Raw genomic sequence first — 248,079 nt, forward strand, 5'->3', positions numbered from 1 at the left:
TTTAAATAATGCAGGGAGGGACCAGTGGCCCTTTACAGGTTGTTTGACTCCCAATTCCCACCAGTCATTATTTACATCTTGCATTGTGTCACTTGTGTGCAAGCAAACCCATGTGCTCTCTCCCAAATTAGGTAAAGGTAAAGGTAAAGGTACCCCTGCCCGTACGGGCCAGTCTTGCCAGACTCTAGGGTTGTGCGCTCATTTCACTCTATAGGCCGGGAGCCAGCACTGTCCACAGACACTTCCGGGTCACGTGGCCAGCGTGACAAGCTGCATCTGGCGAGCCAGCACAGCACACGGAACGCCGTTTACCTTCCCGCTGGTAAGCGGTCCCTATTTATCTACTTGCACCCGGGGGTGCTTTTGAACTGCTAGGTTGGCAGGCGCTGGGACTGAACGACGGGAGCGCACCCTGCCGCGGGGATTCGAACCGCCGACCATGCGATTGGCAAGTCCTAGGCGTTGAGGTTTTACCCACAGCGCCACCCGCGTCCAAACAAACCCATGTGCTCTCTCCCATATTAGTGCATACATAAACCCTGCACGTGCACACATGTCCTTTTGCTTTGTAATGTTTTTTTTTGAAAGAGGTCTTGGCATGAAGAAAGGAGTCACCAGAATAAGAATACAAAGAATGCAACTTTTCAAAGAAGCTGCTGTAAGTGAAATGTGTGTGTGTGTAGGTAGGTAGGTAGAGTGAAAGAGAATCATTTCAGTCTAGGAGCAAACAAATCCCCCTTTTTTTTCCTCTCCTGAATTTCCTGTCTTTCCCCACTATCAAAGCACAGGCCCTTGCTTCATATTAATAACATCTGCTCCTATCAGGCAGGAAACACAGCAGGAAACGCAGCTATATATTTACTAGCAGCTCTCCTTGAACGTTTCTCCCTGTTCTGTGATTTCTGTTTTCTTGCACACAGTATGAACACAACTAATTTAGTTAATGGGTGACACATTACTAAACCTAGTACACCAATTTGGTCGTCGGTGATACCAATCTCTGTACTTCTATTAGTAAGATGTCTCAACTTTTGAGACTAGGTTCTGCAACATGTAGGAGCCACAAATATATTCACCAGGACTGGGATCCAAGGAACCAATCGTGAGAGCTTTGCATGAAGTATAAGGCATACTGAGTTTCAAAAGCATTCTGTGTTGTGCTATGGAGGGGGGGTCTGTCATTCAAATGGGAGGAAAGTCAAAATTCATACAAGCTGACGTGTGGATTTTTGATGTGTCGTAAATTGCTCTTGGATCCTACAACATTTATCAATCTAATTCATTTTTAAACACATTAGTAGCCATCACAGCTCCCTTTGGTGCTAAATTCATTAGGTTGGTTGTAAATTGTGCAATGAAATACTTCCTTCTTAAGGAAGTATATCTCATCCACTCCTTGTTTTAGTTTTTCTTTGTATGTTTTTCAGCCCTCTCTGAAATTTTTCTGAACTGGGGTGTCCAGAATTACTTACAATAGTCTGATCTTGCATTTTCCTGTCCCTTTCCTAATAATCCCTGGCACAGCATTTGTGGTTTTTTGCTGAGCTAACTCTTTGCATTAGTATGGTTGCCCATTAATTGCATTTTAATCAAGATTTGGTGCTTCCCCCTTCACCTTCACCCCATCCCAACAAGATCCATCGCGAGACTCACTCTGGTATAGCTCCCTATATATTAGACCAATTCAGAGGCTACACCAGACTGAGAACCACAGCTCCCTCGTGAATCACTTCTGGGGAGGGTTGCATGCCAGTGGTGGGCAGGGGCAGGTGGAAGTGGGCAGGACAATACCTGTGCCTCTTGCCTTTGTATGTGCAATAGGGTACGTTCAAGCCATGCAAAGGTTTGGTGTTTCAACACACCTCCACCCATCCACATCTCTTAATCCTCCAGCCAAGCAAAACCCAGGGGAGAGTCTTGAGGGCCAAATAGACATTTGGAGGGCCACATTTGGCCCTGTGCCTGAGGTGTCCCAGCCTGAGCTCCTGCTTCTGTGTTCTGCCAAAATCAACACAGTTTTTATAGCCTTTACCCATTGTGGTACCTACAACTCAGTTCAATCCCTGGCATCTCCAGGAGTAGGTGATTGGAGATACTCCTCTGCCTGAGACCTTGGAGAGCTATGTCAGTCACAGCAGGCAGTGCTAAGATAGATGGACGAATGGATTGATCTGATAGGAAGGAGCTTCCTGTGTTCCTACGGTACCTTTTTAAAAGAGAGAAATAGTCTTCTTTGTCATGAACTTATTTTGCTCCCCTGTCCAGCCTCCTATTATTTAGTCACAGCCCCGATATAATAAAACATTGTATATTGTAAAGAACATGTGATGTATAGGTACGTATGTTGATTTTATATATTTTTTATATATGTACATTCATGCATTCAAGTTTGTGTGCATATGTTTGACTTTGGCAAGCAAAATAATGTTATAGACAAACACCTGCCTTGGCAGTGTATATATCAGGGGCATGAACTGGCCAAAGATAAGCTCTTGTAAGTCCCATTGATTTCAGTTAGCCACATGTTTGAATCAATGAAACTTACAAGTGCTTTTACTTTGGCTGGCTGGTTCTTGGTATTGTTTGATCCATATTACCATTTAATTTTTGCAGTCTTGGAATGCAAATTTGCCCTTGAAACACTGGTGGTGCAAAGACGTTAGTGGCATTTTGCCATTATTGTTTTAGCTGCAAAAAAGAAAGCTCCTCATAGATAAGAAGTATCTTTTGACATGAACACATCATTCTCCATACATTTTGGTAAACAATGAAGAAACAGGCCATTAAAAAATATCAGTTGTGTTCCAGCCAAGTAAGAAAAACCTATGACTTTAGAATGTTATATCCTCCCCCCCCCCTTATTTGATGCAACATGTACATTCTAATTAATGTTTTGTATAGCTCAGAAAGTAGCTTCTGTGTAGTATATGGGAAAATATCTGTCTCTTATGTCCTTTATTTAAGTTGTTTCTTCCCAGGTAGCTGACGCTGTTCTGGTAATGTTCTTACAGCTAGAAATTGCTTATTAGTGCTTTTCACAGTGGTCTTTGACCAGACAGGAACAGAGCCATTGCCAAGTTGCCTTTCAGTTAACTGTTACCTTTCCTAAAACCCTGTCCAGTATATCAGTGTTGCATGTTGGCAGTCCTACTGTTGCTTAATGGAAACACACCCAGACAGAACAGGGGTTAAAGCGAGTTTATTATTTCAAACTCTGACATTCATTGCACACGTCCTTTCCCTTATGCAAGTGACTTTAGGCTGTCTGTGTACCGAGGACCGAGTGGGTGTGCTTAACTGCTGAAGTAAGGGAGTCAGCAGCAGTTTTTTCTTCTTCCTCCCACATGAATAAACAAGGCCCTATGGACTAAAGTTCAAATGAAGAATCTACCCTTTTGCATAATGCATGTAGGGGGTGATTCTGATTGGTGGGTGAGGGGAGTTTCTGCATTCTCTATGCAATATGAAGGGTAGAACATGATTTTCCAAGGACTTAGCACTTTGAACCAAGGCTGTGTGATTGGTTACACTCCAGAGCTGAGCTTTGTTGCATCTTGCTGTGTCCTGAACAACTTCAGGGCTGGTGCAAATAGTTCAAAAAACTGGTTCTTTGAAAGCAGAGACTTTTATTGATAGGTGTTTTCTGTGATACTTGCACCCAGAGCAGGCCTTCCCAAATTATGGACTGGAACCTTTCCGTCCAGACCAGTAAGTTCTGATACCCATGTTTCTCAGTTGCCTGGCAGGCCTCCTATTTATGCTTTTGCAACATGGTCATTAGCAGAAATCGTAGTTCAGAGTGCTGCTGTTCAAGCAGTTGACGGTTATGTGAATTGGCTCAGAGACAGAAAAGTCACCTGCTAACTGGAAAGCTGCTAACGTGGCACAAGAAGTTTAGAGGAAGCTCCCTGGCTCATTCATGCAGTGGGTATAGAAAATGATTATCAAATGCAAACATGCTGCTTTCACACAAGAGGAAGGTTTTAACCGCAGCAACGGATATTTCACAACAGGTTCAGACCTCCAATTTCAGTGCTACAAAATGTTTTTAAAATGCTTTTAAAGTTTGCAATCCATTTTTTCCCCAAGCCCACTGCAGTCAACATTATGGCACAAATGTTCTGGTTTATTTGTGTCCCACTTTTGTTGCCCTATAGTCCTTCTGGACAGCAGTCATGTGGTGGTGTTGGGAAAGCATTCAACTGCAGAACAAATCCACAACAAATCCACTATTACTGTGTCAAGGACAAGTTGCAGAATACACCTGCAATAAAGAACCAATCTGAGGGGTGCTTTGTTTTAAATTTGATACCAATGCCCATGTAAAACCTACATTGGCTTGGATGCATACTCCCCCCCCCCCACTTCCAAATTTTCTCCCATATTAACACATTAAAGAAACAGCACTAGCAGGCTTTGTCTCACCCAGAAGTAGTGCCAAATAAAGAAGCAGCTAGTGACACACAGCACATTAATGACTTCCCTGGCAAATTTACTTCCCATGGACTTGTAGGCATCTAGGTCATATATCAGGTCTAGCCAAAGGTCTACCCGATGAACCAATAAATGTTAAAAGTGTAGCTTTAAGGTGATGTCTGACACTTCTGGGTCTTGTGCGTGTATGGCTTTAGCATTGGACTAGAATTGATCTGTGCCTGCAACTGGTGTTATCCCACCAGAGGAATGGGTTCCTAGAGGATGCCTCAAGTTTTAGTAGTGCCATAACAGGATCAGATCCTCACTGATTCATATTCTGCCAAGATTCCATGGCTGTAAGTGCCAATGCTCATGTCGGCACTGTGTTTACATGACTAGCAAGTACCAGTTCTAGCCATGATGGTATTAACCCCGTGTCTTCATTACCTCTTTCCATGTCGGAAGATGTCAGTTGCTCTGTGGTGAACATATATGCCTCTCACATTTTCCATGGAGCCTGTATTATTTCCTTGGACAAAAGGCCAGTGATTTCGCTGCAAGTGCAGGAACTAACTAGGCATGAAAGCAAAACATTGCCACTGGCTGTTGTGTGCATAAAGATTTGCACTCACCAAAAGGAAAAGCCATGCTAATATGTACATATTCCTATATATAACTTTACTAGCAGCTCAAGTCTTACAACATCAGCAAATGCTTGAAATTAGGGGAGGCAGTAGGTTGAATATTAAATTTGTACACCCTACATCAAGCTATTTCAAAGCCATGATTATAGATAAACACTGGAGTGTTAAATGGGTGCTTTGAAATACTTTTCTAGGGTTAATTACAAGGCTACTTTCCTGTACGGTACTGATAACTCTAAATTGTCTACAGGGATAGGTGGAGGCAAGTCTCTGTCAGAACAGCACCACGCACATAGCAAAGGTTGTATACATGCTTCTCCCTCTCCCTGTTTTATCCTCACAAGAACTCTCTGAAGTAGGCTACTCTGAGGAGGCTGACTGACCCAAGGTCACCCAGGGAACTTCATGGATGAGTGAGGATCTGAACCCTTGTCTCCCAGGTCCTAGTCCAACTGCTACAGCACACTGCAGCACTCCACTAATTTGTGTGTGTACGTCTAAAAACAGGAATAAGCACTGGTCAAAGTACTGTGGAATTGGAGCTTGGCAATAGTTCCTTCCACCTTTAGAATTCTGCTTTGCAAGATCGCCTCCCTGTATTTCTGGTTTTATGACTTGTGTATATATATGTGTACGTGCTTACATGTCTGTACATTAATCAAACCTCACTTTCAGATTTCTGGATTTTTCATTCCAAATGCAGCTGGTACAATTGTGAACTCATCTTTCTGGTATGCTCCTCTGTGTCAGATTGCCTACTGCCAAAAAAATGTTAAGCCAAGTGTGTTTTTATAAAGTCCCCTGGGGAAAGCTATTTGTATACTTGTGAAAGGGCATGTTTTGTGTAGGATGATGATGTACAGTGTAAATCTATAAAATGTGGAAGTGTGTATACATTTATTATCTGCCAGATATCTATTAGTCATGTAATAAAAGCAAAGATATTTAACGTACATCAGATCGAAAAAAGGAGCTCCATTATATTCAAATAAAGAAGCTTTCTCTGAAATGAGATTCTACTGGGTGTGTTACTAATTAAATGTTTGCTTTTTCATTGTTGCAAAAAAAAGGATAATAAATATCATTTTGTTTGGACATTTACACGTTTACAAAAGTACATTTTAAATGCCTGATTGAGGACACAAAGCTTCATTGGAACACTTTACAGGACTGCGGCCATTTTGAAAGTAATTAACTTCCCATACACAAATCACTTTAATGCTCTGAGGTGATCTTCCCTGCCTCTCTCTCTCTCTTCTGGAATCCTTCCCAGTTGATAGTAGATCATTCTGGGGTTTTATGCAAGAAGCATAGAGGATGCTGTCATTCCTAAATCTCACTCCCAGTGAAGAAAAATCAAACTTGGATGAAGATGAATATGAGGTGGAAGAAGATCAACCAAGTGAGTTCTGTGGGTGGCCCTTTTTAGGCATCAAGCTTGGACCATCTTCCCTACTAATATTTCTGGTTCTGGTCTCCAGGAGGGTCTCACAATGTGAGCTGTGAATTCTGTGGTCGAAAATATACCTGGGTTCTGGCCCAGGCTGCTCAGCCATAGAAGGGTGTCGAAATGATGTTCTTTCCATCTTGAAATTATTCCCTCGACTGCATATCTATCTCCCTACTATTTTGAAATGCATTTAACCCATATCTCTTTCATATATCCATCTGCAAAATGCCCCACATAACTAGACAATGTGGGAAGTTTATGGTGTGCCTTTTATTTATACCATAGGGATTACATACTAAAATGTAAATTGCTTCAAGCTGCCCTTGGAATAAACAGAGCACACTTCAGATGTCACTGCTTTACATATGTATTTATTTATCAGTGCAATCACTTTCTATAATTTTTAGCATGCTAAACGACCCCTGTGAAAAGCCTCTTAGTAAACATTGTTTATTTTACTTGCAGCGGCCACATCATTCATCTATAAAAGGATCCAAAAGTTACTAATTCAAATGCAGTTTTCAATTTACTGTGGGCAAACAATTGCTCAAGAAAATCCAGGCTTGTGAAGTGTCAGGCTCTAATAGCTATCTATTATGTAGGGCTGCATAATCACTTTTAATTTTTTCCTGTTAATAGGATAGCCAGCAATCTAGGAAGGGTATGCATTCTACTGTTGAAAGGCTGCTGAACAAATGTTAAAGTTATTTATTTATTTATAATTATAAAGTTGTATTCTGCTATATAAAAGCTGTTTACCGCAGCAGAACATAAAACCTTACAGTAAAAAAAAAACCACTTTAAAGGTTTAAAACAGACATAAATTAACCATTGTGGAAGGATGTAGACAACTGCCTGGTTAGGCCTGATGAAAAAGAAAAGTTTTCAGTAGGCATTTAAAAGTTGGCATAGAAGGCGCCTGCAGAATCTCTATTGGCAGGGTGTTCCATAGGACTGGGCCAATGACACTAAAAGCTGTTCCTATCCTGAAACCCACCCTACTGTTCTGATTGCAGGTGGTTTAACTGACTTTAATCTTGTATTTTTATACTGTTGGAATCCATACTGGGACCTGAGAGCCGACCCTCCCATTAGGCATGGTGAAGCAGCTTCCTCAGCTTTCCCCCCTGCCTCCCTGCCTTTGCCACAGGCAGAGAAACAGCGCCAGCACTGACACCAAATCTCACCCAAATTGACACCAAATCTCACCCAGTGCATGAGATTTCCTGTGATCTCTGATGCAGCGCGACCCAAGTCAGGGATGCTTCAGCAGGGGTGATGAAGCAGCAGTGGCAGTATGGGGTGGCACATCCTGTTTCACCTCAAGCTAGGAAATGGAACGCACTGCCCCTGCAGGACTTTTATAGTGAAGGGCAGATAAGAAATCCAATTCATCGTCATCATCATTATCACTGCAGCCATGAGGAACTTGAGCCTCAGAGGTTGTTTTCAGCAGCAACCACACTACCATGACGATCTGTTCGTTGCAAAATCAGGAGACTTAACTGTGCATCTGATGTTGTTTCCCCAGGTGCATGGGTCACTGAAGTACCATCATTCAAAAGGGAAAATGGTGACATATATCTGCACAGGTACTTTGACATACTTACTGCACGTGCATAAATGTTTCCCCTCACTCTTTACTTTGGAAACCAGGGAGAGAAAGGTGTATGTGTGGTTGTATACTTCTTTCTGTATCTTTTTTTCATAGACAAATGGTCTAAATTAAAACAAAAATAAATTCTTCTAGCTAGCCACTTCCATTTTCTGTACACCTGCAGTGCAGGATTTAGTACATGGCAGAATAGGCTCCAATGTTGTCTTATAGAAACTAATTTAGTGTACTTGCTTAAAAAGATAGTTGCACACGGATGGAGGTTCTGAGACTGCTTCCTGAGATCTTGCGAGATCTCGAAACCAGGTTTACTGATTGGACAGCTCTCTGGCTTAAATTGCTTTAAGAGCACAGGTGCTGAGGAGTTCTTGATTCTTGACTCTCAGCAGCAGTAGATCCTGATAATGTTGCTTAACCCCTGGAAAGGTTTAGTCACTATTTCCCCATATCTTTCTAATCTGCATGTACAGGAAATAACTAGTTGCCTCTGACAAAGTCCATTCTACATCCCTCTTGTTTTCTTTAATGATTTGGAAGCAATCTAGTTTGGCACTTGTGAAAGTAGGTCATTCCCCCATGCATGCTAGCAGTAACTTCCAGAAAGGTAGTTGGGGGTGGTCTTCTGCAGCAAAAGCAACAAACAGTCCTGTGGTTCTTCCTTTTAACGACAGCGGTAACCCCCTTGGGTGTATGCCTCCACCAGACAGAGCTTGAGAATGTGGGGCCTGGGAGGGGGCGTGGCTGTGCAAAGTAATTTGGGAGATGAGTGGGAATGCTCCCACTTTGTGGAAGCGCAAGCCACTGGTGATTTTATAACTGCAGTTTCTTTCGTGTAATTCCTGATTTTAAAATAAGCCGCTCCAGAGTGCAGTCTGCAGTCTGATCACCAGGTGGAGCTGGAAAGAAGGCATACCTGATTGTTTTGTAGGAAATAACCGCCAAGGCTGAAGGGAAGACAATCACTTAAAAGAGTAATGTTTGTGATGACCACTAGTACGCATTGCCATGCATTGTCTGCCATTTGTTGCATGAAGCTATTTCAACAAGCTATCATGCATGGCAACAAGAATGAATTTCTGTAGATTAAATTTCCCAAACAAATTTCTACCACCAAGGATATTTTGTTTGTTTGTTTCTTATTAAATTTGTATACTGCCCTTCATCTGGAAATCACGGGCAGTTTACAACATAAGCAAACAAAATGATAACCTTCCAAAACAGCTTTTTAGGTGGTGCAGATGTCTACCAGGGGTGGGGAGCAAGAACTTTTCTTCTGTGAACTTCCTTAAGTGATCTTAGCTTCTTTCTTAAAGGAACAATGGCTATTTAGGAGAAACTAATGCAGTACGTATTACAGTTATTAAAAAGTAGAATATTACTGACATGTTGCTGCTAGCTAACAAATTCTTCCTCCAAGCTGTCTAAATTCTAGTACTTAAAAAGGGGTGGGGACAAAGAGAAGTATTAAGATAATCAAAATTCACTTATGTATCCAAAAGCACAGAGACACTTTAAGGTGCTTCACTGTCTGTGTCTTGTAATGACTCAGCAGCCTTGCATCCTATGCTCATTTGCTTGCAGTTGAGGCTACTTGCACCCACACTTCCCCTTGATCTTTCAGTCTTGTCCTATTCTGGTAAACATACTTTGGGAGCAAGACTGAAGCTCAGGGTACTATGTGGAGGAAGTGGCCAGTCACTACTAGCATACAGGCCCTTGGAAAGCTGTCTAGAAGGTGTCCCCCAGCCTGAAAATGACAAACACACACACCTGTTCTACAACATGTGGAGGTTGGTTGTCAGAATAAAAAAGCTAAGCGTGGGATTCAGCTAAGTTGTGACATGTATGAAATGAATTCTGCTCCTCCCCATCCTCCCCTGCACCTCCAAACCCGCTAAGTGGCCCTCATTTCCCTACTAGGTGCTACTTTGCATTCCACCCATAGAATTCAAAAGTATATATTTCAAAAGATTGACAAACCAATGAGCTCAGTTTCAGTATTTTTCCGAAGATGCAGAGGTGAAGGATTGAGGTTGAAAGATCAAGGAAAAGTTACTTACATTGAAATTATATATATATATATATATATATATATATATATACATACACAGCGTATTTTTTGCTCTATAAGATGCACCAGACCACAAGACGCACCTAGTTTTTGGAGGAGGAAAACAAGAAAGAAAAAAATTCTGAATCTCAGAAGCCAGAACAGCAAGAGGAATCGCTGAGCAGTGAAAGCAGCAATCCCTCTTGCTGTTCTGGCTTCTGTGATAGCTGCGCAGCCTGCATTCACTCCATAAGACGCACACACATTTCCCCTTACTTTTTAGGAGGGGAAAAGTGAGTCTTATAAAGCAAAAAATACGGTGTGTGACGATATAAGCATCTTTATAATGAGCAGAATTTTCAGACTGCCTAATGTTATAAGGTGAGAAAAGCCAGACACCTTAACTATAGAGCTACTCTTGTGACTCTGTAATATTGTTTCTTTGATCTGTTTCTCAGGACAGTTGGATGCAACGATATGGACTTCTGCTGCCCAGAAGGAATCATGTGGTGCAATCCTGCAGCATGCATAGGACTGCAGCCTTTATTGATATGCTGATGGGCACAGAAGGTGTCAGGGAATCTTTTGTTGGTTTTGGAGAAGATGGGACAGTTTAATCAAAGAGGAATTATACAAATGGATGTATTGGCTAGAGATAGGCCTAATGTAATATGAGCAAGCAACTGAGTGAAGGCTATTATGGGAACACAAACCTAGAAAAAATGTTATATGAAATATATGTAATTTTATCCCTATTCTCTTTTTGTAAATTTATTTCCTTAAAGTTATGCGATGTTGGGTCGCGCTAGGATTCCTTTGTTCATAGGTAGCGTGGAAGACAAGGCACAATATACAGCAGCTTTTGAATCATACAGTGCCTGGAAACCTGTCAATAATATATTAGTTTGTAATTTTGTGAACAAGTCTAAGTGGGTTTGTAGTGGCTGTGAAAAGATCAAAAGCTATCCATGATTTGTCCAGGTTTGAATGTAACACTAAACCACAGCTAACAAAAATCAAAAATCAAAGCTTATTTTGATAAACCATAGCTTAGAATCAGCACAGTTTAGGGTTCAGACATAAGGGAATCCTATAATCAATATGTAGTGTTGGCTATTGCAGTGTAAATCAAGTAGATCTTTGTATCAGATAGCTGCATGTGATACAAGCAGATTTCTATACCTCTGCATTAGCTACAGAGTATTGTGAATTATTTCTGAGCAAAATGTTAAGGTGAGTCATAGGAGGGAAAATGTGCCCCTTTTTAATGCTCTTGTCTACTTCATTGTACTTTTTTCAGCTCTTCTATTGAAGGTGCATAAAGGAAATAAATGGCAACACTGAAGAGCGAACCATCAAAAATCTGCACCTTGATCTCCCCAACTGAGAGAAGCTACTAAAAAAATCATTTATAACACTGCTGGCTGTGATTTTAAATGAGGGTTTAGGCTTATTCTTGAGGGCTCAGGGAATAAAATGAAATTATAATTTTGACTGTCAGGAATCACCTCCAAAGCCAACCTTAGACAGGGAAGAAAGGAAGAAAGAATCTGACCAATAATCTCTGCATGATTTTGATTCTGATGTTAAGGATCAGCGCTCAGGAGGGGCAGCTAAACAGAATTACGATCCTCAGAACAGATGGTAGAAGGGAGGAAGGAAATAAAGAAATAAAAATCTGACTAATGATCTCTGCAGGACTTTGATCACGGCCATCAGGTTAGTGATTCAGAGCTCATAAGAGGCAAACAACAACCAAACAGAATCATGATTGGGACAAGAACTTTAGAGCAGATGATATGCAATCAGACAAAATCAAAACCAGACCCAAACCAGGCACCAAGATGGTAGAACTATAATCAGGAACCTAAGCACAGCACCAAGGCAGAGTAAGGATGGGCTAGGCTGCCAAGATTCAGATGATAACTTTTGTGCCCAGGGCCAGTCCTAGACATTTTGCTGCGTGGTGTGAATAAGAAGATAGTGCCCACCACTCATTCCATATGCAGAAGCTGACCAGGCTGGTGACTGAATCTTCACCTCTGGTGATAGAACCGTGTCTTCCACCATTCCTGAGGGCAGCTGGTGATCTTAGAGTGCAAATTTTAAAATAGGTTGTTGTTTAGTCATTTCTGACTCTTCGTGACCCCATGGACCAGAGCACGTCAGGCACTCCTGTCTTCCACTGCCTCCCGCAGTTTGGTCAAACTCATGCTGGTAGCTTCGAGAACATTGTCCAACCATCTCGTCCTCTGTCGCCCCCTTCTCCTTGTGCCCTCCATCTTTCCCAACATCATGGTCTTTTCCAGGGCGTCTCATTAAAATAGGTAGTAGTCAACTAAGTTATACTTGGAGAAAACCCATTGAAAAGAATGGAGATGACTAAGGCCCATTAAAAAGCTAATATTAGGGATAGTATAATTAAATTAAATATTAACTGGTGCAGAGTACTCCTACACTGGATGAAGTAACTATGATGCTGACCAGAGAAGCCATAACATAATTGCTTTTGCTTCCTGTGAGTAATACTTAGCTCTAATAAGGCTGTAAGTCACTTTTTGAAGGATTGCTGGGTCAAAGCTACTACCACTGAAAATTTTACATTGCCTTGCTTTTTATTGTTGTTTTATTATAGGAATGCAATGTAAGCACATGTGCTCAGGAGTACATTCTAGTCACTGCAGTGGTGTTTCCTATCTAGTGTGTGTGCATAGGACTGCACTCTTAGTAATGGCAAAGTTTTTCTGTTAGAAAACACACAATAATTAGCCTACACAAATATTTGTGTAGCAAAAACAAGCCAGTCCCACCCTTCTGACTCTCAGATTTAATTATCTGTTTGCTGAAAACAAGCTGAAAGTTCTCTTCTGATTTCCGAAGGCCTTCATTAAGCTAATCCCTTTTTCACAGCAACACAGTAAGAAAAGAGCCACACCCAAAAAGTAACTGGCTGGCCCTTTTGCAAATGAATGTCCTTTCAGTTATTGAATCAGTTTCTGTCTCCTTCCTGCAGAAATTAAAGCAAAGCATTCCAATTTGCATCAATTTGAGCACAACAATTTTAAAAAGACAAGTGGGATTTTCTTTTCCTTGGGTCAAAAAGCATCTAATTTTAGCATATGATTTACCAATGAAGTAAGTGTATTGTAAGAGCAAAAGTAACATTAACACGGTTGTTTTCAACAAGACCAGCCTTTCTAATCAGCTACATGCATTTGCGTCATCGCTGCTTAAGCTACTCAAGAATTTTAAACATCAATAGCCATCTACATGCAAAATCTCTTTGTGTTTCAGGGAAGAAACATAAGGTGGAGAGAGCTTAGATTTTAGAGTTATGTCTAAGTGTGGTGTGGTTTGGCTTGTTTATATGTATGTTCAGTTCCTCTTTCTGTATTTCATAATGTTTCTGAAAATGAAAGGAAGCGTGATAATTCTAATTTTGAAACATCCCTATAGTAATAGCACCCACAAACGGTTTGTAGGGTTTTCACTTCTTACAGGTGGCAGGAGGGGCAGCCACTACTCACATCTAGACTTTTACATAAATTAAAATGCATTTGAGTTTGGAATCCCTTGTACGTGCCTGAGCATTGCAGTAGGAAGACAGCCTTCTGCAATTAAAACAGTACCCAAAGCACAAGCTAATTGTAATATCTGTCTGTTCTGAAACCCTCTCAGTTCTATAAAATCCACAGGCTATTGTTTCAGGTTTGCCAAATTGATACTGACTCAAGATCAGAATGACAAAGAGACTTGGTCCACATTTAAGGCACCATCATTTCACTTTAAACAGTTATGTATTTCCCCAAAGAATTGTGGGAGCTGTAGTTTGTTAAAGGTGCTGATAGTGATTTGGTGACCCCTACGAGATGGTTGGATAGTGTTCTCGAAGCTACCAGCATGAGTTTGACCAAACTGCGGGAGGTAGTGGAAGACAGGAGTGCCTGGCGTGCTCTGGTCCATGGGGTCACAAAGAGTCGGACACGACTAAACAACAACAACAATTCCCCTAAGAACTACAATTCCTAGAAGAGGGATTTATTATTAAGCCATTCTGATAATCGTAGCTCTGTGAGGGGCCTCCTAACAAACTTTGGGCAGCCATGACTCTTTAAAGTGGTATCATACTGCTTTAAGTGTATGGCATGAATGTTCCATGGACTGATGTGAACTTCTACTTAGAGGTATTTGTGAAAATTCAGCCAAAGGGGAATAGAAACCCCCCCCAGTAATGTCAGATCATGGGGACCCGGGTGGCGCTGTGGGTTAAACCACAGAGCCTAGGACTTGCTGATCAAAAGGTCGGCAGTTCGAATCCCCACGATGGGGTGAGCTTCCGTTGCTCAGTCCCTGCTCCTGCCCACCTAGCAGTTCGAAAGCACGTCAAAGTGCAAGTAGACAAATAGGTACCGCTCCGGCGGGAAGGTAAACGGTGTTTCCGTGCACTGCTCTGGTTCACCAGAAGCAACTTAGTCATGCTGGCCACATGACCGGGAAGCTATACGCTGGCTCCCTCGGCCAATAAAGCGAGATGAGCGTCGCAACCCCAGAGTCGGTCACGACTGGACCTAATGGTCAGGGGTCCCTTTACCTTTATTGTCAGATCATAGCAGACACATTCAACAGTCCTCGTCCTTTGCTGATTTCCAGCATGGGCTGAAATGGTCTATTGCTGAGCTCATCGAAGATGGTCTCAGCAGGAATCATATTGTGTTCTATGCTCTTGTAGCAAATGGTTTAATTTGATCTTTTGCTGAAATCTGTCAGCTGCAAGGTGGCAACAAATGAATAGCATGTGCTTCATTCATAGGAAAGTGTTTCTGTGCTGAAAGATTTGGGAAGGATATACTAAGGGTGGAGTGCTGGCAGGACAGGAGGCACATCTCCTGCACAACATTGTGCAATCTGTTTTGTTTTGTAAACCACAAGATTTGTCTTGTTTTTCAGATTTATCTTTGCTGTCCTTCTATTCCTGGACTGATGATTCAGCTCTTCCCAACTGAGCTCTTCTTAAGCATTATTTTGCAGAAATCATTAAACGATTCACATTTAGGGAATGGCCTTTGTCCATATTTTTTTAAAATAAATTCTGACAAAATATTCCATATGTTGGTTCTTCTTTTTTCACTTTTCAGTTTTGCTCAGTCCAATTTCTGAGTCAGCACAGGATCCTTTTACATATGTGATTGAAGCTCCTCAGATTAAGCCTGTAGCTTGATAAAGTGGAAAGGAAGGCAGTGGTGTAATGGTAAAATTATGTGTGCAGGAGCTCATAATGACACATACACACCTTTGCTAAGATCAGCATGACTGCAATGCTATGCATAGTCACCTGAGAATAGGTCCCAATTAACACAGTTTCGCTTAACTTCTGATTGAGTAGTTTCAACATAAAATGCATTGAGGGTTCACAAAAGATCTGCAGTCAGCTGAAATGCAACCTTTAGCTTATAACTGGAATTGCAAAGAAACTTGTGGAAAACTGTCACTCGTTACACGGCCAGTGTGAAGAAAGAACCTCATTAGATTAAAAAAAAGGAAATAATGTACAGCCTCTGCTTGATTGTCATCACATTGTCTTCTCATTCCCCTGCCAGAGCAAGGAGAGTTCATTAATTCACCTGGTGCTTGGAACAGAGGACATCACTTCTGCTACAAAGAGAGTCTCAAAGCTGCATTTCTCCACATTCACCCCTTAACTGCATCACTGAACACAGGGCAATGTGTACTGGGGCTGCTGCTGTGATGGAAACGTAACAACCTATGTGTGGTTTGTTAAGGATACTGGGAATTGTAGCTCTGTGAGGGGTAAATTACATTTCTCAGGATTTTGGGGGGAAGGGTGCTTTAAATTTATGGTGCGTACACAGCTGTAGTGTAGTCTTTGCTTGGGACATACCTAACAGTTTTGTTTCCTGTCTGGGATCAACTTTAGGTGTACACTTACCATGCTGGAAGTAGTTTTAATTTGCCTGTCCCTGCTAGGCAGGATGGTGCTGCAACTGTATTTTATCACACATTGAAATGCAGCAAGCTAGCAATGAGATCGTGCGGACGCTCTAGTCTATACATAGTGAATGAGGAAAAAGATGACAATTCTAGATGAAAATGCTAGTGTGGAAGGAGTATTTCCTGTTCTGCATCCAAGATACATTGCCAGGAGCCCAGAGACCCATCAACAAAGTTTATTTATATACTGATGAATCTATCATTTGTGCTCCTATGGGCGGGGGGCCCTAGCTTGAACTCCCCCCAGTAATTAAAAGGTGTGTTGATTACTTTAAGACCATCTTTTTTTTGCTTGCTTTTATGTTTTCTTTAACTAGGCTCTAATTCAGTAGTTACTTAAGCTGTAGTTCTCTGAAGTGAACAGTAGCTTGTTTATTTTCATTTTCAACTCTAACACAGTGAAGCTTTTTGTGGTTGTTTGTTTAGAAGGGTCAAAGCCTGGAGATAAATACGAAAGCCTTTCTTTTTCCTATTACTTTTTGAAACATTGACTCAGTGAGTCATGGAACCCAACCACAAGCAAGACATAGATAATAGGGAGACACTTTTGTATTCTTTGTAGCTCTCCAGCTTCATGCTCACAGGTTATGTTGAAAAGGTGGATATTTTAGAAGCTGTTAATATGACCATTCTAAACAGCGAATGGCTACATGCACTGAGCAGCTGCTTCAGACACACGACTGTGTGAATTCATATTTTCTAAAAGGTTGAAGCAGGTGGTATTGTACCCATGCCATGGCTTCACTCCTAAAAAGAGACTCATGGGGGTTATATGGAAATAATCCTTCCTGATTTCTTGAACAGTCCACAATCTGACATATCAGTTAATATGTTAAGATTTTGTTTTTGGAAAGTTACTCTGTTTCCTACTGGAGCCAGTCTTAGTTACAATAGAATCCTATGTCATGCCTATACAAGAAGAAATCTCCCTTTAAATGTGTGTGGCCTATTTGCAGCTGAGCAGAGCAACTCTAATATGGCAGGCAAACACCCTGTGTAAGGTTGCAAACCTAGGCATGTCTACTCAGAGTTCAGTGGGGCTTACTCCCAGGAAAGTGGGTTTAAGATCACAGATTTAGCAAAACTGCAGTCCAACTATTCTTTGTAACGGGGCTTGGGCAGGTTCATTTTCTGCCCTTACATTGTGTCTTATGGGGTGAATTTAGTTACATCTACATTTGGAGAGATGTAATACATAGACTTCCATGGGTGGGCATTAGGATGCAGTATATCTTTGTTTATCCTTCTCTCTGCTGCCAACACACCCCATTCCCCATGCATAACTTCTTTCAGCTTATCTTAAACCAGCAGGACTTCCCCTCAGCCACCATCGTTTAGTTACTCTGGTTTAACACCAGCTGGAGTGGGTTGAGAAACCACAACCACTCACTGTTAAGATTGCACTGTCAGCCTCTGATGCGCGAGGATTTACCCTAGTCTTGAGTAAGGAAAGAAACGCTTTCCATGCTTGTTCAAGAACACTTTTCATTTCACTACCTAGGGGAGCCAGAGTAGTGTAATGCTTAGAGAGTTGGGACTGTGACATGGGAGATCAGGTTTTGATCTCCTCTCCATGTAGCTCACCTGGTGTCCCTCTACCTAACCTACCTCACAGGGTTGTTGTGAGGATAAAATGGGGAAGGGAGAACCATGTACTGTTGAACCTGGGTCGACCTGGAGGACAAAAAAGGTAAAGGTAAAGGTACCCCTGCCCGTACGGGCCAGTCTTGACAGACTCTGGGGTTGTGCGCCCATCTCACTTAAGAGGCCAGGGGCCAGCGCTGTCCGGAGACACTTCCGGGTCACGTGGCCAGCGTGACATCGCTGCTCTGGCGAGCCAGAGCCGCACACGGAAACGCCGTTTACCTTCCCGCTGGTAAGCGGTCCCTATTTATCTACTTGCACCCGGAGGTGCTTTCGAACTGCTAGGTTGGCAGGCGCTGGGACCGAGCAGCGGGAGCGCACCCCGCCGCAGGGATTCGAACCGCCGACCTTTCGATCGGCAAGTCCTAGGCTCTGTGGTTTAACCTACAGCGCCACCCGCGTCCCCTAATTTGGGGTAAAGGTAAAGGTAAAGGTACCCCTGCCCGTACGGGCCAGTCTTGACAGACTCTGGGGTTGTGCGCCCATCTCACTTAAGAGGCCAGGGGCCAGCGCTGTCCGGAGACACTTCCGGGTCATGTGGCCAGCGTGACATCGCTGCTCTGGCGAGCCAGACGGAAACGCCGTTTACCTTCCCGCTGGTAAGCGGTCCCTATTTATCTACTTGCACCCGGAGGTGCTTTCGAACTGCTAGGTTGGCAGGCGCTGGGACCGAGCAGCGGGAGCGCACCCCGCCGCAGGGATTCGAACCGCCGACCTTTCGATCGGCAAGTCTAGGCGCTGAGGCTTTAACCCACAGCGCCACCTGCGTCCCTGGAGGACAAAAGTGGCATACAAATGTCATCAGTAAAGAATAATCAAATATGTTCCAAACCTGAGCACTGAAAGGAGCGAAACTCCAGCCTGTAAGGGTGAAGCCTAAGCGCCGCGAGCAAGGTGCTCCTCACAAGGCAGACAAGACTTTCTATTTCTGGAAGGAGGTGCTTATTGGTCAAGTATCTTTGGGGGGGCAAGAGCGTTTCTCTGTAACCCAGCAACTGCCTGGGACAGAAATAGGATGAAAACAGGCGAGTTCTTTTGTTTCCTGACGTGCGTGCGTTTTCACTTTTTATTTTAAACTTCTGTGGTGCAAAGCGCACAAGCCACACACCGGGGCAAGACGGGGGAGGCCGGTGAAGTGGAAAGCGGAGAGGGCCCCCCCCGGCCGGAGGCATCTCTCGGGGCCTCCCCTCGGCGCAGGCTGCGAGCTGAGGAGAGGAGGGGGCTCGGCCCACCCGGCTGCGTCGACGGCCGCTGGCAGGAGGCGGGAGGGGTCGCTGTGGAGCAGGCTCTGTTCCTCCCCCCCCCCCCTAAATAACGGGGCCGAGGAGAAGCGAGGAAGAGAGGAAGCGCGCTGGGGGTGGAGAAAGGAGTTCACTTTGGCGGCTTCCCTCAGGGAAGAGCTGAGCGCGCCAAGGAACAACCAGCTAATCTGTCGCCGCCGCCGCTGCCTGGCCCGAGAGGGCGCCGAGCGCTCCAAGAGGCGAGCCAGGTAAAAGGGACGAGTCCTGGTCGCGAAGGAGCGAATCAGAGAGGGGGAGGGAAAGCAGGAGGCGAGAGCCGCCCTTCAGCCTGCGCCCAACTTCATTCGCGCGCGGCGGCGGCGGCGGCTGCAGGAGAAGGAGGAGACGGAAGGCGCGCCTTCCCGTCCGCCCGCCCGCCCGCTCGCTCGCCTCAGGTTTGGTGTCCGCCGACTGCCAGAGACGAGGTCCCCGTCGTCGGCTTCTGAAGCTTCTGAGGCAGCGGCTGCGAGGACGACCGAGGCTGCCTGGAGGGCTGTTGCGGAAGAGGCGAGGAGTGCGCGGCAGGAGCAGGCGGCTCCCCCTCCTGTGCGTGTGTGTTTGTGGAGCGGCGGCGGCTGCAGGACGGGGAAAGAGCGGATTATTCCTGGCTTCGAGAAGTTGGTGAGCCAGGAGAATGCATTATGAGGAGCCCTCTTCGCCGGCCTTGCAGAGACCGCGCTATGGCTGTAAGTACCCCGGCGCTGACTTGCCTCGCTCGCTGCCAACTCACTTTATTGATTGCATTTGGGTTTGCGCCAAAATGGAGCGCCGAGCCGGGACGGCGGCGTTGCACACGCACGCGCGTACAGACGTGTTTCTCTCTCTCTCTCTCCCCCCCCCCCTTTCTGTTTCGCGGGGTTCTGGGGAGAGACTCCCGAAGCGCTCAGGTGTCGAGGCCGCCCTTGCCCTACAGAGGGACACGTGTGCGGGAAGGAGAGGTGTCCTTGGGGGCGCTGTTTGTGGTGGAGGCGACGGGAAACACCTGTCGCTGGCTTGTTACCTGAGCGCTTTGCAGGATGGTTCCTCTCCCTCCCTGCGCGGCTCCAGCAGGAAGGATTTCATAGGTCAAGGTGTCACAAGCTGATGGCGCGGTGTCCGTGCGGCTCCTGTAATCTCTCGACAAGCAAGCAGGCTGAGAGAGAACTTGCTTGCTTGCTTGCTTTTTGAAGACTCTTCTGCTGGCGGAGTTCTTAGATAGAAAGGAATCTGATGTTAAATGCTCTTTTAAGTTGTGGGGGTTTTATTGGGGAGAAATAATTCTTCTGTAGAGTGTACATGCAATGTTTTAAGGCAAGGATTCCAAACACAAGTGAATCACATACTGTATTTGCTTGGAAATAAGCTCCTTGAGATCTCTAGGACTTACTCCCAAGCAAGCATGCATAGAGGTGCTTAACACTGTAATCCTATACATGTCCGCTCAGAGCTAATAAGCTCCATTTAGATAAATGGGACTTACTCTTAGGAATGAGAATATATGGTGGTGATCTCAGACTACAATCCCTATACAGTGGTACCTCAGGTTACATATGCTTCAGGCTACAGACTCCGCTAACCCAGAAATAGTACCTCGGGTTAAGAACTTTGCTTCAGGATGAAAACAGAAATTGTGCTCCGGTGGCACGGTGGCAGCAGGAGGCCCCATTAGCTAAAGTGGTGCTTCTGGTTAAGAACAGTTTCAGGTTAAGAATGGACCTCCAGAACGAATTAAGTATGTAACCAGAGGTACCACTGTAGATATGCCATGCAGGGAGTAATGACCAATTGATTCCCCCAACAGAGGTTTCTGTGCAACATCTCATTTTGCACGTGCATTTGCAAAATATGCACCCCCCCTTCTTTAGCATTAAGAAAATAGATGTGTGGTTAAAAATTATGTACGAAGAAGTTCTAATTTGCGTGTGCCCGCTTCCCTAATTCCTTCTAGAAATGAAGGAATTTCTGGATTTGTTTTATCTTTAGGAGCTGGAAGTCTGCACCATTAATCAAAAGATCTTTGCTATTACATCTGAAGGGGATGCAAAGTTAAATTAGAGTAGAATGTGCTTGTATCATCTTTTATGCCTGAAGAGTTTATGTTGGGAGGGTGCTGAGAACACAGAGTGCCTTGACATTGTCTCCCAGCTATAATTTCCACTGCACCTTGGCAGGGAGGAGTCATGACAGTTAACTGCTGCTCTGGCTGGGCAGCAAAGGTGTGCCTGTTGTTGCAACTGTTTACTACCCCCACCCCCAGCTGAATGTGCTATTAAACTTGCAATATTGCAACAGGCAACTGCCGTGTTCTCTGACTGTTCCCATTCCTTGAAATGTCCCACATTTGCCTGGCAGAGTTTGGGCTCTTCAAATTCTAAGAAGCCTGTATCAAAATGTTAGCTTCAAGCCTTGCATGACCCCTGGGTGTCAGCCTCAAATGATAAAGCATATAGAATGCCCCTAACCTTGCCTCCAGGTGCCCCACTCTGATGAAACCTCCAAGGTTTCAGAACAGCACTCTGCAGTTTCATAATAAAGACACCTTACTTTAGAGGACCTTTGCTTACTGGTGTTGTGTTGATGAGCTCACAGTCCTGAAAAGTCAGCTTTCGTTAAAGCTTTTGAACTGGTTGGCTATATATTTTGTTCCCTGGTTGTGGCAAGCTAGCTATCCTAATTCACAAGGCTTCTATGACCTTGATGACTGCTGACACTAACTCGCTTGGGTAACATGTAGGAAAAGCACATAATGATATATTGTTCTTCTTCCTCCTCCTGCCCTGTCCCAACCTGCATTAATACCACCTGCTGCTGCTGAGATCCCCAAGAGGCCATGATTTTGGCTGAAGTACGTGCTCTTTTCTCTGGCAATAATTGCCTACAAAGCACACCACGAGGCTCCATGGCAGAAGTTCAGAGTTCTCCTTCAGACTGAGCCAGGAAGTGGTTTGAGAAAAGATGTACCTTTCTGAGAGTGATAGCAACATAAAGCTGCAAACAGAGGAAACAGTTGTTCTTCTTTGGCAGAACTGAACTAAGGGAACAGTTTCCAAGAACAGTTTTTAAGCCTCTGCTAGTTTCAGGTGTATTGAATACTATGCATTGTATTACTCATGGTAGCAAAGTGACATGCAAAACCAGAGTCTCCCAGTCATAGAGTAACTAATAAGTAGCTTATAAAAAAGGTGATCTTGAAAGAAGCTAAGCTCAAAGTGCCATCTTGCCATGGCCAAGTCTTCCGGACTTGTACCTCATTTTCCTGTAACCTGATTTTCCCTTTTCTAATGGTGGTGGGAAATATGTGCTGACATACAGGGCAGAGCAAATAAACTGGTCCTGACAGTTTGTAATGCTTGGGTGTTCCTATAATGGGTTTTTTTTTTTTTAAGTTATTCATACTTACTCAAATGTTATGTTGTGTTGCATGGCTGTTAACTCTTCCAGTTACCAAAATCACGTCTTATTGTGATAAATAACCTAATGGGGTTTTTATTCACAGTCAAGAGGGATATACCTGAAAAGTTATACCACAACTCTTCTGAAGCAAGCTAGCTGTACTTTATGAACATAAGCAGTTTTGCTTTTCATTGACAAGGTACCTTGATGGTAAGAGCCAGTGTGGTGCAATGGTTAGAGTGTTGGACTAGGACCTGGGACATATAGGTTCGAATCCCCACTCAGCTGTGAAGCTCACTAGGTGACCTTGGAGGAACAGATGAGATACAAATGTAAGAAATAAATAATAAATAATACAAAAGTAGAGTAATATAAATATAAATATAAATATATATAAAGTAAGTAATATAAAAGTAGAGGATACTCATCAGATAGGGAACTGAGGCGGGAGGCAGCTTCTGGTTTTAACATGGAGCCAAGCACAGTGAGCAACTGTGGCCAATGCCAACTCACTAACAAGTGTATCTGCCTTATGTTGCATGCACATCTTCTTACGTGTACATGTTAAAAACAATGCAGGAAGTAGCCTTCTGACCTGCCCATAGTTGCTCACTGAAATGATCTGAAATTTAAGCCCAAGTCTGCTGAGCTCTTAAACCCTACACTTTGTCACTGGAATAATACCAATACAGTTATTTCTGACATTCAGTTCTGTTTCTGACACATGCTTTACATTATTTGCTAATAAGTTTTTGCTGTCAGCTGCCAATCAAACTTGAGTCAGTCTAGCTAACTTGTTCTATATTTGGAGATCAGTGTTTTGCAAAGAAAATAAGAAAGGCTGTAGGGCTTTTAGGTTCTCCCACACCCACTCCCAAGTCTTCTTTAATTCATGTGATATTTTATTTTAAAAAACACTGCTGTGATTATAATGTAGATAAATTAAAATCCCACATGGACTTGCGTGTTGTAGTTTACTACGTTTTTAATATGAACATACTGATATTTTAAGAGTTGTTGTGGCAACTGAGAGCTTTTGTAACTCCAGAGGGGTAGCCATGTTAGCTTGTTGTATCAAAAGCAACAAGGAATCTTGTGAGTACCTTGAAGGTTAAAACATTTTATTATAAACTTTTGTGGACTAGGAAAAACTTTATCAGATACATGAAGTGTCTTCCTCAGTTGCAGGTTTACAGGCATGTTTTATTTCCCTCTGATCTTTTTGCTTAATTTGGTGTTCATCTTTAAGTTGGCTGGGGTAGAATGTGTCCTTTTTGTGTTACTGCACTTTAGTTAATAATTGTCTGCTGTATTGTCTGATCTTTCATAAGAGCCTGTTTTATCACATGCTCTTTACTTTTGAAGTGCATTTTTTCTATGGGAACGTATGCCATAAATTAGTTTCTCCAGCATTACAATATGTTAAGTGGCCATTGTAATGTAGTTGATTGCTTGAGATCAGTTGAGTAACTGATGATTCGAGGCACAACAGCTGGTATGGAAGCAACTGATGATTTCTCGGTGACCAATAATTTCTGGAAGATTCTCTTCAAGGGCCTGTCAAGACTCCTATCACTGCTTTCTGGGGTTGGACTGAGATTAGTGTTCTGAAGAGGAAGTGTGTGTGTCAGAGAGAACCCGCAGATGTAGCTAGCAAGTTAAGTCAGGGAGGAAGATGCCTCTGTGTTTTGTTTGTCTGTTGTGACTAGCTAGAAAAATGAATGGGAAAAGGTTGCTTTTTCAGGCTAATGTTGTTGCAGTGTTGTCTGGTTTTCCATGCTTAACATGTTTGCAGATTCACTGATTATGGCAAGGGGAGGACACTTGCTATAGCAAGTGAATGTGCAAATATTGTAAGCATGGGGAGCTTGACAACACTGCATTGACGCTAGTGTGCAACAGTGCTAGCAAATTCATTTGCTAATGCTATGGTAAGTGCCCTCATCCCCTCACCTCTTGCCTCCAGTGATTGGTGAGGCCCAGACTCATCCTTCTTCCTGATCTTGTAAGAAGCTGTCCCAATGTCAGTGGTAGTGGGCTGGGGAAGGTATAGTTGGAGTGTAATAGCTGATCACCATCGGAGGCAGAGAGCCCTAGATGTTTGGTCCCTGTCTGCTGCCCAAGTCCTCCCACTCCTATAGAACCTCTGGTAGCTTATCCATTGAGCCTTCAGGTTTGTTGGTGTTGCTAGCGAATGCCAGGTCAGTTTATGAAACCATGCTCATCTATGACCTGATTTTGGAAGAATGGACTGACCTGGTGTATGCTACCAGTACTGCCTAACTCAGCTTTGTGCATCTGGGTACTTGATACAGCTCCAGACCAGACTCAGGGTGTGTGTGTGTGTGTGTTGTTGCTGTTAATAGAAGCATCATCTCCTTTACCAGAAAACCTATTGATCATGGGATGACTTTAGAGGGTCTGCTCCTAGTGTTGGGCCAGAAAAATGGCCAGGGAATGCTGCTGGCCTATTGAAAACCCAGTGACATCCTGACTAAGTGAGCTGAGGTACAGGTGTAGTGTTGTGGGACTTAGTCCTAGGTGACTTCAAATCCACATGGAGGCTCAAGACTTCATGACAGCTATGGGGCTGCATCAAAATAGTCATTGATGCAACACATTGGGCAGGGCACGCCCTTGACTTGGTCTTTACTGTGAGTGATATGAGGGATGGACCAAAGATGGTGGTGAAATGCACTCCTTGTAACGGTTGCACTCCCTGTTCAGATGGCCCACCTTTGGAGACTGATGGAACCTGAAGGCTCTGGGGGATCTTTCAGAGGAGAAAGACAACAATCCTTATGCAATAGCAAGATGAAATGGGCAGCTCCCGGACAGCCTCCTCGGTGTTGTAGAGACTGAGCAGTTTCTTGGTATTCTGGGGAGTTCTGAGGTATGAAGCAAGCCAGACGAAGCTTGCGCACGTGGTGCAAATCTCACTCCAAAGCTGACTGAACTCTGGCTAACGCACATAATTGTGCCTACCATGTGGCAGCACGGACTGCAAAGAAAACTCACTTTACAGCTTACATTGCATCCTTTGGTAGCCAGCCAGGAGAATTAATTTGTGCAGTCCAGTGGTTACTGACTCCCACTGTGGGGGAGGAATCGCTGGAGGATTTGAGGATTCAGTGTGACCAACAGGCTACACAAATTGCATGACTTCATGGAGGACAATGTTGACAATTGCAATTAGCCACAATGGCTACACTGACAGAGGCAGTACGCCTCTGAAGACCAGGTGCTGAGAATCGCAGGTAGGCAGAATGCTTGCAGGCTTTCCACGGGCATCTTGTTGGCCACTGTGAGAACAAGATGTTGGACTAGATGGGCCTGATCCAGCAGGGCTCTTCTTATATACTTACTGCAGTACTTCAGAGTGATCTTGACCCTGCAGTTGCTGCAGTTTCAGATGCAGTATCTAATGCCATAGTCTAAAATACTCTATTATTTTCTCATTTATTTTCCCTCTACATCCATAGGTCTGCCGAACTGATAGCAATGTTTTTGTTTTGTTCTTCTAAAGAACTGCACACACTTTAATGTGTAGAAGTATATTAGGGAACCGCCAAATACTTAATGTAGAAAGCACAATACTGTAGAAGCGCAACCTTGTTTTGAGGCAGCCCAGTTTCACCTCCAGACTCATAGGTGCTTGACCACCTGAGATCAGAGGAGGTGAATGAAGTGAAATGCGAAATGATGGCCACAATTTCAGTAGCAGTGCAACTGCATCATCTGTGACCACCTTTCTTTTAAAATAGTACTCATGCTTGACTGCATGCTGAGAACTGGATAGGCTAAAGTTCTTGATCCACAACTCTTTAAAAAAATCAGCGGCTGCACATTTTGGAGTAGATTTGAATTCTTAGCAATGCAAAGATGTATCGCTTGCTCTTAAGGAGCTACAGCCATTAACCATAACACTTTATCTGAAGCATTGTTCAGCCAAGTGAAGCACTTAATGAAAGTTCCTTTGATTTCACATTGGGATAATTTAAGCACGTGCTTGGCTTTCCCTTTGAGAGCCATGGAACTTGTCTTTAACTTGTGTTTTAGTTGTGTCCACTGCTTGAAAATGTATCACTATTTAAATACATGGTTCCCAAAGTGGATAAGCGGGTAACTTTCATATAGTAATGGATTTATCAGGTGAAGAGAAACCTGAATGGGATAGCTTTTCTTCTTTAAAATAAAAGAGTGAGCTGTATGTGTACTTTCTAGGTGTACCCAGTGTTTTCCAGTTACTGCGGGTTTCTTCAAACAGTTCTCAGCTAGGTACAAGTATTGATGACTGTAATTTGGCAGCCAGACATGTTTATCTTCACCTTTTTTTATTCATAGTTAATGAGTAACTGCTAAACGAGGATGGCCACATAATGTCTGAATTTTACTGAAGGAAAATACCTTAAAAGCATTCACAACTAGTATCATGCTCCAGTTTTAGGATCCTTGTCCCGAATGGCTAAATTGTGTGGTGTCAAAATCACACAAAAAGTAAAGGAAGTTGTGCTGGTTCATCAGAAAAATCCACAGTTAGTAATTAATGCCTTTGTTAGGCCAACCATAACATTACAAAATCACAAGGAAGCTCCAGAGCTCTTCAGTGGCCTGGATCAGGCATAGGCAAACTTGGCCCTCCAGATGTTTTGGGACTACAACTCCCATCATCCCTAGCTGGACCAGTGGTCAGGGATGATGGGAGTTGTAGTCCCAAAACATATGGAGGGCCAAGTTTGCCTATGCCTGGCCTGGATGGTACATTTCATCATCCTAATACAAGTTCCGGAGTATTCAAAAGCTTACTTAGGATTTTGGGATTTTTCTTGCGGGCCAAAATGACCTTTACTATTTTTGTGTTGTGGTGGATATTAAATATATCTGCCAAGCAATAGAATCCTAAAACTGGAAGAAATGAACTACCTACCTGGTGAAGATGGAAGTTTACTTTTTGAGAGCTGCATGCCCTTCAGCAACTAGGCAATGCTACTGTTTGGCTTCTGTTGTCTCTTTTGCATAGTGCACCACCTAAAATTAATTTCCATCTTTGCTAATATAAGAACTGCAAGCTTTATTCTGATGGTGGTCTGTGGCACGTCTTTGAAGAACAGTGGGAGCAGTGTTTGTGAACCCAGTGGTCCAATCTGCCCATAAGGTAAACCAGAGAGACTTGAAGTGATGTTCTTTCTTTTTTGGAGGGGGGAAGAAAGCACTTGGAATACAATAAAACCAATTATAAGAAATAAAAAGGCATAAAAATACAATTAAAAATCATACCTCGTCCAGCACAGCACATTACAATTGCTACAATAGGCAGAAAGGGCATGAAGTGGTCTTCCAAGGCCCTCAGCAGTTTTCAAGAGGTTGGCTGGTGGTAGCTCAAAACCACTGGAGTAGAACAGGCTATGAAGGGAGTATTGTTGTCACTTCCTGATATGAACTGTGATTGCTTCATAATTAGCACTTGCACATGTGGGAACCAGAAGATAAGAACAAAGACCTGATAACATTGCATAGTTCTGATATCCATATGTGATAATACGTCAACTCTGCTTTTAATGCTTCTGTCCTATATTGACTAGGCACTTGTATTATTTTGTGATGTTCTTCCCTGGGTGATAACTTCTACCATGTCATTTTCATGAGGTGAGATGTGCTTGTGAAGGAGTCGCCATAGGGCTGCCACCTTTTTGGTTCCAAGGTATCATATGGCTATGATCCAGGTCTGCCACCTTCTTCCTCACAGAGAGGAGTTGTTTAAATGTGAGCCACAAATGTGGTGCTGACCTTTAAAGCCCTAAATGGCCTTGGCCCAGTATACTTTAAGGAGCGTCTCCACCCCCATCGTTCAGCCCGTACACTGAGGTCCAGCGTCGAAGGCCTTCTGGCGGTTCCCTCACTTTGAGAAGTGAGGTCACAGGGAACCAGGTACAGGGCCTTCTCAGTAGTGGCACCCACACTGTGGAAAGCCCTCCCATCAGATGTCAAGGAAATAAACAACTATCTGACATTTAGAAGACATCTGAAGGCAGCCCTGTTTAGGGAAGTTTTTAATATTTGATGAATTATTGTATTTTAATCTTTTGTTGGAAGCCGCCCAGAGTAGCTGGGGAAACCCAGCCAGATGGGCAGGGTATAAATTTATTGTCGTTATTATTATTATTATTATTATTATTATTATTATTATTTATTATAGCTGTGGGTTGTGTGATCTGCCTTTAGCTATTCCCTCTCTTCTAACTTCCTGGCCTTTCATGTGTGGTCATTGTGTCTTTCCTTCTAGATGGGGAAGGGAAAACTTAGATTGGGTTTCCATTTATTTAATCCACTCATCATTTTTAATTACAGAATTAGTAGCCAGTTTGCACAACCACCTCACATGGTATTCTGCAAAACATAATGAATTTACATTTTGGTTTGTTAAGCTGCCACATGTCTTTAATTTTGTGGTTTATATAGTAACTGAATTGAAATTGAAGCAAGAAACATGTCAAACTGGTTAATTTGAACTGGCATCAACGTGCCAGTTCCTCAATTTGAACTACATCAACGTGCATTTGTTCAAATATTGGCCATTGTGGAAAATTGCCACTTAGGAGTGGCTGGTACTGTGCGATCAAGGCATTACAGTTTAGTTTTATTCACTCTGAATACTTTTCCTGTATTGATTCCTCTTTCCCTCCCTGACCAGAGACATGGGGAGCATAGAGTAGGGAACAGAAGCTGACCAATGTGCCATTTTGACAAGTAGGCAAGGTTGTCCCACATGTCAGTCACCTGGCCTGGGGTTAGTAAAATGGTTTCTTTGTAGGTGTGACTTGATCCCTGCCTTCAGAGGAAGATCCTTTGCACCGCTGGCTTAATTTCAAGATGGTGATGCAAAGGGATATTTGGGCTTACAGCAAGACATTGACTGTATGAGGCTCTCTCTCTGTGGGTGGGTGGGTGGAAAGAGAGGAAAGCACTTCCATAATCAATTCTCCCCCGGCTTTTTGAGCAAAATCTAATGTTATGACTATGAGGCCCATCAGAAGTGAGTCCAATGACACAAGGGCAGGTTTTGTGGGTAGGGGAAAATATTGTCTTAACCAATGCATAGCCATTCTTTGATTTTATGTGCCTGGATCAAAAACTGCTGCTGGCACTGTAAATAGAGCTGTCTGGGTGAAAAAACGAGTGAAAAAATCTGCAGTCAAAGCTGTTGTGTGAAAGGGAAGGCTTGGCAACAGGAGACTTATGTGGATTTTTTTGGGATTTCCCAGATTTTGAAGTGGGGAGTCCTTTGCAAAACCAATTTAGATTACAACCTCAACTACAAACTGACAGCTGGCATTGAGCCATCCCTTTCTCATGACTGCTTTAACCTGAGATGGTTAGTGATCGACATGTAATGATGTTGCTGAATTTTGGGATGGGATTCAGGTTGGAAATAAGGGGTGTTCTTGCTATCTTAGCTTAAAATCCATTTGAACTTTGGTTTTAGGCTTGTCTTGCAAATAAATTTGGGGTACGCATTCCAAGCTGCTCCTATCCACATTCCCCAAAGCTTAGCTTTCTAGCAGCAGCATTCAGGAAGTGGGCATGAACGGGAGGGCTGTTTCTTTAACCTTCATTAGGCCTGAAAGCTTTTTTGCAGGAATTGGTAGCTTGCAAAGGATTACAGAGTGTTAAAGACATTAGTGTCTTTATACCTGGGTTCATGTTAATAGACTTTAAATTAGAAACAATAAGTGTCAGGGAAGAATGGAACTATAAGAGAGTAGCAGTTTGATCTTTGGATGAGTAGCAGTTTATGTTGTGAACCACCCTTTGATCTTTGGATGAAAGACAGTATACAAATGTAATTAAATGATAGATAGATAAATAAATAAATTGGAGCAAACCAGTGCGGAATGTCAAAATTGCCTGTATCTGCTGCCAAGACACAGGACAGAGTATGGAATAACTGGTATTGGGCTGTTGTGAGAGACTTGTATGCTGGGGATAGATGACAAGAAATTGCTGTCAATTTCTTGGTGGAAAACTTTGGAAGTTGGTCCTTCCTAACCTATTTTGATGCCCTTTTATTGGCCGCCTTGTTACCTTGTATTGGGAGAATTTTCCCAGTTACTATTTGAGACCTTTGAGCCAGAATATTAAGAGTCTTGGAATTAGGTGTTCCAAGTAAAGCCAGAATGTTGCATCTGATTATTTGTTGGACCAATTAAAAAAACTGAGTGATATGTTTTTGTTCAGTGTGGTTCGTTGTTCGATGTGGTCTGGCCCCATGCCTTATAGAAAAATGCATATACAGTAATCGGGTTTGGGGAATGACAGCCATTCAGGTGAGTCATTCAGAAAATTTCTGGATCAGTGCTGTTAGCCTCTAAACAGCTTCAGGATTGGGGTGGACTATTTTGAAGAAGTTTATTCTATGTGGTTCCCCACTTCAAGTGTTAATGGTGAGAGATGTGAGACAGAACCATTCATAGGTGGCAGCTGCAGCGCTTGGGTAATACCTAAATTGGCCTTCAGTCAACTGTACGAATTCATTGGGAGCCTTAGAATCTCAAAATGATTTAAGTTTCTAATTCTGATATTCCTGTTTGTGGGGGAAATGAGTTTTTATATCAATGGATACTTTGTTGGACATTATTGTAACAATTTATTTGTATAGAAAATGAAATGCAATTTAAACTGGTTTTACTTTTAATATAAGTAGTTCAAAAGTCCAGGCTTTGGAAGCCAAAGTATTCCCTCTCAACTTAAAAACAGATCAAAAGTAATCATGGAGAAAGCTGTTAGGAATTTCCAAGGTGAATTAAATGCTTATATTGAATTGGGAAGACTAAAAACCAATATTCTAGATGGGCAGCAAGTGACCTCTTGTGCTTTAAAAGGATTTGTTCCAGCTGTGTGAGCTGGAAAATCTAAAGCTTTCCCACCAATTAACCTAACTCTGAAACTCAGCAATTTGAAGTAATTCAGATGTATTGCGTCTGTAGAATGGTGCAGAGAACCACACTACTGAACTTTCCCTGGCATGTTTTAGGAATGAGAGTCTTCTCAGTGATGAAGGGATGTGACTCTGTGATAGAGCACATGCTTTGCCATGCAAGAGATCCCAGGTACAGTTCCCAGTTTTCCCAGGTAGGGCTGGGAAAGACTTCTGTCTGAAACCCTGAAGAGCCACCATCAGTCAGTTTAGACAATGCTAAGCAAGATGGACCAATAGTCTGACTCTGTTTAATGCAGCTGCTTAGCTTCCTATTTATATATCAGTATTCCCAGGATAAAGTATAAGAAAACAATCGAAACATGTCACTTCAAAAGGTCTATGTGCAGTAATCCAAGCAGAAGAAACCTGGAATAGCTGTCATGACAAAGGAAGGAAAAGTATATTTGTTTCAAACCCAGATATAAGAACATAGGCAGCTGTGCTTGCAGAGTGAATTTGGAGCTGATTTTGTTTTGCATATTATTAAATATGGTTTATAATAGTATAGTTTCTGGATACAGTAATGATGTTCATTTAATGATTGCACAGAAATATAATAGCCAAACAAATACTGAGTTCTATTCAGATGAGATCAGTTTTACCCATGTCACAAGACTAGAATAATGTTTAAAGTTTTGGGGAAGTACTTGTTTAAAAAAAACAAGTTGAAGTTATTCTGGACACAGATTGCATGTAGCTGTGTTGATAATTTAACTGGGGTGGGAACCCAAAGTAATAGTAGAGTGATTTTATTTTTTCCCTTGTTGATCTTCTTTCCACCACCACCCCATATTAAGATAAACTGAAGTCCCAAACAAGAAGGGTTTTCATGTTCTATCAAAAAACTTCATTAGGCTGGATGCTAAGCAAAAAACAATAGAAAACAAAAAAGCAGGTTGGAGGGAATTGGAGAAGGAAATGTTGTTGGGCAAGATGGGAAAAAGCCTGAATCTGCATTTTGTAATATTCTTAAAATGGAATGGGGGAGTTTGCACAACTTGATTAGGCACAACTTGGTAGGAGGCGGGAGGAAATAATTTTAAAAATCTGAGTTTGCAGTAAAGACAAGGAACAGAGAAGCATGATTGTTTCCCTATTCAAAATCTAAATACCAGCAGTTTTTCAGCTCTGTCTTTATCACTAATCTGGTGTGATACTGTCTGAGGCAAAGTAAAGAAAATTTGAGAGTACTTATTGGCAAAGATAGAAATCATTTTAGTAATCACTTTATTATTTATACCCCACCCATTTGACTGGGTAGCCCCAGCCACTCTGGGCGGCTTCCAACATTTCAGATAGTGCACTGCAAATTTAGTCAATGGAAGTCATTGTTTTGCATAGCTATCCTAATATGAGTGACCTGTAAATATTCTATATCTGTAGGAAAAAGCAGTTGAATGTTAGTACAGGGTACTATAGGGAGAATTGGCCTTGTGTGCCCAGAGTGGCTTGGGAAACCCAGCCAGATGGATGGGGTATAAATAAAACAACACCACAAGATCCTTCCCAGAATATTGACTGGTCCCTGGAATACCTTTTGGGACATGTGAAAGGGTGAATATGACTATTACTGCTTTTATACTCCATTGGCACTTTTAGACAGAAGTTAAGCAAGGCATAATTTAGAGATGAGTGAATAAAAAATGGATAACCAATATTGTGCCCTCTAGGTCAGGGGTCAGCAACTAAAGGCCCTTGGGCCACAAGCAGCCCATGGGAGTCATTTAACCAGCCCCCGATCCACCCCCGAACTGAGCTACCCGCTTGGTGAGTTCCCCCGTGCTGCACTAAACTGGCACAGTGCGGCGCGGGGACTTGCTCCCATGGCACTGGAAATCACGTCTACGCAGACGCCAGAAATCGCAGGCGTGCATGCTCACGCACGCTCACAATCCGGCCTACAGAGGATCTCTGCAGGAGTGAACCAGCCCAGGTGAGGTAAACCTTGCCGACCCCTGCTCTAGAACTACAACTCCCATCAGCCTTGGCCACCATTGTCAGGGATGTTGAATGTTGTATTTGAAAACATCTGGAGGCTACCTCTGGTACAAAGAATAAGGAAGTAATAATAGAGAAGTTGAAAAGGCAAATCTGAGGGACAGATGCCTGAGATCAGCCTTCAGCTGTTGCATTAAGATTTTATAACCTTTGGCTTTTGAAGCTGAGAATATCCACAGAGTGAAGAAATACAAGCATTCATCAACAAAGAGAGGAAACTTTAAATGGATATGGCATAGAAAGGAAAACCTAGTTGACAGTAGTGGAGAGATGAGTGAAGAAAGGATCAGGAAAAGAGAGTGGCAGAATACAAAATAAAAAGTGGGGAATGATGAGGGATTGGTGTACAGTACTAAAAAGTAAAGTACCATAGTCAAGATGAAACAATACGAAGAAGTCAGAGTTCTCAAAGCCATGGTAGAAAGAAGTGAACAAAGTTTTGGGGTGTTAAACTTTTAATGACAAGAGCAAAATGTAAATAATAAGCACCCAGACTACTTAGGAGAATAAGTGGTTACTTATACAGCCTTTATTTTTCTTAGTACTGTATATTGTAGCTCCCTGCACTGCATTGTAAATCACTTATGAAATTTTTGAGTTTCACATGCAACTTGTCAAAAAGTTTACTCACCCTCTCGGTGTGGCGGCATTGCAGGAAGGTGGAGGCTCCTGTAAGACTTCGACGAGGGAATTCAGGATTGGCATCCTGTCTGGAGCTGGATCCTAGCCTGCACCCAAGATTGGCAAATGGGGCTGCAGGCTTGGATACAGGCTGGGCCAGGGGGCAGAGTTGACGGTGCAGGAAGGCTTCCCTCTGGTCTGTGCCCTGGCCATTTAAACACCCTGCACCCTGGAGCCCTTACCTGTTTTCCCTCACCGGATTGTCGGGATCATCATTGGAGCTGGTTTTCTTCTTGGATTTGGCACTTTGTCTCTTCATTTGCCACAGCTGTCACCACACTGCAATCGCTGCTGCCTTTTGCCACCTGAGTGAAATCACTCGAGCTGAAATCACTGGCCATTGCTTGTCAAAAACTGAAGGGTTTTCAGATATTTCACAAAGTTCAGTTATACCTATTTAGATCTAGATTTCTCTGGATCAAAGTTACAGTCTTGCAACTCTAACTGTGGCCATAATCTTTCTTTCTTTCTTTCTTTCTTTCTTTCTTTCTTTCTTTCTTTCTTTCCTGTTGTGGTATTTTTTCTCTTTCCAAGTACAAGGCTTAGTTGTATAGAAAACATGTCAGTTGTCTGTGGCTTCCCTTCAACACCATAAGCAAGGAACTTTTCCTCCTCTAACATGCCAAGAATGTTGTGTTCTGTGGTTATTCTGCAAAATGTTGATATTTGTCCAAACTGTGTGGTGGTACAAATATCTTCTGGTTTCCAAACTATAGTCTGTTTCCCCCTGTATTAATAAATGTATGCAAGACACGTGCATGAGTATTTGATAGCATGGAGTTGCACTTTTGCACCACTGAAATGTATAATTATAGTGGCTAATGGAAATAGATAATAGAATATTCATTGATTCATTTTTGCATTAACTGACATTCTCCAATCCATTGTTCTAAACTTTAATCTGGGTCAATACTTCTAATTCTGTAATAGATATTTAACAATGGGGGATATTTTGGGTATGAGGGTGTAATACTGGGGCCTACCATAGCTTCCCTGTTGTTGCACCAGACCTGTGTTCCTCTGCTTGTCTCTTGTCTCACGTAACCAGATTGCCTTTCAAAACTTCTTGATTCATAAGCAGGGGGAAATAACTTTCTTTAAAATTGTTCTAGCAATGGCATTCTGTTCTGCGAATCAGGTTTAGGATAATTTTTATCATGTTGCTTTTCTGCTAGTGATGACAACAATCTTGAGCTGCAAAGTTTTGTAAACTATCCCTATAAAATTGAGATGCATTTTAACCTGTCTACTTAGCCTTGTCTCTCGACATTTCAGCATCAGCCAACTGTTTTATAAAACTACAATTTGGTTTTTAATAGCTGACTGGCCTCCGTCCAGTAGTGAATTACCTTGGAACCGCATAGGCTCTTAATTCATGTGATCACCAGCTAAATACAAATTGGCTCAAGACAAGAGGTGAAAGTTCATTGGCTTATTTTACCAGTAACATGCTGGTATGGCTTTTGTGTGCAGAACCACATTGAACAACAGCTACTTTAACTCTGCTAGGATAGCTCAATCAGTAGAGCATGCAACTCTTAATCTCAGGATCCGGGATTCGAGCCCCACGTTGGACAAAAAATTCCTGCATTGCAGGGGATTGGTCTAGATGACAGTCGTGATCCCTTCCAACTCTACAGTTCTATGATTCCAATACAGAAGAAAGCAACAGAACACAGCAAATTGGTTTCAGAGTGTATATATGTTCCCCAGCTTCAAACTGGAAAGTAGTTTTGTTCAAATAAATGTGGGAAGCCACCTACACTCACACTTCCTAATTCCTCTTAAATCTACCAAACACATTTGCAATACCTGGTGAATTTACATTTTCCCAGTGCTAAGAGAGAGCATATGGTATTGCTTATTGCACTTCAAAAGCTTCAGCGTGAAATCTCTGGGTGTTTGCTTAAGTACTCTGAAAGTTTTAAATTTTAAGGCCTAGTTCTCACTGAGGTAGTATTGAATCACAGAATTGTAGAGTTGGAAGGGACCTCTGGGGTCATCTAGTCCAGCCTCCTGGAATGCAGGAATCTCAACTAAAGCATCCATGACAGATGGTCATCCAACCACCGTTTAAAAACCTTCAAGGAAGGAGAGCCTACGACCTCCCAAGAGAGTCTGTTCCACTGTCTCTAACAGCTCTTAGTGTCAGAACGTTCTTCCTGATGTTTAGTCAGAATCTCCTTTCTTGTAACTTGAACCCATCGGTATGGGTCCTACCCTCCAGAGCAGGAGAAAACAAGCTTGTTCCCTCCCATATGACAGCCCTTTAGATATTTGAAGATGGCTGTCGTATCTCTTCTCAGTCTCCTCTTTACCGGGCTAAATATGCCAACTCCCTCAACCATTCCTCATAAGGCTTGGTTTCCAGATCCTTGATCATCAAAGTAAAGCAAACTGTGTCTTATTCTATTTCAGATAGCAGGTGGGGGTCCAGGTGAAAATGCTTCTTTGTACGAAGAGATTCCCTCGATGCAGAAAATTAATATGGCAGTGTCATGGGTTATAGCTCTGCCCAGCCAAGTTACCACTACTCCTTTCAACAACATGCCAGTTTTTTATGTTCACTGAATTTCTTTGCTGTCAGAAGTGGTACAGCACAGATACAGATTTATGGCTTAGATTTACCAGTTGCACTAAGATCTCTGTGCTGAAAACTGGGAATAGTGTGTAAGGCAGTTGTTTATTTGTTTGCTTTATTGCCCACCCTTCACCATAAGCTCCCAGGGTGGGTCATAACAATTTAAAAGGCAACATTAAATGCAGTTTAAAACTGCTACAGTATGACAATTTGCCAGCAGTATTGCAACAATATGGTTTTGGTATTGCGCTTGTGGCTTACATGAATGTGCGGGTGACTTTTAATTCATTCTCCCTGGTGTGAGTGGAAGCAACAAACCACTGACTTAGTGCTGCATCTAGAATGAGGAGTCATGGTTTGTTTTACTCCCTGGTTTCTTGACCATGATTTGTTTAAGCAAAGCCAATCGCATACCTTGGTTTGGCATAACTAGTCAGGCAACGTAAGTTGCTAGTGTGAGGGGAGGAGCAAAGCAAATGTGATCTACACATGCAAGGTGAGCTGCTAACTAACGTTTACTGTGCCATGGGAAGGCAGCCTCTGTGCTTGTTTGCTTGGATAAGAAACTGGAGGGTGGCACACAGTGTGGCTTAATAGGATATGTGTTAGTCTGTACCACGTCTTCAGATGATGTGCTAAATGGTGCCTAGACTAACATGCATCTGGTTCCATGCAGAAATGTGTTTGTAGACTTATCTTTTGCTGCAGATGGTTATGTAGTGATTCTTCTAAACAAAGCTATCAGCACTGTATGCTTCTTACTCGCTCCCCCCTCCCCAGAATCTGATTGCATATCAACATTTATTAGTCCAACATCCATCAATAATTCATTAATGCCTTCAGTCTTATGTAATATAAAGATATATCTATTTTGCATAGGTTAAATTTAGCAGAGTAGAATGTATCACATTTTTGGCAAGCTGCCTGTTTCATGAAACTGATTTTTTGCTTTCTTACTTTCTCTCTTCCATTCTTCCCTTATCCCTCCCTCATAAGATGCCTAGATACTGGGGGTGGGCAAATTATGACTTTGCCACATTGATAGATAGATATTTATTTATTTATTTATTTATTTATTTATTTATTTATTTAACATCCATTGCTCACAAAGCTCAACTTTTATGTTCAGTCTACATGCCTGCAGTGCACTCTGGTTGCCATAGCAAAGTGGAAAAGCTCTAGTTTTCCGTGTAATCTGTTTCCTCAAAGATGCCGAGCTTTTCTCAAATTCTAAAGTAGCTTTTCAAAAATGGCATTGATAAGAGTTGGTAAAACAGTAATACAAAACATTTCTCCTCCAGTGAAATATACTGGAATGTTGTGTGTGTGTGTAAATCCTGCAATTGCTAGGGGCCTGTTTCAGTCAACAATTTAGGATTACTGCTTAATAGTTCTATTATTGCACTTAAAAAGGAAATTTCTTCAACTGGACAGTAGGCTAATGCTATCTTTTCAAAATATCTGGCACATGAGTTATATATAGAGTAGTTAATGAAGACTGAATGTCAATGGCAACCTTATGGCATGGTGACAAAGTTGTAATCTTGAAGTAGTACAGTATATCTCACAGAGGCCTAGCATGTGCTGGGCTGGGGCCCCATCTCCCCAGGTGCATTTTTTTGAGAGGACATAACCAGGTGCCCCCATGACAGGCTCCCTTGTTGAGGCTGGAACCGTGGGGAGGGAAGCCGCACCTGGGCTGGGCCTGATGCCACTCATCTGACTGGGTTGCTCTAGCCAGTCTGGGAGGCGTCCATCAAATCAAACACATTGGCTTGTATGCAGGAGAAGGTGGCAATTCAGTCCTCAGCATCTCCATTTAAAAGCTCTTGAGGCAGGAAAGACATTTGCCTATGACTTTGGAAAACTGTTACCATTTAACAGTAGGCAAGATTGGACTGGATGGACTAGTAGCCTGGCTATAAGGCAGTTTTATATGGGCAGGGAAGGGCTGTAGCTCAGGGCAGAGCATACAGAAGGTCCCCAGTTCAGTCCCCAGCGTCTCCAGATAAAGCTTAGGGACTTTCTCAAACCCCAGAGAGCTGCTGCTAGTTAGTGTAGTGTAGAGGCAGTACTGAACTAGGAGGGCCAATGGCCTGACTTTGGTATAAGGCAGCTTTCTACATTCCAGCTGGGTTAACAGTGACTTGGAGATTTATTAACATGGACCAGAGCCCAAAGGGCCACTTTAGGTGTGCTCAGAAGTTTTGGATATATGCCCAGTGGGGTTCTTCTGAATGGCAAACCCAAATGCTGTTTTGCAGAGACAAAGTAGTGTACAGGATAGAGTGACTTGGAGGAGCACCAAGATTGCAGTTTCAAAAGTAATTTGGCGTAATGCAAGAGTGGCTTTTGCTAGGAATATTGAATCCTCAGACCTCCCTGAATATGCAGAGCTAGTTGCACTCTTCTTTGGATCGAGTTCATCATATATTTGGATCCTGGGAGGAACTGTACTATTTGGGTAAATTGTTTTTGTGGATTATATTTAAGCATTGTTGTTTCTCTCTCTTTCCAATGCCTGCTGCTTGCCTTCATTCCTGTTACTTGTAGATTTCTAGATGCAGAGCCCTTTGTCTAAACATCACAATTGAGAGTATTATATGACTGTCATCTCTAGTCTTGTTTATCTTATCTTGCCTGACAACAGGATTTGTCCTTCCCTCCTTCTTGACTCCTTATGCTGCAAAACAAAAAAAATTCCTTCCAGTAGCACCTTAAAGACCAACTAAGTTAGTTCTTGGTATGAGCTTTCGTGTGCATGCACACTTCTTCAGATAAGATCTGAAGAAGTGTGCATGCACACAAAAGCTCATACCAAGAACTAACTTAGTTGGTCTTTAAGGTTCTACTGGAAGGAATTTTTTTTGTTTTGACTATGGCAGACCAACACGGCTACCTATCTGTAACTGGAACCCCTTATGCTGCATACAGCTTTCATGATTATATAATTGAAAAGCTAGTTAAGAAATGAAAGTTATCTTGCCTAACCCATTACTAATCAGTACAGAGAAAGAATCTTGCATACAGTATAAGATAGCACAAACTAATCTATTTTGAAAGCTGTTTTGGTTGTGCACCACTAACAAAGAGATGAGGAATGAAGCCCAGATAAAACAAGCAAATGCTCTAGCAACTAATAATTTACTACAGTGGAATAAACTCTACTTTTATTAACTTGAGTTATTCCCTGTTGACTTAAATTATAAGCTGATTGCAGCCAAAGTGTTTTGTTTTTACCAGAGGTTGTTAATTCAGATGCCAAAATATCACAAACTGTGTGAACAGTGAACCCAAATTCTCCATGTGGAACTACCGTAGTTTTCGCTCTATAGGACACACTTTTTCCCCTCCAAAAATTAAGGGAAAATGTTTGTGCGTCCTATGGAATGAATGCAGGCTCCTTGGCTTCAGCGAAAGCAACACGAAGCCTCCAAAGCACAGAGGGAGCGCTCCCTCCACGCTCTGGAAGCTATGCGTTGCTTTCACTGAAGCCTGGAGAGCGAGAGGGCTCGGTACGCACCGACCCCTCTCGCTCTCCAGGCTTCAGGGATAGCTGCCCTGAAGCCTTTGGAGCGCAGTGGGACCTCACGCTGTGTTCCAAAGGCTTTGGGTTCCTTTTGCTGAAGCCGGGAGAGCAAGACTCTCCCGGCTTCAGCAGAGAGGAACAGCTGCACAGCGCCCCTTCAGTGAAGCGGAAGGAGAAATGGAAGGGGCTCCGTTTCTCCTGCCGCTTCACTGAAGGGGCGCTGAGCAGAGAGGGGGAGAATTTTTTTTCTTGTTCTCCCACTCTAAAACAAGGTGCTTCCTATGGTCAGGTGCATCCTATAGAGCGAAAAATACGGTAATAAGCTTTAAATTGCTTATTTTTATTCTTTGTTCTGATTTTGCTTTTTTAAAAAATAATTTTTGCTAAGTGCCATGGGTACTTAAGGGCAGTATTCCAATAAATAAATTGGCAAATAGATCAACAGCAGTTCTGTCAATTTTGCCATTATTATCTGATGACTTCTTGTGCGTGCACATTTCTATTTGCACTTGATGCCAGAATTGCCAGCTTTGTTTTTTAATTGACTTTCTTAAATTTGAGGGTTTGTGTAGTTCTACCTATACACACAAACTTGATACAGTGAGCTGGTTCAGCCAATTATATATTGCTCTTGTCTTGGCTTATTAAATTAAGTATTTCACACAGTTTTGAGTAAACTGCAATTTTAACCTGGAAGTCTCTAATTAACCATAATCTTCCCTTTCCATTCAAATTTGGGGATTATTTTATACTTTGAAATATTGTTTTTGTATTTTGACTTGTTAGCCACCTTGAGTCCTCAAAAAGTAGACTGGTTATATGATTTTAAAATAAATATGTAAATAAGTATGGTTTCCATCTTCAGAAAAAGCCAGGATATTGAAACCACAATTTGAACTTGGTTTAATATCCTGGGCTTCTTGTGAAACTGGTAACCAAGTTTCCTGGTTGAGACAAAACAGGAAACTGGTTAATTGAATACTTCCTGGTTATGCTATGAAGAGATAAGATAAGGGTTTGCATGCATGGACAAAATACTCATTGATATCTTAGCTTCTTAAGCCAACATTTCATGTCCTTATAGGAGGGGCAAGGTAGTACGAAAAATATAAGATCATAGAAGCACCCCAGCTATGGGGTTAAGAAGCAGCTTGGTGTTTATAGTCACAAGAAACCAGTGGAAGGAAAAGCTTTTGTTGGAAGAACTGGACATGGAGGAACAGATTAATTTCTTTCCTGAGCGCAAATCATCCTATGTATGAGATAAGCCAACAGGTGTAACATATGCCAAACCAGTTGCTATGGCAACAGCCCAGTGCTATCTATATAAATGATTAAGGCATGTCAATCAGTGAGTCTGTCCATGAGTCAGAGTCTGTGTTACATCTTAGAATTGCTAGAGCAACAGAAATGCTTTCTGCTTGTATATATCAGTATCTGTATGTATCTGCAAAGCCTACAAGCTGTATGTATATATCAACATCTGGAACGGTATTACTGAGATCTTCTCTTCTGCAGCAGTTCCTGTGAAACTGCCAGTCTGAACACATTCCTACCTTCTATAGCGCTTCTCAGTGGCTTGTGGTTATCTCAGCAACAATGCTGACATATTTAGGGTTGAATAGAGGGTTTCATCATATCTAAACACTGAGCTTCAAGGCATAACAGGTGGCCTTGGTGGTGCAGAGTGCCTTCTGTCCACTTTGGCAGGTGGCCCAACTGCACCCCTATCTGGACAGGGATAACCTAACTTCTTTTATCTTTGCTCTGGTAAGCTCTAGGTTAGATTACTGCAACATGTTATGTGTGAAAATTGCTTAGGATCTTGGTGGACCCCTTAATAATTTTTCTGCCTGTTGTAGCAACCGTATTGTTGCATTATTTTTGCATTAAAATGTGAATCCCAAGAATTCAGATTGTTATACAATAGAATTCTGTGTCTTTCTGACTCCTAATCCTCTCTCTACCCTTTTCTAGTCACTTCCTCTCTCCCATCACTTCTGGTCCATCTCTGAGCAGCCGCTGCTGCCGTTCACGGTTGCTCTGTGCTTATTCTTCACCAACAGGCCATAGGCCACCAGAATGAAATTTGCTGACCAATTTCAGAGAAACTGGGGCAAGGTTGAGGTGGTGCACAACTTGCTGGTGGCTACTGATGGCTGCAGAAGTCAACAAGTGGGTGGTTCCTTCTTCGTCTCATTCTCCTCTTCAAAACCAGGAGCCCACTTTGTGAGAAAGGATGTAGGCATTGCACAGTGTTGCTGTTTTGATCACCCTATACCACACACTGCTCCTGGGTTGGGGGGCAGTGTTCTTTACCTGGAGGTCATATTGTAATGTTTGAGGGTTTATTGTGTTTTAAGGAGGAGGAGGAGGAGATGGTTTGGGGATATGGTCTTGCCAGTTATTGATTATGATGATGCTTTTGTTTTAATTGTAAGCTGATCTGATTGTGATTTCGTTTTATAACATTTCAGAGGTGTTGTACCCTAGAATATACCTGTGGAATTTGGGTTTGGGAACGGCTAACACTGAGAGTGGGACCCAGGCTGTTATGACATGCTGCCTTAACCTTGGCCTTGATTGTGGATGGGAGGAAAGAATAGCAGGAAAGTAGGGTTGGGGCTGAAACTTTCATTCCCTACCCTGCCCATCAAACTTAATGGACATTTTGTTTGTATGTTATAAATAGAAGAACCATTGTTTACACTCCTCCAATTCAATCTAACTTTCATATTGAGGCAACCCTACAGTAGTATTAAAAGTGCTTTTAAATTATAGAGGCAAAGCTCATGAAGCCTCTTTGTCTATGTATAATCTATAATCTGACAGTGTGGAGTCACAAAGATGTTATTTCAGGCAGAGACGAATGGATAACTGCTCAAAACATTCATGTAGCTTCCTCTCCTCTGCAATCATAAATTAGAAAGCCATATTGTTGTGTGTATTTGTGAAAGGTTTTATCAAGTCCCACAAAAGTGAGTATATAATTTTACTTCCCAATTGCTGAGTAGAAAAAAGGGATTAAAATAGTTTGAAACCTGTTTTAGATACATTCAGTGTGTATAGGTATATTGATAGCCATCATGACTAAAGATAGTTGAATGATAGATAGATGATTGGGCTATCTATGATTTCCAGTATGCCTCTGAATGCCATTTCCTGGGGAACGCAAGCAAGAGTGTTAAGTTGCACTCATGCCCTGCTTTGGGATTTCCAGAAGCATCTGGTTAGCCACTGTGGGAAAAGGATTCTGGTTTAGGTGGCCTTTGATCTGATCCAGCAGGGCTTAAAATATATACATTCTTAGGGCAGAAGAGATCGCTTCTGGATGTGGAGGTTCCATTTAGCACTGTGGCCCAAAACTAAATTCATTGGTAAAAATGCTTCCAAAGTTAGTAGCTTCAGATGGGTCCAGAAAATTAGCAGAACCGCATTATGCAGATGAAAGTCAGAAGGCTACAGGGAATGGCAATGCTTTATACTCCTGTTATGTGGATGATCATTAGGTTTTGATGAGATCCTTCTATTTTTGTCCTAAAAGAAGCAAATTGGAATATGACTGAAAGTTGCATTATTTTACTACACTTGCTTTGAATCTCCAAATCTATCATTTCATGCTGCCCTTAAATACCATTGCCCTTAAATATTTTATATTCTACTGTTTTGTAACTGAAATTCATAATGTCCTCTTAATTGTTAGCCTTTGTTTATCATTCTACTTTTGTTGGGGAAATAATATCTCACAGTTGTTCTTACTCAAGATTACTGCCTTTAAAAAGTGAATGAACAATATATTTTAATGGGATGAGCATTCTTGAAATGATTTAGTATGTATCAACTATCTGTAGAATGTTGAAAGTACACTTTGCAAGTTTGTAAGCTTGTTTTGAAGCAACTGTTAAAGTATTCACATTTTCAGGATCGTCTCTTCCTTCTTTTCATACTATTTCTTTTAAAAAAATATATATGTTAAAATATACATTTGTTTAACAAACGGTAATTAAATGTATGCATTAAGCTAAAACAAATAATGTCCAATTTATAAAAAGCAATTGCACATATTTAACAAATCATTCCCTCCCCCAAGCTGTAATTGTTACTCTTCATTATGTGTAATTAGACATGATTTTGTATCTGCAGCTATTGTGGATGATGCACGGCTTTCAGCGGAGGAAATGGATGAAAGGCGACGTCAGAATATCGCTTATGAGTACTTATGCCACCTAGAGGAAGCAAAAAGGTAATAATGACATTCCTTAAGTATATTAAAATCAACCTGTTGAGGCTTCTGTCTCAAAAATATAGCATAAATGACATGTTGGTGTGGTTTACTTATAGCACTAAACCAGCATTTTACTGTCCTGGTCCCAAGCCCCAGATGTGGTTTTGGGCAACAAGCCCCTTCAGTCCCTGCCAGCACTGCCATGCATAGCATTAGGCTCATGTGCTCCACCTTCCTGCTCCTCTGCCCACATGAAACAACCTGAGTTTTATAAATCTCTATATAATGGATGTGATTCATCTAAGGAATCCACCCTGTCAGTGGAATGTTCAATGTAGTGCCATGTTGAATTCCACCCAGAGTCTCCAAATGAGTCCCTAAGGCAGTCCTCATTTCATATTTCCTTCTTGTATGGGGCTGATCCATTTCCATTGCATTATTAGTAGCTGAAACTTCTGCAACTGTGTGATAACACTAGTTGGGATGGTTGGAACTTAATATGGCTGTATCATTTTTTTATGATTGGCATTATACCTCTGCCATACTTACAGTACATTTTCCCATGCTAGTATTTTATTGGGGTTTTCATGGTAGCCGTATGCAGAAACCGACGTTTCTTTCCACTACAATTGTAACATGTTTGTGGTAATGGCCCACTTAGACATCGACATGTGTGTAAAGTTAGTACTGTATTATGTTTGCTTCAGTGTGCATAGGCCCCCACTCAAAATTTAATTTATTTACTTTCCATTCTGTTTTTAAGTTGAAGAGAACCTCTTTTTCTACCCACTTTAAGTAGGGTTGCCATATTTCAAAGAGTGAAATTCTGGACAGAGCTTTTTTTGGCAGAGTTGTTGAGCTTTTTTTTTTGAGCTACTGCCGACATGGGCTGCCATATGTATGGATTTTCCCGAACATTTTACCCATTTCTGCCTGGATACTGCTGATGACTGCAGTACTTTCTTTTGAATATGAATAGAGGAACTTTGTATACATTTGTATAAGTTTCTCTAGCTCTTAGACCACTTCTGTTCAATAAAACTTATGAACGTGTTAAGTTCATTGTTCAGAAAAAAATCCTTCTAAAAGTGTAAACATTGAGATTCCTTGCTTCTGAAATGTCATAAACTGCTATTTGCATGCTTGGGAAGAATTGTTAAACAAGACTGACTGTTACTGTCCGCAGTAGCCCTATAGCTGCCAATTACATTGCCTTAAGATGTCATAAAGACTTACATTATATTTGAAGCTCCTCTTACTTTCTTGGTCTGCTTCCTATTCCTAGTACAATCTCAATAAGCTGCATTTCTTCAAAAACTCAGTTCTAGTATTAGGACCATAGCATGGAGTAATTAGGAGAGTGTTATTGTGGACACTATCCAGTGAATGTCCATGAAACTCTTGCAGCAGCATCTCAATAGGCTAAAGCAAAGCTTCCCAAATTTGGGTCTCCAGCTGTTTTTGGACTACAGTTCTTATCGTCCCTGACCACTGGTCCTGTTAGCTAGGGATTGCTGGGTGATAACGCCAAGGCCTGGTGCCTCCCCCGCCAACGCAGCATCGCCCGGGATTCATCACTCTGGTCTCCCGTCACGCTGATGTGGCCCATAACCAGGGACATGACCACACGATTAGCAGAGTTCAAAACAGAAGCTCAGTCTTGAGGAGTAACATCTAAGCCTAATTTATTGCAAAATAAATCAAACGTAACAGAACAAAGAAAACATGGCTTCTCTCTCTGTCTTTCTTCTTTGGAGAGAGAACTGCAAAAGCAAAAGCTATGCAGAGCGGAAACAGCGTATCTCAGTTTCCTCTCACAAGACTCCAGTGCTGGAATGTAAACAGACATGTGACATGTAACAATCCCACACATCTGCAGCTCAGGAGGAATGGAATTCTCAACAGGGATGATGCGAGTTGAGTGGGACTTTGAATCCAGGACTGTTCTCTTATAAACATGTTAAAAGGTAAAGGACCCCTGGATGGTTAAGCTCAGTCAAAGGCGACTATGGGGTGCGGAGCTCATCTCGCTTTTCAGGCTGCGTTTCAGTCAGCGTTTGTCCACAGACAGCTTTCTGGGTCATGGGACCAGCAAGACTAAACTGCTACTGGAGCACGGAAGACTGACGAGTGCCAGTGCGCACGGAAATGCCATTGACTTTCCTGCTTCAGTGGTATGCTTTTGAACTGCTAGGTTGGCAGAAGCTGGGACAGAGCAACAGGAGCTTACCCCGTACTAGAATCTTAATTGGTAGTGGTTGTCCAGACCTTTGTCCTAAGGCAAGATATTCTGTACCTAAAAGATTGCTTCATAAAAGCGTCTCCAGCTTTCTTCTTAAACTAGTAAGAATATTCCAAAACATCACTAGATGGTTCATTCTAGCACTGAGCTGTTTTTAAATTGGGGAAAATTCTTCCTATTTTCACCTTCTGTGACAGACAATTCTTCTAGGTCTCCTATCAGTTCTTTCCAGTGTTTTGACATCCTCCTTGAATTGTGGCTGCTAAACTGAATGCAGTATTCTACCTTTTCAGCAGGGAAGTACTGCTATTGATCACCATGCTTGCATCCAGAAATTTGACTGTGCATTTCAAAGTGCCTCAGTTAATTAATAAGCCAACGTGGGTGGGTGTTTGTACTTTCAGCTGCTTTGTAAATTCCTGTCAACATTCTTCTTGTATCGTGGGTTTAATGAGAGAATTTTTCTGGGCTGAATTTGAAAGGGGAACTGTGGTGTTAATGATGGTGCTCCTGTAAACAGTGCTGTCTGTTACATTTTTACATTTACTAAAGAATAGGAAAGCAGTCTTTAAACATAGCAAGCCAACTGTAACCTTGTGGGGATAAAATTTGATCTTAAAACACAATTTATTCCATTTCATAGAGGCTGGAGCGAAACATCTGCTGAAGGTGTAATTCAAATCAGAAATGGCTCGGTGCTATACTGTTTCCTCATAATTTACTGGTTTTAAAGTCAGTTCTCAAAAAGGTCACTTGAATAATGTAAAGAAACCTTTAAAATTGCAGGGCAGAAAGTAATATTCTCAGGTGTTTTATAAAATGTCGGAAAAACCAACCACAAAACTGCAAAAGCACTATTGGCAGGCAAAAAATAATAATGAAATAAAGTAAAAGTCCAGGTGCTTGAAATGTGATTTATTCTATGCCCAAAGTGTTTCAGAACAGATCCATCCTCCGAGGCATATTTTTAGCAACCATCCTATCCATGTGCATGTGCCACTGTTGAGACATGGGGCAGTAGTCTTATCTTATTTCAAGCACCTAGAGTTTCCTTGTCTTTTCTTGTTTATCAAGTGGCTTTTTAGCAAGCAGTTTTTAAAGTTGCCAGGGTAGTTTTGCTTCTTTCCTCTCACTCTTTTTATTAATAGAAGTATGGAATAGAAGGGTATAGCTTTTAGATAAAGTGTTTTAAGTTTTAAATGTGCATATTCTAAGGATCAGTGCTACAGCACATTGCCGCCACCCCCCGCAACTCCTTCCCTGAGTGCTCTTTATTATGGGTTGGCATAACCTCACTGTATTTAAATCAACAACCATCTGCTCCCGTATTAAAATCTTTCTGCCTGAAGGTCTTCCTATCTGTACCATTGGCCTTGTTTCCACGTCGCGGGTTTAAACCATAGGAAAGTTGAACACACAGCAGGCTGATGTATGCTGCTGAAATTGAGGGCACTTTGCTCCGCCTCCACTTCTGTTCCTGCCATGCTGCTGGGAGCTAAGTCAGGGCCTAGTTTAGTGTTATGTCTTATTTCCTCCAAACAAACTTTGAGCAATAGGCCAAGAACAAATCTTGGTTGCAGTTCAAGGTTTGATGGAGAGAAATAAAATGTGAGGCCAGATTTGGACATAATGCTAAACAAAACCATGGTTTAGCTTAAGCAGTGCTTTTTTCTGGGGGGGGGATGCATACCCCTAAACATTTTGTGAATCTCAATTTGGCCTCATTGAGGGGCAGTATTTCAATATGAGCAGGAAAATGAGAGTACCCCTAAACTTTTTTTTTTTTTTTTTTAGAAAAAAAGCACTGGCTTTAACTATGGTTTAAAGTGATGTGTGAACTAGCTAAGCCAATGTCTTGTGCTCACTTGCCTGATAACCAAAGAGTTGAGTGGTCTTGGTTGTAGTGCCAGTGAAATCTCTTGGACTTGGTGCCCCCTTTCTTGTCAGACCTGAATTTTTTTTTTAATTATTTCAGTGGCTTTTAATACTTTAGTTTTTCTGTTTGTTGCTTTTAATGAACTGCTTTACATTTATTATTGATTTGTTTCATAGCTTTTTATTATAGTGTATGTGCTTTCTGTAAGTTGCTATGCCTGCTCTGTGAGAAAAAGAATAGGGTACAGATATTAAGCAACATCCTATGCAGATCGTAGCAGAAATAATATTTTTGGAATAAGTGTGGCCTTTGTCTTTTCATGTGTTTGGGTGTTTGCTCAGAGTTGAGTTCCATCTGCATGAAACATTAGATTTTGTTCCTCCTAGGGCTGTAGCTCAGTGGTACAGCTCCTGCTTTGCATGCTGAACGTCTCAGATTCAATCCACTACATCTCTAGCAAGGACTGGGCGAGATTTCTTGCCTGAAATTCTGTAGTGCCACTCCAAGGCAGTGTAGACAATACTGAACTAGATGGTCTAAGGGTCTGAGTCAGTATAAGGCAGCTTCCTGTGTTCCTACTAAGGATTTGAAAGACCGTGCTTCTAAACAGAATGCATGCTGTTAGCTGCGTTGGTATGCAGGGGTGAACAAAGGTGTTGTGACACCCGGGGCATGGCGTGACTACATAGCATGCATGTGCGCCATCACTATGTACGATGCATGTGCTGTATGTAGCGACGCAGCACATGCGCTGTACATAGCGGTTTGTTGCTGGCGCCGCTCCAGCGCCATACGGACTGTATGGCTGCAGCTGTGAACAGAGGATCCTCTACATGTGGCTGCAGCAGTGACGGAGGGATCCCACTGCCGTCCATACGGCGCTTGAGCGGAATCGGCAGCAAACCGCTATGTACAGTGCATGTGCGGCGGCGTTACATACAGTGCATACATTCGACGCTGCACATGCCCTGTACATAACGGTTTGCCGCCGGCGCTGGCATCCTCTGCTCGTGGATGCAGCCGCGAACAGAGGATCCTTCACATGCAGCTTCAGCGGCGCGATGGTTGCTCACACCACCGCGGTGGGGCACCTTCTTGTCACCCCCGCAGACATTGAACCAGGAGCGCACCCCCCCACCCCCCATTGTGACACCACTGTTTGGATGATGAGAGCATTTGCAATGTAAATAAATGTGTGATGTTTGTCTTTCTACAATTTTCTTCACTCTCTCTCTCTCTCTCTCTCTCTCTCTCTCTCTCTGTGTGTGTGTGTGTTTAAAAAACCCTCTTCAAAACTCATTGTTGAGTGGTTATTATTGAACTTGCAACAACAAGTGTTACATCTGATTTTTCTCTCTCCTCACCAATCATTAAAACATGTGAAACATTCTTAAGTACAATCTTATCAGGAGTAAGATTTGACTGTGCCCACTTAAAACTAGTTGAAACTAGGAATGCTGATAAGGTAATTGTAATGTAGCCGTCCAGTTCAACATCTCAAGTTTTATTGCAGTCCTAGCATTGCAAATGCAAACAATTGAAAACATAAGAGGAACTCTGTTGAATCAGACCAAAGGTTCATCTACTCTAGCATCCTGTTTCTCACAGTGCCCAACCAGATGCTTCCAGGAAGCCCACAAGCAGGGCTTGAAAGCAACTACAGTACTGTACCCTCTTCCACTGCTGCTCCCCCCTAGCTGTTGGGTTTCTGTAGTATTTCTGATTTCTGAACATGGGAGTGTCCCCAGAACCACCACAAAAAATAACCATTGATTGATCTATTCATCATACAGAGCCAAGTGTGGCATATAAAGTACATTTATATCCCAGCTTTTCTCCAAAGGGCTCAAGGTGGAGTGCAAACTTCTCCCTCTCTTCATTTTATCCTCATGACAACCGTGTGAAATAATGGGACTGCAAATTGTATGGACAGGGAAGGTTGCTCTAGTTGCTGTAGAGCAGTGGCGTAGCGTGGGTTGTCAGCACCCGGGGCAAGGCAAGTAATTTGCGCCCCCTAACCCTGGATTTGCGCCCCCTAACCCTATCCCTAACCCTAACCCCCAGATGTTGCGCCCGGTGCGGCCGGCCCCCCCTGCACCCCCCACGCTACGCCACTGCTGTAGAGTGAGGCTATTTTGAATGCTTCTTAGGCCAACTAGTTCGCACAAACAGCAGATGAGGTTTCATAACGGTTCCTTGGTCTTAATACTTTCACACTGCAGGTGGTGAAATTGCACGGTTGCATACTTCCCCAGGAGGAAAATTTGCTGCCCAGACAAAAATTATAGCATGAGGAGAAGACTAGGTGAGCTTAGGGATGTGCAGAGGTGATTTACAGTACAGCAGCAAGAATTCTGACTACCAATTGTTTAGCAATAATGTAAGAAAGTGGCCTTCTAAATTATGTTGGCCAGCTCCTGCCAACCTAGCAGTACGTAAGACATAACTGTGTGATCCATTCTGAAACTGAAAACAAAATTTTGAGCTAGCCATAGAATTCCGTAATTCCAGCCCTGCCATTATTTTGCACCTGGCTCTCGATTACTAAGGTTCTAGTAAAGACAGCAGCAGCAAAGTAGTTCCTGCAAGCCTGAAATACAGGCAACTCCTGGTCATTGCGCGCTTGAGTAAAATCATATATAATTGGAACACCTGTTGAAAAAGCCTGTGAACACCCTGTTCTGATCCTTTTTATGATGTTGTTGGCTCTGTGTTCCTCGCAATGCGTGGCTACGCACATACCGGACACATCTCAAATGGTCGCTGCCTGTATGCAAGTGCCTGGGCTAATCACAGTGCCAATTTTGCATGCATGAGAGGCAGCAGTCAACCTTTTTTTCTAAAGCACAGTGTGTTACATGACTGTATATTTGGGGACGCGAGTGGCGCTGTGGTCTAAACCACTAAGCCTCTTGGGCTTGCTGATCGGAAGGTCGGCGGTTTGAATCCCCATGATGGAGTGAGCTTCTGTTGCTCTGTCCCAGCTCCTGCCAACCTAGCAGTTTGAAAGCACGCCAGTGCAAGTAGATAAATAGGTACCACTGCGGCAGGAAGGTAAAGGGCGTTTCCGTGCACTCTGGTTTCCATCACGGTGTTCCGTTGTGCCAGAACAACCTGGAATGCTGTTTGTGGACAAATGCCGGCTTCCTCAGCATTAAAAGCAAGATGAAAGCCGCAACCCCATAGTCGCCTTTGACTGGACTTACCTTTACCTTTTTTTATATTTGAAACAACATGAGGGGGAAATCACAGCTTTGACTAGATTGACTAGGGATTGGTCTAGATGACTCTTGGGATCCCTTCCAATTCTGTGACTCTATGAGTAGTTTTTGAAATGAAAAGTAACATCCGGAGGCTGTGCAGAGGAGCAATAGGGTACTTGGGGATATGGGAATGGTAAGAGCAGGTGTTTTCCCACCAGTTGTATTTTCCACTTGAAATCACTACTCCCAATCTCTCCCTGGAACAGGGTTCTAGATTCATGTTTGCAAGAGTTCTAAAGTATATAGATTTCTACAAGCGGATAAAACAACCTTTGGAGAAGTGACTTTGAGCCTTCACATGGTGCTGCAGATAGCCCTTATAGCTTTGTAAAGGGAGAATTTCTAAAATTCTAAAATGTGTTGTGCTCTTTGGTGGTTCTTATGGTCAAGACCAACCTAGAGCTATTACTGGAACAAAAAGGTGAACCTGAGCACTGCTGCTCTTCCTTCCACTGTGCGAGAAACGTGCTATGTTGCTGCTGGTTCCACATTGAACTATGGTATATGTTGAGCTGTGGGGGAGGGGAAACACTTTTTATTTTATGTGTCTGTAAAGAGTCTTGGCTGTACAGAATAAACTGCTTCATTTTTAGCACTTCTTCCCTATACACCCTCCACCCCATTCTGCTCTGTGTCCTTAGGCAGCAGACTTTGATCTGCTGCCGCTAAATAAATACATTTCTGTGTGTGATCTTTCGGTGACAGAGTCCTAATTTCAACATTTACTCCTGGTTCCTCAAGGTCAAAGTGCCATCACATGATTTATTAGTTACCAAAGGAATTCAGTGGGTAAGAGGTACAAATGGAGGGAAGAAACCACAGGAAGCTTACTGTGTAAAGTTGAATACTGTATTCGTTTTACTTTGAATACAAATAAACAGATGAACATGACTTAATTTCAAAATGCTTTCAAAATTGTACTTTGGAAATATTGCCGTGTAGCTTTTTGGATTTGGATTCAGAATGTGGATTAACTTCTAGTGGTCAGCAGGGAGCAATTTACTCAACTGTATGAACATCTTTCAATTCATTGAGTAGCTCACTTGTGACCCTTTTGAATATTTTAATCTCCTTGCAAATTGTCCTGCCATGTTTTCCACAGTTCTTGGCTTGTTGTTGGATGTGCTGTGAATCAACAAATATTTGTATTTTAAACAAGAATCCTGGGTCTGTGCATTTGCTGAAATTCTTGCAAAATTTGTAAGCTTCTGGGGGAGAAAATTGCTTCTGCCTTGTGAGTTGATTAATATGACCCAGAATTCACATCCAGGCAGAGCTTGAAGCACTAGTTGTGGGGAGTTGGTGGTACTCCAGAGATATTCTTGAACAAGATTGGAAGCCCACAAGTTCCCCATCCCTGACTTAGTTAGAAACATACTGTCCTAATCAGAGTGGCATCAGTTTTGAAGTTCTCGCCTACTACTACAGTGCCCTGTTCTTTCTTCTTTCAAAGAGGCATTTCCTTCTTTCTCTCAACCCCCAAACACCTTTATTTTCTCTCTACCTCTTCACTGCCACCCCCCACACCACATGAGCCATGCACAGGTGTGTAGTCTTAAGAATTCAGAGAATCCCAGAATTCAGAGAATCCCAGCATTGTTAACGTAGGAGCCTGGCCCTCTGGGAGAGCTGAAATTTAATGGCAAAAATGCTAAAACTGGAAATGGGAGGCTATTGCAAATGATCCAGAAATTCATTGTTCTTGAACTGTTGTCTCCAAGTCGACACAAGACTTAACAAGGGCTGATTCAAGGTTTTGTCTTGTTTTTTTTCATCTAAGGTTAACAATTTAAGAATAAGTATATTGTGAAGTAATTACAGCATGTCCACCAACTTGAGCCTGGCATCCGTAGTGTTCTTGAAATGATATGGGAAGCCTGTTGATTTATGCAGTTTATAATTGTCCAAAGTATGTTAATTGCCGGCGGCTAAAAGAAGCAAACTAGGTCATGAAATTACCAGTGTGGGCATCGGTACTCGCCAAGCTTCCTGCCCTTGTTCTCCCACTTTCAGACCATGCAAGAAAATTAAACTCATTGCTAATATAATAAAACTTGCACAGTTTTTGGACAGTTTCTCTGTGAGTTGATTACCAGAGGAACACTTTTTCTTTCTTGATCTCTACTAGAGATCATGAAGAAACTATGATAAAGAGTAGGCAGAGTTCAAAGTACATGCCTCTAATGAAGCGAAGCATATTCCTGTGAATATCATAACAACTGAAGAACTTGGTGAGCTTTCCCCAGTTATAAAGCTATGATTCCTGGAGTTAGCCTGTTGTGTTTTCTTTTTTTAAAAAATGGTCCTGTCCTGGATTTGACTATGGTGCACCTCCAGTTCCATGTATTGAATTTTCCCTAACATGTTTTTCAGTTGTTGTGACCTGAAGAAATGGACAGGACACTTGGAGCAGTGAGGCCAACCACATGTCTGCTCAATCGGTTCATCAATGTTTGGGAAATCTAGCAGGAGAGGATTGACTGGGTGGGTCCCTGACATGGTTCAAACATTTTTGAGAGGATTGTGCTCACTGCCTTGAAAGGGGTGGTAGAGAGCCCCCTCGGGAAGTGGACCTCCCTGAATCTAGAGCTTTTTAGAAAACTGCCACCCACTCTCAATATTTCATTCCTGGGCAAGATGTTCGAGTGGGTGGTGACCAACCAATTGCATGTGTTCCTGGCGGATATAGGTTACCTTTACCCATTTCAGTCTGGCTTCAAGCCTGCTCTAAGCACTAAAACAGCTTTGATTGCCCTGACGGATGAGCTTTATCCATAGAGAGGCTGTTGTGCAACCCTGTTGGTTCCTCTTGATCTCTCAGCACTTTTTGACACCGTTGACCATGATGTCATGGAGAGAATCAAGGATGGGAGTTGGAGGCACTGTATTACAGTAGATTTGCTCCTATCTTGCAAGGTTGCTACCAAAAATTAGCATTAAGAGACTATTGCTCCAACCCCATGGTTTTGGGGCTGTGGGATTCTGCAGATGTCTATTCTGTCTCCTATGCTATTCTGTATCCATATGAAACCATTTGGAGCTGTCATCTGGGGATTTGGAGCCTAGTTTTATCACCATTCTGATGACAGGAGGCCTATCTCTCCATTCCATCTGAATTGGGATACACAGTAAAGGTGATGCCTAGTGGCAGAGATGGGCTGGATGGGTGGCCAAAACTGAGGTGAATCCTAGTGAGGTAGAAGTGGCCTTTGTGGTCATAGTTGCCTATATGCAGATTAGGCTGGTCCACCAGTTGCAGTTGTTTCTACATTGGCCTCAGTCGGTAATTCTCTAGTTCCCTTCCATCTGGACTACTACAGTGTACTCTTTGTGGGGCTACACTTGAAGCTGGTTTCTGGAAGCTACAGTTAGTGCAGAACACAGCTGCTGGGTTGGTAAATGAGCATTCTAATGGGGACCATGTTTCACCAGTACTGAATGTGCTGCACTGGCTCTCAGTGAGCTACCTGGCCTAATGCAAGAAAATAGTGCTGGTGTGCGAAGCCCAGAAGAACTTGGATCCAAGTACTTAGACGATTGCCTACACCAAATAAAGTATTTCAACCTTGTAATTGGCAGGGGAAGTCCTGTTGGTAGTATCACAGATGTGTTACCTGACTGCGTAGTCTAGTGCAGCCCTGATGTAGTTATCTGCCTAAACCATATTTTGTGTGTCTTGCCAGACTATTGACAAAGGTTTAGCCCCTTGGTTCTTAGTGGTAGTGAATGTGGAATAAATCTTCATAGGTCTCATGCAGCAGAAGCAGCACATGGCTTGAGTTTGAACCCAGTGATTTTTTGCTTTTAGGTTGTCTTCAAAGGTACAAAGCTCAGCATACTTGAAATGATTATGGTGTGGTATCATATGTCAACACCAATACAGAACGCTCATTTACTCTATGCATCAAGGGCCGCTCCCTGTTGGGAAAGCTAATCTTGCAGAATTCCTTATTTGCGCAAGTATTTATCTGCAATAGTTCTTGGTCAATACCTATATCCAGTCAGATGACAGACACAGAAGCCGTTCTCACTTTCTCATTATACTAGAACTTGGATGCTGGAATATGCAGGTTAGATGAAAGGAGGCACGTCTGGAATTTGCTTCCACAAGATGTTGTAATGGTCACTATCTTGGATGGTTTTAAAAAGATGTTAGACAAATTTGTGGAAGGTTGGAAGATAAAATTACAAAATGCTACTAGCTGTGATTGCTGCGTGCTACATGTAGCATTGATACTGTTGGTAAGGAATCAGATGACTAAATGCTCTTCTGTATAAATAATAACAATCTTCATCTAGAAACCAGTGTGTTGGTCAGAAGGGGGTCTTGTTTTCTTCCTGATAAGATTATTTTCTGTGGAAATGTTTTTATGCATGGAGGAACAATCAACCTATGGCTTTACTACCTCAGTGAGAAGTAGGCCTAATTAAGCTTGTTTAGCGCAGTGACATTTTATGAGATAGGGAAGTTCCTGGAGCAAATTTCACATTGGCCATGAACTTACTTGGCTGCTTTATGCCAGTCAAAGTTGTCATGCTTCTTCATAAGCAATATGGAAATAATTGGGATAAGGGATATTTGTGAAGACCTGTTGTTGAACGCTCAGAATGCATTACATATATGCTAAGAAGTATTACATATTAATCTAAACTCATGATGTTTCTGTAGATCAAGGGTGGGGAATCACTTTTGACCCAGGGCTGCATTCTCTTCTAAGCCAGTGGCGGGTGAGGCCAGAAGGAAAAGTAGAGAAAGAAACAAATTTAATTTTACCTCTTGGAAGGTATGTTTATTTCAATGCACACTCATACATCCATTGCCATTCAAGCAAGCAAGAATCATTAGTTGTTGTTAATCTCCTTCTATAGTTATATCTCAAGGCGATGTACAAAATATAATACAGTCATACCTCATGTTATGGACGCTTCAGGCTACGTGTTTTCGGGTTGCAGACCGCGGGAAATCCAGAAGTACCGGAACGGGTCACTTCTGGGTTTTGTCGCTCGTGCATGTGCAGAAGCGCCAAATCGCACCTGCGCAGACGCGTTGCTTCAGGATGCGAACACTGAGGGTTACTGGCATGCCTCCGTCATGGATTACATCCGCAACCCGAGGTTCCACTGTAAAAGCAAATAAAACAGGTAAAACACAACACAAAAAATACAAGTTTTTTTAAAAAACAAACAAAATAGACACCAATGGCAGAAACCTATTCATTCAACAGGAACAAAAATGTCTTCATTTGGTTCTGGAAAGTTCAGATAGTGGGCACCTGCTGAATCTCAAGGGGAATGTTGTTCCACAGAACTGGGGCAACTGAAAGCCCTCATATAGATGACTAAAGTGTCTCCTGAAGAAAAGTAGAATTGGAGGAAGCATGAAAGGTTCATGCTGTCCTCTTCTCCTTGACTCTGAGTCATGTATGGAGATGGGAGGTAGATGAGCTTCAGTTTTGAGAAAAGAATGTTATATCTTCACAGGGGATGTCCTTCCTCCTACTGCACCCTCAAGTATGACTAGAAAGAGTTGAGAGCACACCTGGCACTTTTGCTTCCTCATTTGCTGCTTCTTCTAAATGTCCAGGCAGGACTTTAATGGCTTTATGAATGTGGTGGTGAGCAAAATGGTCATAAATCTTCTGGCAGTGTATTTGGTGATTAGGTAAGAGACAATTTAATGCAGAAGAAGCAGACAAGGTATAAATTTTGCCAGAATTCCTAAATACAGTTTCTAGAAGATGTCAATGGATTTGCTGGAGGACAGTGTTGTCTGTCTCTTCCTGTTGCCACTTTGATTGTAAATTCTATCTCTCCTTCATTCAATGGTACTGTCTGTGCTTGGAGTAGAAGCTTATTAGGTATAGTTAACTGAGAAGTGCCATACTCTACTCTCTTTCCTAGTGAAATTTGAAGTTACGTGAGAAAAGCAAATATAAAGACCTTGCTTATGGAGTTGCATGAAATAATATTGTTGAATAATCTAACTTGGTATAGTTTTGTTTTGTTAACTGAACCCAAGACAATTTAGCATGGTTCAAGTGATACTTCAGAGGAGTTCATTATCACTTCTGGAATCAGAATTACATGTACAACTTACATGTTTACAGTGGAGCCACCATTAGAAATTTGTTATTTATTTTCCTCCTGCAAAATGTATCATAGTAATATGTGCCTATAAAACACACATAGAAGTTTGTCTAGTCTGTCATTCTCTCTCCAGAGTCTATTTTAATCTACAAAACCTCCCATTAGTCTTTGAAATATTGAAAAAGAAAACATCTATTTTGGCTTCCTGAACACAGGTTGAATGTTTGCCTGGCAACTGGAAGAGAAATACCTAATTATAAGCTTGCAGAATTGATGGGGAAATCAAGTGTTCAAATATAGGGTTCATAATACTCTGTTTGCTTTAATTTCATAGTAAGACAGCAATTGAAACATTTATCACTTGCTACAGTTCCTGAAGAATGTGTGTCCTAACACCTACTAATGTAAACATTCAGGCCTGTAAATTGCTCCTACGCTTACAGAAAAATGTAGGAGTTGGAAGTTGGGAACTGAGATTTATTAAGTGGCTAGTATAGAAAGCTGATCAGAAGAGGTTTCAGAGTGTCAGCAAAGTACTGAGGACATTTTAAAGGTTCAGTTAATTTGATTTTACATGCTATATAGACTGTGATTGTGAAATGGACACAGCTTTCTTTGATTTTCTCCTAAGGGAACATCTTTTGATTTCACCCACCCCCAGCCATTTTATCCTTTGTAATTGAATGTACAAACTTATTTTAACAGGCAGTAGCTTAAAAATGCATTGCTGCTTACCGCCATCTTGAGATGCTGGTTTACCTTTTCATTAGCCTTGTTCGTGTTAGAGGGGAAATTACACTGGATGTTCAACTACAGCTTTTTGCTTTCCAAAGATCAGGTAGAAGGTGAGGGAGGAATCTTGAATTGTCCACATTGGGTTTTGAACTTTGGTCCATGACATGTTTGTCTGTCAGGACGCGCCTGAGCAATCTACCTGCAGATGCAGCCACCACTCAGTCTTTTCAGAGTGTTGTCCATTTTTCTCTCCTGTCCTCATCCTGTCTAGAATGGAATGGAGGGGTGTCTTTTGAAAGAGACTTAGCCTACATTTATCCCAATATTGGGATCTGGTTTTTCTAGATGTCCAGTGCAGAATCACTTGAGGAAAAGGTGTTTTCTTGTTTTGAAAAATGCATGGTGAGAAAAGTGTCTGAGTTCAGTGTGTTTAGTGACATCACTTGGGCGCAAGAATGCTATATTTTAAAAAGTGGTTAAACGGTAGAAAGGGACTCAAGAACTTCTGCTCCCTATGGAAAGTAACCCTCCACCCACCGGCTTTATTCTCTTTTGCCTCATTGTGTACCCTTGAAAAAACAATTGTAGGAAACCTGTGTTTCTGGATTTGTTATGAGACACAGCACACCATTAGGCAGGCACAATATTTAGATGGATACAATTGCTATTGTCAGTAAATGCAAATGTTTACTATTTTCTAAACCAACACTTATCCCATTTCCCCAAGCTTCCATCACAGTGTCTTTGAAACACCATGCATCTCTGAGCTTAGATAGTGGGCATTGTACTTTGTGATCTTTTTTGCTAAGTAAAGTAAGCAATGGATACTTGCTTCAGAGTATAAAGGGATTACTTGTTCTGATCACTTCAAAAGACCATTCCATAGATGCTTTATATCACTTCTTTTTTCCTTATTGGAAAGCAGTAGGGGGTGTAGATCACTCCATGTTTTGTTTTTTAAGAGGAGCCTTTGTAAATGACGCAAATCCTTCTGCTAATCAGCCCACCTGGGGACTGAAATTGGCAAAAGCAACAACTTGCAAATATGGAATGCAAGCTACAGATGTGAGTTCCTTTAGTTAGGGACCCACATTTGTGCCCTGTTATACCTGCAAGTCTCTGTTGAACCCTATAACTTAACACCATAAGTTTGGGACTAAATAGAGACTAGGATGATTATTATTATTTATTAAATTTCTATTCTGCTCTTCATCTAGAGATCTCAGGGCGGTTTGCAACATAAAATTACAATATAAAAACACAAAGTACATAAAAAATAAGAACAAAAATAACCAATAATCCCCCCTCCTACAACACATTTAGAAGGGCATCAGTCAAAGGCCTGGTTGAAGAGGAATGTTTTTGTCTGGTGCCTAAAGGTGTATAATGAAGGTGCTAGCCAAACCTCCCTGGGGAGAGCATTCCACAGATGGGCTCCCACTGGAGAAAAGGCCCAGCCAGATGGATGGGGTATAAATAACACTGGGCAACAATTTTTTACTTTTTGAATGTTGTCTAGATTTCTACAACTGATTTAGGGTATTTTTGCACTGCTGAATCAGGAAATGGCATCCGTTTCTCTCCATCAGGTCAGGTTTACTGTAAACTGAATGGTGGGCATGGATAAAGATAAGTACATGTAAATTGCATGTTGCTTCACCATTTTTCAAACTTCAGGGCTTGAACTTCCGTTTCTTGGAACTCCAGGAATGCTCAGCGGCAGGGAGGTCTCTCTTCAGAGTCCAACAGTAGTCAGCCATCAAGACTGCGTCCCAGCGACCCTGATACCTGGTCTCCATCTCTTTCATGTCCTGATGGAATCTCTCCCCCTGCTCGTCACTCATTGAACCCAGGTTCTCAGGAAACCGGTCCATATGTGAAAATAGGTAGTGCATCTTGACGCTCATGTTGCAGCCTAGGTTTCTGAAAGCAGTCAGCATGTTGTTGACAAGTTCTGCGTAGTTTCTGGCCTTATTGTTGCCAAGAAAGTTCTTCACTACCAGAACAAATGCCTTCCACACTTCCAGTTCCACTTCATTCACTGAGTTTCCGAACTCTGGATCTCTAATGAGCTGATGGATCTGAGGACCGTCAAAGATGCCAGCTTTCAACTTCTCCATGGTCAATCCTGGAAAAGCCTGGCACAAATGAAGCAGACACCATCCTTGTCCAGAGCCTTGGTGAACTGCTTGATTAAGCCAAGCTTGATGTGCAGTGGTGGGAAGAGTATTCTGTCTCTGTCCACCAGAGGGTCGTTGATGGCGTTCCTTTCTTTGCAAGGCACCAATTCCTCCCACACAGGCCAGTTCTTCTTCGTGTAATGCTGAGCATGGTCCCTACTATCCCACATGCACAGAAAACATGGGTACTTGGTGAAGCCCAACAAAAAGTTCACCATCTTCAGGTCAACACAAATAAACCACTTATGCTGATCATAACCAATTTTCTCCAGCACATACTTCACCGCTTCATGGTTCTCCTTCAGTGTACTCGAGTGAGCCAGGGGTATAGAGGCAAACTGGTTGCCGTTGTGTAACAGAACACATTTCAGTGATCGCTTGCTGGTGTCAATGAACAGTCTCCAATCTTTGGGTTCGTACTGTGGCACTCCAAGCTTGAGCAGAAGCTGCGCAATATCTGCACAGTACACCAAGTCCTTCTCTTCCGAGAAAAAACAGAGGTACTCTTGATGCCTGTTGCAGAAGAAGCTGATGCAAGCACTGTCAGAGAGGAGGTTTTTTCCCTTCAATCTGGATGCCAACAGTTTGGCAGAGTCCTTTGACAAGCTGAGGTTGCGAACTAGATCATTCAACTCCTTTTGGGAAAATGGATGTGGAGCATCATCTTCAAGAACCACTTCTTCTTCATGTCCTTCAACACTGGAGGCATCTTCGTCACTAATGTCAGGAAGTTCTCCGAAGATAGACACTGGAATTGCATCACAATGAGCTACAGGACGACATGCTGATTAAAGATCAGGATACTTCATGGGGCGGCTGCCCCATTAACTTGGTTTGATCCCCCAACTTTATGCTTTGCTGCACCAATTTATGGAAGATTTCGAGGTTTTATGACTTCAAACTGATCTCTTTTCGACATAATCACCCAGAACTATCAGACCTGAATACTTCTTGTCATAAAAATAATCATTTCCAATCAAAACAATTATTCGACATGGCATTTTACCCCCACCAACTTCTTCTAATATGCTCCACACAAGCGTACATGTGAACAAAAACCTAAAAAAAGACATGTGGCCATAGCTCAAAAACTTGACCTGATTGAGCAAAACCAATGTGATTTTTGGATTCAGCGCACCAGATTCGTCCTAAATCAACTGAAAAAACGCAGACAACAAATTTTTTGTTGACCAGTGTAATCAATGATGATGTTGATGGAGGAGACCAATGAAGAAGGGCCTCAGATGATGATTTCAGGGTTATGGGTATGTTCATTTGGAGAGAGGTAGTGCTTGAGGTATTGCAGTCCTGATTGGCCGCCACACTTACGGTAGAATGTAGGGTTATCATGTTTGAAACCCACTTTTCCGTGTTCTGAGAAGAAAACCCTTTGTGGCATTATGGCTAGTTTTGGGAGAATCTTTCCAGCTGTCCCACCCATGTGGTGGGATGAAGCAGCCACCTTGGGCAGTAGAAACTGAAGTGGCAGTACCCCATCTGCACTGCTGCCTCTGCTGCTGACAGAAAAGCGATGCTGCCAGTGGTGCTGGCTTCTGGTGTGATCTTACTGGAAACCTTTATTGTTGCTGTTGCTTTGCAGCTGTTGCCCCCCAGCACAGATCAGGGAGGCTTTGGCAGCAGCACGTTTCTGTTCCTGTTGTTAGAGCAAGCTTCTGGCAGTGTGGTAGAACTTGCCTGTTAGCCAATACATCCTATGATATTCAGTAGCACACCGTGGGCAATGTAAGAAACTTTGATCTAGGTAGCAGAGCGAGTTACAGATTACATAAAGCAACATAAAGGTCAAGGTGAATAATTGAAGACTGCCGCAGAGGGAAGGAGGAAGGAGATATGAGAGAGAGGTGATTGGATTGGTTTTTTCTTTTTTCTTTAACCTGTCTTTGTCTTCTTAGAAGCACATTAGGAGGAGGCAGCATACCAGGAAGAGGCAAACATCTGTATGGCACAGTAAATCCAGGTCACATCATGTATTTTACTGGGCTGTGTCACCGGTGTGAGAGTACAAAAGCAGTGGGTTTCTTTTATGCCTGTGTTTCCTACTAAATAGCAGCACTTGCTAGCAAAGCTGTGGCTCCTTCCTGAATAGAACAGTCTCTTACCAAATATCTCTGCATTGTTTTAGTCATACATTTTGTTTACATGTGATGAGACCAATAATCCTTGATAGCAGTTTTATTTCCATAATGACACCAGAGAACAATTGCTTGTGCACTCCAGAGGTGAAAGTCAAAATGGACTAGTTTTGTTCAACCAAATTTGGGGTCTATATGCAATTGAATATACTGTGACTACTTTGCCAGAGCAGTGATATTTCCAATACTGGACAGAAAGACCTAAAATCCATAATTTGTATCTCACTTGATTTCTAACTTGCCTGATCCCTAATAGTTAACCTCCACCTCTTAAACTCAATCATTTGTGGATGTGTTCCATTAAAATAGTGAATGAACATTAATGTTGGCGCTTTTAATCAAAATCTCAATGTGTGCTGTAATTTGGTGTTTCACAAGTATGGAAATTACTGTAAACATTTCCCCCTTTTTCAGAAGTATGGTCTGTTATGCTCACAAGGAGAACCATCTTACCCCAACCCAAAACTTTTGAATTACCATATCTTGCAAAATTAATTGGTTGGCATGGTCAGCACTACATCACAACTACAGTCAAATCAGCTTGAGAATATTAGCTCTTGAAATGAAGGGGATAATTTTGCTTTTTTACAGCTGTTGCTAGAATTGTGTGGAGCATGTTGCTATGGCACTGGGTTGCTATAAGCAAGAAAATATTGAAATAAACAGCTACAATGCCTGCATATTTTCTTTGCAGCAGGCAGATATGTTCTTACTATATGGCACACCAGCCCTAAATGTGTGTTGTTGGCACATCTTACTTTAGCTCAGGGACAGGGAACCTTCAGCCTGCCCACCACATTTGGCACTGTGTGGGTCCCAGTTTAGCCCATGAGGTTGTTTTCTCCAGCCACCTGCCCCACACCTGATGTCATATGTGCAGCCAGGTAGAGATGTGGCTGAATCTAGCACAACATCTATGAAATGGCTGGGGGGTCGTTGGCTACATTTATTTTTGTTGGTCAACAAGCTTTTCAATAAAAAAGTGAAGTGTGCGTGCATGTGTCTGTGTGTAATATAACAGCAGCTTTTAATAGGAAGGGAGTATTTTCACTTGTTCATGACACACAACAGGATGCAAATCTGAATCTACCTTGTGCGAACAGAATTCTGCTTATAGCACAGAACTTCCCCTCCCCCTCCTGTCCCATGGGCTCCATAAATTTGTTCCAACCCTCTGGAGCAGATTTTGAGGGTGTGCAGGGGAATGAAAAGGGAGGTTTTGTTGCACAAGCAGAAATCGGTTGAAGGAATGCAATGGCAGTGCTGGTTATAAACCCTTGTGTCCCTCCCTTCTCATGTTTTCAATCTCTTAATAGGATGAGAGTTTAACAACCTGGCAGTTCCTAATCCCAAAATGTGTCAAAATGAGAGGACTTTATAAGGGGTTCCCCTGAGTGTGTTGGAACAAAACAGTCACTGACCCACATGGCTGGCACTTTAGGGATAGTGTAGTGAATAGTCACTAGCCCCCCTCCTTTTGTCTAAAAGTCCCACCTATACCAGAGCTGCTTGCAGAAAAACTTGACCCCCCCCCCCCAGTACAGTGTATTTCTCATCTTGGTTTTCTGGAATGTGTGAAAGAGCTGACCTAAAATGGCTGGTCCTTCTCCAAGAAATGACCTTGGAATGTCTGAGCCATAGGCATTTCCCCCCACTTTCTCTTTACCTGATTCTTCTCAATAGTTAAAGGTTTAAAGCCAACATTATTCATAATGGGCTAGTATTTCAAGATCAACATCAGTGATTGTTACCTTTATGAAATATGAATTGCTGAGAGTGGACTTCAGATTACTGGAGAAATGAGGCATACGGAGATCAGTGCTTATTTTAATGCTTAGCTGTGATTTCTTACATGGTAACTTGGTAGCAGCCAAATGTGGGATGATCATTAATGATGAACAACATTTTCCAAGCCTTGAAACAATGAGTGTCTTTTTTATTCACAAATTTGGATGCTGTTGCAATCTGCTTGGCATTCCTGCTTTGCAGTTGAAGCAAGAGCAGTGACTAATGCAGCCAAATTTTCTGTATTAAAATAAGTGTGTTTTTATGTTTTAATGTTTCAGACATTTTAAAGTGCATCCTGAAACCTTAAAATATTATGTCATTAGTCATGCCACCATGTGATCATGTTTCCTTGACTAAAGTTGCTATTATATTGCCGGAGATAAGGGAATTGCATTTCACCTCACATATTAATTGGTGGTAAGAAAATAGCAGCACTGGCTATATAGTATCTCCCGTATTAATGAATATGTGTCCATGATTACACCCTGTCCAGGAACTATGATTATAATTCTCTCACTGTGAAACACTTGTTGATTATTATTTTTTAAAAGCCGTTCTGTTCATTTATTGCAGATGTGGGGAACCTTTGACCCTGCAGCTGTTTCTGAGCTACGACTTCTATAATCCCTGGCACTAGCCAGGCTTTCTGGGGCAAATGGGAGTTGTAGTTCAGCAACAAGACCTAGGGGAATATGCTAAAATTAAGTCAGGATTGCCAATCCACATGTGGATTTTAGAGTGAGTGAAATGGGTACCAGACCTTCTGGCCACTTATCTCACCCAATCCTTGGACCGCCCACCCACCCAAGGCACAGAAAAAGCACATGCACACATACTTCACTTTTCTAAGGGATCTGGGTAAAAGCTGGATAGAGTAGAATTGATCTGAGCCTTGAAAAACACATAGAGCTGAAAGACAAAGTGGGAAATGGTGTCCCTCTTCTAAGTTCAGCTTGATGGTACTTTCCAAGGGAGGAAAAAGGAAACCACCCTCAGCACCTCATAACCAAGAGGGCAGTAGTGGGGGAGCTCAGAGTCTTCATTGGCACCAAGGGAAAACCTCAGGAGCGCCCATGGGTGCCACACTGACAACCTCTGTAGTTAAATGTATAGGTTTTTGTCACTGTTACTGCCTTGATACTCTTAGAAACTGATGTCTTTATTCGTATAACCATCTTTACCACAGAGTGTTTAACACAGTTACCACAGATCTTGTGCTGGCAGTAAATCAGATAATAGTTCAGTTTGGAAGTATGTGTGAATTAAGAAGAATTTCTAAACTAATGTTTAATACAAGCATTACACTCCTTCCCAGCACTACCTCACTTTTAAACAGGTGAAATGGAACTGTAGCAACATGTAAGCAGTAAGAGCACAGATTCATGCAGCTAAAAAACCAGAGTAAAAGTTGTAAGGACAGCTGGTGTTGGAACAGTAAATAGTGGTAAATGCCTTCAGTAGAAGATGTGAAATGCCTTTATAATGTGTTCATGAGATTCATGCACAAACTCATAGGAGAAAACTTTCCAGGACTTGAACAATGGTTTGATCTTTCTGCTATGCCAAACAGTTTTCCTTGCTCAGGCCTCAGAATTTGTTCAGCACATAGCCTTAGTCTTGGAAAAGTACAGAGAAATACCTTGGAGTAGTAACATGGAAATAAAACCCCGATTATAAGAGCCATCTTGTGGAGGAACTTATTTTGTGACTAATTGTCAACATGTTAGTCATAAATATTTCTCTGGGCCACAAGGGGATCTTCACCCTCTGGTCGATCTTCCCAAATTACTAGTCTCTACGTCCTGTCGAAATGAACCTGCTGTCGTTCTGCTCTTTAGTGTCTAGTCCATTGTCAAGTGTCCTGCGTTTGTGTGTCCTTCTGGAATTGGGAGGTCAGTGGTGGCCATATGCTGTTGTGGGCTCTTGCGTGAAGTACATTTTGGGAGCCCCTCTCAGCTAGTTTCTATTATACATCAGCTTTTAATTACATTCCTTTAGAGATGAAAAAAATATTACAAGAAGCAGTTTCATTAAATATGAAGTACATATATTCAGAGTTTATGTAAATTGTTAACATGGCAAATTAGAATATATTAGCAGAAAGTTGGATGGCATAAGTTGTGCACACTAATATCACTATGTCAGATATGTCAGCTCAGCTAGTAACAACAATATATTAATTTATTATTTATATGCTACCCATCTGACTGGGTTGCCCCAGCCACTCTGGGCGGCTTCCAACATATTATAAAACCACAGTAGAACATTAAACATTGAAAATTGCCCTATATGGGGCTGCCTTCAGATGCCTTCTAAAAAGTCAGATCCTTGTTTATTTCCTCAACATCTAACGGGAGGGTTTTCTACAGGGTGGTCACAACTACCGAGAAGGCCTTCTGCCTGGTTCCCTGTAATCTCACTACTCTCAATGAGGGAACCACAAGAAGTCCCGCGGAGCTGGATCTCAGTGTCTGGAATGAATGATGGGGGTGGAGATGCTCCTTCAGGTAGACATGGCCAAGGCTGTTTAGGGCTTTAATGATTAAACTTTGAATTGTGCTTGGAAATGTACTGGGAACCAAAGCAGATCTTTTAGAACCAGTGTTATATGGTCCCGGCAGCTGCTCCCAGTCACCAGTCTGGCAGCCATATTCTGGATTAGTTGTAATTTCTGAGTCTTCTTCAAAGGTATCCCCATGTAAAGCACATTACTGTGGTCCAAGTGGGAGATAACCAGAGCATGCACCACTTAGGCAAGACAGGGCACAGGCAGGTAGGGTCTTGGTAAAAATCCCACAACAGGTCACTCTGGTAGCAGTGGGCAAGCTTCAGACCTCATGCATTGCTGTCAAGAGAAAAAATAAAAAATGAACAAAAATTATTATACTCTATGATGAAATAATATGCAGTTTCTGAGTTTGACTGACCCCGTGAAGCATGTAGGCACTCATGCACCAGAGTGCCGACTTGGCCGCCACTGTGTGGTAGGTATACTTCTTTTCAGGTTTTAATTACAGTGGTACCTTGGGTTACATACGCTTCAGGTTACTGACCCCGCTAACCCAGAAATAGTGCTTCAGGTTAAGAACTTTGCTTCAGGATAAGAACAGAAATCGTGCTCCGGCGGCGTGGCGGCAGCAGGAGGCCCCATTAGCTAAAGTGGTGCTTCAGGTTAAGAACAGTTTCAGGTTAAGAACGGACCTCCGGAACAAATTAAGTACTTAACCTGAGGTACCACTGTATTGTGGTAGATGCATGGGGGGGGGAGGGGAGGAGACACACCGTGGTTACATTCCTTTTCTGCTTTCCTCCTGTACCTTTATTACTTCAGAGTTGTTCATTAATGACTTTGAAAGCAAGTGTTGGTTCAGCATGGTTCATCTGTACATCTGATCTCCCAGCCTAGAAAGTGTCACACATCTGTGCAACACATCTCTCTCCCCCCCCCCCCCCCACCGTTGGTAATCTGGCCTTTCTCCAAGGAGTTCAGGACAGCATACCTGTGAGGTAAGGTAGGTGGAAAAAGTGACTTGCCTAAAGTAATGGTTAACTTCATTGCTGAGAAGGGATTTGAGTTCAGGTTTTTCTGGTCCATGTCCAACTGCCTGTCCATTACACTACTTGAACACTTCCTTGCAGTTTCCCTTGCCCAGCAGTAATTTTAGATTTAAGGATGGTAGATCATTTAATGGTCATTGAAAGGCAGAGTTTCAGGAGTGACTGCTATAGTGGTGAAGACAATATATGACATATGTGTAGCAGCAGTTAAGAACGTTCCTCCTAGCAGTAATTCCATGTAGGTAAATAGTTCTGTAATTTTTACATATGCTTACTGCTTGAAGAAGGTGAAGTACTAAAACAGATCACTCACCTTTGAACTATTCTGCTTTGATCACTGTACCATAACTTACTCTCAACCCAAATAAGCCTTTTATTTGGCTTGTGAAATGTGTTATAAAATTGAATCTAATATGTTAACCTTTCTTGTTCTGAGGCTATGCTCTTTGGGATGCGTAAATCTTGTATTAATTTGTGGCGTCCCCAGAGTAGCATATAGCAATTGCCCCACATGCACAAATCAGAGGACAATTGTTAGCTATGCTTTAGGTCACGGAATGGTCTGAAGACATGTGGTACTGTTCTGTTACTGAAGCTAAGCAAATCTGGCACTGAACGCTGCTTTGATGAAAGACTGTCTGGGAACCACATGCAAGTCTCACTGAGGCTAAAAGGAAATAGGAGTGTAAATAACAATCTGCTGCTGCTACTAGTGTAAATTCAATATTCACATCCCTAATATATCTAAAAAGAAAAGCTTGATTTTTCCTCATGCTTCATAGCACATGCAAATCTCACATCTTTGATGTGCATGGTATTTTTTTTTTTTACACAAGGCAGACTGGTATGAAAATAGTTTTCTTTACCCTGAGAGGTGTTCAGTCTTAAGTAGTTTTTTTTAAAAAATGCTGTCTTTAGCAAAAGGCTGCCACTGTCCTGTCAGAAGGAATAGTCTATAAGCACATCGGAGAAGAGCAGTGTAGTTAATCTAAGTTAATTCCTCTGCATGAGAGCTGCCAATAGTGCAATGAATCTGGGCATAGAAGAATCTCCCTTCTTGTAAAATGCATACCTGAGAGCTGTAAATCTCCAAACCCAGGAGCAGTTACTTCTGCTGCTGTTGCTGTTGCTGTACTCTGGTGTGATTATTTCCCAGCAGTGGTTAGCCCTCCAGATTGCAAGTGCCCTTTTGGCTGTTCTGAATTAAGTCTGAGGTGGACTGGACAGTTGTCAAGTTGGAAAGGAGCTTTAAAGCCTGCTTTGTTCCTTTCCAGTCCTGCTTTCAGTGAAATTCAATTGGTTTGGGGAATCTGGCCCCTGCATTTTAGGACAGATTAATTCTAACCTGATACCATGTGTGCTTGGGAGACTTTCTCTTTGGAAGGAGTCCAGATGTTGTGTGGCAGGAGGCCAAAGCACTTTAACATGCTGTGCAGTGTCCTGAAATTGAAAGGCCAGAGGAGAGCACTTTTGCCTTGTTTCTGCCAAATGACAGAAATATATAGTGGCATGTAAGCAACATAACATATGAAATCATCGAAAATCCTTAATATGCAACATCTCTTAAATAAACTAGTTGTGTTCAGAACTTGGATTTATTTGTGATGAAATTGCCAAAGCTTAATTTGGAAAGAATTACATGGTATTTGGGCAGGCATGGGGAATATTGAAGAAGAACTGGTTCTACTGCTTTGATAACACATTGGAGCATTGGTGGTGATGACATGTCTTCAGTGCGAAGCTAACAGATCAGAAGCCGGCTTGGTTTTATCAAGAAGTGGGTAGTGCTCTTCTTTCTGCAGTGATTTGCTTTTCTGTGAAGCACAGAGTCTTTCAGGCAAAGGGGTGTTCATGTCACCCAACTTCTCAGTAGCTGTTGGAGGAAGATTATTATGCAGACTTTGTTCCTGCCATGGGACAAACTTACCACATGAAAACATGCTATGCTGCATTAACGCTTATTGCTTAACCTGATTGTGAGGTTTGTTGCTGTTGTTGTCTATACAGAACTTGGAGATTTTTACTTGTTGCAGTAAATAATGGCAGAACTAGAAATTGTGGCAGAGTTGTAATAGATTATGATAATGCCGGTGTTTATGATAAATTAATGGTGGTGCTAAATGTTGAAATAGAATGGATTTGAAATACAACTTTTATGCAACAAAACTTTACAAGACTGTGATTGTAAAAATACAGCATTGGATAGAATATTAACAGATTTCCTTGACTGTATGCCAAAGTTTTCAGTTGTCACCTGAACAACTATAGTAGAGGGATAACTGAGTCGCCATAGGAAAGGCGTTCCACAACTGAGTTGCTACCATTGAGGAAGCGGTGCCATATTTAGCAGCCCCATGAAGAATCTCCCATACTGATCTCAAAACGAGGGCTGGCTGATCTCAGAACTCAGGCTGGTATATGGAGAAGCTCCTTTAAATACTTGGATCCTGAGCAGTTCAGAATTTTGCTTGTTAATACTAACACCTTGAGTTAAGCCTAGTAGCTCACCAGAGGCCACTTCAGTGCTCTCAGGGTCCAACCTTGCTTCCCCAGATAACAGCTGAGTTGCAGCATGCTGCATCAGACAACCTTCAAGCGAAGCCCCATGTAGAGTGCATCACAGTTGGCAGATCCAGGAGGTTATGGGAGCCTGGCTCACTGTAGCTAGTTATTATCCCTGTCCACAAATAGCCATAGCTGGCTATAGTCACTCCTCGCAACTGAGACCACTTGCCACCGAGATCTTATCATTGAGACCTTGAGTGACAGCTTCAAATCTAGGAGGACTCCATGACTCCATAACCTCTTCAGGGAGAGTGCCACCCCATCCAAAAAAGGCTGTCTACCTAATTCTCGGACCTGGGAGCCACCCGTCCATAGGTCCTCTGTCTTACTGGGAGTCAACTTCAGCTTGTTGCTCCCACATCATTGTCTCCTTACACTCATCCAACCCTTACACATTCTCTCCTGGTTCAGCATAGGAAGAATAGGAGGGAGTAGGGAACTTGTGGCCCTTCAAATGCTGTTGGACTCCAGGTACCTTCATTTCCAGCCAGTAAGGCCAGTGGCCAAGGATGATGGGAGTTGTAGTCCAGTAACATCTGGAGGGCCAAAGTTTCCCCATCTCTGCTTTTACAGGATGGGTGGTAAATCAAGCAGCATCTGGCTGAAACAGCCTCTGCACCTGTTCTCTTTTCCCCCACCCCAAGTATTCTGAACCATTGGGCTTTTAGCTTTCTGTGGAGAGGGATGGACTTTCTGTGACTGAACCATTAGCACCTTTGTAACTTGTGGTCTTCTGTACAGAGAGCATAAAACTTGAGCTAAAATGGCACACGTTCTCTTGGAACAATAAAAATCTTTGAATCACACATTCCTCAGCTTGATTTTCTCCTTGGTTTTGGAAAATGACTGCCATTGCTGGTTGCCAGAAAACTATGTAGCTTGCACCACTGTGATATTTAAAAGCTCACAGCAAATTGAGGATATTTATTTATGTATTTTTAAATGTCCTGCTTTTCTATATCTTCTTTTGGAGGTGGGGAGGGAGGGGAACACATCTAAGGCAGCTAATATCACAATTCTTTTTAGGGGGGGAAGTCTAATATTAAAGTAGCAAAACAAAACATTTTTTTTAAAAAAAACATTTTAAAAAATGAATACAACTCACAAGCCTGCTGGAACAAATACTTTTTTCAGTTATCCTTAATGCATTTAGATGTAAAGGATAGGACCAGAAAATCTCCAGGACAGAGATGTTCCAAAGCCTGGGCACTATAACAGTATATCTTCCATGTTCCCACCAGCCAATGGTGGCTGGTGCCAATTGGCATGGTTAGGGCAGAAGAGAGGGAAACTCAACAATAGGTGGATCCAGAGTGAATGACAGGAAGAATGGTTGTAAGAATGCAGGCAGGTAGAGGGCTTGCTGAGGGCAGACTGAGATTGGTGGGGCAGTCCCCATTCACTCCAAAAGGTCATCCTCCATTGCCACCAGCCATACCTCTATGGTGATGAGGCATGAAGCCAATATTTTTCTGACAATTTAAGTGAATGGGTAGATTCATATGGGAAGATACTGCCCAGAAAGTATCATAACTCCCTCACAACCCCCATATCTGAGGAATATAGTGTTATGAGTTTGTGGGGAGAACAGGGATCCCCCAGATCCCTGGGTGCCAGGTCTCCCCCTCTGGATTCTTGGTTGCTGCGATTTAATCAGAGCTGACAGGCTGAACTTGTTTTTCTGCCAAACAGAGGGAGATGATGGCCCTGCTATTAAGCCATCTACAAGGCAAAATACCCTACAGGAGGTTGCCAGGGCAACATGGGCATGGTGTCACACAGGAATTTTTCACCTTTTAAAAGGGTTGAGGGGAGGAGTTGCTTGGCAAGGGGTTTTCTGGGAAGGAGTAGCAAGCAATTGGGCTGGTGCACAACCTTTGTAACAATAGGAAGCTGCCTTATACAGAGTCAGACCATTGGTTTATCTAGCTCAGCATTGTCCTGCACTGACAAGCAGTAGCAGTCTGGATTTCGGGGTATGTGTCTTTCCCAGCTCTACTTGGGAGATGCTGTGAATTGAATTTGGGACCTTCTGCATACAGAGCTTGTGCTAAACCATTTAGGACTTTAAAGGTAATAATCGGCACTTTGAGTTGAGCCTGCAAACAGGCCTGAAGACAGTGAAGCTGGTGATGTTTTTTAAATGTTGCTATAAAAAAGGTTGGAATTTACAACTTATGTTGCTGTAACTGAAATTTCCAAACATTTTTCAAAGGCAGCCCCAGGAAATCAATCTCTAATAGGCCAACCATGATGTAACCAAGGCATGTGTGACCTCAGCCAGGTCCATCTTCTCCAGGAACTAACTGTTGTTGCTGGCTTGCCACCTTAAACTGTGTGAAAGCACTGCTGTGCCACAGTTTCATTTGGGGGGGGGCAGACCTAGAAATGGATAATTTCAGCTATTGTTCCTTTGAGAGAGCATACCTGTGTAAAGTTGTCATTTGTGCAAATAAGCCATGGTTTCTCTCCTTTTCGATAGTGCTGAAAGAAATAGGCTGAAGCTTGTTGAAGATATGTGAATGCAGAATAAAAGCTTAGCAGACTGAAATGCCATTAAGCACCAACATCTGCCTTGCTCGAGATAGACAAGTTCATGCATATCAAACTACAGCAAAAACTTAGAAACATGGATGAAAACAAAAGCACTTCTGACTATGAAATGGGAGCCTCAGACACGCATTATTGGGTCACAGAGGAACTAAAGTGAAAGCTGGCTCTGACTATCCCATTGGAGAGTGTGCATTTTTTCCTTGAGAAATAGACATTGGAGAATAGGTGTGGTCTGCATTTGTCTCTTACATCTTGGATTAATTGTAGCTTGGATAAACTGGCAATTCACATTCCCCATCAAATTAAGGGCAAACATCCAGTTAAGTTTAGACTAAACTAAAATAAGTAAATGGCTTTAGAATTAAAATACCAAGGAGCTACAGGCTTATTTTGCTGTTGTGTCATGAGTTTGGATTCCTTTGATTACCATGAATGGGTCTATCATTAGTTTTTCCTAAAGTTTTGCCTGATTGGGGGTCAGGGTTGGGTTATAGTTTTGTGATATCCTGGGGTGTGACTCCAGCTTTCAGAAGGCAATAGTCTTTAACTTACTTGGGAAGCCGAAAGGAAGTCTTTTTGCTCAGTGACAGCACATGTTTTGCTCATAAAAGGTTGCAGACTCTTATTTATTTTGTTAGATTTCTATACCTCTTGATTGTAGAACCAAACCTCAAAGCAGACTATTCTTTTGTCCCAACAGATGTCAAGATTGCAGAGTGAGAGGTTATTGATTTGTTTCTGATTTCTGATTATGTATTTTGTGTTCTCATTTTGTATTTTATGTTGTGAACCACACTGTGATCTTCAGATATGTCAGTTCCTCCAGCTCCAATAAATAGGAATCAAAGTTGGGTACCTTGTAGCCTAGCTGATCATGAGATGGAATGTGGCAGCAGTATACCACAGTCAGAGGTAGTATAGCAGTTGCCGGAGGGGAGAGGGGAGCGCTGTTATGCTTGGGTCCTACTTATAGATTTCCCACAGGCATCTGGGTGGGCCTCTATGATAACAGGGTCCTGGACTAGATAGGCTTGATCCAGAATGCCCTTCTTATTTTTAAGGGGAAGAATCCTGTCTGGAACCTTGGGCAGCTGCAGCCAATCAGTATAAATAACATGAGCAGGATATACGGCCTGTTTCACAGAACTATGGCTTGCTGAGACTAAGCAAACATGCTAGGCCCTGGAGAGGATCTTGCACAGGCTTTGCTCCTCTGTGATTATTTCACCCCAGCACCTATGCCAATGATTGGATTATCATGTTGTTTGGACTGAGGTTCTCGGTTAAGGTCTCTCCTTCTTAACTATGATCTGGAGCCAAATGATCTGGAGACTATGATTCAGGAGGAGAGACCTGCTAAAAGGACTGAGGAGGGGCAAAGCAACTATGAGCTTCTCTTGGGAAGCCAGAAAGTTTGTACAGTCCTTAGTTGGTTTACCATGGCATACAAACCAGGCCACTTGTCTAAAGCAGCTCCTGATGTTCCAACTTTCAATTTGGACTTACTAAGGCAGTAAACAGTTGAAACAGGAGTTAGCTGAAACTTGGAGCAAACAAGCAGCAGCTGCCACTGTGACTGTCAGGGATTTTGATTCGCAATCAGAGGTTGTGCTAACTGCTATAAGAATGTCTTTTGCTTCCACCGGACTATGCTTCTGTATTTGTAAATAGGTCACATAGTGCAAAAACGAGTCTTCAGTGTGCACTACCATCCAAAGAAAACTCAGTCCTGCAGCACTACCTTTTTAGAACAGCCTTTGCCAACATACTGGACGGGGCTGATGGACTGGACGAGGCTGATGGGAGTTGTAGCCCAAAACATCTGGACATGAGCTTGGGGAAGGCTGCCCTGGAAGTGAGGAGCATATAACAATAGGTTTTCAAAAAATAAATGCTACTTTGTCCAATGTGAGATGTGCTTGTACGTGGTCCTGGTTCGTACCTAATACTAAGCCAAACACACTGTTTCCCAGAGAGAAGACTACAACTGTAGCACTGCTCTCCCAGTTCTTCTGTTTCCACATTATGCAGACCAAGTCATGGCTTGGCTTAGTATTCCAGGAGAGGAGTACTGTAGCCACGATTTTCACTCTGAGAACTCACGTAACAGGCTATGATCTAGCTTAGTGTTATGTGCAAACCAGGCCATTGTCTGAGAGCCCCTGAAATAAGTAGATGGGTATCACTTTCTATGTGTGAAATAATTGGTCATCATAGGTCTCTCCTTGACTCTTAAAGGAGAGTCTGCATTTCAGAACGTGCCCTCTCTGCAGAATATGGCCTTCTGGCTCGTTGCAGGAAGTGAGGTTACAGGGAACCAGGCAAAGGGCCTTCTCAGTGGTGGCGCCCGCCCTGTGGAACACCCTCTCATCAGATGTCAAGGAAATAAACAACTATCTAACTTTTAGAAGACATCTGTTTAGGGACGTTTTTAATGTTTGATGTTTTATTGGATTTTTAATACTTTGTCGGAAGCCACCCAGAGTGGCTGGGGAAACCCAGCCAGATAGGCAGGGTATAAATATTTATTTATTTATTTATTTATTTATTTATTTATTTAACTTCATTCTTTCAAAAAACTTGATACTTCAGCCAGGGTTCAAAATTAGCAGGCTGCCAGATGCATTTTGTGCCTAAAGAATCTCTATTTGCAAGCACCTAAAAAAACCTGGGTACCATTTTTTTGCTCCTGGATGATACTCAAGGATTAGTGAAATGTATGTGCTTTGAAGCCTCAAAGTATATGTTAAGGATACACAATATGTTAAGGAGTTTAACAATAAAGAGTAGAGTGTTTTGAAAACTGAAGTATGGTACCAATGTTTTTTATTGCAAACACCAAATTAAACATGCATTAACAATTTCAGCTAAAAATGTGATATTAACAATAATGTGAATTGCGTATTAGTTCATCCTCATCAAAATAATAAATAGAAAGTGTTAGCGACCCCTCCCCCCCAAATGGCGACTAGGCATTCTGTTTTGGCATCCACAACCCAGGTCCCAGAAGCCATCCAGCTCCTAGTTTTTCTATCCTAGTTTCTAACACTGGTTTCAGTGAAGTTCGTTATTGTGTTACATGGAAAGGAGAAAAGATTTGTGAAGTTGTGTATTAAATGTTGCTTGTAATCTGCAGTGTGGTGAAAATTTGATTGTTCTTTAAAATTATTTTAACTTGTGAGGCTTTGTTGCTGTGGGACTAGGGAGAGCATGCCAGTGGCCATATTTGGGTCTACCTCTTCAAGAAGAGGACACGGATGGCACTGTGGGTTAAGAGCCTAGGACTTGCCAATCAGAAGGTTGGCAGTTCGAATCCCCGTGACGAGGTAGGCTCCTGTTGCTCCGTCCCTGCTCCTGCCAACCTAGCAGATAAATAGGTACCGCTCCAGCGGGAAGGTAAACAGCATTTCCGTGCGCTGCTCTAGTTCGCCAGAAGCGGCTTAGTCATGCTGGCCACATGACCCAGAAGCTTTACGCCGGCTCCCTTGGCCAATAAAGCGAGATGTGCGCCGCAATCCCAGAGTCGGTCACGACTGGACCTAATGGTCAGGAGTCCCTTTACCTTTACCTTCAAGAAGAAGATTTTACCCCTTAAAGCCCCTGCCTGCAGCCACAAAACTCTCCATAGCTCTTGCCTTACTGATGTCAGAGGTAAAAAGCAGCATGCTCTCAGGGATAGATCAGCGGAAGCAGCCTGGAAAGGATGAAAAAAAAAAATAGGAAGATGTTCGGAAAATGCCTGGCAGAACATTAGAAAAGGCATCTCATCATCCTTCTGTTCTCCTATGCCAACATGGTATAAGAAAGCTTTGCGAAAAGATTAAAAATAATAATTGGGAGAAGAGCCCCCTACTAGAGCATTATAGGTCAAAATAAGGGTGTATAATGTTGATTTTTTAAAAAAGTTATTCTTCAGACTAGTAGTTTTGGACTTGGGGATTGGAGCAATAGTGACCATGGTTAACTTGCTAAGCACAGCCTACAATTGCAAATGTTAATATTTCTTCATTGCTTCTCTATTTAAACTTGATTTAAAGTAAATGTAAAATACTTTGGTGATTCTTGAGTTCTTAGTATTTAATCCGAGAATAAAGTACTTTCTTACTTCTCAGTGAGAATCTAAAAAGCATGATCTAAACAGAGCTGTTACAGAATAAGGAAGCAACCCATTTTGATTGTCTGTTACATCCTGCTCATGAAAGTCTCTTAGTAAGAGATGGTGGATTTGGCTGCATGACAAAGAAGAAATAGGCAATTGTGCTGCTTCAAAAGTGTACAGTCATTTTTAACCTTTTGGAGTAAGGTAAATATTTGAACAACGCAAGTGATTTGCTAAAACTCTGAGTAACATTTCTGGCTTGAAATAATTGTGTTGATAGCTCACAGAACACGTTTTTAACAGGCAGAGGGGTTAAATATGCTAGGTGAAGGCTCATTTGATTAGGTTTGGCAAATATCCTGTGTCTGTGGAGTATTGGATATGCACATGAATATCTGGTTTTAGCTGCTCCATAGGCTATTTAGAATAGTTGTAAATGGGGATTGAGATGCAGGGCTCTCCTTTCAATATCACACTTTAGGGTACAGGTGGGGCACTTTCTGCATGAATTATTTTCTGTATGAAAATTCCCTAGTGAACTAATGTGGAGAGCACAAACAGTCCAATCTGTGTGAACAGTTATCAATTATGCTACATTCTACTCTCCTTATGGAAGACTTGTTGCTCCTCTTTGCAAACCCCCCCCCCAATTCTTTGTAGCTGGGGTACCTTCAGCAGGTTCTGAACCTTCCCTCTCTAAAGCTGCAACTGTCTGCTTATATAGTTTCAGTAAACTTTCTAACTGTCTAGGAGAATAATGGTGGCAGCAATTTCTCCAACATGCCTCCATATGCTTCCTTACAGAGTTCAGCATCCTGTTTTGGAAGAGCTGGTCTGAACTTTACCTTGAAGTTTGGCAGCAGTCCAGTTCCTCTCTTGGTGAAAGTTCTCTTAATGTATCTAGATGTTTAATTGTTAGTCGTTAATAAATAATTCCAAATATTGTATATAAAGGCACTGGTGTGTTTTTTTTTTAAATAAACATATTCTAGGGGTGATGATTTAATCATTTTTATTTTGTTTTCTAAAACTAAACACATTCTGTGGATATTTTTGCTTGGATATATTTCCCCCCACAATGAATGTTCATAAACAAAGCATCTGCTAAAACAGACAATTGGACTTGCCTGAAATGGTGAAATTGTGTCCCAGGCAGAACTCTATTTGCAAAGTACAATTGAAGAAAGCAGTATTTAAGTTTAAAATACCCATACCCTGCCTTTCTTTCATATGAGAGACCTGCCCTCCACCACAACAGCTAATATTTAGTTAATTAAGAACATGTTAATAAATTAAAGAACAAATGCAGAACAGCAGATGAAACAGCAGGAGGCAGAGCCTAGCAAGAAAAGAGTATTCCAATCAGTAATGTCAATGTTTTCCAGTTTGCATTTGAATACCAGTTAAGGGGGGATTTAACAACCTCTGTGGCACCACCACAGATGAGAACCTATCTCTTATATGCCCATCTGCCACACCACTTATGGTGCTGGAACATAGAACATGCCCTCCACTGAGGACCTGAGTGACCAGGTTCAATCATGTGAGAGGTGACAAATTTTTAGATAATCTGGCTCCAATTTTAGTTAGTTTGGTTACTAAACTAAAGCCTGAGAGTTGGCACCATTGAATTCAATAGTATGTACTTGTGAGCAGACATGGTTCTGATTGCATTGTAAATTGGATTGTGTGAACTATATGACAGGGGATCATAATATTCACATTATGAGGATGATGTGGTTGCGCTTCAGTGGTATTCAGGGCTAGGTTTCCCCATTTTTGCTCGAAGTGGAGAACACGCAGATACTATTTGGCATGCCTGACTAATTGCAGCCTTGGAGAAGGGGGGGGGTCTTGGATTTTCTAGGCTTCATTTGCCCTAAGTATAGCCCAGGCATAGGCAAACTCAGTCCTCCAGATGTTTTGGGACTACAACTCCCATCATCCCTGAACACTGGTCCTGTTAGCTAGGGATGATGGGAGTTGTAGTCCCAAAACATCTGGAAGGCCGGGTTTGCCTATGCCTGGTATAGCCAAATCAAGCTAAATTGCTTTCTGGAAAATCCTATATCTGGCTTGAAATCACTCTACAAAACAATGGCAGCAGACAGGGGGGTTTTTGGGGGGGGGAAGGTGTGGAATAATGTTTCCCTGCAACCACTTCTTCCTAACAGAAAATTGAAATGGGCAAACATTTCATAATTTTTATCTCACTATTTCCCCCCCTCCTGTCTGCTCCCTGCAGTAAATTAGGCTGTAATTGACAGTTTATACTGCAATTTATGCCAATTGTAATTGCTCTTGGGGATTAATTTTGGCTTCCTGGTTCCAGAGCGCCACCTTCTACTTTGAGGCTTTAGACAGCTCTAGAGATAATTGGTTCATCTTGGATTCTCATGTGGCTAACTGCTAAATCTCTTCCAAAGCCGATTTCTTGTTTTGGGGTTTAGTTAGATATTGGTGGTTTCAGATTTCCTGCTTCATGACTGTTGCATTTCCTTTGGCACTCAGACTAACTTTCTTGTTTTGCATTGGTGTGGTCACTGGAGAATTTGAATGAGCCAGAGAATTTGGGGCTGACATTTTTAATAGGCCTTCTCTTACTTCCCCTTTAGGATCTGAAGCACAGAGTATTGTGGGTGAAGTGACCCTGAGTAACTTGCAAGCTTCAGTTAAATGCTTAATCACATTAGCTTTCCTTCTGAAAAGGTGTGTACAGCCTTGATGGGTGCAGAGTTTAGTTTGGGACAAGGGTGTGAAATGTGGTCTTATACCTCCCATTTAATGATCAAGTTAATTATAACAAAGAGTCATGCGGTACATGGTTAATTATAACAAAGAGTCATGTGGGACATGGATGGTGCTGTGGGTTAAACCACAGAGCCTAGGACTTGCCAATCAGAAGGTTGGCGGTTCGAATCCCTGCGATGGGGTGAGCTCCCATTGCTCGGTCCCTGCTCCTGCCTACCTAGCAGTTTGAAAGCACGTCAAAGTGCAAGTAGATAAATAGGGACCGCTCTGGCGGGAAGGTAAACGGCGTTTTCGTGCGTTGCTCTGGTTCGCTAGAAGTGGCTTAGTCATGCTGGCCACATGACCCAGGAACTGTACGCCGACTCCCTCGGCCAATAAACCGAGATGAGCGCCGCAACCCCAGAGTCAGTCACGACTGGACCTAATGGTCAGGGGTCCCTTTACCTTTGCCTTTAAGGCCCCATGTAGTACAGTATTCCATGAAAGGTTATGCCATAATCAATTTATTAATCTTTAGGTTACCACAGGATTTTTAGTCTGTTGCAGCAAAACCAACAAATGTGGCTGCGACTCTGGAAAAATAAATTTATGTTCTAGCATGTTGAAAAAAAATGTCTCAAGAATATTAAAATCTCATATATTAGTTATCATGGCTACAAATATGTCTCACGTTCTCTAAAGTAAAGGTGTCTGTGCAAACATTTTGCTGGGAATAATGGCTTACTTGCTTGTTTTCAAGTAGGATCTGGGGCTCCCAACTTCATCTAAATGAATTAATTTATTTATTATACATATTTACGGTAGATTGTGGTCTCTGTGTACATGAAGATAATGCTTATTAGGAATTTGAGGACTCCAAAGTTGATCAAGCAGCCACTTGGAAACAGGTCATGTGAAGTACAGGAAAACAACACTTGTCATCTGAACCTACTTTTGTAATGGGATTAGCTGCAAAGCTATTACAGACAAATAGAGATAAGGGATCTGTTTAGCATTCTGCAGATATTATGCATATGCTCATGTTGCAGATGCAGTAGTTGTAGAAATGTTGGCGTTTGTGACTTGACTTAGAGGCAAATTATAGAACCAGGCATCTGGCAAGAGTGTATTTCTATCGCTTGGTAATAAACGTGCAATGCATCCATTTTAAACAAATGAGCCATAGTGCCAGCTGAAAAAATTCTGACAATGCTGACTATTAGAGCAATCTATTCACATGATGGTAGATGCTTTCTGAATACAACTGATGCACATCTTCACTTTAATAACTACATTTAGCTCAAGAATGCTGCAACCAAATGAACTTAATAAAAACTAGTGAAGAATTTTGCACAACCCCTTAACAAGGTTGTGTCAGACGCTCCCATCTTTAACATGGGACGGGTTCAAGCATTGGGGACAGACTTTCAGGGAACCACAATTTTACAGTGGTTTGCTAGACTTGTCATTTTTAAATTTTGCATCTGTTTATCATTACTTCTTTACTATTACTGAAGAGGGCTAAGTAGCTTGATGCCAGCTAAGGTACTAGTCTAGAATGTGGTGGTGGAGTGACAGGCACTAGTTTCCCCTACTAAAATTGAAAAAGTAGTGTTCAGTTTCATTTTGTCCTTGTTTGCGTGTGTGCACATAAAGAATTGCATCCCATTTTATTTGGCCTAAATGTGTGTTTGGCTTTTGATAGGGACTAGAAGCATTTAATATACTTGAACCATGCAGTAAATATGAAACAGAAGTGCTGGACAGTTTTGCATCACCTGCAGTCCACCCAAAGCAGTGTGAACCTTATAGGTAAAACTGATGTTTCTAAAGCAACCATTTGTTCTGATAGAGGAACCCATCTCTTTTTTTGCAGCAAAGCAGTGAAAACAATTCTATCTTCCAAAATGGTCTGACTCCCCCAACCTTCTCAGTCCTTCCTAATACTCTAGTTTGTGGCACAAGGCTAAATGTTGAATTAAGAGATGCTGAAGTGTCAGAATAATTAAAAGATACAGTGTTTAGAGTGTTTATTGGAAGGGTGGTCAACCAGTATCCTCCATTATAAATTCTGCCAAATTATGGGTATGATGTCATAAATGAAGAGCTGTGTTGCTGATATTTATAGTAGATATAATTCTAAGAGCTGGTGACAGTCATGTTTGAATGGCTATGATTAAGTTTGCAGCAGACAAAGTCCTGCTCCATCTGCCTTCTTTACAGCTGTGTATAAAAAAAGTAAAACTGTTCCGCAGAAAGAAAATTTCATTTTCACAGGTGTCGGGACATATTTAATCCCTCCCTGTTCCTCTTCTGCAAGATAAATTGTCATGTCTATTGTGTGTGTATTTTTCCATATTAATGAAATGTTATGACTTAAACACTCTGGAATATATCCATTCATTAAGCATAAACATTGTGGGCTGAACTGGCAAAGAGTAACCATTGCAATAGCTTTTGTGCTAGCATAATAGACTTTTATATTTGTAGGTGTTGATACATCTCATCCAGCGCTGTTTCTGGCGGAAATTGTCTAAGATGATTAATTGTTTTGTAGCTTCCTGAGGAGTTTTCTGGAGAGTATGTGCCTCCATGAAACAATTTTCATGTACTATGCAGTGTCCAGGAATAAATTCAAATGTTTCCCTGCTCCACCATACCCTGCTTTGCATAAAACTTTACTGGAGGAGTTCAGAAGAACTTGAAAATTTGCCAAATGTTGCAACTTTTTGGATGGTTCCTTATTGACCAGCTGTGGAATTTGGAGTTTTTTCTTATAGACCTACATGGCTACGCTAGTGGGTGTTTTTTTTAATAGAATAAGTTTACTTGGTATACATTAGATGCTGATATGATAAACATTTATTTCCCCCTTGTAAGGAACAAACTGTAACTAAAAAGATGCTGCTTACAAAGGATTAAAATTAAATAAAACTCACCCTCAGTTAGTTGCATTTGGCAAAACATTGGGGTTACGATACTTGTGGTTTAGTGTTGTGTTGAGTTGCATCGTGAATATAACATATTTACCATATTAAAGCTACTGGTTAAAACTGGAATGTTTTATATTGCACATTTGCAGGTGGATGGAAGTCTGTCTTAATGAAGAGCTGCCACCAACTACTGAACTGGAAGAAGGATTAAGGAATGGTGTTTACCTTGCCAAATTGGCAAAGTTTTTTGCACCTAAGCTAGTTTCTGACAAGAAGATCTATGATGTGGAACAAGCACGTTATAAGGTAAAGGGCATACTTACGATATGCTTACTTCTTATACTAGTTCAGCAGTTGCTTTGTCTGTCATGGTTTCCTCAGAATTATAGTACAGTGGTACCTCTGGTTAAGAACTTAATTCATTCCGGAGGTCCATTCTTAACCTGAAACTGTTCTTAACCTGAAGCACCACTTTAGCTAATGGGGCCTCCCGCTGCCGCCGCACCGCGGCGGCATGATTTCTGTTCTCATCCTGAAGTAAAGTTCTTAACCCGAGGTACTACTTCCGGGTTAGCGGGGTCTATAACCTGAAGCGTTTGTAACCCGAGGTACCACTGTATAACAGCATGACCCCTCGGAACAGCATCAGATCTGAGGGGGCCCTAAGGAAGGTTCCCTCCACCAACTCTCTGGTTCCTCCTCCCACCCCCGATGTAGAGGGGGTGAGCTTACCACGTGGAGGGGGTGAGCAGCTGCCATCTTCATTTCCCCAGAATGCCTGTGGGCCCTGATTTTCCCCAGGCTTTCTGCAGAAATAGTGGCAGAAGTACCAGGCAAGGCTGCAGCAACTTTTCTTCACTACACTGACCTGAGCACCACCACTGACCCTAAATTGATCTAGGCAAATCTATGTGTTGAAAAAACAACCCAGCATTCTGAACTATTAAATATATTTGTAGAATGTTAGCCTTTTACCTTGTGTACAAATATTGAAAAAGAGAAAAATAGGGGCATGCCAGCCAGAAATAAGCTTTCCATTCTATACTGCTCTTTCAACAAATAATACAGAGTCAGAAATTCTGTTTTGATTAATGCTACAACCCTCAAACAATTTTGAGCAATGCTCTTGACTTCGTGTTCAACAGCATTACTCTAGAGTAAGTAGATTAAATATTTGTAGCTCACGCTGTCCTATAACAACTGTCTATAGATTGTCTTTTCACTGATTTTGACAGTGTTTCAAATTTCATGTGCAGGGAAGACTTGAACTAGATGTCATGTAATAGAAATAACAGATTAATCCTTTCTCTTCTCTTTCTCTTCTCAATAGAAATCAGGTCTTCATTTCCGACACACAGATAATACTGTGCAATGGTTAAGGGCAATGGAGTCCATCGGCCTGCCTAAAGTAAGCATTTGAACCTTGACTGTATGTTATGCCCAAATTTTAAGGTGTTTGCTAAAATAAAGACACATTCCCGGAGCATATCAATTAAAGTAGAGTGAAACTAAAGTTGGCACTTAGGGAATTATTAACTTGTAGAAAAACTGGGGGGGGGGGGACATCTAAGTGAAGAAGGTGGAATGCTTGTGCCAAGGCAGCTGGTATCATGCAGAACATGAACAGGCTCGCTTACATTCCAGCTGGCTTCAGTAGGTGCTGTTGGGTCAAACAGCTCATATGAGCTTAGGAGACCTGGCATTAGGGATGGGAACAATGGATAAAGCTAGAGTCTCTAAAGAGGGAATTAACAGCATTTCACAGTTCAAGTTTATCAACACAAGCTTAGCAAGCAAGCTCTGAGGACTTGTGATTTCATAATTTGTGTTTATAGCACATCTACAAAGATTCTCCACTTCCTTTCAAATCCATTGTCTCCCCCCCACCCACCCACACACTTTTTTGGGACTCAGTAAAGTATTTTTTCAGATCTCAGAGGCTCCTGACTTAGGCAACTGAATGTACAGTACTGTCAACAGCTCGTATTATTGCTTCATATCTCCGCCCCACCCCTGTGTGGCCCACGCAGGATACTTTGTTTGATGCATTAAGAAACATACTGATATAAGGTGTGCTTTTTCTTCTGATGTTTCTGCAAGGTTTTGGAATAGCAGTAGTGCTCATTTAGCCTTGCATCTGAGGGCAAATTGAGAGCCTGTGATGAAATGAATGTTACACAAGTCTTACACAAGCCTTAGAATATCAGAACTGGTAGGTCATATAGCAAAGCACCCAGTGTGATGCATGAATAGCTAACAGGTGCTTTTTATTCAGGCTGCTTTTTCATAATTTCATATAAATAATCCTTATGGAGCCTGACCCATTTCTGCACTACTTATTTTTGAATTTTTATTATTGATACTGACCTGGACCTTAGTAGATTCAGGCTTGTCAGAGCTAGAGTTAGATGCAAGAACCAGAGTCAATGAAGTTAACTCTTTATTCAAGGCAATACAAGTCAGAAACAATTCCCAGTAGGTCTTGCCCCTATAGAGCAGTTGCGAGGACTGAAGATCCCTGCCATCCACGCATTCTAAGGCTTCTTTTCCGGATGTTTCCCAAGCAGTCTCAAACTGTGTCTGCCCATCTCTGTTCTGCTGTCTTCGTTTACCCTGTGCGTTCTTAGAGACCGGGGGAAGGGGAACTTGTCACAGCAGGAGAGGGAGATTCACTGGATTCTTCAGCAGCTTCTTGACCTCCCTGCTCTGCTTCAGCCTCAGAGTCTGAACAGCTCCCTGTCACAGGTTCCTCCTGCTCACTAAACCCTGTTGTTCCTTCAGTATTCAGCACCTCCTCCCAATCTTCCCCCTCTGACCTCTCCTCAGTGTCCTACCACCAATCCCTGGACTCCGAGTCTTCAGCTTCTGGGGTTTCCTATGGGGGTTCCCCGGCTAGTGCTTCCCACTACTCCTCATCATTCATCTGTGTCAGGGATTGGCTGGATGTAAAATATGTTGTTATTGAAATAACTCTTAATGTTTTGGGGTGGGTGGGTCTTTTTTTCTCTTTAGATCTTCTATCCAGAAACCACAGATGTCTATGATAGGAAGAACATACCTCGAATGATATATTGCATCCATGCACTAAGGTAAGCCAGATTTATGCTAACAATTTGTCTTAACAAAAAAAAAAATTCCTTCCAGTAGCACCTTAAAGACCAACTAAGTTAGTTCTTGGTATGAGCTTTCGTGTGCATGCACACTTCTTCAGATACGTATCTGAAGAAGTATCTGAAGATGTGTATCTGAAGAAGTGTGCATGCACACGAAAGCTCATACCAAGAACTAACTTAGTTGGTCTTTAAGGTGCTACTGGAAGGAATTTTTTTTTTTTGTTTTGACTATGGCAGACCAACACGGCTACCTATCTGTAACTGGAATTTGTCTTAAGTTCTACATTTTTAAAATGCTTGCTATCTTTTTAGAAGTTTGCAGTGAAACCTTACTGGGTTTACAATGTTGAGAGTTTTACAGGTTTTGAAGGCAACATAGACATGGAAAAGTGATGGCATATTCCATAAGAGAATTAAAACTTGTAAGAATCTCTGAAATGTATGTACACAACCTTCTGTGAATACACTTTCATTAAAGAATGTGTGAAAAACAATTTTGAATTAGAAAAATAGAAATAGCATTTGAAAAGATAAAAGGATTACCACTCTGAGCTATGTCTAACCTTTTTCTATTTAAAAAACAAAAACAAATAAGAGAGACTCTTTACCTTGGACACTGTTTGCAGTCTTTTCTACTTATTCTTCATTGTCCTGTTTTAATGTTTACTCTCATTTCAATATGGCTCTAAAGTCCACATACAACTAGTTACCTTAGACATTCAGGATACAGAAGCAGAAAAATGCCTCATTCCTGTTTCTATAGAAGAGAGCTTTGCAAGTACCATGTGCAGGAGTTCTATTTAGGTTGGGGGACATGTTCACTGCAGCATTAATGTTTGAGTAACAAGCTCTGGGTGACAAACTTATTTAACTGTTCTACATCACATTGTGTTTTCTGAATGTGGAAATAGATTGGTAGGTCTGTTCGGCTAATGCATGCATCATTCCTTTTCTTACCTGCGCACGACAGCATCCTGTGCAGATTTCCTTGTATGCATGGCAGAGCAATGGATCCTGTAATGCATCCGTGAGGAAACTCCTGCCCACAGGCCTAACTAGCTACCCCCATTTGGCCTGCAAGGCTGTCTTGGCCAAGTCACTCCCACCTATCTCATAGGATGTCAAGTGTAGGAAAGGTAAAGACACACCTTTATGCCTCTGCAAGCTCATCTGATTATCTGTGCTTCCAAAGCACTATGTCTTTGCCCATGTGGTTTGATTTCAAAGGCAAATTGGTCACCTGACATCACTGTCATGTCGGGTGACAGTTGAGGACCCCCACCCACCTACCTGCCTATGGGGGGACAGAGGAGTTAAGACTCTGGTCTGCTAACCGGATCCACTTCTCCATCCCTGATCTGAGAGGCTGTATTGTCTTTAGGCATAATACCTAATCTGTGCGGTTAACATTCCACAGAATAGGGTTGTTCAGTCAGGGTGTCTCAACAGAAAACCACTTTGCTGCTTTTATAAGGCTATTAATGGCTATGAGCCATGACGGCTATGGTCTGTCTCCATGGTCAGAGGCAGTAATGCTTCTGAATACCAGTTGCTGGAAGCTGCAAGAGGGACGAGTGTACTCTTGTCCTGCTTTCCGCTTTCCCACAGGCCACTGGGAGGGCACTGGGAGAACAGAATGCTTGACTAGATGGGCCATTGGCCTGGTCCTTCAGTGCTCTTATGTTCGTGTGTTAGGAAGTATCTCTGTGTGATAATTATTTACAGGCCATAAATATTGGAAAGCAAGTGGTGTCCAGCCTTTAGAAACTCAAAAACCTAATTGTAACTTTTTCTAATTTTCTCCAGTAATGCCTCTAGCGTCCCATTCGCAAGCAGAATGTTAATCTTCATATTTTCACTCTTGGCTTGCTATTATGGAAGCCTCCTCATTATTTTTTTTTACAATTTCGGAATTATAAAGGTGGCTTGGGGGTACATTATTTTAATGGCCTGATTTAAAAGAGAAAAGTAAACAGTGAACCTATTTTCCTGAAAAGCACTGGAAATTCAATTTTGGATGAGCTCTAAATGTTTTCTAGTTTTTGTTCATTGTCTTGCTTACTCATGTAAGCCATGGTGCTCCACACAATAAGCAAATAAGAAACATTTTTAAATGTTTCTTAAATGAAGGACCTTTTTACAATGCCAAACAAGTATTATATATATATATATATATACACAAGCTGTGAGGGTGATACTATTCTAAAGTGATGTTGTTAGTGTGTTTAGATCCGAGTTTGAAACTGTTTCCTGAAGTGGTCACACATGGGACTCTTAATGTTAAGTAGCTTATGAAGGAATGGTTTGCTGAGTTCCATTCCAATGATGTCACAATTGTTCAGATGTTCTGCTGAATACTGAACAGAGCAAAGCTTTCAGATGTTTATATCTGCTGGAGTACTGAAGATGGCTTAATCAATGGTTTGACTGCCATAATAAACATCTGCACAGAGCCTTTCACATTCAGCAGTGCATATCCCATATTATATATATATATATATATATATATATATATATATATATATATATATATATATATTAACTTTGTTGTGCAGTATTATGGCCTTTCGGGTTTTTACCTCGCCTAATTAGCTGTGCCTTGTTTAGGATGCAATCTGAGCCATCAAGTGCAGCAGAAAATGTGATTTAGCTTTATGATACTACCCTAATACTTGAAAGAAAGAAGTTTAAATATCAAAGGCACCCAGTCCCAGGTACATGTGCTTAGGTTCAGTTTATTTAACGTGCAGTTTATGCAGTTGTGTAGGTAGCTGAATGCCAGTTGAATGAATGGACTTTCTCCTCAGGAAGATGATTGCATTTTGAAATCATGTGAAAAGTCTTCAGTGTTGTCTGTTGTTGCTTGTTGCACATGTGAGGCATCAGTTGCTGTTACACTTACAAGGAGATGAATATGCAAGGCCCCAGTTTCTTCCAGATCTGGTTTCCTTGCCAACAGCAGAAATACTGGGCAATATCTTAATGCTATTCAAGCAGACTTCCACTTGTACAACAGGACTTCTCACTGCAGTTGTCTGCATTCCCCTCCCCCAACCTCTGGAGCAGATGGGGAGGGTATATGGTGAACTGCAGGCCCATTCCACTTGTGAGAAGTCCATCCCACTCACAGACACGCAGCACTGGATATTCCCCATTGTATTATTGCTAATAATAATAATAATAATAATAATAATCTTTTGTTTATATCCCGCCTTCCCCGGCTGAAGTCGGGCTCAGGGCGGCTAACATCAGATATGTAAACATTAGTATAAAATCAAACAATAATTAGATTACCTCCTAAAGACAGGTCAAAATCAAATTAAAGTCTAATTAGATGGCTTTCCGCAGGGTTAGAACAGTAGCTCATCGCTTCATATGTGAATTCCTGTAGCATTATGCTACTGTCCCACAGTGAATAAGAGAGCAACTTGCATTCAGATTTGAACATCTGATGCTACTATTTAATTATAATGTCATATAATGTGGAACTTAACAGGAAGCTCCTATCTTGACTGCCATAATGCTCTGGTCTCAGAGTCTGATTTGGGGCTTTAAAATTTCAGCGGCATTTTGTGCGACGCCAAGATTTGTCCCTCCACCTCTCACCTTCCGTTGTTTGGCGTTGTTGCAGTGGCCCCTGTGGCTCCCTCTCAGCTCAGTAACCAGTCCAGGCAAACTGGTTGCACTTCTCTAAATCTGCCTCTTGCTGGTCAATGAAAATCTTTAGAAGAAGATGTCATATTTAACTTTTCTGGCTTCTGTTGATAGCTTGTTTGTCTGTGGATTTTAAGTACTTCTTCTTCTTCGTCATATATAATGTAGAACACCTTTCATAATCAGAATTGAGTTGTTTGCTGAAAGCATACCGTATTTACTAGAATCTAATATGCACCTTTTTTGCCAAATTATGCTGCAAAAAAATGGATGTGCATTACATTCGATGGCACATTAGACTCAAGTAAATACGATATTTTAGTCTTCCTTTCACATGTATACCCTGTGCACTGTACACTGAAATATATTTTCCCTTAAAATCCAAATGCCTTCTAATAGTTCTTTGTTCCATGTTCTTGGCTTGCAATTAGATTTAATTTAATTCTTATTTCTATGGCTTCACAGTTAATATTTGTTTTTTAAGCAGTTTGATTTTGCCCATACCCATTTTGGGTGTGTTCTTAAAATTCTCAGCTCAGGTACAGTTGTTTTAAAATGTTTGTTAGCACAACATCAAATACAGCAATCCATGTTAATAACGCCTCATATTATACACTGAGGAAAGGAGCATGTTAAATAAAGTTTCTTGGTGTAGTCATTATAACCTCAAAGTATTTGTAGTAATATTAAGATGAACATGTTCCTTGTAAACTTAAAAACAAAATTCTATTGCCATCTAGTGGTAAATAGTATTCTCACAAATGATCTCTGGGCAGTGGGGAATATGCCACTCCAGGGAAATTGTAAGTGTCATATCAAGGTATCATTGGTGTATTAGTGACTAGTTGTGTCAATGAAACATTCCATTAGTGCCAACTTGAAAACAGTTTGTAGGCTTCTTCTTAATCCTAGGAAGTTTAAATGGAGTTGTTACAGAAATCTTGGAACAGCATCTAATAAAGGGAAATAGTTACTGAAGGCCTAATGCTGCTTTTTAAAAAATCTAAACAAAGTAGGGTAAGATGGGGATTTGTTGTCAGAAGAAGGCAGTGAAACTTAGGAAACTTGCCTATACCACTAGCTGCTAATTCTTTAGGTCTGATATCAGTTCTGGGAACTCTCACCCTTGGGAAAAAACTTTATTATTATAACATATTTTCAAGCCATTTGTTAAAATGTCAACTTTTACAAACTTCTAGCATTTCCCCTGTTGCCTTTCTGACATCTAGCACCTAAAGTCTAAATCAAGCTCAGTGTGTGAGACTGTTTTAGCTCACAGTCTTTTAATTCTTGCCTTTTCTTTGCTGAATCATGCTAGCCCAAGTTTGAAATGTTAAGCTTCCCCAAGTGGGATCTCACCATTCTTTTTAGATCTAAAAAGTGCCCAGACCACTGATTATGCTGTCTAAATAGGTTCGAGCTGCTTTGACTATGACTTCTAATAACAACTTTGATTAGTCCCTTGTGTAATCTTAATAAATTCCCCAAATCCTTAACAGTTGTTAATTTCACATGGCAGGAAGACATGAATAAAGATGTGAATTTGTTCAGCTGTTGTCCAGATGGTTTCATTATACACATTTTGGAATGGTATTAATACAGACATATCAAACAACGCTGAAACAAAAATAGGGGTTCTAGGATTGTCTTTGTGTATTTTTTTTTTTTACTTCCTTTCAGATACTTAAGAACATTTGAGTATTTAATGATAAGTAAGTAGATTTTAAAGATATATTTAAGTTGATTTTAAACATATATTTAAGTGCTTGTGGAAAACCAAAATATGTTTCTTTGATTACTAACCTAGTGTTTTATTCAGTATTTGCTTGAGGATGGGAATCCCAAAGTTGGCAAAAGTGTTACTTAAAATACTATTTTCAGAGGAAAACAGGTTACATTTATTACAAAGGAGAATAGTAATAATAATAGTAATAATAATGCTCATAATAAAATTGAACCGCTTTGAGTTCTTTTCTTACAACCAATCAGTATATAAACTTTATGAAATAAATTAGGGTTGCCATATCTCAAGAAGTAAAAATCCAGAGCTTTGTTGTTGAGTTTTTTTCAGGGGAAATCAACCTTAAAGTTGTGATACTCAAACACACACTTTCTGGTTCTGTTGTCAAAAACCTGGACATTTTGCCGATTTATTTTCAAAATTCTGTCCCGGATGCTAATTTAGCCGTTTGAATCCCGGACATGTCCAGGAAATTCCAGACATGTGTCAACCCTAAATAAATAAATAAAAGTCTTGTAATATAACACATAATTTCCCTTTTTCTTTTGCAGCCTGTACCTGTTTAAACTAGGAGTTGCTCCACAGATCCAAGATTTGCTGGGGAAAGTAGACTTTACAGGTACTTTAGTCTTTGAAAATATTTTATTGTATTCAAACCCCATGCTCTACTCCCCCAGCATTCTCCATGTTTTTATGCTGAAGTGGGTGTAGAGTAGCTATGTGAAAAATGTGCTTCTACTTTATTAAAAAATGCTGGTTAACAAAATCCTTGTATTTATTTTCTCCCAGCCTGTGATTTTTCTCAGGCAGGAGGAAAAGGCCAAGCAGAATTGGAAGCTTAATGATGTTAAAAGCCACAGCCCCCACCCTACCCCAAGCATTATTATTGTGTATGTTTTATCATCTAAGAAAGCCTAATTAGGTTTGTTGATGCCTTCTCCCATTTTTCTCCCTTCGTAATTAGAGGAAGAAATCAATAACATGCGGAAGGAATTGGAGAAATATGGTATACAGATGCCGTCATTTAGTAAAATTGGAGGCATCCTGGCCAGTGAGCTTTCGGTGGATGAAGCTGCGTGTAAGTGAGCCCTAATCAAAGTGTTATGTAAGAACATGCTGACATATAATCTCAGATATGGTAACATGTTTTAAAGTTGCTTTAACTTCAGATATCATTTGGAAACTAATTAGTAAAGAAATCTTTTTTAAAAAAAATCTATGGTGTAAGGTATTTTAAAATCAATTCCTCTTGTATTGAACTTTAAAGAAAAAAATACAGTATTGAGTACATAGACATCTTTCATGTAGTGAAGGCGTTGTCTAGTTTGTTCCTGTTGTTAGCAGGGGATGAAAAGGTTTATAACCTTGACCTCCTCTGTCCTGATCCAAATCAAGATGGGGTGGTGAATGCCCCCCCCCAACAAATTAAGGCTCTCTGATTTGGATCAAGAGAATTGCAGGAGGTAAGGGGTTAAGAGAGAGAGAGAGAGAGAGAGAGAGAGAATGGTTAGGAGCATAATCCAGTTCACTGGGCCCCAGACTGTCAGTTTGTGATTAAAAACAAACAAACTATCCATGTAAGAGTTTAGATACATAGCAAATACATATGGCCCCTTCTGCAAGTCCAAGGGCCAGCTAAAAACCCTTCTAGGAATCAATATTCGTAAACACGAGGCATTTATGGACAGCTCGTCTGAATTGGTGATTGGCCTGCTGCAACTTCAAATAGCCAACTTGACTCCATAATGCTTTTAAAATGCTGAAAATAACTTTTATGCCCTCTAAAATAAGTTAGCACTACGTTTTTATTTTATAAGTTTGTTGTCCGTATATTTTATTTTTAAAATCTATGTTAGTCTCTATGTGTGGGGTGGGGAACCAGTAGCCCACCAGATGTTGGACCTACCTTCTATCAGCCCAAACCAGCATGGCCCAGTGACCAAAGGTCATGGCAGTTGTAGGTCAACTTCATCTGAAGGGCTACAAGTTCCCATCCCTGCACTAAACAGACATGTATGAATCTGTTCTGGTGTTGGATTGGTGTGTATTTCCACTAACATAATCTTCAGCTGCAGTCAGGTGGCTAACTGTGGCTACAGATGTTGCTGGGATACAACTCTCATCATCCCTGACCAGTTGCCTATGCTGCCTAGACCTTATGGAAGCTGAAAAACAACATCTGGAGAACTGTGCCTTTGCTTTGACTATTTAGTAGATTCTTGTACACTGAGACAGCAGTCCTATATATAACTAGATATACCCCTGAGTAGATAAGTGTAGGATTGTATTTTGGCCAGAATCCAAAGTAGACTTAAGCTATGTGTACATGTTATCATTCAGTGTGGTGTTTGAAGCTGTGTGCAGATGACGTTAGCCATAACCATATCTGTCCTGGAGTATCTTGAGAAATACTGCTGTTTTATTTGTTTTCCCTCAAACCAGCTTCCAGCTGTTTTGAAAACTTCACATTTAAAGTGGGGTGTGTACATTGGGACAGCCTTTGTGTGTGCATTTGCAGATGACAGCTTCATGAATGGGAGTTGGGGAGGCGGTTTCAGATATGGGGAAACCAAACAGGTAATGTGCAGGGGTGAAAAGATCCCCCTGCACTCTTTCTAGTGTGAGCAGCAACATGCAAATGCAAGTTCACAACTTCACTGTGTTTTAAGCCACTAATGTGTACCTAGCCTTAGTTGAAGGTATGCTAAATTGAAATTAAGGATGTTGCCAATAAAAGAGCACTGGTTTTTACAGTGCTTTACTTTCTGCTCAGTGGCTCTCTTGTAGAAAGCTGTACCATGTATATTTGTAGTTGTACGTAGGTGTGTAAAAAATGTGATAATGACAATGCTTTTAATTTTTTTTTAATGATGATTCATTCTAATTGTCTGGGGTCACCGATGTGACTCCCTTGGACGCTACAGTGCTCTATGACTCCATGCCCCTAATAATCTTTATTTATTTATTTTTAAGTGAGGTTATTTGGCAGAAGCTATCTGGTTTGCTAGCTCTTTTGGGGGTGGGTGGGTGTTGTACCTATAGGTGTTTTGCCTGCAAGGGGTCTTCTTAGTATCACCAGTTTTCCTCTGATGAAATGGATATTTTGTGATGCTATGTCAATTTCTTAGATTTCCAGATGTGCCCTTGGCTTAAAAGCATTGGGAATTCCTGAAGATTAGGCAAACTCAGATTTAATTTTAATTCTGGCAATCATTTCCTATTTTTAAATGCTGGACTCTTACTTTTTTCAGTGCATGCTGCAGTAATTGCAATTAATGAAGCTATTGAGAAAGGAGTAGCAGATCAAACTATCAAAACACTGAAAAATCCCAATGCTATGTTAGTTAATGTGGACGATAATCTTGCCCATGCGTATCAGAAGGAACTATCAGAAGCTAAAAAGAGAAAAGAAGAGAATGCAAGACTGAAGGTACTCTAATGGAATATTCTAATACTCTTTTAAAACTGGATATGAATTCAATTTCAGTTAGTTTTATTTACATAAAATAGCATGGTGCATGATTAAGCACCAGTACTCCATAAATCAAACCAAATAGCACACAATGGCAGATACCTTGAAGTTACTCATGGCCATGTAATAATGAGTTGTGTTGTGTATGTTCCATCTGCTCATTATAATCTAGGAAATACAATATTTATTTGGACCCTCTGTGATTGACAGAACATCATTTCAGAATATGTGTCAAAATGTTCTGGTTCTAAAAACCAATATATAAGCCACTTAGAATGCAGAGTTTTATTATACTTGTTTCAGTGCAATGTGAGTTACTACTGAACAGTTAAAATACCCTCATGCATTTATATGACAGTACTAAAACTCCAGGCTTGTAAAACCTTGCAGTGACAAATTGGCTTGTTACTAGCAAAGCATTTGTTCATGCAGTGCTCCTCTTCAGTTCATGTCATCTTGTGACAATAATGCCATTGAAATTCCTCACAAATGAAGGTTAATAAACATTGAGAATGCAAGAGGGGGAATGGTTGAGTGACCTTTTGAGGTCATATCCAGGTCATTAGGAAGTAATTAGACATGGATGACTTTGGAATAGAATTCCTGGTTCTGGCAAGGGAGCTGGACTGTGACTCATGTTTCTCCCTCTCCTTCAGTTTATTTAAGCACCTAGAGCCTGGAATTTAAAAAAGAAACAGTTGTGCCAAGTTTGGGGTGATGCATTCTTCCTCCTTAGGTCTTTGTTCAACCCACATACAATTCCTACTCGCATTCTGAGTGACTACTGTTTATAAACAATTGGTGGGTAAGCATACTAAAGCTTGTAAATTGTTAGAAAGTAAAGGCATACTCATTTTTCTCATGTTGGTGATATTGCTATATTTTAAAGAGGGATTTCTAATTTAGCTGCTTTTGCAGTTTCATTTTGTATCAGTAATGGCCCTTACAAGTCCCCCAACCCACAATGAAATTTACTTTCCATAGTGAAATTTCTGTGTGTTTACACAAACACCACCCACCCTGAAATCAGGAGTGGGCATTGTCCTATGTTCAGTAACAGTATTGTTGCTTTCAGAATGGCTCAATTTTGGAGGAAGAAAGAGATGTGTATGAAGAGTTGCTAACACAAGCTGAGATACAGGGAAACATCAATAAGGTCAACAGTGAGTAATCTTCCCTCAGTCCCAAAACTTTAAGAGTTGTGTATTTGGCTTTTATTCCAGTGGGAAATATCAGAATATTTAATTTTATTTCACAGCTCCTTTCATTTTTAAACCTTACATATATTAGTGCATCTGCAGTAATATGCAATTCTCTGGAACGCGGCTTGCTATTGTATTACAAACTTGAGTGAGGATACTCTTCCTTGGCCTTTGCATTCTTAATAACAGCAGACTTGATGATTGATGCATAACTACTTTTATCTGCTTTTCTCTCTCTTCTGCTAGCTGCAAAATACTGTAAATTTTGACCCCCTCTTACGAGCTGCATTGTAGCCCCGAGTCCCTAGAATTAAGAAAGTTTTAGTTCTGAAGCGTCCGGCACACTTTGATGTGTGTTTCATTGGGAAATGGTGTGAGAGAGGGCTTTGAGAATGACACTCGTTCAAAATATTCTGCTGTCTGTAAGCATTGTTTTCCTTTCAGTTCACGTGGCTTTAACCCAAGTGAACAAGGCTATTGACAGGCAAGATGAAGGGGCACTGATGGCAGGCTTGACGAACTCTGCACTGAGCCTGCTTGAAGTTCTGCCGCAAAATTCCTCATGGTATCTAGCACAGTTAATTGACTCTAAAGAGCAGAGGATGCAGGTAACTGAATGTAACACCTAAGTGTGACACCTAAGTTTGCCTTAACCTCTTTAATTTTAAAATACGGCCTCGGTCCAGTATACCTGAAGGAGCATCTCCACCTCCATCGTTCTGCCCGGACACTGAGGTCCAGCTCCAAGGGCCTTCTGGCAGTTCCCTCGCTGTGAGAAGCCAAGTTACAGGGAACCAGGCAGAGGGCCTTCTCGGTAGTGGCACCTGCCCTGTGGAACGCCCTCCCACCAGATGTCAAAGAGAAAAATAACTACCAAACTTTTAGAAGACATCTAAAGGCAGCCCTGTTTAGGGAAGCTTTTAATGTTTAATAGGTTATTGTATTTTAGTGTTTTGTTGGAAGCCGCCCAGAGTGGCTGGGGAAACCCAGCCAGATGGGTGGGGTATAAATAATAATAATAATAATAATAATAATAATAATTATTATTATTATTATTATTATTATTATACGATTTCAACATTACCTGTGGCTCTCTTATGAATAGCAGAGAGAAGCTTTCAAATGCACACACACTCACACAAACACACAATGGCAACGCACCATGTGCTTTTTCAGCTATAACAGAAAAAAAATATTCAATCCTAATTTGAAAAAAACAAAAAGTCTGTGGAAGCCCACAGAGCTGACTTTTCGAATAAATATTTGTGAAATTTTGCTGAATGAAAGCACTTGGAGGAGATAAAACTTCCCATTCCATAGAAAACTAACACACCAGTTCAGAATGAGTCATTGTACAGATTACTCATTTTTCTTTTGATTTAGAAATATATAATGAAAATCTTTTTCCCCCTAATACGTTAGATAGCGGGGGTTCCAATTATGTTCGACAAAAGTGAGATACAGAACGAAGTTAGTGTTGCCAATGAGGAAGCAGACTCTCGTAAATTTAGTGAGTAAATTGTTCTTAATTTTCTCTTGTATCTTCATCACATGGTTAACCTTAAGGCTGGACAACTACGGCAATTACTAGAATCATGGTTTCTTCAAGTTTTATTTTGTCACTTTTTTGGAGGTGTCATCATTACTGAGTCATTAATATTCTCTTCTAAGATGGCATTCTTACTCTTGTCACAGTTATTCAGTCAATGTATTAAGTACACTGTCTGGTCTTTCGAATGGAATTTGCTTATGCCTGGCTCACATATTTTGTGTGCACGAACAAGAATTTTAAAACCTCACACATTCACAATTGGTTCTTAAGTTAAGAGGGTTCTAAATTTGCAGGTTCATTTCTATCTGTTGCTTCTCTTGTATTCCTGAAGTTTTAGAATTCTCCTTCATCTTTGGGAGTATTAAGCTTGAAATTCATTTTCATCTCATGCTTTCTGTGGCTTAAGTCTTCTTTTCGCTCTGTATCATTTCATTTTAATTCAACAGACTAATCGTCCTTTGCTTGCTATGCATTCACAGAAAATGGGACAGTGCATTTTTTATTTCAGTTGGGAAATGTATAGGGATCTCTGTTTGGGGTTTCTTCCAACTTGGGCAATTTTTAAAAAGTGTATTGCTTCACTATGTGGAGTACTTGCATTCTTCATAAAGTGTTTATTCAAAAGTAAATTATTCTGTTAATTGAATACAGGGGTTAATTCCATATTATCTAGCTGGGCAGATGATGTCTTCTAGTGTCTTGTTGTCCATTTTGATAAGGGAGTAAACTCATAAAGTCTTGACTTCTGTCATCCACCAATGTTAACTATTGGACCTGGTCTGAGCCTTGTAAAATCAAAAAGAGATTGTGTAAGTGAGCAGAGTCTTTATACCACTTCAGGTTAGTTATCACTATACCCCCTTCTTTCTTGAGGTAGCCAATGCCTCTTGTTTGCATGAATACAGTTTAGTAGATTATTAACATGAAAGAGATGGGTATGCTTTGTATAAGTAAAACTCTGAATAAGTAAAGAAGGCACAGTAATATCACAGTAATACTTGTTATAGAAACTCTACCCAACTTTAAGAATGCTAGTTTTGACCAATTCTTGAGCTTAGTTGTTAAATCTTTTATCAAGGTAGTAAAGTTCAATTATTCTAGTTTAGATACATTCTTGGGTATATTCACTTCAGGTATTTACAACAGGCATTACAGAGTTCCAGTCCAGTCATTTTGTGCCAGTGCAGCTGCAGGTTTGGCAAGGCATACATACACAACAGCTCAGATAACAGCGAACCCAGATATTCTTGCCCCAAATAATTCAAAACCTTTTACACAACCCTTGAAAAATGCCTGAGAAAATAAAAATGCTGTAACCTGGTGCTGAAAAGCATGTCCTGTTGCCATCAATTGTACCTTCTTGGGAAGATATTCAAGAGTTGGGAACGCACCACTGAAAAGGCCCTGAAAAGTTATGCATATGTCATATACTTCATTGCAGTATTAGACTTACTGCTGTCCATTAGACTTAAGGGCAGGTGCCCTGTTCCAGCCCATCCTTGTGTGCATGGGAAAGCCTGTAAACAGGTAGAACCTCAACCTCTAAATTGCTTTCCATTTTCTTTCAACAACAGGCTTGTGTACATAGGTGCATCTGAACAGTTTTGTAGTATCAGGGATTTCTAGTCTGGCCTTAATACCTGGCAAAATCATAATAAGATTTTCTTTTCTTTCATTTGAAAGAAAGGTGGAAAGAAATATGTCTCGGTTCAGTGTGGGCACATCTCCCCTTGCTTTATAATCATATCTGCCCATTCACTCAAAGTGCTGTGCTTTTACCAGTCACTGTAATCTTTTTTAAATTAACACCCCCCCCCCAAAAAAAAGTAATTCAAACAAGGCATGTAAATTAAATATCAAGCATAAATTAAACATTTGCACTATTCTGAGCACACTTTCTTTGCAGGTTTTTTCTCCTCAGTAAGTTGACATTTCTACTCGTGGTCTGGAGTGAAGTTCCCCTTGAGTTGCAAAACAGGTCTGAGCAGGCTTTCTTGGGCAGTGGTATCACTAGGAATATAAGGTACACAGTATTAAACAAAGCAGATGTGGGGGGGACTTCTGATGTCGTTTTTCCTCTTGCCCCTAGAACTTATAGCAGTTGACAGTATCAACGCTGCAATTCGTAACTGTGACCCCAGTAAGACAATTGCTGCTCTAATGAAACCCGAGGCTCAGTTGTGTGATGTTTACCCATCTGCTGCTAATGTCTATCAGACTGAACTCTTCAATCTTCAGCAACAGAATGCTGTGGTAAGACGGAATCAGTTGATTGCGTACTTTAATATCTTAATAGGAAAAGGGAAGTAGAAGAGGGGGAAGAATGAAAGGAGAGAATGGCAAAGCAAAGAAGAAAAAGAGAGCAGTAGTGCATGGAATATGGCTGACAAAGCATTGGTTTTCCTTAGTGTCTTATTGATGTAGATCAGTAAAATTCTCCCGTGACTTAATGTGACTGAGTTGCAATGAGGTCATGTGCTAGTTAATAATCCTTCCCTCAACAGTTACTTAAGAGTAGACTTTTCTAACCGTTCAAAAATCTTAAAAAACTGAATTAAACTATAGTTCCTTTTTAACTGGTTGCTAGCTGCTTTATTTCTTTGCTGATCAGAATATATTCTTTTCAGAAATACTTGGCTCATGATGAACTTTCTATTGCTGTTGAAATGCTATCAGCGGTGGTGCTGCTAAACCAGGCTTTGGAAAGCAAGGATGTAGCGGCGGCAAAGACTCATCTCAGCAACCCGTGTGTTGGCTTTAATAACCTGGAAGAAGAGAACTTGCAGCGGTAAAAGCTTCCATTCCAGACAGGGCTGCTTTCATATTACTGAATGCTTACTGGGTAGGAAATTACAGGAATGCTAGCTGATTGCAAACTGCTGCATGTATTTGTGAGGAGAGGTGCATGTTCTGTTTGCTTCCACCCATTGATAGGTGTGTAAAACTATGCATTCAGCTAGTCTTCTTTTAACTATAGTAAAGTGTATACAGTATATAGCATTAGGCCAGAACAACTCTTAAATGCATAAGATTTTAATTGCATATTGTGATAAGATTCTAATTCTCTTTCTACAGTTATGCTGATACCTTGATGTCTATTAAATTAGAAGCGTCATCTCAAGGACAAGAATATTTAAGCTGGAATGATATTCAGAATGCAGTTGATATGGTTAATTCACAAATTCAAGAAGAAAATGACAGTAAGTGTTTTGTTGTTCCCTCTAGGTTTGGCCTACAAATTTAATCCAGTGCAGTTTAGTAGTGGTTATCTATAAATCATCTCTTTCTTGAATTACATTCATTCATTCATTCATTCATTCATTCATTCCACCATTTCAAAACAATTCTGGGTTGCTGAGAGATGCCTAACTTTCAGCATGGTTGATCAACAAAGAGTTGCCCACTAGAGATTTTTTGGTTTAAGGCTTTTGGAGTAACCCACATTGACCACTGAAATCAGAAACATCTATCTTCAGCCCTCCTCCCAAGCCTCTTTGGATAACTGCAGTTCAAGGAACAGACAGATTGCATGAGATTAGAGAGCAAGCATGTCTTCCATATACCCAAAAAGAAATCGTACCAGACTAGGAGCACTTCCAATGGGATTTAATGGGTCTCTTTCTCTTAATCAACAACAGCCTATACTATGCCTTTACAAAGGCCTTGAACATCTATGCTGACCAGTGGCTATATGAACTACTGTGATATCCACCGCCTCTGTGCAGCCTCAGTGTGCCTTGTCTGTTACCAAGGCCATTACCAAGGTGCAGAAGTCAGATGGTTAATAGAATGCTCTGTGAACGTATGGAGAAGCAGGGGGCTCTAACTGGCCTTCCTCAATGTAGGCTACCCACCTCTACTCCTATATTACTAATAAGTTGCATAGGAAAAGCTGCTTCAGCATGCTCAGCTAGTTGCCAGTTGCTTTATTCAACAGGTTGTTCTGAAACATAAGGGTTTTCAGGAAATCATGTTAAAAGCCAAATCCTTTTTGTATGATCTTAGTTGTTGCAATTTTTTATGCACACTCTGTACACTTTTCATTTGTTCTTGTGTAGGGATTGTAGCAATTGGACACATCAATGAAGCCATTGATCAGGGAGATCCTACAAAAACAGTAGAAGCACTGCTACTCCCTACAGCAAAACTTCATGGTGTGAAAGAAGCAAATGCACAGCATTACCAGGATGTTCTGAAGAATGCAAAAACCCTCAAATGCCAGGTAGTTTTTACTCCAAAGTCTTTCATATTTTGCGAATGTCAAAGCTTCCTGTAATTCCTGGCAGAGAGAGCTCAAGGAGTACCCAAACTGTTAATGTGTTCATTCAGAGGGTGTGGAACCCTGTTCAAAATAAGGCACCAACTAATGACACCTCCATTTTGGATGGATTGAGCCTCAGTTTGTTGGTCTTCATCCACTTATTTTGCATTACCTGAATAAGCTGAAAAGAGAAATTAAGTTTTGTGCCTCAGTAACTGAAACTTATCCATCAATGCTGAATCAGTTGTGTCTGTGGGCCACCTTCATAAAGTGCCCTCCAATTGTTGCAACCATAACAGTGAATTTTAGACGCTTTTGTGTGCCTTCACATCTCCCTTCACATCCCCAGGCGGGCTAGTTTGTGACAGGCAGGCCCTAAACAACTTGCCAGGCACTACTGCGAGATGCAATGAAGGTGGAAAATAGTTCATTCTTCATGGTCCTCACTTGCAGAGATTAGCTTAATAACATGGTCTTATAACATGGCTGCTGCCACTCTGCCGTGCGTTTGTGGGGAGGGCTCTTCCCCCTGCTAGCCCATTCTCCATCTTGGGCTTGGGGACGGGCCCATACTCCACCTCAGCGTGAAGGACTCCAAGGAGGCCCGGGACACTGCTGCTGCCGCTTTGCCGGTGAGTCTTGGGGAGGACCGCTCCCCCTGCAAGCCCATTCTCCACCTTGGGCCTGGGGGCGGGCCCCAGACTCCACCTCAGCATATAAGGCTCCACGGAGGCCTCGGAACATCGCTGCTGCCACTCTGCCGTGCGTTTGTGGGGAGGGCTCTTCCCCCTGCAGGCCCACTCTCCACCAGGCCAGGGGGCGGGGCCCACGCTCACCACCGCCGCAGCCTCGGGGACACTGGTGCTGCTGCAGCGGTTGTTGGAAGTGTTTTTATATGTTTTAAACTGTTTTTATTTTTTTGCTTTGTTGTACCACCATAAGCGGTGGTTTTTATCCATGTACTTTTATTTTGTTTTGATTTATTTTGGGTTGGGGTGGGGTGGTTGGGGAGTGGGGTGGATTGGTTTTGTTTTTATGTAATTGTTTTTGTTTGTTTGCTTTTATATTCTGTAAATGGAGGCAAGTATGAGGCTTGGGATTCCTACTGTGGAGGGGCGAGGGAGGTATGGCGGTGGGGGCAGATGTCATAGGCGAAGGGGATCGAGATACGGATATGCTCGTACCCCTTCCAATCTGCGCCCCATCCCGAGAGACGAGGGTAGGGTGAGCAAGGATTACTCACCTCCGTCACTGGTGTTGTGCAATGCCAGGTCTATAGGCAACAAAACCGCCACCCTGCGAGATTTCTTCACCTCGCAGGGGGTTGACCTGGCATGTGTGACTGAGACCTGGGTGCGCGAAGGGGATACTGTTACCTTACGAGAGATGGCGCCCCCGGGTTTCTCCGTCCTTCACCAGTCGCGGACTGTGGGCCAGGGGGGAGGGGTGGCGTTATTAATCCGGGAAGATTGTTCTTTCAGGGCTCTACCATCGCCATCGATCCCCGGCATTGAATGTGTTGGCCTAGTGTGGGGCTCCGAGGTGAGCTTGGCTGTCTGGCTGGTGTACCGGCCACCTAGCGCACCAGCAGCCACCCTGTCAGGCCTGCTGGAGGCAGTGGCTGGCTGGGCCTTGGAGTTCCCTAACCTATTGGTATTGGGGGACTTCAACATCCATGCTGATGCCACTCCCTCCTCACAGGCTCTGGACCTGGTGTCTTCCATGGCGACACTAGGGCTCTCCCAGTTTGTTTCGGGCCCCACACATCAAGCAGGCCACACGCTGGATTTGATCTTTGGCGTCGGTATAGATGTGATCATGTTTCCTTCGATGAAGGTGCCATGGTCTGATCACTATGCTCTGAAAGCCAGGATTGACGTTCCACCCCCACCCTGCTTGGGTGGCGAGCCAATTTGGGCTCGCCCGCAGAGGCTGATGGACCCTGATAGATTCCGTCAAGCCTTGCGGGACCTTTCTCCCCCTGGCGACTCATTGACTGAGCTTGTTGAGGCCTGGAATACCCAGCTCCTGGCAGCCATCAATGAGATCGCACCTAAGCGCCCTCTGCGACCCCGCAGAAACCGGGCTCCCTGGTTTACCGAGGAGCTCCGGAAAATGAAGTGGGACCTCAGACGGCTAGAGCGAGTATGGCGGGGTGCCCGTGACGGAGCCTCAAGAACATCTTATAGGGTTTTTATGAAAACCTATGAGATGGCAGTGAAGGCCGCTAAAAAGTCCTACTTCTCGGCCTCCATTGCATCCGCTAGCTCTCGCCCGGCGCAATTATTTAGTATAATTCGGTCGTTAACGTCCCTCGAAGGACAGCCAAATTTAAATAACAATTTGACACACAGCTGTGAGGCATTTGCGAGCTTTTTTGCGGAGAAGGTCTTGTTGCTCCGCCATGACCTCCCTGCCAATTTGGATACAATAAAGGAACTGGAGGCCCCTCGACTGTCCTCGGGTTCAGTATTGGACCACTTTGACTGGATATCCCCAGCTGATGTAGACAGATTCCTCCGAGCTGGAAAGCCCACCACCTGTCCTCTCGACCCGTGCCCGTCCTGGCTGATTAGAGCGTGTCCAGAAGAGGTGCGGGCCCCCCTGGGGGATATCATCAATCTGTCCCTTGGCACCGGGACATTCCCAGGGGAACTGAAGGAGGCAGTGGTGCGCCCGCTCTTAAAGAAAACATCATTAGATCCCTTAGATCTATCCAATTACCGCCCAGTCTCGAATCTTCCATTCCTGGGTAAGGTGATTGAGAGAGCGGTTGCTGAACAGCTTGGTAGGTTTCTGGATGAAACATCAGCTCTGGATCCATTCCAGTCCGGCTTCCGTGCTGGTCATGGGACCGAGACGGCTCTGGTCGCCCTAACAGATGATCTCCGCAGGCAGCTGGATCGAGGCGGGTCGGGGCTGCTGATTCTTCTAGACCTGTCAGCAGCCTTCGACATGGTCGATCACGAACTTCTGGACCACCGCCTTGCCGACGTGGGGATCCAGGGCACAGTCCTTCAATGGCTGCGCTCGTTTCTCTCTGGTCGGGGACAGAGGGTGGCGCTTGGGGGGGAATTGTCATCCCGCCACTCCTTGGTGTGTGGTGTGCCTCAGGGTGCAATACTCTCCCCGATGCTTTTTAACATCTTTATGCGCCCCCTCGCCCAGCTTGTCCGGAGTTTTGGGCTGGGCTGCCATCAGTATGCTGATGACACCCAACTCTATTTGTTGATGGACGGCCACCCGGACTCGGCCCCAGACACACTGATCAGATGCTTGGAGGCTGTGGCTGGATGGTTACGTGGGAGCCGGCTGAAGTTAAATCCTTCGAAGACAGAGGTCCTCTGGCTGGGACGGGACGACATGGGACTTAGGGGGCAACTCCCATCTCTTGCGGGGGTGCAATTAGTGCCAGCACCGTCCGTTAAGAGTTTGGGTGTAATCTTCGATACCTCCCTCTCCATGGAGGCGCAGATTGCAGCTACAACAAAGGCGGCATTTTTTCATCTCCGCCAAGCTAAGCAGTTGGCTCCTTACCTCTCTCGCCCTGACCTAGCCACTGTGATCCACGCGACGGTCACCTCCAGACTGGATTATTGTAACTCGCTCTACGTGGGGCTGCCCTTGAGACTGACCCAGAAACTCCAGCGGGTGCAGAATGCCGCAGCGAGACTCCTTACGGGGTCTTCGCTTAGAGATCACATTCATCTGGTGCTATACCAGCTGCACTGGCTCCCGGTGGAGTACAGGATCAGGTTTAAGGTGCTGGTTTTAACCTTCAAAGCCCTATACGGTCTAGGGCCCTCGTACCTACGGGACCGCCTCTCCTGGTATGCCCCACAGAGGAACTTACGATCTTCAAATAAAAACACCTTGAGGGTCCCAGGCCTCAGAGAGGTTAGGCTGGCCTCAACTAGAGCCAGGGCTTTTTCGGCTGCGGCTCCAACCTGGTGGAACGCTCTGTCACAAGAGACAAGGGCCCTGTGGGACTTGACATCTTTCCGCAGGGCCTGCAAGACAGAGCTGTTCCACCTGGCATTTGGTCAGGGCGCAGCCTGACCCCCTCCTCTGGCAATCTTTACAAAGCTTTAGTTTATGGTTGCCATCAATTTTGATTTTAATTCATTTTTATAATGTTTTATAATGTCATACTGTTTTAATGTTGTTAGCCGCCCTGAGCCCGGCTTCGGCTGGGGAGGGCGGGATATAAATAAAATTTATTATTATTATTATTATTATTATTATTATTATTATTATTCATGTTCTGTCTGGCTGACAGTGAGTTTCCTGCTACTTGCATGCTGGCCACCGCCCTTCTTGCTTCATTGTCCACAGCTCACCAGTCAGTCATAGGGAGAGGGCCTTTGGAAGCACAAGTCATCTCCATATTTCACAGCAAACTAGACTAATCTAACACAATTCACCCTTCATTGCAAGACTGAAGTACAGGATAACTGCATATAGTTTTTTCAGAATTGCATAACACTCTCTTACACACACACACACACACACACACACACACACACAATGTCTTTGGTTGCCATGTAGCAGAATACCTAAAATGATATTAAGTATGTGTAGACTTAATTTAAACAGAGTTTTGTTCTGTTTACGAAGGTTATTATTTAGCCAGAAGTTGAATTTCCTAAAGAAACCGTCTCTGCAGTGTTGAGCAAGAAACAGTGTTGCTAGTTGCATAATGTTCTGAAGCCACTTTCCAATGTAGGAAAAAGAGGGCAGATCTGTTATCTGTTGTCATGTTTACAAGCTTTTTTAAGTTGCTTTTAAAATAATAATATTGGTATTACAAAAAAAAGGATGCATTTGTGAGTTGTTAGCCTTAAAAAACTAACGGAACCAATATCAAATGCCAATGAATAAAAACTAAACATTTATTCAAAATTTAAGTTGTACCAAGTGCAGTGGGACTTGCTTTATATAAACATACTATTCTAGGCAATAAATTTAATGTTCAGGTTTAGCAATGCAGTGCAGGAAATGACCACAGGGGAGTAGCAACGACACAACTAAAATGTAGCATGTAAATTAAGGCATATTTTAAGATTAAGGAAAAGTAATGCGTTTGTGTTCCGTTGCTAGCCTTTTCTGTTTTAGAAAGAGAAACACTGGGATGATCAACAAGTTGAATAATTTTGTTTGATTAATCTGCACACCAGCAGATTAACGTTTAATTAGCGAAATTGGAATAAGATGACATAATACCAGAACCTCCATATAGGTGTCTCTTTGAGATGGTGAATGAACTATAAAGTAATTTACATTTAAATTAGCGCTCATTGCTAGAGGGAAAGCCCATAGATATCTTTTTCATTCCCAATTATGGTAATGTAATAGAACCAAAATAGGTTTAAAAAGTAAACAGATGTGTGTCTTTAAAGTATATCCCCAACGGTTAAATTTTGTCCTCAGCGGTATCAGTTAAACCTTGCAACCCTAAAATAGTTTGAATTTATTCAGTTTTGCCATTATAAAAATAGTTATCTTAAATAGTAAATTTATGAACAAATGATGTATATACAACTTCATCAAGTATCACAGCAGAAGTGTGTCACGTCTTTTCATCCCGGGGTATTTTAACCATGGTGAGAGAAATGCTGGTGTTATCTTTGGTTTTGGACATCATGAAGTAAAGGAATGGATCGAGGCAGCTGTTCAGGCTGCTTAGGCATAGAGCAATAAGGTAAAAGAAATACAAACTGTCTTCAGAATTACGATGGTAATTCACATGATGAACGATCAGTATGACATTGCTGGGTGTGTAGCAGACAGCAAAAATGCTGAGGATGAGAAGGCTGATTTTGATGTACCACAGCCACTTCTGATCATAAGATTTGAGTGTTCGGATAATTGAAACATAACAAAAAATAACAATACAGAACGGAATCACAAAACCAAATACTGCCAGCGAGATGAAGTAATAGTATTGGAAGGATGATGGAGTTTCACAGGTATTGCTGACATCATGGCAGGTAAAGATATTTAGTTGATCCAGATTGTAGCTTTGCTTCGCTATGATCAGAGGCAGCATGTATAAGAAAACGACTGTCCATACTGCTCCACATGCCACTGTTGCTAAGGGCTGCTTGGGCAGACTCCTGTAAGTAAATGGATAAACAATGGCCACATAACGGCTGATACTGATGCAGGTGAGGAGGAGCGTGGAACAATACATATTGCCATAGAAGATGGCAGTCATGATTCGACACATTGGTTCTCCAAATATCCAGTTGTTGCCCCTGAGGTGATACGAAATTTTGAACGGCAGCATGATGCAGAAGAGAAAATCCGAAATGGCTAAGTTTGTGTAGAATATAGCAATCCGGGCCGACCTGAGCCTGTAAAACAGTGTCCATAGTACAAAGGCATTTGCGGGCACTCCTATTAAAACAACAGCTATGTATAGAGCTGGAATCAGCTTTACACTCAGAGGGCTGGTAAGGTACTCCAACGTGGTGTTGCGTACTTTCAGTACTGAAACGTGGGACCTCTTCACAGAACAGTTGTTTTCTTGGTTGTGATTGGTCCTTGTTGCGCCTTCCATGGCAGAATGAGGTATCTTTTCATAAGCACCTTGCGGAGCGCCATGGAAAGTCCTGATGGGGTGCAGTTTGTTACCTTGACATTCCAGGCTGCTGTTGTTACATTCTCTGTCTAAAAGTTAAAAAGAAAAATGGGTAGTTGCAGTAATTTATACTCAAATATTGTGTGTGTGTGTGTGTGTGTGTGTGTGTGTAATGAACAGTGTTTCCCTGAATATGATATACCGTATTTTTCGCTCTATAAGACGCACCAGACCACAAGATGCACCTAGTTTTTGGAGGAGGAAAACAAGAAAAAAAAATATTCTGAATCTCAGAAGCCAGAACAGCAAGAGGGATCGCTGCGCAGTGAAAGCAGCAATCCCTCTTGCTGTTCTGGCTTCTGAGATAGCTGTGCAGCCTGCATTTGCTCCATAAGACACACACACATTTCCCCTTACTTTTTAGGAGGGAAATAGTGAGTTTTATAGAGCAAAAAATACGGTATACAATGGGTGTCAGACTAGGACCTGGGAGTCCAGGGCTCAAATTGCCAGTTACCCAGCGAGCATGGCCTTGGGCCAGTCATTGCCTCTCAGCCCTAACCTACCTCACAGGGTTGTTGTGGGGATTAAATGAAGGGGGGGAACCATTGCATCATCTTAAGCTCCCTGGAGAAAAAGGTGGTATATAAATGCAATACATGATACAAATATGTTGCTAATTTTAGGGAAGAAAAAGGGCTCTCAGAAATCAGCTTGGGAAGCAAAAAAACCTTTTCTTTGCCATCTAAGGATTGGTATCACACACACACAAAAAAAACCCTTCAGCTACAAAATTAGCTTTCATGGGCTGCTTGTTACTTTAACTTCTGTGCTTGGGGGTGAGCTCTGTATCCCACAGTTAAATTACTATCCCAGAGGTAAGTTATTCCCCCTTGTAAATAAAATTTGGGATTGCAACCTTAAACTGCTTGAGTGCCAATTAATGTGAGGCCGGCAAGTTTCACTATCTTTCCTGCAGTAACTGTGAAACCATGTCCCATCTTTCTTTGTATTAGGTGAGAAGAACTTTGCCTGTCAAAGCTAGAAAAGCCCAACACTGCAGTGTATGTTTAAAGTTGGAGAAAGTACAATAAAGCAGGTTCTTTAAAGACTTAGACAACACAGGAAATGCTGCAGGGCTGTTTTCTGGATTCTCATAACTGAGTAAACAAATGATCCTAGTTCCCAATAAAACATTTTCTGTGCAAGCAGCCTTCATTTATCATCCTGTCAAAAGAGAAATTATTCACATATGAAGGCAGGACTGAGAAGAGACTTGAAACAGACAAAATAAAGTAGTAATCAAGTATTTTGTTTGTTCTTAATCCTCGTTATGTTATGCTAAACTTGTTTTCCACTGTATATATACAGAACTTCATTGTTTATAGAAGTTATGTTAATACTCAGACAACTTTTGTTTGTGTATTTGAAAATGCATTAATATATTTTCAAATAACCAAAGAACATACAATGAAAAGTTAAGTTTCCACAATGGATTGCCATTGCCTATGTATAATAGCGAACATTACCAAAGGCAGTGACACATTACAGCCAAGTACTACTAATGAAAATTAAGCATTAAATATGTTGTTTTCTCCCATGAAGATACTTGAGCATTAAATACTTCTTTTTACCCATGAAGATACCATCACTGAAATAGAAATCTGCCTCATTTGAGATTTTAATACTCCATTAAAAGATAGATACAGATATGACTTTGACTTGGTCAGTTTCTGTCGAAAGAACTAAGACCCAATGCAAATGCGAACTTCTTACCTTTCTGGGATAAGCAGGAGGATATGAAGAGCAGTCCGCTTATTAATAAGAGTATAGATGTCATTGTAGCAGTAATCAAAACTCAGTTTTTAAAAATATGCATTTTAGCTTCTCCGTTGCTGCTTAATCCTCCTTATAGGGAAAGAAATGCTTAGAGCGTCAGATCTGTGAACTGAACTCATCCTGTATGTACTAGCGATTTTGAGGAAACTTGCTGTTTTGTTCTTTGGAGAAGGGTGTGACACACCAGAATGTGGAAACAGGCGAAGCTGCTTAAGCTTTGAGCTGACACAGAGATTAGCTTCATTTAACAAGAGTGAAGTTAACTCTTGAACTACCATAAGTAGAGAGAAGAATGGGGAACGGGGTGTTCGGTCTCTAGGACTTCCGAAACAATTATTTAAGAGGAGGAAAACTTGGTGTTAACTTGCTGGCCTAATCTGGGCTTGAATTTGCATTTTAGCAACCCAGTAGTCCTGGGAATAAAGCATAACCAGTGATAAAAGACCACAGACTCAGGACTTTAGCTGAAACAAATAATTTGGTTTATTGATAAACTATGGCCTGGTTTACATATCAGATTAAGCCATCATAATAATAATTGAAATCACCATGAGTACTACCAGTTCCGTTGTGCATAAGCCTCTAGACTTACTAGACTTGATGGTGACAGACCTGTATGTCAGTTGTGAGTTTTTACCAAATTCCTGAAGCCGAAGTTTGGTGAAATGAGCTTTGTTTTATGTAAAGGCAAAAAGTTATCTAGCTTTAAAAAATGTGTTAACCTCATTTTCCAAATGCAATAGGAATCTAATTGTATTTTAAAGCCTAAGCTGAATTTGTGTGTGTGTGTGTGTGTGTGTGTGTGTGTGTGTTATAAAGTTCATAGTGGTATAGTTGGATGATGTGGCTTTTTACTTGTTTGCACGCACACATCCTTCATATTGCAAAGATCTTGAGATTGCAAGCCAGCATTCTTTCATGGGCACTGAGTCATCTTCCTGTGCAAGTCTAATACATTCAATGTTTTTCTCTGGGAATAAACTTTAAACCCACATCTCTGTTAATGAACATTATTAACATACCAAACAACCCAGAGTTTGTGACGTTTCCAGTCTAGCAATAGAATTAGAAAATGTGAAGCTGATCTTCCATTCCCAGTTTCAAGAACCAAGTATTTAACACTGCAAACTCCCCTATACCACCTGATATTATCCTGACTACAATGCATCACAAGCAAAGAGCACACATACTGTGCTGCTGTCTCTGCAGAGTAAATGGGATAATGATGTTCAAAATAAGATATATTAAGTGTGTGTACACCCAGGAAAACAAAACAGAACATTTCATTTTTCATGGCATTTCATCCCATCTGGCATCATAGCTTTCAGAACTCACAAACTCATACCTTGTCGCAGTATTTCAGAAAGGTTTAGTAAACATGGTTTTTCATTGGACAAATTAAGATCCAAGAAACTGTATTCATTTTAGTGCCCTTTTCTCCCTTCTCCAGGAATCTCATGATGATTCTTCAGTCCTTTGGCTGGATGAGATACAGAAAGGAATTGATGATGCCAACACGAACATAGAAGATGCATCAAAATGTAAGCACCCACCTGAATCCGTTCTATGAACTGTTAATCGTCATTTTGCAATAGCAGTAAAAGGCTCACTTTCTATTTCAACAAGGCCATTTAAATTCCATTTCACACGACCAATTTACCTTGGGAATTCATACTTGCATGATTGTGTGCAATGGCTTTCAAGGATAGAACTTCGTTAGTATAGGGATGCAACTGATAGCGGGAGATGTAAGCTTACCAAAAAATTTCACAACTTCCCTTGAATAATCTTGTGAATTTCAACTAAGTGACCAAGATATTGACTCATTTCCTACCTTGGTAATATAGGATGATAAATCTCACAGAATCGTATATCTCATCTATGGATAGGCCTTTGTTCAGTGGTAGAGTATCTGCTTTGCATGCAGAAGCTCCTAGGTTCAATCCTTGGCATTGCCAAGTAGTCTAGGAGAGACCCCTGTCTGAAATCCTAAAGAGCTGCTGTCAGTCATTGTAAACAACAATGGGACAGATGGACCAATGGTTTGACTCATTATAAGGCAATTTCCTATTTTTTCTACCTCTGTCATAACTTTACTCCTAGACCCACAATTTCCCATCCATTAAATCACATATGATTGTTGTGAAGGTGAATGCAGCAAAGCTTATAAAGTACTTGACAAGTTAAAAGTGCCATTATTGATTTTGGCACTTAAAAAAAAAAAAAGATAATGGAGCCAAGCTGCTGTTGGTATGGAATAACCAGCTAGAATAAAGCCATGTTAACTTGTGGATGGTAGAGGTTGTTAGAGCTTAGTACTTCACTATGTTGAACACTACTTTTGTTGTCAAAAGTACTTGCTGTTCCCTTCCTGAAAAGGTAGACATGAACTTTGAAACCAAGTATTGACACCTGTTTACCTGGAACTTTGTCCCCCTCCCCAAGTCAAATACACACCTAGCAAGTCACATTCTGAAATATACAATCTATATGGACCCAAGTCTGTTTACTTTGACTCTCAGCTATTTTATGTAAAGAAAATGACACCATTTAACTTAAGCCTGCTTTTGCTTGAATTGTTTGCTGATTGTCCAAGGATGAAACTCCCTCCCTCAAAAAAGACCAAAGATTTAGTAAACACTAAAAATGACAAGCTGTTGAATTTTGGATATTGTTGCTGATTTACTAGATTCATTGGTTTGCCTTCTCTGATTTGAAGTGTGTGATATAATCCTTCTATTAACTGTACCATTTCAGCCTGAAAGTGGGTATTGTATGTTTGCTCAACAAATTAGGAATAAACCTGCATTCCTTTGCTTAGAAAACCAGCACATATCAGAGAAAGTTAACCTAAAGTAGAGCCCTCCTCCCTGGCTAGCTAGACTTACATATTACAACCCTCCCTCCATTTTAATACCAGAGAAGAAAGAGTAATTATGCCATTTTCCACCTGAGTGCTAAAGTTATTTGTAAAGCAGACAAGTATAGGAGAGAAGATGTGATCCAAAATGAGCTGCAAACTTGTTTGGGTTTTTCTTCTTTTTAAACATTGGTACATTGCTTCATCCCACACTCAAGGTGGCTAATACAATCTAAAACCCACATAAGATTCATTCAAAACTATTCCTTATTTCCTTGTTTACAATATGAATGTTTTCATGCGGTTTAGGTGCTCTGAACCTTATAAGCAAGTTTTATAGGGTTAATATCTTTACTAAAATTTGCTAAACCTATTTGACCAGAGGGGAAGAATGGAACAAAAGAAAAGTGAGAAAATTGTGGGAAGCAGTGTTCAATTCTTTCTTTCTTTCTTTCTTTCTTTCTTTCTTTTGTTATTGTTTTATTTTAAAATTTATATCCCAGCCTTCCTCCCAACTGAACCCAGGGCAGCAAATGCACAAAAAATAGAACACTTAAAACATCTGAAAATAATACCAATGCAGATGCAGACTTGGAAAGAACACTACTTATAAAAGGGCTTTCCTTCTCTGAGCTCAAGATGGCATATGTGGGTCTTTATTTCTCCAGCTGAGTGAGGATTTGTTCCCATGTCTTCCCAGTCCTAGTCTGGAACTCTAGCTGCTATGCCACTTTTGCTTAAAACTTGCCATGCCCAGCCTTGAGCAGTTCTGCATCTGCACTGGCACTAAGTTCTTCTGTGAATTAAGAGACTCTGAAGTTCAAGCTTAACTGTTAAAGGCAGTATGGAAGAGGAGGGGCAGTTGTGGGGGGGTTAAAATAATAAAAAGCATGCATATGATACTTTCAGAAGTATTATTCATTTATAAGAACATTAAATATACAGCGGTACCTCAGGTTACATACGCTTCAGGTTACATACGCGTCAGGTTAACCCAGAAATAGTGCTTCAGGTTAAGAACTTTGCTTCAGGATGAGAAGAGAAATCGGGCTCCGGCGGCATGGCAGCAGCAGGAGGCCCCATTAGCTAAAGTGGTGCTTCAGATTAAGAACAGTTTCAGGTTAAGTACGGACCTCCGGAACAAATTAAGTACTTAACCTGAGGTACCACTGTATATCTCAAGGCTTGTATGATGTTGTGTCCCTGCTCTGATCACATTCCAGGCTGGCTATGGGAAAAAGCACTCTGGATGTGTTCAGATACTTAGTTATTTGTAACATATTCTGAGGCTTAGACCTGACACCAAGCACAGCTTCTGGGGTATAAGTCTCCAAACTCACTGAAGCCTCTGAACCCAAAGCAAGTTTACCACTGATATCTATATCTGTTTCTATATCTATACGCTGATGGAGTTCAAATAAGTCACTTCTCGGGGACTTCCGGGTTGGCGCCATAGCCGAATGGCGGATTCCCTCCGAGCTCCGGAGGGAATCTGCTCGACAGGGGTCGGGTCCTGCCGCGCCGGCGATGCAGGGACCCTCAAAAACCACGGGCGCGGAAGCCCGTGGACCTGGTGACTCGGTGGGCACCGTTTGCGCCCCCCGACCCGCGAAGGAGCCTTTTTAAAGGCTGCGGAGCGGGGGACGGGGAGCGGCGCGGTGCTGTGAGTCTTCTGCTTCCCCTGCCGAGCGAAGCCTCATGCCATTCGACGGAGAGCGCTGACTTCTTCTTCTGAAAATTTGGACTAAAATCTAAACAACCCGTGAGTAATTTGGAAATTTGGATATTGGACTAAAAACTTTATTGGATTCGGCACGAGCGGGGGAGGTGCAAAAAGGAAGTCCGTCTCCCCCCCATTGTATACAATTTAAAGCAAGGATTTGACAACTAAGGTCGAGAGAAGAGCCTTTTCTTTATTGGATAAAAGTTATTAATTGTACGGATTGATAGCATAAGTAATTGTGCTGGAGGATAAGAGCTAATTTTTTGAGTTAAAGTGCCACCCATCCCGGGACCGGGAGTGATCCGCGAGAAGAGCCTGCGGAGGAGACATAGAAGATTTTGACAGCTGTCAAATTAGCTGTCAAAGTCAGAAAAAACAGAGAACTTTGTTCCAGATGTTCTTGCCGGTTACATTAGATACAATATAGTTACAAGTGGTTGAAAATAAACAAAAACTGAAACAAATTAACTTGACTTTTGGGTTGGAAGTGAAAGGAATATTGAACAACCAGGATCCCTCTAGAGGGGGTTCAGGGACATTACAAGAATGGAAATAGGTCGGAAAATACTAGCTGACCTGGACGAGGTTGCTTTTCTCTTGGGAAAGTTGTGTAAGTTGCAAGAGCAAGGTCATGTTTTGTCTACAAGTGCCATAACTTTGAAGCCAACAGCAAATGAATCTACTGAGTCGGAAAAGGATTTGTTGTACAAAACCCAGGCATCTGAACAAGAAAAGAAATTTGAGAAAACTGAGGAAGTGCAGAAAGGGATATACTCTGAACAGGAGGAGCAGGAAGGAGGGGCTGCAATGCTGCAGAAGGCAAAGGAGAGCCGGAGGCCTGTCAAGATGGATATAAAAGAAAATAAGGACTGGACGAGGGAAATGTGGTTTGAATTTAAAAATGAGGAATGGAAAGATCTCCTTTTGTGGGGATCTGAAGATCTATGGACTATAAATTTGATCAAGGTGGGAGTTGGAGCCTTTGGGTTACTTGGACTTAAAAGAAGTAAGAAACAAGATTTGAGCTCCACCTTTAACCATGGAGGTCTGGCTGGAAGGAACATGGACACTATAGGGATAGTGCCTCTCCGAGACTTGGTGTTAAATATAAAGGACTTCCAAAGAAACCGGCAGAGAGAGACTGAGAGAGATTTAAGGGCCTCAGACGTGAGGTTGCCGGGCTGATAGCAGATGGACTAAATGGACAACGGCCCGGGGATCGAAACCGGGGAAGGGAGGGTGGGGGTTTGGAAATCCGAAGGGTGTCTGACTCTTTTTACTATTTTTTTTCTTTTCTATTCTTGTGTTGTCATTACTATAAAAATGGGGTATTCGTGGAAGGGAAACTGGGTCGACCTTAGAAAAAGTGTGTAAGCATATATGATTGATGTATATAAGTTAAAAGTTGATATATAAATTGAATTAAATATAACAACAAATTAAGGTTAAAAATTTAGGGATAAGAACTTGTTGAACAAATATTTGGACATGGAATACAAGAAGGGGAGGCGAGGGGAAGTTCTGGAAAAAAGTTATTGAAAATATGGACTGTAAAAATATTGAAAATATGAATATGTAAAAATATTGAAAATATGGACATACTAACTAAACTTTGAGTATTTAACAACAAAAGGTTTTTGAAAACGTAAGTGAAGCGAATAGTGGAAATAGGTATACTGAATTAAGAAAACGAAAGGTTTTGAAAGGGGGGAAACAAAAAAGAGGTTCAAAAAACAAAAAACAAAAAACAAAAGATAAAATTATAAAAAGAAAAAAAGAAAAAAAGGAAAAATAAAATAAATAAGATTGTGAGCCCCTTTGGGGAGAGAGAAACAACCCATAGGATGTCGGGGAAAGATACAAAAAAAACCGGAGGTACCCCGGTGGAAAGGAAGGTATCCCGGCATGAGGAGGTCAAAGATTTAGACATTCTATGGTTAAAAATCAAAGAAGAATTCAAGCAAAGGGAAGTACACATGGAAAACAAATTAGGAGAACTGCAGGAGCAAATAGATAACAAAATAGAAAGTGTTGTAGGGGAACTGACGAAAAAGATACAAGATCTCACAGTCAAATCAAAAATATTTGAAGAATCAAATAAAAGAACACAGAAAGATTTGATGGACCAAAAGAAAGAAACTGAGAGGTTAAAGGATGAAATAAAAAGTTTAAATAAAACACAAGATCTACTGTGGGACAATCTAGCTATGACAGAACTGCGCCAAAAATATCTTAATTTAAAATTCAGAGGGATAGTAGAAGAAGTAAATGAAAATATAAGGGAAAGAATAGTCAAAGAACTTGCAAAATGGTTACAGATGGAAGAAGAGCAAGTAGCATATACTATAGAGAATGCCTTCAGAATAAGAGGGAAACCACAACAAAACAAATCAAAAAAAACCCCTGGAGATTGCTTGGTAATTTTTAATACCATTGAAATGAAGAATACAATATTAAAAACGAGCTTTAAAAGAAAGTTAGTGATTGGAGACCGTCCAATCATTATTTTCAAAGAAATTCCAGTTAGGATTCTCCGCAAAAGGGAAGGATATACTCAGCTGACAAGTGTGTTGAAAAGAAATGCAATCCAATATAAATGGGAATTCCCAGAAGGGGTTTCTTTCTATTACAAGAATAAAAAATTCAAGTTGACAGATACACTTGAAGCAGAAAAGTTCCTGAGAAGATACGAAAAAGATTTGGGTAGAGAGGAGGCAAGACAGCAAGGAGGTGACCTGGTTGTGGGGGGGGCAGGGGGGGACGGAGCCGGGGGTGGGGGTGGGGGGTCAGAGGAGGAAACGGAGGATTCAAAGTCGGAGGAAGAAGAAGAAGGAGAAGGCAGAGAATCTAAAAGAAGGAATAATACCAGATTATAAAGCAGAAATAAGGATAAAGTGAACCTAGCAATAACCCAAAATGTCTCTTAAGTTTTTTTCGTGGAATGTGAACGGCTTTAACGATAAGCCCAAGAGAAATAAATTTGAAAAGATTATAAAGAAAAAAAACATTGATGTCATTTGTTGCCAAGAAACCCATGTTGCTAAAAAACACAAGCATATTCTAATAAATAAAAGGTTGGGAATAGAATTCATTAATTCAGATTCTAAGAAAAAGAGAGGAGTGGTAATTTATGCGAAAGAGAAATTAGAACCCAAACAAATATGCAAAGATGAGGAAGGAAGAATCTTAGGAATCCAAATTAATTACCAGGGAGAGAGAATAAATGTGGTAACAGTCTATGCCCCAAACTCAAATAGAATGGAGTTTTTTAAAAAATTGGAACAACTTTTATTAGATTTAGATAACAACAAACTAGTCCTACTTGGAGATTTAAACGCGGTGCCGACACCAGAATTAGATAGAAACACAAGGAAAAAAAATTTAAACCAAGGGAAATTACCAAAATCGTTTAATGATTTGGAAGAAAATCTGGACTTAATAGATATATGGAGATATAGAAACCCCACAACGAAACAATTTACCCACTTCTCTGAACCACACCAGATTTGGAGCAGACTGGATCAAATATGGATTTCGAGAGAATTAGTAATAAGAACGGAGAGATGTGAAATTTTACCCAGAACTTTATCGGATCACAGCCCAATAACATTACAATTAAAATGGAAGACCCAAGGTCTGTACAGATGGAGAATGAATGACTACCTATTTGAAAAAGAAGTGATCGAAAAAGCAAAAACCACTATAAAAGATTATTTTGCTTTAAATATTAACAAAGAGACTGGAATAGATATAGTATGGGATGCCAGTAAGGCAGTGTTAAGAGGTCTTCTGATACAACAAAACTCCCAAAGAAAAAAGGCTAAGGAAAGAAAAAAAGAAGAATTAATCCTTCAACTGAAAGAATGTGAAAAAAATATGATAAAAAATCCAAAAGATGATTGCCATAAGCAACAATATAAAATGCTCCAAACACAATATTCAACATTAATAAGCCAAGAGGTTGAATGGGGAATAAAGTTAATGAAACAAAAGTTCTTCGAATCAGCAAATAAAATTGGAAAATTTCTGGCGTGGCAACTGAGGAAAAGAAGAAAATGTAGCATCATAAACAAAATAAAAGTAGATGACCAAGTTCTGGAAGATCCTAAAATAATAAAAAAGCACTTCCTTAAATTTTATATGAACTTATACAAAAGAGAAAAAGAAGATTTAACGAACATTATAAAATACCTAGAAGAAAATAGTCCAAAAAAAATAACAGAAGAAGAAAGAACCGCCTTAAACAGACCCATAAAAATAGAGGAAATTCGAGAAGCGATCAAGAGGATGAAATTAGGAAAAGCCCCAGGACCAGATGGTTTATCAGCTAAATATTACAAGGTCCTAGAGGAATATATAACACCAGTACTATGTGATGTTATGAATGAGATATTAAGAGGAGGAAAAATGCCAACATCCTGGAAAGAAGCCTACATTACCTTGATCCCGAAACCAGATTCAGATAAACTTAATATTAAGAATTACAGACCGATTTCACTACTGAACAATGATTATAAAATCTTTGCAGACATAATGGCACATAGACTTAAAAAATGTTTAATTAGCCTTATACACAGTGATCAGGCCGGCTTCCTTCCTAATAGACAAATAAAAGACAACATCAGACATACAATAGACATTATTGAATATCTAGAATGTCATAACGAAATCCCTGCCGCTTTAATGTTCGTTGACGCCGAGAAGGCTTTCGATAATGTCTCCTGGGGTTTTCTAATAAAATGTCTGGAAAAAACAGGGATAGAGGGCACATTCCTAGAAGGAGTTAGAGCAATATACACACAACAAAGAGCCAGATTAATTATAAATAACAACCTGACAGAACAGTTTGAAATAGCAAAAGGTACTCGACAGGGGTGCCCTCTATCACCGCTGCTGTTTATCATAGTCTTAGAGACAATTACAAATAAGATAAGGAAAACCCCAGAGATCCGTGGTATAAAAATCGGCGCGAATGAACATAAATTGAAAACATATGCAGATGACCTTATGTTGTCATTGGAAGAACCAAAGGAGAGCATCGGCAAAGTCATAAAATTACTAGAAGAATTTGGAAAACTATCGGGATTTAAATTGAACAAAGAAAAAACCAAAATAATGACTAAAAATATGAAAGAAGACATCATAAATGAGCTTGAAAGACAAACTGGAATTAAAATAACCAAAAAAGTAAAATATCTTGGAATTTGGATAACTATGAAAAATATAAATTTGATGGAAAATAATTATAAGAAAACATGGAAAGAGATAATGAAGGACTTGGATATATGGAACAGATTACACCTCTCGTGGTTGGGCAGAATGGCGGCAATTAAAATGAGTTTATTACCCAAATTACTCTTCTTATTCCAGAACATTCCAATAATTAGGGGAATTGCAATTTTTAAAGAATGGCAGAGACTACTTTCCAAATTTATTTGGCAGGGAAAAAGACCCAGAATTAAATTTAAATTGCTTACAGACCAAAGAGATAGGGGGGGTCTTGCGGTCCCAAATCTGAGGTTATATTATGAGGCCGCATGTCTTTGTTGGGTAAAAGACTGGATCGTCATAAAAAATAGAGAGATGTTAGATCTAGAGGGGTTTAATTAAGATTCGGTTGGCACGCTTATCTATGGCAAGATAAGGGAAGGGTTCATAAAGGTTTTTCTAACCATATTTTCAGAGGGCCACTATTGGAAGTCTGGGAAAGGAATAAAAAATTGCTGGAGCAGAAGACACCCTGGTGGCTATCACCAATTGATATTTTAACAATTAAAAAATTAAACATTGAGGGGGAACGATGGACGTATGAGGACTTATTAACCAAAACAGAATCCGGGTGGAGGATTAGACCATACGAAGAAATAAAAAATAAGTTGACTGGTTGGATTCAATATCATCAAATAAATTCTATGTGGACGGAAGATAAAAAGATTGGAATAAATGAGAAAAAATCTAGATTCCAGATTGAAATAATAGAAAGTAAAACAAAATTACTATCAAAAATGTATAGCCAGTTGCTTGAGTGGGGCACCAAGGATGAGGAAGTAAAGGAGGTGATGGTGAGGTGGGCGGTAGATCTAGGGTATAATATAGAGTTTGATAAATGGAAGGCTTTATGGTGTAAAGATATGAACTTTTCAGCATGCACGACACTTAAGGAAAATATGTACAAGATGATGTACAGATGGTACATAACGCCGATAAAATTGCATAAAATTTATAGAACAGGCGACAAACTGTGTTGGAAATGTAAGAGTAAAGAGGGCGAATTTATTCACATGTGGTGGACGTGCGAGATTCTCAAAAAATTCTGGGAATCTATCTATAATGAATTAAAAAAAATTTTCAAATATACGTTTGTTAAAAAACCTGAAACCTTCCTGCTGGGGATAATTGGCAAAGATATTAAAGAAGAAGATAGAACCCTTCTTCAATACGCAACAGCAGCCGCTAGAACCCTCATAGCACAGTACTGGAAAACAGCAAAAACCCCAACATTAAAGGAGTGGCAATTTAAATTAATGGATTACTTAGAATTGGCAAAATTGACTCAGAAAATAAGAGATCAAAAAAGTACAAAATTTAGTAATGAATGGGATAAATTTAGAATATATATGGAAATAGAGACAAGGGGAAAATCAAAATGTTAATCAGAAATATAGATGTATTTTTTAAAAAAAATCACAGTAGGCATGAGATAACGCTTACTACGTTATAAATTTTATTTTGGAATAGATACAGCAGAAAGATAATTAAGATAACATTATCCGAAATCGAGATAAAGGGAAGTCGATCAATGTTGTTGTAAAATTAATGTTGTGTTGTTTAAGTTGTAAAATTAATGTTGTGTTGTTAAAGTTGTGTTGTTTATGTTGTACGTATTTTATGTTCTTTTTCTTTCTTTTTTTCTTTTTTATGTTTATTTCATTTACTTTTGTCCGTTGTATGTCTGTGAAATATAGTTATGCAAAACTTAATAAAAATATTTAAAAAAGAAAAAAAAAGAAAAAGAAAATATGGACTGTAAAGGTTGAATCTTTTTTTCCCTTTCTTTCCTTTTTTCTTTCTATTATTTTTGCTTTTTGTATTATTTGAAACTCTAATAAATATTAATAAAACAACAACAACAAATAAGTCACTTTTCGGAACATGGTAGCTTAACTCTGCTTAGTTTCTTGAAGGCTTTCCTCCCCCAGTGGCAGTGTAACACATAAGCCCATCTCTCCCGCTTAACAAAAAAATCATTCCTAATTACTCTCTCAAAAATTAAGCAATACATGACTAGCATAAAAATTGCATTCTTTGGATTTCCCAGCCACTGTGAAATATGTCAAAATCAGATATCTCTTTTAAGGACATTTCATTGTAGCACGCGACTTCCTCTCTAAGCATTCGTATTGCATTAAATTTCAGCAATCTTTAATTAACCCTTGAATGGCTGTGAAAATGCTTAATAAAGTCAGAGTCATCAATATCTCCCACATTCAGATTACTGTTGGATTATTCAGATTATTTTCCCCACGATAATCTGATGTAAAGCATATGTCCTGTGCATGAGATGAATCCCCAATCCATGAGTTCCCTTTGTCAGTTACCATGAACTGGACTAGAAAACGGTGGTTTCACCCTATGCCACAAATCTGCTTAAGGGCCCATAATGTGTGGATTGCTGGAAATGCATAACTGATAACCTTTAACATTATTCTGTCCTTTAGTGGCCATTGGGACAACAATGATAAACCAGTGTTTAGAAAATGGTGATTCTGCACAGATAGTCACCATTCTGCAGCCTCCTAACTTCAATTTAAGAGCTGTCCCAGAGTGTGCGGAAACATACTACAACAGTCTGTTGGAAGCCAAGAATCTAAAAACCAAAGGTAATACCCTAACCCGTCATACCCAGCACAACAAATTGGACCTAGTTAAATATAAAATTTTTATAAATGTTTTGCATGTTTCACAAGCTGCTTGTCTACTCCTATTGTTAAAAGCATTGCTAGTCTTAACGTATGCCAGTTAAGAACCATTTTAGATATGTCTTGTTCTTGCTTGCCCTTGAAACAAATGATTTGATTAGCAGTACTTGAAATACTCTGACAAAGGTCTTCTTAGATGTTTTAGTTGGGGGAATGTCAATTGCTAATTAAACACAGAAGGAGCTGAGCTTGAAGCAGTTGTGCTTTCACAATTCTGATCTCTGTTGCAAACAAGAGCAGTCCTCCACAGAACTTCCTGCTGCCTCAGAAGTTGCTGCTGAGTTTCTTCTGACAAGCTGCCTCTGGAGAAGGCTTGGCATTCCAGAACTCCTGCATTTTGTAGTTCTATAACTGTGTGTTCCTGCCCGGATTCAACCAAATAGCATTGCTTATGACTGTGGCTTTGTGCATGTGCACCATATGAAGACTATAAAAACATGAAAACCCTCCGCAACAGAGGCATAGATCTGATTGTTTAAAAGCATAGGAACTATATTATTGGGTCAAACCAATGACTCACTCACTGCAGCATCCTGTTTCTCTCAATGACTAACTAGTTTGCTTCCTATGACGAACATCTGGTACAAGGCTCCTGCCACTAATTAACTTCTGTTTTCTACCAGCCTTTACTTCCAATCTGTTTCTCTCAAAGTGTGCATGAGGTGTGACATCCAATAAACCTCAAATGAAGGAGACTCCGCCACCTTCTGAGGAAGTCAGTTTCCCTAGACCAGTGATTCCCAATTAGCTAAGTACTGCAGGCCCCCTGTTTTTCAAAAGCAAAACCATGGACCCCCCCCCCTACTTTTGAAAATTTTGGTATCTCTGTGGTAGTTTTTGTTATGTGAATGGTCCAGTGGACCCCCTGGGGTCTGCGGACTAGGAACCACTGCTCTAGATCATTCAAATATTTATAATTGAAATGAGGTTGTGGTGTTCTAAAAGCCCCCAAAGAAGAGTGAAGGTTACATGAAGGTTGAATCCTTGTCTCAGCACCATGTCCTTTTTCTCCTTGCAACCACAAGTCTGCATTTGTATTGGTGCTGAAGGATTAGAAATGGGAGGGTGGAAGCACATTTATGTTATTTTGGCAATGTCTAAACAATAAAATTATTGTCTTTAAATTCTTTCAGATCCTGATGAAGGCCCATGGATCAAATTCTTAATGCAAGGCATCTATGATTATTACTATAATGTGGAAACTGGAAAGGGAACTTGTGTACCACCTGAAGGAATTGTACCCAAAACATCTTGGCTGACTGGTGAAGAGATTCAGGTAGAACAAAATAATTGCTGTGATTCATTTCTGTGTTAGTTTTGGATTTTTTTGAGGAGAGTGTAAAATGAAGTTGCTTTGAGTATTGCTTTAACTATCAATAGGCAGCGTGCACATAAAATGATAAAGAATGATGAGGAAGACACTGCTGGGCATCAAGAATGTAGTTAAGATGGCAATGGAGCAAGGCATGAAACTCAGTGGCAAAGAAGACAGCCTTTCATTTTAAATGGAAAGGTTGCAGTGCTATTTCTCAGACCTGAACCACTCTGGAATATCTGTTTCTTTATATTTAGCCTTAATTATGCATGTTAAGAGTTGCAAATATTTTTCAAGGTAGTAATGTCTTCTGCATATTTAGCATTCCACATTTAATTTTCTTAAACATTTATTTTAAGACCTATTACAGATGGGGAGTTCAAAGATGCACTATAAATTCATTTTGTCGTGGTTCAGATCACAAAACCAATGCATCAAATATTTCCAAGGCTCATTGTTTAGGGCTTATCTCTTCTCCCCCTGCTCCCAGCAGCCCAAATTTGACAGGTGAGCAGGACCACCAACCTGCAAATTGCATGATGTCAGAATTATGTCAGGTGGTTGACACCAGTCAGAGTCATTTGATAACAGCTGATTGGTTACAGAAAGCTTCTTTGAAGTCTCTGCAGGGGGAAAGATGCATCTAAAAATGAAGCATTCTTTTTTCTGCAGAGGAAGCAGTTTGTATTCTCAGTGCTTCCTCTGGTGCTTCGAATGAAAATTGCTTCCTTTTGAAAGAAAAGATATAAAAGACGCTGTGTTCGAAAATGAGCACTTTTCTCTTTCCTTAGAAAGCTGTTTGTTCTTAAAGTGCTCAGATATGAGCCACTTCTTGCAGCAGCACATGGCAGCATTAGGAAGTTCCGGAAGCATAATTGATTTCAGTAGAATGCTGATGCCAGCGGATTGTCTGGGCTTCAGCTTTGCAAGACTCTCTTTCAGCACAAACAAACAAGCTGATCCTTGCTGCTTGCAGAAAATTCTGCACTGCACTTTAAAGCCCCAACAACCAGCTGTTACACAGGGCTTCAAAGCACCTTGCAAAAGCTTTTTAAAGGCGCCATCAATCAACTGACCCCCTTTTTGCCCTAGCTATGACTTTATCTACCACACACCTGATGTCACATATGGGCTTTTTTTCTACAAAATATATTATTATGGTATGTTTCATTATGCCCTGAAAGGATTAATATCTTCTGAACTAAGCAAAGATTGCCCTGAGAACCATAGACTGTAAGTCTGGTCTCAGCTAGGCATTTTTTTTTAATGTTATCCCGGCCAAATGTTCTGAACTACAAAGAAGAAAATTATGAAAGAGACATTTTGCACACTGGAGATGCAGGGAGTTGCACAGTGAATTGCTAATCAATCTGGCAGCATTTTAAAGATAAGAACGTCCTAGTATAATAACCCTTGTGGAATTCACTTGATGGAAGCAGTTTTTATGAAGCCCTTGTACCAATTCACAGTGTAGCAACATGAATTATAGAACAAATATTAAAACTCAATGGGAGGAAAACAGTGTAAGGGTGGTCACTGGGCTCAAATGGAAATTGGAATTTCAATTAGCTGCACAAACTGTTTGGCTTTTGCTTGGCTTCTTAAGTTATGCCTGATATCTGGCATCATCTTTTTCTTTCCTTAGAATATTGTTGCCCAAATTACATCTGATTACAACAGAGAACAGTTGTGGTTTGCAAATGAGGACTTGATCATTCAGCTACAAGCTAAAGCAAGGGGATTCCTTGTCAGGAAAAAATATAAGGAAAGAAAAGCGTATCTCCAAAATCAGGAGCCATCAGTGATAAAGTTACAGGTATGATCATCCAGTGAAGCTCCATGGCTGCTTCTGGCTGTTAACTGAACAACCCAATAGTGAGATTAGACAAATCTTGCACTAGTATAGCCTAGGATGATAATATAGTTCTCTGTTTATGGCTGGCTAGCTGCTGGTTGTAGTGCCCCTATCCCAGTCAGCCTAACAGTCATCTGCCTGGACTCAGATAGACCTCTGTGTTCCAACCTGACATTTTTTTATCCTGCGTCTTGTGCAACAGATTAATAATGGTTGTTACTGTACAGGTGATATATAGTGCTGTCTTTTGCAAACATTTTCAACAGTCCACTTTCAAATGATGGGATTGAGAACCACAAGTAAAATTAGTTATGTCATAGCTGCAGTTTGCATAAACAGATCACTGTTTGTTGAAAAAGGCAATTTCCACTCATCTCCTCTATGTTTTCATTTCAAAACCTTGAAGTTACAGTAGAATAGTTTTTGTCTATTCTGAATTTAAGCATGAACCACAGAATAGGAAGCCTTAAACAAGGGCTGAGATGTGTATTGAGAAGTTTGTTGACTAATCAAAGAGGAATGAGCTAAAGAAAATGGTGGTGTTTCTTTAAAAATGTCATCATTCTTTTCTTCTAGAAAATGCTCCAAAGGATTTTCAAGATAAAATAATATCTAGAATTGTTCTTAGTCCTAATAATCTGTTCCTTTGTTGTTGTTTTTAATCCAAATAAATAGGCATCCTGGAAAGGTTATAAGCAAAGGAAAACCTACTCTGAAAGACTTCAAATGTTGCAAAGAAATGTTGCTTCTGTTATCAAGGTAAGTATTCCTATATTAACTGATATTGTTATAATTGGGTTGTTATTGGGTAAAATTGGAAAACTAATAAAAATTATTCCAAAAAAATTATTCCTTTATTTAGAGACCACCAGTGCTAACTTCATATACTATGTGTCTTGATTGTTATTATCTTCCTGGTTTAGGCACAGTGATTCTTCTCTGAAAGGGGCTGCTATTGTGAACCACTAGCTATTTTATGGTGTTTGGTCATTGACCTGATTCCCACATAATGATAAGCTAAACCATGGCTTAGCATGATCAAATATATGTGTGGATTCCTAGAGCAAAAATTGAGACCGGAGCACTCCTTCCCCAGTCCTGTTACACAGCACAAAATTATAGTTAAAACTTTACATTACATCCAGATTGAGGTTTGTGGTTTGTCTTGCTCCAGATAAACAATCAGCAGTGGTCAAGGTTTGCTCTTGATTGATCACATATGATTTGTCTGGGGGAGACAAACCACAAAACCAGGATTTGACAGAAAGTCAAACCACATCTTAGCCCCCGGCAGAACCAGGGGAGCTGCATTATCAGTATAATGTTCGTACACATTTGCTCGTTCACACTGAGGCATAGTTTAGCTTAGTGTTATATGCAAACTATGTATGTTTCTGAAAGCTGGTGCTCAGCATGTACACCTTAGTCAAGCATGTGAACCTTGAGTAGCTTGGTGAAATGGCAAAGGTTAGGTGTAACAGAAAAATCCATGATTTATGGTGTTTGCAGACCTAGTTCTTGAGAGCTAAGTAATAGCAGTTATCTGATTGCTTCTTGTTGTAGAGATATTTAGGAATGTGCATAATTGTATAGTCAAGAAGAACCCTGAAATTATCACTTGAAAGAGGTAGTGTCTGTCCATGTCACTCTGGGATTGTTTGCTGATGAACTGAAACAGAGAAATTTGCTCCATCTTAATATGGAGAACTTTCAGTGGATAAGTGTTATGTTTAGTTTTTTAACTTCAGGTGTAATATGTACTGTATGTGCTCCAATCTGTATGCATTATACAAAAGACCAGAATGCCATCGTGTAGTTTGTGAATAAATTGTTTTTAAACATAGAAGTTTTCAAAAACAGAATTTTTAAAAAGTTGTTCATTGTTTTATTGTAACTGCAATTGATTTTTAAAAAATGTTTTTAATGGTTACTGCTTTTTTAATGTTTTTCTTAAAATCAGTTTTATTATTGCTGTGTCTGCTGCCCTGTGCTCCTTCAAGAGGAAGGGTGGGATATGAATTGAATAAATAAAAACTAAATAAATATTTTACCTATTGGTTCATTCTTCTTTGACTTTCAGATTCAATCGTGGGTCAAAATGTGGTTAGCAAGAAGAACATACAAGAAACGGATGCAATATTTCAAAGATCATGTAAGGTTCCCCACCTTCCCTCATATTCTGTACTGGGTAGATCCTCTGGGTCCTGCTGCCTTCAATTTGACTGGACAAAAACAAATTTATAATAGATCAGACATTTGCCCCCTACCATGGGATGGCATGGTGCCAGAGGAAAAGAGATAAAAAGCATGCTTGAGTTTGCATTATATACAGGTAGATAATTATTACAGCCTGACTGTTTCCTGTGTGGTGATGTCCATAAATGCATAATCTGTGTCTCTTTCAGAATGAAGAAATTGTGAAAATCCAAGCCTTCCTTAAAGCAAACAAAGCTAGGGAAGACTACAGGACACTGAGTAAGTGCTGGATAATATTTTTTGGCCATAAATTAAGTGGGCAGATAAATGCCTAACAAACACCAGCACACATGTTGCAACTGGTTTGAGGAATTTTGATTAGAATGAAATGTCTAAAGTTCCTGAGCTTAAATTATGATTTGTTTACTTAACTTGCAGCTGGTTCTGAAAATCCTCCTTTGAATGTCCTTCGCAAATTTGCTTATCTCATGGATCAGAGTGATTTAGACTTCCAAGAAGAGCTAGAAGTAACAAGGTTAAGAGAGGAGGTGGTCACAAATATCCGATCTAGTCAACAGCTGGAGAAAGATCTGAACCTGATGGATATCAAGATAGGATTGCTGGTTAAAAACAGAATAACTCTGCAGGTTGGTTAAACGGGTGACAGTGGTTGTGAGACCCCAGCCAAGGGGTCTTTTGGAGAGTCCTATCCCATTTCCTTACTCTGGTAGCTCAGCTGCTTGATAACTGAAAGAGTACCAAAATAAATTTAGCTAAGATCTTTGTGTTTTCTTAAATGAATAATTGCAGCTTTCCTATACACACACACTTGTTGGGACGCAATGTTCACACAACATTAGTCACAATCCATATCTACCCTGTCATTTCTGATGAAATACTGCATTTCCCCTTGAACCAGCTTCAATCTGAACTGAGAAAAAGAATGACCCTAGGTGCATTTTAATCCAGTAAAGTTTACATAACCTAAAGTTTTTATCTTCTAAATCATGCCAAACTTTTTAATCTAGCTCCTTAAAGTACCTTCCATTACAATTAATTACAATAGCCTAAGGGATTATTGCCCCCAGTCAAGCAGTGTTGCCTCCTGCTACATGGAACTAATAAGTGGTTGAATCTGTGTGACAACTGTCTAGCTGGGCTTCATCCATTGACCCTCTGCCTGTTGCTTAGATGTCATTTTTTGACATTCAGAACTATGGTATGCACCTTTTTCTTGCTAACTTAATATTTATCCTTCTTACATCTGTTTTATTTGGTTGTAACAGACTGCAGTTGCCCACGTTCTACTTCTAATGTTGGTATTCTTTCTAGGTTACTTACAGAACTGCAGCTTTACTTCACCTTAACAATTGAGTTCTGCATTTGTTTGTTTTTCCAGGATGTTGTATCGCACAGCAAGAAGCTGAACAAAAAAAGCAAAAATCAGGCAGAAGAGATGGTGTCTGGAGATAAGCAGGGCATCAAAGGCTTGAGCAAAGAGAGGCGGAAAAAGCTGGAGGCCTATCAACACTTGTTTTACCTTCTACAGGTGAGCTGTGTGGTGGTTGGGGATTCATGTTAAGTAGTTTCATAATACATGTCTGCTTGAATAATAAATTCCCAATTTCATCATGGGGGGCGGGGAGAACCTTTGGTAAATATCACATTCTGACTTCAAGCATATACACGTAGGTCCCACTACCTACCCACTCATTATGCAAAAATTCATTTATCCAAACCTTTCTATGCACACCACAGATTCTGATATCCGTACATCCAGAGTTTGCCCACTTCCTTACTTTCTTGCTTGTTTGTGCTTTGATGGTCAGCAGCAGCCATTTTAGGGCAGAAACCATGCAGAGGAGAGAAGGGAGGAGAGATCAGACAAATCAGAAAGCAGGAGAGATTGAACAAATTTCCTGCGTTCCTGTTCACTTGCAACATATATTGTTGCAATGTAGATTATTCAGAAGTTGTTGGTTATTGGCTCTTCAGTAGAAACACAAAAGTAGGGTGGCAAATAGGATTCCTAAACGAGTTTATCCATACAGTTATATTGCTTAGCTTTAATAAAGTGTTTCACTTTATATAGAGGCCTGCGTCAACAACCTTACCTTATCTCTTCCTTCCTGCTGTCCTGAAGGTTATTCACTCATTCACTTCACAGCCATTGTTGAAACCGCAATGAGAAACTTTATTTATAGTCATGCTCTCTTTTAAAAAGGCTGTCAGATGGCTGGCCTGTGTAGATAACCAGAGGGTTTGAGCTGTGCCATAGTTTTCAAGAGTAATAAACTTGATACTAGGAAGTGGTGTAGTACTTACCGTTTTCTACCATGGCGCTTTCAGTCATTGGCAAGCTTGGATTAGTGTTGATACAAATGAAAGTGCACTGAGGACTCAGTGCTAATAAAGCAGGCAGTGGAAAACTTCACCATTTTGATTAATATGTTTTTTCAGTCATTCTAATATTTCTTCCATAGACTAATCCAACTTACCTGGCAAAGCTGATCTTCCAGATGCCACAGAATAAATCCACCAAGTTTATGGATACAGTTATCTTTACTTTGTACAACTATGCTTCTAATCAGCGAGAAGAATACTTGCTTCTGAAGCTGTTTAAAACTGCTCTAGAAGAAGAAATAAAGTGCGTATATTAAAGGACACAGTGGCCCTACATTTTATCTCCATTTTTTAATCATAAGACATCTATGTCTTGCCTGTTTAAACAAAACTGTAAACTGTTAAATTCCCTTCTGTTGTCTCTTGTGCATATAGTGGGTTTTTCTTCGAAGGCAGAATTGCCAAACGTAGGGTGTTTGCATCATATTAACTGAAGCAGAATTTAAAGGATCAAACCGTAAATCATATCAGTAATGGTTTATATGCAAGCCATATTCTGTACTTCTGTATCAAAACCATCCTTCATTTTAGTTATCTTTCCATTGAACAGAATTGTTTGTTGCCAAATTCTGTGAGCATGTTTGTTCTTGAACAGTTATTAGTGAATGGGCAAAATGGAATGAGCCATTGTGCTTCACTGTGCCCATTCAAAAATCACAGACATAGGTTTTAAATCTTAAACTGTAATGTAAGTGCTGGTTGTTTTTACTGCAGTTCCAAAGTAGACCAGATTCAAGACATTGTCACGGGAAATCCTACAGTCATCAAAATGGTTGTTAGCTTTAATCGAGGTGCTCGAGGGCAGAATACTCTACGTCAGTTGTTGGCACCAGTGGTGAAAGACATCATGGATGATAAATCTCTAGTCATCAACACAAGTCCCGTGGAGGTCTACAAGGCATGGGTGAACCAATTAGAAATGCAAACTGGAGAGGCCAGGTAAGTGTGCAACATGAATAAACTCTATTTATTTATGAAGAATGTCCAATGCTTTTTAACCATAGAACTCCTTTAGGACAATGAAATGATTAATCAGTAGACATTAAAATGAATATGAAGTGTTAAAACAAATCATATGATCTTCAAATGAAAGATGTAAGTAAAGTTGTATAAGTAACTCAAATACTTATTCAATAGCAATCATGTAACATGTTGATTTACTGTTTCCCAGTCTTAGCTATTTGTGCTGTATTAATGTTGCTCTAGGGGATTTTTTTCACTTTGGAGCCTAATTCAGAAATTACCTTGATCACATGGAAGATAGTTCCCTGTTCTCCCTATGTATAAGAGACAAAGAGAGAGGGGGGAACACGAGTGGGGCTAATAATAATAATAATAATAATAATAATAATAATAATAATAATAAATTTATTATTTCTACCCCACCCATCTGGCTGGGCTTCCCCAGCCACTCTGGGTGGCTTTCAACAGAACATTAAAAACAGAATAAAACATCAAACATTAAAAACTTCCCTAAACGGGGCTGCCTTCAGATATCTTCTAAAAGTCAGGTAGTTGTTTATTTCCTTGATGGGAGGGCATTCCACAGGGCAGGTGCCACTACCGAGAAGGCCCTAATAATATGATTTCCTTCCCACCTTGAATTATTTGTTACAGGTTTATAATTCAGTGCTTGACCAAAGTTCTCAACTGAGCAAGTAATTAAAACTAGCTGAACAAATTCAATAATTAGACATATAAAATTATTTTATTGTAACTTTTTTTTGGGGGTGTACTATTCAAAACACGATTCTCTTGCTGTGTATAGCATCTCCTCTCTATTTCCCCAGCAAATTACCTTATGATGTAACAACAGAACAAGCACTGGCACATCCGGAAGTAGTGAATCGATTGGAGTCCTCAATTCAGAGCCTCAGAGCAGTAACTGATAACGTCCTTGCTTCCATATTCTCCTCTCTGAACTTAATGCCGTAAGTGAAAAGCCATAAGCAAGTTGTTTTTAAAAGCCATCTCTCATTTTTGCAAAATACTAGTTTAAATACGTATATGCTTTGATTCATAAGGACACTTCACCAGCAGAGGGGAGTATTCTCTCTCCATCATCAAACTGGCATACTTTATATCTAACAAGCACTCATGATGTAAATTTTCTTTTGTGTCACCTTGTTTAGTTGGTTCTAAAGCAAAATGTATTGTTTTGTTTTTGTTTTTTTGTTAACTTGAATTAGTTATTTTTCATCCAAAGTATCTTTCCATTATTTTCCTTTTTCATCTGTTTTTTTGCATGTAGTTATGGAATGAGATATATAGCCAAAGTTCTGAAGAACTCGCTCCATGAGAAATTTCCAGAGGCCACAGAAGATGAGCTATTGAAGGTAGATTTGTGAGGGTGGTTTGTCAGCATCTTTGTGCTTTCTGATTATGCCAACAGGCAAATTTCTTTGCACTTGGGGAAACAGTATAACTCAGAGGGGTAGGGAGAAGGAGTCTAAAAGATTCTCATCAGTGCTGTTGGACTTTACTGCTTATATAGACTCTTTCTCAGAGATGGTTCTACACAAGCTGTTGAATCTCTAAGGCTGCAAGGTTTTCTATTTTAATTAAGTTGTCACTTCCTAGATTTTCACGTTTTTGCTTTTGTGCATCCATCTCCCATATATCTGCCCTGTTCAATATCAAATGGCTCCAGAGTAGCAGGTTGTATGGGGTCATTAACAGCTGTTTTCATACCTAGTGGTAGTGTGTGGAAAGCAGCAGTGACATTGATAAGCAATTGTTTTAACTGTTTTTATATATGTATCTGTTTTTGTATCTGTTTTTATTATGCTAAATAGTTTCAGGATGCCTCTTGGGAAGCAATTCATAATTGGAATAATTAATTATTGTTATTCTAGGACACTAATGCTTAATTCTATAAGCTGCTGCCATTGCATAGCAGCTCTTAGATCTGGATTATTCATAAGTGCTTTGGGGTGAGCCTATTTCCCCTAAAATAATGAATACTTACACTTACAAAAAAAGGAAAAAAAAAGTCAGTTGTGACTTCAGTTATCATAACATTAGGACAAATAAATTTTCCTGCGACCTTAGAGTAAAGGGTTGGTAATACAAGGTAATAATTTTCCACTGTACTTGTTCTGAAGAAGTTTGTAGAACGTGTTGGAATGTGGCATTTATCCAAGCTGAAGCTTTTGACTGACATAAAATACTCTTAGGAGACCTGGCAGAAAGTGTACTTCCATAAACTGGGCATAGCTGCTCTTCTTTAGGTGTAGTCACAAAGACTGAATGATCCAAGGCTGGTTAAACCTGCCTTAACTCAAAAATATTTGCATTAGGGTAAAGATGGCCCGTATTGATCTTTTTAATGCAGTGAATATAATTTTTTAAAGTATTAATTAAGACCTGTTTTCTAAAACTTCAAGACAACAGTGGCCTCAATCCAATCCAGAAACGTCTCTACAATTATAGTAGGAATATCCTTATCACATCCAACAAATGGCTAGAAGTATTGACTTGACTCATAATTCAGTTTGGAGGGGAGTGAAGTAGACAGGAACACCTCGTTCCCCTTCCCCAAAGTAGGTGATGAGCTGCTTCAGAGCCAACCATCTTGTTTAGTGTGCTGGTGCAGAAAGGCTTGAAGCTTGCACCCCCAGAGTGCTGAAATCTACATTGTGCAGCAGCCATTTCTGTGACTGATAGGAAGATCTGGACTGGTAAGGGGAGGCCTAAATAGATCCCCATTTCAGGATTTGGGGGAGAGATTGCACTAGCTGAAGGTAGGTGAAACTGTTTCCATAAATTGCAGTAAGCAAAACATCTATTATCTTGGGTATACTTACAAAAAAAGTATGTTATAGTACTTCATCATAGTGTATTATAATTCTCTCCATAATCATCTCATAAATTGAACTTTGCCTCTCAGGATGACAGCCCTTACTTGCCAGCTTGCAGTGGGGAGAAGACCATAGCTCAGTGGTAGAGCTAGCATACAGAAGGGGACAGGCTCAATGCTTGGTGTCTCCTGGTAGGGCAGACAATTCCTGAAACTTTTTATAGGCTGAATTCCTATAACTTTTTATACCTCAAATGTTCCAGTTTACTTTTGCCCCACTTTTGTTATGCTATTGCTCATTTGGACAGCAGGGACGCGGGTGGTGCTGTGGGTTAAACCACAGAGCCTAGGACTTGCGATCAGAAGGTCGGTGGTTCGAATCCCCGTGAAGGGGTGAGCTCCCGTTGCTCGGCCCCGGCTCCTGCCAACCTAGCAGTTTGAAAGCACAAAGTGTAAGTAGATAAATAGGTACCGTTCCAGCAGGAAGGTAAACAGCGTTTCCGTGCACTGCTCTGGTTTGCAAGAAGCGTCTTAGTCATGCTGGCCACACGTCTGCGGACAAACGCCAGCTCCCTCAGCCTATAGAGCGAGATGAGCGCCGCAACCCCAGAGTCGGTCACAACTGGGCCTAATAGTCAAGGGTCCCTTTACCTTTACCTTTAATGTAACATTGGGGAAGCGTCTCGGATCAAACTAAAGCAGAATAAAATCAACCTCTAATGCTTGCAGTATTATTGTGTCATATACATGTTGAAAAATACAACCACAGTAAAAGGAACAGTCTGGAGAGTCCCTCAAACAGTGTTACAAAGTGTAGGATAAAACAAACATCGTTTGCAACAATGAACCAGAAGAAGAACAAAGTTACTTGTACACTATACCATTACATTTTCTGGGTGAATGGAAGGAGCTGGGGAGAGTTTAGCATTCCTCAATACATATCACTAAAGAAGTCCCTCCAGAATGACTTTTGAGTGTATGATGGACCAATATCTCCTGCTGATGAAGGATATGAAAGGAATCCAAGTTACTCCAACCTCTTAACCTGTCTTGGCTTGATCTTTCAAAGCCCTGGTATTATGAGTTAGCCTTTCAGGAAGGGCAGTCTGCCAGATCCAATTGTACCAGGAAGCAAGAGAAAAGTATGATGAAGTTGTCCGACTACTACACACTGTCATTCTAGCAGTGGCTAAGAGAGAGGCTAAAAGGTCTTTGAGCAACAGTCTGTAAACCAGCCTGTGTGCAGAGTATTATTATTATTATTATTATTATTATTATTTAGTTAGTCATATTTTTGCCACAGCAACTCAAAACAACTTGCAGTTCTTAAAGCAAAAAACCAAGCCCATACATACACTAAAACCAGCATTTTTAAAAAATCTAAAAGAAAATTCTGTTTTTCAAAACATTCCACCTCACACAACAAGGTCATAGATAATTAAAAGCACAAAAGCCTGGTGAAAAAGGAATGTTTTTGCCTGGTGCCTAAGGATAGGTAATGATGGTGTCAGCAGTGCCAGTAAAGAAGTTTTGAGATGGTGTTTAAAAGCTCCCATCAGCAGCCAGGGAAAACAGATTTTGAAACCTGAACTGCTGGAGCCAGATGTATAACTTTTGGAATGGAATTCCAGAGGGAAGGAGCCACCACTGGGAAGTATCCTCCAGCCTAACAGATCTTAAATGTGGCCACACGAGTAGGAGATCAGAAGCTGATCTGAAAATGTGGGCAAGTTCATATGGGTGAATAAGACCCTAAAGTATAAATACTGCTCTCAAACAAGATATGAAGCAAAAAGACCCAGTAGGGTTTTTACTGTGTCAAACATTTTCCCCAACCGCCCACCCACCCAAACGTTTGACTTGTGTTCATAACAAATAAAAAGTTTTTAAAAGAAATTTTGTGTTAAGAAATAAACATATTAAGGACTGTATAAACATGCTAAGGAGAAGCCCTATCTGAAAATGCTTTCCTCCCATAGATCATTGGAAATCTCCTGTACTATCGATTTATGAATCCAGCCATTGTTGCACCTGATGGTTTTGACATCATAGACATGACAGCTGGAGGCCAGATCCATTCTGATCAGAGGAGAAATTTGGGTTGTGTGGCCAAAGTCCTTCAACATGCTGCCTCAAACAACCTCTTTGAAGGGGAAAATGCACATCTCTCATCGATGAACAGTTACCTCTCTCAGACATACGAGAAGTTCAGGTCTGTGCAAAGTAGGGGTGTGAACAGTAAACTTTGTTGTGAGATTTACCTCTTTTAGATGTCAGTAGTTTTAGGCTTCTCATAGACTTTTGTATTCACTTTGGTATTCTGCAGATAACCTAAATACTTTTCTTGGTGTTTTGAAAATAGACTTCTTACTATTTCAGCTTGTCATGCGAATTCATGCACTGACGTTTTAATGCAAACTTTCCAGCCTAATTAGTAATTGTCATTACATTGCACAAGTTATACTTTCCTTGGACATAATTACCACACTATATTTTATTAAGGGAAATAATTTTCCAGCCAAGAAGAGCAGTGTGTTTGTTATTTTGTAAGACAATGGTAGGAAATAGTGCTTGGATTTCATGCTAAAACGTTGGGAAAGCTGTGCTCTTTGGTCCAAGTAATGCTAGTGTCTAAGTGATGCCATCACTGCATGGGAATTATTTTGAGTTTAAATAAACTGTACAGAAATAACTTTTTAGCTGGAATATTAAAATAGTTGTCAGCTGCACTGTTTATCGCTTTTATATTTACAAAGGCCTCCTATTTAGATGGCTTAAAAGAAGATTAGACAGATTCATGGAGGACAAGGCTATCCATAACTACTAACCACGGTTGTGTTTTACCTCCAATGTCAGAGGCATTGTGCCTTGTGAGTACCAGATGCTGGGAATCACAAGTGGACAGAGTGGTTTTGTGCCCATGTCTAGCTTGCAGGCTTGCCACAGGCATCTGGTTGGCCACTGTGGGAACAGGATGCTGGTCCTAGATGGGACATTGGCCTGATCCAATAGGCTTTTTCTTTGGTTGTTATTTCAGTGCATGTGGCAATCTTGCTTGAAACCTTAAGTCAAGCTTCTTCAAATTCAGCCCTCCAGATGTTTTTGGCCTACAACTCCTATGATCCCTAGCTAGCAGGACTCAGTGGTCAGGGATGATGGGAACTGTAGTCTCAAAACATCTGGAGGGCTGACTTTGAGGAAGCCTGCCTTCAGTGGTGAGGGATTTTGTTTAAATTTAAAACAAATTCTGTCTTTTGGCTGTATGGCCTCAAGGTGGTTTTAGTATCGATCAGGGGTAGGCAGAATGTACTGATTTATCTGTGGGTGACTTGAAGTAGATCAGCAAGGGTTTCCGGCTGCCAATTGTTTAACAATGGCAACAACAACCATTTTTCCTGCCCTAAATTCTCCTGTTAAAATGAATAAAGCTTGGGACTAGGGGCAAGAGTAGATTTGTGTGTGAAAAGACTTAGCTCCAATCTTGTTTAGTGACATTACAATTTCCTTTCCTCCTTAGGAATTTTTTTCAAGCAGCATGTGGCGTTCCTGAACCTGAAGAAAAATTCAATATTGATGAATACTCTGATATGGTGACACTAAGCAAGCCAGTTATATACATTTCTATTGAAGAAATTATCAACACACATTCAGTAAGTGTGTGCCAAGGAGAATTAGAAAGCACTGAAATAGTACCTATTAAATTTGGGTTGTGGAGTTTTTGGAATATGGGAATAAAATTTGCAAAATGAGATAATTTGAGTATAGTTTTGCAAACAGATTGCACATGTAAGTGGAAGTAAACACCTAAAACTTATGGGGTTTGCATAAATATGTGTTAGTGTTGGTGAAGTTTTGTTATTATTATTACTTGTTAAATTTGTAGCTTCTAATCTGCTAGCTGTTTTTAGGAGTACTGAATAGCCCAACAACAAAAAAATGGACTTCTATCAAAATAGATGTTGTGACGTGGGGTTTGTGATTTCAGCTCTCTTGACATAATATGCTGGAGACAGTTCTCTAGTAACACTTCTTTATTAAAGCAACAAGACTCAATACACAACACCCCTCCCCCCCTAGTGAGCACAGCAGACGTAATCTCTCAGGTACTGTGGGGTCCTACAACTTCTACTTGATCTGACAACAGGTGTTGCCGGTTCTGGATTGGGTGTCACCTGTGGTTGAGGGGCTGCTATAGGGGTTTCGTCAGGAACAGATGGAGTCCCAGATATCTCAGGGTCCCCTACCTGTACCTCGTCATCCTGAGAACTAGCAGACCCTGGCTCATTTGCTGAAGCCCCTGGTGATTGCACCTCTGGGCCATTTTCACTCTGGTCTTGCAGCTCTGCGTCGTTAGCCAGGGATGAATTATCAGACTCCTCCCTGCTGAGCGCCCGGCGCCTCAGCTGATCTATATGTCTCTTCCAAACTTGCCCATTTTCCAAGGTCACATAATAGGACACAGGTCCACTAGCCCGGGTGACCACACCAGCCACCCGCCGCGAACCTCGTGAATAGTTCCTCACCCAGACCAGATCTTCAGGGGCAAAATACCTTGTTGTGTCAATCTCAGCCTGGGGGATTGCTCTTGAATTACGGTTTGGCATTTTATCCGGGTGGACATAATCCAGCACCGTTACCAATCTTCTACCCAAGAGCAGCTCAGCTGGCGACTTGCCCGTCGCAGTACACGGTGTCGCATGCTGCAAAAATAACATTCGCGCGATGCGAGCTGACCAGTTACCCTCCATTAAGCGCGCAATGGATTCTTTGGCTGTTCTTACCATGCGCTCCGCCTGCCCATTGGAGGATGGGTGAAAGGGCGCGGATGTGACCCCTCTTATGAAGTTATCAGCCAAGAATGCCCTGAATTCTTGGGATACAAAAGCTGCCCCATTATCTGATACAATGGTCTCAGGTAACCCGTGGGTTGCAAACAGCTGCCTCAACACCTTGATTACGGCAGCTGATGCCATGCTAGGGACCATTGCCACTTCTAACCATTTGGAATATGCATCGACGATAACCAAAAAGACCTTCCCCTGGAATGGCCCAGCAAAATCTAAGTGCAGCTGGCTCCAGGGAGATCTGGACTGCTCCCACCAGTGAACTGGTGCTCTGGCCACTTTTGGCCGCACCTCTTGGCATGCCTTGCATGTTCGTACCCATTGTTCTATGTTCTGGTCCATTCCAGGCCACCACACATAACATCGGGCTAGCGACTTCATCCTGACCATTCCCGGGTGTCCCATGTGAAGCGTCTCAAGAACCCTGTTTCTCAGTGGTGCTGGGATGATCACCCTATCTCCCCACAGGAGACAACCCTTATGCATGGATAACTCGTGCTGCCTTGTCGCATAAGGCCTGAATTTGTCTTCATGCGGACCACCTGGCCACCCCCTCCCCACCCAAGTGAGCACACGGGAGAGAACAGCATCTTTCCTCGTTTTCTCAGCAATATCAGTAGCCGTTACAGGAGCCCCCGGAAGTGTTTCCAGCATTATTATGTGCTCCGCTGGAGCAGGATCCTCATTGCTCCCTCCAGGAAGGGGCGATCGACCCAGCGCATCAGCGTGGCACAACCGTTTCCCCGGCACATGGGTCAAGGTGTACTGGAACCCGTTCAGGAATATAGACCAACGCAACATTCTGGGGGAGAGAATTTGTGGCATTTGTTTGTTCGGGTTGAACAACCCCAACAGTGGTTTGTGGTCCGTTTCAATGGAGAATTGACGACCGTACACATAATCATGGAATTTTTTGATTCCTGCCACAATTGCAAGCGCCTCTTTGTCAATTTGAGCATAGTTGCGCTCCGTGGGCGACAACGTACGGGAATAGAAAGAGATGGGCTTTTCCAACCCATCCGGTTCCCTATGACTCAGCACCGCCCCCAGGCCGTATTGAGAGGTATCACATGCCAGGACCAGCAGCTTCGATTCATCATAATGAGCAAGGATGCTCTTGCTACTCAGCATTCCTCGCAAGGAGTCAAAAGCCTTCTGCTGCTCCTGCCCCCATCGCCACACATTCTTTTTCTGCAACTGTCTATGTAATGGTTCAGCTACCGAAGCTTTCTGGGGTAAGAACGAATGATAAAAGTTAATAAGTCCCAGGAATGACTGCAACTCCGTCTTGTTCTGTGGTCGTGGTGCCTCGATGATGGCCTTAACCTTAGCATCTGTGGGGTGGATGCCTGATGCATCAATTTTAAACCCCAAGAATTCCACAGTTGGCACCCCAAAACTGCATTTTTCCTTTTTTAGTTGCAACCCCACCTCCTTGAACTTGAGCAACATTGCACGGACACGCGCAACCAGTTCCTGTGGGTCTTTTCCAGCAATCAAAACGTCATCAAAAAATGGCAAGACCCCCGGCAGACCTCTTAACAGGCGTTCCATGAGCCCTTGAAAAATCCCTGGGGCCACACAAACTCCAAATTGTAATCTGTTAACTCTGAACGCCCCTTTATGTGTGACAATAGTCTGTGCTTCCGCTGATTGTGGGGTTACTGGCAGCTGTTGGTAAGCTTGTGCCAGGTCAAGTTTGGCGAACACCTTGCCCCCAGCCAGTTTAGCCAACAGATGTGATACGACTGGAATGGGGTATGAGTTTCCCCTGAGTGCCTTATTGATAGTACATTTGTAATCAGCACAGATCCTGACTTCCCCATTTGCTTTAAGGGGCGTGACGATTGGAGTCTCCCACTTAGCGGAGTCCACGGGTGAGAGAACTCCCTGCTTGACCAATTTATCCAGCTCTGCTTCGATCTTGGGTTGCAGTGCAAATGGCACTCGCCTTGGTTTGAGTCGGATTGGGGCCACCCCAGGGTCCAATTCGAAGTCAACTGGGGGCCCTTTATAACAACCCAGTTTTCCATTAAAGAGACCAGCAAATTCTTTGCATAATGCCTCGCTCATCTCAGGGCAGGTTTGGATTGAATTAAGCCCTGATATACTCAGTCCCAGGGCGGGGAACCAGTCAGTGCCCAGGAGACTGGGGCAACTGCCCTTCGCAATCACCAGTTTGAGTACCGCCTGTTTGTCCCGGAACTGTACTCTCATGGCACACATTCCCATGACATGGATGCGGCCCGCTGAGTATGACTGCAAAGTTGCCGGGAAGGGCTGCAGAGGGGGCAACTTACCCCTGGGGAAGAAAGTCCTCGCGGTCTGGTCCGACACGATAGTGAATCCAGATCCGGAGTCCACCTCCATGTCGCACAGCTGACCCTCAATCTTCACCTTGACGTGTGCCTTGCCTTGTGCTGGAAACTGCACGACCCTCCCGTTGATCTCCGTTACGTAGTGGCAGTCCTTTAGAACATGGTTTGCTGTGGCCGATCTGCGATGCTCCAGAATAGGTGCTCCTGTCGCTCCCAACGCCGCCGATCTACAGACCCTGGCGATGTGACCTGTCTTTCCTCACGTCCGGCACATAGCATCCCAGAAACGACAACTCTTCCGCTCATGGTTTCCGCCACAACCAGGGCACCTGCCTCGGTGATCTTTGTGCACTGTGCAGGCCTGGCGCACTGATTTGACCCCACGGACTGGGCTCTGGCTCGGAGTAGCCTCTAGCTCGTCCATGGCATGCGCAACTTCTATCTGTGGCTTAGGGACCCTGCGACTGGCATCAAGCTCCTCTCTTTCATAATTCTCCGTGGCGGTGGCCTCCTTCAAGGCTGAAGCAAGGGTAACCTCTTCTTTAGCCATGATGCGTCTTCTGGCTTTCTTGCTGCTCAGACCACCGATAAACCGATCCAGGAGAGTCCCTTCCAGATCTTGGAAGTCGCAGTGCTGAGCGAGCTTCCGCAGTTCAGCTAGAAATGCAGATACAGACTCCCCAGCACGCTGCTGCCTCTTATGAAACTCCATCCGCCGGGCCATCTTGGTCTCAGTAGGCGCTAAATGGCTTGTTAGGCAGGCAAGAATATCTTTGAGAGATGTCTCACTTAGCTTCGCTGGGGCAAGCAATGCCTTGGCCAGCTTGAAGGTCTCAGGCCCACAGTAGCTCAGGAATGTGGCCCTTCTTTTGCTGGCATCGGTGATCCCTTGAGCCACTGCGAAGAACTCGAAGCGTTCAACGTGGTCTTCCCACGTGTGGGGCTCTGATGGCTGGAAGGGCTCCAATACCCTTGGACTCTCCATTGTCCTGTGGGCAGGGTCGTCTTCTCAGCTGGCCAGTGAGTCTTGTTCTTAGCTACAATCCGGACTCTGAGGCAGGGCTGCGTTTAACCGCTCCTCAGCATTCCGGATCCCACCTTCGTCGCCAGTTGTTGTGACGTGGGGTTTGTGTTTTCAGCTCTCTTGACATAATATGCTGGAGACAGTTTTCTAGTAACACTTCTTTATTAAAGCAACAAGACTCAATACACAACAATAGATATATGAGTTAATAATAGCATACAATAACATGCCAGATTTTCCAAAAGTTTCAACAAGGGCAATTTTCTTTGCAGCTTTTGCTAGAGCATCAGGATGCCATTGCTCCTGACAAAAACGATGTCTTAAATGAGCTCCTGGAAGGGCTGGGGGAAGTTCCTGATGTGGAGACATTCCTTGGTAAGCTAACAAAACATATACTTGAAAGATAGGCCTAACTTGTATATGGATGTAAAATAAAAGTAGGCCTTGAACTAGATGATGGTTTGGTTTGTGCACATCTTCTAGAAATACCTGTTCTATTTCTAGAAATTAGCTATCAAATAACTATAAGGGTAATCAATTTTTTATTTATAGCTTTTAAAGGTAAAGGAACCCCTGACCATTAGGTCCAGTCATGGCCGACTCTGGGGTTGCGGTACTCATCTCGCTTTACTGGCTGAGGGAGCCGGCGTACAGCTTCCAGGTCATGTGGCCAGCATGACTAAGCCGCTTCTGGCAAACCAGAGCAGCACACGGAAACGCCGTTTACCTTCCCGCCAGAGCGGTACCTATTTATCTACTTGCACTGAGCAATGGGAGCTCACTCCGTCACGGGGATTCAAACCGCCAACCTTCTGATCAGCAAGTCCTAGGTTCTGTGGTTTAACCCACAGCTCCACCCGAGTCCCTATGCTGATAAATAATGTAGTGCTATTATGATAGCATATCTATGTGGGAAGTATCAAATAGCCTTGCTCTTCCCAATAAGGGATGGAAGGATCTGTCATAAACTGTACATAAAAGATTCTGAACATTGCTTGCTTTGGTGTAGAATTACTATTACTATTATTATTAATTATATGTGTAGGTTACACAAACCCATGTTTATATCTGTTTTTAGTTTGTTCCAACTTTAATCTCTCTTTACAATCCTCAGTTACACTTTTTTCTCCCCTCTACAGGGGAAGGTGCTGTAGATCCCAATGACCCAAACAAGGAAAACACTTTAGGTCAGCTTGTGAAGACAGAAATATCTCTTTCACTGACCAGGAAGTATGACTTACGGGAAGGTGAAGAACAAGATATTAAGGGCCTGATGATGAAGTATGTTTTTTTTAATAATGCTTTTGCTGAATTTTACTACTGTAATTTGCTACTAATTGTACAATTTATTGCCTTGTGCCAAAGAAAACCTTCCATTCTATGTGAGTCTTAAATAGACGAACAGACATTTAAGGACAATATATATAATTTATGCTAAGGAAGATTTAGTATTTGAAGCCATGCAAGCAGTTGTATGATAAAGTGTCATTCTTTAAATTATTTTTAAATCCTTGGTTCAAGACCTAATCACAGTGGCACACACTGAAATCAGCAAAACTCCCATGAAAAGTGTGCTCAGCAAAAGGGATTCAATAGATAGATGGCAAATGAATAAGCAAATAATTGAGCATTGTCCCAAGTATTCGGAGGCAACTTTACAATGGCATACTCTTGGAAAGCCTATAGAAAGAACACACAGGAACTATTCCCTAATAAGGTTTTTGAAAAAGAGGATGTTTGAAGAACAGGATACAGATAAGACTTCACAGAGAACTAAAGGAAACAGCTGTCTTGAATTTGTCACTGTTAGAAGGAAAGATACACTGGAAGAACTTCTTTAAATAAAAAGGCACATATATTCTGAGTACAAATGTGGTCAAAATTAACTTGTACTTTTACCCTCTGCTGCCATTTTACCTGCTAATGTTGATGCAGAGAGAGTAAAATGGCACAGCTTTTCCCCACTTTTAGACATCTAGAGCCCTTCCCTCCACCCCACCCCACCGGGTTTATATTTTTAACTATTTATGCACACGTTTTCCTGTGACATTCAGCAAAAATATTGATGTAAAATCAGAAATAAACAAAATGCCAAACTGATCAAAAACATACATCCAGTCCAAAAATACAGCCAAGTGGGTAAAACCACAGCTAAAACCAGTTCATGCTGTGTGATTGAATGTCTGAGTGAATAAAAATATTCTTGCCTGGTTTTAGAATTTTAATAATTCCGACACTTCCGTCCTTAAAATATCCCATTTACGGTGACTATTGCCAAGAAGAAATATGTTGTAAGTTTTGGTATTTGTATTAAACTGTTAGATAATGTCCAGTGTTGTGCAAGCAGACTTGTCTTTCCCCTGCCGTCTTCTCTGAGGGGTTGAGGGAACCTTGGGATTTGTGGCGATGCAGGAAGGTAGAGGGTGAGAAAAAGACTCTGCTTGCAAGTGGAAATCAGTTGTGCAGTTGGGTGGACATCATCGGATGATGTTATTTGATACTGAAATGCCTTTCTGTAAAAATCATAATAATTCAGAATTTTCCAACTTTTTCCCTCATTAAGGACAAAAAGGCTTATTATTGATGTGATACGAACTCAGCCAGGAGAGACACTTGTAAAAATCCTGGAAACACCAGCAACTGAAATTCAGGTAACTAATCCTTCTTTTTTCCCCTTCTTGTTTTCGACTGCATCAGACCAACATGCCTACCTACCTGAATCTAATCCTCCTTCTGTCTGAGTAGAATAACTTTGGTTGTACTGTTGGTAACCAGGCCTTAAAACAAAATGTATTCTTCTGTTTTGGCATCTTTGCAAAATGTTTGGAATCTGAAGACATATAGGACAACTAGTGTAACAGGGTTCTCCCCCCCCCCCGCCTTCTCCCCCTGAACATCCTCTCCACAACTGACTGTGGGAGTTCTGGAGAAACCCCAGAACAGCATATGGTGGAAAGAAGAGAAGAGATCATTTCATCAGATATGACTGAGGCATATCTGTTAGTGGGCGGTTCCCGAGACCAGATGGATGGAAGGTTGCCTGCTCTTGATGGGATCACACTCCCTCTGAAGGAGCGGGTACGTAGCTTGAGGGTACTTCTAGATCCATAGCTGTCACTTGAGGCTCATGTGGCCTCAGTGGTGCAGTGCTTTCCATCAGCTTTGGCTAGTGCCCCTATCTGGACAGGGATTGCCTAACTTCTGTTGTTTATGCTCAGGTCACCTCTGTTATATTACTGCAATGTGTTATATTGAGGGCTGCCTCTGAAGACAGTTCAGAAACTTCAGCCGGTGCAGAATTCAGCAGCCAGGTTGCTCACCAGAAAAAGACGGTTTGAGCATATTACACCCATCCTGGCCTGACTGCACTGGCTGCCGATTATCCTCCAGGCCCAATTCAAAGTGCTGGTTTTGCTCTATAAAGTCTTAAAAGGCTCAGGACCTCAATATCTCAAGGACCGCCTCTCCCCATATGAATCAACCTTCAACGTTGCAATTATCATTCACGGCCCTTATTTGTGTGACGCTTCCATGAGAGGTCCAGAAGGTGACAACATGAGAACGGGCCTTTTCTGTGGTGGCTCCCCATTCGTGGAATGCTCTCCCCAGGGAGACTTGCCTGGCGCCTTCATTACATATCTTTAGGCACCAGGCAAAAATGTTTTCTCAAGTAGGTGTTTGGTTGATCAACATTCTATTGCTTTTCAAATGTGTTTGTGGAAGGGGGGGTTATGCATTTGTTTTTGTTTGATTATCTATTTTGTATTCTCATTTTGTATTTTTCTGCTGTGAACTACCCTGGGATCTTTGGATGAAGGGTGGTATACAAACAAATAAATAATATTTCCCCCCTGCCCCATCTCTAAGAGACTTTTGGCAATGTATATGTCCCTTATCCCCCGCTCCCCTGCTGTTTTATCCAGTCAACAACCCACTAAGGTAACTTATGCCTGGGTGAAACAGTGAACCTAGGTTTTTGTGATCCAGATCTTACTATCTAGCCATTGCATGCTGGCTCTTGATTAAAGCTTTGATACATTATTTCTAAATAGGTCAGTAATAATTGCATATAGCATTTTAAAATATACTGGTATCCGAGCATTTTCTCATTGTAGAACACTCTTGTATTATGGTGATTTCTGTAGGAATTCCTTCCAAATGCACATTTGAGTTTACAGCTCAATCTTAGCATCAAACTTTATGGGATCTACAGCACAGTTACCTGCAGGTGTTTGTTTTAACTTGCTTAAAATGTTCTGTTGATGCTTCACTAGTTTTCCAGGAAGAAGAAAAATATGGGCTTTGTATATGAAATGAAGTAGTTTGAACTTGAGTTTATTTGGCTTGCCACATGAACATAAACTTTATGGGGAAGCTAGGAAATTTCATGGGAACACTTGTGTTTAAAACCTCTACACACTTTATGTAATGTTATTCTTCAGAATCTTCAGATATCACTGTAAGAAGCTAAATATACAGTTTGTCTAATTGTGATCTATTTTTGAAATGTCATACAAGCTGGAAAGAATTATTAAGGGTAGGAAAATGCATCTAGAAGAGTAGCCATTACAGGAAAGGTTGAAGGAACTGGGGGTCCAATTCTGTCTTGAAAGCTGGACTAATCCCAAAGCTAACTACCGTAATCCATGTAGGAAAGTTATAACACCCATGAGGTTAATGCATGCATGGTTAATAGGCTTCATTGTTCGTATAAAGGTGTAAACTGCTCTTTCTCTTAGGAAGCTGAGCACTTAAAAATAATTGAAAAACGTGCAATCTTGGATTCTAAAACTCCAGAAAAAATGAAACACAGTCAATCTATTCTTGAAGAAGGGCAGCTACCACTAGAACAAAAGAAAAGGAAAATCCAGAGGAACCTCCGGACACTGGAACAGGCTGGACTGGTTTCATCTGAAAACAAGTACCAGGAAATAATCAATGAAATAGCAAAGGTACTTTGAATATTGTTAAATTTCTCCAACTATGTTTGCCCATTGATAATAAAAAGAAAACAATTCAATGTACTGCAACGCACACACACACACACACACACACAAATCAGTTTCCTTGTAAGCATGGTGTTGGTTCTCCTACACTAAATTTTGGGCAATTCCATCCTTTCACTGCAGCCTGTAATGTTTAGTAGCCACTCTCACTGTCTGTAAAGGGTTCTTGGGGAGGGGGAGGAAGGGAAGAGTAGACATGGTTTCACAAGCTGCTTTCCACTTTCACAACATTGAATACAAATCTGTATGACTCCTATAGCCATCAGATTCTCCATAATAGTTAGCTGGAATTATTCATTACTCAATGGAAGTACTCAAGAACAGGTAGTTTGCTTATAAAAGCATTCCCCATCAATTAAATGAGAAGCCTGACACCTCTGTAGAAGTAAAAAAAATTTTGCATGTTAGCATGTAAAAGAAATCAACTAATATGTGAAAACTTTCTTTAGGATATCAGAAATCAACGAAGATACAGACAGCATCGAAAAGCAGAACTGGTGAAACTCCAGCAGACACTAAATGCACTCAATTCCAAGAAAGCTTTTTATGAAGATCAAATAAATTATTACAACACTTATATCAAAACCTGTTTAGATAACTTGACAAGAAAGTAAGTGAAATACTTTTTTTAAAAAAGAAAATTCAGCACTTTAGCATCATAGGTAGAAAGCTTCAATATTATCAAGTTACTGGATGGAATTAAATGTAGCACTAAAGATGTTGTTCCATCAACAGAAGCATTTCTGCTTGCTCCACATAAAGATCTTTATTCTGTTTTCCCTGCATCTGTTTTGGGACTTCACCCAACCCTCCAGAACAGATCAGGGGAGGGAGGAGAGGGTGCTGGAAGCCTTGTTATGCTAGCACAGGCACCCCCAACCTTCGGTCCTCCAGATGTTTTGGACTACAATTCCCATCAGCCCTGACCACTGGTCCTCTTAGCTAGGGACCATGGGAGTTGTAGGCCAAAACTTCTGGAGGGCCGCAGATTGGGGATGCCTGTGCTAGCAGGAGTCCTTGCTCTGGCTTCTGCTGACGGTCCTGGGTAGCTGAATCACTAGAAATCCCTTGAAATTTACTAAAACAAACACTGACCCATGCCTTAACATAAGACTTTGGGTCAGTGTTCGAAACTGCCATTGTTCTAGGTGCATTTTGTGAAGGAAATTTCATTAGGGTGAGCCATTTCTGAGCCCTGGGCGCAGTATTACGCCTAAGAGTTCTGATTAAAACTGCAGTGTGGAAGGAAAGGAGGACCCCCCTTTTTTTTTTTTTTTTTGCATCTCCACTTCCAGCTACTCTCTGAAGACTCAAGAAGACTTAAGAATATTACGGGGATGGGCAGGGGAAGGACTAGACCATGTGAAAAAATGAACATAATATTTTAGCTGCAGTTCATTCATTTTCAGATTTGCATTCTTGTTATTAAAAAGTGTGCCTGGACATACTGTTCTTTTTGTTTGTTTGTTTGTTTTTTACTCACACATGTGTGTGTGAGTATGTGGAGGGATAAAATATAATTGATAAATTCCCTTACCTACCCATCAGGTTGGCTCTTCCATCCATCTCACCAACCAAAACAGAATTAAGTTTTGGCAGTGCTAACTTATCTGCATAGTAGTACAGCCATGGTTACTTGATCCCTCCTGAGTAATGTTCTGAGGTGCCGGTGGTGAGTGGGAACAGAGGCAAAAGAGGGTGGGACAATGTGTGCATGTTCTGAGAGCCAATTAGAGAGGTATGGAGGGCCACATTCCCTACCTCTTACCTTAGCGGTGGCAGCTGGACATTCTATATCACCTGACTCTTCCCAGCGGCAGAAGTGAGTGATGAAAAGTAATGGGGTGGAAACAATGGATTATGTTCCAAAACGTGTTCCAACAAACCCTTATCATGTGGCAAGTTATGGTTTCCTTTGTTCTAAAAACAGGTAGCAGGTAGGAAGAATATTAACTTGATTAATTGTTCTAAAAACATCTGCCTTTATTAGGGAACAGGGTAATGTTGTATGTGGGCTAACACCTGCTTACATCTTTCACACTTTACAGAAATTCGCGGAGATCAATCAAATTAAATGGGAAACAAGAGGAGAAAGGAAACAAACTCAAGAACATTTCGCTGAAGTATACAGCAGCTCGCCTGCATGAAAAGGGGGTTATACTAGGCATTGATGAACTTCAGCCTAACCAGTAGGTTTTGCACCCAGTATTTTCAGAACATTTGCTCTGCTCTTTGACTATTAAACATTTAATTGACTATCTTATAACTTTATTTACATTTTTGAATTATTTTTTTCTCTTCTAAGGTTTAAGAATGTGATGTTTGAAATTACACCTGGTGAAGAAGTGGGTGACTTTGATATCAAAGCTAAATTCTTGGGTGTGGAGATGGAAAAGGTGCAGCTCCATTTTCAGGTAAATCTTGCTTTTAATTATCTGAATGCACGTGAGTCTCTCTCTTTCCCTCTCTCTCTCCCCCTATTAAAGTGGCATGCTTCCCACTTTACATGATTGCAATTATGCGCATGGGGGCCTGGAACGTAATCCCCACATAAGTGAGGGGATCACTGTACATGCACAAGATCAAATGGCCTTGAGTTTATGGTTGATGTGAGGTTTTAATTGGGGACTTCAGCTCAAACCTTCACTGCTATACTGCTTAATTTTCAGTCATTTTAGTGGATTGTGCCTGTTGTCATCTTTATGTTTTAAAGTGTTTGTTTTTTTGTTTTACTTTTGAGACAAACCTGAAACAGTCCAGCTGATACTCTTGGACTACTAAAAAGTGTCCTCCTCCCAATATATATATATATGCAAAAGTCTGTATTGTTATCAGACACAAACTGGTTGAGTTAGCTCTGTCATTCTATTATTGGCCTTACCAGACAGAGGCCTGAAAAAATGCTTGTCCTATGCATTCCTTAATTAAGCACTTGTCTGTTCTTGCTGTACAAAGATTTATGGTATTGAGGCTTTTTTGTTCGCTAGATGGCAAATTATGAGATGCTTGAGAAGAGGATTGCTAGAGATATTGTCTGTGCATTTTTATTTTTATTTTTATTTTTAGTATGTGATATGCATTTGAATGCAACATTGAAATAAAATTTATGGTTTTAAAATCAGTTTTTATTTATTGCAGGATTTGCTTCAAATGCAGTATGAAGGTGTCTCTGTAATGAAAATGTTCGATAAAGCAAAAGTAAATGTAAACCTCCTTATATTCCTGCTGAACAAGAAATTCTATGGAAAATGAAGCCTAATCTTATTGGACTCTGCTTAAAATAATCTGCAGTTATGGGTCTTTGTGTTTTAACTATTTGCTATTATACAGCAGGTGTTTCTTCAAGAAAGTCCAGAAGAATGTACTTATGTGCCTTTTTCATCCTTTGATAAAACAGTAGTAGCATACAAAAATATGAATCAACTGAAACACTTCCAGATTTCTGTGGTGTAGGTACTCAATTAAAATGGATATGATTTAGTGGCATTGAAACACTGTGTCTCTGATCTCTTTAAATATGCAGGACATATATTTGGACAGCATATATAGAATTACTTTCCCACTAAAAATTATATACCCCAATTACCAAATACAATTCTATTTTAGACAATTATTCATAGGGAAAATAAATGCTAATTTGTCTCTACAGTATACTTTTGGCAAATGTTTCTTTAAAGCCTATGGCTCTTTTCCAGTGATCTGTCAATTGTAAAGTGAATTATTGTGCAATTCAAAGTTTTTATAGGTAATTATAAATTTAACATTTACTGTATAAAATATATATTTTGCAATTCATTCCTACTAAAATGCACTACTGCCTCATTGAAATCTTATATACACATCCTTTTAATTTATGTGTAAAGGGGCAATTTGAATAGTGATCAATTTTTTGCAATGTACTTGAGGTATTTTAAAGAAATAAATTGTGCCTGTCTTTTTTGTAAGAAAAGGAAAAAAATCCACAAATAAAATGCAATAAATCAGCACCGTAGTTGGTCTTATAAATGCTCTCTTTCAGTATTGTTGTATTGTTTTTATAACTTGTGTGTATGTTTATGTGTGGTTAGTAACTGTTGTGGTACTACTGTGTCTGCCTTTGCAAGTGTGGAAACCTCAGAAGTTGTCTAAAGAAACGATTCCTGCTCCATTTCTAAAGATGAGTGATGTTCTCTAAATTTGAAATGGTTTGGAGCGGAAAGGGTTTGACTACAAAAGTAAGGTAGCGCCCTTATCCTCCACATTGACTCTCTTGTGTTCTACTTCCATTCCACTAGCTCAGTACAGTTAGCTCAACCTGCTCCTCTTTAAATAATCAGGGATGCCCACAAAAGTGCTTTTCCTGCTTCTTTAGGGAACAGTTGCGCAGAGTTTTTCTAAGACATGCCCAAGCCCCAGCTTCCTATATGAAGGATAATATTCCTCAGCAGTAAGAAATACAAATATAACTTTTCCTACAGTGAATTCATTGTCCCTGGAGGTGATTAATGCCTCCTTATGAGAGGAGACAGTGGTAAAACCACTCCTTTAAAAAACCCTCCCTGGATTCAGAAAATCTAAGTAATTACCAGTCGGTTGCCAATCTCCCCTTCTTGGACAAGGTTCTTGAGCAGGTGGATGTGGAGCACATCTAGGTGCTCTTGGAGGAAACTTGACTTTCTATCTAGATCCATTTCAGTTGAGTTTTAGGCCCAATTTTGGCACAGAAACTGCTTTGGTTGCCCTGTTGGGAGAAGTAAAAGGTAAAGGTACCCCTGCCCGTACGGGCCAGTCTTGACACACTCTAGGGTTGTGCGCTCATCTCACTCTAGAGGCCGGGAGCCAGCGCTGTCTGCAGACACTTCCAGGTCACGTGGCCAGCGTAACGAAGCTGCTCTGGCGAACCGGCACCAAAGCAGCACACGGAAACACCGTTTACCTTCCCGCTATAAAGCGGTACCTATTTATCTACTTGCACTTAAGGGTGCTTTCGAACTGATAGGTGAGCAGGAGCTGGGACCGAACGACGGGAGCTCACCCCGCCGCGGGGATTCGAACCGCCGACCATGCGATCGGCAAGTCCTAGGCGCTGAGGTTTTACCCACAGCGCCACCCGCGTCCCCTGTTGGGAGAAGTGTGTCCCTGTTAATTCTCCTCAACCTCTCAGCAGCTTTCGATACTATTGGCCATGGTATCCTTCTGGAGCAGCTGTCTGAGTTAGCAGTGTGTGGCACTTCTTTGCAATAGTTCTGGTCCTATTTGGATGGTTGTTTCCAGGATGTGATGCTTGAGGAGGGCTCTTTGGGATCCATGGAGCCTTCAATGGAGTGTTTTTCAGGGTTTGACTATCCTCCATGCTGTTTAACATTTACATGAAACCACTGGATGGGGTTATCTGGAGTTTTGGAGTATGTACCTTCCATCAGCTTTGGCTTGTGGCCCAGCTGTGGCCCTATCTGGACAGGGATAGTGTAACTTCTGTCATGTATGCTCTGGTAAAGTATCAGCTCATTTCAAAGTGCTGGTTTTGACCTATAAAGCCTTAAATTGCTCAGGACTGCAATACCTCAAGGTCCGCCTCTCTCCATATGAACTGACCTGGACACTGGAGTCATCATCTGAGGCCCTTCTTTGTGTGACTGCTCCACAAGCAATTCAGAGGCAGGCCTTTTCTGTGGTGACTCCACATTTGCCGAGTGCTCTCCCCCGGGATGCTTGCCTGGCGCCTTTCCTTTTATGCTCTACTTGGGGACTTTCTAGAAGAATCTGTTTGGCCACTATGAGAAGCAGGATGCTGAATTACTGATACAGCAGGAACCTTCCTATCTCGCATGCCCATCTAGAATACTATGCTACAGGGATAGTAGCATAGTAACAGTCATTGTGCAAGGGATTATGGAGAATGCATGAATAACTTTAAGCCCTTTGTATTAATATAGCATTCATCTAGCGGTAGAATATCTAATCCCAAAGATCCTCCAAGTAGCTACCAATAGAACAAAAGAAAAGGAAAATACTGAGGAACCTCTGGACCCTGGAACAGGTTGGACTGGTTTCATCCAAAAATAAGTACCAAGAAATAATGAAATAGCAAAGGTACTTTCAATATTGTTAAATTCTCCAACTATGTTTGCCCATTGATGCAAAAAAAAAACCCCAAACCCAATTCAACTGCACTGCAGTACACACACACAATTTTAATATTTCTGAGACTTCCATCCTTAAAGTACAGTGATAACTCAGGTTAAGAACTTAATTCATTCTGGAGGTCCATTATTAACCTGAAACTGTTCTTAACCTGAGGTACTATTTCTGGGTTAGTGGAGTCTGTAACCTTAAGCATCTGTAACCAGAGGTACCACTGTATTCCATTTTATACAGAGTGGATTTTGCCATGAATAAAAATGCTTGGGCTTTTGTATTTGTATTAAACTGTCAGCTAATGTCCAATGTTGTACAAGCAGATTTTTCCTTCCCCTGCTGTCTAAGGGACTTCAGGTAGCCTATATGTATGTTTTTCCTGCCACCCTCCTGCTATTTTATCCTCACGTTAACCCTGTAAGGTACCTTAGGCTCAAAGTTTACTGGCCCAAGGCCACTCAGCAGACTTTTATGGGTAGGTGAAGAGAACCTGGGTTTCTGTGATCCAAATCTTCCTATCTAGCCATTGCAGCCTGTTTCTTGAGAAAAGCTTTGATATATATTTTTTTCTAAATAGGTCAGTAATTATTGCAAATAGCATTTCAAAATACATTTTGGCCCACAACATTTTCCTATTATAGAATGGCAGCTCTTATATTTTGTTGAATTTTGTAGGGATTTCTTCCAAATACACATTTAAATCACAGCTATAAGATCAATTGGAGACAAAACATAAAGGATCTACAGCACACTTACCTGCAAATGCTTGGTTTAGCATGGTTAAAATCCCCTGTTGATGTTTTTTCTAATGTTTCAGGGAAACATTTTGATGGTCTTTGTACGTGAAATAGTTTGAACTTGAGTTCATTTGATTCCGTCACATAAACATGTGAAAATGGGGAATGCATGGGAATATTTGTGTTTAAAATCTTTCACATGCTTTTTGTTGAGCTCGTCTTCGAAATCTTCAGAGATCACTGTAAGAAACTAAATATACAACGTGGATTGCTTGTGATATGTTTTTGAAATGTTGTGCAAGATGAAAACAGTTTACAGTGGGAGGAAAATATAAATATAGAAGACCAATCATCACAGGGAGGTTTGAAGGTAATGGGGAGCCAATTTTATCTATAAAGCTGAGTAAAAGCACTTTTAAAATGAGGTGAACATTTTAACTCCCCCCCCCCCCCCAATGCACTGTTCTGGCAGTTCTTCTTAACCTCCAGAGCAGATTGGGGATCCCAGAGGAGAGAAAATGGGGTGTTCCTTGCACTGGCTTCTGCTAGTGGGTCTGGATAGTTGAATCTAAACAAACTAAAATCAGGATATGTACTGGACATCACACATCAGAAAATTACTGAATGTTTGAATAATCCAACAAAAAATCCTTTCATGGAAGACTTTTGATACTGTTTTTCCATTTAAAAAACAACAACTCTCAAACATAAAACAATGAATCTGTTTTGACAGTGCTAATATATTAGAACAGAATGCCTGGAGGGGAATATGGTCACCTCACAATCAAGAAGACCATACAACTCAGAGCTCCTGCATTCAGGTACATAATTTCTCTTCAAAACAACTCATTAACTGGGAATATTTGAAAGCTTTTACCCCCACTCGGAAGGGGAATGTCAGCAGATACGCTGAGATCAAAACAAGGTAGTATAACAAACTTTCTCAAGCTGCCGCAACATTGGGGAGAAGCCAGGGCAATGAGCCAGCACAGAGATAAGATGGCATCTAGTCCAATTAGGACTGCAGAAGATACAGCGGAAATAGATACAAATGCAGTGCTCAATGTATTCTCATTAAAGAAATGATAACAGAAACATGGAAGGGAATGATGACTCTAATAAATAAAGTGAATGCAATGCCAGAAAAATTAGTTGGAACCATATTTGGTATTTCAGTCCTGTCCTTGTAACCAATCAAATGGTAAATGAAAAATTTAAGACATCATGGGTGGTGGGAAATAAAGAAAAATAATGTACAGTAGTTCCTCAGGTTACGTACTTAACCTGAAACTGTTCTTAACCTGAAGTACCACTTTAGCTAATGGGGCCTCCTGCTGCCACCACGCCACCAGAGCAGGATTTCTGTTCTCATTCTGAAGCAAAGTTCTTAACCCAAGGTAATATTTCTTGGTTAGCGGAGTCTGTAACCTGAAGTGTCTGTAACCTGAAGCGTATGTAACCTGAGGTACCACTGTAGAAGGAATAAATTCAGGATTGCTGTGGGAAACAATGAAGGCAGTGTTTAGACGCATATGTATTTAAAAAGAGATTAATATCACACACGACAACAAGTTCAAAACAAATTTGCAAACAGCTGCAAATTAAGCAAAAAGAACTAGAAGCAATAGAAATTGATAAAATGATGAATAGAAATAGAGGAAACAATGGAGCAATTACTATATTTAAAACAAAAAATATTCTTAATATGGGCATAAGGGATCCAAACTATTAGCTGCCAGGTTGCAAAAAAAGAGAAACAAAGCAACAATTACAGGTATAAAAATGAAGACAAGAGAAAGGCTTTCTAGCAGAAAATTCATATGTGGTGGGAAGTCTCGGAGGCATGCTCAGAGTTCAAGGATAAATTCCATCCAGGGAGAAACACTGGGTTGTGAAGCAAGGGAGTGACCATGGGGAGGGTTCTGAGAGCCAGATAGAGAGGGAAGAGGAGGAGGATTGAGCTGTAAGATTCCCCTCCTCTGTCCTAAGGGGTGGAATATCTCATCCAGGCAGCTGGAGATTCAACTTCCTGCCAGCAGTGGTGACTGATGAAAAGTTATTGCATGGAGTGGGGAGGAAAGGGAAACAGTTGATTCCTCAATCCTAAAATTATTACTGCTTTTGCTCATGAATATAACGTTCCAAAATGTGATCCAACAAAGCCTTATCACGTGGCATGTTATGGCTGCCTTTGTTCTAAAAACAGATAGAATGTAGGAGGAATATTAGCTTGGTTAATTGTTCTAAAAACATCTGCCTTTATTCAGCAAAGGAAAAAATGTGTGTGGGTTAATGTCCGCTTACATCTTTTACATTTTACATAAATTCACAGACATTAATAAAGTTAAATGGAAAACAAAGGGGAAGGAAAACAAACTTAAGAGCATTTCACTGAAGTATATGGCAGTGAAAAGGGTGTCATACTAGGAATTGATGGAGTTTAGCCAAACCAATAGGTTTTGCACCCAGTATTATCAGAGCATTGGCTCTGCTCTTTACCTATTAAATATTTAACCTAAGTATTTTATAACACCTTATTTAGATTTTGTCTCTTATTAAACATTTGTCAGCTTTTGGGGTTTCATTTGTGTTTGTAGTTTTTAATTCAATAATTCTTTACCAAAATACGTACTCTCATATACGTGTTTTTCTCTTGTAAGTTTTAAGAATGTGATGTTTGAAATTACACCTGATAACGAGGTAGGTGACTTTGATATCAAAGCTAAATTCTTAGGTGTGGATATGGAAAAGTCACAGCTCCATTTTCAGGTAAAATACCTTGTAAGAAATAAATCTTTGTACAGATTGGATTTTGAGATGAGAGTAGAAAAATAGACAGGAATTCAAAGAACCTTGCAACTTTTGTTTGTTGCTTTGGTATTGAGACAAAACTGAAAAAGTCCAACTGATGCTCTTGAACAAACGAAATGCAAAAGAAGTCTGCATCATTATCAAACACAAACTCGTGGATTTAATTCAAACTACTCACAGACCGTAAAGAAAGGGGAGGGTTTGCCGTCCCGAACCTAAAATTATATTATGAGGTTTCATGTTTGTGTTGGATCAAGGATTGGATTGCGTTGAAAAACACGGATTTGTTGGATTTGGAGGGATTCGACGCCAGATTTGGTTGGCATGCGTATTTATGGCAGGAAAAGGAGAGAGTTCATAAAGGATTTGCCAACCACGTTATCAGAGGAGCGCTACTTGAGGTATGGAACAGAAATAAGAGACTTATAGAAAAGGACACCCCATGGTGGCTGTCACCAATCGATATCCTAACAATTAAAAAAGCCAACATGGAAGGTCAAAGATGGACCTATGAGGAATTACTGGTAGGAACAGACAAAGGGTAGAGACTCAGACCCTATGAAGAAATAAAAGACAAACTAACGACTTGGTTACAATTTTACCAAATTAATGCGTTATGGAACGAACATAAAAAAATAGGGATGAGTGAGAAAAAGTCTAGATACCAGGTGGAAATAATAGAAGGAAACTCTAAACTCCTATCTAAAATGTATAATCAACTACTAGACTGGGACACCAAGGATGAAGAAGTAAAGGAAGTTATGATCAAATGGGCCATGGACCTTGGATATAACTTAGAGTTTGATAGGTGGGTGAAACTTTGGAACAAGGACATGAAATTTACAGCATGTGTTGGACTCCGAGAAAATTTACAAAAAATGATGTACAGGTGGTATATAACCCCTGTGAAATTGGAAAAAATGTACAAGACCTGCTGGAAGTGCAAATCAAAAGAGGGTGACTTCCTTCACATGTGGTGGGCCTGTGGAGAAGTGAAAAGGTTTTGGGGACTTATTTACGATGAACTAAAAAAAATATTGAAATACACATTCCCTAAAAAACCTGAAGCTTTTCTCTTAGGAATGGTCGGGGAGGAGATAAGACGAGAAGATCAAACCATGTTCCAATACGCAACGGTAGCGGCCAGGTTACTTTTAGCGCAAAATTGGAAAGCCCCCAATATTCCAACTATCAGAGAATGGCAATCCAAGTTATTTGAGTATATAGAGCTAGCAAGGATGACACAGAAGATCAGGCATCAGAAAAATGTAAAATTTATTAATGATTGGAATAAATTCATTACATACATAGAAACAAATTTAGGAAATATTAAAATTACAGTAGGTATAACATAGAGCCTGAGAGGTATTGATAAAGATGGCAAAAAGAAACCGCAGGAAGATAAGGTAAAAATAGAGCTCAAACCGTGATGGAGGGAAGTCTTTTAATGTAACGTTGTAATTTGTTATGTGTATGTGTTTTTGTTTTTTTTTGTTTTTTCTTTTTTCTTTTTTGGATGCGTTTTTTGTTTGATATGTCATGTTTGATGTTGTTGGTTTTCTCTTTTGTTTTCTGTGTTGAAAAAGAGCCTAATAAAAAGAATTAAAAAAACAAAACAAAACACAAACTTGTGGAGTTACTTCCATCATTGCATCATTTACCCTACTAGACAGAGGCCTGTAAAAGACATGTCAGGTCTCCAATGAAAAAAATGCTTGTACTCTATGCATTCCTTAATTAATTACTTAGCTGTTTGTTCTTGCTGTACAAAGATGCATGGTTTTGAGGCTCTTCTGTTCTCTAGAGGGCTGGTACTATTTTCTGTGCTGTGGATGACAAATGAACTAGGCTTGAGAAGAGGGCAGCTAGATGCTTTGTCTACATATGTGTTTTATTTTTTTGTATTTGATCATATGCAGTTCCATAGATCTTCCTAACAGGAAGAGAGACCATTCATGTTCCACTGTGAAATCTAGGAAATAAGTGAGCATCTGCCGGGTTGTTACTGGCATTTATATTTCGAGAATGGATATACTTTCAGTTGGGGAAAGTGTACTGGGGTAAGTACAATAATCCCACAACTTACACATATTTAACTTGAGTGCATTCAACTTTATATGTGTGGCCAATAATAATAATTTTAAAGGGTTCTGTAAAAATGGTGTTGGCAATCCCTCCCACCATTGAGCCCAATGGGTTTTGACCATGCACGATTTTTGCTTTAGGCATGATCCCCATGTAAGCTGCAGGCTTCCTGTATGTTTTTCCTGTGTGTCTGTGAAAATGGGGTGAATATATCTTATTTATTTCAGATCAGTACTAAACAGGGGTACTGTACAAATGGATCTGATGTGATCTTTAAAAAATAATACAGTAAGGTTTTGGCCTTCATGACTTAGGACCAGGGTAGCTTGTCTCTATATAGGCACATTAAGATGTTGAGAGACTCCTGAATATAAACTGGCCTGAATATAAAGACTGAATATAAAGACTGGCCTGAATATAAACCTCACTTTTTTTCCAAATTCTGACTGTGAAAAGTTAAAGTCTAGCTTAAATTCACAACCTTACAAAAATTGGCTTTTACTATATCGCTGCTGAAACAGACATACAGTAAAACTGAACGTATGTGCCTGCGGAATTTTAATGGAGTAGCTTATATTTGGGGGTTGTGTTTGTTTGTTTTTCCCCTTGAATTTTAAAGGTGTGGCTTATATTCAGATGCGGCTTATATTCAGGCCAATACGGTACCTCTGTCTTTTGAGATGCTAGTAATGGCCAGAGGACATTTTCAGTGGTGGCACTCCAGTTAGGGAATATTCTACCCAGAGATGCTCTTTTGGCACATATCATTGTTTTTAAGATACTGGACAAAGAACTTTTTTATTTTGCAGAGCTGCTTTGATAAAGCGTTGAACCATTTTCCTGATTGTCTTTTGCAGCAAAAACAAGCCTTATGTGACACCTCAAGGACCAATACTGTACATAAAGTATGACAGTGGTTCCCAATTAGCTAAGGACTGTGGACCCCCTGTTTTTCCAAGCCATGGACCCTCTACTTTTGAAAATGTTGATATTTTTGTCATGTGAATGGTGCCACAGAACACAGACCCCCTGGGGTTCCTGGACCACCAAATGGGAACCACTGAATTATGGAAAAAGCTTTTGAGGACTTCCGTGCACTTTCTTAGATGCATGAAGTGTTATTCTGAGTTACAGATGTATATTATACACGTGGCGGGGAGGAATTGTAAAAAATGGGCTTAGTAGAAAAGTACAGTGACACAACTATGTATTCTAATGATAATTCACAAAACAACTCTTGGTGAGACACAAATATTAGCTCTGGGTTAGTAGTGGCTTCTATTATTTTTGTGGCTTTTTAGCTTATTGTGGCTTTTGCATTTTAATTACCTCCTAGAGCCCTTAAAAACCATCAGTAGTAAAGGCGGGGAACTGGCGCTCGACACTGGAGGGCGGATTCCCTTCAGAGCTTCCCGCCCACTCCTCCGCCTTTGGGGCGGCGACTCTCCCCTCAGGCCGCCTCCGCCACATTAAGCGCGCTTCGTCGCCTGCGGTGCCTGCGGTCCCTCAAAGCAGCCCGGGGAGACTTCGGCGGCGGGAGCTGACCCTTTGCGCCCGCGAGCTCGGTGCTTTTGCCCCCTGAGGCGGCCATGGGGCAGCCGCCGGCCTCGCTGTTGCTGCTGGGCTGCAGCGCAGTGCTGGTGTGTCCCCTGCTCTGCCTTCCCTCGTCGGGAAATGGTAGGTGGCGACGACGGGGCTCTCTCCCGCCAGAGGGGAGCCAAGTTTTGGGTGGGAGGAGGAGGAGGAAGGCGGGGAGGCAGCTCAGCCATGTTTCGGAGGACACCATCCCGGGGCTGCTGAGGAGGCGAGAGGGACGCTTCCAGGAAGTCGCGTCCGATTGAATGACAAGTAATCCATACTCGAGTTCCATTGGTGTGGATGGCACACAGCCAATGAAAAGTGTTTCGGCTTGGGGTAAACACTCGGGAAGGGGATGCTGGACTAGGTGGGCCATTGGCCTGATCCTGCCGGAGTCCTTTTCCCGGGGAGCCAAAGGCAGCCCCTCGCTCTGCTCGCGGAGGCGCGCGTGCAACACGTAAAAGCAAATCCTTCTGACAGAACAAAGCTGGCTGCAGGAATGCCTTGGATACTTCGGTTCGCCGCCTTCTTTCCTGGCTCATGTTACAGGATGCCTGGGTTGTTGACGCCACTGCCGCCAAGTTGCCGGAGATGCGACCCTTTAGATGTGGGTGGGGAGGGGGCTCTTCCTCAAAAGCAGGGGGTGGGATCTTTACCGTCGCCTTTTTTCTCTCTCTCTCTCCTCGTCCTATTTATGGTGTTTATTCAGCGCAATCCTGTGGATGCCGTTGAGTTCAATAGGATTTCTTTTACAGGCAAGCATGCGTAGCGTTTGAACACTTGACTGAGTAATAAATGGGGATATGCAACTCTCACAGAACATAAAGTTTTGTTGGGTGTTGGGGAGCACCTCCATAGTTGCGTGGCTACAAAGGAAGGCTTTTAAGTTTTTAGGGTTTCTCTTAGATTCCTTAAATATCATTAAGGTCAGTGGGAGATGAGCAACCAGTTTTTAGTACATCAGTCCATTGCACCTGTACAGTAAAAAAATAATATGAAAGAACCCGGACCCTGTACTCATCATCTGAGTCCTTTCTCCGCATGCTTCCTCCATGAGAGGTCTGGTGGGCAGAAACAGGAGAACTGGCCTTTTCTGCAGTGGCCCCTGTTTGTGGAATGCTCTCCCCAAGGAGGTTGGCCTGCGCCTTCAATACATATCTTTAGGCGCCAAGCAAAAAGCATTTGTCTTCTCCCAAGCATCTAGCTAATTAAACAGTCTATGGCCTTTTAAACTTTTGTTTGTTACTATGCTACGTATTTTTTTGTCTTTATATTGTACACCATCCTGGGATGTCATATATGAAGGGTGGTATGGAAATTTAATGAATAAAATAAATAAAAATATATGGAATGTGAAAGTTACAGAACCTGAGAGTCATTGTTTGCTTTCTTTCTATGAATAACTTCTTTCTGAATTGTTATGGCTTATAAACCATGCATGATGTACCGTATTTTAATCAGTAAAAGAGATAATTCTTGGCTTAGGAAGTGGTTTTTGATATTTCTGCACATAAGCAAATGGTTGCCTTAACAGATCAAATGTTTGCCATTTGTCTTATGTTTTGACAACTTGAAAAAGTTGTAAGTTCATGGGGGAGTTTTTACTGCCTGGAATTATTGCAAAGGAACTTTGTGATCCATTCTCTTTCTTTGTTCTCATAAAGTACAGCAGTGTAGGGAAGAGGGAATCTTGCTGGTTGTTTATTTTCCTCCATTGTTGCTATACTTTTTACATTGCTGACAGATAGACAGTATGTTGACCTAAAACACTGAGTGAGTCATTTGCTTATCACCATGAACAGAACAGGGAAAATGTGGATCAAATTGAACATTACCATCAACGTTTTATTATCTATCTAGATGGTTGTTATTTTTTACTTCAAGGTTAGTTTTTTGTTAAACTTATGAGAAAGACAAACTTCATATGTTAAATTTAAAGTTGCCCCTTTTGGATATCAACTGTGGTTAGTACAAGAATAAAAAGAGCTTGGTTTATGAACCACTTGGATTAAGAACGCTGCAAATCCGGAAGTATGTGTTTTGGTTTGTGAACTTTGCCTTGGAATAAGAACATGTTTCGCTTCCTGTTGAGTGTGTTCCATTTGTAAATTGAGTCCCCTGCTGCTATGGGAAAGCACGCCTTGGTTTAAGAACGCTTTGGTTTAAGAACAGACTTCCGGAATGGATTAAGTTTGTAAACCCGAGGTATCACTGTAACTTCCTATTGTTTCCCCACCACTTGGTTGTCAATCTGCTTGTGCTTCCCATGACAAAAAAATACATGTTGGGTGAATACTTTAAAACTATAAGCTCCAGTCTGTGGCTCTTGTTAACAAGACATTAGTAAGTTTGGGTGTATGTGCAGAAGGGCACAGAGTTAAATTAACAGAAAGACTTGATGGGAATATAATTGTAATTGAATAAAGATGAGCTACCTGAAAATAGACTTTGCAGCTTGAGGATTACGATTCCAACCACTAGGCAACACAAAACACTATTTGACTTATACTGGCTCTCTTACCTCGCGCCTTGGTCGTCTGCTGGTGAGTGGGACCCACCACCAGGTAAGGGCCTAAATCAAGTTGTGTTGAAGAAGCAACACTACCACCATACAAATGCAGTATAGGGGGGATTAATAAACTGGTGCCTAAATGCAGTTTGAGTTAAAGGTGGGTCCCAGGTCTGAAAAATTTGAAGACTACTGATCTAGTGTGTTTTCCAAGTTAACTCTGACTTTGATTTCACATTTGACTTAATTTCAATTGCCCAGTTTGAATACTGTGTTCATGCATTGGACTGGATCATGTTTGGCATAATCACGTCTAGAGCAGACCAATTGAAATCAGTGGGATTTAATATGTGGACCGATTTGTGTACATGTGTGTGTGTGTTTCTGTTATATATATTCACAAACAACATACCATATTTTTCGCCCTATAAGACGCACTTTTTCCCCTCCAAAAATGAAGGGGAAATGTGTGTGCGTCCTATGGGGCGAATGCAGGCTTTCACTGAAGCCTGGAAAGCGAGAGGGGTCGGTGCGCACCGACCCCTCTCGCTCTCCAGGCTTCAGGAAGCTATCTGCAAGTCTTGCAAGCCCGGCGGGAGGTCCCGCGGGCTCGCAAGGCTTGTGGGCAGCAACCTGCAGCCCAAAAGCTCGGGGGACAGCGGGGAGGCGGAGCGCCGCCACCCCGCTATTCCTCGACCTGGTCTGGAGGCTGGCGGGGGGGGGAGCAAGCTTGCTTCTCCCCCCCCCCCCCCGCCAGCCCCACAAGCTCAGGGGATAGCGGGGAGGCGGAGCGCTGCCACCCCGCTATTCCCCAACCTGATCATCAGCCTCAAAGTCTCCCTCTTCTAGCTTGGGGATGGCTGCGCAAACCTGGGGGGGGAAAAAAAAAATTTCCTTGATTTCCCCCCCAAAAAACTAGGTGCGTCCTATGGGCCGGTGCGTCCTATAGGGCAAAAAATACGGTATATCTCTTTTTTTATTTTTATTTATTTTTATTTTATTTTATTTTTATTTTTTAGTAAGTAATAACATTAAATAATAAATTTCTCCCACAAAAATGCAACGGTAATTTTAAAAGCAGTACAAAAGGGGTAGGAAATGTTACAGATGTGGCAACTGAGAGAGGCACTTTGTCACCAAGGTGTTGTGTTGTGTTTTGTGTGTGTGTGTGTGTGTGAGAGAGAAAGAGAGAGAGAGAGAGAGAGAGAGAGAGAGAGAGAGAGAGAGAGAGACAGACAGACAGACAGACAGACAGACAGACAGACAGACAGACAGGATGGCACTTCCAACCAAGTAGGTGAAAATTAACCCTGGGTTAAGAATTTAATTCGTTCTGGAGGTCTGTTCTTAACCTGAAGCACCACATTAGCTAATGGGGCCTCACGCTGCTGCTGCACAATTTCTGTTCTCATCCTGAAGCAAAGTTCTTAACCCGAGGTTAAGAGGGTTAGTGGAGTCTGTAACCTGAAGCGTCTGTAACCCGAGGTACCACTGTACTTAATTTGTTTGATAGAAGATGTCCCTCAGTGGCTGGATGTGGTGGATGACTCAATCTTTCTTCTCTTATGCCTCAACCACAAAAGCTTTGTGCTATAAGCACCACAACTCTGTTCACCTGACCAGCATCTGCAGACTTTGACATTTTATGAAAGATGCTTCTGCACCAAATGCAGTCATGAATAGTAGTCATGGCCTTGGGTCTATCTTCTAACAGCTGTATTTTTGTTAAAGCTGTTGGAACTGTTTACTCATGAGAAGTATTCAGTGACTGTTGGTGTTCTTTAAAGATATCTTTCTTGAGAGATACATCTGGAAGGTTTAATATTGGGAGTAATTGAAAGCAAATGCATTTTAAGTTACAAAATCTGCTTAGGGATGTGTCAATTTCTAATCTTCATTTGGCTCTCCATACTAGGGAGAGACTGTTGTTTATGTTGAGCACAAATAATTAATCATGGTTTTGGAGTAACCTAGTCTGGACTGGGATCGTGTGTCGAATTTGGGCATAAAGTGAAAGGGTGTGTCAAAATAAGTCACAATAGTGCTTTATTTAAAATCTATCACAGTAGTTCTTTTCTGAAGTCATAAATGATTGGATCCATATTAGTGATGGAGCTGTGGTCACAGGGGAGGAAAGGAGTGAGGTGATGTCTCCTTCCCCCTGTAGCTCCAGGTCCCCTGAAAACTGCTCTAGGGGGCCCCCTCGGACAGTGTGCAGGTGAGGGCTGTGTCCTGCGAAGGCTGTGCGGTTGGGGTCAGAATATATCTGAAATGATTTTTAAAGGACTAATTTCCTGTATAATATACACTTTGTTGTTATTCTTGTTATTACTAATTATTTCTTTATGCATGAAGCTGGACACCAAAAACTTTAAAAGAGTTGTCTTGTCTAAGATATAGGCTGGAATTAAAAGATAAGTCATTGTGGGTGACACAATTAGTACCAGGTTTTCTCCAACCTGTCTGAAGAAAACCTACAGGCTCAAAGTGTTGTATACCGGAACAGCGATGGCCAGTTTTAATGGGGATATAGAAACAAAATCGTTCTGGGTTCTCTTATCATAGCACTCCAATTCTTTGATGTGATACTGAGCAAGCCTTTCAGAATATAGCCCAATACAACATGGGCTATCAGGTAGATGTTAGCCCAGAACGAACATTTCATGTACTGTAATAAGAATTGTGTCTTGTCTAAAGGAGGTTTGAAAATCCAATAGGCTATCTTTAGCTTACTGAGGCAAGGGAAAGTCCATTATTTTCGGCAAAGTTTCACTCGATAATCAAGATAAATACTTTTGGAATTTGAATGTTTCTTGCAATGAAACATATATTTAAATAGTCTGGAAAAGTATCTGATGAATATTCAGTGAATAAGAAGGTTTGTAACTGCTGTTGTTAAAATTTCAGAGGTGATGAATAGGAATCCCTGTTTTCTATGTTAATGTCATCTTAATAGGTGCAGACAAGATCTATTGTAAATAACAGAATGTAAATTACTTAAAAGCAGCTATCATAAACACGGGGTGTGTGTGAAAAGGTAGTATAAAGGAAGTAACATGCTAATTGTACAAGGAAAAGGCAGTGAATATGCCTTTTTCTAGTCCACAAAAGAATTTTACTTCAGAAAAGTATTTTCTGCTAAATGTGTGAGTTACCTAATATGTTTAATAACCATAAACTTTATTTTCTAGAATCTTTCGCTCAGATTGGACCAAAAACCTTTCCCTTTTCAACAGAAGAAGAATATGAAAAAATCCCATTGGGAGACGATGACATTGAAAACGATTCCGAAATTGGATCGGGTTCTATCAATGAAAGTATTTTCCCTCCAGAAACACGAATGCTGCCACCTAAATGGATCTCTGGAGATGTCAAGGAGTACCTGACTAGTGGATGGCTGACCATTTTTGTTCCATCAGTTTATACCCTAGTTGTTGCGCTGAGTCTTCCTCTGAACATCATGGCAATTCTTGTGTTCCTGATTAAAATGAAGGTGAAAAAGCCAGCTGCAGTGTACATGCTCAGCCTGGCTTCTGCTGATGTTCTCTTTGTGAGTGTTCTTCCTTTTAAGATTGTCTACCATTTTTCTGGGAACAATTGGGCATTTGGACCTGAAATGTGTCGTTTTGTCACTGCTACCTTCTACTGCAACATGTACTGCTCTATCCTGCTGATGATGGTGATAAGCATGGACCGTTTCTTAGCAGTGGTGTACCCCATGCAGTCCCTGTCCTGGCGCACACGAAGACGTGCCTTTGTGGTCTGTCTTGCCATCTGGCTTGTAGCAATAGCTGGAGTGATACCTCTGCTAATCAATGAGCAAACCCAAAGATTCCCTCAGTTAAACATTACAACGTGTCATGATGTGTTGAACAAAGATGATCTTAAAGGCTATTACCTTATTTTTTTCACCATTTTCTCTTCTCTTTTCTTTTTTGTGCCCTTAATTGTTTCTGCTGTTTGCTATGTGTGTATCATCCGGAGTCTTAGCTCTTCGAATGTCGCTGCGAAGCAGAGCAAGAAAACACGGGCGTTATTATTGTCTGTAGCTGTTTTCTCCATTTTTATTGTGTGCTTTGGTCCAACCAATGTCCTTTTGTTAATTCACTACATCAGTTTTTCTTACAAAAACTACTTGGGGAATATCTACTTTGCCTATCTCATCTGTGTCTGTACTAGCAGTATAAGTTGCTGCATTGATCCTTTGATCTATTATTACACCTCTTCTGAATGCCAGCGACACCTTATCAATCTTTTTTGCTGTAAAAAGACCTCTGAATCTTGCAGTACCAGTACCAGTGGCCAGTTAATGACTAGGACCAGTAGAAGGGGTACTTGCACCAGTACACTTGGTAACAGTGTCTACAGGAAGCTATTAACATAGGGTTGCAATCAGCTATGTTTTGTTCAAAGTAGACTTACTGAAATTAATGGACCCAAATGGTTACGTCCATGAATTTCAGTGAGTCTGTTCTTACTATGAGAAACATTTGCTACAACTCATATTGTTTTGTGGACAAAAGTACATTTTGTGCACTTATTATTTATATAGCTATATATTTAAGCTATTATACTGAAGAATAGCCATATCACATTTTTCACATGATTAACATGTTTGTTAACAGATAACCTGTCATTATAAAGGATATAGGGTATGGGGAGGGAAGATAAAGACTCAAGGAGGTGTTGAAACAGTGTTTTCCTGTAAAAACTTTACCCAGATATGTACTGCATCCCTATTTGTGTGTGTGTGTGTGTGTGTGTGTGTGTGTGTGTGTGTGAGAGAGAGAGAGAGAGAGAGAGAGAGAGAGAGAGAGAAGTATTAATCTGATTCTACTGACAATGTTATAAATAGGTCACTTATGGCTGAAAACCTCCAACAACTAAAATCTACAAACTGTTGAACAGACTTCAATTTTTTATGCATTGTTTGCCACATTACAGTACCCCTCTGAACAAAATCACTGTTTCCATTTACAAAGTGGCTTTGGATGCTAAGAGACACTTATTTTATCCAAAGCTGCCTAATGACCTTAAGACTAAAGAGATATTTGAGTTTATATATCCCTTTTCTTATTGGTACTCTAATTTCAAGTATTATTTGTATTACAACATTTGATGATTCCTGAAATTAAATGAATCAGTGTTTTTTTTTTAACACTGCTTTTCTAATTTGTAGTATATGATTGAGCCTTCTGAAATGCATTCTGCATATTGCATGATTTTGCTCTACATATTTTGGCTGCCTTACAAGCGAAAAACTGAAAGATTTCCTTAAAAGACAAATGAGTCAATATTTGCAATTTGGTGTTGTCACACAAAGTTCAAGTCAGGATAAGCCTTTTTATTGTTCTGTTGAATATAAACAATGGACTTTTGACTCATGATTGAGACCTAGATATTGATTTTACAGAACAGATTGGCTTGCATCCTGACCTTTTGCTCCTTTATAAAGAGACACGGGCAGGGACACGGGTGGCGCTGTGGGTAAAACCTCAGCACCTAGGACTTGCCGATCGCATGGTCGGCGGTTCGAATCCCCGCGGCGGGGTGCGCTCCCATTGCTCGGTCCCAGCGCCTGCCAACCTATCAGTTCGAAAGCACCCCCGGGTGCAAGTAGATAAATAGGGACCGCTTACTAGCGGGAAGGTAAACGGTGTTTCCGTGTGCTGTGCTGGCTCGCCAGATGCAGCTTGTCACGCTGGCCACGTGACCCGGAAGTGTCTCCGGACAGCGCTGGCCCCTGGCCTCTTAAGCGAGATGGGCGTGCAACCCCAGAGTCGGACATGACTGTCCCGTATGGGCAGGGGTACCTTTACCTTTAAAGAGACACGGTACTTTATAAAATGGCTGTTTCCATGAGCAGAGTTATCCTTCCATGAATAGAGGCAAAAAGTTATAACTAGCCATAACTGGTTGCTAGTTGATGTTACTGTGTACCCATCACAACTATACACTGAATAGCCTAGTTACATTCTATTAATGTGGTTTAACACAGACTAGATCACACTGTCAACCAAGTAGTTTGGAGTTGTCCAAATATTTGAAGAACCAGAGAAAAGGTATGCTGGCATATTTATTTCAAACTGGTTCTGCTTTAAGTCTTATGCTGAACATATGTTTCTACTTTTAAAATAGAGTGAAACTCCAATGTATCCTGTTCAGAATATATTTTCTACATGTATTTGCTTTGAGTGGGCACCTCTCCACAGATGATTTAGTTATTCTGTAGCTTAGTTTTTTCCTAAAATGTGTCGTACCTTGATCATGTGTGTGAAATGCATTTAAAAAACAGACCGAGGCACTGCAACATTATAAAAATCTAATTAACTCGCACTCAGTAATGGAAAATTACAAGTGAGCCCTAGTACATAAAAATAAATTAAATATTACTTGTCTTTATGTAAATTACTTTTACTTTCATTAGCAGTTGAATTTAGGTTTTTAGCTGATGCATTTCTTTAGCACAGAAACTGTAAGTTTCTACTCTAGAATCCCATAGGGTTTCTAATGTAACAAGAAAGTAAAGTGTTGCATCTAGTGAGTGCAAAAGCATTTGATCCAACAGAGGCATCCATTAATGCAAGAGGCAAGGGGACACTTTTTGCCCATTCTCCCTCCCTTCTGTTTTCATAATTATGAAAAACCTACTCTGGATGCTCTCCCAAACCTTCAGAACAGATTTTTGGGTGGTGCCGGAGGCTGTGAAAATCAGCAAAATTTGCATCCCTTCCTCTTCCGTCAACAGTTGCCTCTGCTGGAGCAACATCTAAACATACATTTTGTTTAAGTGTAGATAATATAATTACCAAATGGGAGAAGTAAAACTACTACTTATCTACTCAAAAGTAAGTCCTATTGATTTCAATTGCCGTTGCTCTTAAACAAGTAGATATAGGCTTGTATCCTGAAACTCAGAATCTGAAGCAGCATTTTAAAACTGAGAAGAAGTGTCTGCTAATCTGTCAGCAGGTATTTTCAGCATTCTAACAATTTTATTTGGGATGTATTGCATTACTATATTGTTTTCCATTTTTGTGTGTGAAAAGATATAAAAGGGTATTTAGCTGGGTTTGATATAGGAGGAAATACCTGTTATAGGAAGAATATTAACGGTTGTGACCAACTAGGTTATACTCCGAGTGTACACATTGAAAATAGTGAACCTACTGTATTTTTCCTTCTATAACACGCAGATTTTTTCTCCTAAAAAGGAAGGGGAAATGTCTGTGCGTGTTATTGAGCGAATGTGTGGTCCCTGGAGCCAAATGGCTCGAGGGGAGGCAAAAAAAAGCAGGCAAAAATCAAATCGCGCGTCTCCTAGAAGGGAAACCTGAAAAGAGGAAGCGGCTGCTTTCCTGCATTCTGCCTCAGGGTCTTACTGCCCACCCACCTCTGTTTCCTTGCTGTGTTTGCTCAAATGGAACAAAGAGCAGGGAAAGCCCCTCCCCTCCAGGCAAGCAGAGGGCAAAGCAGAGTGTTGTCTCCTGCTGCTGAAAACATGCAGGAGGGAGAGAGAGAGAGAGAGCGCGCGTGCGAGCTGGCTGGCTTGGGTGGGTAGGTGAGGGAAAACTTTTGCCTTCCTTTCCTCCCTCCCGTTATACCCCTCTCCTGCATTCTTAGCCAGCTGCTTTTCTGCACACCCCTCTCGTGCTCCTTGTTCCTTCTGTGCTTTTCCTTCCCTCCCCACTTAAAACGTGGTTACAAAGCACGGATCCATATGGATCCTCAGGATCTTTGCATTGGGTCACCCCAAATTCACCATCAGATCACATAGCATGTCCATGGCTACAGCCTGCACCAAAAAAACCACGCACCCACTGTTGCCTGGGGCCACAATGGTGCAAAAACGTGGTTACAAAGCACAGATCCACAGGGATTCTCAGGATTTTTGCATTGGGTCACCCCAAATTCACCATCAGATCACATGTCTGTGGCCACAGCATGAAGCACAAAAATGATACATCCACTGTTTCATTCATAATGCTTTTTCCCTTGTTTTCCTCCTCTAAAAACGATGTGCGTGTTATGGTCAGGTGCGTGTTATAGAGCGAAAAATACGGTAAGTTCTTCATGTCCATTATTTTCAATGGGTCTACTCTGAGCTGGACTGACATTGGATATGACCTAGTATTGACTTCTATTTTCTTCCTGGGTCAAATCCCTATCAAAATACATTTAATGTAAAGTAATTTAACCATACATTTTTAATTTTATTGATGTACAAACATAAGTAAAATGTGTAAATATTTCATAGTTTTTGGAAGTTATATTATTATATATTCATATTAACCAAATAAATTATGGTATTTGCTTTCTTAAAACTATAACTTTGATAGACAGATGTTTATTATTATGTTTGAAAATTGAGTTAACCTGCAGCAATAATAAACTTTTTATCTGCTTCATTTGTTGTGTGTTCATACCTATGCCATGATACAAGTTTGTCATACATGGTATCCAGTCTGATATATTTTCACTTTAAAATTGCTGCTCTGAAACATGTAAACCTTGAATATTCCAAAAGCTTCAGTCAGGTTGCTTAAAACTAATCTTCTATCCGTATCCCACAGCAACAAAGATAATATTTTAAAATGTTAGAAACAAGTAACTGTGGCAGTTTGTAGGAATCAGCCATTTTGGTCTTGCATTATTGTTCAGTGACAATAAGGCTAAACTACAATGAAGGGGCAATCTATGGTCTGTGGTGTCTATGGTACAGGAACTGAAAAAGTAGTTTGGCAGCATGTCAGGCCAGTCAAGGTTCTTCAGGCCCCCAGGCAAAAGCTGCACTGGCCTAAGGCATGACATGGTTCATTCCTTTAAATTGGAGGTGAATTGCCTTGGCCTGCCCTAGCTGATACTGTTTAGGAAATAGTGGTAACACCACCATGAATCTCCCCCTGTGGTAGGATTGCTCTGCTCCAAAATGCTGAATCCGTAGACAACAGAAAGGTTATCCAATACTGCTACTATATGTGTGCTTTTTAAAAATCTCACTTCCATTGCACGCCTTCTTCATAGGCTAGAGCATCTGTATGCAGAAGCTCCCAGGTGGTCCAGTCCCTGGCATCTCCAGGTAGGGCTGGAAATCTCCCCGACTGAAACCCAGAAGAGCCATTCAGCTGAGGATCACAAACCAAGGCAGTTTCACATAGCTCGCAAGTGATAAGCCAAGCCTTTAACCATGATGGAACAGTGCTGCACTGCTGTGGGGAAGAAGCTCCTCTTGAGATGACTATGCTGTAAGATCTGGGCTCCTTCCATCTGAATTCAGGTGTAAATATGCAAATAGGTCATATTTCTTAACGGTATGACAGCCAGGTATGACAGCCTCCGCCACATCTTGATTTGCAAAGGAACGCAGACTGTGAGTGAGCACCTGGGTCTACCCAGAATCTTTCTACAACTCAGCAGAGATGACACCCAACCTCTGTAACACTCTGTTTCTCTCCATGTGTTTGTGTCTAGTTGTTGTTGTTTAGTCGTTTAGTCGTGTCCGACTCTTCGTCACCCCATGGACCAGAGCACGCCAGGCACTCCTGTCTTCCACTGCCTCCTGCAGTTTGGTCATACTCATGCTGGTAGCTTCGAGAACACTATCCAACCATCTCGTCCTCTGTCGTCCCCTTTTCCTTGTGCCCTCCATCTTTCCCAACATCAGGGTCTTTTCCAGGGAGTCTTCTCTTCTCATGAGGTGGCCAAAGTATTGGAGCCTCAGCTTCAGGATCTGTCCTTCCAGTGAGCACTCAGGGCTGATTTCCTTAAGAATGGAGAGGCTTGATCTTTTTGCAGTCCATGCAAGTCCATGCAAGGAAAACCATAATTCAAAAGCATCAATTCTTTGGTGATCAGCCTTCTTTATGGTCCAGCTTTCACTTCCATACATCACTACTGGGAAAACCATAGCTTTTACTATACGGACCTTTGTTGGCAAGGTGATGTCTCTACTTGTGTCTAGTACCTATTTTATTATTCCATTGTGCCTCCATGAGTTGGGCAAGATAGTGGGTCAGGATCATGAACTGACCTTTGAGCTTCTTTATAACCATCCCAGATAAAACGTTCTTGTAATCTTTCAAGGGTTTTACTTAATTGCAACCTTTGTTGAATCCTGTAAGTATTTGCAGTTCTTTTATACCTGGACTGCTAAAGGTTCCAGAATGTGTATGTGTGGCAGTGTTGGGACATATAAGCATCTCATTATATGAGTATCAATGTGGACCAAGAGAACTGCTTTATGAAACAGCCCTAACTTTTCCAAGTTGATATGTCCCATTTGACTTAGAATCTGTGTCCAAATCAGCTTTGTTAAAAAGGAAGCTCTGTTTCCCATGATTCATTGTTATAGAGATGTGAAAATGGCTAAACCCCGCCCTCATTTTTACTGATTTGGGTGAAATTTACGGGAAGAGGAGTTTCTCCAGAGTGGATTAAGCCTGCCAATGCAGGAACCCTTAAGTTATACAAATATTGTTTCAGTTACAGGAAGTCATACTTTGCTCTTTTCCATTATTGTTTGTACAGTTTTGTAAAGAAGTCTGTTTGCCTCAGTAAAGTTTTTCTTTTTTACTGTGAATTTTGACTGTGTTTTGACTTAGCTGCATGACATATCTATCATATCTATCTATCATCTATGTATCTATCTCTATCTATTTATCTCTTTCACTGCCAGGAGATGGAACCTGCTAGATTTCAAACTGATAGTCATAGTGATTCTTCCACAAGGGCGGAAGTGAAAATTTCTGGGTGAATAAAATGTTTGTTAATCCTTCCCGTCTATTGTTTTTTATACAGTTGGTCTGAAAATTTGCAGACATCTGAGAAGAGGAAAAGGGGATAACACTGCAAAAATACACAATATCGAATGGAAATAAAGGATACTAAAAGGAATGAAAAGGAACTCTCACTCACCAGCCGTGCAACTAAAGGGGGAAGGCAGAAGAGGGATAACTCTTGAACACAAAAATGTGGCACAAACAAACTCAAAACATAAAAATACAATAAATAAAAGTGGCAAGGTGTATTGTCTATAAAGTTACAACAGAAAGTGATTGGAAAGGGTGCAAATTAGTAGGCAATGCACTACCTAAAAACAACAAAATCCACCTATTTCAAAGTAGGCTTCCCATAGACCAGGAAAATTGGTGTTGGGAGAATTTTGCTGAATCTCCAAAATGACAAGGGGAAACCCAGATGCATGGCAACCAGGTGGAAAAAGCAGTGGTTCGGTTTTCCCCAAAAAGCTTAACAATTTTGGTGGGTTTCTTTAAAAAAAAGCTCAGGAATGTTACTTTTTGAAATACGGCAACCCTATTTCAGATTAATCCCACAGGACAGTATTAAGAGGCTGGTTACCCTACAGAATCCTTCCCAAAGTGGACTGTTGATGGTAGATGACCAAGGGAGCTGGGTTGGCTTTACTATGGCAAAATCATGTCCTAACATGGTCACATTATTTTGACTTGCACCTTTTACCATTTTCATAAACACCTGAAAGCATGGGGAGGGGTGCCAGTGTCCTTCAAGCAAGAAGCACCACCAGCCAAGTGAAAAAGCAAGCATCAATTCCATTATTCTATCTATTCCCCTGGAGGTGCCACTTTCACAATGGCCAAACCTGATCAGAAGTTGTTTTACTTGTCTTAAATAGGGAAAAGCAATAGTACTATTCTAAACGTTTATCTGAGCACATGGACAGGATAACAACTCCATCACTATAGAATCAGTACTGAAGGGCTCTGCACATACAGACTTGTGTACAGAGACCAAAATCAATCAGAGGTTTCCCAAACAATTTGGACAGAGCCAACACGTGTAGATACCAGTGGCTCCAAGCAGACACACTCCTGCTCCCTTTCTGCATCTTGCTACTGCCAATATTAACAAGAGTGCCGTATTTGTAGATCCATGGAGACCTCAACCCTGGCCAGGCACCTAGCTTTGACTGCAATTGTGCTCTTTGACCACCAGAGGCTCCCCTAGCTTCAGTAGATCTGAGTTCTGCTCTCTGAATGGCAACTATTGTGGAACAACAGTGGGGAGGACTTGTCCTCAGTGATCCGCTGCTTCTAAGCTGCTCAGGCACTAGCTGGCCAAATGGGGAACAAGAGTCTAGACTAGCTGTGCTTTTCTCCTAATCCAGCTGAGTATTGTTGTAATGCCCAACTTCAGCAAGGTACTTGTAGCATGTGCCCTCAGCTCAAATCATGGGACAGTCTCCTAACACTTCTAAACACATCTGGCCTTACCTTTTGCTTGTTCTCACAGTGACAATGGACTCCGGAATGGTGTAATAGCATCAAAAGTGAAATGAGTGGATAATTTGTCACATGTTTCGAACGGATGCTCAGCCACGAATTATCCTGGAAGTCACAATCCCATCACAAGAGTTATTGTGATGAGAAAAGAGACTAATAGTAAAGCACTTCATGCACTTACAGGTACTCAAGATAGGGAAAAGGGATACATTCTGTTCATTAATGAGGTTTAATTGTCCGTCCCACCCTGAAAATGGAAACGTTCAAAACCATCCAAACGCATCAGTATCCATTACATGGGTCATAATGTGATTTTCAGAAATATTTTGTTTTTCAGAAAGCATCTTTTGAGAACAGACATGAAAGTTGCCAAACCATGTAGATAATTCCTCCTATTAATATGATGACTCTCGTTACTCTCATGAAAGCAGTCTTTTATGAAGCTTTGAAAATCAGCTAGGAGGGAGAAATAAAAAGCCCATTCCTCCCTCTTTCTGAGTCCTATCTCTTTGAAGGTTGCTTTTCTGACAGTAGGGGGTTAGCTCTGGGTCTCCAATTGCTTTAAGCTAATAGTCAAGCCCAAACTGGATGAAAAGATGAAGAGTGGAATTTGATCTCAGAGAACTTAATGGGTCAGGAGAACATGCCTTTCAGATAAATCCTTGCAGCCTTTTTTAGAAACCTGGCAGCAAAAGCTGAGGTGTGCCTCTGGAGGAGTAATGGGCCGAACTCTGAAGATATTTTCTCTGCTTAATATACTCTGCACCTTACATAGCACAGTAAGAGCAAACAGTAAGTACCCTTACCATGGTTTGTGAATGATTTAACATGCTTTAATTTGCACAAGGCAAGCAGAAGGGGGACGGGCAGTCTACTTATTTATTATGCTCTTCTCTACTTGGCTGGCATTCCATCTTGCCTTAAGCATTGTGTGATGCCCAATTTTGTGTGACAGGAAGGGTAAGGCCCGTTCCATGAGTGGAAGTCCATTCTGCCGGCATGCAGACACCATTACCGTTGAAAAGGGCAATCAAAATGATCCAGGGAATGGAGCAAATCCACTATGAAGAAAGACTGGAGCATTTTTGGACCTTTCAGTTTGAAAAGGCACATGAGAGGTGACATGATAGAATTTTATTTAAAAATTATGCCCGGCATGGAGAAAGTGAATAGAGAAAAGTCTTTCACCATCTTTACTCTAGAACTCATGGGCATCCAATGAAGTTGCACGCTGGAAGATTCAGGACAGGCCAAATAAAATACTTCTTTCCACAGTGCATGGTTAAACTAGGGAACTCAGTTCCACAGGAGGCAGTAATGGCCACCAACCAAGGTGGCTTTAAAAGAAGATTGGGCAAATTCATGGAGAAGAGCGGTAATCTAAACCACTGAGCCTCATGGGGTTGCCAATCAGAAGGTTGGTGGTTTGAATCCCCACAATGGGGTGAGCTCCCGTTGCTCTGTCCCAGCTCCTGCCAACCTAGCAGTCTTAAAGCATACCAGTGCAAGTAGATAAATAGGTACCGCTGCAGCGGGAAGGTAACCGGTGTTTCCGTGTGCTCTGGCTTCCATCAAGGTTTTCCATTGCGCCAGAAGCAGTTTAGTCATGCTGGCCACATGAGCCGGAAAGCTGTCTGTGGGCAAACACCAGCTACCTTGGCCTGAAAGCAAGATGAGCACCACAACCTCAGAGTCGCCTTTGACTGGACTTAACCGTCCAAGGGTCCTTTACCTTTACTATTTTTTAATTAGTCACGTATCACTCAAAGGTGTTCCAGCAGCTTACATTAAAGCAAAACGCGCACATCCACACTACCATAGGATGAGGAAAGAGGGGGCAATCATATAATACAGTAATCTTTCATATAATATACAAGTGATAGAATAACAACACACTAGCCGCATAAACGGCAGAAAACAACATTAGCAGTACTCAAACAATAAGCAAAGCAATACTCCCATCCACTAATGAGCAGATAAATCAAACCTCAACCCCCCTCCCTAGTCCAAAAACCATTCACATCAAACCAGCGGTTCCCCCCTTAATCTCCCCACCGCACCTAGAAGTCTGCCATCAGGCCAGCAGCTGTGAATCTGCAGCGGGTGGGTCCAACATCCTCCGGGGGGGTCCATCATTTCTCCCTTCTCTTCGGGGGGGGGGGGAGTAGCAGCAAAGCAAAGCAGGGAGATGATGGCAAAAGTTTTACCTGCTTTGCCATTGTCCCAGCTTCTACTGCTCCTCTCTTGCTGCTGTTAATGCTGTTCCCAGCCATGATGGCTATGCGCTGCCTCCACAGCTGGAGACAGAAATGCTTCTAAACCCAGTTGCTGGAACAAGAGGAGGGGAGAGTGCTTTGTTCTTGAAACTTGTTTATGAGTTTCCCACACGCTTGTGGGGGGCCACTGTGAGATCAGGGTGCTAGGCTAGATGGCCATTCCTGATCTAGCAGACCCTTCTTATATTCTTAATGGATGGTAGTGCTACTTTTCTAGAAAAAGAGGTGTCGGGACTCCCCATGAACACCCCCTTGTTCTCTTATAATGGCAATGGCATCCACCTGAGAGGTCTTGGAACTGATATCCGGTGAGTTCGAGCTTGGGGGGGGGGAAGTCCTGAATAGCACCAATTGTGCTTAAAGAGAATATTCTTCTATTAGGAAGAAAAGCTTTGGGGTTGTTGTTTTTTTCAAATATATGTGCATTACATTAGATATTTAGGTTTTGATTTAAAAGGAATTCCATCGCCAAATCAGTTAGAATGCATCTAAATCATTTTCAGGTTTTGCATGTCCCATCTCTGAAATTTGTGTGGTTTCTGTTGTGCAGTGAAATTTGTATTATTTTATCGTTTTTATCAGTGGCGTAGCGTGGGGGGTGCAGGGGGGGCCGGCCGCAACATCTGGGGGTTAGGGTTAGGGGGCTGACAACCCATGCTACGCCACTGGTTTTTATGCTCATTTGATATTCTTTAAGCCACTAATGCAAAATGTACCTCCTGAAAGAGGCATAAGCTTTCTAGCAACTCCTTGGGAGCGCTTTCGACTGACCTGTGCTCTGTGGACTCTTGATAGCTTTTAACATATGGGACATGGTATTTGCAGCACACTCTCTACTGTTCTGTTATAGAACAGGAGCAGAAAAGGGGACATATTGAGAAGGAAATAACTGATTTGTAGTAGAGAGACCTCCAAAGTAATAAAGTGTTTCAGCATAAAATAAAAAAGGAAGGAAGGGGTTTCAACATTATTTGTATTAGCACAGACCCCTCCGGCGACCTTACAGTGAGAGGGAAGGGATCACAAATCAATATTAACAACAACAATCCTAATAATCCAGATTGGACAATACAAATCTGTAATTTAGTAGTCTGAATTTATATTCTGATGAAGAGAGTAATACTGAATGTTATGCTGGTGTTGACATAATTGATTTTATATTGCCTCTCCTTTCAGATTCATCCTTAGAGACGGATAGGAGCCTCTTGCCAATTTTAGTTAGCCCTTCTACACATGAGAATGAGTTGGACATCCACAGCCAAAACACAGAGTCCATTCACCTCTCAGAGGACATTGAAGCAATCATAACTAGTCCATGGGTAACTTGGTTTGTTCCTTCAGTCCACATTATTGTTGTTATGTTCAGTCTTCCTTTAAACATTATGGCAATCCTCGTGTTTGTGGTCAAAATAAGGCTTAAGAAGCCAGCTACAGTGTACATGCTCAACCTGGCTTTTGCCGACGTCCTCTTTGTGTCTGTGCTTCCTTTTAAGATCATCTACCACTTTTCTGGAAACAATTGGACATTTGGACCGGAAATGTGTCGTTTCATCACGTCTGCCTTTCACTGCAACATGTACTGCTCCATCCTGCTGATGGTGACGATAAGCGTTGACCGTTTCATGGCAGTGGTGTACCCAATGCAGTCTCTGTCATGGCGCACACCAAGACGGGCTGCTTTGATCTGTTTTGCCATCTGGATTATAGCCATAGCTGGAGTGATTCCTCTGCTTCTCAAGGAGCAAACAGAAAGATTCCCTCGCTTAAACATTACCACCTGTCTTGACTCACTAGCTGTCTCTACAGTTAAGACATTTTATCGTTACTTTTCTGTAGTGTCTATTTTGTTCTTTTATATACCATTACTAATTTCTGGTACCTGTTATGTGTGCATTATAAAGAAACTTTCTTCATCCAATGTTGCTACAAAGCCAGGTAAAAAGAGACGTGCCATTCTCCTGTCTGTAGCTGTCTTGTCCTCTTTTATTATTTGTTTTGGTCCAACAAATGTCACGTTTATGCTGCAAATCTTCAGCCTTTTGCCTGAACAGCAGGTTGCAAATCTCTTGTTTGCATGCACGCTTGCCACTTGTATCACTTCCATAAGCTGTTGCATTGACCCCTTGATTTATTATTATGCCTCTTCAGAGTGTCAAAGGCAGGTCTGGCGTCTCCTTTGCTATAGAAAGCATTCAGATCTGGAAAGGAGCGCTCAGTTTTCAAGCAGTAATATGGAAACCTCATGAATATAGCTTTTAATCATTTGCCCAGAGCAGGGGTTGGCAAACTACGGCCTGGGAGCCGGATGCGGCCCCCCAGGCTCACAAATCCAGCCTGCGGACCCTGCCACCACTCAGTCAGTCCCTGTACACTGCGGATGCCTCGCCGCACAAGGACTGACTTCCGTGGTGCTGGCACGGCTTCTGGGTAGGCGACGATGCTGGTGCAGCTTCGGATTGGCCACAGGAAGCTCCTGCAGCCAATCCGAAGCTGTGACGTTTGGATTTGTGTGCACGGGAGGCGACAGCATGGAGCAGTGCAGAGGCGGTGCTGCTGCCCCCATCACCTGAGCAGGGCTTTTCCCATGGTGACAGTGCACACTTGGCAAAGGCCCTGGCTTCCCGTCGGCCTCCTCCGACACCTCTTCCTCCTCCTCTGCCATTGCCCCTCCTGCTGCTGCTGCTGCTGCTTCTCCTTCTCCCCGACACTGCTGCATGGCCCCTTTCTGGGCATGAGGGATACAGTGGTACCTCAGGTTAAGTACTTAATGCGTTCCAGAGGTCCGTTCTTAACCTGAAACTGTTCTTAACCTGAAGCACCACTTTAGCTAATGGGGCCTGCTGCTGCTGCTGCGCCGCCGGAGCATGATTTCTGTTCTCATCCTGAAGCAAAGTTCTTAAAGCAAGGTACTATTTCTGGGTTAGTGGAGTCTGTAACCTGAAGCGTATTTAACCTGAAGTGTATGTAACCTGAGGTACCACTGTATGAGGAAGAAAGAGTTGCCGCTGCCGTTGCAGGTAACCAGGCTTGGGCTATTCTCCACCTCCCCGCGGCGAAGCAGAGCATGCAAACCAGAGGGGATGATCATTGCAAGAAGATTTGTGCAAGCACACAGAGACCTTGCCACAATATTGTTGTGACCGTTCCATGGTGCACACTTACCCAGGAGTTGTTACACTCTGGTGGGATGTGATGTCAACTTAACTTTTACACAGAGGGCAGGCCCGCTGGAATGAATGGACCCGGGATGGGCATGGCCACTCATGTCAACGGGTCTACCCTTGGGTAAAAAATAGAGACTGCCGCGTAAATATGCTTTTTTAAAAAGCTGCAGTCCAACCCCCGACAGTGTTTGAGGGACAGTGTTTAAAAAAGTTTGAGGACCCCTGATCCAGAGCATAGTATTTTATCTTATTAGTTTATTAATTGCCTTTTGTATAAATCTCAAGGTGGTTTGCAACTACACAGTTATATCTGATGTAATGTACTCATTTATAAAATTGCGTTTTGCATGTCACAGAGGTGGATACTGGTTCACAGCCTTTGATGTCTATGTATTTATTTCTATAGGATAGTCTCTAGAGCATTTAAACATGTCTGAATCAGATGCCAGAGACTAGTCTGACTCTGAGGGTGAAGGAATGCAGGCACAGACAGAGCAGCCTCTGACAAAGGAGCAAGGATTCACCCCCCCCTTACACATTCCCAGAATCAGAGAGACCAGCAGATTCAGAAGTTGCTCAGTCGGGGGAAGAGCTGCACAGTTTTGAGATAGTAGCTAGGCAACCAGGAGGAGGGAGCCTTTAGGACTTTCTTCAATAGAGAGTGGTAGGGAAGTCCCTCCCTCCCCTAGAACTCAGAGGACTGAAACGATCCAGGAACAACGGAAGCACAGGGGAGGGACAGGTGGCCGGTGGCGTGCTTCTTGCTGCAGAAGGGGAGGGGACTTAGAGTGACCAACTGCCATCCATGAAGGGGGACGGCTTGATGCTGCTCTCAGTATGTTGTTGTTGTTGTAAATAAAATGGACTATAAACCTGCCAAAGGCTCATTATTTCTTATCGGAAGCTACCAGAGAGAAGGGGAAGCTCCCTTGCTTGCCAGCAAAGTACTTCACACTGAATCACTGCCTATGGCATTGAATAACTGCTCTTATGAAATGGGGGCAAGACATTATGCCTCTCTGAAAATGACATTGAGAGAAACGGGAGTATTATTAGTAAGGCACCTGGCTTGAACAGTAGAAGACACAATTTGCGAATAAGTCCCAGGACAAATTGCATCCCCGGAATGTCTCCAGATTTCTTCTAATGTCCCTGGGAAACGCAGCAGCGGCAGTCTCAACAGCCCCGAGCAGTTGACTCTGGCTGGCTTCAGGAGCTGCTCGGAAGTCCCCATATGATGATGGTGTAGGGGCTCTAAGATGCAGCTTCTAGGCTGCCTCCACCTTCCCTGACCACAGCAACTAAGCCGTGAAGGGAGGCTTCATGCTGCCTATCGGAGCAGCCTCCCAACTCCTACTTGCGTGCAAGCAGGAGCAGGGCAGGGATCTCTCAGTTAGGCAACGGGAAGCCTCTCCTCCCAGCTGAGGGATCCTTGCCCCCTCCTGCTTGCACGCAAGTAGGAGTGGGATTGAGGCTGCTCCGATGGGAAGGGAGGCATTGCGCTGCCCGAGCCTCACCACCACCACTCTCGGCCCTCCTTCTCTACCTTCCAGGCCTGACCCACCATGCACCACTTTTCCACCACTACCGAAGAACCAACAACTCAGGAGCTGCCCAGGCTTATGCTGCAGCATCAACGTCCCAAATGTGTTTTATTTATTTATTTATTTATTGTGTCCCGGATTCATTGAAAAAAATCTGGTAACCTTATTTTAAATATCCCATTTAGTCCGCAAACATCGCTTTCCCATTTCTACTCTTCTCTCAATTAATAGACCACACCATTTAGTAAGTTTAAATGCTTTACTTACAAAACTCCAAAGGTCAGATTCATGTGTTATTCCATGCAACACAATAAAAACACAGGCAGAAATCTTGGGATACAAAATATAGTGAAATACAGTGGTACCTCGGGTTAAGTACTTAATTCGTTCCGGAGGTCCGTTCTTAACCTGAAACTGTTCTTAACCTGAAGTACCACTTTAGCAAATGGGGCCTTCTACTGCTGCCGCTCTGCCGGAGCACAATTTCTGTTCTCATCCTGAAGCAAAGTTCTTAACCTGAAGCAATATTTCTGGGTTAGCGGAGTCTGTAACCTGAAGCGTATGTAACCTGAAGCGTATGTAACCCGAGGTACCACTGTAGCTCTAATGTCAGGATCTGGCCGGCTGCTGGCTTGAGAAACAGCACGCAAGAAGTAATTTAACAAAAGATTTATTGCTTACTAGCAATTAGCCTCTGACCGCTCTATCTAAGCAACCATACATCACAATCAAATTGACCCTTCTGAAGAACCCTTCCGGCTCCTGCAGAATATCCTGAACCTCTGACCCTTACGTTTCAGGGGTTGTCTTCTTTCAGGGGTTGACTTTTCCCATTCGTCTATCCCTGGGACTGATGGGGTCAGCTACCTCCCCTTCCAGAAAGGAACTGCTCTCCCTCCCTTGTGCCATGAGTGACTGTCATTCCTGGCTTCCCTCCAGCCTGCCTCCCCTAAGTGATAAGCTGCATTCCTGCCAGCTTCAGAGGGGGGAGTTGTTGTTGTTGTTGTTGTTATTTATACCCCGTCCATCTGGCTGGGCCTCCCCAGCCACTCTGGGTAGCTTCCAACAGAATATTAAAATACCATAACCTATTAAACATTAAAAGCTTCCCTAAACGGGGCTGCCTTCAAATGTCTTCTAAAAGTCTGGTAGTTGTTTTTCTCTTTGACATCTAGTGGGAGGGCGTTCCACAGGGCGGGTGCCACTACCGAGAAGGCCCTCTGCCTGGTTCCCTGTAACTTGGTTTCTCGCAGCGGGGGAACTGCCAGAAGGCCCTCGGCACTGGACCTCAGTGTCCTGGCAGAACAAAGTCTGCAAGTCTCTCTGTTCTTCTTCTGCCTGCCTGCCTTCTATCTCAGGCTGTACTTCTTGGCTTTGGGCTGGTGTGTTCATGACATCTAAGCATATGGTCTGAGCTCGTAGCAAGCGAGTTCAAGCACACCCTATTGCAGTGAGTTCACATGGTGAAAGAGAACAAATAAGGAGGAAGCTTAACTTCCTCCCAGGTGAGGGGCATAACCTGAGTCTAGGAATGCATTTCTGTAGGCTTAACCCCTTCATGCATTAATGAACTCCATGCTTGCTAGTTATATTTGACTGCAATTCCCCACAAATGTCACCTCCAAATGTCACTTCCCCACAAATGTGAAGGAGTGGACTATGTCTACTTTTCTCTTTCTGAATGAATATCACCTACTGTAGCCCATTTTGTACCTCTGGCCCCATCCACCACTACACCAGACAAAAAGAGTGTGTGACCTGTGGCTTGAAAAGGGTCCCCTATCCCTGATTTCAGCTAACATCAGGGGCATAGCCAGAGGGAGGACAGCTCAAGTAAACAAATAAAGATACTTAACTAACTATGTCACAGATAGCATGGTTCTAACAAACGTCCTTTCCCCCCACCAGCAAAAATCCTGGCTACGCCCACGGCTAACATTCATTCAGGTCTAAAGTGGATTAATAGTCAAGCACTTTATCCACTGAGAAAATACATAAGAAAATGAACAATTATCTGTTAATGTTATTTAGGAGTCCTAAAATCTTCTTTATTAGGTGAAAATGGATAAATGGAAAACCACAACAATTGCTTCTATATCAATTACTTGCCTCATAATGTGATTCCCAGAAATTATTTGCTTTTAGGAAGCATCTTCTAGAAAAGTAAAGAGAACAGAAGAGTTGCCTGAGAGTTTTCATATAGCGCTTTGGGAATTGGGCAGAAGAGAGAGATTAAAAAACCCCTCTGCTGCTTCTAGGATGAAGCAATGTGATGACAGTTGGGGTTGACTCTGCCCCTTCTGTTGATGTATGGCAACATTCAAGCCCAAACTGGACAAGGAGATGACAGCTGGATTTAGATCTCAGTGAGGGGTCTGTATTCTGAGGCAAAATAAGCTGATTTTCAGGGAAATCCTTACAATTTCTTCTAGGCAGAACCAAAGATGAGGTGCACATCTGAGGCAGAAACAGGCGCTTCCCTCAAGATCCTCTTTTCTCTGCTCAGTGTAGTCTCCACCATATTTAGCACGGCAAGTGCAAACAGTAAGTACAACCCAACATCCTTTCTCCACAATTTAATATTTAAAGCAATGTGTTTATATTGTGCAATTGTTTCAGGGAACATTCACTTTCTCTAACTTTTCCAAATGATTGTGATATGGAGACCAAGTTGAAGGGTTTTTAAAGAGGAGGGAGAATATCCTTGTAACATGGGGAGAAATCTGCTTTGCAGTGGTTATATCCAAATATTTTTAATATTCAGTTTATCAGACACATAAAAAGTCTCCAAGTGACTTGCATCATTTAAAAAGCAAAACAAAACTAATAAAATATAATGATTGGTTTCACTGAACTGAATTCCAGTTCATACCTCAGCTTAATCAGGGCTTCCGTTTTCAATTTGAATGGAATCTAGTTTGAGGAAATGCACATTGAATGAGAGTATTTCTCATGAAGCAATGGGATACAGATGGATTGTAGCTAACATCCTGTGTACCTGGGTTCAAACACTGATGGTGAAAGCACACTGGAGCAGGAATAAACAGTAATGTGTACACAGCCTGAAAGCAGGAAAAGCCTAGTCAGAAGTCTAAGACAGGGAATGCATGGCCCTCCAAATGCTGATGGGCTGTAGAGCATGAAAGGGTGATCCCCTATCCTCCAGATTACAGCAAAAGGTTCCTCAGCCTTTGTTTAAAGGTTATTATCTCACATTTTCATGTAAAACCATACACTGAAGTTTCTCATTTGGAATAGGGAAAGCCAGGGAGAAGGGATAGCAATGTAAATCTTGTCCACACCAGTAATTTTTAAAATACAGTGGTACATCTGGTTACGAACTTAATTCTTCCTTGAGGTCCGTTTTTAACCTGAAACCATTCTTAACCTGGGGTACCACTTTAGCTAATGGGGCCTTCTACTGCCCCCGCACAATTTCTGTCCTCATCCTGGGGCAAAGTTTTTAATCCAAGGTACTACTTCTGTAACCCAAAGTGTTTGTAACCCGAGATACCACTGTACCCTATTAATTATAGCCAAATCTATAATTTCAACCAGAGTTGGTGTATTGACTTCTGTAACATTGTTAACCTGGCCATTTATATATCTGATTTACATATTGCAGATTCCACATTTCCCGTTCTTGGTTTTGCTTTCCCTGTAAATTATAATCATGATGTAAACAACTCCAATCAATCTATCACAAAACAAGCTGAAAAATACTTGACTGGTCCATGGATGACTCGCTTTGTTCCTTCACTCCACACTGCTGTGGTTATTTTCAGCCTTCCTTTAAACATTATGGCAGTTCTCATGTTTGTGGTCAAATTAAGGCTTAAAAAGCCAGCTGTGGTGTACATGCTCAACCTGGCTTCTGCAGATGTCCTCTTTGTGAGTGTACTTCCTTTTAAAATCGCCTACAACTTTTCTGGAAACAACTGGATCTTTGGGCCTGTGATGTGTCGATTTGTCGCTGCCGCCTTCTACTGCAACATGTACTGCTCCATCCTGCTGCTGATGGTGATAAGCGTGGACCGTTTCCTGGCCGTGGTGTACCCAATGCAGTCCCTGTCCTGGCGCACAGCAAGACGGGCCTCGCTGGTCTGCTTTCTCATCTGGCTTCTGGCTATAGCTGGGGTGATACCTCTGATTGTCAGTGAGCAAACACAGAGATTATCCCGGTTAAATATTACAACCTGTCACGATACATTAGATATCTCTGTTATTATGGATATATTTCGGCATTACTTTTCTGCATTATCTATTTTGTTCTTTTTTATACCGTTATTAATCTCCGTCACCTCTTATGTGTGCATTATAAGGAAACTTTCTTCATCCAGTGTTGCTACAAAGACTGCTAAAAAGAGACGTGCCATTCTCCTGTCTGTAGCAGTCTTGTCTTCTTTTATTATTTGTTTTGGTCCTTCAAATGTCCTATTACTAATGCACAGCTTGCGCATCTCACCTGATCAACCCCTTGAAAGCCTGTATTTTGCCTACATCTTAGCAGTCTGCACTGGGTCCATAAACTGCTGCATTGATCCCTTAATTTATTATTATGCTTCTTCAAAGTGTCAAAAGCAGGTGTGGGATCTCCTGTGCTATAAGAAGCATTCTGCTTTTGCACAAAGCAGTCAGACAACAAGCAGCAATGCCACTAACCTTTTAAGTGGCCCGAATAATTTGTCTCAAGCATAGCATCTTACATTAAATATGTTTGCAGTACAGTAATACTCATTCGGAAACCTAGTTGTTGTGTGCCACCTATTTTACAGCCTCTGTCTTTAACGTCCATGCATTCTTTCTCTAGAATATTTATGCTTTTTCTTATATTCCAAGAAAAAGGTATCAGACCATGGTTTTTCTGCAGCTGCTGTTAAAATAATGTCTGTCTAGAGATGTGATTTGCTCCAATGGTGACTGTATAGAAATAAATATTATATATTGTTGTCTAGTTATTTTCTCATTTCAATTTTCATTAACAAATACTAAGTGAATTGTTGCCATTTTACATCTATATGAAGTAATTATGAGTTTGTGGGCAAGGGGGCATCAATATGTTGATGACACTAAGGTCTCTTTTTCCATAACATCTGTGTTGGGGGAGGCTGGGCAGTCTCTAGATCCGTGCTTGGATGTAGTGGCGAGATGGATAAGGAAAAACCAGTCTGAGTTGGATAGAATTAGGCTACAGTTTTACTGATTACAGAGCAACAGGTTTGATGAAGGCATCAGGCATCAATCCATGTGATCACATAGACCATTTGCTGCTTGATAAACTTATCTTTTGACCATGGGTAGGCAAACTAAGGCCGGGGGCCAGATCCGGCCCAATCGCCTTCTAAATCCGGCCTGCGGACAGTCTGGGAATCAGAGTGTTTTTACATGCATCTCTGGGTTATTTGTGGGGCATAGGAATTCGTTCATATTTTTTATTTCAAAATATAGTCCGGCCCCCCACAAGGTCTGAGGGACAGTGGACCGGCCCCCTGATTAAAAAGTTAGCTGACCCCTGCTTTTGACCATCACGGTTACTCACCCTGTCATGAATTGCTATCCAATGAACTTCCCCTGGCCACCGGCAGGAGGTGCCATCGCCTGTCAGTCCACAAGCTGAACTTCTGGACAGAAATTGCTGCCTCCAAGATCCTTCAAGGTGATCCCCTAGGAGCTGCGACAAGGTGCCCCCTCCTTTACCCCTCCCTTTTAAGCAACTAGCTCAATGCCTCTTACCCAGGGCATTTTCTTTTAGCAGGAATTCACTGGAACTCAGTTCTGGCACCTCTCAGGTAGGCACCATTGCTATTATAAGAGAACAAGGGAGGTGTTCATGGTGAGTTCTGGCACCTCTTTTTCTAGAAAAACAGCACTGCTCTTACACGACAACAGTTGTGACAATTTAAAAGTGTAGTGGAAACAAAACAAGAGAAATTATTAAAAGGGTGCCAGGGTGGGGAGATCGGCTCTGAACTGGAGTGAGGAGCAGCAGCGGGGGAGGGGGTCCTTTTAATTCTTCCAGAGAGGACCAGACTCCCAGAACCTTCCATCTAGTCTGCTCTGGAAGTTCCTCCCCTCACCCACAGCTCCCAGCCCCTCACCGCAGCTCCAAGTCTCACCCAGCTCCAAAGAGCCTGACCCAACACAGAATCTTCCTGGTGCTTCCACTTCCTCCTTGCAACTGCCCCAGGCTGCAGCAACTGCCCCCAGTAAGCCAGGAATGAGAGGATTCTGGCAAGAACCTTTTGAAACAGGAATATGATTTCATTCTGTGTGCAAAGAATGTTTTGGTACATTCAGAGCAGGGGTCAGCAACCTTTTTCAGCTGTGGGTCGGTCCACCGTCCCTCAGACCATGTGGTGGGCCAGACTATATTTTGCGGGGGGGGGGGGGATGAACGAATAACCCAGAGATGCATTTTAAATAAAAGGACACATTCTACTCATGTAAAAACACAGATTCCCGGGCTGTCCATGGGCCGCATTGAGAAGGTGATTGGGCCACATCCGGCCCCCCGGGTCTTAAGTCCCCTACCCCTGATTCAGAGGGATGAAACTAGATGAGATGGCAGTGATGGTAGCTTTTCCAATAGAGAAGACAGAGCTTTGGTGTATTTCATAGCTTTTTGTCAGTCTCCGTGACTAAATGTAGCCAAACAGCTTAGCAGTAATAAACATTCAGAATTGCCTAATGTAAGCAGACCGCTGAATCCAGTTTTTGTTGTCTAAGAATCTGAATTACGCTTGGCTACATGTGTGTGTGTGCGCGCACACATGCAGACTATAGGTTTTAGCCAACAAAATTCTACTCAGTGCAGATCCACTGAAATTAATGGACCCAAGTTAGACTTGTCCATTAATTTCAATGGGTCTACTCTGAGTAGGATGAACCTTGGGGGAGCAGATCTACAGAGGACTAAGCAGGGAGGAGCTGCTTTGCACTATCTTGGCCCGGTCTGTTCCCCCAGCCATCAAGAGTATGTGTGTTTTTGTCTGCCTGCATCAGTTCATTGGGAGACGCAATATCATACACCTGCACAATTGCAATAATAGTAGTTGTTCAAAGTTATCATGCTTCCAAAATGCTCATAAATGCACGATGACATCACATAGTCACAACACACACGTATAGTTGTATTTATTGATTTGGAGTTTTCTTTTCCCCACAGGCCTCCCTAAACACAATACATAAATTCAAAGATTTCTGTGCTTAAAATACTGCAGATTTGCGTATTTCTTTTCATAACTTTTGTACTTGGGCATCGGAGGAGGAATGGTGAACCTTCCCAAGAAGAGGAGGACAGTATAGATTTACAACAGTGGTTTGCAGAGGGTCACAGATCAAAGTTAGAAGAGGGGGGAAGCTGGAAAATAATGGGGGAAGCAGAGCAGGAATAGATGGCTAACACATTATCACTAGAGAGCATTCCAGAACCCCCTTCTCCCAAGACACAGCGAGCCATGGAAGTAGGAGAGCAGAGAGCTAAGAGGCAATTGGCCCTAAGCAGCCACCGTAAGGAGGGGGGGTGCTGTTGACGATTGAGAAAGCAAGGGGGGAGGAGATTACTCAGAGCAATACCATTAACCCAAGAGGCAACGGTTCTGAGTCTCTCTGCTGAACATTGACTAAAATACATCGGTAAGAACTTATTGTCTATCTATTGCTGGCAGTCTGCCGTGAGAGAGAGGGATCAGATTCCCTGACATGTGGAATAGAATGTCCCTATATTCATCTGAGGAATGGTGGAGGTTATGCTAAAGGTGTGCTACATTAAAGGTACTCTTAAGATTTTCCCCTGAGCAGGGCAATATTTGCCACAGAGGAATGTGTGTGTGTGTGTGTTGAAAATAGCCTACAGCACAAAGGTAACATTTACCATTGTTGATCCACCTACTTTTTAACCTCTCCCCCTCTGGCCACATGGCCCTCCGAAAAAGGGAGGAAAACCCTTGGATGGGGAAAAAGGTTCCCCAACCCGGATTTCATCTAACATTCGTTCGAGCCTAATGTTGATTAATGGTAAAGCACTTTATCCACTGAGAATGTATTTAGGATGGTGAAAAAATATGAATTTTGCTTTTTAATGTAAAAAGGTAAAGGGACCCATGAACATTAGGTCCAGTTGTGACCGACTCTGGGGTTGTGTGCTCATCTCGCTCTATAGGCCAAGGGAGCCGGCGTTTCTCCGCAGACAGCTTCCAGGTCATGTGGCCAGCATGACTAAGCCGCTTAGCAGCACACGGAAACGCCGTTTACCTTCCCGCTGGAGCAGTCCCTATTTATCTACTTGCACTTTGACGAGCTTTTGAACTGCTAGGTTGGCAGGTGCAGGGACTGAGCAATGGGAGCTCTCTCCATCACGGGGATTCGAACCACCGACCTTCTGATCGGCAAGTCCTAGGCTCTGTGGTTTAAGCCACAGCATCACCCGCGTCCCTAATTGCTTTTTAATGTATTCTAACCCTTATTTCTTGCTGAAAACAGATGGACTGAAAACCACATTATCTATTAATGTGACATAATGGGCTTTCCAGGAATGCTTTTAGGAAGAGTCTTTTAGAAAAGTAAAGAAAACAGAAGACTTGTCTGAGAGTTTTCTTTGGTGCTTTGGGGAAAAGCCAGAAAGAAGAAATCAAGGACCCTCTGCTTCATATAAGATGAAGTGGTGTTATGACAGAGTGGGTTGGCTCAGCTTCTTCTACAGATAAGCTAACATTAAAGCCCGAAATAGGCAAGGAGATGACAAGTGGATTTAGATCTCAGGGAGGAAAAAGGAAGCTTCTTTTCAGGCAGATCCCTTCAGTTTCTTCTTAGAGACCTAGTGGAACCAAAAGATGAGGTTCGCCATTGGAAGAGAAATGGACCCCTCTCTGAAGATCCTGTTTCCTCTGTTTAGTATGGTCTTCACCTTATTCAGCACAGCAAGAGCAAAAAGTAAGTACACCCCAACACAATTTCTCTACTGTTCAATATTCATAGTTAAAGCAATGTTAAATACAATGTGCAATTGTTTCAGGGAAATTTCTCTGTCTCTGATCTTTCCAAATGATTGTGCTACTGAAGAAAAACCATGCTGAAGCAGCAAGAGTAAAGGAGGACAGAGAATATCCTTGTACTAGGAAAAAATGTACTTCTCAGTGGTAATATTCAGTTTATCAGTCACTTGCACTTAAAAAAATCTCTAAGTGACTGCAACATTTTAAGAGCATAAGGCATAACACGAGATCGGAAGAACAATGAATAAAGCATTTTGTGGGGTTTTTTGCTCTAAAATTCCTACCCTAAAGAATTAAGGGTGTCTCTCCTTGCACAATCTGCTTCTAATATTTCGGCAAGGAGGTGATGTACTTCAGAGAAAATCAAGGATTTCTTTACTGCATAAGACCTTTTACTTTGCTAAAAATAAACCTGTCTCTGTTAGACTGGGCAAAAAAAGCTGGCCATACTTCTCCCCTCACAGAGATAGAGATCCAAGCCCCCTTAACATACTACAGTTCCTAGGATTCTTTGATGAAAGCTTTTGCTTTAAATGTATGGTGTGTACACAGGCAATGTCAGAATATGACTATGTATACATTAGCAGCATGAAACACAGCGACTTGTCCCTGTCTCCCTTAGTTTCAAGTCACATTCTTAGAGGGCTGTACACACCAGCGAAGGGGCAGGGATGTCTTCACCTGGTGTCTATTACCAGATTTGTTTCAACGCACTGAGCTCCAGTTCACTGAAGCTGTCGGCTGCATGTGTGCTGTCATCTATACATGCACTGTGGCTGTCACCCCAACTTAACATTTGTTTCCATTTTCAAGCTGATGGAAGCTGGCTTGAGGGAAAGCACATCAAGGAGGAATACTTCTTGAGAAGCTGCAAGATGCAGATGGATTGTGGCTAATGTCATGTGTATTTGGTTTCAAATACCAGGAAGTATTGCTGGTAGACCCCATGGTCTAAAGGTTACTTTGCACAGTTTCAGGATCGGCAGAATAGCTGAAGTTTCTCACTAGCAATAGGAAATATGTAAATTTTGTCTACACCAATAATTTTTAAAGCACCAATTGTGTAATTCAATAATTTAATCTGAATTCATATTCACATGAGTAAACTAGTGTGGTTGCATTGATGTTTGTAACATTAGCTATATATGTATTCATAGATTTTATTTACATATTGCTTCATCTTTCAGATTCATCCTTGGACATCCAGGGTCTTTCTTTTGCTAGTTTCCCTTATATGAAAATAAATGCTAATGATAAAAAAATAATTACTATTGATACATCGAACAACTACAATCAATCCATAAATCAAGTGGCTACCACAAAACAAGCTGAAAAATACTTGTCTGGTCCATGGCTGACTCGCTTTGTTCCTTCAGTCCACACTGCTGTGGTTATTTTGAGCCTTCCTTTAAACATTATGGCAATCCTTATGTTTGTGGTCAAAATAGGGTTTAAGAAGCCAGCGGTGGTGTACATGCTCAACTTGGCTTCTGCAGATGTCCTCTTCGTGAGTGTGCTTCCTTTTAAAATCGCCTACAACTTTTCTGGAAACAACTGGATCTTTGGACCTGTGATGTGTCATTTTGTCACTGCCGCCTTCTACTGCAACATGTACTGCTCCATCCTGCTGATGATGGTGATAAGCGTGGACCGTTTCCTGGCCGTGGTGTACCCAATGCAGTCCCTGTCCTGGCGCACAGCAAGACGGGCCTCGCTGGTCTGCTTTCTCATCTGGCTTCTGGCTATAGCTGGGGTGATACCTCTGCTTGTCAATGAGCAAACACAGAGATTATCCCGGTTAAATATTACAACCTGTCACGATACATTAGATATCTCTGTTATTATGGATATATTTCGGTATAACTTTTCTGTATTATCCATTTTGTTCTTTTTTATACCGTTATTAATCTCTGTCACCTGTTATGTGTGTATTATAAGGAAACTTTCTTCATCCAGTGTTGCTACAAAGACTGCTAAAAAGAGACGTGCCATTCTCCTGTCTGTAGCAGTCTTGTCTTCTTTTATTATTTGTTTTGGCCCTACAAATGTCCTATTATTAGTGCACAACTTGCGCATCTCACCTGATCAACCCCTTGAAATTCTGTATTTTGCCTATAGCTTAGTGGTCTGCATTGGTACCATAAACTGCTGCATTGATCCCTTAATTTATTATTATGCCTCTTCAGAGTGTCAAAAGCAGGTGTGGGATCTCCTGTGCTATAAAAAGCAGTCTGATCTTGAACAAAGCAGTCAGACAACAAGCAGTAATGCCACCAATCTTTTTAGTGGCCTGAAAAATTTGTCTCAAGCATAGAATTTTACAGTGTGTGGTACAGTATTCGTAAATATAGGTGTTGCATGACAAAGATGTGAATATTTGTTTACAGTTCACGTCTTTAATGTCCATGCCATTCTTTCTCTAAAATATTTATGCTGTTTCTTATATTAAAGGCTATATAAAATCAAAGAATCAGAGAATTTTAGAGTTCCCTTGATCAGGACACTATACTTCTGTTGATGCAGCCTAGAATAGCACTTTGCTGCTGCATCATGCAAAATATTTCAAACTGGATTTTTTTATTATTATTATTTTGGCCGCTGTTAACATTAAAACTAATGTTTTTCCAGAGATCTGGTTTGTTCCAGTGAGGATGTATATATATATGTGTGTGTAGTTATTACATATTATTGTCCCAATTATTTTACTAGTATATAATAATGTTAATAATATTTCTTGAGGCAGATATTGTAGCACCCTGCTTGTGGTTAACGCTTAGCTGGAATGAAATATTCAACGCAGCAATAGAGAAATTAAAATAGTAATTTATTTGTCAGACAAATAAATATGAGGCACAGTGGTATATGGTTACCAAGCTCTGGCCTGGCCTCTTGCCATTCTGGCCAGCACTTATATTTCCTTAATCCAGCCCCCTTGCTCCTCCTGTGGCTGCCTCTGTCCAATCAGCCTGGTTGAAATTCCTATTGGCTGTTTGCTAGAGCCAATCACAAAAGATACACCCATTTCCTTCTTGCCCTTTTATGGAAATCAAAAAGCTATATATTCTTCTATCTATAAATGACAAATAAGTAGTAATATATCTTACATGTGTCTCAACAAGGAATCTTAATTACCAGCTCACCTCTTGCCCTCCTTGCCCTATTGCCTTCCAAAACAGATAATTAATCTTGAATTTTTATCTTATGCATGTCAAGGATTGAGTTCACATCAACATTGAGAGATCTCCTTCATTTGAAGGTTTCTAAACAAAAGGCCTGACAACCATATATCAGGAGTGCTCGATGGCGTCTCCTGTCTGGCAAGGGGGGGGGGCTGATGGCTGATGGCCCCTGTGATCTCTTCCAACTATATGAAATAAGAATCTAGCATTTCTTAAATCCTTTGCATAATTATATTTAAACTAATATATTTAATACATAAATAACCTTTTAAAAGGAAAAGAAATCTTAAAAGGATCTTAGTTTAAGAAACAAACAGCTTTTGAAAAGTCTTCCCAGAAAATGTTCTGTTTCTACCAGCTAGATGCTTTTTCACTGCTCTTGACCTTCTTTAACCTTAGGAAGAAGATATGGCTCATTTTACTATTTATCCACCCTTAATTTGTAGGGTCAGTGTAACCTTGGCTGTCAGCCTGTAATTCCCTTTTTACGACTTTGAGAATTGTTTTCTGCTATAAATCAGGGGGGGCCCTTGTCTAGGAGTAAAAATATCTTGTCAAGGTTTTTAGGCAACTGGTCTTCTAAGACTGGTCTTTTAAGATACAGGCCCTGATTAAACATATAAGCTTTAATAAAAATGCAGGCTTATGATTAGATGCCTCAATATTAGCTTATTTGTTGTCATTAATTTGGGGGTTTTTTCTGACAAGAGCCTTCTGAAACAGGAATATGATTTAACCCTTTTCAAAAAGAATGCATTGGTACATTCACTCAAACCAAATGAGATTGTAGCTTTTCCAATAGAGAAGACACAGGAGGCAGAGCTTAGGTGTACTTTATAAGCGGTCAGACTCCATGATTCAGTGTAACCAAACAAATTAGAAGTGATAAACGTTCAGAGTTGCCTAATGTAAACAGACTATTGAGTCCAATAGGTTTTTTTTGTGGGGGTGGGGGAGTTGGCTCAGACTTTTAATTACACTTGGCTGCAGATTGTGTACGTGTGTGCATGCAGACTATGGGTTACAGCCTTTGCTTTTTTCTGGGAGGACGCAGGGGTATGCATACCCCCTAAACATTTTGTGAATCTAAGTTTGGCCTCATTGAAGGGCAGCATTTCAATATGAGTAGGAAAATGAGACTTTTTTAAAAAAGCATTGGTTACAGCCAACCAAATTCTACTCAGAGTAGACCCATTGAAATTAACGAAGCTAAGGTAAACATGTACTTTAACAACACTGTGTCTACTCAGAGTAGGACTAACACTGGATGCAGCCTTAGACATGCGAACATCATACTAGACAAGGGAGTCGGGCAGACTGTGTCAGGGCTGGGCCTGTGCTAAGTACAAAGTGCAGTATTGGAGGTTTGATGAAAACAACAAGAGGTGGCAAGTGTTATGTACTGAAGTTCTCACCCTGGGCCAGCAGGGAGATACTGTAGATAGTTATGCAAATAAGGGATCGAAAGTGACGTTCAGTGATTGGATAGTTACAGAAAATGGTTACTGTTGCATTCTAGTGGAGCTCTATTTAAGCAGGCTGGCTGAACCCTTCAGTTCAGTTCTGTTCTGGCCTATGAATAAACAAGAGCTGTTTGAAGAATCGCTGTGTCGTCTGATATGTTCACCCACAACTTAACAGCAAGGGTGCTCATCCTGATGCACACGCAGACCTCTTCCTGCTGCCCTCTCTCCAAAAAAACCTTTCTGATAGCTCCGTGCGGCTGGGCTTCTTCCAACTGCAGGAACCTCCTGGAGTAGTTTGAAAAAACAGTAGGAAAAGGCTGAGGGACTGACTTGTTCCTCCTCTCCCCTTTCAGCAACATGGTCAGATCTCCAGGTGCTTTATGTGGAAGCTGAATGTCAGTGGGAGAAGGCTGGGAGTGGGGGAAACCATGTATGCCATCACCTTGAGCAACTTGGAAGAAAGGGGGGAACAGAAATAAAATAATAAACAATAATGGATAGACAAAGTTCCTGTTCATTCATTCCTGGATGATGTCATTCCTACGGATCTGAAGAACACATTATTACCATCATGATGGGCTGCAGTTCCATGGCAGAGCACATGTGTTTTGTTGCAGGAGTCCCTGGGTTCAGTTTCCAGCATCTCCAGGTTTTGTTGGGAAAGGCTGTGTCCTGAAACCTGGACAGCCACTGCTAGTCAACGTACACATCACTAATCTAGATGGATCACTGGTCTGATTCCATCAGAGTTTTCCTTATGCTTTTGTTTTCATGAGCCTGCTACTTGCCTAAGCTCCTTTTCCACCCCACTAATCTATTATGATAGGGTAATAGAGTCATTGCTGCTGGTCACTGCAGTCTTATCGGGATTTTCAATTTCTCTAAAACTGGAATTACAGCCACAAGCCCAAAAGGAAGGTGTATAGGTCTGAAGTTCTGAGACTGAGGCCAAACAAACTTCCCTAAAGAAGATCAGCTGGCAGCAATCATTCATCACTGGAAGGACATAAGAAGCTGCCTTATACCAAGTCAGGCTAGTTCACCACAACGGCTAGCAAGATACCTCCAGGAAACCCAGGAAATTGGCATCAAGACCTTTTCCTGTTGTTGGTCCTCACCAATTGGTATTCAGCTGCATATCTTCTCTGAACATGAATGGTCTGGAAAGCCATTGTGGCTAGTAGCCATTGGCAGAGGTCATAGAATCATAGAATCATAGAGTTGGAAGAGACTACAAGGGCCATCGAGTCCAACCCCCTGCCAAGCAGGAAACACCATCAGAGCACCATCAGAGGTCCCATGTGGGGTTTAGGCAGATGAATGGGGATGAGACAGAATCTGTGTTTCTTGGGTTTTTTTGATCCAGTGCTCCTATGTGATATGCTGCAGCTTTCATGGGAAAATACTTATTATATATTATTCTTTCTTACCTTTTTATACTGCCCTTCATCCAAAGATCACAGGGCAGTTTACAACATAAAAACATGAAATACATAATAGCAAAATAATAAATAAATACACGCCTCTAACACATTTAAAAGTCCAAAATTGTTTAATCAACTAAAAATCTGGCTGAAGAACATTTTTACCTGATGCGTGAAGTCCCTGGGGAAAACATTCCACAAATGGGGAGCCACCATAGAAAAGGCTCGTTCTCATGTTGCCCACCCTGCTTGCAAATTTAGAATTCAGCTTGTTTCACTCAGCTGTAGAAGCATTTCACATACAACTCTTAAATATGAGCTAATTTCTCTTATCCTTCATTTAATGTGAGAACTTTTGTCTTCCGGACAAAGCATGAAAAGAACTTCCCCCCTAAAAACAAGTTTGAGAGATGCAAAGAAGGTGGCGATCACAGAAAGAATTATTCACTCTGAATGGGGTTGCAAAGTAAGAGTGGCTATTATAGGAGTACAGATTATAAATCATGAATTAGGATATGGATGCAATTCTGTCTGACTAAGCTGAATTAATTTATACCTGTCAAAAGACCAAAAGGTGTGTTTGCCATTCTCAGGAAAATGGATGGTGCTGTCTGTGGCCAAGCCTTGTGCCCAAAGCACATGAACCAAATAAATGGTCTTCCATATGCAGTTAAGTCTGGAGTTCATTCATTGCACTACCAATTCAAGTTTAAAGTGCAGCCAAGGAGTGAAAATGTTTTGTGTATAATAAGGATGCTTCAAAAATCAAACAGAATACTAAGTGTAAAAGAAGCACTGTTGTCTCCAAAATAATTCATTTGGAACACAAAATTGCTAGTGTGATTCACCTGAAGGGACAATTTATTTCTGGGTGTATTTCAGCTCCTGGATCCATAAAGCTTCTACTTGATTTAATTGCTAAACTGCTGACATACCATGGGTGTTAACTCCTGCAAACATTCTTTATATGACTACTAAACATCAGGGCAGTTATTTGTAGAAGTAATAAAAGTGTTCAAGATTGTTTTTCATGTTTATTTTGTTACATTTATATCTTGCCCTTCCTCCAGGTTCGTTAAAATCAGCAACAACCCTATGAGGTAGCTTAAAGTTCCTCCAAATGACCTGCTTATTGAGCATACATCCTGGTTTCCTTGCACAAAGTTTATACTGCAGTCAGATTATATCCAGTTTCATTCTGATATGTTTGCAGAGTAGTTCTATGACAACGAGCATTCTTCCTGCATTCATTCTGATTTGCTTGTGGGGTGTTTGCCAACCTTCCACCTTTAATGCATTCCGCCATCACTTTCCAAACTGCGAAATGTCTTTTTTAAAAAGTGGTTTTGTTGCACTTTAATCCACGTCAGCTGTGAAAGCCTGAAGTTCCAGTTTGCGCTTGAAATCACATAGCTCTGGGTGATTTGTAGTAAATCAGCAATATTTTTTTTTCTTTCAACTGTTTTAACAAAAGTAGCAACAAAACTAATTTCAGCCCCCTCTGAGCCCTAATTTATACCGCTAATATGAAGAGAGATTGAGGTAATCAGGAATGGATTGTTTCATGAAAGGCCTACGAGCTCCATTCAGTTCTGACATGCACAACAAATTCCTAGGCTCTGAATTCTTCAATTCTATACATATGTCTTTTGCACCAATCTCCAGTTTGTAGGTCTCAGGGTTGTAGTTAAAAAACAGCAACTGCATCATGCAAATCTGTCCACCTCTGAAATAAGCTATACAATATTTTTATGCTTTTACATCATTCTCCCAAATTCCATGTGATGCCAGGAAATTGCTGACTAATACATCTGTATCTGGAGAGGGAATTTCTGCAGGAGAAATCACTCCAAGCTGATATCACTCCTTAGATCTGGTTCTTGTTGACAGCCATTGAATGTTCTCTTTGCATCCATCAAGGCCACCATCCCAGAAATAAACAAAGAATTCTGGGAAAAGTTTCCTTCTGGCAATGTTTTCTCTTACTCAGTGCTTGGACACATACCAGTTATGAGATAGAACATTCTTTCACATCTTTAAGATAATACGACATTCGCTGAGTTTAAAAGAATGCTCTTGGTGGGTGGATTCCAGATAGACTGGTTAGTTTAGCTGAGACATAATGGGGAAAGTGTGGTCTTTAAATATCCATGTTGCCATTTGCAAAATATACACTGCAGTTGCATCTGGGGGCTTTTTTTTCCTTATCATACAACAGCCATTATCACTATTTTTGGGGGGGAAGGGGTTAATAAGCATACAAATCTGTTTTTGACACCAAGGAAGTAGTATGGGCCTTCAAAGAATTAGCTGTAAACTCATAACTGTTCCTCTCCACAGAAATATTTAGTACAAGGCAAAAGATTTATACGATCTGAAGAGAAACCAGACTGTAGCCATTATCATTAGTTCAGTTTTGTCTGAAGTTATCCCATACTTTCCCATGGATCCTTCAGCCTTGTTACTATCTAGTTTTCTTTGGCAGTCTCCTACCATTTCACCCTAGTTACCAGCTAACAGGAACTGTTGTTGTTTCATCTCATATGTCTGGTTCATAGTTTGTGATAAACTCTTAACCATTTAGGCCCAGTTCACATATAATGCTAGTCCAAACCATGGCTTAGCATGAACTAGCAAATGTGTGGGTTCGCAGACTGAGGATCACAGCCGCAGAGTTGCTCCTGGGGTCCTGCTGCAGCCATGATCTTCAGTCTGTGAACCCACTCATTCATGCTAAGCCAGTAAGCTTCAGACTTGTCAGACGCTCCACTTTGAGCCAACACATTTTTATCATATATTTGTAGGGTTGTTGTGCTGCTCTGGTGTCCCACTTTAAGTCAAGCCCAGCAGCGGGTCCGTACTCAGCAGCTGGAAACCAATGCACTAAACCAGTGGGTTTTAAAAAATAAATAAATCAGTATACCACTGTGGAGGATGTACCGGTACCATCTAGGCCTGGTGGAATGTTTTTATATATGCTGGAAGCTGCTCAGAGTGGCTGGGGCAACCCAGTCAGATGGGTGGGGTACAAATAATAAAAGTACAGTTGTACCTCGGGTTACATACGCTTCAGGTTACACACTCTGCTAACCCAGAAATAGTGCTTCTGGTTAAGAACTTTGCTTCAGGATGAGAACAGAAATTGTGCTCCGGCGGCGTGGCAGCAGCAGGAGGCCCCATTAGCTAAAGTGGTGGTTCAGGTTAAGAACAGTTTCAGGTTAAGTACGGACTTCCAGAACGAATTAAGTACTTAACCTGAGGTACCACTGTAGTAGTAGTAGAAAGGTTTTCGGCAGGTGTTTAAAAGTCAGTGCAGAAGGCACCTGCTGAATCTCTATTGGCAAGGTATTCCACAGGACTGGGCCGAGGACACTAAAGACTCCATTTTCATGTTGTTGTCAACCAAGCCTGACTAATAGATAAAATGTAACCCAACCCTCTTCAGAATGAGGCCTTCTCCTTGGCCTGTGGCAAATTGCAGTCCTCTCAGCCCTCAACCTGCTGTATTCAGTTTCTTCCACAGATATGCTGCCCACTGGGCTGAGCAAGCCGCCATCTCTCAGCCTAGCCTAACTCGCTGAATTGCAGTGTGGAAAATGAGAGGAAATAATATATTGTAAATGCCCACTGAGAGTCCTTTCCCTGCCTTTACATGCAATTCTAACTACCAACCGTTATTGCTGAGGATAAGGGAGGAGAAGTAGCACTTGGGGTCACTCTGTTTTAACTGTTTTTAAATGTTTCAGTTATTATGCTTTTTAATTTCTTGTTTTATTGTGTATTTTAATTAAGGATTATTTTTTTATTATTATTTAGTTTATTACGGCTATTAGCCCATAAAATATGTACAAACATAAGAGCACAGAAGCATAAAAACCAATACATCTAACAACAGAAGGGGAGCACCACAATGCAAGGGTGGGTCATTGAACAGTGACAAATCACAGCTTGGGGCCCGGAAAGATCCAAGGGACGATTCACAGAAAGGAAAACTGGAGACGAGATCCGTCATGCACTCTCATCATAACTGTCCGCTTAGTTTTTGTTTTTGTTGTTGTTTTTTGGTGGTTTTTGTGTGTGAAATAACCGCATTCAGGAATCTCGCCACCTGCAGAGTTACAGAAGGATCTGTGTCCTGCAAAAGCAGTGCGGCATGTGACTCAACAGGCCTGCCAACCAAGCGCAGTAAAGCAGGAGCCAGAAATTTAGTCCTGGCTATGCTATGTAAGGGACAGTTGAACATTATATGTGGAAGAGATTCAACTGTTTTCCCGTCACACTCGCATAGCGGAGACACCAAACCCTTGGAAAATCTGTGGCTCAGCAGGTTCGATGGGAAAACATTGAACCTTGCACGAGTAAATGCAAGTCGGTGTGGTACAGATGAAAGAGATGACATGTATGATGGAAGGCCAAGTGGTGGGGTTATTCCGTGATACCTGGGGGAGCAGACACCCCCACCCCTGGAGAGGTTGTGTTGATTTTCAATGTCTGCTAATCTTTGCTCGATAAGGCTTTTGGCTGAGCGTAGGTTCATCTTTAAGGAGTCCGCTGGGGAAATTCCGATGCTCAGAAGTTTGTTAATTAAGGATGTTTTAATGCCCCAGTGGATTTGTTGTGCATTATAACAGCTTATTATAATGACAAACCTAGACAGCATCTTAAAAAGTAGAGACATCACCTTGCCAACAAAGGTCCGTATAGTAAAAGCTATGGTTTTCCCAGTAGTGATGTATGGAAGTGAGAGCTGGACCATAAAGAAGGCTGATTGCCGAAGAATTGATGCTTTTGAATTATGGTGCTGGAGGAGACTCTTGAGAGCCCCATGGACTGCAAGAAGAACAAACCTCTCCATTCTTAAGGAAATCAGTCCTGAGTGCTCACTGGAAGGACATATCCTGAAGCTGAGGCTCCAATACTTTGGCCACCTCATGAGAAGAGAAGACTCCCTGGAAAAGACCCTGATGCTGGGAAAGATGGAGGGCACAAGGAGAAGGGGATGACAGAGGACAAGATGGTTGGATAGTGTTCTCGAAGCTACCAGCATGAGTTTGACCAAACTGCGGGAGGCAGTGGAAGACAGAAGTGCCTGGCGTGGTCTGGTCCATGGGGTGACGAAGAGTCGGACATGACTAAACGACTAAACAACAACAACAACATAACGGCTTATTTATTTTATGGCTGTAAACTGCTTAGAAGCCATTTTGACAAACAAACAGCATACAAATTAATAAACAACAGCAATGTGTTTGAGATTTCTGCACTGCAGGGGGCTGGACTAGATGACCCTCGTAGCCCCTTCCAACTCTACAATTCTATGATACTAACAATAATATGAAGGTGAATTATGCTGCTATATATGTGAAGCTAAATATCTTCTGTAAGCCACCTCTGGAGGACTTTAGCACTGAAAGGTGGTGTAGAAATAGTTCAAACAAACAATAAACCTGCTACAGACCTTTTGCAGGAATGAGGGGAAGAAAAAAAATCTATTTAAATAGATTATATTGCATAGGTTCTAGAGCTACTATATTCTGTTCCTCATCTGTCCTTAATTTCAGGGAAGAATACAGGCCCTAAAGAATGTTTTGCCTTGAAAGTCTCCCAGGAGAGTGAAGTTTGGTAGGAGACAAGTGGGAAGAAGGGTAACCCTTGGTTTACCCCCTTGGTCATCACACCTATGTGTTCCTTTTATCCCCTGTGGCACTACTCCACCTTGGTGAGTAAGCATGGAGTATTGCCAGAGGCAAAAACCAGTTGGGGTATGTCAGGAAGTTTCAGGGGAGGTCTTGAGCTCTCCTTTCCCTCCCCATCCCTCTTAATGTTTCCTGAGGGCACTTTGCAATTGAAAAGGAGCCTGAAGTATAAAGGAGGCTGAAGTATAAAGTACAGCTTGCTCCTAGGAAAGCCCATCTAAGTGAATATACTTAGATGAGTTAATAGGCCAGGAATGCAGTTTTATTGCCAAGGGTAATCATTTACCCTTTAGTGTAAACAACAGGCTTTAATTGTGCAAAAAATAAAAAAATAAAGGATCAGGTGGGAAAGTAGTCAAACCTGAGCAGTTTAAGAAAGCTGTTTTATGTTTTCAGCATAATAGAGTAGCTTAAGGAATAAAATATAGAAAATGGGAAAGTATATTATTGTGTAACTTTTAGATTATGACCATTCAAGCAAAGAAAGGAATGTTGTGTTAATTCATTGTAAACAGACAAGATGAATCATCCAGACAGTTTTTGCCTATTAAGGATCTGAATAGATAGGATGTTGATATTAGTCATTCTGAACCTTGATTAAGGAGATAAGTTGTAATTAAATACAGATGTGAACTTCAGAGGAAATTATGTCCCTGAATTTATGGCCTGTCTTTTCTGCTAAGTATCTAAACAGCAGTTAAGAAGTCAGATCTTGTATCTGTGTTTGGTTATTTGAGTTAGCAGGAGGTCACCAGCTTCAGACTGTCTAAATTAGAAATGATATATGTTAAATCCATGATGAGAGGCTCCCATGTAGTTGAGCAATCCTAAGAAGGGGAAGAGTGATTGAAGTGGGGACAATCTGCTACTTCCAAAGTCAGGGGAGATAAGAGTTTCCCCTTCTTTCCCCCAGCATTTGTTGCAAAAAAGTATTGTCGTATGACATGCTCCTGTTCAGGTTTCCCACAACGCCCTTATTCCAGGATATTCCATTCCCCCCAGTTTCTTATTCCATTCAAGAGTCAGTAATCAGTATTCTATGCCCACGGAGCACACTCAGAATGCATATACAGCAGACATTTAAAGCACTTTCTCCTTCAAGAACCCTGGAAACTCTGGTTTACTACTTACCGAACTACAATTTGCAGTGCCCTTAACAAGCTAGTTCCCAGCATTAGAGAGGCTGTGCTTTAATGTAAGGCGTGTTTGCGACCTCAATCTTTATTGATCTTAGGAACAGACCCTGAACAAGACATTTTCCCCTGAAGAGTTATGTGTGCATGCCTCCACAATCCTTGCTGTTTCCTCAAGCCTGCTGATAAATCTGTTTCATACATACATTGTGCCATTTTGGCCACATAAGGATCCACACGTGAAGAATGAGTTCTGGACAGTAATTTCTTTCAGCATACTCCATTCCGTTCCCCACCAATCCTTGTTGTTGTTTTCCATTTCCCACCTTTTGACCAGTCAGTCAGCATTCAATGACCCCTAAGCATCCTCAGTAATCAGTGAATTGCAAGGGCTCTTCTTCATGTAAGGGCTGGGATTTTTTTGGTACTTCTGCAAACTTTGGAGTCACTCTGAGCTGCCTGGTAGTTCTCTCTTGCAGATGGATTGTGTTATTTTGATTACATAAGTCTTCAGTCAGAGAATGAGGTCAGTATTTACATTGAGGGAATTATACATTAGAATTCTGCTCCATAAAACAAAGAAGAAAAGCAAACATGGGTGTGGTTGTGATGAATGCAGGCTTGCTGTCCAGCTGAATTAGATCTATTGGATCTTCGGAGCTCCTTAACTCCACATTTTTCATGGCATATCTATGATACCACTGAATCCCTTTGGGGATCAGTTAACTCTGGGTCAGAATTGTTTTATGTGCCAATACCCAAAACATGCAATAAGAGTACCTGGTTTGTTGTTTCGTTTCTCTCTTTTGGAATCAGCTTCTTTCTGAGTGCCTGTGTTTTTCTTCGGGCTAAATTAATCATCACATTGCTAGTGTGAGTCTACTCTTTTGAAGTGTTGATTTGGGCCAGTGTTGAAATGTTACAAAACTTCCATTCTTATAAAACACTGGTAACATTTGATAACATTTGCACTGAGTCTAGGATAAGATCCTGAAATGGGTGGCTCTCAAGATGCAGCTGGCAGAGCGGTAGCTATGGGGGGACTAGCCGACTAGGCGTGTTTTTTTGCCCCGGGTGAAGCCTCCAGAGGGGTGTTGTTGAAGCTGCCAGCCTCTGTGTACAGTGGTACCTCGGGTTAAGTACTTAATTCGTTCCGGAGGTCCGTACTTAACCTGAAACTGTTCTTAACCTGAAGCACCACTTTAGCTAATGGGGCCTCCTGCTGCTGCCGCACCGCCAGAGCACAATTTCTGTTCTCATTCTGAAGCAAAGTTCTTAACCTGAAGCACTATTTCTGGGTTAGCGGAGTGTGTAACCTGAAGCGTATGTAACCCAAGGTACCACTGTATGTATGTGTGTGTATGCAAAAGAGTGGGGGGTGTATGCCAAACTAGGTCTTTAGGCTTCATTTCACCTGGCTCAGTTTCGCCCCACAAGTTCCCTTCCTTTCTTCAACCATTACTAGGACATTTTAAGTATCTGGGAGGGGGGAGGGGGAGAAAGGTGGGCGGATGGATGGGAAGGACATGCAGCACACAAAGCTTTGGTGATGAAGAATAGGGGCTTTCCTAGCTTGAAAGTTTAGAGGGGAGTTGAGCATGCAGCTTCCTGTTCTCACCTCCAGCAAATCTAGCTACTGGCCAAGAGAAGAAAAGGCTCAAGGGAAAGGATGATTCAGTTACTATGAGACAGCATAAGATTCCGCCCCCCTTCCGTCCTGGAAATAGAGCTGAGAATTTCTGGCATAATAGTCTCCAAACATTCTCCACCATTAGGTCAGGGCATTGTGGAGGGTGTAAAATGGTGGCCAGTCTGACAATACAATTGCTGCTGCTAACACTTATGGTGATGGCAACAACAAAACCTCAGGGGAAACATAAAAATAAATGTGCTAATGATGAGCACTACCCCCCAAGAAACTGCTGGGGGATTTCTCCTCTGCACTGAGAAGTTTGGTGACATTTTTCTGCTTACAAGAAAATTACCTGAAATCCTTAGAAAAAGAAATACAAGCAAGCCAGGCAGCAGCAGATGTATCCGCTATTGCTTTTAGCAGTTCACCTGAAGCCCAGGCAGCTGCTGCTGCTTCCTTTCTGTCCTTGATTATTTCCAGTCTTGAGATGAAGGGAGCCTATGCTACCCAAGAACTATGCCAAATGCTGGAAGCGAGTAGAAGTAATCCCAATTTTGTTGCAGTGTTATTATATTTATATTTATTATTATGCGTAGAGCACCTTATGGATTGAAAGGAAGGTTAGAAATTGCATGCAATAATGTGAACACCAGTTTAATGCACAGCGTTGACACTATCAGTCATATGGCATAAAAGGAACGAGTCTCTACTCAGATAAAGGAACTTCTAACGCTCCATCAATACTGAGAATTGTAGTTAAAACTTCCAGGATTTAAAATGCCAAGTGGCATTTGAGTAGGTGAGAGTTACTTTACACACCATACATTTAAAGCACGTCCCCTCCCCTCCCTGGAATTGTAGTTAATTTTGTATTTTGATTTATTTTAATCCACATCGGGAGGGATCTTTACCCCACTCCAAAAACGTGTGTTTGAAATCCATTAAAAGAAATCATAATAATAGTAAATAGCATCAGGGGCAGACTTTGGTCATATGGCATCCTGAGTGAGGACAAAAAATTATGCTCCCCGCCCCCAGCTTTGTGTAGGTACCCATATAAATATATGTATTGTTGTTGTTGTTGTTATTTGCCCCCTGGGCTCGGCACTCTGGGGGGGGGGGGACCACCCATACTGCCCTAAATCCGATGCTAATAGCACATTGGTTCTGTTTTTAGGAAGACCCTCTGACTTGTCTCACACTGAGACCAGATAAAGATTTCCACATCCTGTCTAGTTGTTTGTTTGTTTGTTTGTAGTGTTTGTTTGTTTGTTTGTGTTTCTTTGTTTCAAAGCAATTGTGCCTAATGACTTACTTATTCAGTGGCATTTATAGTTGTTCCACGATCCTGTGGATGCTCTAAACCGGTTCTACAAATTCTTTAATAGTTCAGTGGCAACATGCTTGAACCACATCAGTCGGTGACACGCAGTTAATCAGGTGCACTTAGTACAGACTAGCAGCTATATGAGACTGCTTGCCATATTTAAAAACAGGGATGGGAAACCTAGTCTTGCAGATGTTGGGTGGGTGGAGGTTTTGAAAAGGAAGGCTAGAGCTGTACCCTTGAAATCATGATCTCCCGAGACGGCTCTTCGTTCACTAACTGGCTAAGGATGCAATCCTAACCCCATTTACCTGGGGGTATGCCCCCCTAACCTCAGTGGGACTTCCTTCTGAGTCAGGGGTGCCAACTTCAATAAAACAAAGGAGGCAGGTAAGCCCTTGCATAATGGATCACAAGACATGGTGCATGCACACCATTTGAATGGCATTGGCAAGGCCCATCAACTTTGGGGAACCCGAAGGGACCTCAGCCCCTAGGAGTTGGCTCCCATGTGTAGACATGGATTGTGATGGACTAGTTTACTGAATCCATTACTTTTACTGAAGTATCCTTTACAGAATTCCGTAGGACTTGCTGGCAGCTAAGTGGGATTAGAAGCGTAGCCTTAGGCTGCCTACATTTAAAGCCCATTAACAACACCCCAAGCATCCTGGGAACTGTAGTTTGTTAAGGGTGCTGGGCCTTGTCCGGGTGAGGGTCAACTACAATTTCCAGGATTCCTGTGGGGGCGTGCTTTAAATGTGTGTCACATAAAGCCTTTTGGTGCCTGCGATTCCTGGGAACAGGGCCAGATTTAGATTTGATGAGGCCTTAAGCTGCTGAAGGTAATGGGGCCCTTTATATGTTCAGCTGTCCTTTGTCACTATTTTTTGTGTTCAATATATAGTAATTTGAGGGATGTGGGTGGAGCTGTGGTCTAAACCACAAAGCCTAGGGCTTGCTGATTGGAAGGTTGGCGGTTCGAATCCCTGCGACAGGGTGAGCTACTGTTGTTCGGTCCCAGCTCCTGCCCACCTAGCAGTTCGAAAGCATGTCAAAGTACAAGTAGATAAATAGGTACCACTCCAGAGGGAAGGTAAACGGTGTTTCCGTGCGCTGCTCTGGTTCGCCAGAAGCGGCTTAGTCATGCTGGCCACATGACCTGGAAGCTGTCTTTGGACAAACGCCAGCTCCCTTGGCCTATAGAGCGAGATGAGTGCGCAACCCCAGAGTTGTCCGCGACTGGACCTTATGGTATAATTACCTTTACCTTTACATGGTAATTTATGGACCTAACAGGTTGTTGTTATTGTTGTTGTTGTTTAGTCGTGTCCGACTCTTCGTGACCCCATGGACCAGAGCACGCCAGGCACTCCTGTCTTCCACTGCCTTCCGCAGTTTGGTCAAACTCATGCTGGTAGCTTCGAGAACACTGTCCAACCATCTCGTCCTCTGCCGTCCCCTTCTCCTTGTGCCCTCCATCTTTCCCAGCATCAGGGTCTTAGATACCTAACAGGTATCTAAAGCCATTTGCACATAACAAAATATGTATGTTATCAAAGTAATTGTTGAACTGAAATACAATTAAGAAGTATATTAATAGTGAAATACAATTAAGTATATTAATAGTGTTTTTATCTTATATTTTGGAAATGTACATCCAGTGGTTTTTTTCCCTTTAATTTTTTTTGGGGGGCCCTAAGCTACAGCTTGTTTAGCTTATACGGAAATCCGGCACTACCTGGGAACATGTCTGGCTCTGCTCGTAGGCGCTCCGCGAGCTCGATGGCGGCGCGCAAAGCGCCTCCGCCTCCGCGCCACGTTCCAGAGCCCTGAGCTCACCTCGCCCCTCTCCCGAGGGCAGCCAAGAGCGCCTACCTACTGCCAGGCGCGGGGGGAGGGGAGGGGGAGGGCAGGACTGGAGCGGTGACGTCACGGAGGTGCTGCTTAGGCGCCGCCCCCTCCCGAGCCCTCCACCTCTCCCTTTTTAGGTATCAGTGAAACTGCCCAGTCGCCGTCGACGCTCGAGGAGGAAGTTGGTGGTGGCGCCTTTGCAGCGAGGCGCGTGCCGCGGAAATGGGGCGCCTCGGCCGGGCTTGGCTGGGGTTCGTGGTGCTGCTTGGAGCTCTGATGCTCGCTTCTGCCACAGGTAAGGCACGGAGAGGGGAAGAAGGTGGCGGGGTCCTTTTCTCTGCCTGCCCTCCAACCTTTCTCCTGGAGATTTCGCTGGTCTCTGGCTCAGGTAGACTTGGTTTGCCTCTTCTTAGTCCGAGCAGCAGGATCGGATCCTTGTTTAGGCAAAGTGGAAGTTAAGTGCAGTGGGACTCCCAAACGAATGTGCAGAGAGACTTGCACCATTGGGGATGTTAATCATTCCCACCCCTCTTTCAATTATTATTTATCCATGTAAGGTAAACAAGGCTTAACTTAATGTCCTGCTTTGAGTGCATGGCTGCAAATCGTATAAGCTGCCCCAAGTATATACTGAATGCTTCCCCACCCCTCTTTTTTAACTTCTGGGTCGCCATAAGTCGTGTTTACCTGGAGTAAAGATCTTCAGCAGTGGCTTTCAGACTGCTCAACTTTATGGAGTCTTCTCCACACTGATTTATTTGCCTTTAGAAAGTGCGAACACCACTGACTTACACTTCCTCCTTGCACCTTTTGGCTTTCACTTCAAAGCTACCAAGTGACTAATTTCAGTGCCTAAAACATTTCCTTTTTTGGCGCGGGGCTGGGGGGACGACTTAGAACATTGTGTTAATATCTGATTTACTTTGAAGTCTACAAGAATTATCTGTGTTCTTGTGAATGGGTACTAGGTGTTAAACTTCACTTTGATCTCTTCAGTAAGGCATCCAGTAAATCTTGTAAATAACGACAATAAAAAATTGTCTCTAGGACAGAAGGTTCTTACATAAACCTGATATCTTGACAATGCTTTCCTTTGAACCATGGTTTATATTTAAAATATGTATGTAAAATAGCTTGACACAGACTGATTTTTTTACCACATTAAAAAACCTAGTCTGAAAAAGAAAACTTAATGAATCTTTAATTAAGCTCTCAGACATTAGTGCTAAGGATCTGATCTCCTGAAAAAATCAAAGTATAATCTTCCTGACTGTAGCAAAACAGTTCTATCATGCATTAAGATGGGATTTTGGGGAGCAATGGATAACACTTTAGGCCAGGGGTTAGCAAACTTTTTCAGCAGGGGGTTGGTCCACTGTCCCTCAGACCTTGTGGGGGAGACTATATTTGGATATTAAGAAGAAGAACAAATTCCTATGCCCCACAAATAACCCAGAGATGCATTTTAAATAAAAGGACACATTCTACTCATGTAAAAACATGCTGATTCCTGGACTGTCCGCAGGCCAGTTTTAGAAGGCCATTGGGCCGGATCTGGCCCCCGGGCCTTAGTTTGCCTACCCATTCTTTAGGCTGTGAGATTCAATATAATTTTATTAGGCTTTGGTATTAGCTTGTAGTAAATGAATAGAATGCATAATCTAAAAGGTTAGGAAAGTGTTGGTAACTTGGGGCTCTTTTCATGCCTCCTGGGTATGCCTTGCAGTGCAAACATTCTCAGGACTTCATTTTACATAAATGCAACTTGTACAATTGTAAAATGGCCTTATACCAGTTCATTGAAGGCTCTTCTTAGATCACTAAATGGACATCCTCTTTTGCTTACTACTTTTTGTAAGAATATTCTGGGCAGTCCAAGATACTAAGATTGGATAAACAAAGTACCAATATTCACTTTGTGTCTAAACTGCTCGGTGTCAAGGAGTATTTATTTATTTATTTATTTATTTAAGAAGAGATAATATAAGTTTTCTGCTTTGCAATGGCTTCTTTGCAGCTTTTAATTTTGTGATGGTGTTAATGGTTGTTTCTGCATCTGTTAAGCTTCTGTTTGAATCCAAATGTCTTTTATGGTTTCTGCAACTTCTACCTGGGGAGCGCAGTTAATTAAGAACAACCCAATACTTCTTTTCTATGGCATCTGTGCATTTAGACTCTGGTTTTGTTGGTATGTTATATCAGCTTGAGTAATTTTCTAGAAAAACCACTCTCGTTTTTAAAAAGGGTTCAATATCTAGAAAAGATTTTGTAATATATTTGCAGGAGTATGGCATCCACCCCTAACATCTCTTTCAGCAGAAGCCAATGAAGTGGACTAAAAAGTCTGGCAAACTAGCTACACACACAATTACTCTTTTATACCACGCGATTGATGCACATGAAGCTTTCTGGCGTAAAACCAAAAAGGCAGTTCCTGTCATTCAAAGAACCTGTATTCTGAAGCTGGAAAGTGGGGGGGGGGGGGGAGCAGAAATATGTCAGAGACAAGTACATATACCGTACTTTGTTGTGGTTGGAGATAAGCTGTACTTCCTGGAGTGATAACCATACAGAAGGTCCCAAGTTCAATCCTCAACATTTCCACGTAGGGCTAGGAAACACCGGAGAGCTGCTGCCAGTCAGTGTAAGACAGTATTGAGCTAGATGGACTAGTGGTCTGACTCAGGAACGTACCAAGAGAGTGGGTGGTTTCCCTAGCCAGGTCTGCCTTGTCCCTTGGGAGTGTGTTTTGCCTTCTCATACTGATCTGTACTAAAAGGGTAGCTACTACCCTTATGTTCACACATAATGTCACTGTATCTAAACCATCCACTGCAGCTCCTGCAATGTGCCTTGGCGCCCTTTTCAAATTTGACACTGGAGATTGTGATTTACATCTTCCTACTGCAGGAGGAATGGTGGAGCAACATTCCTAGGGCTAAGGGACTATATTTGACTCTGTGAGAAATCAATGGGTGTAGTTGTCTTGCAAGACCTAGCTGCAGACGCCAACCTTGCTCCTGAGGATTTCACAACATGTTGTAAAAAAGAGAGAGAGAAAGAGAAGAGAAGAGAAGGCATTTTGTAAAATTCCATATGGCTGGCCCTACCATTGGGTAGACAGAGTTGGCTGCCATAGTCTGCAGATGCTGTGAGGTGTGGAACGATGACAAGATGTTGGGTGATGGAGCTCTGGGCTGCATGGCCTCTCCTGCACCCCCTAGGCTAGCCACCACCTCCAGGGCACAAATGAGGTTGCTATCCTATAATGGCTATTTGATTAAGATCCAACTGTCAAACTGGTTGGTTCCTGTACATAGACCAATGGGGTATGATCTTTTCCTTTAAGTCAGGCAGCAAAATATATTGGGTTGGCTCTGCAGAGTGAGTATAAAAGTGAAATTAGTGTAGACTTCACATTGTGACTGGAGGTAGGAGTAGGAGGCATGTTTCTTGCTATCTCTTCTTTCCCATACCTCCTGCTCATTATTTGTGTACACTAAAAACACTTGCTAACAAAGTGAAAACATAAAAGTTTCAATACTGGTTTTTCAGGTGCTTTTGAGTGTGTGCTATACAAAGCACAATCTATTCCAGTTTTCTCCTGCTCATAGCGCTAATGAATGAGTGAGCCTTTTAGTCAGTGGCTCCAGTTAGCATCCAGTGTTAATATCTAACTACATAATGGCATGAGTTGCAGCTGTGTAACAACTTTGCTATTAGTCAGGGCCAAACCCTCTTGCAACCAAGTGTGCTGACCATGTTAGGTAGTTGGCGTTGAAGAGCACTGTGGCTTAATGCTCCACCTACTATTGCATTAGTTAGGCAGAACTATGTGCTATGAATGAAACATATTGTTCCCAGTCCTGTGCTTACTTTATATCACTGATGTAGAAGAAAGGTAAAGGTAGGTCCAGTCGCAGACGACTCTGGGGTTGCAGAGCTCTTCTCACTTTATTGGCCAAGGGAGCCAGCATACAGCTTCCGGGTCATGTGGCCAGCATGACTAAGCCGCTTCTGGTGAACCAGAGCAGCGCACGGAAACGCCGTTTACCTTCCCGCCAGAGCAGTACCTATTTATCTACTTGCATTTCATGCTTTCAAACTGCTAGGCTGGCAGGAGCAGGGACCAAGCAATGGGAGCTCACCCTGTCATGGGGATTCGAACCGCCAACCTTCTGATCAGCAAGCCCTAGACTCTGTGGTTTAACCCACAGCGCCACCCACGTCCCAGAAGAAAGTACTGTTAAGTATTTGGGAGATAGATAGATATAGATGAGAATGAATGAATGAAGACAATGTGTTTCTCTCCCTTGAGCCCAAGAGAGGGTTCAGTCCTTTTTGTTTTCAAAACTCTTTCATGGCAGTAAAAGGTAAAGGTAAAGGTACCCCTGCCCGTAAGGGCCAGTCTTGACAGACTCTGGGGTTGTGCGCCCATCTCACTTAAGAGGCCAGGGGCCAGCGCTGTCCGGAGACACTTCCGGGTCACGTGGCCAGCGTGACATCGCTGCTCTGGCCAGAGCCAGAGCCAGAGCCGCACACGGAAACGCCGTTTACCTTCCCGCTGGTAAGCGGTCCCTATTTATCTACTTGCACCCGGAGGTGCTTTCGAACTGCTAGGTTGGCAGGCGCTGGGACCGAGCAGCGGGAGCGCACCCCGCCGCAGGGATTCGAACCGCCAACCTTTCGATCGGCAAGCCCTAGGTGCTGAGGCTTTAACCCACAGCGCCACCTGCGTCCCTTATTTCATGGCAGTGCATAGGTTATTAATCCATAGCTTGTCTGTCCTCACCAACTCTTCCAGACAGTGTCTGCTTGAAGTCACCACACCCCCAACTTCCACCTCCTTTCCCCAATACCATTTATTCTTTGTGTAATACACTTACAATACAAATGCAATACAAATACTCACTGGATTGCTTGAAAAACTCTTAAGGCACAAAATAATAAGCCTAATTGGCGGCAAAAATGGCTGAGAACCAATGAAGTATAGTGGTTAGAGTCCCAGACTAGTACTTGGGTTCTAATCCCAACTCAGCCATGAAGCTCAAGGTTGAGGCCTTTCTTCAGAAACAATCTTATTTGCATCACAGGATGTTTGTGAGAATAAAATGAAGAGGGGGAAGCAGCCCACCTCCTTGAAGGAAGGGTGGGATAAAAACATGATAGATAATAAAGTAAAATGACCTCCATAGGCTTTAGCAGGAACAATGGTCAGGCATAAGGAAGGATTAAGCATGATGGATAAATAAGGTAAGAACAGCCACTGAGAGTTTTTCCAGGAACAATGGACAGGCATAGGAAGGATTAAGCATGGCCTTCGCACTCTCTTCTTCAAAAGATTCTAAATTTGTGGGTCGTCTTGATGGAGTCAAGCTTGCCAGATAGCTCTGTCAGTTGAATGGTAGAACTCCCCCAAACCAAATTGAATTATAGTATCCAATTAAGTATTTAGGAGTGTTCTCTATGTAGGCTTCATGATGATCATGTTTGGTTTTTCACCAATGAGCAGCTAACACTCTTGCTTTTATCTTCTTTTTAGAGAGAAATCCAACCAACCGGACAAAAGGAAGAAGCTTTATTGGTCATAAGGTCAATACAAGCGACACCTCTAAAGATGCATACACTGTGGATGCTTTTGCAGCCAAAATCCTCACTGGCAAATTGACTACAGTCTTCCTTCCCACGGTCTACATTCTAGTGTTCATCATTGGCTTGCCGAGCAATGCTATGGCTCTGTGGGTCTTCTTCTTGAGAACGAAAAAGCGGCACCCAGCGGTGGTCTATATGGCTAACCTGGCAATGGCAGATCTCCTCTTCGTTATCTGGTTCCCTCTGAAGATTGCATACCATATTAACGGCAATAACTGGATCTATGGCGAGGGCTTGTGCAAAGTACTCGTTGGGTTCTTCTATGGAAACATGTACTGCTCTATCCTTTTCATGACATGCCTCAGCGTACAAAGGTATTGGGTGATTGTGAACCCCATATTGCACTCAAGAAAGAAGTCGGAAATTTCTGTGGGGATTTCAGCTGCAATATGGGTACTCATCCTCCTTGGCACCATTCCATTGTATCTCGTTGACCAAACTGTTTATGTTTCTAACCTCAACATCACCACATGTCATGATGTCCTGCCTCATGCAGTGTTGGCTAAAGACATGTACAACTACTTCCTTTCTCTAGCAATTGGAGTTTTCTTATTCCCTGCTGTTCTCACCACTGTTTCCTACGTCCTCATGATAAAGACTCTGAACGCTTCCATTACAGATGAGAACATTGGCAAGAAACGGAAAAGAGCCATCAAGTTCATCATTACTGTGCTTTCCATGTACTTGATCTGTTTTTTGCCCAGTAATGTTCTGCTCGTGTTACACTACGCCCAGATCACAACCCACAACACCAGTAATGTATATGCCTTGTACATTGTAGCGTTGTGCCTTTCTTCCCTAAACAGCTGCATCGATCCATTTGTCTATTACTTCATTTCAAAGGACTTTAGGGACAACCTTAAAAACGCACTCCTCTGTCGAAGCGTGCGCACTACAAGGAGGATGCAAGTCTCTCTCTCGTCAAACAGATACCCAAGGAAGTCCCCCTCTTATTCCTCCGGTTCACAGACTACGAAGTCAACCTACTAAATTTATATTTGGATGGAAGTTTGGTCTCCTGTTGGCAATGAAAAACTGAACAGTGTTTGCCTTACATAACTTCATAAGAACTTCCAAACTGCTCTATCCTTCCATCTTTCCTTTGGGATGGAAAAACCAAAAGCAGCTGGCCTGATACGTGTGCTAAATAAATCAACAGGTTTCTGCTTCTGTAGACAAGTTTGTTGGTTTTAAAGGGAACCTTCAGTGTAAATGCTGATAGCCACTGACTGCTAGTTCCCAGGTTTATTGTTATGGTCTTATGTAATCACTAATCTTCAGTAATAATTAAAAGGTTTGCGTTTTGAGGGTCACAGTCCTTCATGAGATAAGTCTTACAACACACATGCAGCAGTTCGTAGACAGATGATTCAGTTATATGTTTGCCAAACCTATCTGTTGCCAATCTCTCTCAAGGCCCTATTGTATTACTGATGTCCAAGTGAGTATTGTTTGCACTGAGATATATATAGATATATATCTAAGGTTTTTTTTATATATATAATTTATAGACAACTCTTTATATTTTAAATATGCTGTGAATATGCAGTGAGACCAATAATGTAGTCTCAGTGTAGCATGCAATTATGTGCTTTTTTTCTAAAATGTACTTTGCAGTAATTTTGTTTCCAATATTTTAAACTTTTTACAAAGTGGTACTTTTAATAAACTCCGATTTTTGTCTATTACGTTTAAGGTATTAATATTGTCTCAAAAAGCATTAAAGCAGGGGTGGGAAACCTCATACCATGGAGCCCAAATGTGGTCTTCTAGACCTCTCTGGACTCTTCCCAAGCGGCACCCCTGCAACTTGCTCTGCCCATGAACTGAGCCAAGGTAGGGTGCCTTGTGATATTTGTATGCTCTGCTCACAGGTCACAAACTGACCAATGACCTTTTCGTTCAGCAAGTTCTTAAATGTGAATTATATGAGGGGCTATGGGATCCAGTTTGAAAAATAAATTTGCATTTTTAAAAAAGGACTTATTGGCCACATTTGCACATCATGCTAAGCCAAATGATCTGCCTTCTGCAATGGTGATTGCAGCCACTTTGTTCCTCCCTGGTCCTTTTAGCTCTGCATAATGCAGCAGCTAAGCCCTGCCTGTTATAAAAACCAGGAATTATGCTTAAGTTCTTTTTTTTCTAACCATGATCTGTAGCCAAGGTTTTTTCTCAGGTACAGATCATGGTTAAGGAGGACTGCAGTGACTAGTATGCATGACACACACTAAGCCAAACCTGAGCTACAAGAATTTGTCAGGAACAAAGCGAGTGTGAGCTTTGCATGAACTTTGCACAGTCCTGCTAAACCATAGTTTAGGACCATGAGAGGTCCAAAAGGTGACAACACAAAACAGGGCCTTTTCTGCAGTGGCTTCCCATTTGTGGAATGCTCTCCCCAGGGAGGTTTGACTGGCAGCTTCATTACACATCTTTAGTACCAGGCGAAAACATTCCTTCAACCAGGCCTTTGGCTGATTAACATCAATACCCTTTTAAATGGGTTTGTGGGAGGGGGGTTATTGATTTGTTTTTGTTCTTACTATGTATTTTGTGTTTTTTATCTTACAATTTTATGTTGTGAACCTCCCTGAGATCTACGGATGAAGGGCTGTGTACAATTTTTAAAAAAATAAGAATAATAAACATAAATAAAGTGTTATGCAAAGTGGGCCACTGTGTTTCTGAGCCATGGAACAAGAATTTGGTTGGTGCTGTGTTTTGCTTGGTTCTGCTAATAATTACAATCCCTAACTTTTCCTTTAACTCCCAAATCATGCCATGAGAAACGAAAGGTTTTCTTGTCGTAGACCGTTTTACTTAGGAAGCTTCATGTTTCACCAGCTAGTGTTCTTATTTTGCCTCCTCTGAGTCAGCTGCTGGGGAGACTGGTCAATGTTGCCATGTTTCTGACTCAGAAGTAACTGAATCATCATAAGGTCACTGTAGAAAGACCCACCCTCACAGGTGACTGCTGGCTTCATTTTGGCACAACCAGCTACTACTGGGCTGTACTAGAAGAGAATCATGCTCTGAATGACAATGATTCATGAAGAAATACTGGAAGGAGTAGGTTCCTCCAGTTGTTCTAACTTTCTTAATAGCTGGGGTACAAGAATGAGTCGTGCTTCCAATTCAGTGCAGGGTCAAAATGTACCTAAGCAGTTCAGAAAACACTATAAGAAAGAGTTGCATAAAATGCTGTGTGTCATCACACCCTGAATGGGAAAATTAATAGCTCTAGTGCATCATCGAAATAAAGGACCATCTGGCCCAGCATTTTCTTTCCCCTAGTGGTGCTGTGGGTTAAATCACAGAGCCTAGGACTTGCCAATCAGAAGGTCGGTGGTTCGAATCCCCATGACGGGGTGAGCTCCCGTTGCTCGGTACCTGCTCCTGTCAACCTAGCAGTTTGAAAGCACGAAATGGGTGTAGATAAATAGGTACCACTCTGGCGGGAAGCTAAACGGCGTTTCCGTGCGCTGCTCTGGTTCGCCAGAAGCGGCTTAGTCATGCTGGCCACATGACCCGGAAGCTGTACGCCGGCTCCCTCAGCCAATAAAGCGAGATGAGCTCCGCAACCCCAGAGTCAGTCACGACTGGACCTAATGGTCAAGGGTCCCTTTACCTTTAGCAGCCCACCTACATATCTCCAGAAAGCCCGCAAGTGGGGCATGAAGACAATAGCCCTCTTGTATTCTGGTTGCTGCTAACAGCAGTTGTCCCTCAGAGCATATAGCTACCATGACTTGTCCTCCATGATTATTTTTTTTTAAATGAACCTGAGTTCTGTGTTATAATGTATGCTCAACCGCTGACCTATGGACATGCCAATTTAGTGGGCTGAAATATAAAGTCGGAAGTGACTTTGGGGGTACACCAGTTGAAGCCTTTGCTCAGTGCAGGACCTGCAATGCCAGATGCAACTGCAGCTTCCCTTATAGATAATGGTCCAACCTCTCCTGAAATGACTCCAATGAAGGAGAGCCCACAATCTCCCTGTGTAGGCCACATTTAAATCATGCATTTAAAGCACTATTGATGCCACTTTGAACAGTCATGACCCGCCCCTCCACGAAAAAGAAAATAATTCTGGGAGCTGTAGTTTGTTAACAGTTCTGAGAGTTCTTGGGAGATTCCAGTTCCTTTCACAGAGCTACAGTTCCCTGAGTTCCCTGTAGGGAGTGATAAACCACTCTGGCAACTACAGCTGTGGGAGGGGAAATAAGGGTTGCCTGACAACTCTCATCACCTTTAACAAACTACATATATATATATATAAGAAAGGGCTAATTGGAGTTTCTGGTATCATGCCAGCCTGAATGAGTGCTCTGGTCTACTGTATGGAGAAATAAATTGGACTCTGGCACTTGGAAGTGAGCCACTGCAAAGTTCACGATCCTAGGAGTTCAGGTAATACCTGATACTGTCTATCATTTTCATTCCATCTCATGTTTTTGGCTCAAGGAGGTGCTCTTGTGTGTCCTAATTGTGTTATGTAAGGAATAACAAAGCAAAGGGAGGAATCTGAAATACACAAAGCAAGCAGGTACTGTATTCATACCTAATCAAGCCAAGAATGTTGCAGAACAAGATTATTACTGTTTCTTGTTCCAGGTTTCATGCCCTTAGGGTTAATATACCAAATCTACAGGGCCATGCTTTGTGTGAATAATAAACTTGATTATGATAATTATGATGGTGATAATACATTTCTTGGACTCTGCCCAGGGTGACTAGCAACCATTAGAAAAATACAACCTGATGACCAAAATTTTCCTGATGCAGCACATACAGAAGGCATTAAGGTGTCACTCCCAGTGGATGTCAGTTGCCCAAGACTAACTTCCATAAAGCAGCATGCTCAACACACAAGCCTGGTAGACCTTAATCTTGGTGTTGGACATTAGCATCACATTCTCCCATACCCTTGTGGAGAGGCCAGTCATTGGCATTCCTGCCTTGCCAATATGCTTGTCCAGCTCAACATCACTGGAAAGGTTGCTGGTTATGGTGGAGCTCAGGTAGACAAGATAAAAACATTATTCCTTCTTTAAAAAAAATAAATTAAAATACAATATACTGAAGAAAATAACTGAAAGATATGGGGCAGACAGGGCTGGCCCAAGGCATTTTAGCATCTGAGGTGAACAACAAAATAGCCAAAAAACAAAACAAAACAAAAAAACTGCTAGGGAAGAAGGGCTGAGTGAAAATCTACATCAGGAACAAGGGGGAAATAAAGATGTGTAATGCTTTACAGGTGGCGCTGTGGGTTAAAGCCTCAGCGCCTAGGGCTTGCCGATCGAAAGGTCGGCGGTTCGAATCCCTGCGGCGGGGTGCGCTCCCGCTGCTCGGTCCCAGCGCCTGCCAACCTAGCAGTTCGAAAGCACCTCCGGGTGCAAGTAGATAAATAGGGACCGCTTACCAGCGGGAAGGTAAATGGCGTTTCCGTGTGCGGCTCTGGCTCTGGCTCTGGCTCTGGCCAGAGCAGCGATGTCACGCTGGCCACGTGACCCGGAAGTGTCTCCGGACAGCGCTGGCCCCTGGCCTCTTAAGTGAGATGGGCGCACAACCCCAGAGTCTGTCAAGACTGGCCCGTACGGGCAGGGGTACCTTTACCTTTACCTTTAATGCTTTATTAAGGGACATAGGTGGTGCTGTGGGTCAAACCACAGAGCCTAGGACTTGCCGATCAGGTCGGCGGTTCGAATCCCCGCGACGGGGTGAGCTCCCGTTGCAAGGTCCCTGCTCCTGCCAAGCTAGCAGTTTGAAAGCACGTCAAAGTGCAAGTAGATAAATAGGTACCGCTCCAGCGGGAAGGTAAACGGCGTTTCTGTGCACTGCTCTAGTTCGCCAGAAGCAGCTTAGTCATGCTGGCCCCATAACCTGGAAGCTGAACGCTGGCTCCCTTGGCCAATAAAGTGAGATGAGCGCCGCAACCCCAGAGTCGGTCACGACTGGACCTAATGGTCAGGGGTCCCTTTACCTTTAATGCTTTATTATGTTTTTATATATGTTGTAAGATGCCCAGAGTGGCTGGGGCAACGCAGTCAGATGGGTGGGGTACAAATAATAAAAATTATTATTTATATCTAGAAACGCCCAAGGCATTTGCTTCACCTTGCCTCATGGGTGGGCCAGACCTGGGGAGAGGACTCAGGAGGACTAAAATGAGCAGCAGCAAGAACAAAAAGGAAATGAATCAGGGAGGTGTGAGTACTTCATAATCCCAAAACCATGATATGCCAAATGTGCATCACAAGGGACAATAAAATGTAGTTGTTTTAGGGGGAAAAAATCAGGCTACTATCAGCTATGCCAAACGCAGGTTTTAACTCCAGGGAAACACATGTATCGCCTAGACAGAAGAAATAATATGTGGTTCACATCTCCAAAATACAGGAACAAATTACTAGCCGAATTTTGAGATTGTGCAGGTAAGCCCTCATACATTAGAATAGATATAGTGTATTCTATATGTCATAAGAGCTCCCTCTTCTGCGTATAGCTCATATTAAAGGTCCTTTATAAAAGGTCTTCCGATCCTTAGCTAATTTAAAGATTTAGGCAAATATCTTTCTTAGATTTAAATATTGCTTCTTAGTTCTCAATATATGATGATTCTCACTACACCTGAGCTATGAACTTGTGTCCTTAGGATCCCTTTCACCCATCCCTCTTTGTTGAGATGTGAGCTGTGACTTGTTCACAGTTGCGTTGTGTCCTTTGCTGGCACCCGGCTCATGTACACACATGCACCAGGCAAGACCAGAGGATGAGCTTGAAGGCTGAACCAAACCCACTGTTCCAGCCCAACCCTCCCTGCCACAGGCACAGAGCACGGATGGTTCACGGGGCCGCACTTTGCCACCTGCCTGCCTGCCCACGAAGTGCAGCCCTTGGCGGATGCATTCCCCCCAATGCTGGCTGGGCAGACATTCAGCGAGGGGGCCAGGTGTGCAGCAGCAAGGCCAGGCTGGGCTCCAAGGCCCAGAAATCCCCAATGGCAGGCAGGATGGGGATCCCTGCACCTGGCTTGCACCCGCTCAAAATCATACACCTGGGGCCACGGCCCTCCCCATGCTATGCCACTGCTTGTTCAGCCCTTAGCCAGAACCCCTGCTTATCTTCTCCTCCTCCTTTCCTTTCAAATGAATTCTGCTTGCTGGGTTCTGACCAGCTCTTGCTTCTCAGTGACTCCTGACTTCTGGCCTAGGCAGAGTAGACTACAACTCCAATCACTACTGACCATTGGCCATGATAGCTGGGGTTGGTATGGTCAAGCTTGAAGCTTTCCTTGTTGGGTCGAATTGCTGTTATAAAGATGAATGTATTGCCAAGAATGTTGTTTTTGTTTCAATCATTGCAAATTTTGGACAAGATGGACTGTTTCAAGAAGTGGCAGAGAGACATTTCTAGATTTGTCTGGCAGGGCAAGAAGCCCAGAATAAAATTTAAGATACTAACTGATGCAAAGGATAGAGGTGGATTTGCCCTGCCAGACCTTAAACTCTATTATGAATCAGCAGCATTTTGCTGGCTGAAAGAATGGCTGCTTCTTGAGAACACAGACATTTTGGATCTAGAAGGCTTTAATAATGTTTTTGGGTGGCATGCATATTTGTGGTATGACAAGGTTAAAGCACATAAAGCATTTAAAAATCATATTGTCAGAAGAGCATTGTTTAATGTCTGGACAAGATATAAAGACTTGCTTGAAAATAAAACCCCAAGGTGGCTATCACCTATGGAAGCGAAGGCTCCGAAAAAACTCAATATGGAGGCCAATTGGCCAAAATATTGGGAGATTTTGGAACAGGAGGGTGATAAACTGAAATTGCAGAGTTTTGAGAAACTAAAAGATAAAGTGCGAGATTGGCTTCATTATTATCAAATAAGGGAGGCCTACAATTTGGACAAAAAAATTGGCTTCCAGGTGGAAAAATCAAAATTGGAAACAGAATTGTTAGAACCCAAAACTAAGATATTATCAAGAATGTATAACTTGCTGTTGAAATGGAATACTCAGGATGAAACGGTGAAATCTGCTATGATTAAATGGGCACAAGATGTTGGACATAACATTATGTTTGCTGACTGGGAACAGTTGTGGACCACAGGTATGAAATTTACGGCATGTAATGCCTTACGAGAGAATATTATGAAAATGATATACAGGTGGTACATGACACCAGTCACGCTTGCAAAAATCTATCATTTGCCCGATAATAAATGTTGGAAATGTAAAGAGTCTGAAGGTACATTCTTTCACCTTTGGTGGACGTGCCCAAGGATTAAGGCTTTCTGGGAGATGATCTATAACGAATTGAAAAAGGTATTTAAGTATACCTTCTTGAAGAAACCGGAGGCCTTTCTCCTGGGCATGGTCGGCCACTTGGTGCCAAAGAAGGATAGAACTTTATTTATGTACGCCACAACAGCAGCAAGAATACTTATTGCAAAGTATTGGAAGACACAAGATCTACCCACCCTGGAAGAATGGCAGATGAAAGTAATGGACTATATGGAATTCGCAGAAATGACTGGCAGAATCCGAGACCAGGGAGAAGAGTCGGTGGAAGAAGATTGGAAGAAATTTAAAGATTACAGAAACACTGTAAAATTAATGAATGTTAAAATGATGTTGGAATGAAATGAAGCGGTTTTAGTAATAAGGTTAAATAGGAATATGTAAAAATGGGTTGATATTAGATGAAAATATAAAGTTATAATATGTGAAGATAAAGAACTAAGATAAAACAAAGAGGGTAAGGATTTGCTGAATTAACTATTTGAACTGGAATACAAAAAAGGGAGGTGTGAGGAAGTCATGAAAATAAGTAAATGAATTGTAAGATATAGAAAGAGGGATTTATTTTTAACTGTTTTTATTTTTTCTGTAATTTGTATTTTTTGTTTTTTCTTTTTATTATTTTTGTAACCTTTTTCTTATTGAAATTTTAATAAATATTTTTTTTTAAAAAAAAAGATAACTGGGGTTGGCTGGAGGGGGTGTTCAAGGACATCTGGAGGGCACCATAACAGATAAGAACAAAGCAAGGACTTGCTGGACCAGACCAACAGCCCATCTAACATCCTGCTCTCACATCCGGCTCTCTAGTTTTACGTGGTATTTTTGTTTGACTATTACTGTTTGTTTTATATTGTACACGGCTTGGAGATTTTTAAACTATTAAGCAGCTTATCAATGTTTTTGAATGAATGAATGAATGAATGAATCACATTTTGGGCTGGTATAAGCATAAAACAGAGATAGGGAACCCGCAACCAACCAGATGTCATTGGTCTGCAACTCCCAACATCCTTTAGTATTGGCCAGGCTGGCTGAGCCTGACGGGAGTTGGAGTACCATGGCCTCTGGAGGGCCACAGGCCTAAAACAATTTCAAAACAAACCAAGATAATACATTTTGCTTGTGTGCCTTAACTAGGTCCATGAACCTTCACTTTCAAATGTCAAAAGTTTCCACTGCTTGAGGCATAGTGTGACTACCCATGGTCAAACTAGAACTTGAATCAAAATCTCCTTTAAAAGTGCTAAAATATAACTGGACAGAAAGCAAGGCCAAAACCTATAACAGCATGTTTCATAGAAACTTATTTTGTTGCTGATCTGTACCTGGCTTCCTGTTGCTGCTTCTCCTCATTTGCAACTGGGGCTGGCCCTACCATTAGAGTGAGGCAGCTGCCTCAGATGGCACATGAGTGGAGAGTGACATCAAGGCTTCAAAGGACAGAGACACTCTATCTATCTATCTATCTATCTATCTATCTATCTATCTATCTATCCAGTGGCGTAGCGTGGGTTGTCAGCACCCGGGGCAAGGCAAGTAATTTGCGCCCCCTAACCCGTGGATTTGCGCCCCCTAACCCTACCCCTAACCCTAACCCCCAGATGTTGCGCCCGGTGCGGCCGGCCCCCCCTGCACCCCCCACGCTACGCCACTGTAGCTATCTATCATCTATCTATCTACCGGTATCTATCTATCTATCTATCTATCTATCTATCTATCTATCTATCTACCGGTATCTATCTATCTATCTATCTATCTATCTATCTATCTATCCCACCTGTGAGGATCTGCCAGGCAGAGGTATAAGTACCTAGGGTCCCTTGTACCCTTGGCAAGGAGTTGCTGCTGAGGCAGAGGGGCCTGTGCACTTCACCCAGTCACCTAGAGCAGTGGAGGAACGGCCTGGGGAGCGAAGGGCAGGCTTCTAGCCACTCCAAGCCAGAGTGGAGAGGCACAATTTTTGCACCCGCTGTGCCTGTGCTCTTGCAAGGACGAACCTTGCAAACACCTAGGTACACATCTGCTGCAAGTGATGGCCACAGGTAACCAAGGTAGCTCTTACCAACTCCTCCAAACTGGATATTGAGTTGGGAGGTGTGTGCCACAAACATGAGGTTCTTTGGGAGCTTTTTATTTCTAGAGGCAGCTGGTGATCAAGGTTATTCTTCTAGCTGTCCCAAATAAGTTGCAGGGATCAGAGGTGCACAAAGCTTAACTATTATTTCCCATGATATTGTTTGTTGATTTTGCTGTCCTCACACCTTAGAGGACTTAGCTAGCTGTTTAAGGGTTTTTTAGCTAGGTAGATTCCACTTCTATGTGTTTGCTTCTCTAGCAAGATAGCACACAAAACACTTAACTGTGCAAGTTAAATCTAAAGTATTCAGCATATAACTCCATTTCAGCACACAAGGGGGAGCCACACTCCACATAAAATTTCGACTTATAATGCACACAAAAATTCCACCAACGATTATATCTGAACCCTGTAATAGAAGTGTGCATTGGCTCTGTTTGTTCCCTGAATTAAGTGATGAACTTCAGTGATTCAGGTAAGGTCCTCCTGCTTCCTAGTCAGATTGCACCGTTCACAAGGCATCTCAAGATGTCTCAAAGTTATTGAGTGTCTCTGTGGTCTGGCTGTCCCTAACATAAACCTGCTAGTTCCACCGACTCCCAAGAAATGAAACCAGGCTTACTGGGGAAATGCTCAGAGCCAAAAATCTGTGGCAGGGGGCAGAACCCCAATAATAAGCACCATTGGGTCACAGGGCCATTGCTGAGGGGTGACATTCCCCTTTACAGTGGTACCTCTAGTTGCAAACTTAATTTGTTCTGGAGGTCCATTCTTAACCTGAAACTGAAACTAGAGGTGTGCTTTCGCTAATGGGGCCTCTTGCTACCACTGCGCCGCCAGCACACAATTTCCGTTCTCATTCTGGGGCAAAGTTCTCAACTCGAGGTAACTCTTCCAGGTTAGCGGAGTTTGTAACCTGAGGCATTTGTAACTCAAGGTACCACTGTATTTCCTTGGGACCCATGCTCTTTTTTCCACCTCCACCCATCCCCTCAGTGCAAACATCTCACTTTGTGTGAAGCAACCCTAGACACGCCCAAAAATGTAGCACAGGTAGGAAAGATCTTACACCTTCCAGAGCAAGCTCATCACCTCCTTAGGGAGGACGACTTCATGTTTTCTGAATCATAGCCCTAAGTGCCAATTAGTAGAAATACAATTTGCTGTATTTACTTCTTAGTAGGGACTGAGAAGAAATTCGATTCAGATCGCATGTAAAAGTTGAATCTATCGAATCTGCATTTTTCAAAGCAATATGAGAACTGACACACAGCCACCTTTTGAAATTTTGTGATGCAGTTCTCTAACTAAAGTTTACAAAAATGCACATATTAGGTAAAAGTGTGCATAAATATGAATGTATTCTTGAAATGACATATAAAAAGGCACTATGTTAAGAAAAATTACTTGCAAAAATGTGTAAATACAAAAAATGTGTTTGTTAGAAATTTGTACTCAAATGCCAAGTTATTTTGTGAGGATAAAAAAAAAAATCAAATTGCTGTAGAAATGTGAAGAGCCAAATTTTAGATTGGAAAAATGAGAAATTGGGAAATCAAAACTGATGGACCCTTCCGCTCCTACTTCTAGTGAATCAGTAAGATGCAAGCAGCATACAGCAACAGTGTTTTCTAAGTGAATTTTCCTGCCATTCTTTCATGAAGAGGGCTACCTTTTAGTGCCATCACCTGTGCTTTGAACGCCTTTGCATCTCTAGTACTCTTTTGAGTTTGGAAATTATATGCTGAAGGTTCGGTTTTAACTTCTGAAGCGTGACAATCCAGTCTCACACTGGATTGAACTTAGATCAATACCTTATGAAATCAGAGGCAGCCTTCCTTCACCTGGTGCCCTCCAAATGTTTTGGTCTACAACTCCCTTCGTCCTCAGTTTGGATTGGCTGTGCTGGCTCACTGGGACTGATGGGAACTGTAGTCCAAAACACCCCAAGGGTACCAGGGGAAGGTTAGTGTAATGATTAGTATGTTGGAGTAGCACTGGGAGGAGACAGGTTCAAACCCCCCCTCAGTCATAAAGCTCATTGAATGATCTTGGACCAATCCCTATTTCTCAGCCTTCATTACCTCACATGGGGGAATAGGGGGTAGGAAATGTATACTTCCCTTAGCTCCTTAGTGGAAGGATAGGATATAAATGAAATAAATCATAAGGCAACACACTGCGTCTTCTTGTTCTGTATTTGTGGTATTCCCAGTGGTTGGCTTCCTAGCAACTAATTGGATTTCCATCCTCGTTGTTTTAATGAAGTTGCCGCTTTTATACTCCTAGCTCCTTATTGAATGCTCAGGGAAGCCAGCCAGCCTCAAGAAAGCCACCTGGGGAAAGATACCTACACCTGTTGACGCATAACAAGCAGTCACAAATAAAGTGAAACCCAGGAAGGGGGAGACATTTTATCATTGGTGATTTCCCTCTAGAAACCCCAGGGGAATTTGGTAAGCTAGGGTGGAACCCTCAGAATAGAGTTGACTACAGTCTGTACCTGCTGGAGACAATACTTTATTTGGGGCCACTTCAGAACAGGTAGGAAGAAATGCTTAAATTTTGCTTGTTAGATGTATTTTGCTTCTTTTCCCTTTCAGGAAAACATGTGGCCGCTTAGAGATGACTGCACACCCAATGAGCTCAATACATTTCTTCCTAGATTCATTTGTAAAAGTGCTCTCCTAAATTAGCGTCATAAACAAGTTTGTGCAGCTGGTCAGATGACAAATATTTAGTATCACAGAAGCTCTGAATCCTGTATTGACTTTCTGGGCAACTGTGTTTATTTCTGTGCATATACAGAAATGCTTACGTTTTAGATGGTTCATGCAAGGTTGCTATAAGTCTTCCCTTTATTTCCCTTTGTAGTATGCCAACACTGCTGGAAGGTGCGATGGACACCTTAATCAAGGTCTTTCACCATTATTCAGGAAAAGAAGGGGACAAATATAAACTCAATAAAGGAGAACTCAAGGACCTCCTCACCAGCGAACTTACTGACTTCCTTTCGGTAAGACAGAGTCATGGTTAAATCTTTTTTTCACCGACTGCTTGCTGGACATGGGGAGGGGGAATAGCTACTGGAGGATCCTTGACAAGTATTTCATATGCCATTTGTTCACCCAGACATGCAATTAAGTCTTTTCTGCAACAGCAGCTGCAGTGTGTGCATAAATAGTTGCTATATTTTGCCACATCCAAGGAAATGTGCTTTGGTGACCAAGTACTTAGGACCCTTGATTAAGTTGTTATTATTAGAAACCTTTATCCAAATAGTCAGCTATAATGTTAAGTTTCGATATGGATGTGAAAGTCTTGGGTTCAAATCCCAGTTAACTTATAAAAGTTGCGGGCTGGCTGTGGGAAAATCTCATGCCATAGTTCAGCTGAATATCTTGTCTAGGCATTACAACCAATATGGTAGAACTCAGTTTGTGCAGTGTGAGCTTCCCTGCCCCCACTGACATGGCTCAGTGGTGGACGAACTTGGTACATGATGGCCCCAGTTTATATGGTATAGACAAGTAACGGGATGGGAAAGGTAGGAGATGCATAGTAGTCATGGTGATCCCCATAGCAAATGTAATATCTAAATGAATGGGGAGCTGATTTTATTCATTCACTGGGGAAGAGGCGATGTTCCTTTTCAAAGTAAAAAAACTGTGTTCCACAGAACACAGCTTCAGTACTGAATTAACGACACAAGTGCACAAACTCAAGTGTTCTTAGCGGTTAAAGCAAAACTAATTCTCAGCTCCTATGTTTTTGCTTAAGAGTTCAAGAATATTTCAAGTGCCGTGTTATTTAGAACAAAATACCTATCTAGTCTAAGAATCCGGAAGGCTAACAAAAGTGCTGCAGAAGTGAATCATCTGATTTGTTTTATTGTTGTTAGCTGCCCTGAGCCCGGCTTCGGCTGGGGAGGGCGGGATATAAATAAAATTTATTATTATTATTATTATTATTATTATTATTATTATTATTATTATATTTATTTTCCTTTTTTTTTACTGGCCAGCCTTCAACTGCGGCTCTCATAGCAGCTTACAACAAAACCACAAAAATGCAATATAGAAAAGAATACAGCGCAACATACAAATTAGAGCAGAAAGCTTAAATGTCCTCTTTGATGTACAGAATGACTCCTCTGCTGCATCCTGCCCTTCCTACAGAGTTTGTATCCAAAGATAAACTTGTCCCACTGGCTTTCTCCTCTTTTACCAGGATTTCTGTTATGCCCACAATAGCTATACTCTTCTTTAAATCCAAACATCCCAGTTCAACCATCTTGGCCAGTGTATTAATTGTATTACATTGCTCAGAGGCAGTAAACCTCTGGTGACAGAATACTGCAAACAGCAAGGGGTGGCTGTACCTTATTCACTAGGCTAAAGCAGGGACAGAAGGAAGTTGGGTTGGGGTTATGAGATAGAGATTCTATCTTCTTCAATGGTGGCGATAGGTTCTCTTTGGGAATGGTTTTAATGTGGTCAGTTAGCTGCATGTGACTCATACCATGTACAATGTACAATGTACAAATAGGTATGGGAAAACTGGTGGATGAGGTTTTTTTTTACTTACTTTCCTTTCTCTTGGTTCCTTCTTCGACTGCATATACACCATATATTTGAAGCACATTTCACATGCATTACCCTCCCCCAAAGAATCCTGGGAACTGTAGTTGAATGGTGATTGGAACTGTATCTCCGTGAAGGCAGATTAGTGTCTGGGGTTTTGAGGGGGAAATGTGCTTTTGTATACACAGTCTTACTCGCTCTGTCAGCCTCATAGGCTCTCTCTGCACCATCTGTGCAGCTGAATCATAGCCACAGGGTGCTATCCCCAACTGCCTCAAGGCAACCTCACCCCTGCCTCTTCCAGTCCTTTCCCTCTTCCCTTCAGACCTATTCAGCTGCGGCCATGTCAAGCATAACGTTATATGCCCCATTCCTTAGTATGCAATGCAATGGTTGAGAAGCATGCAAATAGGCCTGATATGAGGGTGGGGATTAGTGTAATGTAGGCGTAGGCAAACTTGGCCCTCCAGATGTTTTGGGACTGCAACTCCCATCATCCCTGACCACTGGTCCTGTTAGCTAGGGATGATGGGAGTTGCAGTCCCAAAACATCTGGAGGGCCAAGTTTGCCTATGCCTGGTGTAATGGCTGCCAATGTCTCAAAGGTACTGATGCCTCCCCAGAGCAAATAGTATTCCCTTAGGTAAATTATTAGAAAGAAGAGGCATTTAGGGTATTTTAATAAGTGATAATACCTAGGCAAAAGTTTACAGCAGGGGTGAGCAACCTTTTGGGAGCTGAATACCATTGTGGGCAGAGGTGTGAAGTAGGCAGATCAATGGATGTGACGTTTACCTTTGTAAAGTAGGCTACATATCACAGTTAAAGGATGAGATTCCAACTTGGCAAAAGCACTCAAGGAGAGAGCAGATCAGGACAGGTGAGCTGTTCTGCTGGGGAGAGCCCCAAGAATTAGATGGAGAGGCCTGGTGGTTACTCACCCCTGGTTTAAAGAAATCTCAATCATAACTTGCTATCTTCTCCTCCACCTTTCTGGTGGTATTGCTGTTGACCATGCTAGTAAGGTGGGCAGATGGGCAGAAAGATAGAATATGTAGATCAAAGAGTATGTAGATCAAAGTGTATGCAGATGAACTTTGGTCTATGTCTGGAAATTTTCTTGCTTTTTAAGTGCTTCTTCGGGCCTGAAGCCACATGCAGTTTTATTCATAGGTTGATTGGAAACTCCTGTGGACTCTAAATATAGCTTCCTATCTATCCTGAGCAGAGAGGTGGCTGAGAAGAGCTCTCGCTACAGGACACATTATCAGTCCTGATGTGATTTGTGTTCCTCTATTTTGTTCCTAATTTATAACGCTGCTGAAGTTCTTGTGTTAAAAAAAGAAAGATCTGATATATAAGTGGCATCCTGTAGTCTATTAATCCTAAGAAATCGCATAGTCTTAAAAACTGGCAGCTCTGCAAAAAGGGGAAGAAATAAAAAAAGGAACCTGTCATCAATTTTCTCGGATTGGATTCTCTCTGTCCTGCATTCCATCTTAATAAAATATCTCTGTTTGTAGCGACCCATTCCCCAGAGTAATCAGCCAGCACTAACTAGATGTGCTTCAGACTTTTGAAGATTAAGAAGAAATAGTGGATTATATCTGGTTTAGGCTGAGTCCACATGTTAGCTTCCAGTGCTCCTAATTTAGTCCTGGTTTGTAGAGCATATTTCACACATTAGGATTAAAGCAGCTTTTGCCTCTGTCGGGTTTGTAATGATGATTTTTAAAAACTGTAGGAGCCACAATGCTAATTCACTTTGCAAATTCGTCTTCAACACAAACAACCCTTATCATTAGCATGCAAGAAGCTGAAAACCTCACATGTGAAAATGCCCTTGAAATAATTTCACTAGTACACAGAAGTTCATATAAATCTAGAATGCAAGATACATAGGGTCGCAGAGCGGTTATCTATACAGCTGGTGGTAATTAGGGTAAATTCTAGGTTTAGATTCATTGGGATACAGATACTGGAAATTACTACAATATTTTGAGTTTGGGGAGCTGACTAACAAAACTCGGGTTGCAATTCTATACCTACTTGCCTTGGGAGTAAGCTTCATTGAACTCTATGGGATTTAGTTCTGAGTATACGTATACTGTATAGGATTGCCATCTTCAAAGATCAATTCCCTCTTCTCCCTCCTACATGAGAGAACACCTCTCTGTGCTCTTTGCTTGCAACATGTGTGTGCGGTCCCTAAAAACAAGATCCTTTCTTCTTTTGGGGTATAGCTTTATTTATATGCAGATATAACCAGTTTGTTGTCTAAAATTCAGATACCTGATCTACTAAGACAATACATTGGATGATGGCCCTAGTGGGGAAATATTGACATTTAGCTTATTAATAAAGTAAACCATCTACACTATTAGAAATAAATATGATGTTGTTCAAAGTTGAGGCACCTCTGTCTTGAGACAAATATCTGCTGCAGACACTGGTAAATATCACAGCACATATAAGAAATTCCCTGAGGGTTAAGGACAGTGTATGCACATGCCCTCAAGGAAATAAAAAGAAATCTCTAATGTAATTTAATGCACATCTCAGAAGATTCTCTAACTAATCTATCTATCTATTTTTGTCTTTATAGTGTCAAAAGGATCCCCAGTTGGTTGATAAGATTATGCAAGATCTTGATAGCAATAAAGACAATGAAGTGGATTTTAACGAATTTGTGGTTCTGGTTGCTGCCTTGACTGTTGCATGCAATGATTTCTTTGAAGAGCAAATGAGGAAAAGGGGAGAATAGAAATGGTAGGTGAAGCATGTTTAATTATCACTGTAGCACTTTTCTTGTCTAATGGTTGAGCTCACTGAACCTGGATATTATGGATAACGAATGAAGTTATCATGGAGACATTTCAGCTTTCCTCTCACTTCCTTGTGTAGAATGTCCATCCAAATGTAACTTGCCAATATGAAAAAGAGAGAAAGGAAGAAAATACAAACAAAGCTGAATGTATGCACCTTAATGTGGATAATTTCCTTTTCCTAAGGATGATGCCATTGCTAAATACCTGCTACATCTCTGTTTGCATTGACAGGTTGCAGTCGCCTTTTGGAGACAGGATGGGAGACAGCAACAGAACCAATATTTCACTTTTTGTTTTGTGTTTGGCTTTCCCTTCTCTTCCAGCAATACAAGGTTTCCTGTCAACACTCCGGCTTCTGTTTTTATATCAGTGCACAATGAGCAGTTCATCCGTAGGCAAGATGTGTTCCAAAACCCAGCCATTTACTTTCAGCAAGTCTCTTCGTATGAACCCACCCAGACCCTGAGATCATCATCTGAGGCCCTTCTTCATGTACCTCCTCCATGAGAGGTCTGGAGGGTGGCAACAGGGGAATGGGCCTTCTCTGCAGTGGCTCCCCATTTGTGGAATGCTCTCACCGAGGAGCTTCTGCTGGCGCCTTCATTATACATTTTCAGGTGCCAGGTGAAAAGGTTCCTCTTTAACCAGCCTTTTGGCTGATGAACATCCTTTTACCCTTTTAAATGTGTTTGGGGGGAGGGGTTTATTGGTTTGTTTAGTTCTTGCTCTTGTTTTTATTATGTATTTTTGTGTTTCTTTATCTTGCATTTTTATGTTGTGAACCACCCTGAGATCTATGGTTCGGTATACACATTTAATAAATAATAAATAATATTTAATAAATGATAATAAATATGGCTGCTGTATGTATTGGACCTTTAGATCTGTCATCACATGGCATATTAGGCGCTGTGTTGTAGGTCAGCTCTTGAACTAGTTCAATTCTATTGAGTCCTTTTGAGTAGTGCTGGAACAGAGCCATATAATAGCTGCATAGCTGCATAGCAGTGTAGTGTGCAGAGCCTGATGCGACAGTGATTTTTACCTTAAGGTTAACCACACCATTACTGCCTTTCTCTGGATTTCTCAGCAGATGGTGAGAGGTAGATATGCTGGAACTAACTGTATGGCTACAGGCCACAGCCACACACACATGGTATAGGCATTTATAGCAAGGTTTTTCAGAGCTCCTGGTCACTTGACTCCACCCATAATGCAGAGTTTCAAGTGTATGAGTGAACGACATCTTTTCCATTGCTCTATAAGCTACTAGTCTAAGTGCAAGGCCATAGGAAGAGTACAGGTGTTGACCAGTTCTTTCCTGGTGAGAAGAACATTTAGCTAAAAACAACAGCCTGGGGAGAGAGGAAAGCCAGGGCCATGCACGCTTCCTAAATGTTTCATCTGGCCAGATTGAGCCAAGAGCCTAAGATAGCCTCACCTTTAATGGATCATGGCCCCATCACATCCCTAGTACCCTGCCAGTAACTTAACAAGCGTTATTCAGCTTTTTCTGCTCTAAGAACTCACCAAAAGAACACTATGTCCCCCAGAACTCGGCACCCCATCTTCCTGACTCAAAAATCTCCTCTCTCAATCTTGCATTCTTCTGAGTATCTTCTTCGATCTGTTTGAAAAACCCATCCAAATTATTTTCACAAACCATTTGTGGGTCCAGTTTTAGAATTATTGGGTTTAGGGTTCTATTGTTATAAGGATGGAGGTGGTTCTGCTGAATGGCTTGTTTTTTCTCCCATTAACATTTTGTATATGTTTTTCTTTACTTTTAATGTCATTTAAATAAACCACAATAAAGTACTAGACAGAGACTCTGATGTTGGGATTTGTGTATGAAAAGTACATGAGACACTTTATATGAAAATTATGCTTCTGTCTCTTAACCAGTTAAGAAGATATGACGTATTTTGCCGAGTCCGAAATGGAACAACAGACCTTAAAAGCTCTTTTGCAGCTGCCTGGGTATTTAGGAAGGAGCTACATGGTTGACAGCAGAAGGGCTGCATGTGTTGAGGGGGCTGGGGGCAGGGGGAGAATGGGGAGTGTATCCACTTTCTTCAACAGGAAGGATATAGCCCATAATTCTTTGTTCTAGACAAAACAATGCTGTATTTTCTATTAGTGTGATCAATTGCAGAGACGGAGTGAGGAAAGCAAAGTCAGATACTGGAGATTTATCTGCTGTCTTTAATTAAATTGCTCCATGATCATGAATTTAGACTAGCCTCCCCCTTTGAACAATGGAAAACGTGCTCACTACATGGGCTTATCCAAACATCCTCAGCTCTACCATTAAACACTTAAATTAAGAAAGGAGTCTATATCAGAGAGTCTACCTTAAAAAATCAATAGAAAAGTAAGAGCTAAATATCCTTCTCTGTACATGGGAGATCAGTAAAAATACAGCAGTGTCAAACAATCACTTCTTAAGAGTCTACAAGATCCCGGTTGCATTAGATGTCCCTAAGTTGCTTAGAAAACAAACTGTATGGCCTTTAAGCCTATAGGCATTGACATTTCCTTTTATGTATAAATGACCATTGAAACAGCACTTGGGAAAATTACTGGATTAATGTATTTTGGTATTTGGCAGTTCTGTTTCAATAAGCTTTATCTTCATCATCAAGTGCTTTATCCAATCAGAAATCAGGATAAGGTGCCTGATGACATCAATGAGCTGTTGCTTGCTTCAGAATTCTGCAGTTCTTTCAGACATTGACTCTCCAAGTAAACCCATGTCAAGGCAACACCTCATCATCATCGCGCATTAGTAGCTCTGTCAAATGGCTCAAGAGCAGAGACTATCAAGGTGAACTGGGAAATGCATAATTGAACCCCAGAGTTAAAAACGAGAACAAGTGAGTGTTTTGAAACTCTAGGCACAAAAATATTGCGGTAAATGGAGAAGAAATTGGAAATGTCATTGAGGGGGATAGAGCTGGGTTGTGTTTCCCTTCCCTCTGTTTGATAATATCATTAAAAGAATGGCAAATGAAGGAATGAGATGCATTTTGACATTAAAGTCAGGAAGCACCTGCAGAAGTTACAAGGAAGAATCTGGTTCCATTCAAAGGAACACACCATACATTCAGCATTCTTAAACCATCACTGTGCTGTGAGTTATTCAGGTTGTTACACATGTGAAAATAATGACGGTGGTAGGTTTGTACTGAAGGCACAATCTGCTTAGGATTCATTTTATTTATTTACTATTTGTTTTAAGTATTTATCCGCAGTAGGGTGGTGTACAAAAAGCACAGATAAAATTAACACAGCATAGAAATTTGAAGCCAACAAATAAGCACAAAAAGACACATTAAAATGAACCGAAAACTAAAAACAGAATGCAATTGCAAAACACATCTGTAATCTAAGGCCTCTCCCAGAAGACCTGTTTATTGACCATTCATTCTGATTTGTCTGCAGGGAGGTTAGATGACATTGCATCTGTTATGTGTTATCTCACACTTTTCAGTGTATTTTCCCACCGCCTTCCTCATCACAAAAAGATTGATCTTTTGCTGAAGTGGGTTGCTACACACCACCCCCTCACAATCGACTATAATTGCACTACTTGAATTTGACATTATGTGACTGAGTCCCACCCATAAATTGCAACAGTCTGGAAGTGCCCTAAAATGCTTGAGCAAATAGGTAGGTCTTCATGTGGCATCAAAAAGTTTATAACGGCCCTGCTTGACCAGCCTCCTTAAGGAGAGCATTCCAATTTTGTGCCACCATGAAAGAAATATTTGTCAAGGCACAGTATACCTCAGCTGCGTAGTTGAATAAGGACCTCTCCAGAAAATCTTATGAGAAGGGCAGGCTGGTATGAATCAGTCATAAGCAAGTTCTAGGTTTAGCACAAAATCACCTTTCTTAGTTCTTAGAGAGAGCACCGGAAAGTCATAAAATGGTCTACAGAGCAACTGAGATTTATTTGTTTACTTACAGTGTTTGTACATGTTGTTTATCTTGCTCATGCTTTTTATGCAGTGATATGACATCATCTCCATGTCTAATAAGAGTTTTTGACTGACGGGATAATAATTAACGAATTCTCCATTATTCAGAGGTAATTAGGTTGGCTGCACACTACTGAAGTGTGGCTTCATTGTTCTGAGGCAAACAAGCTATACTGTCAATGTTATCTGCTTTTAGCCACATGTTACTAGATGCAAGATAGTCCTTTGTTATTTGTTAGAGTTATTTGGCTTATTTTCTAAGCCCACAGGAGTCTGGACACAACTACATCCCTTGGAATCACACAAAGTAAACAAACTGTGAGTACAGGGGAAGATACTGTGTTCTTGAATCATGGAATCAATGAAAGGAAGACTATAAACAACAGACTCATAGGGTGCTTGAGAATTTTTCCAAAATATATGGTGTACTAAAGCTTGAAGAGCTAAATGCAACCAGAGGCTGGAATATTCCATGATGGTGATCATTATTATTTTTACCTAACTACACATTTGCTTCAGGAGGAATTCAACATAGTGCTAAGTGGATCACTCCAGCAGCCCAAACATTTCTGCCTACCTGGTGGAACAATGTGCCTTCTCCAGCACCATGTTCTGTTCTGGGAATTCTCCCAGCAACTTGTGCAGTTTGGGGGGAAAGCCCCACTGCACCAGCCGTAGTCCTTGCATGGGCTTTCAGTGGTGGGACCAGTACCGTAAGTTGAATATGGCCCTTGGTCTTCCCTAACACCCCATACCCCCCATACCCAAAGTGGTGCAGCAGTAAAACAGCTGGCCCACTTGCAAAAGATAAGCAAGCTTCAAATTGTACGGGGGACAACATGCTGAGATCCTTGCATTGCAGGAGGTTGGACTAAATGACCCTTGGAGTCCCTTCCAACTCTATGATTTGATGAAATAGGACTTTTTGATATACCAGGTGACCAAGGCCAATCTTCCTGAATACTGACTTCCGGGTTGGCGCCTCCGGCAATGGCGGAGTTCCTCCGATCGGGAGGAATTTGCTCCATGGAAATCAGGGTCTGACCGCCACGGCGGAGGTGGAGACCCAGTAAAATCACAGGCGGGAGAAGCCTGTGAACGTGGGATTCAGCTGGCACCTTTTGCACCTCCCCTACTCGTGGGGAGACCCGGTTTCAGGTATCCGGAGCGACGTGGGGTGAGCGGCGCGGTGCTTCGAATTGACTGCGTTTTTCATGGAGGGAAGCCGCATTGCTGTTGCCGGAGAGCGCTGACTTTTTCCTGTGGACAATTTGACTCTAAACAACTATCCGTGAGTAGAACGGAAAATTGGATTTACAAATGTCTTAATTTGGTACCGAAATGGGAAGGTTTCAAACAGGAAGTCCGCCTTCCCCTTTTGTAAATAGATTGAAGCAAAGAAGCTGCAAGCTAAGGTCTTGGAAAGCCTTATGTAAAGGATTAAACCACCATCATTTAAAATCATTAAACCCCCCTTGGAAGCAGGAGAAGAGGGGGGAAATTTTGGATCGTGTAAACCTGCAGGAGAGAGTGATAAAAATTAAATTACCTCTGCTCTGAACCTGGAACGGGCTGCCAGTAGATTGACGCTTTGGGAGAGTTTATTGACTGTGAATAAAACATATGTTGACAGTTAGTTAAATAAGAGAAATATATTGTTTCCATTGTCCTCTTCTGTGTTTAAAAAGGAGGAAAAGTAACCGAAAATTGAAACTAACTTTACTTTTTGAACTGTGCTTGAAAGGATTGATACAAGTGGAGACTGTTTCCCTCTAGAGGGAACTTTTGAAACTGTTACAAGAGTGGAGCTGGGGAATCTCCAGCTGCAGGATAAGAGCTGTGAGAATCAAGGATTGACCTTGGACCATTTAAGAATGTTGACAGGAGAAGCCTTAGTGATTGCATTATGCAAGATAAGCTATTCGTTGGAACAGCTGCACAAAAAGACGGATGTTATGGCTACTAAAATTGATAATTTGGGACAAAAAGTGATTAATTTGGGACAAAAAGTGAGCACCAATACAGAAATTATTCAGGACTTGCTGCAGGAATCTACTTTAGCAGAACAAAATGTGGAGAAGGAGAAGGAGAAGGAGAAGGAGAAGGAGAAGGAGAAGGAGAAGGAGAAGGAGAAGGAGAAGGAGAAGGAGAAGGAGAAGGAGAAGGAGAAGGAGAAGGAGAAGGAGAAGGAGAAGGAGAAGGAGAAGGAGAAGGAGAAGGAGAAGGAGAAGGAGAAGGAGAAGGAGAAGGAGAAGGAGAAGGAGAAGGAGAAGGAGAAGGAGAAGGAGAAGGAGAAGGAGAAGGAGAAGGAGAAGGAGAAGGAGAAGGAGAAGGAGAAGGAGAAGGAGAAGGAGAAGGAGAAGGAGAAGGAGAAGGAGAAGGAGAAGGAGAAGGAGAAGGAGAAGGAGAAGGAGAAGGAGAAGGAGAAGGAGAAGGAGAAGGAGAAGGAGAAGGAGAAGGAGAAGGAGAAGGAGAAGGAGAAGGAGAAGGAGAAGGAGAAGGAGAAGGAGAAGGAGAAGGAGAAGGAGAAGGAGAAGGAGAAGGAGAAGGAGAAGGAGAAGGAGAAGGAGAAGGAGAAGGAGAAGGAGAAGGAGAAGGAGAAGGAGAAGGAGAAGGAGAAGGAGAAGGAGAAGGAGAAGGAGAAGGAGAAGGAGAAGGAGAAGGAGAAGGAGAAGGAGAAGGAGAAGGAGAAGGAGAAGGAGAAGGAGAAGGAGAAGGAGAAGGAGAAGGAGAAGGAGAAGGAGAAGGAGAAGGAGAAGGAGAAGGAGAAGGAGAAGGAGAAGGAGAAGGAGAAGGAGAAGGAGAAGGAGAAGGAGAAGGAGAAGGAGAAGGAGAAGGAGAAGGAGAAGGAGAAGGAGAAGGAGAAGGAGAAGGAGAAGGAGAAGGAGAAGGAGAAGGAGAAGGAGAAGGAGAAGGAGAAGGAGAAGGAGAAGGAGAAGGAGAAGGAGAAGGAGAAGGAGAAGGAGAAGGAGAAGGAGAAGGAGAAGGAGAAGGAGAAGGAGAAGGAGAAGGAGAAGGAGAAGGAGAAGGAGAAGGAGAAGGAGAAGGAGAAGGAGAAGGAGAAGGAGAAGGAGAAGGAGAAGGAGAAGGAGAAGGAGAAGGAGAAGGAGAAGGAGAAGGAGAAGGAGAAGGAGAAGGAGAAGGAGAAGGAGAAGGAGAAGGAGAAGGAGAAGGAGAAGGAGAAGGAGAAGGAGAAGGAGAAGGAGAAGGAGAAGGAGAAGGAGAAGGAGAAGGAGAAGGAGAAGGAGAAGGAGAAGGAGAAGGAGAAGGAGAAGGAGAAGGAGAAGGAGAAGGAGAAGGAGAAGGAGAAGGAGAAGGAGAAGGAGAAGGAGAAGGAGAAGGAGAAGGAGAAGGAGAAGGAGAAGGAGAAGGAGAAAGTTGTTGTAGCCTTACAGAGGCAAATTGAGGACTATAAGTTGAGGCCTTTTATGATTGAATCCAGAAAAAATCAGATTTTGAGGATTGAAGCCTGGCCTGACTGGATAAGGAAAGTTGGAAAGATCCCCCCATGCAGGGATTAACTGACTTTTGGGACATGGACATGGGTCAGGAGGAGACTGGAGTTCTGGGGGCCTTTGGATTTGGAGGAATTTTGAAACATGTTCTGAAATACTTCATGGACGTTAGCTTCAACTATGGAAATTTGGCTGACCTGTTGAGAAGGAACAAAAGTATTGATAGGTTGGAGTTTCCCCGAGATCTGCTCTATAGCATCAAAGAATATGAAGAAGACCTGCAGAAGGGACTTGGAAAAGAGTTAAGAGCCTCGGACATAAGATCTCCAGGTTGATGGACTGTATGGAGTGGACGGAAGTGACTGGCAGAGTCCGAGACCAGGGAGAGGAGATGGTGGAAGAAGATTGGAAAACTTAAAGTCTATATATAGAAATATTGTAAAATTAATGAGTGATAGAAAAATTTGGAATGAAATTTTATGGCCTTAGTAGAAATGCTATAAGGAGTTAAGCTTAAATAAGTATACTAATTTTAATGGAAATAAGATTAAAAATATGTTAAGACATTTATATGATAGAAAATAGAGAAAGATGGAAAGGAATTGCTGAAACAATTAATGGAAGTGGAATACAAAGAGGGAGGTGAGAGGAGGTCGATGAAACAAGGGATTGAAAGATAGAATATGGAAAAGGTATGATGTATGTTTTTAAATTGTTTTTGTTTTGTATTGTTTAGTTTATTGTGTTATACTGTATTGTATTGTTTTTTTTCTTTTTTGTTTTCTTTCTCTTTTTTCTTTTCTGTAAGCTCTAAAAGTAATAAATATTATTTTTTAAAAAAAAATCTTCCTGAATACTGATGAGTGTTTGTTATCATTAGTCCAGGCATAGGAATCAAAGCATCTCTGATATCCTTTTACAACTGGTACTCAGGGAGGCACTTCAGAAATACAGTAAATGGTGGTTAAAACAGCTTGAAGGACCAGTATAATTGCAGTGATTTGGTTGCATCCATTTTAATACAAATGACATAGATCCAAAGCTTGCCAATTTAAAGTTTAATGGTAGGAAAACTGTCTGTTTTTGCTTTTTTGTTGCTGGAACTCTTTTGTGTTTTTTAAAAAAGAAAGTACATATCTTGTATGTACTTTAGGGTTACAGATTTAAAAAGATGCTCTAAAGTACCTAATGATTTTCTGTGTTTCTCCAGCACCATCCACATTCAAAAATAGTAGTTACGTCAATGATGCCATATTCATCCACAGAAAAAATGTTCCATGTAATTACTGTTGGAGGCAGAATAACCAGAAAATGATTTCCTTTTATTATCCTTTATGCCAGGTCAATTATCAATTGATCCAAAATAAAATGACAGTAGTTTATCTTTGAGCTTTATCACCCTTGGCTTTCTTCTGCTTGTCTCCTATATAGGTATCCAATATTGCACTTATTGTTAAGGTTCAATTACTTCCATATTTAAGCCAATATACAATTCAGTTTGCTTGGTGGGAGCTAAAGACGCATGCTAAGAACTAGAAATAGGTTCTCTTTCTCAAATGAATAATGTTTCAAATTGATGTAAGACACAGAAAGGCTGGTAAACTGCTCCACTGAGTGAGCTACAATTTTGAAAAGAAAAACCTTATCCTGTAAAAATCAGCTTTATTTTGTCTCTAAGTTCCCTTCACAGTTCAGATTGTGGAATGTTTATAAGAAGAATGAAAAACATACTTGATAGTGAATAGTGCAATCTAAGGGTTGTGAATTTTGCCATCAACTGTTTTTTATAGTCTCACTGACGCAACTGCATTTTGAGCCTCTGCGTAATTAGAACAAAATGTAAAAAAAATATTGTGGTAGCCTAATTTTAGCATTGAAAAAAAGTGAGGTTTTCCATTTAGTAAAAATTATTCAAACATAGCCCTTTGGGGGACTAGAATCATGGTCACAAAAACTCTGATTTAATAATGGTAGCTGTTTTTTTCTGACTCAACTGAAAGTTTACACAGGATATGGAGAAGTGAGAAGTAACAGCTAATATTGTTAAGACTGGTTGATGGGGGGAAATAGAATTTGCATAGCTTGGGGCATAAAACTCATGAGTTTTCTTGTGGCATTGCAGCTGGTCATGGCTAGGATTATGAGCAAGAGTGACCATGGATGTGATTGTGGGCGCGACAACTGGCACAACAAATCTTGTGTTGCTCATGTTTTAGCATGTGTTTTATAATACCACCTACCAGCAAGCTTCTGAGAATTTATTGGAGGTGCCATGAAAATTCTCCCAAATCTTCAGCTTAATCTCAAAAGGAAAAAGGTCAGTGTGGCTTTTATAGCCTCAGAGTTTGTTTTTGACAAGGGCTCGTTTATCTGTAACTCACACTGTGGAACTTTAGTGGATCTAAAACTCTTATAGATGGGCAAACACTAATGTAATTGGCGGGGAACTCTCACTGATGATGTGGTTTTGATGTAATTTATTCCTTTTTTAGTAGAGTTGCCTACCACTGAAATATTTTTATTTGATAAGTCATCTACCTTTTCACCAGTTAGAATAATAATAGGTTAAAAGCGTAAGCAAATGTGTGCATTATAAAATCATTAAAAAATGTATTTCTAAGATAATGAAAGAAGATAACTAATGAATTAATCAGCAAATGTTATCTCTTAGTGTTAAAAGGGAAAACTGCCTTTAATATTGCTCCCTAGTATCATATAGCCTCAAAAAATAAAGGTGTGTGCCGTTAACTAAACTAAAATGGTGGTTCCATGTGGGTATTAATAGAGTGATACATTTTTCAGCATGCACAGGGCCAATATCTTTTATATATATATATATATATATATATATATATATATATATATATATATATATATATATACTATTTATTAGATTTATATACCACTCTGCATAATAAGATTTAAGGGTAGTTCACAGAATAAAATATAAAACGTTTATTCAGAAGTAAGTAATACTCAGCAGAAATCCCCTGCAACTTTAATTAAAGCTTCTTATTTGTGGTTTCTGCCTTTTATTTCTTCCCATTCAGTAATATTTTGCAACAAACTAAAATAAAGTTTAAAATGAATAATTGAGCCCCACTCCCTTGGGAACAGGCTGCTGAATTAAGGGGCAATTAATCAGTAATGCAACGGTACACTAAACAGAATGAAATTACAGGCACCTTCTATTTGAATGTGCAGGTTCTGGTGGAAAGACTCAACATCATATACAGTGGTACCTTTGGTTAAGAACTGAATTCGTTCCGGAGGTCCATTCTTAACCTGAAACTGTTCTTAACCTGAGGTACCACTTTATCTAATGGGGCCTCCTGCTGCCACCACACCGCCACCATGTGATTTCCGTTCTCATCCTGAAGTAAAGTTCTTTACCCGAGGTACTACTTCCAGGTTAGCAGAGTCTGTAACCTGAAGCGTCTGTAACCCGAAGTGTTTGTAACCTGAGGTACCACTTGTAAGCTATACCTGCAGAATTCCCCCCCTTTTAAGCAGAAGTTCAAGAGGCCTGTCCTCTTCTGCACCTGGTCTAAAGACCTTGAGAAAAGCCCAAAAGGCTCCACGTATTTACAGTGTGGTCTTCCCAAGCCCTTCCATCTGAGATCCTTTCAGTGCTGAGGAATAAGTTAAGAGCTTTATGCCCAGAATGTAGGATGCTGCCCTTATACCAAATCAGGCCCCTGGTCCATTAACATTGTGCCCATGGGTGCTGTGGCACCCACAAAACCCTATCAAGTTCCCAGCCAAGTTTTCCATCTTCCTCACACACACCCCAAGTGAATTTCAAAGTCTAAGCTTGAGGAAGCTGTCTCAGTATTCCTTCCTGGTTGCCCACTTCTGCTGAAGCCTCTCTCTTCTTGTGGGTATATTGTTTATTAATATCCTTCCTAACCTGCGCTAGCAAGTTTCTTCACTTAGCATAGTGCATTCCCCTTCTTGTGCAGCAGAAAACTGGTTGCAAACTCATGTGAGTTTCTTAAGGCAATAAACTATTCAATCTGTCTTGCCCAGATTGAGATATGTTCTAATATTCCTGGTAAGACCCCTTTGAACTCCTCCTAAAAGAATAAAGGCACCACAGTCTTATTCATAACTAACATAGTTTTAATTATGATCAGGCAGAGCACGGTGTGATCCCTGAAGGCAGGCTTTAGGCTTAAAGTTACAAACATGTACAAACAGGTTTACCCCATAGGGGAGATAACCTGGGGGACTGCTTGGCTGGCAGCCAGCAGTACAGTCCAGGAAGTTCGCAGGACAAAAGGAAGATTGAAGAGGGGAAGGTAGCTGTGTGACTTGGCCTTTTACCAGGTCTGGAAAGGTCACGCCCACCTCCTAGTCACATGCAAGGAAGGATGCTCCAGGTCTGGAGGAACAGGAAGTTTCGACTGGCTGGACCAACATCCCCTGTATGACACACTCTAGCAAAACAAGTAATGTTGTACTTGACTGCTCCCAGTGGATTACATCCCACACTTCTGTAATGACCACAGGATAAAAGCCATCGGAGTTTTCAATGGACGCTGGCATTAGACACCAAGGAGAGGAAGAGATAGAAAGGAAAGGGAGAACTATAGTTTGTTCAGGAGCTGAGAGTTATTAGAAGACCCCCTTTCCCCTCGCAGAGCTAACAACTCTCAGCACCCTTAATAAACAACAGTTTCCAGTATTCTTGAGAAGCCATGATTGTTTAAAGCTTGAAATGCATGGTGCAGATGAGGCACCTATGATACTTTTCTGTGATGTTCTCTGAAGGTTTGAGAACTAACTTTCAAAAGGCTGCCCACTATTTGGGGAAGTTAGAAAAAAATCCCCAGAGGGTTAGGTTGTGTTGTGTCTCTTGCAGCAAAGACAGCTAGACACCTTAAAGACTAACACGTTTATTCTGATGTATGAAGTGTTATCCTAAGTTGCAAGTACATGGTTGCAAGGTGGGAATTGTAAACAGTCAGGTTAGAAGAAAACAAACGGAGAAAAGTACAGTCGGTTGTCATTGCATTGACAGCACTGCTCATTAACAAAAAAAGAGGAGGAAGCAAAGCCAATGGCCATCCAGAGAGTTGGCCTGGCATCTACATCAGTATTTTCTGCACAGACTGGATTTCAGGTCTTTCCCAGCCCATACTGAAGATGCCAGGGATTGGTTATGTTTTGGTTCTCATATTATTTCAGAAATTGTGAATTTTAGAGATTTGGCTTTAAAGGTGAAGTGAATCAGAATTATCTCCCATTCCTAGTTCTGAGTATTAGCTGGGTTTAGGGAATCTGTTTTGATATTGCTATGAAAGCTTTATAACCTGTTTAAACAAGCAAATTAACAGTATATTTTCAATAATGAGGACAAAAACATGATAGCACTAGAAAGCCGGATAGAAAAGGTACCATAAATACATAGGAAAGGAAACCAACCATTTAAAAGCTGCTCTGAACTTTCTGCCACCTGTGTGGAAGCCAGGCAGGAAGTGTGCAATGAACTATAAGGGTGTTTTTATATCTCCAGTATAAAACTATATTTTTGGCTAATTGGGCAGTGAGTTATGAATGTGTGATTTCCTAGTGCAGATGAGGCCCCAATAAAATGAAGCAGAAAACTACATTATTTAATGTTCCCTGAAGCAATGTTAGTCTCTTAATGTGTTTTCATTAGATTATATACTAACAAATAAGATTCCTAGCAGGTGCTAACAAAAATCATCTTAATGAATGCCATGTGAAACCATATCCATTTGCCTAAGGATATGGCTGGTATGAAGGGTGATACTTTCCTGTTACAATGTTGTTTCTGTTTCCATTTGTGTTTGTGGGAAACTTAAGGGATCTTTTTGCTGAAGTATTTGGACAGAGCCTTGGGAGATAAAACTGGAAATTCTGTGGTGCAGCTCCTAAGAAACAAAAGTAAATAAGTTCTGCCGGCACAGCAGCTAGAACCCCATTTCATCAGATTTCCCTTCCTGCAGGATTTCTGATGACCAGACTAGATCCCCAAATGCCAGCTTGTCAGACTTTCCTACTATGTGTGTTAGATCCTTGCCCTTCCTGGCTCATTAAAAAGACCAGTGGGGGACTAGCTTGAGTAGCCAGTGCCTCCTTGCAACAAGGCAATGTTCCAGCATGCCTAAAGGAGGATGGCCCTTCCTCCTCAAAAAAAGCCCTTCCTGAATCCCACCATACTGGATACTTCTCAGCCAGCCTCCAATATCCCATGCATGTGGTGGCATCTCAGCTCCAGGGGTTTCTTGGTTATCTAGCTCCATTTCAAGCTGGTTTCAAGCCTGGTTATTGGATGGAGACAGCTTTGGTCCCCTCGGTGGATAACTTACACTGGGAAATGGACAGGGGAGTGTGGTTCTGCTGGACCAGCACAGAAGGAAAGAGCACAGAAATTGACTCTGGCTACAAACCTGTGCATATTTTCAGGGGAGAGCAGGTAAGAACATAAAAATAACCTGCTGGATCAGGCCAATGGCCCATTTAGTCCAGCATCCTGTTCTCACTGTGGCCAGCTAGATGCCTGGGGAAAATCTGAAAGCAGGACCTGAGCACAACAGCATTCTCCCATCCTGCATTTCCAGCAGCTGGCAATCAGTAGAGATAGAATGTGAACGTTGTGGCTAGTGCCCACTGAAATCAGCAGGGTCTAATTCTGGATAGACTTGAATAGGATTACACTGTCCATCAATTAAAATGGGTTTCATTTAGTCAGTTTAGTCATGGGCCATTGTGGACATCATTCAATCAACCATTGCAAAAAATAATGAGGATCGAGACCAGGAACAGAGGAAACAGAAAGAAGAGAAAAATAGGCTTTGTAGCAGGTTTTCAGTATGGATCCCTTTCCTCCAACTGAAACAAACAGAACACAGCTAGCACAATGGAAGCTCGCCTTCAGCTGCTCAGCACAACTATTCATAATAGTTAATCATAAAAAAAAATGTTACCATCTGCAAACTAGTAGATAAGCGTATCATAGTAATATTTCTTCTCATAAATTTAAGCATCACTTTGCATTTCTTTTGTTCAGCAAATTCATCAGCTATGTGTCCTAATTTAATTTTCATATGTTCTTTCATATTCAGTGGATAATAGCTCTAAGCCATAAGGACTCCCTTGTTTCAATATCTTCCTCATCTGTATCATTTGAAACTGCACATACAACTCTCAACTCATAAAAGTGGTGTTGTTACTATAGCTAAGCAGATGGTGCTATTAAAAGGCTGGTCACAGTTGCAAATGAAGGTCACACCTCTCTGACATCACATGCTCCATCATGCAGTTTATTTCGCTTAGCCTCTGGATCCCATCCATACCCTGCCAAGTCCCCTTTGATATCTTAGGTTGGTATCTAAGGTAGTCCATCTGTCTGCTGAAAGCAACTCCAGTGTGCCTTACTTGCAATGACCAGTGC

At 41.6% G+C, this 248,079-nt stretch overlaps 7 protein-coding genes and 1 pseudogene across 12 annotated transcripts; 7 read left to right on the forward strand and 1 right to left on the reverse strand.

Annotated features, from left to right (window-relative positions):
• The first annotated feature begins 19,138 nt into the window (after positions 1-19,138).
• Positions 19,139-151,958, forward strand: IQGAP2 (IQ motif containing GTPase activating protein 2). Of its 3 annotated transcripts, XM_079995285.1 has the most exons (38): positions 19,139-19,794; positions 44,390-44,489; positions 83,383-83,539; positions 84,564-84,641; positions 86,246-86,322; positions 92,293-92,360; positions 92,706-92,819; positions 94,993-95,171; positions 96,289-96,376; positions 96,860-97,023; positions 97,838-97,925; positions 100,057-100,220; positions 100,595-100,755; positions 101,043-101,167; positions 102,026-102,189; positions 112,101-112,191; positions 122,952-123,113; positions 124,346-124,488; positions 126,173-126,343; positions 127,058-127,141; positions 128,463-128,534; positions 128,788-128,857; positions 129,017-129,225; positions 129,978-130,127; positions 131,062-131,225; positions 131,696-131,920; positions 132,772-132,912; positions 133,233-133,317; positions 136,760-136,992; positions 138,298-138,430; positions 143,239-143,341; positions 144,106-144,247; positions 145,530-145,617; positions 147,706-147,918; positions 148,422-148,582; positions 150,021-150,161; positions 150,278-150,386; positions 151,111-151,958. In XM_079995285.1, the coding sequence occupies exons 1-38, from the start codon at positions 19,743-19,745 to the stop codon at positions 151,222-151,224; spliced, it is 4,983 nt and encodes a 1,660-aa protein (XP_079851411.1). In that variant the 5' UTR covers positions 19,139-19,742; the 3' UTR covers positions 151,225-151,958. The 3 variants fall into 3 exon arrangements, with proteins under 3 accessions (XP_079851411.1, XP_079851412.1, XP_079851413.1); XM_079995286.1 differs by lacking the exons at positions 96,860-97,023; positions 97,838-97,925 and having other exon boundaries at positions 19,144-19,794; XM_079995287.1 differs by lacking the exons at positions 19,139-19,794; positions 44,390-44,489; positions 83,383-83,539; positions 84,564-84,641; positions 86,246-86,322 and adding an exon at positions 88,881-89,060.
• F2RL2 (coagulation factor II thrombin receptor like 2) lies at positions 107,092-112,093 on the reverse strand. The gene is made up of 2 exons (XM_079995745.1): positions 110,588-112,093; positions 107,092-108,900 (listed from the first exon to the last, which is right to left on the reverse strand). Exons 1-2 carry the CDS (start codon positions 110,649-110,651, stop codon positions 107,798-107,800), a joined length of 1,167 nt encoding a protein of 388 aa, XP_079851871.1. The 5' UTR covers positions 110,652-112,093; the 3' UTR covers positions 107,092-107,797.
• Positions 151,959-161,191: 9,233 nt separating the features above from the next.
• On the forward strand, positions 161,192-172,217 carry LOC307226724 (proteinase-activated receptor 1-like). Of its 2 annotated transcripts, none has more exons than XM_079995695.1 (3): positions 161,192-161,399; positions 167,001-170,980; positions 171,877-172,217. In XM_079995695.1, exons 1-2 carry the CDS (start codon positions 161,312-161,314, stop codon positions 168,191-168,193), a joined length of 1,281 nt encoding a protein of 426 aa, XP_079851821.1. In that variant the 5' UTR covers positions 161,192-161,311; the 3' UTR covers positions 168,194-170,980; positions 171,877-172,217. The 2 variants fall into 2 exon arrangements, with proteins under 2 accessions (XP_079851821.1, XP_079851822.1); XM_079995696.1 differs by lacking the exon at positions 161,192-161,399 and adding an exon at positions 165,943-166,027.
• A 7,244-nt stretch (positions 172,218-179,461) lies between these two features.
• Positions 179,462-180,936, forward strand: LOC307226474 (proteinase-activated receptor 1 pseudogene; annotated as a pseudogene). Its single transcript has one exon. The product of its transcript is annotated as a proteinase-activated receptor 1 pseudogene (transcript).
• A 4,223-nt stretch (positions 180,937-185,159) lies between these two features.
• Positions 185,160-187,840, forward strand: LOC307226500 (proteinase-activated receptor 1-like). The gene is made up of 2 exons (XM_079995205.1): positions 185,160-185,597; positions 186,679-187,840. The coding sequence occupies exons 1-2, from the start codon at positions 185,498-185,500 to the stop codon at positions 187,749-187,751; spliced, it is 1,173 nt and encodes a 390-aa protein (XP_079851331.1). The 5' UTR covers positions 185,160-185,497; the 3' UTR covers positions 187,752-187,840.
• A 3,826-nt stretch (positions 187,841-191,666) lies between these two features.
• On the forward strand, positions 191,667-194,503 carry LOC307226538 (proteinase-activated receptor 1-like). Its single transcript, XM_079995229.1, has 2 exons — positions 191,667-191,984; positions 193,234-194,503. The coding sequence occupies exons 1-2, from the start codon at positions 191,885-191,887 to the stop codon at positions 194,358-194,360; spliced, it is 1,227 nt and encodes a 408-aa protein (XP_079851355.1). The 5' UTR covers positions 191,667-191,884; the 3' UTR covers positions 194,361-194,503.
• A 15,390-nt stretch (positions 194,504-209,893) lies between these two features.
• F2RL1 (F2R like trypsin receptor 1) lies at positions 209,894-218,084 on the forward strand. The gene is made up of 2 exons (XM_079994621.1): positions 209,894-210,053; positions 215,301-218,084. The coding sequence occupies exons 1-2, from the start codon at positions 209,981-209,983 to the stop codon at positions 216,398-216,400; spliced, it is 1,173 nt and encodes a 390-aa protein (XP_079850747.1). The 5' UTR covers positions 209,894-209,980; the 3' UTR covers positions 216,401-218,084.
• A 1,607-nt stretch (positions 218,085-219,691) lies between these two features.
• On the forward strand, positions 219,692-235,013 carry S100Z (S100 calcium binding protein Z). Of its 2 annotated transcripts, none has more exons than XM_079995920.1 (4): positions 219,692-219,826; positions 228,682-228,823; positions 232,996-233,159; positions 233,450-235,013. In XM_079995920.1, the coding sequence occupies exons 2-3, from the start codon at positions 228,683-228,685 to the stop codon at positions 233,152-233,154; spliced, it is 300 nt and encodes a 99-aa protein (XP_079852046.1). In that variant the 5' UTR covers positions 219,692-219,826; position 228,682; the 3' UTR covers positions 233,155-233,159; positions 233,450-235,013. The 2 variants fall into 2 exon arrangements, with proteins under 2 accessions (XP_079852046.1, XP_079852045.1); XM_079995919.1 differs by lacking the exon at positions 219,692-219,826 and adding an exon at positions 228,279-228,351.
• Positions 235,014-248,079: the final 13,066 nt, after the last annotated feature.

This window comes from Podarcis cretensis (genome assembly GCF_951804945.1).
Source record: "Podarcis cretensis genome assembly, chromosome: 11".
Lineage (NCBI taxonomy): Eukaryota > Metazoa > Chordata > Lepidosauria > Squamata > Lacertidae > Podarcis > Podarcis cretensis.

Excerpts from the sequence above, each read along its gene's own strand:
- IQGAP2 (XM_079995285.1), top strand. The coding sequence starts at position 19,743 with ATGCATTATGAGGAGCCCTCTTCGCCGGCCTTGCAGAGACCGCGCTAT. Across the intron at positions 126,344-127,057 it reads CATCAGTGATAAAGTTACAG|GCATCCTGGAAAGGTTATAA; the intron begins GTATGATCATCC and ends CCAAATAAATAG. Across the intron at positions 147,919-148,421 it reads TAATCAATGAAATAGCAAAG|GATATCAGAAATCAACGAAG; the intron begins GTACTTTGAATA and ends AACTTTCTTTAG.
- F2RL2 (XM_079995745.1), bottom strand. The coding sequence starts at position 110,651 with ATGACATCTATACTCTTATTAATAAGCGGACTGCTCTTCATATCCTCC. Across the intron at positions 108,901-110,587 it reads CTCCTGCTTATCCCAGAAAG|ACAGAGAATGTAACAACAGC; the intron begins GTAAGAAGTTCG and ends TTTAACTTTTAG.
- LOC307226724 (XM_079995695.1), top strand. The coding sequence starts at position 161,312 with ATGGGGCAGCCGCCGGCCTCGCTGTTGCTGCTGGGCTGCAGCGCAGTG. Across the intron at positions 161,400-167,000 it reads CCTTCCCTCGTCGGGAAATG|AATCTTTCGCTCAGATTGGA; the intron begins GTAGGTGGCGAC and ends TTTATTTTCTAG.
- LOC307226500 (XM_079995205.1), top strand. The coding sequence starts at position 185,498 with ATGAGGTGCACATCTGAGGCAGAAACAGGCGCTTCCCTCAAGATCCTC. Across the intron at positions 185,598-186,678 it reads TAGCACGGCAAGTGCAAACA|ATTCCACATTTCCCGTTCTT; the intron begins GTAAGTACAACC and ends TACATATTGCAG.
- LOC307226538 (XM_079995229.1), top strand. The coding sequence starts at position 191,885 with ATGAGGTTCGCCATTGGAAGAGAAATGGACCCCTCTCTGAAGATCCTG. Across the intron at positions 191,985-193,233 it reads CAGCACAGCAAGAGCAAAAA|ATTCATCCTTGGACATCCAG; the intron begins GTAAGTACACCC and ends TTCATCTTTCAG.
- F2RL1 (XM_079994621.1), top strand. The coding sequence starts at position 209,981 with ATGGGGCGCCTCGGCCGGGCTTGGCTGGGGTTCGTGGTGCTGCTTGGA. Across the intron at positions 210,054-215,300 it reads GATGCTCGCTTCTGCCACAG|AGAGAAATCCAACCAACCGG; the intron begins GTAAGGCACGGA and ends TCTTCTTTTTAG.
- S100Z (XM_079995920.1), top strand. The coding sequence starts at position 228,683 with ATGCCAACACTGCTGGAAGGTGCGATGGACACCTTAATCAAGGTCTTT. Across the intron at positions 228,824-232,995 it reads AACTTACTGACTTCCTTTCG|TGTCAAAAGGATCCCCAGTT; the intron begins GTAAGACAGAGT and ends TTGTCTTTATAG.